Raw genomic sequence first — 260,579 nt, forward strand, 5'->3', positions numbered from 1 at the left:
TTACATTCACAAATGTAACCCAAAAGTTGTGGTTTTATATAGGGCTGTTCACGAACCGAACCGAACTGAATGCGGGCATGCTCATACCTGGTTTGGTTTGAAACCGAGTCGAACCGAGCGGCTTGAATTTAAAGAAACGAGCGACATGTTTATGCTTGAACTTGGTTTGGTTTTAAATCGAGCGGCTTTGTTCGGCTTGGTTTTGCTAGGTTTCGTACAAAGTTTTCAATTTTAAAAATTCTAAAACTCCAAAATGTCATTAATTCAAAACTTTCAACTAAAATAAAGTATAGAATTCCAACTCTAAAATGTCTAAAACTCAAACTTAGCCATAAAACATACATAATAAGTTCAACGAAGAAAATACCTAGTCGATATTTTCTCTTAACAATAAAAAAAATAGTTTGTGTATCAAGTGTGACGAGAACCAGTATCTAGTTTTTCAATTGTGTAATCAAACTACTGAACGGTAGAATGATAAGAAAGTTGTGAAAAAGTGGAATTGTGTAAGCGTTGAAAAAGTGCCTAGGGTTTAAAATTAAACTTTGAAGTCAAACACAAATGAGAGAAATTTAAAAATCCTTAAAATTTTGTATATTTTATATAAATACATATTATATATATAAATTTTAGACTAAAAAAATAATTCGAGCAAAAACAAACCGAACCGAACTGAGCGAAGCTTTGCTCGTGCTTGGCTTGTTTTCAAATCGAACCGATCCGATCGGCTCATTTCCAAATCGAGCGAAAATCAAACGAGCATTTTTCGAGCGATTTTCAAGCGAGCGATGAACGAGCGACGAGCGATTTGGACAGCCCTAGTTTTATATGTATGGCAAAATATAGGATGACACATTTACAAAATAAAGCGTCTCAAAGTCTGAATATTTACACCTCCCAAGACTTGAACCTTAATTGTCGAGTGTGATTTATTTATTTGGAAGCATAAATGCACAATGTTAACAATTTAACATAAAACTAAATGAGTTAATATGCAATATAGACAAAAGAAATGACTCAAACACCAAAAACAACACATGGAAAAAACTCGACATGTTCATAAACAAACCATTAACAAGTAACAACAAAAGTGAACTAAAATGTATAAGTTTTACTCATGATTTCATAATCATTCAAGAATACTCAAAACCTAGGTCTTTAGAATAGAAAAAAACCACATACATAGCTTATTCTTTTACTAAAAGATGACGAGTACACCAAAGCTCTTGTTTTACACCTTAAACTAGATGGAATTTGACCTACTCTCTTGGCTTATGACCATCTTGACGCACACTCATAAAGGGGGGGGGGGGGGGGTCCGTGATGGGGCTCTCATCACGAGTGATGACAAATGGAACACCGCCGCCACCCCTTTAATCACGAGTGATGGGTGGGTTAGCGTGATCACCATCACGGGTTCAATTCACACAAAACCCATCACACACACACAAAAACCTATATGTATGTATGTATGTATACCAAAACTCATCACACTACCATCACCCCCACTAAATTCCATCACTAGTGATGGAATGTGGTGAGATGAGGTGGCACACCCTCATTGGGTGTTGCAAGTGATGGAAAAACAACCACCCCACCCCTAGCGGTGTTCTTCGGGTTCGTTTTTTGGGTTTCGGATTTTTCGGGTTTCAAAGTTTTAAATCTTGACCCAAAACCTAACCCAAATCTCTAAAGGGTTTTTCGGGTTCGGGTTTTTTCGGATTGGGTTAATCGGGTTACGAGTATACTAGGAAAAAAACACAAAAAAAAATAAATAAAAAAAAATTTAAAAACTACAATGCTAAAATTAAAATAACATATTCTTCATTGCTTATAATGCAGATAATCAAATAAGAAACCAACATAACCTGATAAGACAATTCAAAAGAAGAGTAAAACTAACTCGAACCTTAATCGTATTCAATCAGGCGTGATTTGATTGTTCGATTAGGTTGCTATTAGTAATAAACTGAAAACATAAATTAATAATTAACAATCAATCCATAATAGTTAGAATGACAACAGACGATTAGACCCATATTCTAATAATTTTAGTGACTAAGACTTAGCATATTATGCATAAAAATATATTTAATTTCAAAACTAAAAGTTTATTCGGGTTGACCCGAAACTTATAAATCAAACCCGAGAACCAACCCGAATTACTTCGGTTCGGGTTCGAGTTAGTCTTTTCTCGGGTTTTGGTTCTTCAGGTCGGGTAAGTTCGGGTTCATGTACAAGTTTTTTCGGGTTGAGTTCCGGGTTTCGGGTAAAAGTGACAACCCTATCCACCCCCTAATCATAACTCCTTTGAGATTCACAAAATGGTCTACCCCGTTGACCTTATTTAAATTAAGATTCATCATTTGACATAACTAGCCCCTCAATATTCAAATGTGTTACTTATTGACCCAAACTTTGATGCACATCATTAAACACGTAAACTTACAAATGAAGTTATTAGTTATATTAGTCCTTAACTGCTTAACATCAACTTAATAAACAAATACAAGTAAATCACTCGATGTAAATTAAGCCACTGACATGATTTTTATAAATACAATAGATTATATTAAAAAAAAAAAAACTCTCTTGTGATGCATTTATTATTGTATCTAGATATCCCTTTGTAAGAATAAAAAAAATAATGTCTTTTAAGCAAAAAAAAATTAAAAGTCATAAAATAATCACACGTATATGTGACCAAATCATATAAACTATAATCATATGATACAAAGGGTACATGTCATGAGTGGTAAAATATTAAGCACATGATTTTCCTTTATTAGTCGTCTCATGTCAGAATCTTGTATTCACCGTTTCTTGTCATGACATCTTGAAGCTCACATGCTCAATACAAGAAATGATTTATTTTATTTTTTTTAATAAAAGTTTGTTTTATATATAACACAAACCGAGCTACATCTGGATAATGGGTAAGCGAGCAACAAGCTGCGTCGCTATCCCCTTTTGAATCGCAAAACCTATTCTACTAAATATAAATCATTGGTTCCTCGGTCTCTGCGAGTCATCGTGGACCACCTTCTGCACCCGCTCTAAGAAGCGAACCGCCTCGGGAGCTAGGGATCCAAATGTGTCGAAGGAAAATGGAATGAACACGTGCTGATTCTCCAAACACGCTGCCTCATGCTTAGCAACCTTCCTAGATTCTGCTCTCAAAACCGCCAGTCCCGATACATGTGTAACATGATTTATTTGATTTTGTTAACTAACAATGTATTGATGGAGTCTCATGAGTATTTCGAGCACGAGCTCACGTGTTAACAAAACATATGCCACTGTTTAGTCGTTTACATGTGTAACATGTAGGAGATCCTTTCCAACATAACACATTAACATGCAGTCATGTTACTCATGTAGGGATGATTCATTAAAGTGGTGTTTGCTTAATTCATTTATATTACTTATATATTAGCTTATAACTTACTAGTTTTAGAACCCGTGTATTACATGAGATTTGTCAATGTTTAAGTTGATAAAATAAATTAATTAAAACATACAAAAAAGATAAAGATAAAAAGATAAAGATAAGAACCTAAATACAAATATACTCAAATATATACAACAAATAATAAAAATAATAAGTCTAGAATTTTTGAATATACCCAAGTTGGTGCCATGTTTTAAAGACGTGTCTTTCTAACATACCTAAAAATGTTACTTCTAATGTTTATTAGAAACAAATTTGATAAATGGTTTTATAAATATGAATAACAAAGTATGCAACATTGGATTCTTTGATCAGGCATTGCATCAATCTTGCTTCATCTTCAAACTCGTATTGAACTATCTTGTAATTTTGTAATTGTGTTCCTCCTAGATGAGTTCAAAATCTTGCTAACACAGTAAGTTCCAATACCATTAACCAAGCCATGGTCTACAATCTAGTCTACAACAAAAAGCCAACCTTATTAATTATTTATCAACTATAAAATGCATTTGGCAAGCTACCAACGTCAAAATCCAAGTTAAAATTTAACCTGTTACATAAAAAGTACAACTTGGACTTGTAATCTGTGACTCATTAGTCATTACCATATGCAGTCTGTCCCATTTACAATCTGATATTACAAATACAACCTGAAATCTAACATGTTACATAATCACCCTTCCATAAGCAATATGACATTCTGACCTGTAACAGGTTTGTAATGTTATCACCGTAAAGATCTGCCTAACCTGAAAACGCATTGGATTGTTTAGAAACATCAATTTTAGTTAAGACCAAATAGAGTTGGCTGATAAGTAATAATCAGTTGATTGAATTATTTTCCATGATGACATATACATACAACATGACTTGATGGAAAGCTTCATCCTTGATTTCATGGTTGAATAGTTTGATTAATCCTATTCTGCAAATAAGTTGAAACCTTGGCAGTCAGCTTTCAACACTAAATTCCATGTTACAAAATAATATCCAAAAGATATGCGGTGAGAATTACATTAGTTTTTGTATAAACCGACTATGACGAAGACCAGGAATCCCACACCCAAATTCGGTAGCTGATTGGTCTCCTTTTCTAAACCCACACCTAATTCTTCTTGCTGCAAAAGAATAAATAATCTAATAAGCATAAAGAGCAGAAGAAATGACAGTGTCTTCATTAACGTCATTACCTGCTCTCGTTTATTAACTGGACAATCATCAGTTAGCCATGTGCCTTCTCTAACTGAAATTAACACAAAAATTCTTGTTGCTAAAATAAACCCACAGTATTTACCTCTTATCATTAATGAGAGGAAAAAATAATGACTTGTAAATGGTAGAAGCATTCTAAAGAAACAGATTGAAAAAAACCTACACATAGTTTCTGTTAGATAGTCTTTCCACAACAGTGTTTTGCTTCCGTTGCTTGAAACCTTATCAGCAAATAGTCTTTCCACGACATCCGAGTAACAAACTAAATTTCCAATAGAGCTCAGCTTGAAGCCTTATCAGCAATCGCACGATCAATCAATAATCTCCTCAATTGACCATTTCTTCAATGAAAAACATTGATAAGACTTTTGGAGACGGGGTATTATGATCCACTTTATATATTCAAGAAATATAAAGAAAATGATCAGTATGAAGTTTGAGAGACATATACCTAGTATGTGAAGTTCGAGATCGACGGCAGATAGTCCAAGCACGGTGTCTTTTGTTCTTGCTCATCTACGTACGTATTACAAAGTTTGAAATAAAGAAGTATAAATGTAGAAGTTAAAGAAGAGTCTAAGGTATTCTCACATGTGAAAGTTGGTGATTTGAATTATAATCTTAACATGAGAAAAGAAAATCAACAAAAATAATACATTAAATGCTGAAATTTTGCAAAATTAATCATAAAGCTTTTTGACATACACAAAACAATGCATAATAATAATAATAATAATAATAATAATAATACAGAATCATGATTATTATCAAAACATGAAATATTCAGATTTCATAGTAATACATGGAACATTTAAAGGAAACTTATTCACAAACCTTAAGTTTCACTGGCGTTTAATAAGAACCTAAAACATTCACGACAGCCTTTCTGCATAAACAGGTAAAAAAGAACATTAGCTCCAACTATATGTATTTTATTATTTGTCATCCCAACAATAATTAACATCAATTAAATCGTCTTTTTATAGTCCTATAGTGAGCAGAAGCAAAGTGCTCTGTAAAGTGTAAACACACACAACTGTAAAAAAAGTTTTCTTTTTTACCTAACGGCTTAGCCTAATGACATACTATCTCTAATGAAGGAATTAGGGTGAATAAGTTACATTCCGGATCTAAAAAACTTAATTAGTGAGTGAAGAAACACTAACCGGACCCCTGACAGATTACTGGTAACCTGGGGGTTGGATAGCTGTTTCCCACGAGGGGTTAGACCCTTGGAAGATGGTTCTTCTGATAACCTGCAAAACAGACACCGTGAGCTCGTCACTGAGAAGGGGGGGGGGGGGTTCCTCCTTGTGACCGCCCTCCGGCGTGAGAATCAGACTAGATTGCTCTTTAAATATAAAAGTATATTAAGAGATTGCTAGAGCAGATATCAGGTATATTCTGATGATATAAGATAATGTAATGTAATAATGTCCTGAGATGATCATACCATTTGGGGTATTTATAGCCGAATGTAGGTTTCCAAGGAGGTATGGCCGGCTGCTACAGTGTTCCTGTTCATCAACAGTAGCCTACGCACGTGCCCTGCTGGTAGTTGGTGGGTAGGCAGCGGCTGATAGTGACCAGGCCTGCTGTGTACTATTCCCTTTCCACCAACTGCCGGCTACGCACGTGGTATGACAGTAGTTGGTGAGTAGGCAGCGGCTAATAGTGATACAGTACAGAAGCATGCTGCTCGCCATACTGTATCAGTGAGCTGTCGTATCTCTGATCAGATCTTTCGCCCATACCTCGTCAGGTACAGTAAAAGATCCTTCAGTATACGGACTGGCTTATTTGGGCGGGAGTATTCCCCCTCCCGCCCTTGTGCGGGATAGTTCCCGGCTTCGCTCATTCCTTCAGGTGACACTGAGTGATTGAGAGCTAAGTACCTTGTGCGTGTAGCCATGCTGCGCGGGTGGCCTTCCCTAATGGCTTGTATCCGAGGCTGCGGGGACAGGCGGAGTCCTTCACCATTGGGAGGCATTTCCTGCGGGACCAGCTTGCGTACTGCGCGTAAGGACGTCACGTCTCTGAGCATGGTTGGTTCTGCGGATCCAGTTGGTCTCTGCGCAGACTTCCCTGTTTAAGGTGAGTCTTGCGGGTCCAACTGGGCTCTGCTGGGACCTACCTCTTCAAGTCCCCCCAGTCCAATGTTCTTCTCATGAGTGTTTAATAAAGTGAGGTGAACTTTTGGACTTGAGCAAAGGGTTTTGAAAAGGGTTTTGTAAGGTTTTCCATGGGGATTCTTTCCGCGGAAGTCCTTGTCACTTGCAGAAATGCCCGAGTTTCCTGCTTGGTCTTTGGGTATGATGCGGGTAGGTCTGTAACCTCCTCGCAAGTCAGGAGCATTGAGTCCCAGTTGTATGGATTTTCCATGAGGTTTTGGTAGTTTTGAACATAGTGATCAATTATGTTAAGACCACCAATTCCATCCTGGAGCTTCAAACAACGTAGTTCTCGACGTTCCCGCTATGCGGGGATGTTATTTCCGTTTCCGCAAGCATTGCCCAGAAGATCCTTCTTGGTTTCAATTCCCAGCGGAGCGCTAGGTATGTGAAGGGTTTTGCCTTAACACTGTACCTGCGCTCGTCTTACGGTTACTTTACTTCCAAGGTATTCCTGGCGTCAATTCCCTGCGGGTGCTAGGTATGTGAAGGGTTTTGCCTGAACACTGTACCCGCAGCCGTCTTATAGTTACTTGGTTGCCGAGGTACTTGGCTTCAATTCTCTGCGGGTGCTCGGTATGTGAAGGGTTTTGCCTTTACACTGTACCCGCATCCGTCTTACGGTTACTTGTTTGCCAAGGTTTATTTGGCTTCAATTCCCTGCGGGTGCTAGGTATGTGAAGGGTTTTGCCTTTACACTGTACCCGCAGCCGTCTTACGGTTACTTGTTTGCCAAGGTTTATTTGGCTTCAATTCCCTGCGGGTGCTAGGTATGTGAAGGGTTTTGCCTTTACACTGTACCCGCAGCCGTCTTACGGTTACTTGTTTGCCAAGGTTTATTTGGCTTCAATTCCCTGCGGGTGCTAGGTATGTGAAGGGTTTTGCCTTTACACTGTACCCACAGCCGTCTTACGGTTACTTGTTTGCCAAGGGGTAAAGGGGTATTTTCCCGCTTACTTTTTAATATTTTCGAATTTTGAATTTTGAAATTCGAAGAGTTGGTGAAAAGATCAGAACAGTCCAAACCTCTGAAACGTCGTGCGACGGTTTCTTCTGACTGTGTCAGGACGTGCAGGAAGTTATGGTGACGTGACAGAACATGGTCATTCCAGTCGCTTTTTCAGGCGCGTGGGCGCGATTTTTCGGGCGCGTGGCCGCGAAGTTACTGGCACACGTCCTTTCAACAGCTGTTGCCAGCTTGCTTTTTGCCACGTGTCATAGTTTCATTGCACATTCGATTTCTCTCTCCTCCGCATTAAATTCACCGCATTAATTGCGATTACTATATAAAGGGGGAGAGGGTTATTTGCAATTCACACTTTTCACTCTTCTCTTCATCTTTAACTTGATTTCCGGCGAATACTCCTTTATTCAATCGAGCATTCTCTCGAAATCGTTCTCTTCTTCCTCTGCAAGATGTCTTCTCGTGATGCTGAAGCTATAGCTGACGACAGGGGTACTGCTGGCGAGTGCCAGTGTGCTCTGCCCGGCGATCAGTACCGGTACGTTGTCAGGAAGTTCATGCTCGATCATCTCGAGCCTGAGTTTCCTGAATCCCACCAGACCGTGTACGATGCCCCCAGAGGCAAGATCGGGGTTTATGCTGCATTTTTTGTCTATGGGAATCTTAGATTCCCATTGACAAAATTTGTTTATCGTGTCCTTGAGAGGCACGGTGTTCATTTGACCGAGCTGCACCCCATGGCGATCGCCAAGATTCGCCATTTTGAGTGGGTGTGCCGGATTTTGGGCATCGAGCCCCATGTGGACCGCCTGATGACCTTCTATACCTGGAGGTGCATCCAGGGGTGGTACACCTTGACGACCCGTATTAAGGGTCTGAAGATTTGCGACACCGAGCGCAGTCTTCGCGCGTGGAAGCAGGAATTCTTCTACATTTCTGCCCGCGCCATCCCCATTGCCATGAAGTTTAAAAATGGCCAAGCGATACCGAGCCTTCACGCCCCCAACTACCAGGAGGCGGAATGGTTTTCGAAGATATCCCGGATCCAATCTCTGGTTTACCGGTTTGCGGAGTCCGGGATGGTTATGTTAGGGATGAGCCGGGTGTGGAAGGATGCGTCTCAGGTTCCCATCATTCTCGAATACGGTTTGAACTCTATTCCCTATGGTATGTCTTGTCTTTCTTTTTGATACGCGTTTGTCTTCTAACTGTTTATTCTTTCAGTGGGAAATGATTTGGAGTCGCTTCTGTACCCGCGGGAAACCGACGGTCCTGCGCGGATGGGTACTCGTGCTCTGGACGAGGGCGAGTTGCCCATCCTGGAGCAAACGGCGGATCGGTTTGTGGAGGTCTATCCGCTGGGCCACGAGATCCTGAGCCACCGGCGGCCAGGTAAGGCGATATTCTTTCCTCAATCCCTCAATGCTGTACCCGCTGCTGGAATTCCTGACCCGTCTTCTTCTGAGGAATCCTCAGATGCTCCTCCGTTGGTGCGGAAGAAGAAGGCTGCTGCCGGCGTGAAGGGGAAGGAGAAGGCCTCCACAGCTGATCCAGTGGTTCTATCTGACTCGGAGTCAGATAGTGAAGAAGTGGCGGGGAAGCCCGGTGGTGAGAAGACCACTGCTCCGGAGGCTACGACCGTTACCTCCGGAGAACCAACGAAGACGACGGTGACCGGTACCAAGAGGCCGGCTCCATCGGGTTCCTCCCCGCCCGTCCGTACGTTCAGGGTCAAGAAAACCCGTAAGTACAATCATAATGCCTGTAGATTTATCACTTCATAAATTTATCCAACACTCTCCTCTTTGTGCAGGCGTGGATGTTGACGCATTCCGGGGTGAAGCGCAGAGGAGTACCCTTCCGCCAATGACGGTAGGCTTGGTCAGCCTACCTGAGGCGTCGACCCAGGTGACCGCGCCTGCTTCCGCTGGTTCAGTTGCTCCTGAGCAGACTGTTCCAGCTGAGATGACGTCCCCGCCGGCCGTGAGTGCGATTTTTACAGCATCCTTCACAGAGCCGGCGGTTACTGCTGCTGCTGACTACGAGGCGGCGACCACGGCGGCGACCACAACGGCGACCACGGCGGCTGCCACCATGCCCGCGCCACCGGCACCGATGGCCGGATCATCAGGTACGCGCAGGGCTTCCCGCCGATCTTTGCCACCTTCCCGTCTGCCTGACCTGTTGGATGGATTTCCTTTAGGTTCAGGTGATGGGTTTGGCGGCTATCGGCCTGTCATTGACCCTACAGGTGCGTGGGGTTCCTTTCTTTTTTCCCTTGTTTTTTATCATCTTTTCCTTACTGCCTTTGTTTCTTTTGCAGTGTCGGATTCCAATGAAGTGTATGTTCCGCGATGGAACATACGCCGAGGAACAACCCTTCGTACCCCTGTGGAGTGCGTGGACTGGGCTCGCCACGCTGCTCCTCATGGTGCGTTGGGGGAAGCCATGGCTAGCTACCAGGAGGGTAGGCTAACCAATGAGCTTCGGGTTCTCCAAGCCCGGATGCAGCCGCGCGTCGAGCTGCTTTGTCGTGAAAACGACAAGTTGAAAGCAGCTCGCGCCAAGGACGTATCTGAGGCGCGTGCTCTTCGGGAGGAGAACCAACAGCTGGCGGCAGCTGCCGCCGACAAGGAGAAGGCCTTCAAGGCCCTCGAGGTTGAAGTTCAGGCGCGACTCGAGGCCCGCTCCAAGGCTGCCCAAGCTGTGAATGAACAGCTTCGGCTGGCCAGGGAGACTGCGCGAAACGTAACCGAGAGGGCTGCCAAGGCTGAAGCCGTTGCTGAGCCTTTGCGTGTGGAGAATGAGGAGCTCAAGGCCAAATTAGAGGCTCTCCAACGCGCTCATGATGCCTTGGCAATGGAAGATGCCAAGAAACTCCAGGAAATCCTGGACCAGAGGGGGGTGCTTGACCACACCGAGCGGAAACTTAAGGGCGTCGAAGAGGCTGCCGCAAAGGAAGTTTTACTTGCCAACCTTAACAAGAGCGAAGCCGAACGCGCCCATAACGAAGCTCAAGCTGCCCTCCAATGGCTTCTTCGAGAAGCGTTGCCTCAGGTATGTTTAGTTTTATCTTCACGCTTTTCTTTTGTAAGAAAAGGTTCTAATACTTGTGTTTTCTTTGTAGGTTGTGCGTCGGGTCTTTTCAGAGACCTCTTACGATGATGCTATGAGCGCAGCCCTCAACGCTTCTCATGAGGATGGGGAAAAGGCCGGCTTCTTGCTTGGTCTAGGGTTTGTTGAGAAAGGCGTCCCGCCTTCCAACTTCCCTTTGTTCGATGTGGATACCGAAGCCATTTATGACCAAGCATTGAACCAATACGCCGCCTTCCCGCATCCAGTGGTGGAAAAGGTGGACGAAGTAGCTGCTGCTGATGATGGGTTAGCTGTCCTCAAAGCGTTCCTCCAACCACCCCGTTCTTCTGACGGAGCGGGTCCAAGTGGAAGCGGCCCTGAAGCTTGATCCTGAAGATCCCTTCCATTGCTAAGATAGACTTGTATAGTTTTATTCTTTTAGGCGGGTAGTTACCCGGCCATTCTTGTAATATATTCTTGAAATATTAATCTTTTTGCGTATAAGATTGTTATTTCCTTCTTTGGGTTCCTTGCTTTATAAACTTATGACTTGCATACTTAGTTTAAATTAGCAATTTTCCAAGTGTTTAGAATAAGAACCTTTGAACGTGGTTGATAATGGGTTAAAGTTTCGCTTCCTCCTTCGTGATTGTGCGGGTAGAACCGTCACTTGCACTTGGTAGGATGGCTAAACTTTAACCTTCATCTGACCTGCGTGTAGGTTTTCCTTTTCGAAATTTCTAAGGCATTAAGATAAGTTAACCTTTGAACGTGGTTGATAATGGATTAGAGTTTTCGCTTCCTCTTTCGTGATTGTGCGGGTAAAACCGTCACTTGCACTTAGTAGGATGGCAAAACTTTACCCTTATCTGACCTGCGTGTAGGTTTTCCTTTTCGAAATTTCTAAGGCATTAAGATAAGTTAACCTTTGAACGTGGTTGATAATGGATTAGAGTTTTCGCTTCCTCTTTCGTGATTGTGCGGGTAAAACCGTCACTTGCACTTAGTAGGATGGCAAAACTTTACCCTTATCTGACCTGCGTGTAGGTTTTCCTCACCTTTTGAGGATAAGTTAACCTTTGAACGTGGTTGATAACAGGAAGTCTTGCTTCCTCTTTCGTGATTGTGCGGGTAGAACCGTCACTTGCACTTAGTAGGATGGCAAAACTTTACCCATATCTGACCTGCGTGTAGGTTTTCCTTACCTTTTGAGGATAAGTTAAACCTTTGAACGTGGTTGATAACAGGAAGTCTTGCTTCCTCTTTCGTGATTGTGCGGGTAGAACCGTCACTTGCACTTAGTAGGATGGCAAAACTTTACCCATATCTGACCTGCGTGTAGGTTTTCCTCATCCTTTTGAGAATTTTGTTTTGAACCGTTTAACGCGCGGTTGTCAATGTGTTCAGTTTCCTTTCATGATTCATGCGGATAGACCGGCACTTTCATTTAATGGGATAACTGAACTTTTCCCCTTCAACTGACCTGCGTGAAGGTTTGTCACGCTTTTGGGTTCGTGCGGGTAGGACCGCCTTCCCACGCAACGACTCCACATAATGTGAATGCCGTCACCAGTGTTCAGAAAAGTATTAAATGTAAAATCATCAGCTTCGATGTTCTAAAGAGAATCATTTCCATTAGAAGTGGCTCTTGGCCTTTTCTTTACAAATTGGAATTGATTTACATGCAAACTGTGTAAATGAGCTCCCTTCCATGTTGTTGGGATGGGAGTGCCATCGAGCCGATACGCACCTGGTTCGGGATCTCGTTCTTTACGCAGCATGTAGTCTCGATTTTGAAGCTGGAATTGATTCGTGTTTTTCCCAGTTGGGGTTCTATACGCACCTGCCTGCTCAGCCTTTATTGCGCCACGAGGTGCGCGAGCGTCCCATCTCTGACAAATGCTTCGACCATGTCCTTTACGTCTATGCATTCTTCAGTGTTGTGGCCTTTTGTCTTGTGGAAGTCACAGTATTTGCTCCGATCAGCATCGTGACGATGTCGGATTATTGGAGGCTTTGGCCATGGGAGCTCTTCAGTGGCGAATATCTCAGTGACGCTTTTGGTGAGTGGCGTCCATCTGGAGTTCCGGTGCGACTGTACATTATCCCTTCCGCCCAACCGATGTTGCAAGCCGGATGAGGTGTCAAAGTTTACCCTTGACTGCCAAATGCCTTGCTTTCGTTTTTTATTTAGTCGGGCGGTGAGGACGTTGTCTTCTCTCGTCCTCTGGGTGTAGAGGTTTGTGCTCTGTGGGAGATCTTTACCCAGTTGCTTCTCTGTTTCCGCATAGCGTTTTGCTGCTGTCATGATGCCATCCCATGTGGATGGCATTCCATCTTTACCCGTTAGGGTGCGGATGAGCTCTGGGTCATGTGCGCCCTGGATGAAGGCAGCGCGAACAAGATCTTCGCTGATATTGCCTAAACTTAGCTTCTTTGAGTTGAAGCGAGTGATGAAGTTTGGCAAAGATTCATCTTCCTCTCGTATGCATTTGAGGATTGTCCATTGCTCCTCGGTATACTTTCTTTGCTGGCTGAAGTTGTGACACCCGGTAAATTCCCAATCCCTTTAAGTAATCAACCTAATAATTAGGTGATTGTAAATATTAAGCGCGCCATGTTAGTCAGCGCGTGCATTTGTTATGTGCGCCCTGCGCGAGCGCGCCATGTTAGTCAGCGCGTGCATTTGTTATGTGCGCCCTGCGCGAGCGCGCCATGTTAGTCAGCGCGTGCATTTGTTATGTGCGCCCTGCGCGAGCGCACCATGTTAAGAACCAGCGTGAGCATATGTTATATGCGCCATGCGCGAATGTTTTGGCTTTATGTTTTCATGTAACTTAACGTTATGTTGTCTATGGGTTGACCATCCCGCATGATGCTAAGGCGGGTGCATCCTACATCGTTTATGCGCGTGCGGAAGGGAACTAACCTCCCCGCATGGCGGGAACATTGAGAGCTAGTTTGTCTGAAGCTCCAAGATGGAATTGACTTCAACATGACTGATCACTATGTTGAAATACCAAGACCACCTGGAGAATCTACAAATGAAACTCAATGTCCCTAACTGCGAGAAGGTTACGCACCTACCCGCAGCAAAGAAAGGTCCTTCACGCAGAAAGCTATGCGCACAAAGTGATGCGCACAGAACACTTAGTCTATTCTCCAGACATAAGGAGATTACTCCCGCCCAAAAGGAAACAGTAGCGTGTTTCAGAGATTTTCCACTTTTTTTACTGTACACTGACAAAAGTACCTGAAAAAGCACACTGTAACATGAAAAGTCAACTGTCAGCCACCCTATTCTCACCAACCCCAGACCTGCATGTCCTGTCCAAATCAAATCAAGATCTTTTGTCCACTCCTCCACTTTTAAGTAAACAATAAACAATAATAATTTCCATACTTTATCATCATTACACCTAGATATGAAAAGATTTCAATCCCCTAAAGCAAGGGATTGTGTTCCCTTGAGTTTGCCTTTAAATATGTAACCTAAGTTATCACTCAAAACACACTCCAAAGAACTGCAAACTTGCACTAATCATCTCCCGAGCATCCGTTATTTTCGATTCCGTTCCAGTTACTAGGTAAGCCGAGGTTATAACCTTGAGATCTACTTTCCAACCCTTATATTCTCCTATTTCTTGATCTTAATATATATACTTCTTGTTATTTAATCGTATTCTAGACCTTCAATTCCGAGGCCAACACCAAGAAAACCCGAATCTCGATTAATCCCTTAACAAGAACCACAGGTGAGTCTCACAGCCCCTATTTTCACTATTTTCACTATTTTAAACTGTTTTCGGGGCGAGGGACACGTACCTAAATAATGTTTTATCACGGTATACTTACAAGCTATGCAAACGATTATGTGTTTAAGTTATGTTTCATGATGAGTAATGCAAACGGTTATCTAAGGTTTTCGATGTATGTGCGCTAGAACTCGAGTAAGTGATCACTTTACCATTGGAACTCTAAGGGTAGGGACTGCTGGTTTGATCCACCCACTCGTAGGGGTCGCACCTCTTTGCATGGACGAGTGCCTAGTATGGTCATGGGGCAGTACTATGGGTTTGAACCCGCTCGTAGGGGTCGCGCCTCTTTGCATGGACGAGCGCCTTGTTTTCCGGCACAACGTCCGCGCGTAACCCGCGGGACGGAATTATTATTTTAGCTCGTAGTGGCAGCGCCACTTTGCATGGACGAGCACATGTTCCTGAAACGTTCGCGCGTAACCCGCGGGACGGTATTACTTATTTTAGCTCGTAGTGGCAGCGCCACTTTGCATAGACGAGCACAGTTCCCAGAAATGTTCGCGCGTAACCCGCGGAACGATTTTATCAGAATATGTTGATATAACTATGTCTTACCAAGCATGTGTTTTAATGATGCTATCAGAATTATGTTTCAGAATGATTTGTATCAAGATTATGATGCAATACGATTTATCAAGTTACTAAGACTTGTGAACTCACTCAGTTTATACTGATTCAAATGTTTTTACGTGTCTTTCAGGAGATAACTAGGTAGCGCATGGAGTCACACTTAGAGCACCTCACGCTGAACATCTAAACTAGCTTTTTGGAAGATTTTAGTTCTATCCCTTCGATGCGCGTGGTTGTTCCCGCCGCGCATGGGGATATGGCGTGGAAATCTTCAACAATTTTTATACTTGGATGTTTTTATGTAATTTTTAAACAATGTAATGTATTTGTATTAAACTTTTCATGCGCAATGAAAATCTTACTTTGAATGTTTGCAATGGCCCGTGCTTAAGTATCAATTCCCACTCGCGCGCGCCCGGCTGTTTCCGCCGCTCAGGGCCGGGTGTGACAGATTGGTATCAGAGCACTGGTTATAGCGAACTAGGAAAAGAAGTTTTAACCTAGACTATAACCGTTGGGGAATCGCATGAAATATTTTTCAAAGAAAATGTTTTCAAAAGAAACTATACACGCACTTAGGAACACGGGTCACACTGTCTAGTAAATAATGATAACATTATGTGCTCAGAGTACATGCGCTAAGTCTGATATATTTTCACTCTTTTAAAGCAAGAATGCCTCCAACTAAAGCCAAAGGAATCACCATGACACCCGAGGAACTCGCGGAAATAATCGCGCAAGCAATCGCAACACATGAGGCCAGCAAGGCCGAATCAAGTCAGGGTCGTCAGAATGAGACCCCAGAACCCGAATCAGGAGCCTTGGACAAAGGATGCTCCTATAAGACATTCATGGCCTGTAAGCCTTGGCCATTCAAGGGAACCGAAGGGGCCATTGGGCTCTACAACTGGATTGACAAGATGGAGACAGTTCTCTCCATTAGCGGATGTAGTGAGAACCAGAAGGTCCTTTACGCGACCTGCATGTTCCAAGAGGCAGCTTCGTCTTGGTGGAAGCTTCAAACGAAAACATTGGGGCGAGAAGTTGCTCTCCACAAGACCTGGGAGGAACTGAAGGAGATGATGATGAGGAAGTTCTGCTCTCGCGCAGAAATCCAGAGTCTACAACAGGAATTCTGGAACCACACCATGGTAGGAACGGATATCGACGCCTACAACAACCGGTTCAACGAACTTTGCCAGTTGGTGCCAGACATGGCAAACACGGAGGAAAAGAAGATCGAGAGGTATATTTTTGGGTTACCTCCTGTTGTTAGGGTTCCGCTCAACGCCGCAGCGCCTCCAACCTTTGATGAGGCGGTAGCGCGGGCCATCACCCTTACAAGGGATACGATCCGTGCGGGTATGTTGACTACGCGCGGAATCGAGCAGCGAACCTCTGATCCCAAGAGGAAATGGAACTCTCACCACCGAGGGTCTGACTCCAAGCAACCACCGTTCAAGAAGCAGGAAAGCGCAAAGGTTTACGCGATTCAGGCCGCGGAGCCACCACGAAAAGGATACAGCGGGCCTCGCCCATGGTGCAACAAATGCAAGTATCACCACGAGGGTGAATGCGCAAGAATCGAATGTGCCAAATGTGGCAGACCAGGGCACAAGACGATGAATTGCCGTATCAGAGAAGCTGGAGCAAGCGACAACTGCTACGCATGCGGGAAGCCAGGGCATTTTAGTCGGGATTGCCCGCAAAAGGGGAACCAAGCTCGCGGGAGAGCTTTTGTGATCGGCGCAGGCGAAGCTAAAGAAGAGCCGAATGTGGTAACCGGTACGTTTTTGCTTAACGGACATTTTGCATCTGTCTTATTTGATACTGGCGCTGACCTAAGTTTTATATCCGCCGAGTTTAAAGACTCCCTAGGCCTAGCAACCGGTAGACTAGACACGCCTTATACTATAGAACTAGCCAATGGTAGGCAGTTATACGCGAACGAAAGAACTGAACAATGTGTTATAGTCATGGGAGGTCACGGGTTCAATATTAACTTGTTGCCAATAGACTTGGGAAGTTTTGACATTGTGGTAGGTATGGATTGGTTAGTTGAGAACCGCGCGGAAGTTATTTGCCATGAGAAGCAGGTTCGGATCCCACTGTTGAACGGAGAAACCTTGGTAATTCAAGGGGAAAGAAGGGGAGTTGCGATGAAACTGATTTCGTGCCTAAAGGCGCGAAAGTGCCTAAGGAAAGGGTGCTACGCCTTCCTGGCGCATGTCGTAGAGAAGAAAGGAGATGAGCGAAGAATTGAAGACTTACCAGTAGTGCGCGAATTTCCAGAAGTTTTTCCTGAAGATTTGCCCGGATTACCGCCGCCGCGACAAGTCGAGTTTCGTATTGATTTAGTCCCAGGAGCTGCGCCAGTAGCTCGAGCGCCTTATCGATTAGCTCCATCTGAGATGCAAGAGCTATCCAATCAGTTACAGGAACTATTGGATAAGGGTTTCATACGCCCAAGCTTTTCACCTTGGGGAGCTCCAGTACTGTTTGTTAAGAAGAAGGATGGTTCGTTCAGAATGTGTATTGACTACAGGGAGCTGAACAAGCTAACAGTCAAGAATCGGTACCCCTTACCGAGGATTGACGACTTATTTGACCAGTTGCAGGGATCCAGTTATTATTCGAAGATAGATCTACGATCAGGATACCACCAACTTAGGGTCCATGAGGAAGATGTGCCGAAAACAGCCTTCCGAACTAGATACGGCCATTATGAGTTCTTAGTAATGCCTTTCGGGCTAACTAATGCGCCGGCTGTGTTCATGGATCTGATGAACCGCGTGTGCAAACCATACTTGGACAAGTTTGTGATTGTGTTTATAGATGATATTCTGATTTACTCACGGACCAAGGCCGAGCATGAGCAACACCTGAGATTGATTTTGGAATTGTTGAGGAAAGAAAAGTTGTATGCGAAGTTTTCCAAGTGCGAGTTTTGGCTTAGAGAAGTTCACTTTCTCGGTCACGTTGTACACGAGAAAGGAATTCACGTTGATCCTTCCAAAGTCAAGGCCATCGAAAACTGGGAAGCGCCAAAAACCCCAACTGAGGTGAGGCAATTCCTAGGACTAGCTGGCTACTATCGACGCTTCATTGAGAACTTCTCCAAAATAGCTCTACCTCTGACCGCGCTAACTCAGAAAGACAAGAAGTTTGTTTGGGGCGAAAATCAGGAAACAGCATTTCAAATGTTGAAACAGAAGTTATGTAGTGCGCCAATTTTGTCTTTGCCCGAGGGGATGGATGACATTGTTGTTTACTGCGACGCTTCACATCAGGGACTTGGATGTGTCCTTATGCAACGAGACAAAGTCATAGCGTATGCCTCACGCCAACTCAAGACCAATGAAAAGAACTACACAACGCATGATTTAGAACTTGGAGCGGTTGTCTTCGCGCTAAAGATTTGGCGCCATTACCTCTATGGTACAAAGTGTATAATCTTTACGGATCACAAGAGCCTTCAACATATATTTGATCAAAAGGATTTAAACATGAGGCAACGAAGATGGGTGGAGTTGTTGAACGATTATGATTGTGAAATTAAGTACCACCCTGGAAAGGCGAATGTGGTAGCAGACGCGCTAAGTAGGAAGGAGCGAATAAAAACGCTACGAGTCAAGGCTCTAAGGTTGACCATTCACGCAAATCTCTCTACCCGCATCCGAGACGCTCAGCAAAAAGCCTTGAAATCAGAGTTTGTTAAAAACGAATGCCTTGGGGGTATGGTTAAGAATTTGGAACTTAAAGAGAACGGCAATCTATATTTCGCTAACCGCATATGGGTCCCTCTCAAGGGAGGATTGCGCGAGCAGGTATTGAACGAAGCTCACAAGACGCGGTATTCCGTACATCCTGGCGCAGACAAGATGTACCAAGATGTTAAACGCTGTATTGGTGGCCCAATCTTAAAGGCGCCATCGCGACGTATGTCAGTAAGTGCCTGACGTGTTCGAAGGTAAAGGCTGAATACCAGAAACCATCAGGGTTGCTTCAACAGCCAGAAATTCCCATGTGGAAGTGGGAACAAATCTCTATGGACTTCATCACCAAACTGCCAAGGACACCTGGGGGTTATGACACAATATGGGTTGTTGTGGATCGGCTAACTAAGTCAGCGCACTTCCTGCCGATCAAGGAAACCGATAAGATGGAAAAGTTAGCCCGACTGTATATTCGAGAAGTAGTTTCAAAACATGGAGTCCCAGTGTCCATCATTTCTGATAGAGATAGTCGGTTCACATCAAGGTTTTGGAGATCGTTACAAGGGGCTTTAGGTACTCGTCTTGACATGAGTACGGCATATCATCCTCAAACGGATGGGCAAAGCGAGCGAACAATCCAGACACTGGAAGATATGCTACGCGCGTGCGCAATCGATTTCGAAGGTAGCTGGGATACTCATCTCCCATTGGTTGAATTTTCTTACAACAACAGTTATCACACAAGCATTAAGGCTGCGCCGTTCGAAGCTTTGTATGGGCGTAAGTGTAGATCCCCACTGTGCTGGGCTGAAGTGGGTGACAAGCAAATGACTGGTCCAGAATTGATCCAAGAAACAACAGACAAGATTTTTCAGATAAGGGATCGCCTGAAGACAGCGCGCGACAGACAGAAGAGCTACGCAGATGTGCGAAGGAAACCATTGGAGTTTCAAGTAGGGGATAAAGTACTTTTGAAAGTCTCTCCATGGAAAGGAGTCCCCCGTTTCGGCAAGCGAGGAAAGTTGAATCCGCGCTTCATTGGACCATTCGAGATCCTGGAGAGGATCGGTCCGGTTGCTTATAAACTCCGTTTACCCGCCGAACTCAGTGGAGTTCATGATACGTTTCATGTGTCCAACCTCAAAAAGTGCTTATCTGACGAAACGTTGATTTTGCCGATGGAAGAGATTCACATCGACAAACAGCTGCACTTCATAGAAGAACCTATAGCAGTAACCGATTGGAAAGAACAAAAGTTACGCAGGAGCAAAATCAAGTTAGTAAAGGTCCAATGGAACTCGAGGCGTGGGCCTGAATTCACTTGGGAAAGAGAAGACCAAATGCGCAAGAAATACCCACACCTCTTTCAGAACATGGCTTCTGCCAGCAACGTCTCCTAAATTTCGGGACGAAATTCGTTTAACGAGGGGAGAATGTGACACCCGGTAAATTCCCAATCCCTTTAAGTAATCAACCTAATAATTAGGTGATTGTAAATATTAAGCGCGCCATGTTAGTCAGCGCGTGCATTTGTTATGTGCGCCCTGCGCGAGCGCGCCATGTTAGTCAGCGCGTGCATTTGTTATGTGCGCCCTGCGCGAGCGCGCCATGTTAGTCAGCGCGTGCATTTGTTATGTGCGCCCTGCGCGAGCGCACCATGTTAAGAACCAGCGTGAGCATATGTTATATGCGCCATGCGCGAATGTTTTGGCTTTATGTTTTCATGTAACTTAACGTTATGTTGTCTATGGGTTGACCATCCCGCATGATGCTAAGGCGGGTGCATCCTACATCGTTTATGCGCGTGCGGAAGGGAACTAACCTCCCCGCATGGCGGGAACATTGAGAGCTAGTTTGTCTGAAGCTCCAAGATGGAATTGACTTCAACATGACTGATCACTATGTTGAAATACCAAGACCACCTGGAGAATCTACAAATGAAACTCAATGTCCCTAACTGCGAGAAGGTTACGCACCTACCCGCAGCAAAGAAAGGTCCTTCACGCAGAAAGCTATGCGCACAAAGTGATGCGCACAGAACACTTAGTCTATTCTCCAGACATAAGGAGATTACTCCCGCCCAAAAGGAAACAGTAGCGTGTTTCAGAGATTTTCCACTTTTTTTACTGTACACTGACAAAAGTACCTGAAAAAGCACACTGTAACATGAAAAGTCAACTGTCAGCCACCCTATTCTCACCAACCCCAGACCTGCATGTCCTGTCCAAATCAAATCAAGATCTTTTGTCCACTCCTCCACTTTTAAGTAAACAATAAACAATAATAATTTCCATACTTTATCATCATTACACCTAGATATGAAAAGATTTCAATCCCCTAAAGCAAGGGATTGTGTTCCCTTGAGTTTGCCTTTAAATATGTAACCTAAGTTATCACTCAAAACACACTCCAAAGAACTGCAAACTTGCACTAATCATCTCCCGAGCATCCGTTATTTTCGATTCCGTTCCAGTTACTAGGTAAGCCGAGGTTATAACCTTGAGATCTACTTTCCAACCCTTATATTCTCCTATTTCTTGATCTTAATATATATACTTCTTGTTATTTAATCGTATTCTAGACCTTCAATTCCGAGGCCAACACCAAGAAAACCCGAATCTCGATTAATCCCTTAACAAGAACCACAGGTGAGTCTCACAGCCCCTATTTTCACTATTTTCACTATTTTAAACTGTTTTCGGGGCGAGGGACACGTACCTAAATAATGTTTTATCACGGTATACTTACAAGCTATGCAAACGATTATGTGTTTAAGTTATGTTTCATGATGAGTAATGCAAACGGTTATCTAAGGTTTTCGATGTATGTGCGCTAGAACTCGAGTAAGTGATCACTTTACCATTGGAACTCTAAGGGTAGGGACTGCTGGTTTGATCCACCCACTCGTAGGGGTCGCACCTCTTTGCATGGACGAGTGCCTAGTATGGTCATGGGGCAGTACTATGGGTTTGAACCCGCTCGTAGGGGTCGCGCCTCTTTGCATGGACGAGCGCCTTGTTTTCCGGCACAACGTCCGCGCGTAACCCGCGGGACGGAATTATTATTTTAGCTCGTAGTGGCAGCGCCACTTTGCATGGACGAGCACATGTTCCTGAAACGTTCGCGCGTAACCCGCGGGACGGTATTACTTATTTTAGCTCGTAGTGGCAGCGCCACTTTGCATAGACGAGCACAGTTCCCAGAAATGTTCGCGCGTAACCCGCGGAACGATTTTATCAGAATATGTTGATATAACTGTCTTACCAAGCATGTGTTTTAATGATGCTATCAGAATTATGTTTCAGAATGATTTGTATCAAGATTATGATGCAATACGATTTATCAAGTTACTAAGACTTGTGAACTCACTCAGTTTATACTGATTCAAATGTTTTTACGTGTCTTTCAGGAGATAACTAGGTAGCGCATGGAGTCACACTTAGAGCACCTCACGCTGAACATCTAAACTAGCTTTTTGGAAGATTTTAGTTCTATCCCTTCGATGCGCGTGGTTGTTCCCGCCGCGCATGGGGATATGGCGTGGAAATCTTCAACAATTTTTATACTTGGATGTTTTTATGTAATTTTTAAACAATGTAATGTATTTGTATTAAACTTTTCATGCGCAATGAAAATCTTACTTTGAATGTTTGCAATGGCCCGTGCTTAAGTATCAATTCCCACTCGCGCGCGCCCGGCTGTTTCCGCCGCTCAGGGCCGGGTGTGACAGAAGTGTTGGCTAAACTTCTGCTGGAAGTCTGCCCAGTCGTAGATGTGGTTGACCGGTAGGCGATCAAACCAAGCTCTAGCAGCCCCCACCAGCGTCATTTGGAACATGTAACACCACGTGGGTTCCGTCCAATTGCTGACGGTTGCCCCCGCTATGAACCTGTTCAAATGATCGTCTGGATCAGATATACCGTCATATGTGCCTATGTTGGGCATTTGTTTGGCACTCTTTGGGGCGATTGCTTCAGCAATGTCCCTTGCAAATTTGGACGTTCCTGCATTTGCAACGTTTGGTCTGAACGTTTTGGAGAAGTCTCGTGGACTTCCACCTGTGCTTTTTGGTTTGAAGGCTTGTCCAAAATGCCTTTTCGGTTGGGATTCCGTTTCCTTACGCTTCCCTTTTGCCCTATGGCGAGGGTTCGCGTCGGAGTCGGATTCCTCCGAGTCATCCTCCCAGTATTCGAATTCGTCGGCCTGTTGCACGGAACGCAAGCGTTCGTTCAACTCAGCCTGGAATTCCTTTTGTCGTGCCTCCGCCCATGCCTTAACTTCATCGAGAGTCTGGCGGGGGAGTCTTCGTTTCTCAAACTGGATATCAGTGGATCCCAGTAGTTGATCATTTACTGCACTTGCCCCAGCTTTGGTAAGTGGGGTAGTGTTCGTAAAATTTACTTCACTTGCCCCGGCTTCGGTAGCCGGGGTAGTGTTTGTAAAAACTGTGTTGCCGGTATTCCCCCCAGTAGCTGGGGTTGTGGTTACCGGAATTTCTCTAACCATCTTTGTAAAAGTTTGAAAAAACTGGAGAAAATTGTAGTTCTAGCTTTATGCACGGATGGCGCCAATGAAGAAACACTAACCGGACCCCGGGCAGATTACTGGTAACCTGGGGGTTGGATAGCTGTTTCCCACGAGGGGTTAGACCCTTGGAAGATGGTTCTTCTGATAACCTGCAAAACAGACACCATGAGCTCGTCACTGAGAAGGGGGGGTTCCTCCTTGTGACCACCCTCCGGCGTGAGAATCAGACTAGATTGCTCTTTAAATATAAAAGTATATTAAGAGATTGCTAGAGCAGATATCAGGTATATTCTGATGATATAAGATAATGTAATGTAATAATGTCCTGAGATGATCATACCATTTGGGGTATTTATAGCCGAAGGTAGGTTTCCAAGGAGGTATGGCCGGCTGCTACAGTGTTCCTGTTCATCAACAGTAGCCTACGCACGTGCCCTGCTGGTAGTTGGTGGGTAGGCAGCGGCTGATAGTGACCAGGCCTGCTGTGTACTATTCCCTTTCCACCAACTGCCGGCTACGCACGTGGTATGACAGTAGTTGGTGAGTAGGCAGCGGCTAATAGTGATACAGTACAGGAGCATGCTGCTCGCCATACTGTATCAGTGAGCTGTCGTATCTCTGATCAGATCTTTCGCCCATACCTCGTCAGGTACAGTAAAAGATCCTTCAGTATACGGACTGGCTTATTTGGGCGGGAGTATTCCCCCTCCCGCCCTTGTGCGGGATAGTTCCCGGCTTCGCTCATTCCTTCAGGTGACACTGAGTGATTGAGAGCTAAGTACCTTGTGCGTGTAGCCATGCTGCGCGGGTGGCCTTCCCTAATGGCTTGTATCCGAGGCTGCGGGGACAGGCGGAGTCCTTCACCATTGGGAGGCATTTCCTGCGGGACCAGCTTGCGTACTGCGCGTAAGGACGTCACGTCTCTGAGCATGGTTGGTTCTGCGGATCCAGTTGGTCTCTGCGCAGACTTCCCTGTTTAAGGTGAGTCTTGCGGGTCCAACTGGGCTCTGCTGGGACCTACCTCTTCAGTGAGCACCTTCATAAACAAACATACATTCGATATGCAACAGCTGAATGAAACGTAAATCAACGGAGAATTAAAATTGAAATACTAAATCACCATATACATCTGTTAAACAGATTTTAATTCCTAGACCAATTGCAGTTAATCTCTTCACTAAAATCAGATTGTTGAATATTGAAGATGAAGGCAGAATCAGATCGATATAGCGAGTGATTGAAATCAATTAGGGTTTAGGAGCGTGACGGCGATAAAAACAAAATAGGGTTTTATTTTGCCCACGTAAAAAAATTGTTCTCCTACATTTACTCTACTCTCAGCAAAGATTAGAAGAATGAGCGGGAAAATATTCCTTAGGATTAACGTGGGGCTGACACATATTTTATTTTATTAGTATAGACTTTATAACTAAATTATAAATTGTACTACTTTTGATACTTTCTTTATTTAGAAACATAAAACGAGAAAATTGGAAGGTGGCTACTGTCTTCAAAAATGTTGTTGGCGCCTTTACCATTACCATTACCATTACCATTACCATTAAATCCAACGCAGAATCCGCTCGTCTTTCCATCACCTTCTTCTTCTTTATCAATAATAATAATAATAATATCTTCACAAAATCTGTCTACAATCTCTTCAAAATCTTCTTAAATCTTTCTTTCCACAAATCTCTTCATTCAACAAACAAAACAAAAACTCACCTACAACATCATCATCATCATATTATTATATATATTCACACACACACACACATATATATGTAATGCATGACCAAAAACCACAATTCCACATCGGAATTGAATCCGATCATCCTTCATCATCATCCGACTTATTATTCATGTTGCCTTCACCTAAGGACAATAATAACAAATTCACAAGAAACTCTAACCACCAACACCAAATCACAATCAACGATGAATTCAATCTAGTTCATAACCCAACCTTTTCGCCCGAAAAACACCGCTTTTCGGGCACGAAAGCCGTGGCAATCCACCTCCTCCACCGTCTCCGCCACCTCCGCCAACTACAAGCTCACATTCGGTTAATATTATTATTATCCCTCCCATTCTTTTACTTCTTGGTATCACATCCAAGCCATTCGTTCGTACTCGATTTCCTATCCGCATTAGCGTTCTCTTCAGCATTGTTGTTCCCCTTAAACCTCGGCCTCCCGAAACTCCCATCAATTCGTTCGTTACTCGCTCGTTCATTCCCGATCAAATCACATTCTTCCACCTCGTCCAGACCTCCATTACCCGTGTTCTGGTCCATCGGCTCGAAAACGAAAGGTGACAAGACCAAAAGGGTGAATTCGGGGTGTTGGGTGCAGGCGTATAGCAACGGGGATGTGTACGAAGGCGAGTTTCATAAGGGGAAGTGTTCGGGTTGCGGGGTTTATTATTATTACATGAGTGGGAGGTATGAAGGGGATTGGGTTGATGGGAAGTATGATGGGTATGGGGTGGAGACTTGGGTTAAGGGGAGTCGGTACCGAGGGCAGTATCGACAAGGGTTGAGGCATGGGCTGGGTGTTTATAGGTTTTATACGGGTGATGTTTATGCGGGTGAGTGGTCGAATGGGCGCAGCCATGGGTGCGGGGTGCATAGCTGCGAAGATGGGAGTCGGTATGCGGGTGAATTCAAGTGGGGTGTTAAACATGGTCTTGGTTATTACCATTTCAGGTTAGATCTTCTGGCTTGATCTGTTTTGACATTGTACATTATGGTTAAGCCTATTAGACTTACCATCAGGATTAGGCAGGGTTCGGCTCGCTTATGGGTTTAAACGAGATGAGCCGAGTCTGAGATGCTCAGCCTCGGCTCCCTTAACTTACAAGAGCTTGATCTCGAGCTTGTTGACGGCAAGCCGACTCTAGGGCTGTTTTGTTTATTAATGTCACAATAGTATTGTTTTGTTAAATGATGTCACAATATATAAATATATATATATATATATATATATATATATATATATAAGTTAATATTAGGGCCAATTTTTTTACCAGCACTGGGTCCATGAAGGCTCACACATTCTCGGGGACGCCCCTGCTTGTCGTGAGTAATTTTCAAGTTCAACATTGACTCGTTTATTATTTATAATTAATATATAGCCCTTTGTATATATATATATATATATGTAGTATAATATATTACTTTATTTTTGATAATTTTATTTATAATAATGATCATCATATAAATATATATAAATTATATCAAATAAAAATATATTAATAATAGATTGTTTAGGCTTGCGAGCCAGCTTAAAGCTTGATAAGTCAAACTTAGGACCGAGCTCGTTTAGTAAACACACTTTTCTTAGGCTCGAGCTCATTTAAGTTCGGCTCTGTTCGAGCTTTTTACGAGCCAATTTCATTTAGTTCACCGGTGGTTTGGCTTGTTTACACCCCTAGGCTTTCTCTATATATTATATATAGACTAGTATGTTGTTCTATTTAGAAAAAATATATATATGTAACAACTTATATTATATTTTTATTAATACTTGATTTGATAACATTTGTATTTGTAATATTTGCAGAAATGGTGATGCATATGCTGGAGAATATTTTGCAGACAAAATGCATGGTTTTGGAGTTTATAATTTCGGAAATGGACATAGATACGAAGGATCTTGGCACGAAGGAAAACGACAGGGTTTTGGAGTGTACACTTTTAGAAATGGCGAAACACAATCCGGGCACTGGCAAAATGGCGTTCTCGAATCATCCCCACCGCTTCCTGATCATAGGTCCAAAGTCCTTAACGCTATTCAAGAAGCGCGACGAGCTGCAGAGAAAGCATATGAGGCGGCTGGGAAAATGGAGGAATGGGTGAATAATGCAGTTATATCTGCCAACCGAGCAGCCAATGCTGCCCGGGTGGCAGCCATAAAGGCCGTGCAAAAGCAAATACACCAAAGGCGAAATAGCGATGAGCTTCCTATTACCATGGTGCTAAACATCCAGCACCTACCAACCCAATTCACCATTTGACCGGTTCATCTTGGTTATGTGTTGTACTTTAGAAGATATGACCTCATGTACAGTTAGGTAGCTAGATTAGTAGTAAACTAACTACTGAGCTGGAGTTGTAATTATTTGAAAGTCCCCTTGTACATTATGATTGGTTTTAAAGTGTTATATATCAAGTTATTAATTTTAGTTTTGGACTTCAAAAAATCTTCTGATTTTTCAATTCTTGAAACCGGTACATCCGTTTGCGGTTTCATTTTTTTTTGTCATGTGATCTAAGTAACTAGCAGTGTGAGTTAAACTAAAATGACAAGAAAATGAAACTATGAGGACAACTAAACGAAAAACATTGTTTTTAGATGAAACTCTAGAAAAAATTTCATAAGGATTGTATCCCATATCATTGGCTTTAGGTGACCATGTAAACCATAGCAAGTTGCTAATTTGTTGTACTTTAAATAAACATACAAACCTTAAGGTCTTGACTTCCACAATAACCTCCTTTAGTTTGTGTTTTAAGATGTTTCTTTGTTTAACCCAACTTACAAACTTCAAAAGTAAATTTCATGCAAACATAAATTTCATTCGAAAACATGCTTGTCTTTAATCAACCCAACGTAAAATAACATATCAACTATAGTCGTCTCTTACAAGATCGTGTAGTGGATAACGTCCCCATAGGGGCGTTGTGCATCATATGACGTCACATTACCATAAGTGCATTACACATAAAATGTGTATAGTGGATAATCCTCTTTCAATCATTACTCCCTTATTATTTTTTATTGAAAAAACATAAAACATCTTTACTGTTCATTACCTCACCAATTATAAACCTTCAACACCACCGTTTTGAGGGAAACGCCCTCCCCACCTCCAAGGTGCCCCTGGAGGTGTTCCCGGCATTTTGGTGGGGTTATGGACGGGAAAGGCGTCCCTCTACGAATGGTCTAATGCTTCACCAAGTACTATACTCTCAACAACAATCCCATTTATCATAACTTTATTAATCGTAGTGTTTGGATCACATACCGTGTATTGCAAGAACTAGCCAGCCATAATCTGTTTTATATTTACGATCAAGAGGCCCTTTAGTCATTTGACAATTATCTTGGAATATGTAAAAGATTTTCAATGAAGATTCTCACATACTTAAGACTTAAGAAAAGTATCATGTTTTAAACAATGGTATTTTGTTTTCTTATAGTTAAAAAAGTGTATTTTATATCTATTCATTTTTTATCATTTAAAATTAATAACTTGCTAAGCTCCATCGTCCACCACCACATCCACCGCCCAAACCCAACAATTCCTAAGCTTCGTCCTCTCCCAAGAAAATAAAGCTATAAGGATAGCCATACGGAAGATTATTTTTGGATGAAAGTTGCGAAACTGGCCTATATAAACGAAAATGATGATTTACTCTAGAAAATAAATGCATAAAGATTGTATCCTGTATCATTGGCTTTAGGTGACCACGCAAACGAAGACAACTTGCTAACTTGTTATACTTTAAACGAAAATATAAACCTAAAGGTCTTTCACGTCAAATTCCTTTTAATTTGTGTTTTAAGACGGTACTTTGATCAACCCAACTTACTTCTCAGTTATAAATTTCATTTATAAACATTTTTTTTAATCAATCTAACATGAAAATAGCAAAATAGCATATCAAATATAATTGTCTCTTAAATTGTTTCAACTAAGTAGTATACTCCTAACAATCTCATTTATTATAACTTTATTTATCATAGTGTTTGGATTTACCATCTTGTATTGCAAGAACTAGCATCCCATAATCTGTTTTATACATGCGATCTAGAGGCCCTTTATTTATTTGACAATATCTTGGAATACATAAAAGATTTTCAATGAAGTTTCTCACATGCTTCTTAGACTTTAGTCATCAATAAGAAAAGTATCATGTTTCAAACAATACTTGTTTTCTTATAGTAAAAACGTACCTCTTGTTTACTTTTAATTTTGATCATTTAAACTTGTAAATGTATGACATAAGCTTTAACTCAATTGATATTGGAGGGGATGCAAAATTTGAGATGGAGGCCACAAGGTCTCAAGCTCAAATTCGATCATGAGATGGTATGATTTGGCTACCAGCATTGTCTGCGATCACGGACATACATGGCCGCTTTTTGCAATTGAGTTACCCCATATAACGAGACTTTATTCGTTGGTCATTCTTAAGAAAAATAAAAAAAATTGATAACATATTAGAAAAAACAAATTTAACGTCATTTTTGATAGGACAACTCTATAAAATAGTAACCAAGTTTTGAAACCGTTCCAATCATTTCACTCATAAAATCTTTTGTTCCAATCAGGTTATTAAAGTTTTCTTTTTGTAATCCTATATATTTTACCTGGATAACAGGTCATGTAGGTTTTTTTTTGTTTTTAAATAATTTGACATCGCAAAAGATTTCTTAAAAATTGAGAAAAATCAATTTTAAATTATGAAAAATTGCAATAATAATAATAATAATAATAATAATAATAATAATAATAATATGGAATAATGCAAAAAAAAAAGTCGGATTTTTTTTCTCGAAAAATTGCAAAAAATAATAATCTGGAAAATTGCAACAAAAAAAACTGGAAAATTTATTAAAAAACTCTTAATTTTTTTTACATTTTTTTAAACCTTTTTTCACAATTATTTTTTTTCTCGGTTTTCACTAATTTTGTCACTTTAAAAAAAAATACTTTGCAATGTTAAACTATTTAAAAATAAAAAAACCTACAAAACCTGCTATCTAGGTAAAATACATAGTATTAGAACAAAAAAACTTTAGTGACCTAATTTGAACAAAATATATTATGAGTGACCTGATTGGAACAGTTTTAAAACCTGATTACTATTCTATAAAGTAATCCCTTTCGTAGTATAATGGTAAGAAGCTTGAGTTTCTTAATGGAAATCCAGGGTAAATCCTTACAAACAACACTTTGAGGAGCATGAATGACTTAATGATGAAAGACTGAGATTTCAAGTTCAAACCCTTTCGAGTGAGTGGGTTTTCCCTAAAACTGAAGATCTACTTAACGCGATGTATATCCCCGTAGTGAAAAAACTACGGGGAGTAAAAGCTTTGTATCAGTTACCCCGTAGTGAAAAAACTTAACGCGATGTATATCACCGTCCAAACTCGGCCAACGCGCAAATTCCTTCTCCAATAAAATAAACAACCCAAAAAAAAAAAAGTCTCCTCTCGAAACTCCCATCCATCCATTCAAATGGTTTACCCACCGCCGTCACCGTCGTCATCCACCACGACCTCCACCGCCCAAGCCCAACAATTCCTAAGCTCCGTCCTCTCCCAACGCGGCCCATCCTCGTTACCTTACTCCGAAGACGTCAAATGGCTCATCCGCCAACACCTCTTATCCCTCCACCAGTCCTACCCATCTCTCCACCCCCAAACCAACACCTTCACCCACAACGACGGCCGCACCCTCAACCTCCTCCAGTCCGACGGCACCGTCCCAATACTCTTCCAAAACGTCACCTACAACATCCCCGTTGTCATCTGGCTCATGGAGTCTTACCCTCGCCACCCGCCGTTGGTATTCGTGAATCCTACCCGTGATATGGTTATTAAACGCAACCACGCGTTTGTTAACCCCTCGGGCCTTGTCTCCATCCCGTATTTGCAGAATTGGGTCTACCCTAGCTCCAATTTAGTCGATTTATGTCGTAATTTAAGTCATTATTTCGGTCTAGATCCACCTTTATACTCCCAACGTAGACCAAACCCTAACCCTAACCCTAGTCATAACACAAATCCTAGTTATACCTCCTCCGTAAATTCGGCAACAGCTGTTCGTCCTGCGATTCCTCCTCGAATTTATCCGCCATCGCCTTACGGTAGCGGTAGCGGACGGATTCCGTCTCCGGCTCCTCCGGTACAGGCGACGGAGGATTCGAGTGAGGTGTACAAGCGGAATGCGATAAACAAGCTGGTGGAGAATGTGCATAACGATGTGAGTGAGTTGAGGAAGAAGAGGGAGGTTGAGATGGACGGGATGTTTACGGCGCAAGCGGTGTTACGGCAGCGGGACGAGGTGTTATTACAAGGTGTGCGCGAGATGCAGTATGAGAAGGAGGGGTTGGAACAGCAGTTGCAGATGGTTTTGATGAATACGGACGTGTTGGAAGCGTGGGTGAGGGAGAATGAAGGGAAGTTGGGTGGGGGTTTGGGGAGTGTTAACGCGGATGAAGCGTTTGAGACGTGTGATTCGTTGTCGAAACAGATGTTGGAGACGACTTCGGCTGATCTGGCTATTGAAGATGCGATTTATGCGTTGGATAAAGCTGTGCAAGAAGGGGCGATTCCGTTTGATTTGTATTTGAGGAATGTGAGGTTATTGTCGCGAGAACAGTTTTTTCATCGGGCAACGTCTGCTAAAGTTAGGGCTGTTCAGATGCAGGCGCAGATTACCAACATGGCTGCCAGAGCACCTCCGTATGCTGTTTGACCAGCCAACCAGTCGCCTTCTTGTTACGTGGTACATACAGATTAACCCTTTTATGATTATAGTATGTGCTTCTTTGTTAGTTAAGTTTTGTATGATGTTTTAGATGCTAGATACATATAGGTATTGCATAGAAGATTTTTAGAAAACCAAAAATAAAATTTACAATTACGGCTTACACCATGTAGACAGACAATAAAGTTTTTACCACAACTACAGCCTACAAAATAGTAAATTGAGGCAATTTATCAAGCAACTAGAGAATAGATTAAGCAAACATTTTGAATGTATTTAAAGGAGTTTCAATGCATCCAGAGACATTTTTCCACCACTGTGTGAGTATAGATGCATTGGTTTGATCTCTATCTAGTACCTACCATCTGCAGCCAAAGAAACTTGTTCCATTTGATCACAAATTTCATCTTCCTGCAAATCTTTTGGATTTTGTTCATTACCATTCACCACTTATCTTCATATTGACCTGCTAAGCACTTACAATGCAAAATTAAAAAAATAAGGGTGTGTTTGGGATTGCTTATTTAAGTTCAAAAGGACTTATTAGGAGTTTTTGAAAATGTGTTTGGATTAGCTTATGTTGTGGGGAAAGCCAAATCACCAAAAGGACTTTCTTTTAAAAGGAGTGTAATGGGGTTTTGAGCGTTTGAGGGGTGTAATGGGTAGTTGCCAATAATAAGTTAATAAGTCACCATCCAACAAGTTATCAAAATGAACTTATTTACACTATTTCATAAGTTAAAATAGAAAGTCCTTATGAGCTTGCCAAACAACTTTTTAACTTCTTAACTAAAGTTAATAGGCTATAAGGAGGTTAAAATAAGCAATCCCAAACACACTCTTAAGTGTTCAGTTGTTTTTATTGGTTAACAAAGATAAACTTACCTAAAGCACTTCTGTGGCATATCTTCGGGATGCAGCATCTTGCTCAGCAAATCTGCAAGCATCTTCTGTTACCTTATGTTCTTACAAGTTACACCCAAACAAAAGCATTAGTTTTCCAAAATCATATACCATAAAACCTGCTTTGTATCTTTAAAAGGTTAATCAAAAGGCGTGTTCCATCCAACCTGCAGGCTGCATGTATAATGTATGAGATCTGACTATTAAGAAGTTAATTTACTACTAAGGTTACCACAGTACCAGATTCATTAGCTATAATTTACTAATGCCCCATTTTACTCTTAATTATTAATCTTTAAGTTCAAAATGCAGTTTTATTAACACACAGCTTAAGAATCTTTACCATTAGGTCTTCCAAATTAATTGGCATCTTAAATATACTAAAGATAAATCTGGTATTTTTTCTATTAAAATTCATACCAACTGTAGACATCTTAAGCTGTGTGTTAATAAAAGGAAAATTGGATTCTAATAATCCAAACTATTGACCATTGGCCAATATTAATCCCAACTATCACTTTAACTAGTGGCAATCCCAACTATCATTTTGTTACTGATAACAATTATAGTCTAACAAATTATTAACTCTGTTAGTTTTGTTCTATTGAGTTAATATGAATTGACCAAATTACCCTCTCTAACAAATAATAATGATAAAAGAACCAACCAATGTAATCTTTAGTCATCTCCTTCGACCTCCGCCGGAAAACTGGGAAGTCCGGTAACCACCGTCGGATCTAACTCTTCCGGAAAATGGACTATCTCTGGAAAATCGAAGCCACTGTCGGACCTAAAACCACCGTAAATTCAGGAACTCCGGTAAACACCTTATAACCTGCAACTCGGCTCAATCAACGAATAATCACAAACTAAACTCACAGACTATCGCATTCGTTTGGTTCATATCGCATCCGATCTAAAATCAATGCATAATCACAAAGTTCAACATCAAACCTACTCCCAAATTTTCTCAGATCTGGTTCCATCGTCTGAAATGTCGCCTGAAACGATGTTAGAGATAACCATCATCTTACTGACCGACCAGAGAGCGAGAAATCTGGTTACCTGTGACCGGCCACACATCTCCTCGCCGGAAAAACGTGAGGAAGCCAAAGGGGTGAGAGTTTGACTACAGTGGAGATGGTGGCTCATGGAAAATGGGTGGAGAAGGAGGCGGAGACCGGGGATATGGAGAATGCTTGTCGGAGTGGGTTTGTGGTGGTCACCGGAGTGTAGTTCTGCCCGATGTAGCCGGACTTCCCAGTTTTCCAGTGGAGGTTGAAGGAGATGAATGAAGTATGGCTGGTTCTTTAATCATTATTATTGTTAGCGAGGGTAGTTCGGTCATTTTATATTAACTTAATAGAACAAAACTAATGGAGTTAACCATTTGTTAGAGTAGGACTATTATTAGTAACAAAAGTGATAGTTTGGATTATTATCGGTCAAAGTGATAGTAGGGACTAATATTGGCCAATGGTTAATAGTTTGGATTATTAGAATCCAATTTTCCTTAATAAAACTACATATCGGACTTGTAGTATCATACTGTATGAGTATGGCTTTTGAGAAGTTTTCACTTTCTGTCATAGTTATTAAAAGCGTGCGCTTAAGCGCATTTAAAGCGCCAGGCGCATTAATTGCGATTAGCATGCAGCAGATATTTAATGTGCAGTCTTATTTTCCCAAACCTCCCCATGCGTATTAAATTCCCTTTAATAATCTGTTCCTATTCTCTAGGAGTCCCTAACACTCCACTATTCCACAATCAATATTATAGCACACAAAATCATCAATAAACTAAGAATTTAAAGGTTAGTTACAGGTTAGTTTTGTTCTTAAAAAACCTAAATTCGGATTTCTTTCTTTAAAAACCTAATGTCAAGGACTGTGAATATATGTGTTCTTCATAAGATGTTCTATTTAAGTTAAAATTTTTGTTTTTTTAATGTGCGCTTTTTTTTCAAAATCAGGCACTTTTTTTGCGCTTATCGCCTGGGCGCTAGACCCAGCCTCAACGCTTTCAAGCGCTTATCGCATTTGATAACTATGCTTTCTGTATGATAATTGTTCATTATTTTGATCTTTCTATAATGGGGGGTTTTTGTAGGAACATTAAGATTGCTATACTTCAATCCATGACTCAAAAATTTGGTCTTATGACCTTATCTGAACTCAGAACAATTAATCTTAAAGATCATAGGATAAAGAAAGCATACCAAATGAATTAATGATCACAATTGCTTAAGAAATTTTCTGCTACAATTCCCGAAAGTTCACTACTTGTGATTTACCGTACCGAAATAAAATTTATTTGTATTCAAACTTTGATTTCTTCATATTGTGCAATATTTATAATAGATAATCAGAACCTTAGAGCTGAATATCTAATCTAACCATCTGAAATCTTAGAGCTCTTCAACCTGTGCATATTAAATATCTTATTGTTCCATGGACCAGATGCCAATTGTTCCATCACCACCTGCAAGATGAAACCGCCAATTAGAGATGACATAACTTAGTTGTAATATTGTGAACTTCCATCGATACCCGTATTCAAAGGCTGATAGAATACCTACTTGTTTCTCATACTGCGATTTATAAACTTATTTCTGTCATATCCCAATCCTTATGGAAAGTCATAAGTATTCAGTTTCATCTAAAAGCCGTCCTTTTTATTTACTGTTTTGTACAAATTAACCCACATATTTATGCTTAGGGAAGCATGAATATTAGAAAAAACAAATCAAAATCCAATCAATTCAATGGATTGTAGTATATGTTTCTTTCAATCCCAAATCGAGAATCCCTAATCTTAGAAAAATACAGTGTTAGGCGATCGAGTGAAGAAGAAATTGATTGTCTTGCCAGGTGTGAGAAATCGATCACCGTACGATTGATACAGATGTTGATGTAGTTGAAATTGGGGTAAAGGACGTCGATGTCGCAAACGACTGTGGTGGTGCGATGTTAGTTGAGAAAGAAGGCAACGATAGGCTGGTCGAGGAAGAAGCCAGACGACAACGATAGGAGATCGGCAGTGCAAGTACAGAAGCAGAGACCATAGAAGAGATGGATTGTATAAAATACGCGATAGGGTACACCTATAGCAGTTATACTCTAGGCTTTAGAAAATGGAGGGCCTCTGCATTAACTTTCTCGTCTCAAACAAAACTTACACTTTAATATTACATCTGTTCATAGATTGGAAAATTTGATTTTATTCCAGCATGACATTTTCGTCTAGAAGCCAATGTACTGATGAATTACAATCTTAAAACTCTTTTACAGGAGGTTTGTAGATGCTACTGCAAAAGACATCCCTTGAAGATTGATCCTATTTGGAGGAGACTTGGATTTTTATAATGTTACCTTGGTTGGGAGTCTAAGTACAATACAAGGTTTGGTTTGTGTACTTTGGTTAAGTTGCCTAGCTTATTTATAGATAAATAAATAGTACATTCTGTTGATATCTTATTCTCTTTACATTATTACATTTGGTATACGTGTTGTTTCAGAACTTGTAACCTTATCATATGATCGACTTATTATTTTTGCTGCAAGTGTTGGCTAAAGGGATTTAATTTTGTTTTAAAGTGTCAATTGTTGGGTCTTGGAACAGGAATTTACTCCTCTCATAATTGTCACATAGCGGATGTTTATAGCTGTTACTAGGGGTGTGCGTGGTGCGGACCAAAAATCAAAACTTCGGTTTTCAGATTTTTGAAACCGTTCGGTTTCGGTTTAGTTCCGGTTCGGTTTCGGGTTTCTATTTGAGTTTGAAAATTTTAAGCCGGAAAAAAAGTTGGTTTCGGTTTTCTATTTGAGTTTGAAAATTTTAGGCCGGAAAAAAAGTTGGGGAGAAATAGTAAAATACAAGTATAAATAATTTTGATAATTGTTAAGTTGATATTACTTGATAATTATACATTTGGTAAAAGATAATCGAGTTACATATTTATTAAATTCTTATTAATTATTTAAAATAAAAAATAAAAATATAAAAGTTTAGAAATTTGGTTTGGGTTTTTCGGTTTTACTTTTATGCAAAACCAAAACGGAACTGTAAGTTTGGTTTTTAAAAAAACATAAACCCAAACCGTCGGTTTTGTTTCGGTTTTTATAGATTTCTTGCATACCCCTAAGAGTTACCATCCTACAATCTACCAGTCGTGTCATACTTTTAGTTGTATCTTATATTCTTTTTCGATAAAACATCCGAACGATTTACAATGAAGTTGCAGATAAGCAAGTAACACATCATCATAATAGTTACACTATCCTAATAGTTACACTATGTCACACATCATCACATCAGAAACCAGACACATTTAATATAAGTTAGTTGTATGAATTATGTCGATATCAACAATTTGTTCTTCGAATATGTCCTCCATTCCACCACCTACAATAGAATATACAAGATCAAAAGTAATATAAGTTAGTTGTATGAATTATGCACAAAATCATTAAAAAAATCAATACCATAAGATCTTTTATCTGGTTATATATGTTGTTTCTAGCCCCATAGGCACAGTCTGCCTGTAATATCACTTTTAAGAATCAAAAAACAACTCTGTGCTTTAAAAATTAATGAAAAAAAATGACACGCGTTAATAGACGTGTCAAAACTAGGAGCAAAGTTCAAAACAGGGACCCAAAGTTCACATTTTAGAAAAAAGTGTATCACGAATTTACTTTACGAAACAATAGAGTAAAACTCACATATGCACTACGAAAAGAACGGTAGATTTTACTCGCATACTTTTGGCAAAAATTAGAAGTTGCACACTTTACTTGACTTGTTATTACAACTTATGATTTATGAAGATACCCCGTTGCGATGAAAAATAACAAAGTCTTAAAATTTTTAAAAAAATAACAATGAAGACAATTAATTGCCTTTTTTACTCAATAAATGGATTATAACCATTTATTTTGAAACATTTTCCAACATAGGAGTTAATGTTTAAAGTTAAATTGTTTATTAGGTGGATAATTAATTCAAAGAAATTGTATAAATGACACGTAAAAAAGATGTTTTGATTTAATAGTATAAATAGATGCATTTCATCGTGTGTTTGTAATGAGGAGGGCTCAAAAAGCTCGTGGCTCTCTCAATAAAAGCTCAAAAAAACTAGCTAAAAAAACTTGATTTGAAATCAGGGATGTGCGTGGTGCGGTTTTGGCTAAAACCAAACCGAAACTTCGATTTTTGGATTCTTGAAACCGTTCGGTTTCAGTTTTTACCAGTTGAGCTTGAAATTTTTATGCTGAAAAAAATAGACCCAAAATAATGAATTTAGGTATAAATAATTTTATTGATTATTAACTAAGTGAATATTATGCATTTGGCCAAAAATATTTGAGTTACATATTTATTAAATTCTTATAAATTACTTAAAATAAAAAAATACAAAAAATAAAAATCTATAAATTCGGTACAGTTAGGTTTTTTCGGTTTTATAACATGCAAACCAAAACGGAACCATAAGTTTGGTTTTTACAAAATTTTAAAACCAAACCATCGGTTTTTGTATCAGTTCGGTTTTTTCGGTTTGGATTTTTCGGTTTTTCGGTTCCGGGTCGGTTTCTTCGGTTTCTTGCACACCCCTATTTGAAATGAACTGAGCTGAGCTGCTCTTTCTTATAACCAAGTCGAGCTCGGCTCAGCTCGTTGGCTCAATCTTAGGCTTGTTTAACTTCAAGCTCGAGCTCGAGCTGCATTGTTTAATTTCGAACTCCACCCTGACTCTACTTGTGAATAGATAGCAGATGATGGGCATGGTTGCTAAATGGGCTTGTAGCAGATTGGCTTATAGCGGGTCCAATTAAGTTGTAGCTTATCAGAAAGAAGTCCAGTCCATGTGTCTGTCTATCAGATATTTTCTTCATTTATTATCACATGCACATTTTATCTCTCACACTTATAAAAGAGTTTGCTAGATCTTGGGTTTATTGTTAAGAACTGTTTCTTGTTAGATCATCTTAGTTTTAGAGCGGTGGATACACGCTGCGGTTATGCGAATTACTACAATCTGTCAACTGTAGAGCGGTGGATACACGCTGCGGTTATGCGAAGAGTTAAACGGATGGACTTGTCCTTTTGCCCTAGGGTTAACGATGAGGTTATTAAGTTTCCGTATAGTTTGGTGTGTTAAAGAATGATTCAAACCATGTGCGCATGGAACTCTCTCACTCTCTTTGTTAGTTTTGATTTAGTCTCTGCATGATCCTATCATTATGCATATTTTGTTATTTTCAATAAAGCCGTTGGCTCTCTGATGTAGTCAGTAGTTGTTGAGATATTCTCGTTGATTTTCTAGTATTTATAGGATCTTCATGTATCACTCATTTTATCACATTTTCACATCAATAAAATATTGAGAGTTCCAACAATCTTTAGCATTTGTGTGTATTCAATCAAGGCTTTATACCAACAGTTTTGGTATCAGAGCTAGGCTCTTCTGTCGACTCATGGCCGCCTCTTCATCTGCTACAAACATCACTGCTCCATTCGTTCCCTTATTCAAAGGTGAGAGATACGAACATTGGAGCTTAAGAATGAAAACTGTCCTACGATCATGTGAATTATGGGATGTTGTTTATCTTGGTATTACTGCTACCAGTAACGGAGATGATCAACACCGCGAGGCTAAGAAGAAAGATGCTCAAGCCATGGCTATTATTCAGCGTGGTGTTGATGATCAATTATTCTCCCGTATTGCCGCTGCTGAATCTGCTAAGGACGCCTGGGAAACTCTTCGTATGGAATTCCAGGGTGATTCCCAAGTCTAGGCAGTTAAGCTTCAAAGTCTCCGGCGAGAGTTCGAAAATTTCAATATGAAGGATGATGAAGTCGTGGGGGAATACTTCTCTCGTGTTACTGCCAATGTAAGTCAGGAAAGAGCATTTGGAGAAGAAGTGTCAGATCAGAAGGTTTTAGAAAAGATCCTTCGAAGCCTATCTCCAAAATTCGATTATGTGATCCAATCCATTGAAGTCGCTCTGGATCTATCCACTATCAAGCCAGTGAAGCTTATGAGGATGCTTCAATCCCAAGAAGAAAGGATGAACGGGAGGGCTATTGTGAGTCCAGTCAAGGCGGTTGAACTCACTGATGAGAAAGCCCTTCAAGTGTTTCAAGAAAACAACAAACCAACTCGTGGACGTGGCCGAGGGAGTACACCGTTCAGAGGAAGAGGACGTGGTAGATCTGGATCTGGGATGGACCGTAGCAAAATGCCACAATGCAACATATGCAAAAATTTCGGGCATCTTCAAAAAGATTGCTGGTATAATGAAGAACCACAAGTTAATGTTGCTGAGAATGAAGAAACTAGTGAACCTGCTGCTGGCGAATCTGAAGCACAACACTTACTCATGGCATTTATTCCTGAATCAACCAAACAGATGGCTCTAATGGTGGCTGGCTCACCCTCTGGTAAATTTAATAATATCTGGTTTATAGATTCTGGATGTTCCAATCATATGACTGGATCTAGAAATAGTTTTGTAAGTCTTGATGATACATTCACTTTGGATGTACTACTTGGTGATAAAAAGAAGGTGGCAGTCAAAGGCAAATGAACCATTAAAGTTCACACTAGCCCTACATCATTTAAACTATTGAATGATGTCTACTATGCTCTACAATTAGAGTATAATCTGCTAAGTGTTGGTCAACTAATGAGAAAAGGGTATGCCATACTTTTTGATGATGATAAATGTATGGTAAAAAGCAAAGCAACAGGAAAAGTTCTCTTAGAGGTCCAAGTGGCCAGAAATAACATGTTTATTCTCAACACTACCTGCGTAGTAACTGTTTCAAATCCCACACCCACTAAGCAAGAATTGGAAACTCACAAATGGCACCTTAGGTTTGGTCATATTCACCTTGAAGCCCTTAAACAATTGCATGATTCTGGAATGGTTGTGGGTCTGCCCAAAATATCCACCTCGCTGAAATGTGAAGCATGTATTATGGGAAAGCAAGCTAGAGGGTCCTTTCAATCAACGTCATGGCGAGCTAAAAGAAGGTTGGAACTTGTCCATACTGATTTATGTGGACCCATGCAAGTCTCAAGTCTAGGTAACAGTTTGTATTACTTATTATTTGTTGATGACCTCACTCGTATGTCTTGGGTTTACTTTCTCACAAACAACTCAGAGGTTTTTACCAAGTTCAAGATTTTTAAAGCTATGGTTGAAAAAGAAAGTAGGAGATGCATAAAGGTGCTCAGGTCTGATCGTGGTGGCGAGTTCTGTTCACACGAGTTCAACTCTTTCTGCAGTGAAGCTGGTATCAAGCGTGAATTAACTGCCCCATATACGCCTCAGCATAATGGGGTAGTTGAACGTACAATTATGGGGCTTGCTCGAAGCATGCTGTTTGAAAAACAGCTACCTAAGCGTTTTTGGGCTGAAGCTGTATCTACCGCTGTCTATACCATGAATCGATCACCCACTAAAGCATTGGTAAAGCAAACACCTTTGCATGCATGGAGTGGTATAAAACCCACTGTGGGACACATGAAAGCCTTTGGTTGCATAGCTTATGGCTTAAATCTTGCACACAAATCAAAATTGGACCAGAGGTCAGAAAAGCAAATCTTCATTGGATACACTTCACCAGGTTACTCATACAAACTTTATCCTCAACCTACAGACCCTTTCCCAACCAATGATACCTTTACCAACCAATGATACCTTTACCACATCCAACACACCTACTCCATCAGCTGATCCTCAACCTACCAATGATACCTTTAGCACATCCAATACACCTACTCCATCAGCTGATCCTCAACCTACCCAAAGTACACCTCTTTCTCCTCAAGACACTCCACCACTAACACAAAACACATCAACCCATAGCCCCGAACCTAATCCTACCAATGGCCTACATCACACTGAAGCTGGTCCCTCCAAGCGTGTTTCAAAACCCCTAACATGGCTTAAAGAATATTATACTGGTGAAGAATTGTCTGATGATGATCTTCCTACTACGTGTCAATTTGCTCTTCACACTGCTGATCCAGCTAGTTATAAAGAAGCTTGCAACAATGATAAATGGCTTCAAGCCATGAAGGAGGAGATTGCTTCCATTGAAAAGAATGATACTTGGCAATTAGTTCTTCCTCCTCCTGACAAAAATATTGTGGGTGTCAAATGGTTATTCAAAACTAAGTTTGGCCCTCGAGGTGAAATCCAAAGGCACAAAGCCACACTAGTAGCCAAGGGCTACTCTCAACAGTATGACATTGATTACCCGGAGACGTTTGCACCAGTCGCACGGTTCGAGACCATACGAGTTATTCTGGCTATAGCTGCTCAACGAGGCTGGCATTTGCATCAAATTGATGTCAAGTCAGCTTTTCTTAATGGAGAACTGATGGAAGATATATACGTTGAGCAGCCAGAAGGTTTTGAGGTAGAGGGTAAAGAACATATGGTGTATAAACTAAAGAAGGCTCTGTATGGGTTGAAACAGGCACCTCGTGCCTGGTATGAAAAGATTGATACTTACTTCCTCAGTCATGGGTTCAAAAGAAGTTACAGTGAACCTACCTTGTACGTGAAAGTAAATGAAAAAGGTATGCTTTATGTTTGCCTTTACGTTGATGATATCATTTTCACGTCTTCTTGTCATGAAATGGTCACAGAGTTCAAGCAAGGCATGAAGTCCACCTTTGAAATGACTGACATGGGTAGTCTAAAATACTTTCTCGGTCTGGAAGTTAAACAAACCAAGAAGGGGATCTTTGTGTGTCAAGGAAAATATGCTGCCAATCTATTGTCTCGATTTGGAATGAGCAATTGCAACACTGAAGCTACCCCAGTCAACTGCAATGAAAAACTTCAACTGAAAGATGGTGCAGATAAAGTTGATGGTGAGATGTACAGAAGTCTAGTGGGTGGCCTAATTTATCTTACACATACCTGTCCTGATCTAGCTTATGCAGTAAACTTAGTGTCAAGATACATGCATCAGCCATCAAAGCTTCATCTTGGTGCTGCAAAAAGAATTATCAAATATGTTGCTGGTACAAAGAATTTTGGGATTTGGTACAAGAGAGCGCAAGAAATAGCTCTGGTTGGATATAGTGACAGTGATTGGGCCAGTTGTCCAGATGATAGGAAAAGTCTCTCAACTTATGTTTTCACACTTGGTAATGGTGCAGTTGCATGGTGTTCAAAGAAACAACACACCGTGGCACTTTCAAGTACCGAGGCTGAGTACATCTCAGCCACTGGAGCTACATGTGAAGCCATATGGTTAAGAAGAATTTTGGAAGATCTTGGTTTGCAGCAAACTGACCCAACAGTGATTTATTGTGACACTAAGTCGGCCATTAATCTGTCAAAAAATCCAGTAATGCATAACAGGTCAAAACACATTGAATTGAAGTATCATTTTATTAGGGAAATGATTATGCAGAAACATGTCAGCTTGAAGTATTGCAGCACTCTTAGTCAGTTAGCAGATGTGTTTACTAAGGGTCTCACCAGAGAGACATTTGAGAACTTCAAGTCACTGCTGAATGTCGAAGAATTTGAATCACGGGAGGATGTTAAAGAATGATTCAAACCACGTGCGCATGGAACTCTCTCACTCTCTTTGTTAGTTTTGATTTAGTCTCTGCATGATCCTATCATTATGCATATTTTGTTATTTTCAATAAAGCCGTTGGCTCTCTGATGTAGTCAGTAGTTGTTGAGATATTCTCGTTGATTTTCTAGTATTTATAGGATCTTCATGTATCACTCATTTTATCACATTTTCACATCAATAAAATATTGAGAGTTCCAGCAATCTTTATCATTTGTGTGTATTCAATCAAGGCTTTATACCAACAAATGTGATTCATTGGAGGCTTTAAAGCTGTTTCTGTATGAACGATCTTTAAATTTGCCAACTGTCACTGGTTTTACCGCACTTAGGGCTCTTGAGCTGAAAAGTGTACGATTATCGGACGGTGATTTGGTACAACAGTTTCTTGGTAGCTGTCCATTGCTTGAGGAGTTGAGTTTGATTAATTGCTTTTCATACTCAATTGTTGATCTTCGTATTTCATGCCCGAATCTCAAGATTCTCAGGATTCATAATCAGAAAATGGATGATTATGATTCTGATTCTGATATTGATGATTCGGATGATGATGACGATGATGAGGAGGATTATGATGAATTCTATAAAATACGGGGCTTGTGTAAATGCCTAAAGATTTCTTGCCCAAAACTGGTGTTTTTGGAGTATGTAGGTCAGCCGGCGTATGAAGTTATATGCAAAAATGTAGACTCCTTGAAGAAAGCTGTGATTTACCCTGATGCGATGGCACAGAAAGGAAGATCTTTTAAATCATTTGGTGACCGCATATGTCAGTCGTTTACCGGAGTTTCTCATGTTGAATCTTTGTCACTCAACCATTCTTTCATCAGGGTAGTTACACATCTTTCTTTGTTTCTTTGCAACCATAAATTATTTTATAATTTAGCAAAAAGTTTGTAGACATGAATAGAAGACTATATGCAAATCATGATTAGAACATTAGTTGTAGCCTTGTAGGCTGTAAACTGAATAAATTATGAACTTAAGTGTATTATATTAATTAATATTGCAGTACCCGCTGCATTTTGGTACCAAACTTTGTGTTTAGGTTTGTATACCGTTTAATTGAAGTGTTAGATTATTAATGGGAATCCTGTTATCGCATAGGCCATTAATGCCGCACGTGATCTAAATGGGAATTTCCTGGCATCTCTTGGCAATCTGAAGACATTAGAGATATCGACAACAATTGATAAATATGTCATGCATGTAGTCCTCCGGAACCTCAGATGTTGTCCTAATATGGAGTCTTTCCATTTGATTATCGAAGAGGTGTGTATTCTTCCTTATCCCAAATAATGATATTGTTTGTGTATTTTGAATCATTTCACATAATTGGGTTGAAAAAACTTGAGTTAGCATAGTATAATGAATACATTTTTCAAAATTCTAAACGCGCCTCAACATATGTTTTTGTTTGATGATCTAGGAAGTTATTGCGTGGGATAAAAATGGGAGTTAGATGAAGTATTGGCTCGTCATTTGAAACGGGTCGAGTTTCTTGAGTTCAATGGAGAAAAGCGGAAGCTGGACATGGCTCGTTTCTTACTGGGACACGGAAATGAGTTGGAGGAAATGGTTTTCAGTTGGCGTGACAAACTCAAATACCATGAAAAGTCAACCAAGATTATGAAGGATATGCTGCAATTCGACAAGGCTTCTTCAACTGTCAAACTTAGTACTATTTTGAAAGACTGATAACATTGGCTATTCTATAAACCATAAGTAATATGGACTATGCTTACGTTTTGGTGAGTAAACCAATTCGGATCATTTCTACTATATGCTGACTTCATAATTTGTATAAACGACTTGTTCTGTTTTATGATGATGTCATGTTGATTCTAATGACCTGTTTTGAAGCATTATGGCTCATGTTCACATGGTGTACTAATGTATCTATGATTCTTTACAAGTCCACCTGGAACGGTGGACACAACTCACTCAATCTTGGAACAAATCATAAGACTAACAATATTTTAAAGAATAGCAGGGTCGTCTCCAAGAATTTAAATATCTCGGCCGAGTCAAAATAAAAAGGCCCGTAGGCTTTCACGAAAAATTTTTATTCGCTAATGTACATGGATAAAACTTTTATTGACCGATTTATTATAAGCAGAAATCATTCTAAACATGTAATTATCTCATAAACCATTGCAAATAACCTTATTTTTAACACTAAAAAACATATATATGTGATAATGTATAATAAAGTTTGTGCCCCTGAAACTTATGCGCCGGCCGATGGTGCAACTCTCACATCCTCCGAGCCTCCCATGAAGAATAGATATCATCATAATATGGGATACCTAGAATTCTTGGTCTCAAGCTACACCCACAAGTACCAGATGAACAAGTCGGGTGTGACAAAATTAAACTTTTTAGTAGTGATAACCTCTTACCTTTGTTGTATTCTAGACCGCTCTTTACTAGGCTTAAGTGCTTAACGTCCATCCAGCACGGGCCTAGGTAGGTTCAGTCCAAGTCCAAGCGTGTGCAGGTTGTACAGTTGGCATGTATTGATGCTAGTGGTTGTGGATGGTTCTTGTTTCAGTTTGTGAATAAACGTTGTTAAAAATATACAAAAATACAAAATAATTGCCACCTTTTGTGAAATTGTAGTAAACTTGAGGCGTTTTTTTTATGTTACAGTGAATTTTTATTTCTATAAGGTGAGTGATTGTTGGGATGATAAAGTGTATAATACATAAAAATATATGCTACAAAGTGACTTTTGACATACCATAATGTAATTGCCTCTTATTACTATTATTATTATAAGAACCAAAATACCCCTGACTTAGTGTTAACATACTAGCGAAGTTAACAATTTAAACGAAACTGACAACAATTTAGAAACTGAAAGGACCATTTGAAAAAATGAAAAAAAATTTTTTGACGAAAATGACAAAAATCGTTGAATCACCGGGACGATTTGATGGTTATACTTTGTATTTAAAAATATATATATTTTAATTATTTTTTATTATGAAGTGAGAGTATTTTGGTCATTCGTTAAAAAAAAAAAATAACTAACAATTATAATGATATTTCAATCAGAATGCTATAAAAAAAGGAATCATATGGAAAGTAATATAGACTTATATTTAGTGAATGTATTATAATTATGAATCTAAAACTTATGAAGTTATGATCAAAATCTTATCTCCAAATACAAGTATGTGATCTCCTATTTGGAGACAAGATCTCGGCTAAATACATAATTATTATATTCACTAAAATATAGAGTCTTTTAGAGATTTTTAATATTCAACTTGAAATTTAAGTCTACAAAATCCGTGTGGCGATTTTGATTTCTGTGTTGCTGATTATTATTATTATTATTATTATTATCAGAAGAAGAAGCATGAGGAAGAAGACATCCAAGCGAGGCAAAACTGATTTGATGAGTAACCTGCCTGATCCTATTCTACACTTGATCCTTTCACGTCTTCCGACCACTGAAGAAGCGGCTCAAACAAGCATTCTGTCAACACGATGGAGGTACCTGTGGACTTCACTTCCATCTCTAGACTTAGATTGCACTCGAGCCTCGATAAATATTAATACACTTGGCACATTCAAGGACTTCGTGTCTTCTGTTTTGGAAAACCAAACTCTAGATTTGGAGAGTGTTCGTTTATGCTGTGCAAATTATTGCAACAGGTCGACAGTACAGCGGTGGATTCACGCTGCAGTTATTCGAAAAGTCAAACAGCTAGACTTGCTGTTTTCCCTTAGGCTGGTTGATCATGATCATGTTAAGCTTTTCGATCCTCCCTACAATCTGGAAAAATATGATGCATTGGAGGTATTAAAGGTGTTCTCGTACAAACGTTTCCTATGGTTGCCTTTTGTCGCTGGTGGTTTCCCTGCACTCAGGGTTCTTGGACTCAACAATGTTCAATTATCGGACAGTGATTTAGTACATCAGTTTCTTGATCGCTGCCCGTTGCTAGGTGGCTTAACTAACGAAAGAAAAATGGAACCAGATACATTCTTAAAGGAATGCGCTTTGCCTTACACAATATAAAAAAGAAAAAGAGAAGAAAAATAGAAAGATGAAGGAACAAAGTTGACACAATCCCTTTCTTTCGGCTTGGCTTCATACCGAACCAAGGAGGCATTCTGGCGGGCGCGTGCGTGTAGTTTTTATTAGCTGTCCCAGGGAAAAGAGTAAGTATTGGCTGTTGGCATGTCCGAGCTAAGATCGGTTGAGGCGGGTAAGGTTGCCTAGCTTAAGAAAAAAACCCGTGCTTTTCGTATAGATCGAAACTTGTAGCTTGATTCTTTACTCATTCCATACTGGGATACTAATCTAATAAATGAAGTAGTCGTCGTCTGACCAATCGGCTCGGACACCAGACCGCCCGTGCCCGCCCATTTTGTCTCGCCCTAAATGGAATCCCTTAGTTACGCTGCGCCCCGACCCGAGTCCCCACGTCCGCTTTTCTCCGCCCGAAACCCAAGAAGTTGGCTTTGCCAAGCTTCGTTTCATTCCAGCAACAAGGGCTATAGCTAGTAAAGCAGGTAAGCTGTCTGCAATAAGATAGCTAGTTTTGGGGCTTTCGACATAAAAAGCCTATCCAGCTTGGCTTCGCTATCGCTCATGACTTGTATTGTAGTCGGCCCGGAATGCGGAAATGCTATTTGCTTCGTAAGAATAAGAATTCACTTCTATGAAAAACTTTCACGGGAATTGTCTTGATCGTCGGATATCTTTGTTAAAATAAAAAAAAGGAAGAAGTGTTATCGCCTGCAATTCTTCCCAGTATGGAATGAGTAAAGAATCAAGCTACAAGTTTCGGCAAAAGGCTTTAAGTTGTCAACCGCAGACGGGGCTAAGCTTTAGCGCGAATTCAAAGCCGGGAACCAAGCTAAGGATTCATGATTAGCGCGAAAGCCTAGCGAACAAAGAAGCGCAGCCCCTCCATCGACCAAGACTCCAGAGGATTTGAGTTTTGCTGAATGCTTTTCGTCCTCGATTGTTGATCTTTGTATTTCATGCCTCAGAATTCATATTCAGAAAATGGATGATTATGGTTTTCATGATGATGATTCCGATGATGATGATTCGGATAAGGAGGATTATGATGAATTCTATAAAATACGGTTGTGTAAACGCCTAAAGATTTCTTGCCCAAAACTGGCGTTTTGGGAGTATGTAGGTCAGCCGGCGTATGAAGTTATATGCGAAAATCGAGACGCATTGAAGAAAGCTGTGATATACCCTAATGCCATGGCACAGAAAGGAAGATCATTTAAATCATTTGGTGGCAGCATGTGCGAGTTGTTTGCCGGAGTTTCTCATGTGGAATCATTGTCCCTCAACCATTCTTTCATCCGGGTACTTACACGTCTTTCTTTCTTTGTAACCATTTTTTATTTTTATAATTTAGCAAAAAGTTTGTAGACATGAATAGAAGACTATATGCAAATCCATACTAGAACATTAGTTGTAGGCTGTAAATTGAATAAATTATGAACCTAAGTGTATTATGTATTATATTAATATTGCAGTACCAGCTGCATTTTGGTACCAAACTTTGTGTTTAGGTTTGTATACCGTTTAATTGAAGTGTTAGATTAAACATGGGAATACTGTTATCTCACAGGCCATTGATGCTGCGCGTGATCCAAATGGGAACTTCCCGGCATCTCTTGTCAATCTGAAGACATTAGAGATATCCACAACAACTAATAGATACGATATGAATGGAGTAATCCGGATCCTTAGATGTTGTCCCAATCTGGAGTCTTTCTATTTGATTATTGTAGAGGTGCACATTCTTCTTTATCCTAAATAGTGATATTGTTTTGTGTATTATTAATCATTTTACATAATTGGGTTGAAAAACTTGAGTTAGCTTAGTATAATGAATACGTTTTTCAAAATTCTAAACGTAACTCAACATATGTTTTTGTTTGATGATCTAGGAAATTATTTTTCGGCAAATATGTGAGTTAGATGAAGTTTTGGCTCGTCATTTGAAAAGGGTCGAGTTTGTTGAGTTCAAAGGAGAGAAGTGGAAGCTGGATATGGCTCGTTTCTTACTGGGACACGGAAATGAGTTGGAGGAAATGGTTTTCAGTTGGCGTGACAAAGTCAAATACCATAAACACTCAAAGAAGATTATGAAGGAAGTGTTGAAATTGAACAACGCTTCTTCAACTGTCAAACTGAGTGCTCTTTTGAAAGACTGATAACACTAGGTGTTCTATAAACCAAAAGTAATACATTCTGTTGCTATGGACTATGCTTACGTGTTGGTGATTAAACCAATTCGGATCATTTCTACTATTCGCTGGCTTCATAATTTGTATAAATGACTCTGTTTTGTTTATGATGATGTCATGTTGATCCTAATGACCTGTTTTGAAGCACCAAGGCTCATGTTCACATGGTGTACTAATAAACTACTAATGTATCTATGATTCTTTACAAGTCCACCTGGAATGTTGGACACAAGTCACACAGAGTTGTAAAGTTTGGATTCACCTTTTGATTTGGATCGGCTTCAAACACCTTCCGAGGGTCTTTTCCGTTGCTATCTCGCACCTGTAGTACGAGTATAACCTTTTGTTAGTCGGATATACAATCCGGCTTAAGACCTTTAGTCTTTTATAATCTTTACCTCGATTATTTTACTTTAAAACCTTTAGTTAAAAAGTATCATTTCTTTCTTTTATAAGATAACCTATAGTTAATCTTATTTTATTTAAACTCTACGTTTCTTCTTTTTTAAGAAACGTATACTTTTTTTTTCTTTATTATTTATTTAAGAATAGTTATTATTACTTAAATAATATTCTATAACAAAAATTCATACAATATAATCACATTGATATATATATATATATATATATAGGAGGATTATCCTAAAAATAAGTAGTTTCCTAGGAATACTAAGAATAAATCATAGCCATTGGATCATATCAATCAATGGTTGAGATTTAAAATTACCAAAAACCGTCATAGTTTCCTAGAATTATTCTTTCACCATAGGTTTTTAATGCCAAATGTCAAAATTCTATTGGTTCTTACCATTCCTAGGAAACAACTTCTTTTTATTTGAACCCTTTTATATATATATATATATACTCATAATTCTATCTTTTCTTTTCTTTGTTATATCATCTTTTATTTTATCGAGATATCGAGTATAACCTCGACTTAGGGTTTTAAGCCTTAATAATATTTATTATTTTATTCGACATTTCGCCTACCTTCGTTGGCTTTATCAAACCCTAATCAAACAAGCAGCACCGCAACACCGCTTCGTTTCCCAAGACTCGTTGATCACTACTCTCCTTGGCACGCTTATTGAGACATCACCACTTCACGGTACATACTTCGAGATGATCGTCGGGATGTCACAATAATAGCACCTTTTTGCTTGGAATGTCGTCGAGAGGTGGCACGATTAACGAGGTAATGGGCACGGAAATTGAGGAATCGGGGAACGAACTTCGAGGTGGATCGAGAGTATGTTACTTTGATGAGACATTTTATCTTTTATTTATCAACTTTTCTTTTTAAGTGAAATTTAAACAACAATTTCTTTTTGAAGACACGTCTTTATTTATTATACACGCACACACATATCTCATAAGAGATATATATTATTACAAGCATACATATATCATTATCTGATATATATATATATATATATATATATATATATATATATATATATATATATATAACCCTATTCTTATTATTAGAACGTTCAACGTTCTTTATTGCACATATAATACACATATCACATTAGGGTTACATCAAACACACACATTCCTTGTAACACCACTCTCTCATCACACATTTCTTCAATCCTTCAGATACTTCTTGTAACACCTCGTAACCGCAGCGGAAACGTAAACGGGATGCAACAGACACCTCTGATATCAACCACATTGTTTATAAAGAATACTGAATGCATTAATATACTTCAAAATTACATTATCTCGTATTTCATTACCGTCTAGGTGATACACACATCATACAATACGATACACAATTCTATTTGTTATAATGTATCCTAACATCCTGCACGCAAATCTTACACACATCAAGCACTTAGCACGTAAGCAATCACTTCATCTTAATTGTACCTGAAAAGCATGTGAGAAAATGGGTCAACTACGAATAGTTGGTGAGTTTCACAATTTGAGTAAACCTTGATAAATCAATATCAGAATATAATATTATCTGGGGACACTGTTAACCCAGTACTGTATCCATTCCGGGGGCAACGTTAACCCAGAAACACTTCTAGGGACATCTGGGGACACGGTTAACCCAGTACTGTACTCATTCCGGGGGCAAAGTTAACCCAGAAACACTGCTAGGGACATCTGGGGACACGGTTAACCCAGTACTGTACTCATTCCGGGGGCAAAGTTAACCCAGAAACACTGCTATGGACATCTGGGGCCACTGTTAACCCAGTACTGTACCCATTCCATACGATTCCCGTACAATCAAATATATATAAATCCACGCAAATCCATGCGTTCAGTATGTACTTATACATTTCAATAGTAACATGCTTCCGCCCCGGGAAAATATTTGAAAACAATTAAGAAAAAGGGGCTCGTGAAACTCACCTTAGCACATGCAAGCAGGTAACAACTATCATTATCAGTTAACACGTCCAATCTGTAATATGATCCCTACGATCGTTACTATACACTCATTATTAATATAACTTTAACTAAGTTAACCGGTACATCTGGGGACACTGTTAACCCAGCACTGTACCCGTTCTGGGGGCAAGGTTAACCCAGAAACACTTCCCCGGACTCAGATTGTGATGTCGTTTAGAGTTCAACAGTCAAATTTTCTAATAGCTTGTTTTCCCCGTTTTGCGTGCCTAGCACGGTTACCCGTTTTTATGTTTCAAAAATGAGTTTGGTCACACACGACCCGAAAATAGTCGTTGACTGATAGTTTAAGTAAAGTTGTGAAATTTGAGCTCGGTTTAGACGCCCCGATTGGCCGCGGGACCCGTTTCTGTAGGTTCCCAGCCGGATCTACACGAGATATCGCGTTCTACGTAGGTGCGGAATCCCTACGTAAGACGTTACGAGTATAGAAAACAATACGAGCTAACACACGATACGATAACCAAACACACGTTGTATTCCAACCGTAAACACGTGATACAATGACCACTGAATACAAAACTCTCTGACTCGAATACACGAATAAACTCTTAATCTATTAACTGCTAATTAATAAGCCGTAACAAACAGCTTATATAGACACGACAACTTCGCCTGGTATGTTCAGGCGAAGTTGTCCCTAACTTCGCTTGTCTAACAAGTTCGCCCATATAAGAGAACTTGTTAGTAACTTCGCTTACAGACTAAACTCAAATCTAACTAACACGATTACAGACACTCGACACTGAACTACTGACATCATGCACCAACAGACTCCCCCTTGGCAGTAGCTTCATCTCTTTAGCTTCAAACACGTGTCTTGTAATCTTCAATCTTCTATCTTCAAGCATGCACTCCTTCTCGAACACAAACCGAGACAACTCTTTGATATTTCCTCGCTTCGTCTTTCCAAGCAGGAATATAAAATATCTTCTTGTCATTCAACACCTGCAAATCAGCTTGCGATAAGTTTACCAAGTGCATCGGATCGTACACTCTAAGCAGCTCTTGTTCATCTTCGTCTTCCATCACTGCCTCAGCTGTCTCACAATCTACAAACCACCACTTCAGGTCTTTAAGCACATCCTTGGGCATTAGCTTCATCGGTACTTCTTTCAAACACCGGATCGGTTTATACTTCATAATCATCCAAGGCTTTCCATCAGCTCTCAAACCTCTATCCTTGTCTTCAACAAGTTTTCCCTTTTGTGGCTTCAACAGCTCAAATTTCTTCTCTTTTATACTCTCTTTCCACACAATTTTCCCAATGACTCTAGCCATATTATCGTCACTTCTGTTTATCAATCCCAATCTGGCTAAGTCTTTCACTTCACATTCTGGCAGTGTATTCAACGATCTTAACATCCTTCTAAAGTACTGAACACCGTCATACCTTTTAATCACGAAGAGCCTCAACTGCTCATCATATATCCAGCAAATAATCCCTTTCTTCGCTTCAGCATAGCCTTTAATGTTGTAACTCTTCTTAAACATTGTAGGGACCGCCGGTTTCTTTGTTTTGACAAACCACTGAGCATAGCCTTCCTTCCATCTAGGCTGCTCTTCCCATTCAGACTCATCATTTCCAATCTGTTGACTCATATCTACGTTCTCGACTTGCGGTATCTCATGCTCCACATTCTCCTCTACTATCTCTCCCTCTTCTATCTCTGTATCAATCACAATATCTTCACCAATCTTCTCTATCACATCACTCGGTAGTACATCATCATCACCAACCAAAACATCATCCATCTCCTCTACATCCACCACCACCATATCATCCATCTCCTCTACATCCACCACCACCACATCATCACCACCAGCTGCAGTTGTCGACTCCCCCTGAGTTGTGGAAGTTCCAAGAGCTTGATCAGTTCTTGGCAACTCACCACCTGCATCTTTCGATGCATTGGGATCATCGTCTCTATCATTTCGTCTCTTGGTCCTCAACTCGTCGCCTTTACAGCTCGTCTCCCCCTGAGATGCCAAGAACTCCTTGAAAGCATCTATGATTTTTCCATGTTGTACCAGCAGGGACGACTGCATCTGATTCTCTGTAACTAGGCGCTGAATAGCCTGGGTCTGGATAAGATTAATCCTTGACTGCTCTGCCACGACCCGTTCCAGTGCTGCTATTCGTTCAGAGTCTGATAGGGTTGCATCGAAATCGAACCTCATTTGTGATATATCTTGAGTGTACTGAGGAGGGATTTCCGATGTCACCGGGACCTCAGAAGTAGAAATAGACGTAACCGCAGGTGGTATCGTCACCGATAGCCCTGCAGTGGCCACAACAGTCGACTCTATAAATTGTGCCACGACATCCGATGGAGTAACAGTCGGAGGCGGCAATGAAACGATCTCAGGAGTCGAAAGTTGGAAAGTAGTGGGCGGGAGGCCAAATGTAGACGAGGTAGCCACCACGGAAACACCCGTAGCGCTTGGCCTTGTAACCTGTAGGGATGAGGGAACCATTGTCATACCGGATAGTGCTGGTGGAGTGAAACGTACCACCCTAGAGCTCTCACCGGCTCCTGATCCTGCACCTATCCGTTCCCTTCTTGACCTCCGGATCAACTGTTGTACCTCTTCCTCATAATCAGACTCACTATCATCAACAGTTCTCTTTCTCTTCCCATGTAGTCTTTCTCGAGTTACCATAATCCTTCTTGCCTCTGCCACTTCATCATCAGAATCTGAGCCAGCCACCGTTGTAGCTGCCCTAGTAACATTCACAGTCGAAGCACGTTCAACCGGGACCTGTACGATCTCCTCTGGATCCACCCGATCCATATCAAAGAAGCCTTGACCAACAAATTCTGCATCAAGGTCCACGTTCTCCTCCGGTGACACAACAGGAGCAGCAGGTATAGCTTGAGGTGCTCCTGCCTGTTGTGGTGCCGGGTCCCTAAACTCGTCCCCTCGTGCAGGCACATACCCCGGGTTAATCAAGTACCCAAAGAGTGGAGTATGTCGAGGACGGAGCTCAGGTTTGCTCCTCGCACTGGAGGATCTACATTGGGCGAAGATCCGTTTGTTCACACTCTCAACGTATCGGATCGGACGGCGCTGAGGAAGCGTTGGAGCAACATGATTCAAGATCATTTGTAGGAATCTTGGATACATGATGAATCGCTCACGCGCCATCGCTCTTCGTTGACGATCAATCTCATAAAAGACCATCTGACTAAAGCTGAATCGCTTGTTGTACGTCAGAGCAGTCATCGCTGACTGCATGGTCGCGCCCATGCCATCAGTGCCCGCCTTTCTCCCTGACATGCAAACGATCATAACATGCATGAGAAAGCGCCACTGGTCAAGTAAAAAGCCTTTCCTCCTCTGCGTATCCCCCAAGGGACCAGAGTATCCCATTCTCAAAAACGCTCCATCACGGAAAGGAGCTACAAACTCTGTTGGGTCATCCCTTGTCTCATTCCCAAATCGTAAAGCCGCCCGGATTTGTTCAGAAGAGAACTGAACAATCTGATTGTTGATTGTTGCGCGCATCACCGGGGGCTCGACTCTACAGTCGTATTCCACTGTCTGCCAGAAATCCTCAATATTGGGCAAGGATATTGGCAGAGTTGTTGTAATCGCGTGGAATATCCTCGAGCGTAAAAGAAATGTGATGATTTCGCGGAAATCATCAACTCCGCTCGCCTCCGGGTCTAATGTTATGTACATGTTGTGACCCGGGAAGAACTGTCTCTGGTGATCACCTCCGTCATCACCGCCTGCACCACCTGCTCCAGCAACAGCAGCCATATCTGCAACAAACATGTAAAGTTAGATAAACGTCAAAGCGAATCACAAGTTCGCCTGTTACCATGAGCGAAGTTGTGATCAATTCTGTATAGGCGAAGTTAAAGGTGGGGCGAAGTTGGGAAACAACTTCGCTTCAACTTGAACTTCGTCTGATAATAGTTAAGTAAAATGGTCCAGGCGAAGTTACTGATGTTGGTGTATTTTGTGACCGTCGCTATGCAATTCTGACCAGCGGAACGCCACAGGCGAAGTTAGCACAACTTCGCCTTAGGCGAAGTTAGAACAACTTCGCCAACGCCAAAGTTGTAACAACTTCTTCCTTAGGCGAAGTTATCACAACTTCGCCATAGGCGAAGTTATTAGCAACTTCGCCTACTGACGCCTACTGAAGTTTATATATATATACGTGTGTCTTGTTTAGGTTAAGTAATCCAAAAATTAGTGTGTGTTTTGAGCAGTTTGTTTGTTTAGAGAGAGTAAGAGACAAGGAGAGTCGTGTGAGACGACCCGAGGTAGAGCTCACCTCGAGTCAGTCGTGTTTTCTGTTTGGTTACGGTATGTAACGTGTTTATATTATTGTTATAAAGAATCTGCAGATTTGTTTATCCGTTCTTGTATTTGTTCGTGTATTTGTTCGTGTACGTGTTTGTGTTCTTCGTCTTGTACACCATAAACGAGTCTAGGAGGATTCCGCACTCCTAGACCTCGTGCGGATCTCGTATCGATCGGCGACGCCCCCGTGGGGACCTACATGTGGTATCAGAGCCTTAGGCTCTTATGCTATGGTTCGAGATCGGTGTTTTGGTGTTTCTGGCACGTTTCTGTGCGTTTCTGGCCGAACAGCGCCGCAGGCGAAGTTATTGTTCATTAGGCGAAGTTGCCGTCACTGTTCGTAGGGTTTCAGCGAAGATATAAGGTCTGGCGAAGTTATGGACAGGCGAAGTTATAGCCAGGCGAAGTTATGAACAGGCGAAGTTGACTTTAGGCGAAGTTAAAAAAAAAAAAAAAAAAAAGAGTATTTGGAGTTTTCGTCTGTATGGCCAGGTGTACACGATTATTGTGAGACCGAAGATGTTGTTCCGTCAACGAGTGATCTTGTTATCTCTTGGTCTTACGTGTGAACAAATACGTGTCAACTCTGGATTTGGAGTTGAGGTTGTGAATGGGATATTGTTTGAAACTGGATATTGACACATATTTGGGTGTTTGTGGGCAATGAAATTGTTGTTGTTCGAGGTTGACCAACTGAAGAAAGTCAAATTGAACTGAAGGTTTTCGTCATTACTGGATTGCGGTCAGAGCATATTATTTATGTTATTTTCAAGGCGTTCGAGAATTGGATTCTGAAACGTGATGCTTATTTATTAGAGTGAAAATTCTGGAACAAGTTGGATTTAATCGGGAACTAAAGTGTTTATGTTATTGATCGTTATCCCTGGTGATTGAAGATGCTTCGGATTAATTAATGGTCATGTGTTAGATTCTGTCAAGGTGGTTTTGTGATGAAATTGATCACTTGATGTTGAGTAGTTGAAGATTAAACCTTATCGTATGCCGACGAGTTGGTGAAGTTGTGGAGGAAGCCCAACTTCACGTGTTGGTGAAGTCAGATGGACTCACGTGATTGGTTGAGATGATCTATTGGCACGAGGATGCATGCATTTCAAAGACCTCAATCGTTATAGTCGGAGAAGCTTACACTGAAGGGGAGATCTGATATGGAAGACGCTGGGTGATTGGTAGATTTGTGAAGCTACATGACAGATTCAGACACGGCAGGTTGACTGCAAACAGAAGATCATCAGTTAAGAGAGGGACTGTTGGTGCATGTCTTGTAACAGATGATCTTTTGTGTTTGTTAGAATTGAGAGCAACGGTCAAAGGGGAGACTGTTGGTGCATTTTGTGACCGTCGCTATGCAATTCTGACCAGCGGAACGCCACAGGCGAAGTTAGCACAACTTCGCCTTAGGCGAAGTTAGAACAACTTCGCCAACGGCGAAGTTGTAACAACTTCTGCCTTAGGCGAAGTTATCACAACTTCGCCATAGGCGAAGTTATTAGCAACTTCGCCTACTGACGCCTACTGAAGTTTATATATATACGTGTGTCTTGTTTAGGTTAAGTAATCCAGAAATTAGTGTGTGTTTTGAGCAGTTTGTTTGTTTAGAGAGAGTAAGAGACAAGGAGAGTCGTGTGAGACGACCCGAGGTAGAGCTCACCTCGGGTCAGTCGTGTTTTCTGTTTGGTTACGGTATGTAACGTGTTTATATTATTGTTATAAAGAATCTGCAGATTTGTTTATCCGTTCTTGTATTTGTTCGTGTATTTGTTCGTGTACGTGTTTGTGTTCTTCGTCTTGTACACCATAAACGAGTCTAGGAGGATTCCGCACTCCTAGACCTCGTGCGGATCTCGTATCGATCGGCGACGCCCCCGGGGGGACCTACAACTGATAACTTCGCCTAATCACAACATCGCCTCATAAACTGTTTCAAAATCAATAATCAGGCGAAGTTAAACCTCAGGCGAAGTTACGGATAACTTCGCCTAAACTGTAACTTCGCCGAATTTGAATCGGCAACAGTTAGGGATTTTGAACGACGTGTAGATGATGATTTCGGAGATCGAGGACTCCGAAATACATGATTTTATGAAGTTTTAGACGTTCAAGTAGTTTACTATCACGTAAAAACAAGTTTGAAATCGGGTATTTAAGGTTTCGAAAGACGAGGTCGAGAATCGAGTCGAAACGACCGATGATTAACCTCAATAGACAATGATAATATGATAATCGAACCCTACACACCTTTAATTTGATTTGAATCGAAGTAAGGTTAAACACAGAAGATCGAGAAAAACTGATCGATAAGTTCGCTTAGGTTGACAGAGAGTAAGTTCGCTGGTATTTTGGAAAATAATAAATCGTTTGACCCTAAAACTTCTTTATATAGGGTCAAAGTTAGTACAGGCGAAGTTATCGATAACTTCGCCTATTCCAGGCGAAGTTATCAACAAGTTCGCCTGTATTTACAAAACAAACCCCTACACTTTTAACAATTTTCAATAAAGTTTTAAAAACATTCTTTAAAGCGTTAAATGATACAATCAAGACCAAGTAACCAGGTATAAAATCAAACAATTACAAAAGTAACAAAAATTTGAAAAAATAAAGTACACGGGATCAAATTTCAGTCTTGACAGGGACTACCATGTTTTAGAAAAGATCCGAACAGGAATCATACTAATTTCGTGACTGTCACACAGATCCGTGTTCAGCTGTATTATGACATAAAGAAACAGGTTGTAAGCAGGTAATCTACTTAAAATGGTTTTCATCGTTTCTGTGATACGAGTTAGGTTCAATTAAGCTCAAAACTTAAGTGGGCAATAACTCAGAGATTATGATGCCTCCTATCTATTCTCAAGGCGTATTAGGCTTTCCCCAAGTCACCCCGAATTGACCTCAACCCGTAGTGTCTGATTAAGTAGTAATTACTCTTCGATCTTAGACTCTGCTTTCCGTTCATCTTCTTGCGTCTTGATTGACAATCATTAACATTATGAACTCTAGAAGTTTGTTTGTTTTTTTTTTTTTACATGTATATACACAACTTCAAGTAAAAAACAACTGCAAGTCCCGAATCTGGATCACTGCAGCGTCTTGACATGCTATCTTCACGGGAATCAGAACACTCACGGGCTCGTGTATGACTGGGTAATCACTTTTCTGCCTATCATTCGGAAAGATATGTATGAAGACATGCACAACTCTTAAGGAGTTTCCACATAAAATCGAGTAGATTTAGTTAGTATCACTTCTACTTTTACGCACCATAAAAAGCTACCATGACATACAATGACTGTTCTAAAGTCTTTTAGGCCTAATAACTTCACTAGTTAAGCACACAGAATCAGTATATCTATCATTTTCCAAGGTTGGATCAATTTTCTGTTAATCATAGTAAAGTAACTTCTTACGAAGTAGTAGACTTGAAAATAATTTCATTTCCCGAAAAGAAAAAATTTAACTTCTATCGCCCCGACCAAATCAAAGTCTTCAGGTAAACGGCTATCCCGAAGATCCAATGGATCAGCTGGACCGACCACATACTAGTATGTGTCCTTCTAACTAAGTATGATCGACTAATTTTCAGCGAAAGAATGAAAACTCATCATAAACCGCCCCAGTCACTTTCAGTCATCTGGTTAATGGCTATCCTCATATTCTACAAGTAGAAATGTGGACCAAACATATCCGAAGACATGTCCTTCAAACTGAGGCAACCGACATAATTCTAAGCGATAGTGACGTTTTTTTTTTTTTTTTTTTTTTTATAACACAAACACAAAGCATGGTTACTCGGGATTGATCATCCCATTCAGCTCAACAAGGTTTTGAAATCTAGTTTTGTCAATCGCTTTCGTGAATAAGTCAGCGAAATTATCTAACGTGTCAACCTTTTCGAGCTCAATCAGTTTCTTCTCAGCACAATCCCATATAAAATGATGACGTATGTCAATATGTTTAGTTTTACTGTGCTTCACAGGATTGTTAGTTACTGAGATAGCAGCAGTGTTATCAATGCAAATAGGAGTAAGTGAGAAATTCAGACCATAATCGCGCAACTGTTGTTGAATCCAAAGAACCTGGGAGCAGCAGTTGGATGCTGCCATGTATTCTGCTTCACAGGTTGAAATTGCGACTGAGGTCTGCTTCTTGCATTGCCACGACACTAGTCTGCCACCAAGAAACTGACATCCACCAGTTGTAGACTTCCGACTCTGATTGCACCCTCCATAATCAGAATCTGTGTAAGCGACTAGCTCCAAGTCTCCTCCTCTCGAGTACCACAACCCCAGCTTCGGCTTGCCTTTGAGATACCGAAGTATCCTCTTCGCACCCTTCAAATGAGATTCTTTTGGGTTTGCCTGAAAGCATGCACAAAGACAAACAGAAAACATTATATCAGGCCTAGAAGCAGTTAGATACATTAAAGAACCTATAATAGCCCGATATTGGGTTGGGTCCACGTCTGCATCGTTGTCTGAATCAGCACCCAATTTGTGATTGACGTAGACTGGAGTATCATATGGAGTGCTGTCCTCCATCTTGAAGCGTTTGAGAACATCATGGACATACTTCGGCTGATGAATGAACATCCTGTCTTTCTTCTGATCAACCTGTAATCCTAAAAAGAAAGTTAGTTCACCCATAGCACTCATTTCAAATCTCTTCTTCATGACGGCCTCAAACTCCTGACACATGGCGACCTTTGATGCAGCAAAGATAATGTCGTCCACGTAGACTTGCACCAGTAGGAAGTCGCTACTCTTTCTCTTGAAGAACAATGTGCTATCAATTTTACCTCTTTCAAACTCATTCTCAAGCAAGTAATCTGATAAGGTTGAATACCAGGCACGAGGTGCCTGATGTAGTCCATACAGCGCTTTACTTAGCTTGTACACGTGATCGGGAAAGTCAAGGTCAGGAAAACCCGGAGGTTGCTCAACATACACAACCTCATCGACTTTACCGTTTAGGAACGCACTCTTCACATCCAACTGAAAGACCTTCATCTCCTTATGAGCAGCAAATGCCAAAAACAAACGAATGGCTTCCAATCTTGCTACAGGAGCAAACACCTCATTGTAATCAATCCCCTCTTGTTGATTAAAGCCTTTAACAACCAGTCTCGCCTTATTCCTGATAACAATCCCTTTCTCATCTCTCTTACATTTGAAGACCCATTTCGTGCCAATCGCATGCACATTTCTTGGTTTTGCAACCAAATTCCATACTTCCATTTTCTTAAACTGAGCTAACTCTTCTTGCATGGCTTCGACCCACGAGCTGTCCTTAAGAGCCATTTGATAGTTCTTTGGTTCAATCTGGCTGATAAAGCAGGTGTACAAGCACTCGTTGATTATGCCTGATTCTTTAATGCTTGTGTAAACACAGGTGTGCTCATTCAAGCTTTGTCTTGTTTGTACACCAGCGGACAGATCACCTATCACATTCTCCAAAGGATGATCTTTGTGAATTCTCGTAGTCGGAACCGAACTGACATTCAGATTATCTTCCAAGTTCGAAGATAGCTCATCAATGGGTGATTGATGTTGAGAGTGAAACGGATTGATGAATTCCTCTTCAGTAGAGGCAGCAGGGGTATTGATAGCATTTGACGAGGAAGGCTGACATTCATCATACTGTGGTCGTTGCACCAAAGTGTCTTCCTCATCGCATATCATCTTCGTAGCAATTCTTTCCTCAACTTCTGCAAAATCCAGATAAGGTATGTTAAAAGATTTAAAAAGTCTATCATAGTCGAAAACACCAGCGGGTCCCGAGCTTGGTTTTGGTGATTTGTAACTTGTGATATCAGTGTTACACACCACCTCAACCTTGCTGTTCGATGTATTAAAGACCCGTCTGTTGGGAGTTCCAACAACGTTTCCGACTAAGATTCCTTCGTCGGCTACTTCACCAAATTTAGAATTGGTCTTTAATATCGAACATGGGGACCCGAATGGTTCAAGACCACTCAAGTTTGGCTTTCTCCCATGCATAAGTTCATAATAGGTTTTATTTAATCTTTTGACAGTTAACACTCTATTAAGGATATAACAGGCTGTTGCAACAGCTTCAGCCCAGAACACCACGGGAAGTTTCGAATCAGCTAGCATAGTTCTGGCTCCTTCAATTAAGGTTCTGTTCTTCCTCTCAGCCACTCCATTTTGTTGCGGTGTATACGGTGCGCTGTATTGGTGTTCTATCCCCTTCTGTAAGCAGAAAATCTCCATCTCATAGTTCTTGAACTCAGTTCCATTGTCACTCCTGATGAATTTAACCCGTTTCCTCATGATATTCTCAACCTTGGTAATCAAATTCTTTACCATCTGCACTGTTTCATCCTTTGACTTCAGGAAATATACCCAGGAATATCGAGAGAAATCATCAGTGATCACCAAGCAATACGATGTTCCTCCTAGACTTCTTACATTCACGGGACCGAAGAGATCCATGTGAAGTAATTCTAGGGTACTGACAATTGAATTGACCTTCTTGGTGTGATGGGATTTCTTGTGTTGCTTTCCCTTTTTGCATGATAAACATTTGTCTTCAAAGTTGAAATTCTTCAAGGGAACACCAAGCACAAGCCCATTTTTGACAAGGTAGTTCATTTTCCGAAGATGAATGTGCCCCATTCTCCTATGCCACAACTCGGACTCCGATTCAGTTGCTTTTGACAGAAGACACGATTCTTCTGTGGCCATCTCTGTCGATCTCATATCCATGTTATACGTATTCTTCACTCTTGGAGCCTTCATAACAATCCAATCCTCCGGTATCTTAAAACCAGGATACAACACAAGCGCTTCATTCTTTGTAAAATGTACGGTGTAGTCTTTGTCACAAATCTGCGAAACACTCAGCAGATTGTGCTTCAGTTCTTCAACAAAGTTTACTTTCTCCAAAGTCATCTTTCCATTCGACACCGTCCCTATTCCTGTAATCCTTCCACCGCTCTCTCCTGCGAAACTCACCCTTCCTCCTTGAACAAGTTTCAAGTCGTGTAACAATTTCTTGTTACCCGTCATGTGCCGGGAACAGCCGCTATCCACAACCCATTGATTGTTGGCAGCCCTGTTCAACTGTTCCTGCACGATTAAAGCAGATGATTAAAATCTGGGGACCCAAGACCGATTGGTCTTGGGTCGATACATTCCGTACCTTGGCTGTCCAAAGTTAGTATCATAATAATTTCTGTGAGTCCTAACAGGATACCTTCTTGTGAATTGTCTATGAGGCCATCCAAACCTTCGTGAATTAAAAGAATTATTACTTAAGGTTTGGTTGTTAGCAGTGTAAAACTGAGATCTATTTTTTTGAAAACCTGAATTAGTCCATTTTCTGAAAGTTGATGGGTTTTCATTTTTACCATTATATTGATTACCGTTAGTTCTTTTCTCAGATTTTGAAGTCCTCACACCTCTGAATTTCTGCTTCAGAGGGCAATCAGCAACAAGGTGTCCTATTTGATTACATCTAAAACAACTCCTGTGTCCAACATTCTTATCAAAAGTTGTCTTAGATGTTGAGGCTGTATTACTGCCCATTTGTCTCACATATAGTGGGACATACGGGTTTAGTGGAGACTTCTTTTCAGGTGTTTTATTTTTCTCTCCACTTCTTGGTAACACTTCCTCTTGTTTTGTCTCACACGACTCAGAGGACTTGTCTGAGTTAGATGAGACAGGACTCGGAGCAGAAATCTTAACACTTGCAACAGGCTTACTAACTTCTGATTCTTTAGTAGTAACTTGAACTGGAACTGTCTGACCATAGTCAACATCAACAGATTTCTGATTACTAGGGTCATAAGTGTAATTATGATCGAAAGGTGGTGGAACTTCATGATAACCAATTCCTCCCCTTTTTGGGGAACCTTGATCACTAACGAGGTGATCAAGTATAGCGGAGGAATTTCTGAATTGCTCCAGTTTCCTGTTAAGTTCCACCACTTTTACCTGGTGATCAGCTATCTGTTTTTCCCTTTCAGCTATTAGTTTGGTTTTCTCTTCTAGAACCTCATAGCTAAGATCAATCACTTGAATTTTTTCAGCAAGCTTTGCTTTAAGACTTTTAATATCTTTCTCGCTAGCTTTAATTTTTACTTTGTAACTATTTTCTCTAGCTTTAGGGTTTTAAATTGCGCATCCAAACTAACAAACTGATCAGTTATAGTTGTCAGTTGTTCAGACAGATGTTCACACTTAGTACAAGGGAGTTCGGTACTTACCTCGGAGAGCTGGTCTGCCACATCTGCCATGTAAGCTTCATTTTCACCAGTTCCCTTCTTCTCACTATCTGCAGTTTCGATGTTTGCCAAATTGGCCTGTTCAAATACTTCTTCAACATGCAGATTCCAGTTGTACTCCTCATTCTGTCTGGAAATCATGGCTCTATAGTCATTACCACTACCACTTTGCTGTGTAGATCTGTTTTGACTGCGTTCTACATGTTCATTTTTGCACTCTTTTGCAAAGTGGCCATTCTGCTGACAGTTGTAACAGCGTACCTTCGACTTATCAAACCCTGGCCTCTCTCCGACAAACTTCCTGCCAGTCTTCTTCATGAACCTCTTCACCCTTCTGACAATCATAGCCATCTGCCACTGCAGATCCATCTCCTCCAGATCATCAGCATCGATCTGATCATAGTCTTCATCCAAAATTGCAGGATCAACAATCTTTCCCTGAATGTAGTTCTCATACGAAGCAATAAAAGATGCATAGAGAGCAAACTGCTGTTCAGCAGATTTAACACTCATGGGCATCTTCGAGTAGTTGTTGTTTGACACACTTGGGGAAAAACTACTCTTGGTCGCTTGAGGTTGAGAAGCATTTGATCCTCCAGCTACAAAGCACACATCACCGTTCATGTTGAGAGATACATGTCCTTCATGTGTTGAGCTAGCGCCTGACTCTCCCTTAGAGTAATAAGCAGATGATTCAGTTTTCGAACTTGATCCAGAGTTAACCTTTGCACCATACATACCCGGATCTTGAACCTGATCGGTAGGTGTCTCCTTTCGTACCATGTTCAGTTCAAACGTTCTTAGCTTGTTAACTGCTGTCTCCAGGTCATAGTCAGCAAAGTCTTTATCTTCTCTCATCAACACAGTATACATCTCCCATTTCGGTGGGAGAGCATCAAGAAGCTTTTCAACTATCTCATCTTCTTTGTAAGCAATTGAATAGTTGCTGAGTTCAGTCATCAGATGATAATATCTAGTGATGATATCATCAAGTGATTCATTTTTCAGATACTTGAAGACCGAGAATTGGGTTTTTAGAAGTTTAATTTTCGAGGCACGAATTCCCACATTGCCCTCAAACCGGTTCTCAAGTGCTTCCCAAAGCTCTCTAGCAGTTTTATACTTTCGGAAGGTGTGAAGTATCTCTTGTGGAAGAGCCATTGTAATTGCTGCATGAGCTTTGCTTTCTGCCTCATACATTTTCTTCTCCTCTTCTTCCATCTCTTTGTATTTCTTGATCTGATCACGACCCTCATACTCAGCAGTAGGTGGAATGTAACCATCTTGTATGCACACCCACATCTTGGCATCTTGATACTTGACATATTGTTCAAAACGATCTTTCCACGCTACATAATCAGTTTTCTTAAGCATCTTAGGTGTCTTTGTAGCCGAACCCGCTTCTACTTCCATCTTTACCAGTTCAGTAATGTTTATCGAAGACACCTTTCTCAAAACTCAAAGAAATCCGAAAATCAAAAATTTTATTTTCAAACAACTCTGTTGGCGAAGTTGTGAATAACTTCGCTTAAAACTTAACTTCGCGTGAATTTGTAACTTCGCTCACTTTCTTAAATTCGCCGGATTGGCGAACTTGAGAATAACTTCGCTTAAGTTGAGCGAACTTGGGAGGTAGGCGAAGTTGTGGGTAACTTCGCTTGAGGTAAGCGAACTTGAAGAGGTAGGCGAAGTTGTGGATAACTTCGCTTAACCTTATATCTTCACCGAAACCCTACTAACAGTGACGGCAACTTCGCCTGATGAACACGAACTTTCTGCAGATTAGATTTCTGGGTTTTTCGAGGTTTGTGAAGGTGTTATGGGTTGTTTAAGCTTGTAGGAGGAGAGTATAGCACAAAAGCTCAGAAAACTCGTCCCGCGAATAGTCGAACGGAACGATTTCTATACACGCGTGATAATCCCGAACCACACAATCGAGCAAAAGCTCTGATACCAATTGTAGGTTCCTAGCCGGATCTACACGAGATATCGCGTTCTACGTAGGTGCGGAATCCCTACGTAAGACGTTACGAGTATAGAAAACAATACGAGCTAACACACGATACGATAACCAAACACACGTTGTATTCCAACCGTAAACACGTGATACAATGACCACTGAATACAAAACTCTATGACTCGAATACACGAATAAACTCTTAATCTATTAACTGCTAATCAATAAGCCGTAACAAACAGCTTATATAGACACGACAACTTCGCCTGGTATGTTCAGGCGAAGTTGTCCCTAACTTCGCTTGTCTAACAAGTTCGCCCATATAAGCGAACTTGTTAGTAACTTCGCTTACATACTAAACTCAAATCTAACTAACACGATTATAGACACTCGACACTGAACTACTGACATCATGCACCAACAGTTTCCGTCTTTAGCGTACCGGAAACTGTTAAATCAGACAAAAATTACTCAAATCATCCGAATTATTTTCGGATGATTTATTTTCACTTGTTTAACTCATTTATATGAAAATAGTTCATTTTTAGGGTTTTTATACACCAGTCAGCTCGCTTAAGCGAACTTCACCGGTTTACGCGTTTTAACTTTAAAAGTTTGATAATTAGCACAAATAATTATCCGTTTAATCTCAGATCTTGAAATTTTGCAAAAATCACTTTTTGACAGTGGGGAATTTTATAAAAATATTTCCAGAATTAATTTCTATATTTAAAATTTATTTATCAATTTTTAAACACCATTTAAACACTAAATATGTCGTAAATACCAAACGATCTTAGAAAAATCCCAAATTTTTCCTGGATGTCCCCTGCCATCCACATAGTCCCCTGTAATTTTTCCAGAACCAAAATCCCCTTTTACATGCCATTTTCACTAAAACCGAGCTAGAAAACCCTAGAACTCGTTTAACCGAAAATCCTACTTAGACTTCTCCAACAGACCTCAAATTTTGTGTGTGACTTATAAATAATATAAAAAGCTTATCTGAAATTTTTCAGAATTTTTCATGATATTTAACTATTTTTCACCAGTTTTGGCCAAAACCAAGCATTAAATTCACCAAATATTCATTCTTTATCCAAAAATTACCAAAAATTCACAGAACTCTTATTTTCATGTGTTTAACACCTCTGTAAAATTTCATGACCTAACTCCAAACGATCAACAATCTGTCCAAAAACTCCAAAACCGAACATAACCGAATATACCTTTCGTTTTCCGCCACTACAAGCTACAAACTCGTCTTTCCGCCTTATCTACCACTAAACATGGAACCTACAACCAACATACCACAATACCAAGCAAGTTACACTCACGATCAAGCCTCTTACACTATAGTTTCGGTTATGATTCAAAAACAAAGATTTAAACCGTAAAAATTCGTTTTTGGTCCGTTTAACTCCTTTCTTGGACCAAGATCCCTTGTATAACCCGTATACATCACTTGATCATGCAAGAATCGGTTTTCATCTTTGAAACCTCATTTTCTTGCAAATAAACTCAAAAAACGGAGATGGAAACGTGATTAACTCGATTCTCTACCTTGTTTTCTTGCTCCAAAATATCGGTTTTGGATTATATGTGAAGAGGAGATGAAGGTTTGTTGATATGTTTGTTGTAAAAAAAGAAAATGAAGTGAGTTTGTGGGGGTGGTGGTCCGATCGGCTTCTTGGAGGGGTGGGGTGGGACCCACTTCTCCATTCCTAGCCACACAATTGGATTCCCGTAATTCGGATAATGTTTTGGATAATCTGGTTCAGTTCGTTTTTCGGTTAAATGTTTAATTCGGCTTAAAACGAGGCTAAAACGGTCGTTTTTCGGCTTAAAAATGAAATTTATATAAAACCGATTTAAAATCTTTAAAAACTTAAACCATGACATTTATTAACTTAAAACATCATATCATTAATTATCGCGCATCTTTTTCGGCTTGATCGATCATCTCTTGCTCGGTTTGGTATTAAAGGTTTCTTTTAATGTACCGACGTACCATTAAATCGAAATTCTTTTTCTGTGCTTTAATTCACTTATCCCGAAGCTTTAATACTTCGTAAACATCACTAAATATCATATATCTCGTCTATAATTAAACCCTCGATTCGTTCGGGTTTCAATAACTATCGATCGATTAATCGCATATTCAATACGATGAATTATATATTCACGTACAATCAATACAGTGAACCATGTATTCTCGTATAATTACTATGGTAACTCATGTCCCGACATTAAATATGACGTAACTATTGTCTACCGGTTAGGGTATACCGGGTTTCGTCGGAATCGTTACACTTCTTCACCACCTTGCCTTGGTCAATTTGTTACATTTCCGAATAAGCTTGTCTCCTATCTTCTTCTTTTTCTTCTCATCCATCGATATCTTCTTCCTAAGGTCATCAGTCTCATGGAAGGCTCGGTCCAGGTACTCTTCTTGTGATTGTGGGATCTCATTTGGGTATCCGTACCTTGGAGGTGGGTCGCGGTAACCCATCATCACTACGTCATAATGGTTCTTCGGGTCCGGATACGGAGATGCAGTCACATCAGAGGGATAATTAAAGAATGTTTCGGCTGCTTCGTTTTGCTCGCGGATTTCCTTCGCCTGTTCCTCAAATGTCGGAATAACGACTTGGTATGGCGGGAAACTTGGTGGAGACTTGTTCCTTAAACTTTGAAGATATTGGACATACGGGTCCACAGATCCATACTTTTGATTCTGGTGAAAGAACGGTTGCACACATCCTTGGCTTGAAGGGCAATCACAATCGGACAGTTCTTCCATTGGGGTTGGTTCTTTTTCGGGTTCTTATTCAGGTTCCTCTTCTTCCTCACGGTCTTCTTCTTCCTCAGGGTCCTCTTCCTCTATTGAGTTTGTAACCTTATGCACCATTGAGGGAACATGGAAATTCTCGTTCGGCATCATCACTCTCATTTTGGGCTTATGGGACGATCCTTCATTGTTGTTGGGACGAGAATCAATAGAAGAAGTTCCAGTGTGCCATCTTCGTTGGTCAGAATGGCATTGCATCCAGTCAGATGAGTCGGACATGGGTTCCTCTTTCACTTGCTTATTGGCGAGGAATGCATATGATGGATGAGGATTTGGCGGTACATATGTTGGGACCTCGGATGGGTAGTACGACGGAATCTTTGATGGTTGATATGTGGGAATCTCCGATGAGTGGTACATTGGAATGCTTGAAGGATGGTAGCTGGAGTGTCTTGGGGGATCTTTTCTTTGCACAGTTGGACTATCAGGTAAGTTGATTGGACAATGTTCGGTTCCGGGAAAATATATTGGCTTGGTTCGATCAATCTCTATGTCTTGGTTAAAGAACGCCTCATAGTAATCTTCACTCATGTTATCCCTTGGGAGTGGTTCGGCGATTCCAGCCTTCTTGGCTCTTCGCACATAGCTCTTCATCATCTTGTTGAAAGACATCTAATATGTTGGGTGGTTTAGAGTGAGGAGGGAAAAAAAGGTTACCAGCCTATCTTATCCCTATTCAAGCAATCAAATAATGAAAAATATTTTTCTTATACTTGGATCGAAGCTTAGGTATTATCTTTTAATACCTAATTCGCTAAGATCGAGGGCTCTGATACTAACATGTCACACCCTCATATTAGGCCTGGGTGTATGATCAACAGTTGGTACCACATTTGTAAATAATCAGAGTTACGATTCAATGAGGAAGACTTATAAAACATGTGGATTTAAAATGTAATATTTACATTATATAAAACGACGGGATTATAAAATACCCGTTATAATTTTTAACAAAAGAATTACTTGTTTAATTACAATCCACCATTTATATATATTTAAGTTTTATACAAAAAGATCCGAGCCATCGGATATCTTGAGCACTTCGTTCTTCAAGTTCTAATTTTGGTCACATGCAAAATGTTAAGAAAATACGTCAGCAACGAATGTTGGTGAATATGTTGACGCTAAAAATATTTTCTTTTACTTTGTTACCCCTCGAGGTTTACGCAAGTCTCGGCCCATCGTGGCTTAGGAATAACAAAGTTATAATACAATTTGCAAACTCAAGTCTCTACCTAAATACCCCATCAAACACCGCATTGTTCGACTTAGTTAAGTACCATTCGTATACACATGGTCGTGCTCCCCGTAGGAAAGCGTAATACGACCAGGTGTGGTGCGATGCGCACACCGCATAATACCACATATGTAAGGATCCAGACAAACGTACACGACAGCCTGAGGGATAGGCTTTTACTTTTGTTTATAAATGTTTTAGAGACACGTAGTCCCATGTAAACCTTTTTCATATAACACTTTTGACTCATTTTTAAAACAAGTTGTAAAGTTTGGATTCACCTTTTGATTTGGATCGGCTTCAAACACCGTCCCATGGGTCTTTTCCGTTGCTATCTCGCAACTGTAGTACGAGTATAACCCTTTGTTAGTCGGATATACAATCCGACTTAAGACCTTTAGTCTTTTATAATCTTTACCTCGATTATTTTACTTTAAAACCTTTAGTTAAAAAGTATCATTTCTTTCTTTTATAAGATAACCTATAGTTAATCTTATTTTATTTAAACTCTATGTTTCTTCTTCTTTAAGAAACGTATACTTTTTTTTCTTTATTATTTATTTAAGAATAGTTATTATTACTTAAATAATATTCTATAACAAAGTATCATATAATATAATCACATTGATTGATATATATATATATATACATATATATATATATATATATATTCATAATTCTATCTTTTCTTTTGTTTGCTATATCATCTTTTATTTTATCGAGGTATCGTGTATAACCTCGACTTAGGGTTTTAAGCCTTAATAATATTTTATCATTTTCGACATTTCGCCTACCTTCGTTGGCTTTATCAAACCCTAATCAAACAAGCAGCACCGCAACGCCGCTTCGTTTCCCAAGACTCGTTGATCACTACTCACCTTAGCACGCTTATCGAGACATCACCACTTCACGTACATACTTCGAGATGATCATCAGGATGTCACAATAATAGCACCTTCTTGCTTGGAATGTCGTCGGTAGGTGGCACGATTGACGAGGTAATGGGCACGAAAATCGAGGAATCGGGGCACGAACTTCGAGGTGGATCGAGAGTATGGTTCTTGGGGTTTAGATAGATGTTAGAGAGAGAGTTGTATGTGTGATTTGAGGTGTGAGGAGTATGAACCCGTGGCTTGTTATTCATAGGCAAACCAGGAGGCTCATCGCGATACGCGATGGCTTCCTTGGTCATCCGTCGCGTATCGCGACTTAGCTCATCCTAGTCACCCCTTAGACCTGCCACGTGGCATGCATTGTGCTACGTGTTGACACGTGGCAACACATGGGGATCGATCTGCCACGTGGTGACACGTGGCAACACATAGTGCCACTGGTTGCCACGTGACACACGTGTCATATTTTGTCAGAAGGGTCATCGCGATACGCGATGACCTTGACCCTAAGGCCGTCGCGTATCGCGATCAGCCAAAGTTTTCATTTTTAACCTTGAGTTTGGAATTTGGCAGATTTGGTCCCTTGACTTTGGAAACTTGACATTTTCAACTCGAAATTTTCGTGATGTTACACTCATCCAATTTCTAAACTCTAATCACAACTTACAGTATGAAATCTCAAAAGTCAAAAACCAAAATTGAAATAGAACGTCACTGAATATTAAAAATCTTCAAATTGATCAAAAATTGATGATTTAATCAATTGAATTGATGTGTAAGAGGCTTTAGAATCATCAATCGATTATGGGATTGCAGAAATAACGCACTCAATCGAGCTCTTATTAGGGTTCAAAATATTATGTTTAAACATTATGAAACAAAACTGAATACCTTTAAACGTTCTGACAAAAAAGAACATCTTTAAACGTTCTAATACATTCAAAGAAGATCTGGGTGTTCAAAAAAATGAACATTTTAAACATTCTAATACGTTCTAAGAAGTTCAGGTTGTTTAAAAAAGTTTAGAAGTTCTGATAAAGTTTAGAACTTCTAAGAAGTTCTGGGTGTTCAGAACTTCTAAAGCTAACAAAAAAAAATTTAAACACCTATAAACATGAAAGTGAACACTGAAATCACTTCATATAATCTCATAATCATCAAACAATCGTCAATCGACCGTTAATTTGATCATTGATTCAATCATATGAACAAAATATCGAGCGTCTGCAACTGGGTTTCTGCAAAACTCAAAATTGATTAATTGAAACTTCAAATTGATGATTAATTGGACCAATTTCAAAGTTTAATTGATCAATTAGTTCAACAATTTCAATTTCAATTGGGCAATTTTATCAACTGACATGTGAGCAACGATTGATGGTTGTGTCGGAAGAAGATGGTGGTCACGAAGGTGGATGGCGGACGGAATCGTTGAACGGCGATGGTGAAGGTGGACGGAATCGACGGGAGAAGAGGTTGACGGAGGCCGGCTTGCGTAATTGTGATTTTAGGATTAGAATGGTTATTGAAGATGGACGTTCCAGAATGTCACGTACCTATTGTATGATAAAGAATTTTTGTATTCTATCTTTTATCTATATTTATTTATATTTAGTGAATATTATAATTTTGCATTTGGACCTTATGAAGAAGATCTTATCTCCAAATACAAGTATGTGATCTCCTATTTGGAGATAAGATCTCTTCTAAATACATTATTATAATATTCACCAAATAAAAAATCCCTATATCGAGTTTGAATTTTGTTGCTTTTTACTCTACTTATTATTATCATCACCAAATTATTAACAGAAAAGCATGGAGAAGAAGAAATCCAAGCGAGGCAAAAACAGTGTGGATTTGATGAGTAACCTGCCTGATCCTATTCTACACTTGATCCTCTCACGTCTTCCAGCTACCGAAGAAGCGGCTCGAACCAGCATTCTATCAACAAGATGGAGGTACTTGTGGACTTCACTTCCATCTATAGACTTAGATTGTACTCGAGCCTCTACAAATTTTAATACCAACACATTCAAAGACTTCGTGTCTTCGGTTTTGGAAAACCAAACTCTAGATTTGGAGAGTGTTCGTTTATGCTTCGCAAATTACTATAAAAATTCGACGGTACAGCGATGGATTCAGGCTGCGTTTATTCGAAAAGTCAAACAGCTAGACTTGCTGTTTTCCCCTAGGCCGGCTGATCATGATCATGTTAAGCTTTTCGAGCCTCCCTACAATCTGGTAAAATATGATGCATTGGAGGTATTAAAGTTGTTCTTGTATACAAGGCCTCTAGTGTTTCCTTTTGTCGCTGGCGGTTTCCCTGCACTAAGAGTTCTTGAACTCAACAGTGTTTATTTAATGGGTGGATGTCATCCGATTCAACAGTTTCGCGATACCTGCCCGTTGCTAGAGGATTTGACTTTGGTTGACTGCTTTTCATTCTCATTTGCTAAATTTCGTATTTCATGCCCGAATCTCAAGAATCTCAGAATTCGTAATCAGAAAATGGATATTAAAGAGCGTTACGCTCATGGTGTACTCTATTATAGCCATTACATGGACGGCATGCTGTGTAGGTGCCTAAAGATTTGCTGTCCAAAACTGGTGTTTTTGGAGTATGTAGGCCAGACGGTGTATAAATTTAAATGTAAAAACCTGGACTCCTTGAAGAAAGCTGTGATTTACCCGAATGCCAAGGGAAACAAGAGAAAATTATTTGAAAGATATGGCGACAGCTTATGTCAGTTGTTTGCAGGAGTTTCTCATGTCGAATCTTTGTACCTCAGCCTTTCTTTCATTCAGGTTTGTAGACATGAATAGAAGACTATATGCAAATCAAGACTAGAACATTAGTTGCAGGCTACAAAAAGACTAAGTTTTGAACTTGAGCGTGCTATATTATATTGCAGTACCCGCGCTGTGATACCAAACCTGAGTTTAGCTTATTCCTCATGTTTGACTTATATACTGTTTAATTGAAGTGTTAGATTATTAATTAATGAATAAATATGGGAATCTTGTTGTCTCATAGGGCATTAATGCTGCGCATGGGGATTTCCCGGGATCTCTTGGCAATCTAAAGAGATTAGAGATATCCACAACAATTGACGAATACGCCCTGAACGTAGTCACTCAGATCCTCAGATGTTGTCCCAGTCTGGACTCTTTCTATTTGATTATTGAAGAGGTGCATGCCATTCTTCTTGATCCTAAATATTGATATTGTTTTGTGCATTTTAAATCACTTTACATTATATTTTTGTGTTTAATAATCTAGGAAATTATTGGGCTGGAAGTATGGGACTTAGATGAAGTTTTGGCTCGTCATTTGAAACGGGTTGAGTTTCTTGAGTTTGATGGAGAAAAGCGGAAGCTGGACATGGCTCATTTTTTTACTGGGACACGGAAATGAGTTGGAGGAAATGGTTTTCAGTTGGCGTGACAAAGTCAAATACCATGAAAAGTCAACCATGATTATGAAGAAATTGCTGAAGTTTGACAAGGCTTCTTCGAGTGTCAAACTGAGTACGCTTTTTAAAGACTGATGATACTTCGTATTCTATAAACCATAAGTAATTTTATAAAGATGAATCACGAAAAGAATTGTAGCACTATGCTTACGTTTTGGTGAGTAAACCGATTCAGATCATTTCTAAATTTGCTGGTTTCAAAATTTGTATAAATGACTCTGTTCTGTTTATGATGATGTGATGTTGATGCTAATGACCTGTTTTGAAGCATCATGGCTCATGTTCACAAGGTGTATTTATGTATCTATGATTCACTACAAGTCCAACTGGAATCGTGGGACACAAGTCACACAATCTTGAAACAAATCATAAGACTGATATTTTAAGTAATATATATATATCATACTATTTTTATTATGGGATACCTATATCTATTGGTCTCAAAATGTGGAACAATTGATGGCATATAATTTTATAAGATCAAGCCACACCCACGCCTAGATGAACAAATTTAGCGCATTCATCATTATATACGTCATTAAGACAATGAAACCACACCCACAACTAGATGAAATTACCGTTTCTTCTTTTGCTTTCTTCTACAGAAAAATCAAACCAAATCAAGCAGTAGGTAGTAGTAAAACATTTTATCCGTGGTAAATAGTGAAATCTCTTTTGTAGCTAAAAATGTGGTCAGATCAAACACCTACCGACTAAGTAGATTGTAGGATGGTAACTCTTCAAGTCGTGTTATGTCTTCTTGCAAAAGCTCTCTTTCAAGCTGGCGACGTGTCGACTTCATCACCGCCTGCAATTCCAATACCAAAACACATTAAAAAACACAGTTGGATATTTTTATTTCTAATCACTGCAGGCAAGAGAAAGAAAACACGTACATTAAAATCCATGTAAGAAGCATGCATGGCGAGCCACTGGTGATCCATTAGCTTGAATGTTATGCAGTAAAGAAGGTCAAATGCTGATTCATTTTCTGTCATGCAAATTGAAGAAAATAAACATTATTGACATTATTAATAACTGTAGACACATAAAATAAAAATAAACACAAAATAATCAGACAGAGCAGTTTACAGTTACATATACTGATATACCTGAAAGCAACTTCAAGAAGGTTGCTCCCACAAAACTTTGTGGTTTTACTGCACAATGAATGGGCACATTATTAGTCCACAAAAACAGTTTACTCCAAAATCTATCGCTTATAGAGCACAACTTAATTCATACAAATCTATCAAACCTGCTTCAAGATCCAACATCTGAATAAGCATGAATGTAATGTTCACTCCAGCTACAGCAAAAGGATATTCCCACATGGCCCGTACACCTTCCTGCTTTCTAAGAAGATCTTGGAATGATTTCTGCATAAGATGAAGTAAATTAAACCAAAATTATATTCAAAAACAAAACATATTTATGCAAATATAATTGTAACAAGTGAGAGAGAGAGAGTACACGGAAATTCCGGGCAAAATACAATAAGTTCTCCAATGATACAAACCCTCCACCCCTGTCACAAATTTGAAGTCTTAAAGAATAAAGATTAATATTAAAGAAGACGTAACTTACCGAAAATCAGTTGAGGGATCTTTCCCTTGCCAGCCCATTTCCTTCCATTGTTCAGAAATTAAATCACGGAGTTCCTCTTCAGGATATGCAGCCTTCCATAACGCCCTCAATGCTTCCTAAAACACCAATAAAATTGCCAAAAATGGCAAGATCAGTCCCTCTTTTCTAGACGTCAACCCATACAAACATCAAGAATCTGTAATTTTTCTATAAAATGTACCTGATGTTCTGGAATCGAACCATCATAGGCTATATCTAAGCGACTTTGCAGCCTCTGTAAGCAATGTTCCTGGCAATGCCATATTTAAATACAGAAAATCAGATCATTATTAAGCCTACACAAATAACATTTTCACTCATAACTCATCCGTTCAAAATCAGATTATTATGCATACAATCTTAACGACTTACTTGAGCAGGAGTCAAATCAAACGATGGGCGAGAGTCACCTTCTCTTCCCTGAACACAAACACACGAGAGGCCTCTTCCAAGCCATGCTGCTGAGCCTGCAACAGCCTCAGCTACACATAAATAAAAAAAACATTTGTCAAAATAACACAAATTTCATAAATCTCACAGAAGTTAGGGTTAATTGAGAAACTGAAGAGACCAATTGCAAAAACAAATAAAAAAATTTCGGACAAAAACCGCAAAAACAGCCAAACCTCAGAGACGATTTTGGTAGTAATACTTTATAACTCTATATTTTATAAAAATGATTAAATGTCAGTGATTATTTTTTTAACTTGGAGTGAGAGTATTTTGTTCATTCGTTCTAACTTCACGAAAAATAACTAATGGTCATTCGTTTATAAGTATCACAGAAGTTAGGCTTTATGGCTACACGACGGCACACATTTTCGATTATCAATATAAGTTTCAAGTAATTATAACTTTATTACATCAATAAAGGTAGAGGTGGGCAAATAAACCGGTTAACCCCAAAATCAAACCGAAACCGGACCGGTTTGAAACCGATTATGTAGAAACCGGTTTGGAACCGATTGAAACCGTAGGTTCCGAACCAGTTTCTAATTTTCTATACCAAAACCAGTTAACCAAGCCGAAACCGGGCGTAACCTGGTCAAGAAAGCGGTTTCAAGCCGAACCGAAACCAATCATAAACCGGTTTTGACTTTTGTTGACCAAAACGAAACCGGTTTGTGCACTTCAAAATAAAGGTACTAAATTAATCATATCCATTTCAATGAAACTAAAATCAATTATCCAAAATTCAATTGAAACATATCTAACTCATGGCAGAGGAACATAATAATATATTTACAATATAATAATAATAATAATAATAATATACCTGAAGTAGTATTACAAGTGTTGTTATTTCTATCAAGACTATGTGAAATCCTTCTAACAGCAACGAATGATCCACCACCACCACCGCCTCTATCCTCCATTAATACCGTTAACAAACACTTAATACGCAGATACACTAATTGACCTTAATTTCCACCATTAAAGACTTCAATTGAAACAAAACCTAATCAAGAAACAATTAGAATTGGTAAACAGAATGTGAATCAGATTATTAATAAACGTTACCGTGTGATTTGATTTAATTGTGAATGCGGGAGTTAGGGTTTAATTCTCAACTGGATCTGAAATGAAATGAAATGAATAATAAGCAGCTTATTGTTTAAGGATTATATGTATATGTATGTATGTATATATATGATATATGATTCAAATGAATATATACATACAGGAAAGGAGAATTTGGAGGTACTGTTTCTCTCACTACTTTCTCTTTTCTTTTCTTTCTATATATATCTTCTTATTTATTTATTATTATAACTCATTAAATATGTAACGAGGAAACGCTTTAGTAAAATAAACGACAAGATTTTAAAACCAATCAAAAGGTGACATGTGTAAAGGATCTGTCGTCTGTTTCGACCGTATTTTTAACTTAATTCACATCTTATAAAACAGTCTATCAAGACGGTTTTTATGTTTTTTGTCTGGTCGGTTCATATTTTACTATTTCTAAGTTCATCTTCTTCATCTTCATCTTCTTCATCTTCATCAAAAAAAGCTTCAATCTTTACCAAAAACCCACCATGAAAACACCTTAAAAAACTCACCTTTCACCAGCTTCCGCTCTAGCATCTCCGCCATTAACGACGGCGCCGATAACGAACAAGACGACCAGCCCGGCTGAACCGGCGCCGGAGCCGCCACATCTGTATCAAATTTAGATACACTAGTAACATTAGCCCTGGTGGTGGATGCATTGACCTTTGACTGACCGTCGGCTGATTTGACCGGCGGTGGCGTCGGCGGCTTCTTTTTCCTTGACTGGCGCCGGATGAAATCTTTACTTGATACCCATGTTTCCTTTGATACTTCCATTGATAACTTTGGCTCATACATCATTAATAATAAATATTCCGGCAGCCCTTGATCACTCTCCTTTGACTCAGATCTCTCTGCTAAGCCTTGGACTTCTTGTTCTATGTTCTCTGTTTCATCAGTTTCTTGATCTTGATCCAATATTTCATTTTCATCAAATAATGGGTGAAAGGTGAGTTCTTTGGGGTGTTTCCATGGTGGGTTTTTGGTAAAGATTGAAGCTTTTTTGATGAGGATGAAGATGAAGAAGATAAAGTTAGAAATAATAAAATATGAACCGACCAGACAACAAACATAAAAAAAACGTCTGGACAGACTTTTTTAAAAAGTGATTTAATTAAAAAATATGGTCAGAACATACGAGATTTTTAAAAATCTCGTCTGCTGTGTCAGATCTTTTACACATGTCACCTTTTGATTGGTTTTAAAATCCCGTCGTTTATTTTACCAAAGCGTCTCCTCAGTACATATATGATGGGTTAGTTTGGGAACTTGGACCCGTTTAGGATCATTTTTTTTCTCTCTCTCTTGTTTTGGATCATATTGAGAATTTTCCCTTTATTTAATGGTAGAGTATCCACTTTACTAGTGAGAGGTAAGAGGTTTAAACCTTAGTATCACCAATTTATATGAGAGATATAAATGATGACCCTGACTTGTGAGGGTTCAAGTCATGATCTCACCCGGTTTTACCGGCTTCTCGTTGTCGTGCAGTTTGGCGGGCGTGGGGGTCGGGTTTATCCTGGGAATCCTTCAATAGGTGGACCGCTAGGGGCTCCATCCGTCCGGACTCGTGGCCGGTTCGGGCTATCTTTAGCCGATAGGGGCAACGTACGGAGTATCCAGCGTTACTTAGCTGGCCGTTCCAAATTTTTTTTTTTGGACCCATTTAGGATCATTTTTTTTCTCTCTCTCTTGTTTTGGATCATATTGAGAATTTTCCCTTAATGGTAGAGTATCCACTTTACTAGTGAGAGGTAAGAGGTTTAAACCTTAGTATCACCAATTTATATGAGAGATATAAATGATGACCCTGACTTGTGAGGGTTCAAGTCATGATCTCACCCGGTTTTACCGGCTTCTCGTTGTCGTGCCGTTTGGCGGGCGTGGGGGTTGGGTTTATCCGGGGAATCCTTCAATAGGTGGACCGCTAGGGGCTTCATCCGTCCGGACTCGTGGCCGGTTCGGGCTATCTTTAGCCGATAGGGGCAACGTACGGAGTATCCGGCGTTACTTAGCTGGCCGTTCCAAATTTTTTTTTCTTTTTTATTTTATTGTTACTTGTACATGTTTCTTTGTTCGTTTGTTGGTGGCCATCTCGTCTGTTAGGTTAGGAACGAGTATTGTATTGTATTGCCCCTCTACATATCAATATCTATATCCAAATAATATATTTATATATAGGGCGAAGGTTTTGAGGTAAAGGAGTGAGTGTATATGATAATAATTGTATTAATAACAATATATTATTTGATTTTTAGTGGATGTATTTTCTTCATATACTACGGCTATGTCATATGAGATTTTAAAAATATGACAAATTTGGATGGGATCGGGACGTTGGTGATTTTAAGGGAAAGAAATAATTAATTTTCTTAGAAAATTAGGTAAAGGATATGAAGGAAATCTACCATAAATCAAGCAGCTATCGGGAGGGACATCTTAGGCGGTAAAATTGAGCGGTGCCGTTCAGTTAATACATGCGAGTTTATGAATCAATTTAATTTTCTTTTCTGTTGCTGTGATACGAACGAGCAATAGTAAAAAGGCTATCACCTTAAGGATTCAGATGATTGTTTGGGCTGGTTCTTTTGAGGGGGGTTTATAAATTGCACGGATCCAAACGTGAGTGATTGATTCTTTTAAAACTAGCTCATGTAGTCATGTAACCAATCTCATCGTTAGCATTTTCACCATTCTAATGGAAACTCTTAATTTTATGTTTTGTCATTTTAAAAGATATAAAAACAGTTATGTGTCATTGTATTCTCACACCTTGCGTTTCTAGTTAGAAAATAATAATTCTTTTGCATAATCAACCTTGATTATAGTGTTAAATAAACGAGGTTTATAACAAAATTTTCACAGGATCACATGTGACGTAGATATTTGAGTGACAAACAAATTATTTTTAAAAGGTTAATCAAAATTATGTTATCACTTGAAAATGACCTAATATTTTGATGAGAATATATTCATCAGAATACTATATAAAGTAAGTTTTAATATGAGGTATTAAACTAAAGAAAAAATATCCGGGGGGGGGGGGGGGTCAAACGTATGTATCTTCTGCCAGTATGTCATAAATAACTTAATTGGCTCCAATAACTCAGGTAAATAAATAGCCATTATTGTAACAACAAAAACAGTTGATATACTAATAAAGTTTATGTAACAACTATCCCTTTAAGGTAGTTAAGTTTATAAAACGTACAATAATGAATCATATAAGTTGTAAGTGATACCAAGTTTATATAAAACAAAACATTATTACTATGTTCAATCATCCAGTACATTCGTTATTTATATATCCGAAACGGGATAATAAATGTAAGAATTTAAACGGGTTGATTCAACTGACCTATTACGTCATTTTAATCGATAACCATTTTTTCTTAACCATTATCAAATCTCCAAATCATAAGATATAAAAACTATGTCACATGGGGTGTGTTGGAGAATTAGGAGCTTTGGATGATGATGAAGGGTATTCATGACCAAACATACTAAAAAACTTTTTTTCTTCCCAACTTTGTACTTAGCTTTTGTGGGTAACCATGCCTTTTGATAAAAGAAATTTGCATGGCCTACAATACAAGCATGGGTGTCAAAAACAATGCCCAAAGTCATTTAGGATGCCTTCCTTTTCACTTTTGCTCATACAAGGGACCATTTTTTCATGTGTGCTTTAAAGTTAAGCCTCTTCATCCACTTACATGCATGTGGTAATGTAGGATGAGCTAGCTATAATCCACTCATTTCAAAAGATATTATATACACTTACTATTAATTAGACAACATAAACACCTGTAAATGAAAATATGTAAGTGAAAAGAAGGAACAAGACTGTTAAAAAAAATCTAACTTTATACACATAATGTATTTCATAATGAGATCTCAAGAAATGATACATCATTACAAATTAATAACATCATCATACATAATTAATCATGTACAGGATTACTTTGATACATTAGTTTGCCATTGAATCCTGGGCAAAGTAGTTGAGGTTAGACACCATATATCAATAAATCGACTATAAATTCTTGGGGTTCAAGTCTCATCTTTGATTAAATAGAGGTTCCAGGTTATGCTAGAGGGTTTTCTCACATATGGCAGAGTTTTCTCTTGAGGGTGTCTTCGGGTCGGGACTAATGCCCAATCTTTCCTTTGGGGATGTACCTGCCTAGCACCTCATGGTTCCGTATTCGGGGAATGAAAACGATCAAGTGCGTCAGTGCCCAATCAAGTGCCCCGTCATTTATTCAAATTGTCGTTTAAAATAAAAAAAAATGTTGGATACGATATTGTTAGAGATTAATTTGCTCCTAATCCTAGATTAGTAGTGGCTATAAGTCTATAACCGACATAAAATTATGGGATTGGATTAGTGACGCCATTATGAGTGGTTATAAAATCATTGAGATTAAAATCCACTCATGAAGCCTTAAGCATTCTCCACCTATGGAATGGTAATTTTATGTGATCTATGATACATGGCACACGAATCCATATTATTCTTGGTACTTGATTGAACATTTTTATCACTTCATTGCTAAGATTAAGAGCTTTATTTTATATTAATTTTATACACAATATAAAATTTATGATTTAGGCTAACAATGTCTAATAAGTAGAAGTCAAACCAACTTCATTCAAAAAAAAAAAAAAGCAACATATGATGTCACGTATACGTTTCAGTTTCATAATATACATTATACTAAACACTTAGAAAGATTCTTGAAATACTTCGCAGCGGAGATGCTACATCATTAATTAGTCTTCTAAAGAAGAACTAAGAAAGAGGTTTGGCATCTATGCTACCATAAGATCTTATGGTAACATATGCTCAAATTGGAAGCTAGATGATGGTATGAGTAATTCTATAAAGTGTGTAGTTGAAATTATCATCCCTATGTTACAATAGTTAACTAACACAAAAGTTTACAAGTAAATTGTTATTCCTATAATTATACAAATAAAACTTTTGTAAATACATAAGATTGTAGACTATGGCATCCTATAAAACTTTATTTTGTTACCTACAAATAATCAACCTTTTGTAATTGGTGGATCCTTAATTTTGAGTTATGGTTGAATTCCCAAGCATTTTGGGTCAAAATTACTTGATGAAAGTGGTTTTGGGTTAACTATATACAAAGGTAACTTTAATGTTTCCTTCGAGCACAACATATATCACATTGGTAAAACTTTATAGTATTATTATATATAATATAATAAAGTAATTATGTTATTAATAGCTTCTAAAGTCATTATAATACATCATTATTCACCACTAAAAAAATTACCCATGTTGGACATTTAGCGTTGGAATTCATCCACTAATGGTTTCTAAGACCATGTGTAGTCATAAAGCTCCACTACCAGGGGTTATGCGCCACGTGGCGCCCAGTCAGAATTATGGTTTTGTACAAAAACAGACTGTAGTAATAACTCTCCACCCCCAGGCATTACGCGCCACATGGCGCCCAGTCATTATTAATTTTATTTGTTTTTTTAAAGACTAAATCATTTAAATAAATTAACATAAAATTAAAAATTACATTAAACTTCCAAATAAAAAATACATTAAACTAAATTTAAAAAAAATACATCAAATTAAAATAAAAAAACATAAATAATACTAATAAAACTAAAACTCATTTATATTTTTCTAAAATTTTCGCTCGTCGAGCGGCTTTTAGAGATTGGACTATCGGGTCGTCTTCGGATAGCTCGTTTGATAAAATCTCGATGTCTTTGTCCATCTCATTCCTTCAAAGTAGGTCGACGGCGTCCAAATTTACTTGAAGTCGTTGGGTTCCAAGTTGGTGTAAATCTTGGAGTTGAGAGTTCATTAATTGGAATTGGTTTTCCAATTCGGGATTAGAACCCGTTGCCGACGACTAACCAGCCCCTTTCCCCTTTCCTTTGCCTTTGGTTCTTCTACCCCCTGGCCGAGGCATGTCGGTAGTATTCACGGGGTCATTATCGCTTAAGTTGAAGTTTCGAGTGTCGGAACGGGGCGTGTCTGGATCAACCGAAGACGATGTTTTAGACTTTTTTTTACTCGGGCCACCGTCGGCTTCGGCTTCGGCATCCAACACCAAGCCCCATTTTGGGTGAAACCTCAATAGGTCTTTCCAAATGCCAAAGTAGTTGAAGGTCCCGTCGACCTTATGTTGAAACTCAACCAACGCGTTATCCATGACTTCCGCGTCCGAGACACCGCTACTCCTAGTTCGATTCATCCGAGAGAAAACTGTATGGAAAGCCATGCATTTGGTGTTTATGTCGCCCCATTTCGACAGTAACGAATCTTTTTCTCGACGCGAGTCCCTGCCAAGTTTGTGAAACCTCTCTATAATTTTGTGCCAAAATATTCCCGTTTTTTGATAGTTCGCTAAAAAAATAAAAACATTACAATTTTAATGTTTGTTATAAGAAATTTAAAAAAATATATATGCATTTTAAAAACCTACCGCATTTGGCATCTTCCGATATCCGGCACCAAGCACGAGCACATAGTACGCACTCGTCGGGACTCCACTGGATCACCGTCTTTCAAACCCGAGATTCGCCGGCGGGCTTCTTTGCGTGTTTTTTCGAACGTCCGCGTTGGCTCGAACCGCCTACGGTCTCCGGGACGGGTTGTGTCTCCGGCACGAACTCGACCTCGGGTTGGGTCTCCGGGGCAGGTTGGGAACCCGAACCGGCAAAAATGTTCGCCGTCGGGTTTTGGAAACCGGGCACCGCATTTGGCATACCGTTTTGTAGATATGCAATGTACGCGACCATTTGCGGGTCATACATTTGCAAGACGGGTACGGTTGGCGTCGAGGCGATAGATTGGTTCGGTTGTGGATTTTGGTTGGGTTGACGGGCATATTGACCGAAACCGAGAATACTTTGGTTGTTGTTTGGAAACATGATGGTAGAAATATTAGTGTAAAAGATATAAATATTTGTGTAAATTGGTATAGATTGGTAGGAATGTGTTAAAAAATATGAGTTTGGTTTGTTTATATAGTATATATATAATTAATATAATTTTTTTTTTAAAAAAGCCCAACGGCTCCAAGACCAACGGTTTTTTTTGAATCTGCGTGTCATTCTCCGCGTTTTAGATACAACGCACAAAAAAAATCAACATAACGCTGGGGGAGGGGGGGGGGGCGGTGTATCCCCGCGTTTTCTCCAAAACATTGGCCACTACACCTGGTCTAACGATCATCAACCAAACCTAAAAAATATTTAAATAGTAATTTAAATGTTATAGTTGGTAACCATTGGTAATTACCAATAGATTACCAATGAATCTGTTGACCAGAGTCAAGCTGGCACAAGGACGTCACCTTTTACCATTATCAAACAAACATTTAACAACGGATTGCCGATGGTACCATTTATCGTGAATTTGATTACTCATTGCCATAATTCTAACAGTTATTTCCCATCTGTAATAAACATTATGAATAAATATGATTCCGGTAATACTCATTTATTTAGTGATTTGTTATCTATTAACTGGGTTTCAGTATACACAAAGTAAAGTAATCGTTTAAGTGCAGGAAAAACGATTAGAAAAATCACTAAACACAATTAGTATTTCAATATCGTAAGCTTGTTCAAGGTCAATAAACATTGTATGCAAACAAGATATGTGTTCATGTTCGTTTGTTTAATTAATCAAACATAAATGAATTATCATAAACGAACATATATGAACAAAGATACGTTAGTTTACGAAATATGATATGTGTTAATGTTCACTCGTTTTGAATGAAAAAAATGTGCTCATATTCTCTGTTTAACTAAATGAACAAAACATATTTTTTTTTCATGTATGTTTATTTAATAAATGAATGAAATAAACGAATTTATAGGTTAACGATTCATTGAATATTTGATTTGTCTGCAAACCTATGATCAATAAAATTTATTAAATTATCATGATAAATTTAAGATATCTTATGAAATTTCAAGGACATCTCAACAATTTTTCTTTTTTGAATTATTATGGATTAAGATTTCTCAATGAATTTATTCAATTATATGAAACGTAGGATCCAAAAAATGAAAAGAATGATTGGAAAACATATAGGGCATTCTATTATTGAGCTAAAAACAAAGTTGTTCCTCTTTTTATGAAACAAGCACGTCCGACTACAAAAGTGATTGGGGTTGGCCGATTCATTAATAAAATTCAAGATTACATTTTAAATAATTATGCTCCAATTTTCTTAGTATTTTATAAATGGTAAATAATAATTTTTAGCCCAAAAAATTACAAATTTTGTCCTCTCGAATATACGTTATTATGGATTGGGTCATTTTCGAAAATGAGTTTCACTTTTTATCCTTTATTTGGATTTTCGCCTCAGTTTTAATCCTTTACACTAACGACCATTCAAAAACCCAGTTAAGTCATGACATATACAAAACATGGGAGGGCAATTTGGTCATTTTATCTATCTAACTAAAAATAATTCATTAAATAAATATAATAAAAACTTTATATTTAAAATTTTTTTCATCAATTATTCAATTCTTTCTCTCTCTTTACTTCTTTCCCACCGTCATCTTCATACATAATACCTAGATCTAGCCGCCGCCATTAATACCTAGATCTAGCCGCCGCCATCACCACCACCACCATCATCTCCATCTCCATCTTCGAGTTTCTCACCTGAGAAGAAACAAGAAGGTTGTGGCCATCACCATTCTCGCCTAAAACACTATGGCTGCCACCGATTATGCCGTCGATTGGTTGTCGTCTTTGCTGCCCATTATCTCAAACCCAAGCTTCGGCCTGCTACAGTAGTATCATCCCATTGTTGGCAGCACCAAACCTTGTTGTAAATTCGGATTTCGAATCGGGTCAGAACGACCACTGCTTTATTGGGGATTAGGGTTCTTAATCAATCGTCGGGAAATTTTGAGGATTAGGGAAATATATTTGTGTGTGTGTGAAGTTCAACAGGTAGCTTAAAGGATGATAAAAGAGACAGGGGAAAAGACAATTATACCCATCACCTTTTATTCAAATGGGTCTGCTTAACGGAGGTTAGCTTAAAGGACAAAAACCATGACAAACATCCAAATAAAGGACAAAGAGTGAAACTACTTTTGAAAAAGGACCCATTCCATAATCTATGTAATTCAAAAGGACAAAATTTGTAATTACGGTAGCTTTTGGGTATGGTATTTGTAGACACTAAAGTTCAATTTATATTTTTCGAACTAAAAGGCATGTAGCCCAATGGTATCAAAATATCTAAATTAATGATGTTCTTTCAAGTGATAAGCATTCAAGTTCTATTGTGAGTAAACGGTGTGGATTTAGGATGAATTAAGAGAGTGCGAGCTTGCGGTCAAAAATGTTAATATTTTACAAGTATGATAAAGTATTATTTGAATCCTATTATGTATGACGAATTGGTTTAATAAACGCCTAAACAAACATAATCACTTGTCGACCTAAATGCTTTCTATTATATAAGCTTTATTTACTGAAAATATATTTTAAATTATAAATACAAATGTGTTTCAAACAAAAATGTTAAAAAGAATAGTTTTATTTAAAAAAAAAGCTTTAAATTTATTCAACAAAGCATGATAATTTGTAAATTACAAGTATGCTACTAGTTAAAATAATCGAACTAAGTACATACTAGTTTAGAAACATGTATATTATACGTGTTAAATAATTTTTCTTTTTGAATGTTTAAATTATCAAAATATATCATATATTTCTCAAATCTGTTTTATAAAAGTAAAAAAAATAAATAAATAAACTAATCGTGTAATCATTTTATTTTCTTAGTTAAAGAGACCATTATTATTTAATATGAAAAAGATTTGAGAAATCAAAATTTATAATTCATCATAAATTGACACGTGACATTCAATATTAAATAGAACGAGGGGCATGGAAACTAGGGCTGTAAACGAGTCGAGTCGAGCCGAGCCAGAGTGTGCTCAAGCTTGAGCTCGAACTTAATCGAGCTGGCTCGAGCTCGGCTCGTTTTCTTTATCGAGTTCGAGCTCGTCGAGCCAGTCTCCTTTAATTTTTTGAATTTTTTATTTTTTAATTTCTTATTTCACAAATTTTGATATATAAAAAATAAAAAATATAATTTTAACATACATATTATAAAAACTTAATAATTAGAACTTTATATGTTTTATTTTCGTTATTCTTTTATAAGATTTTAGGTATCGAGTGACATAATATATATATATAAGTATGATATTATTATATATAGATATTAAAATTAAGGATTTAATCTAAACGAGCCAACGAGTCGAGCCAAAACCAAGCCACGAGCCGAGCTGACCTTGACTCGAGCTCGGCTAATTTAGAAATCGAGCCGAGCTCAATTAGAATCGAGCTTTTTCGATCCGAGCTATTTTCAAGCGAGCCGCGAGCTTTTTGAATACCCTTAATGGAAACCAACTTTCAGTTGGCCGGTAAAGCTGATATGGGTCCACGTTAATTTTATTTATCTGATATAGAAGATTTAGGGTATGTTTGGCAAAACTAGCTAGTAGCTGTAGCTGGAAGATGCTAGCTGGTGGCTGGAAGCTGTAGCTGTTAGCTGTAGCTTTTTTGAAATATTTAGGTGTTTGGTAGATTAGCTGGAGCTTTTAATAAAACTAGTTGGGTGCTCGCGCGGTGCATCGCTCTAATCCGAAACATATTCTGACTTGACCCCTTTCGACTCAAAACCGTACCAACATGAACTAAACTAAATTAGCCCTTTTTGCATCGACTCGTTCCGACCCTAATTTGGTCTTACACATGACCCGAGCTTGTCTGACTCGACTTGTTGCCGATCCAAACCAATAATCACATAAAATATTATTTTTTTAAGTTAAAGATGTATAACAATATGATAATCAAATTAAAGAGAATAAAATGCTCGTTTTTATGATGCAATTTTTAAAAATAAATATTAACATGTGAAAAAGTTATGGTCTTTTAAAAAGTCATAGGGGTAGTTGGTATTGAATATGGGTTAAATATGTAATTATTATATGAATTAAAAAAATATGATGAAAAGTTAAAGTATCAAAATTATAAAATTTGAAATACTAGGAGCTTGTAGTTTCTTTTAGCTTCAAGTTTTTTCTTCTAACTTAAAAGTTTTCAAGTTACTCTAACCAAACAAGACTTTTCAATAAATTTAAGTTTTTTCTTAAAAGCTTGTAGCTAAAAGCTCCTAAAAGCTCTTTGCCAAAAATACCCTTAATATATATTAAACAGATATTTGGGTCTAACTGGGAGTAAACCTATCACGGCTTTTTGATTAAACATTTGGGCTGATTAGACAACTTCTAAACTTGAGCTGGGCTTAAAAGGGCCGGCCTTGAAATAAATGTTGGTTTGTTGGTTGATCAGTGCACATAACCCAACCCAACAAAATCTTCAATACTTGTAATAAAATACTAGACGAGTGCCCGCGCGATGCAGCGGGTCTTTGAACACGGACTCTATTAATCACGTAACAATTATGAGTGTTCATAGTTCGGTTTAAAACCTTGAAACCGTTTAAACAGGTCATGGGCTTGGTTTCACGGCCGGGTTGTTTACTTTTAGTCGTTTTTTTTACTTCCTTTATCCTTTTAAGTATCATATTTTGACTTAGTTGGAATTGATGATACAGTTATATTAATAATCATTTTAAGCAAATTTTATTATCAAAACTTAAACTCTTAAATCCAACCAGTAACAGTTTGGTTTCAATTTTTAATGGTTTAGTTTTCGTTTAAAAACAATCAAAACCGGCATTGAACACCCCTATGTAACATATTAATTTTTTCAATTGAAAAAATAATAATAATATTATATACAAATTAAAGAGAATAAAATACTCGTTTTTATGGTGCAATATTTTTACAAAAATATTAACGTATGAACAACTTATTGTCGTTTAAAAATGTTGGGTGAGAAGTTGGTTTAAAGTTGAAACTAAAAACATGATATGGTTAAAGATGAGGGGGCAAACTTGCAAGTTTGAGTGAATTATGGTTAAAAGACAAGTTCACCATTAATTAAACATGTACTTCATGCTTTTAAGTGTTGTAAATTACTTAAAAATGAACGTCTTAATTTGCCCATGTTTGATGTATTATATATAGTATAGATTTAATATTTCCATTTTAATTATTTGTCACACGTACAAAGAACAAATTTAAAAAAAGAGACACAATTTATAACAACAACATAAAACAATAAGCACTGCCTCTTTCCTAGCACATGAACACAAACAACGGTGCCAAAAACAAAGCAAGCCTAACCACCACAACGCTTGCACTATTGGCTGAGCCAGCATCCTTGTTAATTGGTGGCGTAGACGGGCTCGTGGTAGACGGTGGCGACGAGTTGCTGCCGTCACTAGGAGTAGTGGTTCCTGGTGAGTCGGAACTTGTAGATACCACGTTAATCGCAAGTTTCATCCCCGTACTACAATGACCAAATGTCGGGCAAGTAAAATACATTGGACCCGGTTGTTTTAGTTGAACGGTGGTTGTGCCGCCAGTGTAGGAGTCGATAGCATTGCCCGTGGCACAATTGTCATAATCGGATTTAGATACCACGTCCACACCATGGCTACCACCGTAGTTGAATACTGCCCAACAAAAACTATTTGTTAACCGAGTTTATTATCTATTATATCTGTTGCAAATATAAAATTGTAAATTTATCTTTAAGTTTGTTTTTAGTTACTTTTTGTTATTTTACCTCTAGTTTGAATGTCATGTAGTTATTAAATTATTATTATTATCATCAGTTGGTTAGCTTTATCATTATTTTTTTCATCATCTTTTTCCGTTATAATATCTCTAGAAAGCGATCTGGCTTTCAGTTATACATAGAAAACATGTTACATATAGATGAAAGTTTGTATTACAAAGTTTTTATAAAAATATGAATGAATACTTACAAAGCGTGTCCCCAACATTAAACGTTTTGCCAGTGGCCCATGTAGTGTAATCTCCGAAATTGGTCCAACCATTGTTATCACCGACGATGTGTTGCACTGCATACGTTGACCGTGTCGCGACACCTAGAATCAAAACAAGAAAGAATGCGGCAATTGCCATGGTTTGTTTTTGTTTTTTTATGTAGTGAAAATATTGTTATTGTGACAAGATGGTGTAAGAACATGTGATTATATAGGCACTTAAATGAAATATTAGTCATATGATTTTTCATATTTTGTATGTGGCAGATGGAATATTTGACTATTTCTGCTACTAACTCTTACCTAATGCTTCCAACCCACTCCCTTGCCCCACATGAAGCCGGTAAGTTATGTGCTCTAAATAACATATGATGTAATTAAATGGTTTGTGTAATTTAATTTATTTATTCATGAAAATCTCTAGCCCATGATTGATTCATGAATAAACCCACTCGTCCTAAGAATAATATATTCTTATGCCACAAATTAAAGATGTATTAGAGGAGTGGTGGCCTAGGGAATTAGATACCAGCTTATTAGGACTTTTGGTGTAAGGTATAGGATTGTTGTGGGTTAAGTTAATAGGGTCAAGAATTCAATAAATGGAAACAAAAATGAGAAATATGAGAAGGATTTTTTGTAAAAAAAAACACCGAAAAAAAATAATGAAAAATTAATAAAAAAAATCATAATTCAAAATTTAATAAAAAAATGAAAAATGTAAAAACAAAAAATGTTTCCACCGTCTTCCTAGTTCTATAAAATAAAAACAAAACAAAACTTAAAAAAAAACACAATATTGAGGAAAAAACATCATTATGTCTTTTTATTTATCATTGTCTTTTGTTTTTATTTTCGTCATTGATCGTATTTTTTTTCCATGATATTGTGTTTTTTTATATTATGTTATATTACTCAACATTGTGTTATATTTTGATCGGCATTATGTTAAACTTTGCGACTTATTGTCTTTTTTTATTTATCACTTTGTTATCTGTTCATTTTCGACATTTTATCTTTTTTTTCTCTACATTTTGTCTTTTTGTCGATTTTTTTTTGGTACGGGAATGATGGGGGAAACATTTTGGTTTTTTAATTTTTTTTTGTTTTTTATTTATATTTTGAGTTATGATTATTTTATTTACTTTTTGAACTTCTTGTTGATGGGGTTTTTTATGACAAAAAAATCTTTTTCACACTTTTTTTTTGTCTTTTTTTGTATTTTAATTTTAACCTAAGTTAATAACGTGTGTATTTTACTTATACTTTTTATAAGCAAGAATATGATTTTGGAATTAATACTCATTATATTCGTATTTCCTCCAAAGTTTAACGAAGGATGTTTATTTCTCCATCTTAATACTACTGGTTATTGAAGTTCTGAGTCAACATTAGTCTCTGTCCCTTAGAAGTTGGAACACCTATGTCATTTGACATTGTTAGGTTGTCTACTTAGATTGTTAACATGCATTAACCTTTATTAATTTTCCTCTTTAAAAATAGGTATATATTACACCTAATCAAGGTGTTTATCGGTCTAGCTTTATTGGATTTGAATTTCAATCTTTGTTAATATATCGACTTTGATTATGCAAAATTTGTTGCAACTTCTTTATCAAGTGCTCATTAAATATTTAACAAAGTTCATGCCCATACAGTTCCTTACCGTACCGTGGAATGTGTATTTTATTTATTGAGAAACTATGTCTCGAGCTTGATTAGAGTAACTAAGGTAATGTTTGGTATGCAATGATGACTGACGAAGTGAAATGGATTATTTTGTGTGATTGGAAAAAAATGTTCAATTGCTCAATAAAACAAAATAACCAATTAGAAATCTTATTCTCACAAAATACATCAATATCTATTTACTAAACCCCCACCCCAAACCCCTTCAAAGGTGGATCCGTGATTTTTTTCCCTATGAACTCACCTTTTTTTATGGTCAAAATTCTTACAACAAAACTTTAAATTATTCGGGCCAGTCAGGTCGGAGAACATTATATATAACATACGATATCATAATAATATTATAAATAGAAAACACACAGTAAAATGAAAAATAAAAATATTTTTTAAAGTTGTTATATACGAATTTTCATCTTTTAAAAACGATCCATTATATCTTCAACCAAAAAAGAAAGTTCTTGATTTAAACCACTTTCAATTTCAACTTAACCAAACACACAAGTGTTTTATGATGTGAGCTTTAATGTGTATCACCAGCTCTTGCAAGAAAAGGTTCTTGATTTAAACAACTCCAAGTTTCACCTTTTTCATAACCTATTGGTTATTTTAATTTCTCCCTTTGACTTTCTTAAATCATATCTATTTGTTTGCAAATTGCAAGATTAGCCAAATGCATTTGTCTAAGTCAATTACTTATAAAAAAAAGTGTCCAAAGGTCATCAAGTTTGTTTGCAAGTGTCTAAATAACTAGCTGAAATTGGTAAGTAAAGCAATGTATAAAATTTGTTTTTTCTTTTAAAATTAAGGCTTTCAAACCATTAATATCGCTAACTATATTGCTTGCACCATCATATTCTTGACCTCTAACCATTGTCAAACTCAAATTGTATCGAGTAAATAACTCATTGATTTTTTTTAATTTCATATATAAAACATGTTTTTCATTAACGACGAAATTAAATTGTTCTTTAACAGCTAAAACTAATTGTGCAAAACAATTACAAATGCCTTTCTGAATTTTTTACGACATCATTTCTCGGAGCATTTCCTCATATAACCTTATCAATGGACTCATTCGATTCTCCATATTATTTTAAAATATTCAATAAATGTCCATTATAATGGAATTTTTAGACTCTTCATGCCCACAGATTGGTAATGCACCATTCAACTAAGCTTCACCAAGAATAACTTATGTGCTTAAGTGGATATTATACTCGCTATTATGTTTTTCACTGTGTTTTTTAAGACAACAAATATAGATTTTTTTAAAGCAAATCTTCACGTTTTTTAAATGTTTTGTTGCTAAAACTATTCATCTTACCTACATGAGTAGCAAATCTACCTTTTTTTCCCCAATCTTGATATCCTTTGGTCACAAATCCATATTTTTGACTGTTTTCCTAAACATATAATGAAGCAAGCAAAATGCCTGATCTATTTTACACTATATTCTAGCCAATCTTGAAATACCTCAACCCATTTGAGAACAAAACGTCTTAATTAATCACCTAGCAATTGTTTTGGAAAACCATGACTTATTGGTTGACATGGACCTCTATTCAAATACGCTCGTATAATTTCATTTATTTGATTAGGGTGGAAAATGAAATTGATTTCCGCTAGCAAGGATCCCTAGAAAGGTCTTCCAATTCCATTTTCGAGTATTGTTTGAAAAAGTTAACGACTCAACCTTCCTTTTCAATAATTGTTTCATTAGCCATTAATATCAAGTTTTAACAACACTAAATAAAGTAATCAACGCAACTAAACAAGTATTCATATATGCGATTTAGCATTCAAGTTTTAACAAAAGGAAATCAAGTAAGCAGCACAACTATGATGCCTACTTGGGTCACTTGTTGCCTAGTGGCACCTAAATGTGTCAATATCCCATTGTTCATGTCTAGTTTTGAAAAGCTAATTTTGGAAGGAACGCAAGCGGTCGTCCAACTCAGCTTGGAATTCGTCAGCCTGTTGGACGGAACGCAAGCGGTCGTCCAACTCAGCTTGGAATTCCTTCTGACGTGCCTCCGCCCACGCTTTAACTTGTTCAAGTGTTTGGCGGGGGAGTCTCGTCTGTTGTCCTTCCGCCTGGGTATTACTGAATCCCAGGGGATGGTTGTTTACCGCACTTGCCCTGGCTTGGTTAACCGGGGTAGTGTTCGTAAAATTTACTGCACTTGCCTCGGCTTGGGTAACCGGGGTAGTGTTCGTAAAATTTGTGTGCTCGCCGGTGTTCCCCCCAGTAGCTGGGGTTGTGGTTACCGGAGTTTCTTTAACCATCTTTCCAGAAGTTTGAAAAAACTGAAAAGAAATGAAGTTCTAGCTTTTATGCACGGATGGCGCCAATGAAGAAACACTAATCGATCCCGGGCAGATTACGGATAATCTGGGGGTTAAATAGATGTTTCCCACGAGGGGTTAGACCCGGCAAAGATGGTTCTTCTGATAACCTGCAAAACAGACACAGTGAGCTCGTCACTGAGAAGGGGGGGTACCTCCTTGTGACCACCCTCCGGCGTGAGAATCAGACTAGATTGCTCTTGAATATAAGTGTATATTAAGAGATTGCTAGAGCAGATATCAGGTATAAGATGTAAGATACAAGATGAGATTAGATGATCATACCATTTGGGGTATTTATAGCCGAAGGTAGGTTTCCAAGAAGGTATAGCCGGCTGAATAGTATTCCTGTTCTACCAACTGTGGCCTACGCACGTGCCATGCTGGTAGTTGGTGGGTAGGCAGCGGCTGACGGTGACCAGGCCTGCTGTGTACTATTCCTTTTCCACCAACTGCCGGCTATGCACGTGGTTTGACAGGAGTTGGTGAGTAGGCAGCGGCTAATAGTGACATACAGTACAAGAGCATGCTGCTCGCCATACTGTTGTCAATGAGCTGTCGTATCTCTGGTCAGATCTTTTGCCCATACCTCGTCAGGTACAGTACAAAAGATCCTCCAGTATCGTACGGACTGGCTTATTTGGGCGGGAGTATTCCCCCTCCCGCCTTTGTGCGGGATTGTTCCCGGCTTTGCTCATTCCTTCAGGTGACTACTGAATTATTGAGAGCTAAGTGCCTTGTGCGTGTAGCCTTGCTGCGCGGGTGGCCTTCCCTGATGGCTTGTATCCGCAGCTGCGGGAACAGGCGGAGTACTTCACCATTGGGAGGCATTTCCTGCGGGAACAGCTTGCGTACTGCGCGTAAGGACGTCACGTCTCTGAGCATGGTGGGTCCTGCGGATCCAGTTGGTTTCTGCGCAGACGTCTCTCTTCAAGATGAGTCCTGCGGGTCCAACTGGGCTCTGCTGGGACCTAGCTCTTCAAAGCCCGTCTTGGGTTTTCTTTTTTTTTTTAGGGTCCACATGCCATTTTAAAGATTTCCATTTCTCTTTTGGCTATAAACATGAGATGTTTGAAATTCAAGCTTATTGGTTATAAACAATTTTTGGTATAAATATTTCGATCTTATGGACCTTTTGATACCCGATCTAATTGTTTAGTGTGCAAAAATCCATCCATTTGATCGTTTTAGCGGCATTATCAAGTTAAGGGTTTGTAGAGTCAGGTTCGGTTGAATTATCTGAAAATTTTGTCAAACCGAAAGCTTTATTTTTAAATAAAAACAAACAAACCAAGCAATCGGCTGGTTGAGTAAGCCTAACATGCCCGTTTTCACGGTTTATCGGTTTCTAAAAAAAGTTCAAAGACATTATATTATCTTTGATTTAAAAAATAATAATAAGCATTATAAAATTATAAAAATATTTAGAGGAGCTTTATGAATCAAAAATGAAAAGAAAAATAAGAAAAATTGTAAATAGCCAAACATACAAAATCGAACCGTGAACATAACCAAATATATTCATGTCCTAACAAAAATCATTTGTAAAATTTATATAAAATGAATTTAAATAAAATAAACTAAAACAAAAGAAAAACAGAATACATACATGTTGGTGTTGTTGAGTGATTTCAGCCTCAAAAGTGTGCATGCACATACATGTTGGTGTTGTTTTAGAAATTTCAGCCTTATGGCCTTTATTTGGTCGAGAAATTCAATAAATGGATAAGGAAATGGATAAATATGATTTTTAATTCAACTTGAACAAAATGTCAGAAACAGCTACCTGTATTATATGCCAATCACATTTTGTATCCTTGGTTTACAAAACATACAAAAACACCCCCCAAGAGTCAAAATGAGCTTCTAAGTTATAACCAAGACCGTGAGTCTGTGACCACCCAAAAATACAATTATTACTTATTACAGAACTAAAAAGGTCAATCAATTTGGTTTAATTTTGAATTTGATCACTATGGCTATGTGTTGTGAGTTAACATGAAGGGTCTAGTTAAAACGCATGCACTGTCACGTAAATAGATAGTTGGCTTTAACTAATAACTAACCCACCCTTTAACGAGCACGTTGTGGGTGGCAGGGGCGCCACCCCCGCAACGAAGGGCCTAAAGTTTAAAGTTCACCCGAAAAAAGAAAGTTTTTAAGTTAGGATATAAGTAAATAATTAGTCATTCATTGTAAAAATGTTCTTAACTACATATAGATCATGACATTTAATCTGGGGCAATTTTTTAACCTTTAGTTTTTGACTTACCATTTTACCCTGTAATTGTTGACTTACCATTTTACCCTTTAGTTGTTGCCTATAGTTGCAAAACAAGTTTTGGGCTGTTACTGCAAATCTCTTCAAAAGTCCAATAAAGTGAGAGTTCAAATTCAATGGTTGCAACATGTCAACAATAGTTTGCAACATGTGTAACAAGATAATAATAAATAATGCAAATGGTTTGCAACTATTTCTGGAAATTTTCTTTTTAAAATAAAACACATATGTTGCACTCAGATGTTTCTTTTAGCAACTTAAAAAAATTTATGTATCATGTAACTTGCAAAAATTGTAAAGTGATGTAACTGGTAACATCCTTGATAACATTTTCATTTCTATATTAAACTAAACATATAATACAGTGATCAAATGGGACGTGTCTATTTATCTATCTCTTGACTCGAAACTTGACTCGAAAAGAGAGAAATAAGTTTTGTTTGTTGATCAAATTGATAAAACCATTAACAATAACAGCTCAGTGTGAGAACACTGCACAAGGTGAATGGTTGGAATATGAATGGCCTAAATATTAATAATTGGTCCCCTACTAAATAGTATACAACCATGACAAGGATTCTTCCCCCTAAATACATAATATTCATTCTACTTTAACATTCATAGTACCTAAACATAAATAGCACATAACTATAAATTTTAATAAAATTAAATGTACCCTTTTCATTTTCAAACCTTTCTAGCTATAAATAGACTAGATTTATACCAGAATCTTCAAATCTTCATATTCATATTTAACTTTGTGAAAGAGAGGGAGAATGGGAGTACAAAGAGACATATCAGATGGTTCATTTACTAGTGTCATGGCACTTATCCAAAAATGCCATCAAAATATACCTGAACGCTACGTTCTCCCTCCTTTCCAAAGACCGAACCATGTCCACGTTGACTGCATTTCAACTGATCACCCGGTCATTGACCTTTCCGAGATGAACCACCCCGCACATAGGCATCGGTTAATCAATGAAGTGCGTGCAGCATGCAACGAGCTTGGCTACTTTCAGGTGTTTATTAGTTTAAAAAACAGTATAGTGTGCATGCATGCAGGGGCGAAGGATATGAAGGGCCAGGGGTCCCCCCCCCCCCCGTTTTTTCGTGCATTAGTGTAAATTTAGTTTTTTTCGTTTGAAAATTTTCATACGTAGTGTAATTTTGCCTGTTTTCGGCCAAAAGTTTGTGCCCCCCCCCCCCTCGTTAATGAATTTTACAATAAATATTGCGTCCGGCCTCCCGACATTCGTGTCCAAGCTTCGCCACTGCATGCATGCATGCAATTATGTTATAGATATTATTTTACTTAGATGATGACAAATGTGTGTTTGAAGGTAATAAACCACGGGATTCCTACTTCGGTGATGAAAGACGCGCTTAACTCTGCTGAAGAATTCTTTAACTTGCCAAGTGAGGAAAAGACACGTTTTGCATCAACCGATGTTCATGATCCTGTAAGATATGGCACGAGTGTGAATCACGGGACGGATAAAGTGTTATACTGGAGAGACTTCATCAAGCATTATGCTAATCCCATATCAGACTGGATCCATTTATGGCCATCAAATCCTCCAACTTACAAGTAAGTAAAAACATTAAGTTACATTCTTAATTTCTTTTTTCACCAATGTTTTAACTTTGGATTGCTTATATTTCATACAGAGAGAAAATGGGAAACTATGCGAAGGCGATGGTGGCGTTACAAAAACAGTTAATGGAAGTGGTTCTCGAAAGCCTCGGTTTGAATGCAAGTTACTTAAACAATGACATTGAAGAAGGTTCTCAAGTGATGACAGTTAACTGCTACCCGTCCTGTCCGAAACCAGATCTTGCACTCGGGATGCCACCTCATACGGATTTTGGTACAATAACCATTCTAAATCAAAGCCAGCAAGGACTTGAAATCATGGACCGCGACAATAAATGGCACCCTGTTCCATTTATTCAAGGTGCATTAATAGTTCAGTTGGGGGATCAAATGGAAGTGATTAGCAATGGTAGATACAAGAGTGTCCCGCATAGGGCGATACTTAACATGAAAAGGAAGCGGTTTTCAATTGCGAGTCTTCATAGTATGCGTTTAGAGAAAAAAGTGGGACCCGCACCCGAGCTAGTTGATGAGCAACATCCTGTTGCCTATAGAGAAGGTAGCTTTGGGGGATTTCTTGATTACATTTCTGCTAAATCTATATCGAAAGCTAAGTACATTGAGACGTTGAAAATTAAATGAAAGATGGCACGTGAAGTCCTCGGTCGTCATGAAGATCAAGTTCAACGCGTGTTTATGGTTAAGAAATACAATAATGATAGACTTCATTAGAAATCATTTTAATGTCATTGCAGCTTATAGCTATATTACCTATGTATGACATACTAGTCAAAGAATTAGCATTAGGCAATCTTTGAAGCTTAATAACTAGTTCAGTGATCAAATTATTAATTATTCGATTGATTAGCATATATCCAATGTCCTCGCGTTTAATTTTGTCTCAATTCGGTTTTTCTGAATTTTACTTGTAAGGGCCCATTGGCGAAGCTTCATTGAGGTCCGGTGTGGCCCTGGCTTCCTCTGTTTTTGTGATTTAGTGGGTGTTTGGGATTCCTTATTTACGTTCTTATAATTTTTCATTAAGTTAATAAGTTACAAAAGTGTAACTTATGAAACTTTTATCCTAACAATATAAGCAATTCCAAACACCTTATTACTTTTCAAAAAGTTAATAAGTTATAAGTTGGTAAAAATAAGCAATCCCAAACACCCCCTTAATATTAAAAGTTAAAAATTCATGGTTTTAAAACCAAAGACCATTTATGATATCATGACCCAAATTAGATGTTAAATCATTATTAATGTTATTATAATTTTCATTATATTGAGTTCTTGTTTACAAACCGTAGCAGCCCTATCACACATTTCGTTTTTTCACCAAGAAGGGTTTGTATTAAATGATTTTAGGTTGTTTGGTTTAATGAATTTTATTTCGATTAGGTTCTTTTGTTTTGTTTAAATAAGATTAAATTTGTTATGTGGTTTGGTATTAGTTGAGTATGGAAAACCAAATAAAAAACAAGTGTTTGGTTGTGGTAAGTAGGTGTGTTTTTCGGGTTTCGGGTCGGGTTCTTCGGGTTTCAAAGTTTTAAATCCAGACCCAAAACCCAACTCAAATCTCCCATGGTTTCTTCGGGTTTGGGTTTTTTCGGGTTAAGTTAATTGGCTTTCAAGTATCCTAGGAAAAAAAATTACAAGGCTAAATTTGAATGTAATATATTATTCTTTACTCGTAATGTAAATAAACCAATAACAAAACAAAAATAAACCGATAAAAAATCCTAAAAAGGTAAAATTTAACAAAGTTCAGCCATAAGAAACACAATCGAGACATAATCGTCTTCAGTATGTCATGATCAGGGTGTTGGATTATAGTTGCTTTTAGTCATAAATTGAAACATTAATAAACAATAAACAATCAATTCATAATAGGTGGAATGAGAACAGTCAATTTGGACTAAATTCTGATAGCGTTGGCTGCTAAGGCTTAACCTATTATACCTAAAAATATATATGGTTTTAAAGCTAAAAGTTTATTCGGGTTTTTCAAGTTGACCGAAACCTATAATTTGGACCCAAGAACCAACCCGAATTACTTTGGTCCGGGTTCGGATTTCTCGGGTAGGGTTAGCTTGGATTCGGGTACAGGTTTTCTCAGGTTGAATTTTAGGTTTTGGATAAAAGTGACTGCCTTAGTGATAAGGTTGCTTGGACAATGAGATAGAACATGCCAAGTAACAAGTGAAAAATTATAACCCCCAATGGAAATCAATGATTTATAAACCTAAATTTCATTATTCTCAATAATTTCAGCTGGGACACGATGCACTCCCCATACTAAGGCGTCAAGGCATACGATTGGACATGATAAATTTAGAAAGGTGTATAAACCATACGCTATTTGAAGTGTACAAATTCTCAAGTGAACAGTATTTATTACAAGTGGACTACACTACTTTCATAAATATTAAGGGTAAACATAATTTAGTCTTATTTATTGGTTGTTTTGATTAGTGTTTCATTTGTTATATACAAATATCGTCTACACAAATGAATGGTTTTTAAAATTAGTTAAAGTTCTCAAAATATAATATTGTTTGTTATAAACGTGTGATAATATATGCATGTGTATGACATCAAATTCCAACTTAAATTATACAACCTTGTCTCCTAAATAGTAAAGTTGTTGTAATATATATGGTACTTAAATGTATGGGTAAATTTCATCCAGTAATTCACATTCTCATATATTTGTTATCACCATCTTACTCCTTTTTCTGTAATCATATATCCAATCTTGTTATAACTGTGGTAATATTATAACACGTTATCACCACGGGCCGCTTATATCTTAATCAAGAAAGGTAAGTTATTCACATAAGCATTATAAACACTTCTTTAATTATGTACATTATAAAAATATATATGCATATACATATACTAAGTAATAACAATAATGTGTATAAACATTGTTATTAAAATTTGATAAATATTCTAACTTTTCATTATGCATCTAATTTTTACGTTCATCGCAACTAACTTTTAGTTATATATGCACACTAACATTTCATTTAGAAGTTAGATTTATTTATACTAACAATTCTATTCTTATTATTGTGCATACTAATTATATATTTTATGAAATAAACTTTATTTAATATCTTATTTATTCTTACTTTAAATAATTAATATTATATATATACACACACACACATACAAACGGTAATATTACCGTTATAAAACGGTAATATAACCGTTGTAAAATGGTTATAAATTTTCATTATAAATAACCAATTATCAACGTCATTTCATTTACAACAAATATTCTTCTTCTTAAGTTTATCCTAGATAAAGCTTTCAAAATGATTCACTCGGTTTTGGTGTTGGTCACTATAATGCTTATACTACTTCTCATTCCACTTTTTAATCTCCCACCTGAAGATTTCAACATTTTCTTTTTCTTTTATATGTTTATAGCTCTACCAACTATACACTATGAACTTAAACGCAATCGTTAACATCAAAACGAGCATTGTAGCATCCGTCAAGCCGAAACGATTTATAGAACACTTATTTGGCACGTTTTAAGCAATTCGTGAAAATATTTTGGGTTTTTACAACCATTTAATATGTTTTATTATTTTGCAAAAATGAGTTGAAACACGTCCGTTTTCGCGCTGTTTTTCACACTCGAATTAGTTATATTGCCAAAAACCGAACCAGGACTAAATTTTGGGCTCAAGATTTCACCCGGCATGCAAATCAAGGCAAGATGGTCTAAAAGAGGGGCCCAAAGGGTCTCCCCCCTTTGGCCCGGGGATAGAGGTATTTTTGGAAGCAACCTCTCTATTCTTTGGGATAGAGGTATGGTTCGCATACATCCTACCGTACCCAAACCCTACTAATAGCTATGCTATTAATGAGATTTTTACTGGGTGTGATTGATTGATTGATTGATATTACATCCTCAATCTTCACTTCCTTCCTTTCATGAAATTTCTCGTTTTTTGCATTCTAAATCCTCTACTAGCAATAATCATAATACCTTCTTCATCACATCTATTCTCATTTTAGAGTGAAGATTGAATATATAACCATCCAGGAAACAAAATATAGACCGAATTTTACAATAAATACTAATATGTTGCCAAATCACTGTCGCCAAAAGGCAACCGGTAAGAATGTGATCAATCGAGCCACCCCCGAATCAGAAAGAACACATCCCGAGGACCGAACATACGTATTCCTCTTACTAAGAGTTTCAGTCGTATGCAAAAGATACTGCATTTAAGGGGGATCCGTTTACACCAAATAGAGGCCAATTGAATGAAACATGGGTTGGGTTGGGTTGGATCAAAGTAGGGGTGGTAATTGTGACCCATTGGGTTGAACTAGTTGTATGAAAATGTATATGATGGATCAGAATGGGTCAAACTAAAAAAAATGATTGAAACGGGTCAAAACGGGTTCACATTTCTCGGTTTTTTTATTATTATTATGGAACGAGAACAGCGGAAGAAATTTTTAGTATTTTTACTTTTTAAGTTTTTGATTTATATTTCGAGTTATAATTTTTTTATTTTTTTTTTAAATTTTTTTGGTGAGGGGTTTTGAAATGGGTCAAAATGGGTTGAGATTTCAAAACCCATTTCAAAACCCCTCACCAAAAAATTCAAAAAAAAAATAATTAAAAAATTATAACTCGAAATATAAATAAAAAAAATAAAAAGTAAAAATACTAAAAAGTTTTCTCCGTTTTTCTCGTTCCATAAAAAAACCCGAGAAATGTCATCCCGTTTTGACCCGTTTCAATCATTTTCTTTTTTTAGTTTGACCAATTCTAACCCATCTTATATATTTTGATACAACCCATTCAATCCATGGTTCAAGATTGCCACCCCTAGACCAAAGCCTTCCTTACCAAGTTAACCGAATACGAGCCGGACGTATCCCCTAACCATCTTCACAAGTCTTCCCTCACCAGAATGAGTTTACTTGATTATCTATATAAGAACCTTAATACATTAATTAAAAGTGAACCGAAAGAATGGGGAAAAAAGATATCCAAATAAAAATCATTATCACAGTTTTGAGTGGTGAATTTCTAATATGTGTTGTCATTAAACCGATCATTTATTTGAGATGATTATGTAAAACATATTATGAGATGGTTGTGGGGAAATTGAACCCAACGTGAATCGAGCACGCAACCTTTTGATCTGGAGTCAGACACGCTACCATTGCGCCACGGACTTTAATGTTTACACCTCACGAATATTTATAATACAATTAAAAGGCAAAACGACATTGACTGAAACCAAACTTTAATAAATTTGTAACTTTTGTTGCGAGTCACTTTTTGTCAAACAAAGACAAAACTTGACATTATTGCAAAGTCAACTAATCATACAACTGTTTTCACTCTATACGAAAAAAAAAACTTAATACTTTAAACCCTGACATCTCTTCGGGGCATGGTCAACAGAGAATACTTCCATTGGCTAAACCATAACTTTTAATTAGAGTGTCATAACAATGTTAAGTTCTCATTCGACTACAACTTAGGGGTCAAACGTATGTTATTTTTAAAACAATTCGACTTTTATATAAGAAAAATTTAGATAATTTGAAAGGATTCAGTACGAATGCGACCTCAATTTACTATTACCTGCTCCTTGAAATGTGTCATCTTCAATTTTAATGTTTTTTATTCCAATTTCAACTATACCACATAAATTTCAATAGTTGTTTGTTATGTTGGCTAAATATACAAATGACTAGAGCTAGAGCTAACATTGTCGTTTCTTTTTTCAATCTTAGGGGCTGTTTGGCAACCTCTGTGCCAATAAGTGCTGAATCATTAAGAGGTCTATCTAGGTAAGTGGCTCTGAGCCAGTAAGTGCTGAACCATTAAGATGTGTTTGGTTGGACATCTGAATAACCATGCAGAATGACTATTTTACCCATATGAATTGTTTTGTAGCAAATGAAATGTATTTGTTTGATCAAAATACTGAATGATGAATAATTTTAAAGGAAAACTACAAAACATCATAGAAATCCAAATTACACATAAATCCTTCAAAATACATGGAAACATAATAAAATTCAAATAGAGATTAGTACTTTGCATAAAATTCTAGTTTTAATTATTTGAATTTAGTTGACTAGCTATTTGGTTACGCAAACCAGTCATATACTCAATTTCTTGTGAACCCCATTCTATATCCCCTGACCATCACTTTCTCCACCTTGTGTCTCAAGAAATATAGAGCTCTCGTCATAGTTCATAAATATCTGATCATAAATATTGCATTTCCTTATAAAATTGTGGACGACGAAACAAGCAATCACTATGTCTCTTTGTTTAGGAAAAGGAAAGGGTGCCATTTGCTTTAGGATTGGGAATCTCCCCTTCAAAACACCATATGTGTAACATCTGCCCGAATCCGACCCGACCCAGATACCCGTTTTCTGATCCGATTCTTTTTACGATTTAAAAATTAATTATAATCTTTATAAATCTAACCTTTAATAAATCTTTATGTATATATATATATTTTTAAAATGTTTCTTCCGCCTCTCCTTCCTCTTCTTCTCTTTTCTTTCCGCCGTCCCGCCTTCTTTTCTCTTGTCGCCATTCTTTCCCCCCTTTTGTTTAACCCTTGAGCCTTGAACCCCTCTCTTAACTCCTTGCTTGTCCTTTGACTCTTCCCGCCTAAGGATGTCTGCGCAGCTCCACGCGCTAAACTCCTTACAAGGAAGCCTGCGTGAAGATTGACTGTTCCTGCGCTACGCGCTAGGAACTATAGTTCTTCCCGCGGCGCGCTAAGAATGATACTTCTCCGCGCGACGCGCTAAGAATTGTAGATCCTCCCGCGACACGCTGTGAATTTGTAGTTCTTCTCGCAGCGCGCTAAGAATCGTAATTCTTCCCGCGACGCGCTAAGGATTTATGTTCTTCCCGCGACGCGCTAAGGATTTATGTTCTTCCCGCGACGCGCTAAGGATTTCAGTTCGTTCCGCGACGCGCTAAGGATTTGTGGTTCTTCCCGCAGCGCGCTAAGGTTTGTGTGTCGGCCTTGTGTGTGTGCCTTCGCACTCGCGCACTCAGCTTTCTCGCGCTAAGTCTTGTGTCTTTTATCTTGATTTTATCCAGCCGTTTACCTTTGGTGATATCTTATCTTTTGTGCTGTTGACCTAACTTGCTTTGTCTGAAAAGTTACTTTCGGCGCAGCATGCGCGTCAATCCTATTGGTTGACAGAAAAAGGTGACTGACAATATCTTTTGAGATCTTCTTTTCCTTATCTTGAACAGTGTTTGCCTGACATATCCCATGTGCTGTGAACAGTAACCTGACAGCTTTTTCCCCTTTTCCTGCTGCCATATCTTTTGCTTAGATTTGGTGAGATATTTTCCCCTTTTTCCGGGATTGTGTTCCCTAGGGTTTGCCTATTTATACCCAGCCATTTTCTTTAACATTTCACACACAGACACTTAATCTCTTCTCCTTCTCCCTGCTGAAGATCCTCGCAGCGTAGCCGTCAACATAACTCCAGCTCTCCTTGCCTCTGTTTTTCTTTCTCTTCTTTTCTGCCCAGATCTCGGTTAGTAAATGTTTATAATTGGTTTAAGTAAATCGATGCATATTACCTATGGTTACTTATAATCAAGACACTAAAACCAATCGTTAAACCGATAATCTTTATTTATAGGTTAACTTTGCTTGTTTGGTTCTTGCTTTATTTATCTTCATCGCACCGTTTATCATGTGAGTTATCTCGTACCTAATCCCTTTTTATTTTTAATGTTTTGGGATGTTCATGTGTTTATACAAACTTAGAGTCTTAAACTGTTTATGAACTTTAGTCGCGCAGTGTCCCATGTGTTGAGGATGTTTACTTGGCTGTTATTTGTATGTGTGTATCATTAACCGCTTTGTTCGGCCTATTCCGAAGTTTTCATGGATCCATTGGATGAACACGGGAGACCAATCGTTTACGGTTTTCTTTGTTTACACTTGCACAGTATGTTTTCTCGTTTTTGTGCTCAATTGGGAGCACGGATTGAACTATGAGCTATGATCTATCTTAGGCTTGATCACAATCTGATTACACCCTTGCTAAACTCTAGACATACACGTGTTGCGCGCAGATTTACTGTATTGCATTAAACTTGATTTCTCACCAACACGCAAGTGTTTGACGTTTATTTTAACACATGTTCAGGTTTGCAGTAGCTGTTTTGGAGCTTGTGGACACGTAGGAAGTTTTATTTTATTTTGGACCTAGATTAAAATGTATCAAGACAAGTTTATGTTGATCGAATACTTTGCTTTATAATATAATGATTTTTGTTGATCTATGTTATCTTGTGTTGCGCTGCGCGCGCGATAAATGTGTATTAATAAATATTGACACCCAATAGTGTCACGGGTAATGAAACAATATGTGGCACCCCGATGTATAATCCGCCTTTGGTCGGGGTGTGACAGATTGGTATCAGAGCTCGTTGACTTTAGGATAGGTGGTTAGACGTAACGACCTAGAAAACTTAAGTCCCCTCTCGCGCATGAGAGAAATCTCGTGTTTGCGCGCTTATTGTTAATTACTCGTTATTTATAAATATGCTCGCGCCTGCGCAGTATATGATTTTATGTTTTATTCCGCGATCTTTCGATTTTTATTTATGTTCGTTTGTTGGAATTGAAAATCCGAGAAGTCATGGTGATACATGAATAGTTGACTTTCAATTCCCATTTACTTTATATTTTTAAGTTGAAGATTGAAAAGTCATGGTGATACATGAATTGTCAATCTCCAATGCTTAATTATTTGTATATTTTTATATTGAGGATTGAAAAGTCATGGTGATACATGAATTGTCAATCTCCAATGCTCATTTACTTGTATATTTTATATTGAGGATTGAAAAGTCATGGTGATACATGAATCGTCAATCTCCAATACCCGTTTGCTCGTATATTTTTTTTAAATTGAGAATTCGGAAGGTCATGGTGATACATGAATTGTCGATTCTCGATTCGAATTTGTTACCTTTATTAAGTCTGCATATAAAGTCATTTACTTTACCTTAACTTTTGTTAGCAACTAACTTCGCGAAACAAGCTTTAACAAGGTTATACTTTGCGCTAAAACGGTTTCTCATAACATGATATTAACTAAAACTAGAACTTTTATAGAATGCCTCCACTATCAGCTCGTTATCAGAGGAGAGAAGCCGCGCGCAGACGTAGGCAGCAACGTTCCCAGGAAATGGCCGCCGCGATAGCACAAGCCTTAAACCAAAACAATATCAACCACTCTGGTTACAATATTAAATCCTTTAATGCGGGTAACCCTCCGAAATTCAAAGGACTTGAAGGAGCCACCATAATGCTCCAGTGGCTCGAGAAAATTGAAAACACTTTTCTCCATACCCATTGCCCTCCAAACCAACGAACCTTATACGCCTCAAGTGTCCTGGAATCTAGAGCGCTTACTTGGTGGAACGGAGTAGCTCATGCGCGAGGCGCAGAGGTTGCTTCTAGCATGCTCTGGGAGGAATTCAAGGAACTTCTGACGCGAGAATTCTGCCCTCCCAACGAAGTCAAGCGCCTCGAAGAGGAATTCTGGAACTTGAAGCAGTACAGTGGCGAAGCGCGCGAGTACGCGACGCGCTTCCACGAACTAAGTTTGCTTGTCCCTCACCTTGTTACCCCTTCCCGCCGAGCCATCGAAAAATTTCTTGGGGGTCTTCCCATGGAAATTCAAGATTCTGTATGGGCGAGAAACCCAGTAACCCTCTCTGACGCCATCGAGTTGGCCGCTGTGCTCAGCGACAACCATGTCAGAGCAGGAACCCTGTTCCTGCGGGGAACTGAAAAGACCAAACCTACCAAGACTGACCCAGAACCAACAGAAACCAAGCCAGAACCCTCAAACCATAAACGAAGGCGCAAAACCAATCATCAAGCTTACGCGCTTACTAACCCACTCGTTGTCCCGCAACCCCTTTACCAACCTCCAGTATACGCGCCTAACCCACTGTCTACCTACCCAACTCCCCCTGTAATCCATAACTATGCCTTAACTAATCCAGCACTTCCTGCCCCGCCAACTAAGAAACCCTACACAGGAAATCAACCCTTTTGCCCAACCTGTAAATTTCATCACCCAACCCAAGCCTCGTGTAGGCAATGTAACCAATGTGGCCGCGCTGGTCACTCTGCTGAGTACTGTAGAGTCCCTCCCGCCAACCTAATTGTGCAAGCACCACCAACCTACCCGCAGAACCCACAACCAACATACCAGAATCCCCAACCAAGATCGTGCTTTAACTGCGGTGATCCCAGTCATTTCCGGAACGCGTGCCCGAGGCTACAAGTACGGATTACGCAAGCAAATCCGGTGAACCAAATTTCGAACCAAGTGACGCGCTGACAAACTTTTAATATAACCGCGCACCAAGCGCAAGCGATTTATGACGTAGTTAATGGTACATTTTTTTTTTTTTATCGGGCATTATGCATCTATACTTTTTGTTACTGGTGCCGATAGTTTTATTTCTCGCGCGTTTGAGCAGAAGCTCGCGCGACCGCGCATTAACTTAAGGAAAACTTGTTGAATTGGCTAATGGCGAAACTATTTTAATAAACTTTATAATCATGGATTGCACGCTTAACCTTAATGAAAACGATTTTTTTTTTTTTGATCGACCTTATCCCTGTACCTTTTCTTTGCGCATCCTACTTCGAGATAAATTTCGGGACGAAATTTCTTAAAGTAGGGGAGACTGTAACATCTGCCCGAATCCGACCCGACCCAGATACCCGTTTTCTGATCCGATTCTTTTTACGATTTAAAAATTAATTATAATCTTTATAAATCTAACCTTTAATAAATCTTTATGTATATATATATATTTTTAAAATGTTTCTTCCGCCTCTCCTTCCTCTTCTTCTCTTTTCTTTCCGCCGTCCCGCCTTCTTTTCTCTTGTCGCCATTCTTTCCCCCCTTTTGTTTAACCCTTGAGCCTTGAACCCCTCTCTTAACTCCTTGCTTGTCCTTTGACTCTTCCCGCCTAAGGATGTCTGCGCAGCTCCACGCGCTAAACTCCTTACAAGGAAGCCTGCGTGAAGATTGACTGTTCCTGCGCTACGCGCTAGGAACTATAGTTCTTCCCGCGGCGCGCTAAGAATGATACTTCTCCGCGCGACGCGCTAAGAATTGTAGATCCTCCCGCGACACGCTGTGAATTTGTAGTTCTTCTCGCAGCGCGCTAAGAATCGTAATTCTTCCCGCGACGCGCTAAGGATTTATGTTCTTCCCGCGACGCGCTAAGGATTTATGTTCTTCCCGCGACGCGCTAAGGATTTCAGTTCGTTCCGCGACGCGCTAAGGATTTGTGGTTCTTCCCGCAGCGCGCTAAGGTTTGTGTGTCGGCCTTGTGTGTGTGCCTTCGCACTCGCGCACTCAGCTTTCTCGCGCTAAGTCTTGTGTCTTTTATCTTGATTTTATCCAGCCGTTTACCTTTGGTGATATCTTATCTTTTGTGCTGTTGACCTAACTTGCTTTGTCTGAAAAGTTACTTTCGGCGCAGCATGCGCGTCAATCCTATTGGTTGACAGAAAAAGGTGACTGACAATATCTTTTGAGATCTTCTTTTCCTTATCTTGAACAGTGTTTGCCTGACATATCCCATGTGCTGTGAACAGTAACCTGACAGCTTTTTCCCCTTTTCCTGCTGCCATATCTTTTGCTTAGATTTGGTGAGATATTTTCCCCTTTTTCCGGGATTGTGTTCCCTAGGGTTTGCCTATTTATACCCAGCCATTTTCTTTAACATTTCACACACAGACACTTAATCTCTTCTCCTTCTCCCTGCTGAAGATCCTCGCAGCGTAGCCGTCAACATAACTCCAGCTCTCCTTGCCTCTGTTTTTCTTTCTCTTCTTTTCTGCCCAGATCTCGGTTAGTAAATGTTTATAATTGGTTTAAGTAAATCGATGCATATTACCTATGGTTACTTATAATCAAGACACTAAAACCAATCGTTAAACCGATAATCTTTATTTATAGGTTAACTTTGCTTGTTTGGTTCTTGCTTTATTTATCTTCATCGCACCGTTTATCATGTGAGTTATCTCGTACCTAATCCCTTTTTATTTTTAATGTTTTGGGATGTTCATGTGTTTATACAAACTTAGAGTCTTAAACTGTTTATGAACTTTAGTCGCGCAGTGTCCCATGTGTTGAGGATGTTTACTTGGCTGTTATTTGTATGTGTGTATCATTAACCGCTTTGTTCGGCCTATTCCGAAGTTTTCATGGATCCATTGGATGAACACGGGAGACCAATCGTTTACGGTTTTCTTTGTTTACACTTGCACAGTATGTTTTCTCGTTTTTGTGCTCAATTGGGAGCACGGATTGAACTATGAGCTATGATCTATCTTAGGCTTGATCACAATCTGATTACACCCTTGCTAAACTCTAGACATACACGTGTTGCGCGCAGATTTACTGTATTGCATTAAACTTGATTTCTCACCAACACGCAAGTGTTTGACGTTTATTTTAACACATGTTCAGGTTTGCAGTAGCTGTTTTGGAGCTTGTGGACAAGTAGGAAGTTTTATTTTATTTTGGACCTAGATTAAAATGTATCAAGACAAGTTTATGTTGATCGAATACTTTGCTTTATAATATAATGATTTTTGTTGATCTATGTTATCTTGTGTTGCGCTGCGCGCGCGATAAATGTGTATTAATAAATATTGACACCCAATAGTGTCACGGGTAATGAAACAATATGTGGCACCCCCGATGTATAATCCGCCTTTGGTCGGGGTGTGACAATATGCGCGCTCAATAACATTTCTAAGTTGTGCATGGGCATGATTGAATCTTTCTTCCTTAGTTAACGCACGTTGTCGTCGAAAATCGGCTAACCAATACCTCGTATTCCGGTATGGAGCCATAAATCCACGAGTGTTGGTGTATGCAGCGTCGCAAAGGTAATATTTATCTGTAAGTTATTATCAAAACTATTACAAAAAAATAATCTATTTAATAATCAAAGTTAAAGAAAGATTAAATACCTGGTGGTGGGAAAGGAAAGCCGGAAGTTGGGTTAAATGCAACTTCTTTTAAAACTCGTGAATCATGTGCAACGCCCTCCCATCCGGCCCATACAAACGTGAATATCATATCAAAATCACAAATTGCTAAGACATTTTGAAAGCATTCACCTTTACCTCTTCCCATGTAAGGAGTCTGTTGATCAGCAGGCACAACCACATGTACAAGAGTTCCATCTAGCGCACCTATTGCTCCAGGAAATATTAGTTTTAACCTTCTATGACGTTCTGAGGTATTTGCGATTGCATTAGAATATGTTGGAACTATAACTTCTCTTGCGAAATTCATCATTGCATTTAGGACCTCATGAAAACATCTATGAATCGTTTATGTTGAGTGTTGAAACATTCGTTTAACCATTCGGAAACGTTCATTATGTCCTAAGACAGTCAAAAACATAGCCAACTTTTCTTCAACGCTTATTGCGCTACTACTTTGCAACAAACTTTTTTGTTTAAAATGATTGCACAATAGTACAAATGCATCACACGAAAGGCGCATAATCTCATGACATTGTGTAGAAGATCCATGCAACAATTCTTGCGTGTATGCATGACCAGTTAACGCCGAATTAAGGTCTCTAATCCTTTCAATTCTTCCTGAGGCTAAATGTAGCCAATGCCAACAAAGGAAAATGAAAACTATAATCTCATCGTCCGAATCCATAAGCTGACTGTCATAAAAATAACCTAAATTCAAGATGGAAAAACCATAACACCCAAATATATATGTTTATAACATAACATAGCATTAAAAAAAACATTTATAACATACCATAACACCCAAATAAACATTCATAACATAAAATCCAAATAAACATTCATAACATAACATCCGAAACCTAACATCCAAAAAACATCTTAAACATAACATCCACAAAATCCAATCTTACACAAATCAAAACAATCCATAACATAACAACCAAAACCTAACATCCAAAAAGCATCTTAAACATAACACCCATAAAATCCAATCTAACACAAATCAAAACAATCCATACTTCGCTCCCGCATTCTTAACCCATAGCTCACAAGTGTGTGGCATAAGTCGTAACCACGCTTTTCTAATATCAGCACTTTCACCAAAAAGCAAAAGCGCCGTTTGATATTTCACATCTAACTCTCCCCATTCCAATGCCTCCAACTTCTCCATGCATGCATCCATGTCATTAGAAAGATTGTGTTTCTCAATCAACATCTTCGCCATCTTGCTAATTTGCTCCCCAACTTCTATTAGCTTTGAATTTATAGTCTCCTTATCTTTTCGTTTCTCTCCTCTTTTTTTGGACGTCTAGGGCGAATCCTCACTAACAACTTGAGTTGGGGGGGGGGGGGTCCATTTGAGTGCATTCAATATGCTTAATACCATGTGAATGGTGATCAGACACTTCCTCAGAAGGATGAAGTGTAGAAGATGGCCCCCAACTGTCAAAGCCATTCGATGTATAGCACTAAAACAATTGAATGCAAAGCTCGGGATAAGAAAGTGGTGCAGTTTTCAAAGCTTCTATATATTTGTTCGACTGTGAGGAAATATTATAAATACTATAAGATTATTAACTTATAATAAAAACTAGTATTACAAAAATAAACAAATACCTTTATCTCTATTTTCCATTCTTCTTCCGACAAGTTAAAAGTGTTTGTTATGGGATTATAAACATTGCCGGTTTTGTTTTTGAGCTTTGACCAAGCTGCAAATTTTGCTTTTATATAATCATAACGGTTCTTCATTTGTTTTTGATCAACTATGAGATTGTATTACGCTTTCAACTTTTCAACCACATTCCTCCATGATATTAGTTTAAGGCTATTTCCTTCACGTCCATGGAGTGTTATTTGCTCAATACAAGCTTTAAGAAACGTTTTCTCAAGACCATCCTGCTTTCAACTAATCCTACCCCTTTTTTGTGCCATTTCTTTGAAGAAATAAGTAAAACACAAGCCAAAAGTATAAATATAAACAGAAGTTGACTATGAAAATATTAAATTCAACCTCTCTATATTGTTCTTGACTATAAATCTGTCATATTTGTACATATTTATATACACTCACTCAGAAACATATACGAGTACAAATATTTGTATATATTTATATACACTCACTCAGAAACATATACGAGTACAAATATACAATATAAAGAAACAAACTTTAAAACAAACAAATATACGTGAATTGAGAACATTATGTCATGTCTATTTATTATTTTATTCTACCAACCACATGACTAGATAAGAATGATATATGTTTTTAAAAAACCTACATATTGATTATTACTACGAGTTTGATTTCTTTTCGTAATTTATACATATCATCCTCACTTTCTATGGCACTTATTATGGAAAATTCCTAATATGGCCTTTATAAGAGAGAGAAAATGGACTTTGGCTCACAGATCTCCAAGATTTCATAAATAAACCAAAAAATATGAATTGAGACGACACATTAGGATAAGATTCGATAAGATTTCTACAACAATTATAATATGACACATATAAAAAATCCTGACAAGCTGGATAAATATTTGAAAATATTTAGGGAGCCGTCCATATTTTCTTACTAGATATTATTCTCAAAAGCAGTATTCCCATACGATTTTTTAATGTTTCCTAACTGATCGGTACAGATTATAAAAAACCTTGAAAATTGTTCCTTTTAAATTCCGTCTTGGTAGACGCATTTGAGACGAATTTGTACCCAGACAGATTTTAAGAGGAAAAATTTTCAAGGTTTTTGATAATTTGTACGGATCAGTTTTGAAACATTAAACATTGGCTCAAGACATGGTGTCTACCCCTTCTTACCCTGAAAAAGCAGGGTCACCTTACGTCCTTGAACCGATAACCATCTTTCGGCTAACCTAGCCTCCTCCGTCCCTTGGGACCAACAAGGGGTAAAAAACCGTTTAGGAAGACTGCTTTCGAAAAGAATATTCTGTGAGAAAATATGGACGGCTCCATCAATATTTTTAAAATTTTGGCCGGCTTATCATGATTTTTTTTTACACATGTCACATAATAATTGGTATAGATATATCATCGGATCTTATCCTAATGTGTCATATCAATCTATATTTTTTTTTCTATTTTGAGAATCTTGAAGATTTGTGAGACAAAATCTATATTCTTATCACTTAAAAATGGTCATATTATGAATTTTCCCCACTTATTATCTAACGTTAGAAATGCCATTATTTTCATGCATATATAATCACCACCCTTGAAAAACAATATAAGAACTCAAACACTTCCTCACATGAAGTCATAATCCCCCATGTTCCATGATTGTTCCAAGTCTCCTTGTTTCTCACGTATGTGATTGTAGTTGAGGCTTGCTGAGCATTTCTAGCTAAGATCAATTGAAGACAACTCGTTCGAATAAATTTTACTTCCAAGATTTTTCTTAATTTGTTATCTTGGTATTGTATTCTTTAAACTTATGATTTTATTTTGTAGTTAGTTCTTCGAAACTTTAATATATATATATACATATATAATTTTGATGTGTTGAAGCCAGTGGCGTAGCTTTAGTTGGGCCAGGGTGGCCCCGGCCCCCTCAGTTTTTTTCGCTCGATGGTGTAAAGTTATCATTTTTCGTCCGAAAGTTTTTATACATATTGTAAATTTACCTGTTTTCGACCGAAATTTTGAGCACGACCCCCTCGGTTTTTTGCTCGGTAGTGTAAATTTATCTACTTTTTACCCGAAAATTTTTATACATAGTGTAAATTTATCCGTTTCCGATCGAAATTTTGAGCCCAGACTCCTGTTTTTCGCTCGGCAGTGTAAATTTATCATTTTTCAGCCGAAAAGTTTTATACATGGTATAAATTCACCCGTTTCCGACCGAAATTTTGAGCCCACCCCCCTCTAGTCTAGGAATTTTTTTATACATATTAAATCCGGCTCTCTCGACGTGTATGTCCAAGCTTCGTTAGTGATTGAATTTAACTAGTAAGCGGTTTATAGAATTCATTGGGCGTTAAAATATAAGCCACTAGTTGGTTGAAGTTAATAAATGAAACTTAAAACTATTGGCTAAGGAAAAAGTACATGCTGACCAATCTAATCCGTCCATTATAAAGTCAAGACATGTCCTTGGTTTGTTCCCACTAACTCATTCTCGGTTTTCTTCATCTGTGGTTCGAATTTTCCGGCGAGATGATTCAAACAAGGTACCAATCACTTTTGTTAAATTTCCGGTAACTAGTTTTAAATTTTAATATATAAAAAGTTCAAAGTTTACATGAAGATGAGATCTAAAGTAACAAATTATATATAAAAACTATTCAGTTTTACCAGAAATATGAGATCTATGATTTAGTGGGTGTGTGGGATTTCTTATTTTACCTTGTTGTAACTTTTCATTAAATTAATAAGTTACAAAACTGTAACTTAGGATAAGTAGGGGTGTTTTTAGAGTTAGTTTTTAGGGTTTCGGGTCGGGTTATTCGGGTTTCAAGTTTTAAATCCATACCCGAAACCCAAATCAAATCTCCCATGGTTTCTTTGGGTTCGGGTTTTTTCGGGATAAGTTAATTGGGTTTCAAGTATCCTATGAAAAAAATTACAAGGCTAAATTTGAATGTCATATATTATTCTTTACTCGTAAGGTAAATAAACCAATAACAAAACAAAAATAAACCGATAAAAAATCCTTAAAAAGTAAAATTTAACAAAGTTCGATCATAAGAAACACAATCGAGACATAATCGTCTTCAGTATGTCGTGATCAGGGTGTTGGATTATAGTTGATTTTAGTCATAAATTGAAACATTAATAAACAATAAACAATCAATTCATAATAGGTGGAATGAGAACAGTCAATTTGAACTAAATTCTGATAGCGTTGGCTGCTGAGGCTTAACCTATTATACCTAAAAATATATATGGTTTTAAAACTAAAAGTTTATTTGGGTTGACCCGAAACCTAGAATTTTGACCCAAGAACCAACTCGAATTACTTCGGTCCGGGTTCAAGTTTCTCGGGTAGGGTTAGTTCGGATTTGAATACGGGTTTTCTCGGGTTGAGTTTTAGGTTTTGGGTAAAAATGACTGCTCTAGTGATAAGGTTGCTTGGACAACAAAATAGAACATGCTAAGTAACAAGTGAAAATTATAACCCCCAATGGAAGTCAATGATTTAAAAGCCTAAATGTCATCATTCTCAATAATTTCAGCAGGGACACAATGCACTCTCCATACTAAGGCGTCAAGGCATACGATTGGACATGATAAATTTAGAAAGGTGTATAAACCATACGCTATTTGAAGTGTACAAATTCTCAAGTGAACAATATTTATTATAAGTGGACTACACTACTTTCATAATATTAAGGTAAACACAATTTAGTCTTATTTATTGGTTGTTTTGATTAGTGTTTAATTTGTTATATTCTAATTAGGGCTGTAAACGAGTCAAGTCGAGTCGAGCTAGAGTATGCTCGAGCTCGAGCTCAACTTAATCGAGCTGGTTCAAGATCGGCTCGTTTTATTTATCGAGCTCGGCTCGTTTAAAGCTCGAGCTCGTCAAGCCGGGCTCATTTAATTTTTTTAAATTTTTTTATTTTATATTTTACAAAATTTGATATATAAAATACAGAAAATATAATTTTAATATACATATTATATAAAATTTATAAAGTAGAGAATTTATAAATTTATATGTTTTATTTTCGTTATTCTTTTATAAGGTTTTAGGTATCGAGTGACATAATATATGTATAATTTTTATTTATTTATTTCTTGGTATGATATTATTATATATAAATATTAAAATTTAGGGTTTAATCTAAACGAGCCAATGAGCCGAGCTAACGAGTCGAGCCAAGACCGATCCATGAGCCGAGCTCACCCTGGCTCGAGCTCAGCTTGTTTAGAAATCGAGTCGAGTCGAGCTCATTTAGAATCGAGCTTTTTCGAGCCGAGCTTTTTTCGAGCTATTTTCGAGCGAGCCGCAAGCCACGGACTTTTTGAACAGCCCTAATTCTAATATCGTCTACACAAACGAATAGTTTTTAAAATTAGGTTTAAGTTCTCAAAATATAATATTGTTTGTTATAAGCGTGTGGATAACATATGCATGTGTATGACACCAAATTTCAACTTCAATTATATAACCTTGTCTTCTATATAGTAAAGTTGTTGTAATATATGTAGTACTTAAGTGTAAGGGTAAATTTCATCCAGTAATTCACATTCTCATATATATTTGCTATCACCATCTTACTCCTTTTTCTTTAATCATATATCCAATCTTGTTATAATTGTGGTAATATTATAACACGTTATCAGCATGAGCCGCTTATATCCTAATCAAGAAAGGTAATAGGCACAAAGGTATCCACATAAGAATCATAAACACTTCTTTAATTATGTACATTAGAAAAATATATATGCATATACATATACTAAGTAATAACAATAATGTGTATAAACATTGTTATTAAAATTTGATAATTATTCTAACTTTTCATTATGCATCTAATTTTTACTTTTATCGCAACTAACTTTTATTTATATATGCACACTAATATTTCATTTAGAAGTTAGATTTATTTATACTAACAATTCTATTCTTATTATTATGCATGCTAATTATATATTTTATGAAATAAATTTTATTTAATATCTTATTGATTATCTTACTTTAAAATAATTAATATTATATATATATACACACACACAAACGGTAATATTACCGTTATAAAACGGTAATATAACCGTTGTAAAACGGTTATACTCCATTTCAAGTACAACAAACATTCTTCTTAAGTTTATCCAAGATAAAACTTTCAAAATGATTCACCTGGTTTTGGTGTTGGTCACTATAATGCTTATACTACTTTCCATTTCACTTTTTAATCTCCCACCTGAAGATTTCGGCATTTTCTTTTTCTTTTATATGTTTATAGCTCTACCAATATAATGTATCTCATTGTTTATTGATATATATGGATGCTAATATTTATCTTATTATTTGCTCTATTATGTTTAGCAACAAAATGTCAAATATCTCAAAACTTGAATTCCCTGCACTCAACATTTCTGGAGAAAACTATATTTCTTGGACGGCAAATGTCAAAAGACATTTGAAATTAATGGATGTGCTAGAAACAATCCAAGAAGACAATGAGTGCTTTGAACAGTATAATGCAAAAGCTGATGTTTTCATCCATAAACATATTGATGAATTATTCAAACAGATTTGGTCATCTAAGGGAAGTTTTACTTCATACTTCTAGAGATGAATTGAACAGTCTCAGGTTCAAAGACTTTAAGAGGGTAAAATGATTACACCTCTGATCTATACCGAATTTGCTCAAAGTTAGAATTTTGTGGGTATCTTAAATCAGAGGAAAAAAAAGTTAGAGAAAACTTAATCCACGTTTCATGCATTAAATATAAACTCGCAAACACATTATCGATTGCAGAATTTTAGAAGATACTCTGATCTAAATGCATTACTCCTTATAGCAGAGAAAAATAATGAATTATTGATAAAAAAAATCATTAATCTCGTCCCCAGGTTCATTAGCAATACCAGAAGCAAATGTTGCTCCCAACAATTCTCATAAAAATTCTGGTCATAAATGGGAGCAGGATCGTGGACGTGGCCGTGGTCATTTTGGCAAAAAGCATTTTAATGGTCGTAACCATTCATTTTAATGGAACACTAATTCTTACGGTTGTGGTTGTGGCCATGGTCGTAGCCAGAGAGCCAATAACTACCATGTTCCACAAAATAACAATTCCAACCAACACAATAAATGGAATGAAGCTGGTAGGTCCGAAATCAATGACCCTTCCTATTTTAGATGTGGAAGTACAAACCACTGGTCAAAGGCTTGTCGCACAGAGAAAAATAGAAAGAAGTGAACCATGTTGATAACTTTGATGATCTCAATGCTGAGCTGAACATTGCAAACTTTGATGTGGAACTCTGAAACAAATGTTGCTTGACGACAATAATTATATGCAATAATTAAATGTGTTTCTCATTATCTTTAATTATGTGTTTTCCTTCGTGTACTGTTTGTTTTTTAATTAAATAAAGCTCTTATTAAAATATCATAATGTCTTCGTTGTACAATAATTATTTTTCTTAATATTTTCAAGATTTAAAATGAAAATCACTGGAGCACAAGTTCAAACAAATGAAGAAGATATATGTATAGCAGGTAGTAGAGCCACGCATACTATACTTAGAGCTAAAAAAATATATTTGTAATCTGAAACCAATAAAATGGAGCATCAATACAATATCAGGTCCTACAAACTTGATATAAGAAGTGGGAAAAGTTAGTTTAGCATTACCAAATGGTACAAAGCTCAAAATAGAAAATGCTTTATTTTCCTCAAAATCAACAAAAAATTTGTTGAGTTTCAAAAACATATATCATAATGTATATGATACTCAGTCAAGGACTGTTAGTAAAGAAAGTTGTTACTAAAATGAGTTTTCATATTCTATAACAACTTAGTATGAGTGAGATATCAAATACTCTTGGGTTCTACTTTGTCAACAATCTAGACACGAAGGCAATGGTGATTCAAACACCTAGTGGAGAGATTCCGGTAAACCGAGTAGCTGTTTATGAGGTATATGGCTTCCTTATGGGGAATATTATCATTAAGGATCCAAGGAAAGGATTCTACAATGATGATACGACTATGAGATGGAAAAAAAACATTTAAGCTTGGGTGATGTGTACCCTACAGATATGGCAAAGAAAATTATGGGTAGTCAATCCACTAGGAAAAATGACATTGTTTATATAGGATTCTTACAATCAATAACGGATACAAGTGTGATTAAAGATTTTGATTGGTATGGATATATGGAGGAACCATTCAAACACTTCAAGAAAGATCGGAGACCCCATTTATGATAAAACTCTCGTTTTGCTGGTTCGTTTACATTTTTAGTGGTACGTGAAATCGTAGTTATATTTTCATTTAATTTCTTTGATTATTTATTTATCATAATTGTTTTTGTACTTTAATGAAGCTTTTATATTGTAATTGTATGCTTGTTGTGCCGAAGATTGAAAGGGTGCAACCCGTGATTGTGATTGTTGAACGGAAGTCAAATGATACGAGAAACGTGAAGAGAACGAGATAAGTGGCGGTTACATTAGCGAAGGGCGAAGACGGCAAGGAAGTAATATTTGGAAACGATGTTGGTTTACATTCAGACAAAGATGTTCATTTTCATGGTTGTGGATGTACTAAAGCAAACGAGGATGATGGTGCTGAAGCTGGCGACAACGACAACGAGCGGACAATGGAAGAGAAGGAAAAAAAACTACGTTTACTTAACAATTATATAAAAGCACACGATCATGTGAAAAACAAATTAGAATATGCTATCAGTCGTTTGGGTGAAAATGAAGGGCTCTAAGGCATCAAGAATCAATGGGATTCAGTGTTATTCGGATATTTTTATTTGAAGGGGTTACAACAACGTTGTCGGAACAATATTGATCGACTGTGGCAAATGATATTGTCCTTTCCATGTCACTCGTATTGTAGAAACCAAGGGTGGCGTGTTCCTAGAGGATTACAAGATAAGTGGGAGTAGTACTAACTCTTATGAAGAATTACTAAACGGTTCGAACCGGGTTGTTTCTTAGTGTTATTCTCACTTTTTTCACAAGATCAATGGGAGAAGTACTAACCCTTATGAAGAATCTACTAAACGGTTCGAACTTAGTTGTTTCTTAGTGTTATTCTCATTTTTTTCACAAGATTAGTGGGAGCAGTATAACCCTTATGAAGAATCTACTAAACGGTTCGAACTGAGTTGATCTTAGTGTTATTCTTCGCTTCACATGTAATTTTGATGTAGAAAGAGTGATTAGTTTGGAAATTTTTAGATCATTGGTTGATATAGAATCCAAACGTTTTTGAACTGTTTGGACTGTATGTTGGTATCATATTAATTTATGTTTAGATTTATAAATCCACTCAAACTGTATTACAATTTTGTCATGCGTGTAAAAAAGACGAACATGTAAGTCGTATCAACACAACTTGTGACTATTTCAATTTATTGTTGAAATTTAAGAAAGTTGTTTTATTCGGTACGCTATAATAATATTTAATGCTTAAAAAAATAAAATCACAAGTCAAATTTTATTACATATAACATGAGTGAAATATATATATGAAAAACATACAAATGAAAGAAACAAACTCATTGATACTTTTTACTTTTATCTCCATGCTTTGTTCAAACTTTTAAATTAGGATCAATTGCATATTTTCTTCTCTAAACCATATTTAATTACATATTTAGTCAATCAAAACATTCAATTGCATATTTTCCTATCCTTTAATGAAACTTTTATATTGACAAAATTACCCTTTTTCTAACTTCTCTAATTACGAACCACTCCAAAAACCCCTTCAAATATAAAATTAGAAAAATAAATAAAAAAATCATTAAAGAAATAATGCAAAAGTAACACAAATGTTTATCCATCGCCGTTTCAAAAAAAAAATCTTAAAAAAAATCTTGGCATAGCCTTTCGGTTTAGCTTTTAGAGTTAGATTTGAAAAGGGTGAGGGACGACGGTTAGGTTTTTGAAGAAACACGGATCCAATCCCAGGGTATGGGTCCTGGATCCAATGAGTCTACAGGGTAAAGTACGATAATTACAACTAAGATATGAGTAAAGCTTCCCAAAGTCCAATGACCGGAACCTGCAAAACAGACACCGTGAGTCTCGTTACAGGAAGGACAAGAGGGGGGTCTTCCTGTAAACCACCCTCCGGCGTGAGAATCAGTAACCTTCGTAAATGAAGAAAGTACTGAAGTAAGCAGACTAAGTGTAGTCAGAATGCAAGTGAGTGGATGAATAACTCATACCGTTTGACAAGGTATTTATAGCCGAAGGATGCAGGAAAGTGATTGGGCCAGCTGTCCTCTTCTAGAAGATCTTTGATAACTGCCTGGACGCGTGTCCTCTTGTGATAGGTTGAGCTATACGTCCCATGTGCATGAGTATAACAACCTAGACACGCGTCGCCCAATGATAGGATGGATTGCACCCTGGCCATGTGCACGGTTATAACAAACTGGCCAGATGTCCTTTATTCATTGGTTGTTCAGTCACGTATTCCCCAAGTAAGAATCATGAACCTTCTTTTAGAGAGTATTTGAGTTATGACAGCTGTCCCGCTAGCCTTGTCTTCCGGACGTTTAGGCGGATAGATATCCTATCCTGCGGATGACTTTTGAGGAAGCCAGGATGCTTCCGCATGTGTTATGAGGACGTTCCTCCTTATTCGTGATATGCTGGTGATCCATGTGTCCCGCGGGTGGTTTATAAGAGGATTCTCTGTAACCCGCGGGTGATACTTAAGGGTATTTGGGTCTTTTTTGGTACCCTACCTCTACAAGTCCCCCCAGTCCAGTGTTTCTTCCGTGTGAAATCTTTATGCGGGTGAAATTCTGGACTTAATGCGTTTTGGGGATTTTTATTGTTCACAAGTTAGGTAGAAAATATCTTCTGATGGTATGGATAATCATGAAAAGGACAAGTTGACCACTCGCAGGCGCGTGAACAGGTGATGGGACGTTTTTTACGGATGTCACTGTACCCGACTGTACAACTTTTTCTCTTTTTCGAATTTCACGCGTGACGTGGCAGTTACTGGTTATGTGATATTTTTCTCTCTCTACTGTTCATATCCCATCGCATTAATTGCGATGGGTATAAATAAGGAGAGACTTCTTTCTTTAGAAGTTTTATCACCCTTTTTCCTCTGATTATCTTCTTTTCTCTCTGATAAAGTATCGAATCTCTCTTATATGTCTTCTTTAGATCTTCCTAAAATGTCGAATGTTCAGACTGAAGTTGATGAAATAGAGATTGCATGGGATTACTCAGAATATGAAAAGTTATTGGAAACGTATGGTATTCCACCCGAGTGGGAACCAGAGTTTCCTTCCATTGGTTCTATAGCCAGTTTCCCACCGCCTGGGAAAATGGCTTTGTATGCCAATTATTTTGTTCATGGGAACTTCCGTTTACCCATAACGAGATTCCTTCAGAAGGTGTTAACTGCTTACGGAATCCATTTATCTCAATTGCATCCTCGTGCTATGATGCGAATTCGTCATTATGAATTCGTATGCATAGCACGTGACATGGTGCCACATATTGATCGATTTCCAGTTTTTTACCGTCTTGCCATTCGTGATGGTTGGTATACGTGTCGGGGTTTTCTGACCGAAGCATCGGATATGAGGCTGAAAAGGTATCCAAGGATTGGCGGAATAAGTTCTTTTGGATTTCTGAGGACGTGGTGCCTTTAGACATGGTTCGTCGTCCGGTGAATTCTGCCCTTCCGGACATTATTACCACTAACCATGAAGGTCAAGAATGGTATCGTGTACTCACGATGGAACCATCACCAATGCGAGCACTGCCAGAAGAAGCCCTGGTATGGGCAGGCATGAGTCGCTTATGGGCTTCAGAATTTATGGAGCCCATTTTTGTTGACTTATATGAACGTAAGTTATTCTTACTGTTTTTTCTTCTTTTCGCGATGTATTCTATAATTAATTTTTTTTAATATCTCCTCAGGTCGGGGTTCGATGTTCAATGCCCTTTTTTAAGATAGGGGGTGTGTCCGACATGGCATCCGGGATATGATGCCAATGTGATGGCTGCCTCTTCTTCGCTTGGGCGTTTGGCGGGCTTCCATGAAGGAGTGAATTATACTCGAAGCAACCGCACATTTCAAGACCATCCGCTATATGGTGTAAACGTCAAACAAGATCGTGCGGACAGGGTCAAGGAGCATGACACTTTAGTGTTTCCTTTACAAGATGCGCTTCCGGAGTTTGCTTCCGTATACGACGGTGTACAACTTTTGAAGAGTTACCTTGGGGAGAAATCTGAGGACGATTCCTCAGACGATACTTCGCAGAAGGCTCCGGAAGATCCATCAGGCTCGAACCCTTAGGATATTCTTAGATTTTTATCACTTGTAATTTCTCATTTTGTAATCATCGTTTGAATAATTAATGAGAAAACCTCTTTGAATTTTGTGGACATTCAACTGTTTGGAGAAAATATCTCTAAAAGATATTTTTGAAATTTACAGCCTTTTTTTGAAATGTTTAAACGTTTGGATAACTATGATGACGTGGCGGAGAGAGAGACCCCTTTAGGACAACTGACAAGACGTGTCTGGCGTCTTATGACAGCCTGTTTCCATTATCTTGAATTTCCCGCCTGACGTGTCAACCATCTAGCGGTCCGCCGTTTCTCCCTCTTCTGTCACTTTATGGATCGCATTAATTGCAATGGGTATAAATATAACCCTTGCAGTTTCCATTTGATCTTTATCACTTTTAGATTTCTCTTAAGCAAACAAAACTTTTCATCATTCTCTGATATTTCTTCCCCTTTTTTGTGATTTCTTAATTTTCTTGAAACTGAAATGACGAAGAGAAGAAGAATACCCCTACTATCAGAGACGTTGTCGTATGCCTTAAAGAATAGGACTATAATGACGTCGTTAACGTTTACGGATTAACGACGGAGTGGGAGCCGGAGCGTCCTGCTAGTGGTTCTATCGCCACTAGTCCTCCTCCGAATAAAATGGCTGTCTACGTGGATCATTTTACCACGGGGAACTTCCGGGTTCCGATTACCAAATTTGTCGGATCGGTCTTAACGACTTACGGGATTCATCTGTCCCAGATCCATCCCTTTGGGATGTTGAGGATTCGACATTTTGAGTTTTGTTGCCAAACTCGTAACCTAGAACCGACAGTTGGCATGTTTGCCGTTTTTTATAAGATGACTTTTCGCGATGGGTAGTACAGTTTTGCAACCATCGAAATGAGGACCATCGGAACGGAATGGCTCCGCAGTCTTCAAGGCTGGAAGCCCAAATTTTTCTGGATTCATGAGGACGTCATTCCCTTCAAGATGACCAAACGCAAGGCGGACGCCCCCATGCCTGTGGTTCCCGCTAGTGCCCATGAGGACCAAGAGTGGTATAAAACGCTTACATTTACGCCAACTCCCCTGCGCCCAATTCATGAAGGGGCAATGGTAAGTGCCAGGATGAGCCGCTTGTGGCCATTTCCAAGTCTGGAACCGTATTACGATGAGACCAACAAGAGTAAGTTTGTTGTTATCTCTGTTTTGTCATTAAGCATTTTCTAACTTTGTTTTTTTTTTTTGTGTAGGTGAAGGTTCCGCCTTTAGTACTTTGTTGGATCGCGAGGGGGGGTATGATGGTGCGACGTCCAATCGATAAGAGGGATGCGCCTTTCCTTGAGCGCACCCGTTATAATTTTATATTCCCCACAGCTTTCCGCCCGGAACCTAAAGTTTCCGAGGCGATGTATGCCAAAGGTGAGGCATATGTTAAAGATTGTACCCAGAAAGGTGAGGGCATTTTGAAACCCAAACCTATGACTGCTCTTTCTTCTAGCGGAGTGATTGTGCTCTTCTCGTCTAGCGAGGAGTCGTCACTTTGTGAAGAAGTTTGTTCAACTGATGTTAACAGAGCTGGGGACTCATCTGCAGGTCTTACTCTTCAACGTGCTGCTTCCCACCAAACGGCGGAGCAAGACGATGCTACCACTATAGCAGAAGGTAAGAGACCTGTTGCTGAGGACATCACTGCTGAGGGTGATCGTCCAGTTGTTGATGCAGGTGCTTCCAAAGTGGCGGGCAAGCGCAAGGTTAATCCAGTAAAGATTATTTCTAAGAAGAAAAAATCTAAAAAGACAAACCCTTCCGCCTTGGGAGCGCGCCTGGACCAGCTTGATGCTGAGGATCCTTCGTTAGGTATGCAAAGTTTACCTTACGTTCTCTTTATTTATTTTTGAGTTGGAATATTTCTAACCCACTGTTAATGATCTTTAGTGAATCTGGATAACATGTCTGAAGGTATTTCCGGTTTAAAGGATTCCCCTATTCGTCTGCCACCACCGCCTCCTAATACTGTCGAGGACCCGGTAGTTGTGGCGAATGATTCGCCATTGAAGGGTAAGGGGGTCGACACGACTGATCATGTCAAGGTGTCGCCCTCGTATAATGTTCACTGTTTTAGGGATCAAGGGGGGATAAGCACGTTCCCTTATGCTTCCCAAACTTCCCCTACTCCTGAAGAGGAAGACCCTACCCCGCATCAACCTAATTGGACCATACGTCGGGATTCAACATTCCGTGACGTGAACGCATGTTATGAATTTCTGCGGGAGGGTCTTCTGCATGGTGAAAAGGAAAGACGTCGCCTCAGCGTTCGCCAGGAGTTGCTGACCTCTCATACTTACTATGTGGCAAATTCTATTTCCACTACCCATGAGATAACCAGATACTGGTTGGCGATGAATGAAGAATGGGACAAACTAGCGGCCTCTACTTCTGATGGTAAAGAAGAAGCCCTTGGGGCTATAAACGAAGCTAGAGAAACCGGCCAAGCCCTAGAGGCGGAGAAGATTGCTCGCTCCGCAGCCGAGGAAGCTAAGGTTGCCCTCCAGGGGCAACTGGAAGAACATGCCAAAGCAATGGTTGAACAGGCCAAGTTGATTGAGGCGCTGCAGGCTGAATCAGCGGCCAAAGACAAGCGTCTTTCTGATCTTAATGCCAAAAATCGTGACCAAGCTTTGGAGTGCGCTGGTCACAAGATGGAGCTTGTGTGGGCCAAGGCGGACCAAAAATGGCTATTGGCGGAAGCTATTCCCAAGGTATGTATTCTATTCTAGCCACAAATAATCTAAGTATTTAGAGTTATTTATACGTGATGATTTTGACAGGTCATTGCTGATGTTCGGGCTAGTGATGAGCTTGGGAATTGTGTTGCTATCCTTCTCAAAGCTTCTAAACAGGTCGGTCGCCAACTAGGCTTCCAAGAAGGTTATCAGTTTGGATTAAACTCCAAGCTTCCTGAGGAGTATGTCTTAGCTGGTCAAGATACTGTTGCCATCCTTAAGCAGAAGTCAAAGGATTTCGATTTATTGAAATACTCCTTGACGGATCAGATATCTGAACTTGCTGATAAGGAAGACAGCATCCAGCAGCTAAAGACTCTTCTAGAACTTGATGGAGAAGAGGAAGAAGAAGGTGCGGGAAACGATGATGCGGAACACAACGATGTCGCGCCATAGATAGATTTTTCTCTTTTCTACTTAATTAAGTTCCTCTGTGTCTTTGTAATCCCTTTTTGTATGAATAAAGAAGGCTTTTATTGTATCCGGCACACTTTGTTTATATATATATTTTTTATAATATAAGTGTTTTCGGCGGATCTTCTTTGTGTACGAATAAAGGATTATGTAATAATACAAGTCTCAAATGACTGAAATGAAAATTTTCATAACTAAGGCATAAGCCGAATTACAAGAAACGAAATTACAAAGGTTCTTAGCATCTAGTTAGGCACGCAGGCCAAAATAAAAAGCAACTAAATGTAACATTTTCTCAGTTGGGCCCCATTCCAGGTTCTAGGGATCTCTGTCCCATCCAACCTTTCGAGTTTGTAGGCACATTTAGATAGAACTTTCTGAATTCTATAAGGTCCTTCCCAGGTAGGGGCCAACTTGCCCAAAGGCTCTTGCCCCGAGGCTTCATTACTGCGGAAGACAAAGTCTCCCGCGTCAAATTCACATCTTTAGATCCGAGAGTTATAATATTTTTGCAACTGGCGGTTTATAGTTATGCTCTCGGATCGATGCCAGTTCCCTCATTTCCTCAAGGAGGTTAAGGTTCATCCGGAGTTCATGATCATTATCTTCGATCATGAGAACTCTGGCGGATGGGATTCCGATTTCAGCCGGAATCATGGCCTCTGTGCCAAAGGTTAGACTAAAGGGGGTTTCGGAGTTGCTGGAATTTTTCTGAGTGCGAAAAGCCCATAGTACATGGGGCAATTCGTCCACCCAACCCGTCCTTTTAGTTCCTAGTCTGGCCTTGATTCCTTCTTTGATGGTCCGATTAGTTCGTTCAACTTGACCATTCGCTTGCGGGTGAGCTACAGAGGTGAAGGTTTGAGAAATGTGTAATTCGTTTAGCCATTCTTGTAACCCAGTGTCCGCGAATTGTGTTCCGTTGTCACTAAAGAGCTCTAGGGGGAGGCCAAAACGACATATGATGAATTCCCACAAGAATTTCTTAACACTCGTTGTTGTTATAGAAGCAAGTGGTTTGGCCTCCACCCATTTTGTAAAGTAGTCAATGGCTATTATTAAGAATTTGACCCGTCCAGGGGCTTCAGGGAAAGGTCCCATGATATCAATAACCCATTTTTGGAACGGCCAGGCTGAAGTGACTGGAACTAACTCGTTCTTTGGTCGTAGCGTGTTAGGGGCTTGCCTTTGGCAAGAATCACACTTTCTGATTTCATTTACAGCATCCAAGTGCATCCCTGGCCAATAGTATCCGGCGTTCATTAACTTCGCCACGACCATTCGCGGGCCAGCGTGAAGACCACAAATGCCTTCATGAACTTCTCTGATTAGGTAATTCGCGTCCTCAGCATCCACATATCGTAGTAGTGGTCCGAGGAAGGAACGTCGATACAAGACACCGTCAAGTATTTGATAGTTCAAGACTTTGTGCTTTATCTTCTGGGCCGCTGTTTTTCCTTCCGGAAGTGCTCCGGACGACGGGTATGCTGTAATCGGTGCCATCCAGGATTCTACTCCCGTTTGGATCACTAAGACCTGATGTTGCGGGACAGACGGGCGGTCTAATATTTTGATGCGGATGTCTTTGGCAAAGTGTTCGAAGTTTGTTGAGGCCAATTTACTGAGGGCATCCGCTGATCTGTTTTCACTTCTCTATATATGAATGACTTTGCAAGAAGAGAATTGGAGCATCAGATCTTTCTCCTGTGACACATATGAAGCCATGATATCATTTTTCGCTTCATATGTGTTGTTGATCTGTCCCGCAATCAACATGGAATCCACTCGGGCTTCCAAATGCTTAACCCAAAGCTTTTTAGCTATTCTCAAGCCTGCCAAAAAAGCTTCATATTCTGCCTCGTTGTTGGTACTTTTGAAGTCCAACTTTATGGCATATGTAAATTCATGGCCTTCGGGATTGACTAGCCTGAGGCCTGCGTCACATCCCTCACTGCTTGAAGCTCCATCCGTAAATAAGGACCAAATCTGTCCTGATTCCGGAGGTGCTTGGGGTTGTTGCTCGATCAAACATTCTTTTTCTTTGTGGTGCGGGACTTCTGTCACGAAGTCCGCCAGCACCTGCCCCTTGATTGCTGGCCTAGGTTTGTACTCTATTGCGTGTTCACCTAGCTCGATGGCCCACTTGGCCAGTCGTCCAGACAATTCAGGCTTGCTGAGAACGTTTTTGAGCTTATATCCAGTTAAGACATTGATGGGGTGCCCTTGAAAGTACCTGCGGAGACGTCGGGCAGCATATACTAGTGCCAAAATAAGTTTTTCCAGCATGGAGTATCTTGTTTCGGGGTCTGATAATGTTCGGCTGACGTAGTAGATCGGTGTTTGAACATTCTTGCGATCTGTCAGAAGAACAGCCCCGATGGCAATGTCGGAAGCTGATAGATACAACGTTAAAGGTTCTCCCGCTTGGGGTGCTGTCAACGTGGGCAATTCCATCAAATATCTTTTAACCTCCAGAAAAGCTTTTTCTGCTTCTGCGGTCCATTTAAATTGTGCCTTCTTGAGGCAATCCTTAAAGTTGAAATGAAAGGATGAGACTTAGCTGCATGATTTGCCAAAAAACGATTCAGAGCATTGAGTGTCTGAACTTCCTTGAGGGAAGATGGGGAAGGCATGCGAGCTATAGCTTGAACTTTATCTGGGTTAGCTTTGAAGCCCGCATCCGTGACAATTACTCCCAGAAACTTTCCCTCTTCCATTCCAAATGAACACTTGGCGGGATTCAACTTCATATTGATGCTCCTCAGAGTTTCGAAAGTTTCTTCGATATCCCTCAACATCTGGTCTTCCTCAACGCTTTTTATTACGAGATCATCCATATACACTTCTAAGTTTCGGCCAATTTGATCTTTAAATGTTATGTCCATTAATCGTTGATATGTGGCTCCCGCATTTTTCAGTCCGAAAGGCATCATTTTGTAACAAAAAGTGCCTTGATCGGTACGAAATGCTATTTTGTCCTAATCGCCCGCTGCCATGTGGATCTGATGGTAGCCTTTGTAGGCATCCAGGAAGCATTTGAATTTGAATGGTGCCACAGCATCAACCTTGAGATCTATTTCTAATAAAGGGATAACAATCTTTGGGATAACGAATTGGGCTGATGATTCCAGCTTGTAGGAGGTCCTGGACTTGCTCATTCATCGCTTTTGTTTGTTCCGGACCCATCTTTCGTTGTTTTTGAACAATAGGCGTAAACAACGGGTTTACCCTTAATTTGTGCTCCGCAATGTTCCGCGGAACACCAGTCATGTCCGCTGGTTGCCATGCGAACACATCAATATTTTTCGATAATAACTGTTTTAAGAAAGTCCGTACTAGAAGTAGCAGGTCCTATTGTTACAGTTTGATCAGAAAATATTTTGTTCAAAACCCATTTCTCTGGTTCAGTCCTCATAGTTTGTTTTGGAATCTTGCTAGGTTTTGAGCTCTCTATTGCAAAGCAGTGTCGATCATTGGCAGATCCAGCATACAAACGGGTGGTTCCCCGGAACCACCCGAGTTTCGAAATAATAGTGTACGGATATATAGAAGACGCGTAGGAACCACCTTATAAATTAAGAGGGAACCACCTAAAAAAAATTCCTGGATCCGCCACTGGTGTCGATTAACATAAATTATTGCTATGCCGGTATGAGTTGGGACTCCTACTGCAACGTGTGCTGTGGACGGGTGAGCATTGAATTCACCAATCGCTTCTCGTCCAAGAATAATGTCATGCTTTGATGTTGCTGGTAAAACCAGAAATTCGACCTCTTCTGTCCTAGAATGAATTCCATCACTTAAGGTGACTGGGAATGAGATTACCCCTCGCGGATGCATTATTTCCCCTCCGAATCCCGATACTGGAGCGTGAATGGGTTTTAACCTTTCCTTATCGTCCTCGTCAAGTTGTTCAAAACATTGTTCATACATAATGTCCGAAGTACTACCGGTGTCAAAGAAGACGTATTGGGAACGGTAATGTCCGAATTGAGCAGTGATGATCAAGGGGTTTTTGTTATTTGGGACCCCTTTGATTCGAGGAAAAATCACTGGCTCATTCTTCCATTCCTCATCATTAGACTCCTTCCTCTTTTTTCTTGTATCATACCCGCCTTGTATCATATGGACGTTTAAATCTCTGACTTGCTTTTTATTCGGACCCTGGATATCCCGTGCGGGAGCTTTACCATTGTCAGGTTTTCCACCTTTTACCAAGTGTCCAAGTTTTCCAGACTTTACAGCTACTTCAATTTCATTTTTTAATGTTCTGCATTCATTCGTATTATGACCAACGTCGTCATGATACGAACAACGCTTTTTCGGGACAAGGAATGATCTTCTCGTCAGTGGCTGCGGTTTTTTAAAATTCACATTCTCCGTGGTGAGAATTTCGGCGGGAGTCTTTGAAAGGGGAGTCCAATTATTGGGGCCTCGGTTCGAGGGTCCCGTTTTGTTTTTGTTGCCTATGAGGGATCGTGCATCAAATGGTTTTGGTGCTTCCGTACTTGGCTGAAGTCTTGACCAGATAGGGCCTTTCGCCTGTCTATTTGGTCTCGGTGTTTGAAACTCGACTTTAAATTTTTGCTTTGAATTATCACTTCTTAACGTTTTTTCGGTGTTCGCATACACTTTTGCTGCAGTCATGAGATCGTCCCACTCTTTTGGCATTCCATCTCTGCCCGTAAGTGTGCGAACTAAATCATCACATTTAACGTTTTTGCGGAAGGCACCCCGAAGCATATCTTTGCTTATACCATCGATGTTCAGGCTCTCATCATTGAACCTGGGGATAAAATCTTCTATAGACTCATTATCGCGACGAACGAAGTCCAAGATTTCTGATTGGTCTCGAGTATGTTTCTTCTGTTGACTGAACTGTTGAGAAAATTTCTTCACCAAATCGTCCCAGCTAGAAATTTCACCGTCAGGTAACTTTTCGAACCATTCTCTTGCTGCCCCTGTTAGTGTTAATGCGAACATGTAACACCAATAGGGAAGCGTCCAACCACTAACACCGCCTACCGCCACAAAATTCTGGAGATGATCACTTGGATCAGTCATACCATTGTACTTACCTACCGATGTAGGTATCTTAGCATTAACAGGAAAGGGTGCTGTGGCAATACTTGCTATGAATTTTGATTTTTCGGCGAAAGCCGCGGGGCGGTATGGTTTAGTGAAGTCTCGTTCAGCATTGCTGTGGTATTCGGTGTGGCGAACTATGTCGTGTGGACGACTACTCCTTGCTCTGGAGCTCATTCCACTATCTCCGGTATACGTACTGTATTCACCCGGTTGATAAGTTGAATCATAGCTATCAAATTCCTCCAAGTAGGATGGCATCCGCATGTCTATGCGAGGACGAGGGCGTAACCTCGGTATTTCACCAAACTCTGGCTCCGCCTGCTGACTGTAACGGATCTGACTTCCTCTCACTGTAGGTGGAGGAGAAAGAGATATCCGGGGAGATTCCTCATAATCCAGAGTACGAATGTGAAACCTTTCGTTACGTTTTCTGCGTTCATACTCAGCCACCAAACTTTGTTGTTGTGCGTGGAGCCACTCTTCAAGAGTTAACGTTCCTATAGATCTAGAGTTACGTTGTTGAGATCCCACCCTATCGGAGTCGCCCGAGTTGTTTTTCGGATAAAATATCGACCGGTTTCGGCGGGTCTCTTCTGCAATTTGTTTGGGGTTACCCAAATTGGAACCTTCCGGTGCCGAGGCACGTCCCATGTCTGTGGAAGTGAGGCCGGTCGGTGCTGTAATATTTTCTAGAGTAAATTCCCAAGGTGTTACATTGGTGATTCGTGACCCCCGTGCTGTGACACGTTCAAGAGTACGGCCACTTGGAGTCGTAATTCGTGCAAAAACACTGAGACCCGGAGGTGCTTCTGTGTTAGTTACACGTGAATCTGGTGCAGGGGTTCCCATCGGCCCTTCAGGAAGGTTACTCATATCAAACGAACCGAAAAACCAACGAAAATTATTGTTGTTCTAACACCAAAAACAGATGGCGCCAATGAAGAAACACGGATCCAATCCCCGGGTATGGGTCCTGGATCCAATGAGTCTACAGGGTAAAGTACGATAATTACAACTAAGATATGAGTAAAGCTTCCCAAAGTCCAATGACCAGAACCTGCAAAACAGACACCGTGAGTCTCGTTACAGGAAGGACAAGAGGGGGGTCTTCCCGTAACCACCCTCTGGCGTGAGAATCAGTAACCTTCGTAAATGAAGAAAGTACTGGAGTAAGCAGACTAAGTGTAGTCAGAATGCAAGTGAGTGGATAAATACCTCATACCGTTTGACAAGGTATTTATAGCCGAAGGATGCAGGAAAGTGATTGGGCCAGCTGTCCTCTTCTAGAAGATCTTTGATAACTGCCTGGACGCGTGTCCTCTTGTGATAGGTTGAGCTATACGTCCCATGTGCATGAGTATAACAACCTAGACACGCGTCGCCCAATGATAGGATGGATTGCACCCTGGCCATGTGCACGGTTATAACAAACTGGCCAGATGTCCTTTATTCATTGGTTGTTCAGTCACGTATTCCCCAAGTAAGAATCATGAACCTTCTTTTAGAGAGTATTTGAGTTATGACAGCTGTCCCGCTAGCCTTGTCTTCCGGACATTTAGGCGGATAGATATCCTATCCTGCGGATGACTTTTGAGGAAGCCAGGATGCTTCCGCATGTGTTATGAGGACGTTCCTCCTTATTCGTGATATGCTGGTGATCCATGTGTCCCGCGGGTGGTTTATAAGAGGATTCTTTGTAACCCGCGGGTGATACTTAAGGGTATTTTGGTCTTTTTTGATACCCTACTTCTACAGTTTTCTAACCCGAGAGGAGGGGGTAGGTTTTTTTAGCCGGGGGTGGGAAGGGTTAGGTCTTTTAAAGCCGGGGGTGAGAGTTAGGTTTTTGTGGATTTTTGGTTGAAAACACACCAAAGTAAAGTAGTCATTACATAAACTGTTTTTTAATTAAAACAAATGTGTAAATTTGTCAATTTTGTAACTATGGTGGAAAAAATAACAATTGAATATTCAGGCAGGATTAGGTATATATCCATTTTAAAAGTTTTAGAGAGGAATATGCAAGCGCCCCTTTAAACTAAACATTTGAGCAAATTACAAAGAAAAACTCTTGATTTTTTTCAAATCTTGCAAAATTCAGTAAAAATTATTTTAGCTGGAAAAATTAATGTAAAATGTGTATGATAACAAAACAATGGCAAAGCTACAAATAAATAAATATTTATGCATGACACTATCAATACCATTTCTATAGCAATATTTCTTTATATATTGGTAACCAAACATACCTACATATATTCAAAAAATAAATTTTCTTCTTCTCAACATAAATAAAAATCCAACTAAACCATCATTCATCTATTCCAGAACAAAACTGAGGAAAAAGGTATCTCAAAGGTAAACAAACAATCAGTCTTCAAATCTCTAAACCACATAATAAAAAAAGAAAAAGAAAAGATCCCAACACACCTATAAATAAAAAAGACTTTCACAAATACAAAGAAACACAGAGAAAAACAAAACAAATCTACACTTCTGAGGATACATCAAACTCCATTATTCTAGAGTATGCTTCTGCCAATTCTAAAAGTATTCAAAGGATGTTGACAGTCCACAAAAGCAAAAAAAGAGTTGGCTCACTTGCCACCTAAAGTAGGAAAGTGACTCGGGTCCTCAATCTTTGGAGCTTCGAGCGCATAGCTTGATGAACCACCTTGGTTGTATCGCCCACCACCGCCTCCACCACGTGAACCACCACGCGAACCACCACGCCCACGCCCACGACCGCCTGAGTTGTAGCCTCTTTCACCAGCAGCAGGTTTCAGAAACTCATTGATGCTTAGAGACTGCAAACAAAATTACTATTATTGTAAAAAATATGTTTCCATTAAAAATATTGACATGTAAATTATGTATCATGTAGAAGTAGAAGCAATACCTTCTTAGCTTTCTCCTCTTTCTCGGCTATCTCTTTGCGCTTATCCTTATCAGTCCCCTACCAAATTGAATTCAAACATATTGGTCAATAAAAATATTATAACGCTTGCAAAATGTAGCTTTAAGATATTGTTAATATAAAAAATTTGTCACCAGTTTAACAAAGATTTCATCACTGCTCTTCTTGTTGGACAGTTGTTGCATGGCTGCAAGATCTTTGTCAACTTCCACCTTCCTTTCTTCTGTCTTGAGTGCTTCGAGAGCCTTCCTCTTTTCCTCGATAACCTTCTGATATTCTTCGAGAGTCATCTCCTAAACAAATATAATGTAGAAAACATGTTCAATTTTATTAAAACCAAATAGTAGTAAGTGTTTAATTGTTTGTAAATTGTAATCATAACCGATACCTTATCCTCGGCCTCTTTTTCCTCAGATTCATTTGTAGCATTCTCCTTTTTCTCATCCTTAGACTCTTCCTCGGTCACCGGCTTCTCAGATTCCACGGTTTTCTCCCCTTCGTTCACCACTTCCTCAGTATCACTGGTAAAAAGCATAGTAAAATTTACTGACTCATATACAAATATATAAATATTACTCGAAAATTATATGTAAGGTGAAAAAGTGTACTGAGTAATCTCATCAGCATGACTTCCCCAGTTCCCACGACCCGCTCCATCACGTTTGAATTCATTCCTATACAATAGAAATAACATGTTAAGTAACGAATAAAACCCATAAAAAAATTTAACAAGATTACGAAAAGAACGGATATTTACCCATAGCCAGTGCCGCTGCGGCGTTCATAAGGGCGGCGAGGACGATCACCATCCCCCGCAACTCCATTAGTGTACCCGCCACGACGACCACCTCGGAAACCACCACGAGGTCCGCCATAACCGCCGCCACCGCCTTGTCTCTCGTAACCTTTCCCACCATCAGACTCCTCAACGGCGCCTCGGTCACCAGAGAAGCCTCGGTTACCAAATGAATTCTCATTGTTTCCCGAGTCTCTGTTATACCCACCACCACCACGACCCCGTCCGTACCCACGACCACCACCGCCACGTCCTCCACGAGAAGCTTCATTCCTGGCCTCTTTCACTGCTCAACAATAATAGTTTATTAATTAAAAAAACAAGAAAATATATACCACGTTATGGAATCACAATACAGCTTAACTTCCAATGCTGAATACCTATGTAAATCTTTTTCTTGAATAACCAAAAATATACATAAGCGATCTCGGAAGTAACATTACAAACACAGACTAAAAAACAAAAAAAGTCGATATCTTCCAACCTGACTATTGCAGATACATATCTCACATTACTAATAATTTAAAAAAAAACTGAGGCGCCGATTAATAACATTACCAACCAATTACACAAAACAGAGCCACTTTCGTACATTCAGTTCAAATCATGGTTGTATAAATCACACCTAGGTCTTGATTAATCACTAGTCAGTACCCCCGCTGACTAATCACCATATAATCGCTATTTAGTCAAAATCAGTAAAAAGTTGATAACTTATATATAAAATTATATATGTATATTTAAAAAACCACATAAAAATTTCCAATCCGATTAATCGCTAGTCGGTACCTCACCGACCGACCAGCACCTCACCATCAAGCAAGTTATAACACCACTGATTCAAACATTGCATCCTTTTTATAATCCAACATTACACGACACTAAACTTTCTCTAAAACAATACCAGAAACCATAGCTAATAATTTACCAACATTAATAACAACTTCAAGTCTTCAACACAACCAAATTAATAAACAAATAACCAACACGCAAACCCAACAAACAACTATTAATAACAACTTACCAGCCTGAGCTGGAGGAAGCGGCTTAGTAAAAAGCTTAGCCGGAGCCTTAGCCGCCGCAGCCGCCTTACCAACAACAGGAGCAGCCGCAGCGGCTTGAGGCTTCTTCACCAGCGCAGAAGCAATCTTCTGCACAAGCAATCCCACGTCATCGTTGTCGTCATCTCCAAGCAAATCGAAAGGGTTTGCAGTCGCCATTTGTTGGTCTTGTTAAAACAACAACCCTTCGATTAATAAGTGTTTTGATTTGTAACAGTTATTAACAAGTTAAAAGCAGTTCGAATTCAACATATTAAGATCGGATATTGAGATAGGGTTTGGTGAAGATAAGGTGAAACCCTAGCCGCAATGCGGTGGTGTGTATTATTATTACTAAAATTAATAATATTATAATTGAGGAGAGAAGAAAATGATGCGAAACTCATCTTGAAAGTAAGTTTTGATTTATTTATTTGTAGCCAGGGAGCGGATGTGCGGTAATCGGCAGCATGCGTCTATCTTATGGTTTAGTCCCTCTAGTTTTAGATACTTTGCGTTGACACCTTGTTTATGAACTATTCTATTTTGGTAGATGTCGGCCCCAAATTTCATTTTGGCGATTCTTCTGAGTTCTCCGGCGTCAGAACTTTCATTGCTCGAATTAAGGCTTCTCATCGTGGCTGACAGGAATGACGGCGTTTCATCTTTTGTGTTTTTACTTGAGATAGAATTGGAAATGTTGAAGTGTGAATGAACAGCTGGAGACATGTAATATTGTTAAGTGTAAAGAACATACAGACTTAATCTCTGAAGAGGTAGGTCCCAGCAGAGCCCAGTTGGATCCGCAAGACTCACCTTGAAGAGGGACGTCTGCGCAGAAACCAACTGGATCCGCAGGACCCACCATGCTCAGAGACGTGACGTCCTTACGCGCAGTACGCAAGCTGTTCCCGCAGGAAATACCTCCCAATGGTGAAGGACTCTGCCTGTTCCCGCAGCTGCGGATACAAGCCATCAGGGAAGGCCACCCGCGCAGCAAGGCTACACGCACAAGGCACTTAGCTCTCAATCACTCAGTGTCACCTGAAGGAATGAGCAAAGCCGGGAACAATCCCGCACAAAGGCGGGAGGGGGAATACTCCCGCCCAACTAAGCCAGTCCGTACGATACGGGAAGATCTTCTGTACTGTACCTGACGAGGTATGGGCAAAAGATCTGACTAAAGATACGACAGCTTATTGACAACAGTATGGCGAGCAGCATGCTCCTGTACTGTATGTCACTATTAGCCGCTGCCTACTCACCAACTCCTGTCATACCACGTGCATAGCCGGCAGTTGGTGGAAAAGGAATAGTACACAGCAGGCCTGGTCACTGTCAGCCGCTGCCTACCCACCAACTACCAGCAGGGCACGTGCGTAGGCCACAGTTGGTGGAACAGGAATACTATTCAGCCGGCCACACCTCCTTGGAAACCTACCTTCGGCTATAAATACCCCAAATGGTATGATCATCTCATCTTATCATATCTTATCACATTATCATCATATTATACCTGATATCTGCTCTAGCAATCTCTTAATATACATTTATATTTAAAGAGCAATCTAGTCTGATTCTCACGCCGGAGGGTGGTCACAAGGAGGAACCCCCCCTTCTCAGTGACAAGCTCACGGTGTCTGTTTTGCAGGTTATCAGAAGAACCATCTTCTCTGGGTCTAACCCCTCGTGGGAAACATCTATCTAACCCCCAGGTTACCCGTAATCTGCCCGGGGTCCGGTTAGTGTTTCTTCATTGGCGACATCCGTGCATAAAAGCTAGAACTTCATTTGTTTTCAGTTTTTTCAAACTTCTGGAAAGATGGTTAAGGAAACTCCGGTAACCACAACCCCAGCTACTGGGGGGAATACCGGCGACTACACAGTCTTTACAAACACTACCCCGGTTACCCAAGCCGGGGCAAGTGAAGTAAATCTTACGAACACTACCCCAGTTACCCAAGCTGGGGCAAGTGCAGTAAATAATCGCTCACTGGGATTCACCGATACCCAGTTAGAGAAACGAACAAGACTCCCCCGCCAAACACTCGATGAAGTTAAGGCATGGGCGGAGGCACGTCAGAAGGAATTCCAAGCTGAGTTGGACGAACGCTTGCGTTCCGTCCAACAGGCTGACGAATTCGAAGAATACTTGGAAGATGACTTGGAGGAATCCGACACCGACGCGAACCCTCGCCATAGGGCAAAAGGGAAGCGTAAGGAAACGGACTCCCAACCGAGAAGGCGTTTTGGAGAAGCCTTCAAACCAAAAAACACAGGTGGAAGTCCACGTGACTTCTCCAAAACATTCAGACCAACTGTGGCAAATGCGGGAACGTCCAAATTTGCAAGGGACATTGCAGAAGCAATCGCCCCAAAAAGTGCCAAACAGATGTCCAACATCGGCACTTATGATGGTATATCTGATCCAGACGATCATTTGAACAGATTCATAGCGGGGGCAACCGTCAGCAATTGGACGGAACCTACGTGGTGTTACATGTTCCAAATGACGCTTGTTGGGCCAGCTAGAGCGTGGTTCGATCGTCTACCGGTCAACCACATCTACGACTGGGCAGACTTCCAACAGAAGTTTAGCCAACACTTCAGCCAGCAAAGAAAGTATACCGAGGAGCAATGGACAATCCTCAAGTGCATTCGAGAAAAAGATGAATCTTTGCCAGACTTCATCACTCGCTTCAACTCAAAGAAGCTAAGTCTGGGTAATATCAGCGAAGATCTTGTTCGCGCTGCCTTTATCCAGGGCGCGAACGACCCAGAGCTCATCCGCACCTTAACGGGTAAAGATGGCATGCCATCCACATGGGATGCCATCATGACAGCAGCTAAACGCTTTGCGGAAACGGAGAAGCAACTGGGTAGAGATCTCCCACAGAGCACAAACCTCTACACCTAGAAAACAAGAGAAGACAACGTCCTTACCGCCCGATTAAACAAAAAGCGGAAGCTAGGCATTTGGCAGTCAAGGGTAAACTTTGACACCTCATCCGGCTTGCAACATCGGTTAGGCGGAAGGGATAACGTACGGTCGAACCAGAACTCCAGATGGACGCCACTCACCAAAAGCGTCACCGAGATATTCGCCACTGAGGAGCTCCCATGGCCAAAAGCTCCAATAATCCGACATCGTCCCAACGCTGATCGGAGCAAATACTGTGACTTTCACAGGACAAAAGGCCACAACACTGAAGAATGCACAGACGTAAAGGATATGGTCGAAGCATTTGTCAGAGATGGGACGCTCGCGCACCTCGTGGCGCAATGAACGCTGAGCAGGCTGATGCGTGTAGAACCCCAGCTGGGGAAAACACGAATAAAATTGCAGCTTCGACGTGGAGACTACATGCTGCGTAAAGAACGAGATCCCGAACCAGGTATCGGCTCGATGGCACTCCCATCCCAACAACATGGAAGGGAGCTCAATTACACAGTTTGCATGTAGATCAATTCCAAATTTGTAAAGGCCCAGAGCCACTTCTAATGGAAATGATTCTCCTTAGAACATCGACGCTGATGATTTTACATTTATACTTTATGAACTATCAACACTGATGCCGGTTTTCACCGCATACATAAGTGTGAAAGTCGTTGCATGGGGAAGGCGGCAAAACCCGCATAAACCCAAAAAACGGCAAACCTTCACGCAGGTCAGTTGAAGGGGAAAAGTTCAGTCATCCCACTAAATGAAAGTGCCGGTCTATCCGCATGAATCATGATAGAGGAAACTGAACACTAACCTATTAACAACCGCGCGTCGAACGGTTAATTTATTCAACACGGATATGCCGGTTTTCACCGCATAATTACGTGGAAAGTCGTTGCGTGGGGAAGGCGGCAAAACCCGCATAAACCCAAAAAACGGCAAACCTTTACGCAGGTCAGTTGAAGGGAAAAGTTCAGACATCCCACTAAATGAAAGTGCCGGTCTATCCGCATGAATCATGATAGAGGAAACTGAACACTAACCTATTAACAACCGCGCGTCGAACGGTTAACTTATTCAAGAGAATTTCTAACAAAAGGATGAGGAAAACCTTCACGCAGGTCAGATATAGGTAAAGTAAGTGCAAGTGACGGTCCTACCCGCACAATCACGAAAGAGGAAGCAAAACTTCAACCTATTATCTACCACGTTCAAAGGTTAACTTATCCTAAATACTTAGAAATTTCAAAAAGATGAGGAAAACCTACACGCAGGTCAGATATAGGTAAAGTTTAGCCATCCTACTAAGTGCAAGTGACGGTCCTACCCGCACAATCACGAAAGAGGAAGCAAAACTTCAACCTATTATCTACCACGTTCAAAGGTTAACTTATCCTAAATACTTAGAAATTTCAAAAAGATGAGGAAAACCTCCACGCAGGTCAGACGTAGGTAAAGTTTAGCCATCCTACTAAGTGCAAGTGACGGTCCTACCCGCACAATCACGAAAGAGGAAGCAAAACTTCAACCTATTATCTACCACGTTCAAAGGTTAACTTATTCTACACTTGGAAAATTGCTAATTTAAACTAAAGTATGCAAGTCATATAACGTTTATAAAGCAAGGAATCCAGAGAAAGTAGCGGTCTTACCCGCACAAAGATTTATATTTCATAATATTCATTACAAGAATGGCCGGGTAACTACCCGCCTACAAGAAAATAAATCTATACAAGCTAAATCTATCCTAGCAGTGGGAAGGGATCTTCAGGATCAGGCTTCAGGGCCACTTCCACTTGGACCAGCACCATCAGTAGAGCGTGGCAGTTCAAGGAAAGCTTTAAGGATAGCTAGCCCATCATCAGCAGCAGCAACTTGGTTCACCTTCTCCACCACCGGATGCGGGAAGGCGGCATACTGATTCACTGCTTGGTCGTAAACAGCTTCAGTATCAACATTATACAAAGGGAAGTTGGAAGGCGGGATGCCTTTCTCAACGAACCCTAGACCAAGCAGGAAGCCGGCCTTTTCCCCATCCTCGTGAGAAGCGTTGAGGGCTGCGCTCATAGCATCGTCATAAGACGTATCAGCAAAGACCCGATGCACAACCTACAAGAAAATATACAAGTATCAGAACCTTTTCTATTTACAAAGAAAAGCGTAAAGACATGAAAAGCATACCTGAGACAACGCTTCTCGAAGAAGCCATTCCTTGGCAACCAGAGCTTCTTAGAGGGCGGCTTGAGCTTGGGTACAGGCGCGTTCGGCTTCACTTTTATTAAGGTTGGCAAGCAACACTTCCTTTGCAGCAGCCTCTTCGACGCCCTTTAGCTTCCGCTCAGTGTGGTCAAGCACGCCCCTCTGGTCCAGGATCTCTTGGAGCTTCTTCGCGTCCTCCATCGCCAAGGCATCATGAGCCTGCTGGAGAGCCTCTAATTTGGCTTTAAGCTCTTCATTCTCCAGGCGTAGAGGCTCAGCAACAGCTTCAGCCTTGGTGGCCCTCTCGGTTGCGTTCCTTGCAGTTTCCTTAGCCAGCCGAAGCTGTTCGTTAACAGCTTGGGCAGCCTTGGAACGGGCCTCGAGCCGGGCCTGAACTTCAACCTCGAGGGCCTTGAAGGCCTTCTCTTTTTCCGCAGCCACTGCGGTAAGCCTTTGGTTCTCCTCCCGGACAGCCCGCGCCTGAGCTACTTCTTTAATGCGAGCTGCTTTTAACTTGTCGTTTTCACGACAAAGCAGCTCGACGCGCGGCTGCATCCGGGCCAGGAGAACCCGAAGCTCATTGGTTAGCCTACCCTCCTGGTAGCTAGCCATGGCTTCCCCCAACGCACCACTAGGAGCAGCGTGACGAGCCCACTCCACGCACTCCACAGGGGTGCGAAGGGTTGTTCCTCGGCGAATGTTCCATCGTGGAACATACACTTCATTGGAATCCGACACTGCAAAAAACAAAAAGCAGTTAGGAAAAGATGATAAAAATATATATATAAAATAGGCCAAAAGAACCCTACGCACCTGTAGGGTCAATAACAGGCCGATAGCCGCCAAACCCATCACCTGAACCCAAGGGAAATCCATCCAAGAGGTCAGGCAGATGGGAAGGAGGCAGAGGTTGGCGATAAGCCCCATGCATACCTGAAGGATCGGCCGTCGTTGCCGATGACGGAGGCATGGTAGAAGCCGCCGCGGTCGCCGCCGCGGAATCCGCAGCAAAAGTAACCGCCGGCTCGGTGAAAGATGCGGTAAAAATAGCACTCACAGCCGGCGGTGACGTCATCACAGCTGGAACAGTCGGCTCAAAGGAGTGAGCAACTGAACCAGCGGAAGCAGGCGCAGGCGCCTGGGTCGTCGCCTCAGGTAGGCTGACCAAGCCTACCGTCATGGGCGGAGGGGTACTCTGCGCTCCACCCTGGAATGCGTCAACATCCACGCCTGCACAAAGAAGATAAGTATTAATGATGGGAAAACTATGAAGTTAAAAGATAAAGGAAGTTTGTACTTACGGGTTTTCTTGAGCCTGAAAGTGCGGACGGGCGGGGATGAACCCGATGGAGCCGGCCTCTTCACGCCGGTCACCGTTGTCATCCTGGGCTCTCCGGAGGTGACAATCGTCGCAGCCTCCGGAGCGGTGGTCTTATCACCACCGGGATTCCCCGCCACCTCTTCGCTCTCGGTCTATGAATCAGACCGAGGCACCGGATCGGCAGTGGAGGCCACCTTCTCCTTCCCCTTCCCGCCGGCAGCCTTCTTCTTCCGCACCAACGGAGGACCATCTGCGGATTCCTCATCAGAACATACGATTAGAGGAATTCCAGCAGAGGTTTCAACATTGAGGGGTCGAGGGTTGAATAGTGCCTTACCTGGCCGCCTGGCGCTCAGGATCTCGTGGCCTAGTGGGTAGACCTCCACGAACCGATCCGCCGTTTGTTCTAGGATGGGCAACTCGTTCTCGTCTAGAGCGCGAGTACCCATCCGAGCGGGACCGTCAGCCTCCCGCGGGTACATGAGCGACTGCAAGTCGTTCCCCTCTGAAATAAACAAGAAAGAAGTTAGAAGAAATTCTAAATCAACAAAAAGAAACAGAGCATACCGTAAGGAACAGAGTTCGAACCGTATTCAAGGACGATTGGGACCTTTTGCGCATCCGCATCCTTCCACACCCGGCTCATCCCCAGCATCACCATCCCGGACTCCGCAAACCGGTAAACCGGAGATTGGACTCGGGATATCTTCGAAAACCATTCCGCCTCCTGGTAGTTGGAGGCGTGAAGGCTGGGAAGTGCTTGCCCATTCTTGAATTTCATGGCAAGGGGGATGGCGCGAGCGGAAATGTAGAAGAACTCCCGCTTCCACGAGCGAAGACTGCGCTCGGTTGCGCAAATCTTCAAACCCTTAATCCGGGTTATCAGAGTATACCACCCCTGGATGCACCTCCAGGAGTTGAAGGTCATCAGGCGATCGACATAGGGCTCGATGCCCAGAATCCGGCACACCCACTCGAAGTGGCGAATCTTGGCAATCGCCATCGGATGCACCTCGGTCAGGTGCACACCGTGCCTCTCAAGGACACGGTAAACAAACTTTGTCAATGGGAACCTAAGATTCCCATAAACAAAAAATGCAGCATATACCCCGATCTTGCCTCTGGGGGCATCATACACCGTTAGATGGGGTTCAGGAAACTCAGGCTCGAGAGACTCGAGCATGAACTTCCTGACGACGTACTGATACAGATCGACAGGCAGAGCACACTGGCACTCGCCAGCAGTACTCTTGTCATCGGCTGTAGATTCGAGATCACGTGAAGACATCTTGCAGATGAAAGAAGAAAACGATTTCAAGGGAATGCTCGACTGAAAAGATGAGTATTCGCCGGAAATCGTCTTGAAGATGAAGAGAAGAGTGAAAGTGTGGATTACAAAGAACCCTCTCCCCCTTTATATACTAATCGCAATTAATGCGATGAATTTAATGCGGAAGAGAGAGAAATCGAAGGTGCAATGAAACTATGACACGTGGCAAAAAGCAAGCTGGCAACAGCTGTTGACAGGACGCCTACCATTAATTTCGCGGCCACGCGCCCGAAAAATCGCGCCCACGCGCCTGAAAAAGCTTCTGGAATGACCATGTACTGTCACGTCACCATAACTTCCTGCACGTCCTGACACAGTCAGAAGAAACCGTCGCACGACGTTTCAGAGGTTTGGACTGTTCTTATCCTTTCACCAACTCTTCGAATTTCAAAATTCAAAAAGATTCAAAAGTAAGCGGGAAAATACCCCTTACCTTGGCAACCAAGTAACTATAAGACGGGTGCGGGTACAGTGTTAAGGCAAAACCCTTCACATACCTAGCACCCGCAGGGAATTGACGCCAGGAATACCTTGGCAACCAAGTAACTATAAGACGGGTGCGGGTAGAGTGTTAAGGCAAAACCCTTCACATACCTAGCACCCGCAGGGAATTGACGCCAGGAATACCTTGGCAACCAAGTAACCATAAGACGGGTGCGGGTACAGTGTTAAGGCAAAACCCTTCACATACTTAGCACCTGCAGGGAATTGAAGCCAAGAATACCTTGGCAACCAAGTAACTATAAGACGGGTGCGGGTACAGTGTTAAGGCAAAACCCTTCACATACCTAGCACCCGCAGGGAATTGACGCCAGGAATACCTTGGAAGTAAAGTAACCGTAAGACGAGCGCGGGTACAGTGTCAAGGCAAAACCCTTCACATACCTAGCGCTCCGCAGGGAATTGAAACCAAGAAGGATCTTCTGGGCAATGCTTGCGGAAACGGAAATAACATCCCCGCATAGCGGGAACGTCGAGAACTACATTGTTTGAAGCTCCAGGATGGAATTGGTGGTTTTAACATAATTGATCACTATGTTGAAAACTACCAAAACCTCATGGAGAATCCACACAAGTGGGACTCAACGCTCCTGACTTGCGAGGAGGTTACAGACCTACCCGCATCATACCCAAAGATCAAGCAGGAAAGTCGGGAATTTCTGCAAGTGACAAGGACTTCCGCGGGAAGAATCCCCATGGAAAACCTTAAAACTAAACCCTTTTCAAAAACCCTTTGCTTAAGTCCAAAAGTTCACCTCACTTTATTAAACACTCATGAGAAGAACATTGGACGGGGGGGGGGACTTGAAGAGGTAGGTCCCAGCAGAGCCCAGTTGGACCCGCAAGACTCACCTTGAAGAGGGACGTCTACGCAGAAACCAACTGGATCCGCAGGACCCACCATGCTCAGAGACGTGACGTCCTTACGCGCAGTACGCAAGCTGTTCCCGCAGGAAATGCCTCCCAATGGTGAAGGACTCTGCCTGTTCCCGCAGCTGCGGATACAAGCCATCAGGGAAGGCCACCCGCGCAGCAAGGCTACACGCACAAGGCACTTAGCTCTCAATCACTCAGTGTCACCTGAAGGAATGAGCAAAGCCGGGAACAATCCCGCACAAAGGCGGGAGGGGGAATACTCCCGCCCAACTAAGCCAGTCCGTACGATACGGGAAGATCTTCTGTACTGTACCTGACGAGGTATGGGCAAAAGATCTGACTAAAGATACGACAGCTTATTGACAACAGTATGGCGAGCAGCATGCTCCTGTACTGTATGTCACTATTAGCCGCTGCCTACTCACCAACTCCTGTCATACCACGTGCATAGCCGGCAGTTGGTAGAAAAGGAATAGTACACAGCAGGCCTGGTCACTGTCAGCCGCTGCCTACCCACCAACTACCAGCAGGGCACGTGCGTAGGCCACAGTTGGTGGAACAGGAATACTATTCAGCCGGCCACACCTCCTTGGAAACCTACCTTCGGCTATAAATACCCCAAATGGTATGATCATCTCATCTTATCATATCTTATCACATTATCATCATATTATACCTGATATCTGCTCTAGCAATCTCTTAATATACATTTATATTTAAAGAGCAATCTAGTCTGATTCTCACGCCGGAGGGTGGTCACAAGGAGGAACCCCCCCCCCCCCTTCTCAGTGACAAGCTCACGGTGTCTGTTTTGCAGGTTATCAGAAGAACCATCTTCTCTGGGTCTAACCCCTCGTGGGAAACATCTATCTAACCCCCAGGTTACCCGTAATCTGCCCGGGGTCCGGTTAGTGTTTCTTCATTCTCCATGTAGGTTGTCATGTCTTAGCTTTTTGACAACTAGGATAGACATGTGAGTAAAAATTAACGGAGTTACTACTCAATTAGTCGCGTACTTATGGAAGAAACGAAGGTGAAAGTTGGGGCCGTTGACAACAAAAATGAAAGTTGGGACCGGCGTCGACCAAAATGGGATAGTTGGGACTTGGGACCAATAAAAACCAACATTTGTTTTTGTAACACTGATATTCTTTGTGCGCTAGGTCATCGCACTCATCAATTTTGGAGAGCTATGTTGCCCAACTATGGTCAAACTATGTTGTCTTAACCAGGTCCATGCTAGCTTCAAACTTTGTCTTGGCGTTCCCCCGAAAATCATACCATTGGCTGTCACTTGACAATCGTTGTGTCCCATGAAAACTCTTTAACGTAACACATGGTGGGAGTAAAACCAGAATAGGCTTGGGATTTGAAATGACAACCTTGCAAGCCTAACTTAAATTGACAACTTTGCAAGGCCTAGCTCAAATATTTCATTGCTAGTATCCACCCAAAACACCACTAGTAAGGATCAAACTTGAATATCCACTGAATAATCTAAACCTTGCTACCACTAGACCACAAGTGAACGATGGACCCCTTGTTTGTAAGTCTCATGGGTTAGTTTATAACGTATTGTTGTTGTTGTTATTAGTTTATGAATATAAATTACCTTGTTTATGATGTTATTTGTAAACAATCTACCAAATTTTGAGTATGTTTTCTAGCTCAATTTTCTTTTTCAAGTATGTCATGAATTATTAGTTGTATTTGAACAGGTTCTCCGGTATTAGTCCATCATGGAAGGGAGTACGACATAAGTAACTTCTATGTGCTTTGAAATAAGTTAGGATTAACCAAGTTAGACCGAAATTTATCAAAAATTAGCACTAAAGACATGGCTGACATATGATGCACCGATCTCAATCTTTTCAGGTTGGGTTGGGCTTTTGACCATATACATTTTTTATACTAAGATTTTTCTTCTTTTAGTTTTAACGTAAAATAGACAGAACCCAAATTCACCTCAAAATTAAGATTAAACCAAACAAGACATGGTTAATTTTTTCAGTCTTAGTTAGTCCCATGTTAGCTATATGGGTAACTCGATCTAGGGTGTGATCATCCCCACAAACAAGAGAAGAGCGTTTTTGTAAAGGGGCGAGAGAGAAAAAGATAGTTTTTGAGAGAATTTGTAGTTTGCGGGTTGTTTTTCTTATTCTAACATGGATATTTGTGGGATAGTAATTACTATGTTGATTAATATGTGCCATTTCTATCTTAGAATTTTGAAATGTCTTAGCCACTTATGTTCTTTTTCAAAAACAAATTTCTTTTCATTTTATAGGACTTGAATCCACGACTAGATGTTTAAGAGACTTTGTATCTATTACTATATCACCAACCTATCTTATATGTAAACTTTATGTAAGTGGCATATGTATTTCACTAATACCTTCATAAATATACAAATGGGATTGAAGGTACACAATTCTTCTGCTATTAATTTATTTTTTTTTATGAGAACAATATTGATCCTTTTATATATAACACAAACCGAACTACATCTGGATAATGGGTAAGCGAGCAACAAGTTGCGCCGCTATCCCCTTTTGAATCGCAAAGCCTATTCTACTAAATATAAATCCTTGGCTCCTCGGGCTCTGCGAGTCATTGTGGACTACCTTCTGCACCCGCTCCAATAAGCGAACCGCCTCGAGAGCTAGGGATCCAAAAATGTCGAAGGCAAATGGAATGAACACATGTTGATTCTCCAAACACGATGTCTCGTGCTTAGCAACCTTCCTAGACTCCGCTCTCAAAACCGCCTGTCCCGGTACAAATAGAATAACATTATGTAACGAGTCATGTATAATTTCTGTATGACGAGCGGCTTAATAATTTATAACATATTATTTTTTCTTAGCATATCACAAAACATTGCTTTAAATATTATTGTTATGCATAATACTTATTGTTGGATGTTCAAGAAAACAAAGAAATCTGATGAGTTAGGCTAATGTTTGGATTATTTTCAAAGAAAAATAATATTATAACATACAATTCATTACATGCTAATTACCATTCTTGTGATTTGCCAAAGATATTTTTAAAATTCATTATCACAAAAGTGCAAACAAACCCACTAAAATCATAACTTTTGTGTTGGATGGTGGGAATAATGGGATTGGGAATTTGGTGCTTATCCACAATTTAAGCATCCCGTCGTCACCCCAAAACCAATTGAGATTATTATTATTATTATTACAATTATAATAGATGAATACGATGGTGACATTTAGTTGACATTAATAAAGCATACAAATACATACGATTGAGTGGCCACTTCCCCATTTCACATTCATAATTCACTATTTATACGCTTAATGGTATGTTTGGTTGAAGGTAATTGAATGAAGTGGAATGAAATAGAAGAAGGAATGAAATGGATAATTCTCATTCACTTATCTTGTTTAGTTAACTAATGAAATGAAAAAAAAAGCATGATGTGAGAAAGAATGGTTTTGATGGAATGAAATTCCATATGTAATGGATGATTTCATTTCATTTAGCAACCGGACACCATTTTTTTCATTCTCACACATTAAATCGTTCTATTTCCCCTATTATTCTTACGTACCAAACGTTACTTAAGTCTTTTCATTACTTATAAAATTTAAAGTAATAGTTACAAACCATTTGTTATGTACACTTAAATCTTACATCTTACAATAATAATAAAGCAATACAATGTTGATGGTCTGGTAAAAGTAAAAGTCATGTATATTATGATATTATTTGTTTACTTTTAGTTTTAATATTATGTGAACTTTGGTACTTTAAGCGTGTTTATGTGTTTCAGGATACTTGACGTTAAGGACGCTTATCGTGATGAATTACGGGTTTGGAACGAAGTGTAGAAGACTCATGATGATTGGCACGCTTTTCGATGCAAAATAAAAGACGAAAATAAAGTGGATGTGTCAAACACCCTTAGTGCGGCGCTAAGGGGCATTAGTGTGACCTTAGAGCTACTATAAGGTCAAAAGTACAGATCAGGAAAGTAGACCTTAGCGCGGCGCTAAGGTCTCACTCCCTGAACTTTAGCGCCGAGCTAAAGTCCCTCATGACGGGAAAATCACCCTAACTTTGATATTATCAGTTTTGAGCCTATTTTTCGAGATATCCTTCATTCCAGCAACCAAGGACAAGCCCTATGACGATTTTCCACCATCCCGAAGTCTCCGGTTCCTCCGTTCATCTCATGCTTTCCTCATATCATCAGATAAGCGAATTCTTTGTGATACCGATGTCAGGCTAACCCACTGTTTCACTTGAAGCTAGGGTTTTGTGTAAACTAACTTTGATCAGATTCTATGTTTTGAATGAATATAAACTTGATTGAATGTCTTTAATCTTGTTTTAAATTAGAACTGATTGTTTAAACAGTTTATGATTTTGATTATCAAACTTTGCATCACTTTTCTGGTTTGCACTTATGTGATTGAACTAATAATCGTTAGTCATTGCTTATAAATGATTTTCATATTTTAAACTAGTAATTGGGTAAACCGAAGCTCAGTTGTGTCAACAATTCGGTTAGGGTATCGTTTGTCCTCACAACCCAACTGTTAGATTTAGTAATTACTGCGCAATTAATCTTTAAAAATATGTGATTAGTCAGTTATCACTTTACCTGAACGTGAATTGAATCTTTCTCTCATAATTTTTTTTACATCTATAAAAGTAATCGTGTGTTATTGTAATCAACTTTTCTAAAGTGCTTGACATCGTCTGTCCACCTTAGTTAATTAATTAGTAATTATGAACTTTACTTGCACTTTCCACTGATTTCCTGTGAAGACGATCTTACTTACCCATACTAGTTATATGTATTTAAGTATTATAAATACTTGTTTTTTATTAGAGCACGACATCTACGTCAAATGTTCCACATGACATTCAACTAGGGTGTCCACATCAATGCCACATCATTGCCAAGTCACCTACTTCCTTTCTTATTATTGCCAAATCATCTCAAAATCTTTCTTTATTAAATCAAAATACTTGACGAATATGGGATTCGAACCCGGGTGTGAAACCAAGATAAATGTTTTAACAAAATCCCCTTTAGCCATTCCACCATGCTCTAATGATGTCTTTCTCTAGAAAAATAAACATATATATTTAGACATGCGGTGTGGTGTACATGTGCTATAAACGGAAAACTGAAAATTAATCCTAAAAAGGAAATGAATCCTATATATTCAATGCTTCAAAATCAATAAAATAAATACAAAATCTTGAGAAATAATAAACAAATGGATATTAACCCAAAAAAGGAAAAACTCATATTATATATAAAAATTTGTTTTATATATACACACACACACACTATTATTTATTACGTCATCCGGGTTAATGTCCGGTCCGCCCTCCCGGGTCGGTCCGGCTTGTGACCCGGTATGGAGTCCAGTCGACATCTGGTCCGGTTCTAAAAGCATTTCATAAGTCATATTTAAACTTTAAGATTTTTCAACCCTAATCATTTTAATATCTCTTTCTCTCTCTTTCGGCTTAACCTCCACAATCTCTTATATTCTAATAATGTAGATGGGGATTAATCATTTTCCGGTAAGGTTATATTATATACTCTAATGGCCAACAATGCTACATGATTTTCCGGTAAGGTTATATCTTTTTCCGGTAAGATTTTATATTTATTTTAATTGTTATATGATTTTATTATAATTTCTTTAGGCTGTTTATCAAAATCCAAGATTGAATTGATATTTTGAAGTTATTACGGTTTTTCGGTAAGGTTTTATTTGCTACTCTAATGTCCGATTATTATATTATTCCTTATTTCATTTACAACTTTTTTTGTTTTCCGTTTTTGTTTGTATTTATATTAATTCATATGATTTTCGTATAATCTCTTTAGGTTTTATATCAAAATCAAAGATACAATGAAGATTTTCCCTATTTTGTTTTTCCATTAACGCGATTCAAATATTCTGGTTATCAATTAGCAATCAATTTTACATTTGTTTACATAATTCAAATGTTTCATAATTGGTATTTTATTTATTATGTGATATTAATATTAATATTTAATTTTCTCATTTCAGGTTATGTCCCAAACTTGATATAACTAATTTCATGGATTGAGAATTTGTTGATAAGATTTCTTATTTTTTTTGTTTAATATTGATGTATATATTTGCTATTATTCAGGTATTTATGTATTTTTCACAATTCATGTAATTTATATGATATTTATATAATCAATCATATATTATTGTTTGTCAAAGTCCATTTAATATATTTTAATCATTTTGATTCATTTGAAATTTAATATCATAGCCAATTAATTCACCAATGTCAACGCAATTTAAAACATTATTATAATTTCCAATATTATTGTACTTTACATTTTAAAATAAACACATTTAATATGACATTTTAGAAACCGATTTTCACCATTCAAATTCAGATTCTCACCATTTATAAGAAGTTTACAAAAATATGCTATATAGTTTGACTTTCACCAGTTATTAAAAAACCGAGTTTTAATGAATTTGACAGTTTCAAAAATTTTCAATATAAATGCCTAAATAAAAAAATTATTTTTAATAACCATTTCTAAATATTTAAAGATATTATAATTAACTCTATATTAGTTTAATTATGATTAGTTAGTGAAATTAGTAGAATAAAAATTTATTGCTTCGATTTAACTTAATACATTTAACTAAAAGGTCGAATCGAAATAAAACAAAAGTATAATTAAAAAATAGTTTATAATATAATATACTTTTATTTATTTATTAATGTTGAAATGAAAACCATGTTATGTCAATCAATAATTAACAAAGACATTTATTTGGCTAGAATGTCAGCCGTGTGTTTATCAATGACTACTTATTTGAAATTGAAGAATACAAAGATAGTTATATAACAATTAGTGTCTGTTTTTTTTTCTTCCTATATATTTTTATTAATATTTTTGAATATATTACTTTTATTTAATAGTAATATTTGACATTTGCAGTTTGTTTGGATTGCTAAATGGTAATGATTTGAACATTCACAGACCAATTCCATTGAAGTTGTTGTCATCTCTTGATAAAGAGTTTTTGAAAGTAATATATTTCTATAATATTTGCAAGATTTGCACAATAATCTTGGTAACTTCCTGGTTATATTTTTTAAAGTTTCATATTGATCTTTTATACCCTATTGTATTAGGATTAATTAATTTATTACTTTTGCCAGCTGAAAAGTATCATCTTGCTCGGAATATATTTGTGTTGGTTGAATATATTGTCTATATTTATATGATTTGTTTGATATGAATTTTCACCCGTGTGTAACATGGGCTATATCCTAGTTACGCATTAGGACACTTGATACAATGTAGTTTAGACAAATTTTAGTTTAGATCGTATTTCTATTTCCACAAATCATTGGCTTTCTAAGTTATATTTTGAAGCGATCAAAATGTTATAGTCATTGGTAAAGTATCTATATTAATTTACTTGAGCTTATGTTTCGATTGTTGTTTAGTTGACTCTCTTGTACCGAGATGCTTACATTTTGGTGCTTCATCATCGATTTATCGTGCCTTACATTTATTCAATCAAGCTTAAAGATAAGTATACAATAAGAGGTTGTAGTCATACCTAACCATCCATATCACTTAATCACACCATACATGAACCATCAACATACTGCATATTTTCTAAGATGTGGTATAAATAACATTGACTATTGAGTTAAGTGTGTTAGTAGGACGGCCTTTAATTAAATAGATTAAACAAGTCAACGTGAACATGACCCGTTTATTAAAATGTTATGTTAGACATGACAATAATATCATGATTGTTCTCATGTATCTTTTCGGGTTGTGCCGTAAATTGTCAGCCCTAATTATGATCAATTTAAAATTGAAATAATAATGATTTAAAAGAGTTAAATGCATACATTTTAGACAAGTTTATTCACTCTAATATGAAAACCAGTTTAATATATTCATATTATTTTATTAAAATAAAATATAATAAATATGTTAGTTATTTAATTATTTCATAATTATATAGTTATAAATGTTCAATTAAAAGGTATAATGTGCTTGTAGAGAAGAATGCTCTCAAATACTGTATTTTAGGCTAAAAAGTATAATGCGATTAACATATAGAAAAGATTCCAAGGTCAAAAAAGTAGAAACCATATGCAATTTAGGTGACGTTAATCATTGATAGGACACGTTCATTAGCGTATCAAATTACTTTAAGATTTGTTTTTTGGTGCATCGTGTAATCATTTGAATTTTACATGAAAACATACAGAATTAAAACATAAACGCCTAAATGTATCTTACATTTTGATGAATTTTATGATGATTTAACAAAGCTGAAAAAGATGCCATGCTATTCCTACCAATAAACATGTTTTGTAGTTTCGTACCATCAATATTCCTTTACATAAAGCTTGATTTGATGTAGTTATTTTTCATGTAAAGAGGCTATGTTGTCTATTAAAGCATATCCGAATCCATACGAATATGAATCATGATTAGATTCTAGATAAGGGAATAAGTATTGTTGGATAGTTAACCAAAGACTATTGATGTATAGAAAACGCACACTAAAAAGTGTAAAAGTATGTATATCACATAGTTAGATATACAGACGTATATTTATATTAATCATGTAGCATCTGCATCCGCACAATCCTATGTGTGGTCCCTACGGGGCCTATACATGTCACTATCTTGGAATATTCAATTATGATATTGCGATTCTCCTTCAATTCCATGATAACAACTCAACTAGTATTCATATAAGTTTTTTTTTACGCAAGAGCGTTTGTAGTTGCGAAAACCAAACAAACCGCAAGTCAATTGGAATGTACACCCATCATGGCAGGTCATGAACATAGCGAATATATATCACATACAAAATGCAATGAGGACATCGTAGATTTAGTAGGGGGGATGCTACATCCTGCTCAAAATTAATTGCAACGTTGGAATCAATGATGCATAAAGCACTCGATAATATTCCACACAAATCTGTTAAGAAAAACACGGATGGAGTCATGTTTAAAACTTTATATACTTTTGTAGTAAGTATCATAGATATTTCGTATGAAAATATCTAGACCAGATATAGAATATAAGGTACTAATATTGACAAAATGCATCAATTGTGTGGCTTACAAATAAAGACATTCGTAAATCTTCCCTTGTATATAGCTAGTTATCTTTAGAAGCAATATAGCTTTATTTTGATTACTTATATAGTTATATTGTGTTCCTTATTAATCCTTAACATCATCATTAAGAATCGTTCAAGGGTTGTTTGACGATATTAGGTTGAGTCATCAAAAGTCTGACTAATAGGCATAGTTTATTAACAACTAGAATAGTACCCGTGTTACACACGGGTTGACATTAAGTAAGTAAGAAAGTGTATATAAACAACCATAAGATATCATAAAATTTACAACAAAAAAGATATCATATATCTCTATATTGGATATATAGAGAATAACATTGTTTACATAAACAGTTACTAATTTCACAAACCTAATTTTATAACAAAAGCCATGAAAATATTAGATATTAACAGTCTTATACCAACATGATCTTCAACATTCTCGTCCTCAAACAAAATCATCCGGCCTTAAAGTCTGAAAAAACAAACAAACAATGAAACTCAATTAACAATTAAACAAAAATGTTAACGTATATCATAATGACTTTATATGAACACGGGTTGAAAATAGATAAATAACAAAATCAATATAAACAAATTTACCAACCATCAACTTCTTAAAAATTTCACCAAATAAGGAAATTACATTCACAACTTAACAAACAAAATAAACAATTATATAAGTTTATTGTATGTTTTTGGAAGTTTTTAGTTATGAACTAAACTAATAACTTAAATAGAAAACACAAAGTAAACAATGAAAGTAAAAAAATTTAGAGTAATCAACTACATAACTAAGTTATTGGTGTTACCTTAAATTTTATCTTCAAATTCCAAAGAGTTTGGAAGATCATCAAAATTTGACTCATAGTTCTCACACTCTAACAACCATTTTACATTCTTACTAACATCATTTTCCAAATCTAAATGTGTTATTTCTTTTATAACATTAGCAAGCTCCAAGTGATCCAAATCTCTTAAAAGAAACAGATTTTTGGATTCCAATATTGATTTAGGATAGTACCCGTGTTACACACGGTGGAACATATTTAAAAACATAATATATATGCAACATAATATAAATTTAATGAAATGCAAATGTTATACTCATAAATAAATGATATTTTTACATGAATTATAAGACATTATAACTTATTTGAATCAAATACAAAAACATACAACTAACAAAGACTATCTAATACATTTATTACACATCAATAACTGTAATATTTATTATTCTAAGATAGTACCCGTGTTTATTTGCACATCAATTTAAAACATTTATTACAAACCATGTTTGAATTAAATATTACCATCTTGAAAATCTGATAGTTAATAACCTACCATCTTGAAAAAATATTAACAAACCATGTTTGAATTAAAAGGTCTAACTTTTAATTTTAAAATGTCATATTTTGACTTCAAAATGTCAACTAATATATATGCATTTTTTTTAAAATCCAAAATGTGTCCACTGTCTTTTCTTTTCCTTGAAGCAAAGTTAATACAATTAATACAAATTAATTATTTGATTTCGGTCAAAACATAATTAAATTTCAATTTATTATTATTGATAAATACACAATTATATGTATACAATGCATAAATTATGCTTCACTTAAAGACCATTAAAAATTTACGGTTACTATTTTCAACATTATTAGTAACTCTTAATAACATAATAATGGATTGTAAGAGAATATTAACCTGTACCAAAAATATACAAGATTAACTTATTTAATTGATGGTCAAAAAATATTCAAATCAACTTTAATATTAACTTAAATATTTTCGAATACCAAATTAACTTAAATATTTTTGAATTGCTTGTCATAATATAAGTCAAAACATTTAGAACTATATTTGAATTTGTTACGTTTGTTGTATTTATAAAGTTATACTTGCCTGATATTACTTTTATAACAAAAAGAATATGGTCAAAATAGTAAATGAGGAAAGTTTTGGGACCCGTTTAAAAATTTAGAAACAAAATTGAAATTGTAAAGTATATTTTTAATAATTTCTAAATTTAACATAATATGTGAAAATAAATTAAATATTGATAAATAAAAGGGAAAGTCAAAATAAACATAAACAATATTTACAAATTCAAATTTAAATTAGTCAAACAATTAGTATGAACATTAATTAGGAAGTCAAATTCATTGATATGGTCAAAATAGTTCTATGTATGTGTAAATGTTATTGTATAATTAACATTGATATGGTCAAAATAGTAAATGAGGAAACAAATGAACTTAATTTGTAAAATCGGTCTATTAATTAAGGAAACAAATTGTGTATGAAATTTAAATGAAATAAATTGTATTAAGTAACAAAACTAAGAAATAGTTACTTGAGAAAGTCAATATATATAAAATGGGAACTCCGTTATGACAATAAAGTGTATTTTAATTTGTTACATTTGTTGTATTTAAAAAATTATATTTGCCTTAACTATTGATATTATTTTTTTAACAAAAATAATATGATCAAACAATTGATAAATAAAAGGGAAAGTCAAAATAAGCTTAAACATTAATTACAAATTCAAATTTAAATTAGTCAAACAGATAGTATGGACATTAATTAGGAAGACAATATAAAATTTAAATTATAAAGTAGGAAAGTCAATGTACATAATCATGGGAATTCCGTTATAACCATAAAGTAGGAAAGTCAAAGAAAATAATTGAAATTAATGGAATAGTTAATTATGTAATTTATTAAGGAGCAGGAAAACAAAATATACATCCAGGTTATGAAGTCTTGATCAATCGAGAAAGAATAATCTATACATGATTATTGACATATGACATATAATGTACATATTATATTGAAATATTGAAATACACGATTATTCAAAAAAAATCATCTATACATGATAAAATAATAAAAAAAAAATGTTATGAAGTCTTGATCAATCGTGAAAGCCTGCATCTATGAGTCGGACAATAACCTGAAATAATAAAATCGAAAATTAATATTTGATATATATTTTTTTGAATTATAGTTAATAACCGGAAAAACGATATTGTGACAATGACAATCGGATGTAGGATTTTTGTATATAATTGAAGAAATGAAGATCTGTTACTCTTGGCATTGACGTGAAATCAGAAAGTATAATACTAATTTTTATATTATTGAATATTTGATTTTTAATTTGTAACCGGAAAAATTGTTTGTCTTACCGGAAAAAAATACAAATATGGTTTTTAACCATGCAATCTCAGATTTTTATACTGTCGATGGATGAATATAATTTTGATATAGAACATAACAACATGTCAAACAAAAAAATCAGGAAAAATTAAAAAATACAAACAAATATAAAACAATCATTGTTATAAGTATAACATATAACCGGAAAAACCTACCGTCAATACTCACCGGAAAAAACGTAAACACGTCGAAAATTGTAGAAATCGTCTTTCTTTAGTTAAAACCTAAACTGATATTATTAGAAGAAACATAAAAAGAGATGAAGAAACAATAACCGGAAGAAAATATATTATTGCCGGAAATACATAGATCAACAATCGGAATTTAATATATAATAAAAAATTAACGGAAATCTTACCGGAAGACAAGAATAACCGGAAAAAATTAAAACATAAAAAGCTTAGAAGAAAGAATAACCGGAAAAAATAATAAGGTTGCCAGAAATTAATTTATATAACTTTACCTTGCATCGGAAAGATTAACCGGAAATAAGAGGCTTAGAGCGGCAATTAGGGTTTCTGAATAGTGACAGCAGACGAAATTAGACTTAAATATAGTAGTTGAATTAACGGGTTAATGGGTTAAATGGATATCCAAGAGCCCCGAGAAAATAAGCTTAAATGGGTTAATGGGTTAAATATAGTTTAATTGCTGAGTTGGTATGCCTAAGAAAGGAAATGGATGACATGGAGTTGAGATGACATCCTATGTGGACACCCTAGAATGGTGACATATGGAAATTGTTCCTTACTTTAATAGTATGTATAGATTTAATATGTTTCTAAAACTTACCTATTAAAAGACTCTATAAAACGTATATTTGGTTCTTATAAAAATTCAGAATTAATATCAATAAATAATGTTGATCGAAATAAATTGGAATGAAACAAAATTTAAAGTTTCAAAAAATCCACGCATGTCTAAAGCCTATATATACTAATGAGTTTGTTTAAACAAAAGATATTTCCTTCTAAATAGTTGAGGGTATGGTATCATGAGCAATAACCAAACCGAAACTGAACCGATATATCGAATTAACTGAACCGAACTCTTATTTTTTTTAATATTTTCAAGTTTTTTTCCCCACTATTTCATGTATTATATGTATTAATAGTTTAATACTATCATTTACATTCATTTATATCACCATCACATGTACTAATATCTCAATTTCATATATTTAAACATTCATTTCATATAGTTATGCATTCATTTCATGTATTTAAACATTTATTTCATGCATTTTAAAGCAAAATTTTAGCCCAAATTTGATATTGGTTATTAACCGAAATTAACCGAACCGATAACCGATCGGTTAGGTTGGGTTAATGCTAATAACCGAACCGAACCGTGCACACCCCTAATCATGACCCAATAGTCAATACTATTGTATAGTTAAAAGCAAGGTTAGAAAGCGTGTGACGGAAAAAATAAAAACTTATACACTTATGTATAAGTAGTATGGGTGTGTATGGGTTAGTTTTGGAGGGTCTGGGTCCAACCCATAATCATATCGGTTAACAAATAATCATAACCATAAGTTCATAACCAATTCGTTATGGCTGTTTCAGTTACTCAATTTTAAAGATTATAACGTGTCGGTTATTGGTCGGTTAAGGGTGACCAAAACAATGTAATGGTCGGTTAATCCATAATCGTAACCGACAAGATATAATACAACAAAATTTATAATCTATAATATTAATAAAAAATATTCAAACAAAACAACATAATATAATCTAACAATGAAATTCAAGTAAATTTAATAACAAATGGTGAACTAAAAATATCAAAACGATACAATCCAACAATAGGTGAAAGTTAATCCCGATCTTAATCTTCAATGAAAAAGTCCTTGTTTTGTTTTCCGGCGACATATCTAAAAAAACTATAAATACATTAATAAATCAACGGTTTGGTTATGGCGGATTTGAAATTATCTTTAACCCAAACTAACCTGCATTTAGTGGTTTTCAAAAGTTCATTAAACCGACCGACTGGTTATGTCGATTAAATCGGTTCAATTATACTGATCATGGTTCGGTTAACGGTTATAACTTATAACAGTTAAGTCGCTTCCTAGTTTCATTTAAGGAGGGAAATGAAAGGAAAAAAGGGATGAAAAGAAATTGTTGTGTTCCTGAGTTTATTTAAGAAAGGAAAGAACAAAATGTGTATTGTAGGGGTATGGTACTAAACCCGGTTTTACGACCCTAAATTTATTATGTTTGGCTTATTTTATTGCATGGACTAATACAATGTTATTGGTCTGAGGGGGTTTTGTGGAGGTAACCCTAACTGGGCTAGGCCCATTAGGGTACCATAATGGTGGCCATGAGGCTCTCTATATAAGGAGGTCTCCACCTCCTTATTAGAGGCCATGCTCAATAAGAGCCACCACCACTTTTTTGTGTCTGTAAACAAGAGATCTTTGAGATTTCTTAGCAGTCACCTCCACACCCCCGAAAAACCATTGCAGGTCTCAAGCAACCGGAGAAGAAGATCAAGACGTGGTTCGTTCATCTCGAAAATCCGTGGAAACATCGTCATGGATCAGGTCAGATTCATTTCATGCTTCGACATTGGCGCCATCCGTGGGATAGCAACGAACTACCCTTCGATCTTCCTCTCGGCTGGGAAGTTTACAAAAAAAGGCTTCAAGGCTTGTTCTATTAAAGCTCAAAAAGATCCATAGATCTAAAGGAGGCTTCCAGATCTGTGCAAAAAGAAACTGCCTGATTCGAATGATCAAGTCTCCGGATCTGTGATGGTTTTAAATCCGCTCCGAGCTTCAGATCTATCTAGATCTGATTTACAGATCTAGATCTAGATTACAGACCTGGATTTTAGGTTTAAAATTGCAGATCTAACTCTTAAATTGCAGTTCCAAAAATTACCAGACTTCCGCCGCCATGTACGCGCGCCCGCGGATTCTCACTCCGCAGCCATGCATGTGCCGCCGCGGGAACCACCATGTGGGTTTCGCGCAAAAGACCTCCACCATGTGGGTTTTGCGCAGAAGACTGCCACCAAGCATGCTCGCCAGCGGGTCACCATTCCGCCGACATGCGTGAGCGCCCGTGGAAACCACCGCGGAAACCACCATGTGGGTTTTGCGCAAGAGACCTCCGCCACGCACGCGCGCTCGCGAGTCACCACTCCATCGCCGTGCATGCGCGCATCAGGCCACGCGCCAAACTTAAAGGTTGGGAATCCTCATAATATCCCATATGGCTACGCGCCATACTTAAAGGTCGGGAATCCTCATAATATCCCATATGGCTACGCGCCATACTTAAAGGTTGGGAATCCTCATAATACCCCATATGGCTACACGCCATACTTAAAGGTTGGGAATCCTCATAATACCCCATATGGCTACACGCCATACTTAAAGGTTGGGAATCCTCATAATATCCCATATGGCTACACGCCATACTTAAAGGTTGGGAATCCTCATAATATCCCATATGGCTACGCGCCATACTTAAAGGTTGGGAATCCTCATAAACCCATCAGGCCAAGCGCCAAACTTAAAGGTTGGGAATCCTCATAAACCCATCAGGCCAAGCGCCAAACTTAAAGGTTGGGAATCCTCATAAACCCATACGGCTTCGCGCCGAATACAAGACCTAACGCGGCTCCGCTCCGTTCAACATGCGCACCACCATGATGCTTGAGCGCAGTCGCGTATCACATGCTCATGCACCACATATGCTCACGCATATTACATGTGCTTACGCATCACATGCTCACACATATCACATCAGTGCACGCAACATCTGCGCCTGACGCATGACACAAAGTCTACGCGCACGCGCATGCAACATCTGCGCGTGGCGCGGGACATAAAGTCTACGTGCATGCGCATGCGACATCTGCGCGTGGCGCATGACAAAACCAAAGCCTATGCACAAGCGCATGAAACATCTGCGCATGACACACAGTCTACGCGCACACGCACGCAACATCTGCGCATGGCGCATGACACAAAGTCTACGCGCACGCGCATGCAACATCTGCGCGTGGCGCGGGACATAAAGCCAAAGCCTATGCGCAGGCGACACAGCAAATGAGAATAGTCTAATCCCAAATCAGGATAAGGACAACCTCATTTAGCAGCAATGAACTAGGGGACTATCGTGGTATACCACCACTGCATTATCGCGATGGAAGACATCCGAATCTTAGGGCGGGAGCCTAACAATATCCCAAACGGCCACGCGCCAATGTTCGGCTACGAGTCGCACAAGCACCCATAACATTATTACTATGGCCGTTTGTGCCTCCATTATTATTTTGAAGACAAGCCGGGATAGTCATCCTGCGTAGAAGAGGCCCTTGTGGGCCAGTCATTATCATTATTATTATAGCTCGTAAGTCGCCTCGCGCGCAAGCTTTATTATTCTTATAGCTCATAAGTCGCCTCGCGCGCAAGCTTCATTATTCTTATAGCTCGTAAGTCGCCTCACGCGCAAGCTTTATTATTCTTATAGCTCGTAAGTCGCCTCACGCGCAAGCTTTATTATTATAGCTCGTAAGTCGCCTCACGCGCAAGCTTTATTATTATAGCTCATAAGTCGCCTCGCGCGCAAGCTTCATTACTCTTATAGCTCGTAAGTCGCCTCACGCGCACGCTTTATTATTCTTATAGCTCGTAAGTCGCCTCACGCGCAAGCTTTATTATTATAGCTCCTAAGTCGCCTCGCGCGCAAGCTTCATTATTCTTATAGCTCGTAAGTCGCCTCACGCGCAAGCTTCATTATTCTTATAGCTCGTAAGTCGCCTCACGCGCAGGCTTTATTATTCTTATAGCTCGTAAGTCGCCTCACGCACAGGCTTTATTATTCTTATAGCTCGTAAGTCGCCTCGCGCGCAGGCTTTATTATTCTTATAGCTCGTAAGTCGCCTCGCGCGCAGGCTTTATTATTCTTATAGCTCGTAAGTCGCCTCGCGCGCAGGCTTTATTATTCTTATAGCTCGTAAGTCGCCTCGCGCGCAGGCTTTATTATTCTCATAGATCCGTAAGCTGCCTCGCGCGCAAGTTATGTTACATTATTATCGAGATGCGCGCTCCATCTTTTATCAGGCCTCGCGCCACTATGATGCGTGCTATATCTTATTTATGCCAGGGCACCATCATTATCATAAGGACCGCAACATGTCACCATCATGAAGAAAACCTCCCAAAACTCAAAGACAATAAAGACAAGGCCGAAGAAAAGGGAAAAAACCGCCTCATGGCCTAACACACCTCATAAAGTCCAGCGCTCCACCTAGACGCTTGCGCGCCCAGGAACAACGCTGGACTTGGGGGGCTTGTAGGGGTATGATACTAAACCCGGTTTTACGACCCTAAATTTATTATGTTTGGCTTATTTTATTGCATGGACTAATACAATGTTATTGGCCTGAGGGGGTTTTGTGGAGGTAACCCTAACTGGGCTAGGCCCATTAGGGTACCTTGATGGTGGCCATGAGGCTCTCTATATAAGGAGGTCTCCACCTCCTTATTAGAGGCCATGCTCAATAAGAGCCACCACCACTTTTTTGTGTCTGTAAACAAGAGATCTTTGAGATTTCTTAGCAGTCACATCCACACCCCCGAAAAACCATTGCAGGTCTCAAGCAACCGGAGAAGAAGATCAAGACGTGGTTCGTTCATCTCGAAAATCCGTGGAAACATCGTTATGGATCAGGTCAGATTCATTTCATGCTTCGACATGTATTTTCGAGTTTCATTTAAAGAAGAAAAGATGAGAAAAATAGAAAGTAAACAGTGAATGATCTAAAAAAGAAGAATAGTAAATTGACAAATTGTGAACTCGGAAAGACAACGTAAAGTCGTAAATGACGGGAAGAGAATGAAAAAGAAATTAATTGTTTCCTATGCATAAAAACTCGTACCTTCTCCCATACCCCCTCTGTCTTGTTTTGAACGAAACAGTCTACAACGTGACCGAATGGAGAACAACGGCACGACGACAAGTTGCGTACTTGCCTTCAGCCGCCTTACCTTACTTGTAAATATCCAACGCATCAACAACTCATACATCACGCATCAAAACTTGTACCCTTTATTATCCTCCTTATAACCAAACCCACCACGCGCTTTACCAGCACGTTCATCGCTGTTGACTTCAAAAGACAAAACCCACCCGCCAACGAAGTTTAATCTTCTTCCATCCAATTTCATTATTAATATATTCTTCTTCTTCTTCTTCTTCTTATTATTAATATATTCTAATAATAATCATTCATTTTGATCTATCTGTAAAGCAAATTATAAGATCTGTAATAATAATTTTAGCTTCCAATTGCTTACAAAAACCCTAATTGTTCGTTCTAGGGCTTCATTATCGATATGGCGGGTGGTGGTGGATTCTTCTCGTCGCTTGTGTCTAATTTCAAGAGTCAAGTTAACTTGTAAGTTTGTTATTATTATTATTATTATTATTATTATTATTCAGATTCATCGTCTGTTGATGCTGATTTGACTGTGTTGACTTCAATTTTCAGCTTCAATTATGGTGATATGTGTGTGATTTGTTGTGGATTTGGTTTATTAGGTTCAGATTATTGTTATTGATTCATTTGATATTATGGTTACTAGTTGTAATTGATCTGTTACGGATCTAAAATGCTTTTGGTTTTAGAGTTATTTGAAATTATGATGACTGCATTAGTTGTGTAATTCAGTACTATATGTATTTTAGATCTTCGAGATGACTCGTTTAAATTCAAACGGTGAATTTTTATGTGTAATTGATAATATTATTCATCTCTGATTTGTTTTGGTAGTTTGCTTGGTTACGAGGGCCTGGAGGTGATAAATCCGGAAGGTGGAACGGACGATGCTGAAGTTGAAGCGCAAAAAGGGAGGTGGAAACAAGAGGTGTGTTAAAGCGTTTGTTTCTTTATCCAAAGTCTCTTTTGTTTGTTTTGTTTTAGGTACTTATAAGTTGTTTTTGATAAAACTAAGATTGCGATTTTAATGAATTTTGAACTTAGATTTACGTGAATGGAGAAAAAAGTTTTGAGTTTTGTTATATAGTGATTGATAACATCTGCTATGTGTCCTTGCTTATTGGCTATGCAGTCGATATCGCCGTATATCGGTGATCGGTCTCTTGGTAAAATATCGGTCACAATATTGGTCAGAATGTCGTACCGATAAGGCGATAATATTGCCGATATTTCACCGATATTTATATCACCGATATTTTGATATCAGTGTTTTAAGTCTTAATTATCAATTTTTAGTGTTTAATGTTAAGTCTTAGTCAGTTCATACTTGCTACGATTGTGTTTTGCAAGTTGCGAAAGGTTAATTTGTTAATGGTAGGAGAGTATACTGAATTATTAGTGTTAAATTGCTATATATATAAATTTTACATGATATTAAAATTACCGATATCTAACTGTTATAAGATATCTCAAGTGTTAGTCAAGGACCGATATCCCATATTTTTCCGAATTAACTGCTTAGGTTATTAGTTTGTGCATAACCAATATCGTTTTCATCATATATTTTTGTTAGTTATATACTTCGTCTTACATGAAGGGCTCACAATGTGTTATTTGCAGGATCGTGACAGCCACTGGAAAATGATGCAGAAGTATATAGGTGCTGATATCACATCCATGGTTACTTTACCCGTGCTCATTTTTGAGCCAATGACAATGCTGCAGAAAATGGCAGAGGTATATCCAATATTAAAATCTTGATTATAGTCGTTAATTTGTATAAGTTTTTGAGTTAACTGTAAGTTTCTTTTACTTTGCTAGTTAATGGAATATTCCCACCTGCTAAAGCTAGCAGATGAATGTGAGGATCCACACATGCGAATGGTGTATGCAGGTAAGAACCTTTCACTCATGCAAACAGACACGCAGTTACACACTCATATTATTGGATACTCCATTTTTACTGATGCACGATGTGCACCATTTTCTCGCTGCACACATGCATATAAACTAAAGATGGCAAAATAGGCAGGTTGAGTAATGGGTCAAAATGATTTGGTTGGATTGACCCACTAACACCATTTCTGTCCTTGTTAATGAAGCTTCTAAATTTTTAGTTTATTTTATATTACAAAAAGCTATATGATTATGCTAATATTATATATTTTTTTCTTGATAGATCATTGATTTAAGAGGCAACAAACATTTTAATACATTTCCTACAACTGTTGACCTATTCTGTTTCTATTATAGCTAATTTTTTTAAATAGATGCATTCGAATTGACATGTTTTATATAGTGGGTTGATATTGCCACCTTTGATGTTCCTAATAATCCATGTTTGTATGTCTGTGGCATATGTACGCACATACATTTAATTTCTTGGTGTTATTATTGATTTTTTTTTTGTTACAGCATCTTGGTTTATATTGAATTATTATGCTTTGCAACGGACCTGGAAGCCTTTCAATCCAATTCTTGGTGAAACCTATGAAATGGTTAATCATAATGGAATCACATTTATTGCAGAGCAGGTGAAATTTAAAGTCTTCATATTTTACATAATTTTAAATATCCCACACTAACAATTTTCGAAGAATTTTCTTGATATGTGGTATCATTTATTGAATCGAGTATTTTGTTATGTGTATATCAGGTTTGCCATCACCCCCCAATGAGTGCTGCACATGCTGAAAATGAGCACTTTGTTTATGATATAACTTCTAAAGTGAAGACCAAGTTTCTTGGCAACTCGGTTGACGTCTATCCTCTTGGAAGGTAAACTTTTGTTTCCCTTTTAATTTTGAAGGAATGTATGTTTCAGTGCTTGCCTCTTGTTATTATATTAATCTTTTCCCTTGTATAGGGATAAATTACAATTTTATATTTCTATACAGTTATCTCAAATTATATCAAAGATATAATCACATATATTTGCCTAATATACATATATTCTGTTAAATTTCAAGAAAATATTTTATGGACCAGTTGACCAATGGGAATATTTTTCTGATTTTGACACTTTTGGCTACAGAACACGCTTGAAGCTAAAGAAAGATGGAGTAATCCTCGAATTAGTGCCCCCTCCCACCAAGGTTAACAACCTAATATTTGGAAGGACATGGGTTGACTCTCCAGGAGATATGGTGTTGACCAACTTGACCACTGGTGACAAAGTTGTTTTATATTTTCAACCCTGTGGTTGGTTTGGGTATGTTCTTCTGACATCACAGTTAACACATTAATATTTTATTTTATTTTATTTTATTCTTAATGGAAATAAACACTTTTGTAGTGCTGGTCGTTATGAAGTGGATGGATATGTGTATAATGCTGATGAAGAACCAAAGATACTGATGACAGGCAAATGGAACACAGCTATGAGTTATCAGCCTTGTGATTTGGACGGGGAACCCCTTCCAGGAACCGATCTTAAAGAGGTAACCGATATAACTGATACCAAATTCTTAAAGTTAATGTCCTTATTACAAAAAAGGCCACTAGTATTTTTGTTTCTGATGATGTTTTTTAAAGGTTTGGAGAGTTGCTGAGGCTCCAGCAAATGACAAATTTCAGTACACATATTTCGCGCATAAAGTTAACAGCTTTGATACCGCACCAACAAATTTATTAGCTTCAGATTCTCGCTTGCGGTCCGATAGATACGCACTTGAGAAGGGTGACCTGTCTAAAGCTGGTTCAGAAAAGAGCATGTATGCACTTCTCTCTCTCTCTCTCTCTCACACACACACACATATTCGGATTTCGGACATGAATCTAACATGCTGTGTCGGGTTTGGTTATAGTTTGGAGGAAAAACAAAGGGCCGAAAAGAGGACTCGTGAGGCCAAGGGTCAAAAATTCATTCCAAGATGGTTTGACATGACTGAAGAAATTTCCACGACACCTTGGGGTGATTTGGAGATCTACGAGTACAACGGGAAGTATTCCAAACACAGAGATGCTGTCGGTAATGCAGACACGAATGGTGCTGACGTCACGGAAATTGAATTTAACCCTTGGCAATATGGTAATGTTGCTGAAACTGAGTGAGGTAGATATCTGGCTTACAGATTCATATTTATTTGTTACTTGTTCTTGCACACCTTGTAATTTTTTTTATTGTTTAAAGTTTTTACTTGCAAGTGAAGCTGAAATGTTGAATTTTGGTCAAGTGGCAATTTGCTTTTGTAATATTAGTGGTATTTGCAACTGTTTTTTCTGAACATTTTTCAAATGGTAGCATCAATTTCATGATGATGATGATGATGAATGGTCAGACCAATCTTTTCTTGTAACAAAATTTTAAATTTCATAAAACCTTGTTAAAAATAGTCGTGTCTGAAAGATTAGGATATATGTAGTTTGTCGCCGCCGCCTATAATACTTTTATCAGTTAGTTTCGGATATATGTAGTTTAGGATTAGGATTTGGGCTGTATTATTATAAAAAATCTAATATTATACTTAAGTAAAATTTAGGGGGTGTTTGTGATTCCTTATTTTTATCAACTTATAACTTATAAACTTTTTGAAAAGTTAATAAGGTGTATAAGGTGTTTGGCAAATTTTATGGGTTTTAACTTATGGACAATGCAAAATAGAGGGGTTTTGAAAAGTTAAGAATATGTAATTTATCGATATTATATATATATATTATTAATTAAGGAAGAGTGAAGGACAACCATGATACTTTCACAATTAGAAGACAAGGACAAAAGAGACAATTCATAATTGGGTAGAAAAAATAATTTGCCATTATATCATTTCTTCTTCAAACGCATTGTACAAGTTCATGAAGCCTTATATATAGTGTTATTACTGTTTTGTCCTTCGGGGTTTGTGGTGTAATAAATTGAAAGAGGTTTCAAGAGTCATTTGTTATTGATTGCTGCTTTAATCCAACAAAAACTCAGTAAACTAAAATCTATTGCTCCAATCAATTCTTGATGTCTTCTCCTTGTGTGTTTGATGCAATGCTTTAATTCCCTCCTTCAATGCTCCATGATCGGTTACATCATCGGAGATCCATTCTCTCATCTTATTTAAGCCAGCGTTCGGTACTCATTCTCTCATCTTATTATTTAAGGTAATCAATCCATTTCAATCCCATTAATTGTCATATTCGAACTATTCTGATACTAAAATGTGATTTGGGACTGGTTTGTGGCTGTACAGAACACACTCCAGGTTAGTAATCACTGTTCAACCATTTGATTTGTGTTTTAATAATTGGTCCCATAACAAGCCTAAGGTGATTGGAAACCTTTTTATGGTTTACATCCATATTCCAACATACTTAATAAGTATTGGATCCTATAAATTCTAATATATTAATCACAGACACTTGCAGACGAGAATGGATCATGATGCCTTGAACTCTTGATGTTTATATATTTTTGTACTTTATTGTTGATGCTTCTTCGTTAACAATATTGGCAACTTGGATGCAAAATTGGTTGCTGAGTTGCAACTTGGTTTTTATATAGGCTATCTTATTATTATCTTATCCAACTTTTATTTTGTTTTTGGGCCCTAAAATGACTAATCACACACACCACAACTTTGGTGTAATATGCTTCTACAGTAAACGCGCTTCATTAATCATTTACAAAATAAGTTGACATCTATATATGATCACCAAAAGTTGCATTTGTTATTGCACACTATCAATTTGTTACCCAATATAGCCCATCCCTTTGCCCGGCCTATTTACTTAAGTAAACTACCATACCTAATTCAACACGATTATCCAATCTGATCCAACTCGAGTTTATGCGCAAGTGATGATAGTTCACTCATAAGCCATAATAAGCTGACATGCTTTATTTTTACCTAACCTAGCTTTTATTTTATGTTTTCATTAGTATTTTTTTCCTAATAATATCTGTTTCAGTTGTTTTTTTTTATTTGTGTTTCTTTAGGGGTAAAAGTATGGACATTTTTAAGGATGTTCAGGTAACAAATTTTAATTCACGCCTTCTTTGTTTATTTTCCAAATGGCACATCTTTATATAATCTAGATGTTATAAGGCTAACTGACTCAATAGTTGTTAGTTATGCAAAAAAACATAGCTAATAAGGGTGGTGCTGTCATTAGGTATGGTGTAATGTATGTACAACATAGCTTATTATCGAGTAAACAGTTTGGATCTAGAGCAATTAAAGGTGTAGTGCTTTATTTGTAAATTTGGTTTTACACTATGGTTGATTCAGAATGTATTTAAATAATGTATCTTTCATTATATGCGTTTTATTATTTAAAGTTGTTGAGCAACTTAATTTACTTACATAAAGAGTCATCTATTATAGCACTCTTTGCTACATAATTATCGGGTGTGTTGATTTTTGGGTTTCTTTTTCATCAAAGCATGCCACTTAAGGGACTCCATATTACAAAGACAGTTTGGTCGAGGTTAAACTTTGAATTTAATTCCTCTTGATATATACTAAAGTTTGTTGTTTGTTTTTTTTATGACTTCATAGAGTTATGTTTACATTTGGACCATTTGGCATAAGTAAAGTAAAAACAAAAAGAACAATACATATTCATTCATATATTCATAGCAATATATATATTTCATTCAAATATTCACCGCAATATATATGGTTCACTCAAATATTCACATCAACACTGTACATTTTATTTTTTAAAAACATATTATTGGATACATTTTTTTATTTTGTATTTATTCAATAAACTTTGTGACTATGCAGAGAAAATATGAACACTTTGTGATGTTGAACTTTACTTTAAACTTTGTAACTTTACATGGAGAACATACACTTTATGATATTGAACTTTATTTTATTGAGAGATTTACATATATCTCCTCACTAAGACTAGTATTAAGACACTTAGGAATGGAAAATATGTAAATGCCCCTATTTTAATTTATCTTATTGGATTATCATATGTTTTATTTTATTTTATAAGTAAGACATTTTTTTTTATGAAAATGTTATCTGACTTTCTTATTTTATTGGCATCCTAATCTATACCGACTGCAAATTTGACTATGTAAAATGTTTGTACCTTAACAAACCAACCACTATCAACCAAATCCCCCATGCCCCGATTTGGTTTGGGTCTTAATAGGTCTTTTTGTAATTGTAATGATCTGGTTTAGCTCAAAATGGGTCATTTTAAAAGAGTATCGATTTGGTTTATTTCAAAACTGGTCATTTTAAAAAGTTGTCAATTTGGTTCGGGTCAAAACGGATTATTATATAAGTGTGTTAAGTTGTTTCATAGATTTGAATTTTCCTTAAATTTGCACACATTAAATTTTTTAATCCACGTGCAGCTGCTGAGATAATATATAAATAACATATAAAAATGAATACGAGTCAATAAATATATTGAAGTTCAGGGTTTTGATCTTTGAAACATAATTGGTGTACCCAATGTGACTTGAATTAGCATAAGCCCATCAGGTGTATGACGCATTTCGCATGCCAACTGACAATGATCTCTGCAACCACATGTCACATAAGGCACACTGGATTATATCAAGAATTGTTTTTTTAGTTGGAAAAATTGCCTCGTGCAATCTTTCTCTCTTTGTTGCTCAATTATTATTAAGGTTTTGTTGAGATGATTCAATAAGTTATGTTAGACAATAATGGAAATAGTTTAGGGTATTTCTTTGTTGCATTTAACTCTTTAAAAAGCTTCTCAAACTGTAAGTGACATTTTAAACTAAAATGTGTAATGTTAATATACATTTTAATGGTGCAAAGTAATCAATATAATTTGACTATACATTAGAGTTAATATATAATTTACGGGTATGTATAGGAAAATGGTTGTTATCAAGCCAAGTAATATTCAAATTCATAATAGAAATAAACCGCTTTACGGCACGCTTGCTCAACATAAAGAAAAGGGAATGACGAAAGTGGAGGTTTTGTCTCTTGGTTTTTAGTTTTTAAGTCTTTGAAAACCGTTTTCTTGGGATTATCATTTGGGTTGAAAATTATTGACCAGAAATATTAATAATACATGTAACTATAAATATTTGGGTAACAGATCCAGGCGTCCACCAATAGTAGATAATGTTATCAAGTTGGTTCATGATTAAGGAACTCAAGGATAATATTTCATTTAGTTTTTACGCTAAACAAATTTTATGGTGTTATTCAATTTGAAGATTCATCAATCTTAGTCTGTATACTAAATTATATAAAAATATTTATACTTATCCGGTTCTTGACTCTGGTTGGATTGGACTGGTCCCATGGATATATCAACAAATACGTCATTGCCGGCTCCTTAATATGATCCCGCCGCAACGCGCGGGCACTTACGCTAGTTAACATAATGAGTTTGATTTACCTATTACACCTCTCTCACCCTTAAACCCCATTACACTCCTTTTAAAAAAAAAGCATCCCATTTAGTCATTTTGGTTTTCCCCAACACATAAGCTAATCCAAACATTCTTTTAAAAACTTCTTTTAAAAGTAATTTTTCACTCAAATAAGCAATCCCAAACACACCCTTACATTGTAAATTAAATACAAATATTGCTATAATTTTTTTTTCTTTTTCTTACGCGTGGCACAGAAAGCTTATATGGAAATTGATGGTAACCCTTTTCTAATTAACTAGTTGATTTAAACGCGTGTATGGCGGCGGGGACGCATTGAGAACTTAGTCGGTATCGGTTTAGTTTGTTCCGGTATTGCCATTCTTTATAGTAAACAATGTGTGTAACATATTTAGTTTAGAATTTTAAGTAGTATAATTAAAATTTTACATTTTAAAATAATTTAGTTAAATAATAAAATAAGTAATTAAGTTTGGTTCACTCCGTATGATAACCAATGTACGTAGAAAAATGAAATAACTTAGATAAAATTTATATCGAAACATGGCTGCCGACTATGGTTTGGAACCTGTGGTTCGGTGTTTGATTGTTTTTAATGTTAAACCGTGAGTGAAACGATTGATAACGGTTTTTGATCATTGAAAACCAAAACACACGGCTAGGTTCCTGTTTGGTTCATGATTTGGGCTTATTGCGCCTATGTACAGTGCAAATTATATAAAACAAAATGTTACCATTTACCAAGGCTTCAAGAGTTTAAGCTAATCTTCTTGACATGTAAGACCAAACTTGAAAATAGTCTGTATATACAACTAATTAGTTAACAAGTAAAATAATATTTGTAAAATAAAAAACAATATCGTAAAAATTTGAATCAGACATTAATCTTAATTCTTCATCACCCACTATGAAATTGAAGCAACTGGAGTAAACGAGAATACGGGATAGATACCTGACATTAGGGTTAGACCGATAAATTTTGAAGCAACTAGGGAACTTAGGATCCCGTGACACTAATACATGTAATTAAATATATAAAAAACAAAAATGTATTTTTAGATCTTACGGTTATGTCCAGTTTTATACAGTTTGTTTTTGGTGTAATCTGAAAACCAAACCATTCAATACCGTTTGAATAAATTGAAAACGACCCACCAATAGATACAGAAAAAACTGATTGAGAAACCAGACTTTTGACTAGTTGGGATGTTTAAAACCAGACTTTTGACTAGTTGGGATGTTTCACATTTTGAAACTGAACCATAAACAAACCTATTTTTCTTGATTATAATAATACGAGAGATTTATTCTAAATATCGAATTGATATAACTCACCAAATTAACGTAAACACACAATAATCAATATTGAATAACTCTCAATATTATGTAGAGGAAATATAACTCAAAAACCCGTGTTACACATAACTCGTGGTTCTGTAGATGAACCATAACTTGGTTGCTAGCAAAGGGATTGCCAAATATTATAAAACCTAATTGTAACCCCATAAACTCATTATATCATTAATGAATCTCAAGGGCCCAATAGATCTATCCCGGTCACCTACATGTGACAGATTTATTTAGATGGAAATCATGTCCAACAGTTTCGATACATAACATAATATATAAATTAAAAATAATGTACACGTTAGTTTTTTATGCCTGTTTAAATTGAGAAATATTTAAGTGAAGCATGTTTATTGAAAAATACTGAAGAACCATTTTTAAAAATAGAATAACGAATATAAGACTGTAAAAAATGTTTAGAAGTATAATTGTTAGCGACAAAATAAGGTAATGTATTGTGAAAGTTGCGAAGAGGCGCGGAACGCCGCCAAGCTGGCATTCCGAGCGTAGTCACAATCACACAAGGTGCTAGGGAGGGGGGGGGGGGTTGGAGATGGCCGTGGGGCGCTTTTTTATTTGTTTACCTTTTGTTTTCAAATTATGTAATTATGTTTTTACAGTCACTAAATAAACATATCAATCATTTAAAGCCATCTCGACTGTTACTCATCCCCAAATATTACATTTCATCTCTCAATAAAACATGTGATGAGTTTAACGTGAAATTCCCCCACTATTTACATGGTATCAATTTTTTCAAACTTCAAACCATCACAACATGGCCTAATGTAACATATCTGGCATGTGCAAGAAGCAAAGACGATAAGATAAATCTTTTTATGTATTTATTTTAAGTTTTTATTAGTCATTTTAAATCATACATTGGATAATTAATATTTGACTTTGAATGCAACATACTGAGTTTTGTAATTAGTTATATATGTAATAATACACACATATAATTGTATTGATTACTAAATTTTGCTTAATTTTTAAACGGGTTCTAAACTAGTGTGTGTATATATATCTATCTATAATATATATAAATGAAAACATAAAAATCCTACGTGTCGCGATGCAGTTGCTTCCCTCTTTTTTGGAGTCACCAGATTTGCTTGATTTTTAAATGGAGGTTTCTCATGCATTTGACCCGAATTCATAGGTATGGGTCTTATCAAACCCAGATATTTCATAAACGGGTTATAACATCTCATTAAATTAAAAACTAATCTCACCAAATATTTGATATAAAAATCCAATAAAATATGGATATGCTAAAAATCAATATCTGATTTATTTAAATATATATATATTATTTATAATTAAAAAACTAATTTTATAGTAAAAAAAATAAACTGGTCTTGGGTCTCATCAAACCCATATAGCTTTTAAACCAGTTTATAATATCTCACTTATTTGTGAAACAATTTATCATCAAACCATAAGTGTATAATTAACTTTCATACAATAAAAAAAAAATAAAAGTTCAAAAAATATATAAATATCATAAACAAATAATATAAAACAACCCCGTAATACGGAATATAAAAACTAATATATATATATATATATATATATATTAAAGTAAATTGTTTATAAAGCTATATTATCTTGGCAATATATATTCATACACACTACAAATTAAGCCCACAAATTAAAGTATAACTATGGAAGAAATGGGATAGAAAAATATAAATGAATATATGGGGGAATGATTTGACTATAAAATTGTAGCCAACAACCCGGACTTTGAATTTATGATCACATCTAGATGTACTAAGATGTGTGTTTGCCATTTCAGGAAATTATCGATTTCAATCCATTCTCACTTGTCATTTCTACAAGATTGTAGTTACAAAATTTGTATGTTCCTTAAAGATCTAAAAAACTTCTCTATCATTAATTGCGTGTTTCATATATTTTGGACCACCTTGCTAAAAATGGCTTCGGGTCCAACTTTGGTTCTCTTTGTCTATAAACTTTTGATAAACACACTTAAAGCATGAATTCAAGTCACTTCTTAGTTTGTCTTTTGATAATCTTAAGAGTTAAGAGTCGGTCGATTATGTTAGGCGAATTAGTCAAATTACAATATAAAAGTAATGAAATTTGATATTGAAATTATCTGTATTTATAACTTGACTATAGATATGATACATATAAGGCTTTGTATTGATACAAAAGATAAAGTCCAAACCATGTTGTTTCATGTTTGAAATTAAAACAATTTGATTTGGCAACTATAACCGGTAGTTGAACTCATGACCATTATGTGAAATCTCGGACCAAGAATCCAAACAAACATAGTCAAGTTTGAGACGAAAGGTGTCTTGCATTAGCATTTGGCTTTCACACATATTGAAACATAATTATGACACTCCATGAAAATATGAAATTATCTCAAGCAACTTTACAAGTCCATATCAAAGGCTTTTAATAGATTAAGATTCATGGTTAACCACTTAACCCAAATTTTAAAACCAGGCCTTTTATACTATAACAATAAAAATATATATCTTTTTTACTTTCATTTATCTTAATATTTCAGTTATTTCTTGATTAATTTCTTTTGCCTATATGTATGATTGATAAAATATTCAATCTACACGGCATTATTAATTATAAACAGATGCTTGTTAACTCAAAGATTGAAATGTTCTAAATTTATATTCATTTCAACAATTGATGTAAGTCTTTATTCAACATAATCAAAAGGCATATCATATACTACCTACGTTTAAACATACTGGTTGGTCACCCGCGTTTCACGAAATCTGACCCGACTTGCCTTAAACACATATTATATTTGGGTATTATTAAATTTTCACATTATAGGCACTTAGTGTAGTGAATTAAATAATTATTAATAAATAATGTATATTTAGTTATGAGTGTTTACAAAAGACCATTTTATCCTTTGAAAAACTTTTTATTACTTATAAGACGGACAATTTAGACACGTACACAAATACACGATACTAACTTACATGACCTTAACATATAACATGTATGACCATAACAAGTTTCGTGTACAAAACATGTAGACACAAATCGACATGTAAATTTTCGTGTCTAAACAGGTGAAATACCTTTTTACCTGTTAAGTACCCATTAATACCTGATTAGATTTTTTAATAACTGAAATATAGTAATATAATATGTATTGTAACCTAACTACTTAACTATAATTCTTTTACACTCATACCATACCATACCATACCATCGTCCGTAGCACTCACTGCCACATCTCCGGTCTCCCTCCTCACATACTCTGCAGCGGTGTTACGGCCTTTCCATTAGTCGGCCTCCCCATCATACGTCACCTACAAACATCTGTCTTTTAAGGAAACCAAATCGAACCCTCTTCTGATTCAAGTATAGTTATACGCATTTGGTTAACTTTAATTAATACGCATCTGATTGATCGAGTACCCAAACAACTCTTATCGTGTATACCCGGCATTAACAGCTTTGCGTTCATGTTTGGAAAACAATATACGATAAGTTTTCATGTCATATACATGTTTCATGTTTGTGTCTTATCGTGTATAAGTATACACAATATGTCAGCGCTAATTACTTAAAGTGAATGTATAAAGTGTTATACATTCACTTCTTAAACTACTCATGTCAAATGTTTCCTATTATAATAATATACAAGTATAGATATATAGCAAGAGAGATATATAAATGACTTCCCTATCCTAATATATGAATTATATATTACTAGTTTGAGCCCCGTGGATTACACGGGTAATTGCTGAAAATTTTATACTTTAACCTAAGTGAAATATAGTTAACAAAATGATCATATATTTTATACAGACACAGACACAATTTACATTAAAATAACAGAAATTACATAACTAAGAGCAATCCCAACTCATCCCCTAAATTTATGTGAGGAGAGCTTTTAAATTATAGGGTGAGTTTTGAGTGGTTGTGAGTGTAAATTATAGAGTGAAGATAGAAAATGTAGTGATTTTCTTGTAAATTTAGGGAAACTTTGTTTGTCCTTATTTATTTTTAAATATTTGTTGAATTGGTTGTGATTAGAGAATAAAGAAAACTATAATGATAAATGTATAAAAAATATTATTTAATTGAATATGAGAGAGAATTGCAGTGTTTTGTAGTGTAATTATAGGGATGAGGATAAGGAACGGGTTGGGAATGCTCTAAAATTACACATAACAAGAAAACATGATTATCCAAAAAACCAGATTACCTGAACTTTGATGATATAGTTATTCTTATATTCATTAGAGTTTGAAATTGATTGATCATGATAAATTTGCTATCATTAATATTTTGTTAATGACAAATTTTTTACTTGATTTTATATATTAAATTAACAATTGTCAAGTAACATATAAAACTAGAATACAACAAAATGATTTTTTTTTTCATTTCATATTAATGGAAAATGACAAGACATACTAACATTAAAGCCATATTCAAATAAAAGTGATTATCCCGAGTTAGCAGAATATTTAAATATTTAAAGTTGTATAAAGTGAATGTAGTGATTCTTATTTATAATCAATGTTTTAAAAACCGTTATTTTAATCGTACCTGATTATACTAAAAAATGGTACAATTGATTGACCCGGATTGTACCGGGAGGTTCAACCGGGTTGTCTAGTTTACCCTATAATTTTATATAAATGCAACTTTAACTAAAAAATAAAAATAAAAATATGAGATTCCATATAAAAACAATAAACTATTTTTAGGAGATGTCACCATGTGTAATCTATTAACTACTATATTAAGATAATAAAGCCATATATAATCAACCGAGAATCACAATAGATGCAAGATAATAACCAATTTTTAACCATTAAAAAACATAATACATGCAAAATTATTAAACAAGAAGTTATTTTTACTTTGGAATTTGGATACTATATCAATCAATAACACAATATGCTTTACAAAATAAGAACCGACCTTGGTAGACTGGTAGCACTGTAGCAGTTCAAATGGAGATGGTGAGCAGCCTGGTAGGTTATTATTTAACATAATTGTGAAAAGGTGAATGGGTGATGGACGCTTTCACGCTAGGTTAATGTTACTTTAACATAATTGTAAATGTAAAACAACATGGGCCAAAAAAAAAAACTGGTGGGCCTTAAACCGGTTTACCGGTATGAACCGGTTTTCTATGAAAACCGGCCGGTTCGATGTCTCCCAAAACCGTTCCTATACCGGGTATAATATACCGGGCTTGTCCCCGAAATCCGGTTCAACCGGTTGAACCGGCCGGTTCAAACCGGTTTTTAAAACATTGTTTATAATAGTTGAAAATATTGGATAAGGAATGTTTAAAATTTGAATACTAATCATGTGTTATTGGTTAACATTACGGGAGTTGTTGGAATATTTAATTAATCGATATATATATATATTTTAACAACTTGTATATATATAAAAGAAAAGACAAAGATTTCGGATTTGTTGGAAGCATAGTAAATGAATTTTACTCGGATTAACAATTTTTTTAAACAAATGTGAATATATCTTTCTGAAGCATTTTGGTCTGAATTACAAAATAAAATTTGAAAACTAAATTCTTTATACTACACAAAAAAAGTCATATAAATATACGACATAGACTTCATTTAATAATTAGTATACATATAGATTATAATTATAGTATTTAACTTCAATAATTTAATGCTAAACACTAAGATATATATAGTATGTATTCTCCATGTTTACAATATTTATACAAAACGTTTGAAGAAAAATAAGAAATACACATGTTCCCTGAGTTCAAATGTATATAAGAAAAAATTTAAATCTAAATTTGAAACAAATCTTTTATAAAAAATTATGCTCTGTTGCTCGACTCCCAGTTTAAAAAACAATTTTTAGTTTACCATACAAATTCAAATTCTTCGACAATGATGCACCCTTATTTTCTTTAATTTGCAGTTACCTGTGACTTTAATATTTTATTTTAACAAACCTGCAACTTCAGTTTTAATATTTTTTTATTTTCTTATTTCATCATTAATGTTAATGAATGAATCACTTAGGATTTATATATAATAAAAACAAACTTGAATTCATATATTGACATTACTTAAAAGATAAAGACTATATATTGAAATAAGTAAAAAAATTATGAGGAGGGCTATGAGATTGACAAATGACAAAAATAGTTAGTCTTTTACTAAAATAGATAGATGTTAAAGCTAATTAATGAAATACACTGTTTGTCCTTTTGTTGGTGAAAGCATGTTGTTGACTTGCTTCTACTCGCGGCCTTCTTCAAGCAACTTGACACCTCAATATCAAATTATGTTGAGTTTTGAATAAATGTAGGTTGGGCCTACTTTACAGTTTCCAAATGTTTGGTTTTGAATCAATGCTTCCTACCTGAAAAATCTTTGGTAGACAGGTTTGAATTCCTTCATATATAGTTTCAGTTTTTCAATCAATGTCCCATCAAACGAAACCATCACATTTAGGATTGTTCATTACAAATATAATCACTTCACATCTAATGGTCCTTCCTATGTTCTCATTATGTAAAATAAATCATCTTAATACGGGCATTGTATAATAGCATCAATGATTTACAATTCTAACACCCAAAAACATCTATAAACGATTAAACGTGCAAAGACAGCTGGCAAATCAGATTTAAACTTATAACTTAAAAGCACTAATTTCTAAGAAAACATTTGGTACTAGTTGTCAAGTCATAATAATGGTATTTTCTTTCCATATTATTATTATTATTATTATTTATTGTTGAACTTTGATTTCCTTATATTGCCACGTACATATTAGAGCTAAGAGTCTCTCTGAAAGCCACCCCTTTATCCATTTGGATGGAGGTACGGTGTGTACATCCCACCCTCCCCAGACCCTACTTATAGATTTGGTGTTGGTGGTATATGATTGATTGATTGTCGAGTCATGTAAAAAATAAAAAAAGAAATTGAAAATGTAGTGGCGAAGCCCTTGAAAGTTATTCATGTAAGATTAATATTTGTATTAATATATAATATGGCGCTAATGATTATTTATTTGATTATAAAGATCACTGACCTAAATAAATATCCTATTGGTAATAATTCGATGGAGGTAATTATCTTTGTTATCATAAATATGATTTCTGTTTGGGTGTATATATAGAGATCATTATAGAGGAGTCAATAAGTTTTAACCCAGTCACCAACGTTAAAAGATCGTCTCTCTCTCTCTCTAAACTAGCGAGCTTCGTACTCACCTAACACCATCCTAACTATACACCTAACACAGGAACCCGAACATCATCAAGATCATAATCATGGCGTCTTCCCTTATTGCGTTATAAGGATTAACATGTACAGATGATTCAATATTATTGTTCTTTGTTATCATGTTTACAGGATTGATAACAATCCAAATACATATTCTGTCATTCGCTAAACAAGAAATGTGTAAGAAACACAGATAAAATGTAGTTTTTTTGGACGGTGGGTGTATATTTAATTATATCTACACATTTTTTTTCTCTTTTGTAACATTTAAAGTCTTCCCACCATAAGTTATTGGTGGACTTGTTGCATTCATAAATGAAAGTATTTGAGATTGAACTTACAATTTGAAGCGACTACCAAAAGAGAAAAGAAAGTCCGCCGTTGTTTATAAAGGAATAAATCTTTCACTATCATTCGTATAGTTTGTTTATTAATGATGACTAATTGTACTCAAATTGTTTATACCAAATCCCTAACAAACTATAAAATAAATATAACTGAAACATATAAAAAAAATCTATTGATTGCACAAAAATTAAGTTGAAAAGGTTAAGGGGTAATACTGTAATAGATAAAATAACAAAGACATATATACGTTAATAATGTAGCACAAATCCCATTGACAATAAATATGCACGCCTCTAACAAATCTATACGTTAAGACCGAGTTGAAACACAACTAACACGTTAATCAAAAGTTAGGAAAATGTATGACCACGTACAAGAAATGAAAAATGAGACAACTCGATACAAGCACCTAAAAGTCATAACATTATTCCACATCTTAAAATATTCCTATACCCGAACATGCTTTTAGGATGCCAGTCTAACAAATCATGTCCAATGGGGAAGCTTGTATTGTGACCCGGGTTGGTCCCGACCACCTCTGTTTTCTTGTTCAGTAAAGCAAATTCACGCATGTTTTGTCCGAAAAATTTTATACGTAGGCAAATTTACCCGTGTCATCTGAAGTTTTGAGCCTGGCCACCACGGTTTATGAAAGTTTATATACGTATTAAATTACGCCAGTATGCCACCCTAGTGTTTTCGTCCAAGCTTCGCCACTGATCATGTCTAATCTGTTCATCCATTTCAATTTGGTTACACCTAAACTCTTAAAACTTCCATTGTGATACATTTCACGTTATTATTGGCGTCACTATTCGCCTCCTTTTCACATGTCTAATCCATCTCAATCTTCCATCTCTTATCTCATCCGAAATACATGCCAATATGCCATCCAAAATTTTCTCTAAAAACTTTATTACTTATTTGGTCAAACCTTGTGTTACCACACATCCACCTCAATGTCATAATCTATTCCACCTCTAGATATTCAGCCAATGTGTTCTTGGTGACCTAACAATCGGTTCCATATAATAGAGCCGATCAAAATGTTACCTATACAATTTAACCTTTAATGTTGTTGGGAACCTCTTGACATACAATACTCATGAGGGTGCTCTCCACTTGAACCAACTTATGTGAATTCGATTAGTTATATCATTGTCTATCTTCGTCATAATGTACAAATAATTCTAAATATTTGAAGTTGTCTACAAGACATGTCGGCCTTTAATGGCAAAAAAAAAAAAACCCAACTTAGAAAAGTCTTGATAAACTTAATAATAATCAGTGATCACTAGTATCGAAAATGTCCAATTTAAAATGGTTAAATGATGTTTACTGAACGGTTTCAAGACCATTTTAAACATCACGTTGTAGAATGTATTTAAAACGGTTTAGAAGCCGGTGTAAAATGATATCCAAAAACAACGCTTCATTGCAGTATCAAAAAACAACGTTCTTTTATTACCCAAAAACAATGTTTTTACATACTTGGCCTTTTTCAAAAAAAAGTTTTATTTGTATTAGCCAATACATTGCAGCAATCAAGAGACTCAAATTCAATTTATATACATAAATCATCTTACATTTGTATAAAAATGGTTTAAGCCATAAATAAAAGCTAAACAAATATATATATATATATATATATATATATATATATATATATATATATATATATTTTATTTCTATTTCCCGCATTCGTTCAAAATGTTTCTCGAATAACATCCTTAAAAATCTCGCATCTACATATTCTTCAACAGTTTGAGCAAGAAACATATTTTCTCCCTTCTTCTAGTAATACCATGTCCATCTTCAGCCCATCTAAAGATAAAAACAACATATATTAATTCCACCAAACTTAACAAGATTAGAATATCTATGAACATAAGGAACAGACTCAGTAATATATGTGAAAATGAATCACTTAACATTTACATGAGACCACAACTTTAATTAAAGTAGTTTTTAGTTCAAGAATTATATTAAAAAATTGGTATGCATAATAAGTTATATATGAAACAATGGAAAACATATACATTGTCATGAGTTTGAATAATAAATCCAATGGAAAACAGGTGGCGTGTGACGTTTGTGAAGATACAATCTATTAATTCTAAAAAGGGAAAAATAGTTGTCATGAGTATAAAAACAATATTTGTACATCTTTTACTTTTGACAATATTTGTATATCTTTTACTTTTGAGTTTTCCAGTCATGTTTTATCGGTCAATATATTTCGTTTGTGGTCTTTTTAGTTATTATTATGTTTGATGATTGATTGTCTGGTTAGGTTGACATTAGAGAAGTTTTAATGGTTATGAATAAAAGTTTATGGTTTGCAATAATAAACCAAAATTTGTGTTTGTTTTATATTGAGGGTTTCCCTAATGTTCTACGAATAAATATGTTTACGTTGGTAGTTATTATTATTATTATTATTATTATTATTATTATTATTATGTCTAACTAGTTGGTTTAACATTTGACAAGTTTTAATTATGGTTTATTAATAATGATTTATGATTTGCAATTATAAACTTTGTTATTTTTGTTTTAAAATTATCAAAAGATCTGTTTTCTTTACATTTCTTCTTTTTTCTCCCAGCCCGTGTGCTACACGGGTTTAACTTGTAAGCTATATATGAAACAAACATTAACAATTTTTAGGGTACAATATGAAGGAACATAATATACGAAAGTTACAACACATAGTAAATTCAGTTTGTCTACAACACAAATTAAGTTTATGTGAAAGCTACTTGTGTGGCTTACAGTGGCGGGCCGATAAATTTTTTCTTGGGAGGCAAAAATTTTTAAGGTTCGGTTGATATCATTTAATGGTAAACAAATCTCGGGTCGGGTCGGATCACATAATAAAAATAATAATACTAAATTAATTTCAAGTAAATAATAAAACTAGTCGTCATTAGATATCAATAACAGAAATAAAATATTTGTACATTACTACTCTCTGCGACTTCTAATATTTTAAAGCCTATTCTTTATAATATAACAAAAGCAAATATACAACTATTCTATAAATTATTAATTAACAAATACACAACAACACACATAGGTTAAATATTTATCGAGTTTAATTTATATTATGATTAAAGTGTTTGTAATAATCATGACTGTTTTAAGTTTATTTAAGAAATACTTTTACGTATGAAATAATGGAAATGAATCCAAATTTTTATAACATCTTACTATATACACTATGGCTATACTAAACAAAATAATAAATATAATTATAAAACCAAAATCAAACTATAGTTATCGCATTGAACCAACACATGATATATAAATAAAAACCATAATTTAAAGAGAATTACAAGTTTTAAATGTTACAATTTTACCATGTGTAAAATGTAAACAACAAAAACTAGAGAAACATTTTTTAACATTAGTAATATGAAATAAAAGAATATAGTGAGTAAAGTATATATATTAAAAAGAAAAGTAACTAAATCCTACTATACTATTAAAACAAATTAGTTTCTCTCCACATGCCACTTTTCTATTGGATGATTTCCTTTCTTTCCAAATATATCTTGCACTTCTCTATTTTTCTTATCAATTAAATAAATCAAAAATAAAATCAATTACTAATAATTAAAATACTTATAATTCACATTAAAATATTTAATGTAACCATTTGACTAAAACCCAGTTTCCAACTTTCTATTCTTTCAAGTTTCAACTACAATACACGTCCCTTTTCTACATACCTAACCTATTAACCTAATCAACAAATTGTCCCTTCAATCGGCCATTATTTGATATCAATCTGATAATGATTTCATTAAATTGTTCATATACAATCGACACCGGAGTTCGGATTATGAATTTGGCCATCGACGATAAAAGAATGGTCCGTTATTTTATAACAACGATTGATTTGATTAGATCCGAGAAACGATTTCAGTAGATCCATGACGATTGTTAATCATATATTCACATTGATGGTTAGTATTTTACATTCTTATGTTAGTATTTATGTGTCATTATTGTGATTTTTTAAAGTAGATGCTAATTTAGTTTTATTTAATATTGTAAAGGCACAAAAGAACCGATTATGTCTGTTGAAGCTTTGGAGAAGATGATGGAAGATCCCACTGTACAAAAGATTGTCTATCCGTAAGTTAATAATATCTTCACATCGATGGTTAGTAATTGATTCCAAATTTCAGTTACCTTCTATGTTAATTTTTTTAACCTATAATTTAGTTTATTAACCTAGGTTAGTATATTACATTCCTAGGTTATTATGTTGAATTGTTAATTGTTTATGTTAATTGATATGTTTCCTATGTTTAATGTGTTATGTTTAATGTTTAATGTGTAATTGTTTTCAAATTTCAATTATGGTGTTTGTTAAATTTTTAATGTATAATTGATTCCAAATTTCATTTACAGTAATTGATTTTTGTTGATTTATATCATTACTATAAGTTAACAACTTTTTAATGATTTCAATTTGAATTCAAAGCCAACTTAATGTGTCTAATTTTGTTAACATGAATCGGCCATTTAATTTAATTGATTGATATTCATCATATTGATATGTTCCAATGCTTATTGTGTAATTGATTCCAAATTTAATTATGGTATTTGTTAAATTTTAAATGTTAAATTTTTAATGTATAATATATTCCAAAATTCAATCAATAACAGTATTTTGATATGTTATGAGTCATCAGTTATTATTATTATTGTGTTATAAATAAATCCCTATTTAAATTCTCTAAATTGACAATATTTAATATTCGGTTATTACTACCTAATTAAGTAAATATCAATTATCAATTACATTTTTGAAATACCTAATTGTATTCTCTAAATTTACTATATTTACACATTTCCTTTTTAATCTAACAATTCAAATTTTCTAACAAACTATGTTTATCTATCTATCTATCTATCTATCTATCTATCTATATATATATATATATATATATACACACACACACACACACACACTATAACCCGAATAAAGCAATTCTCACATTTCTCACTTCGTTGCTGAACATTCATATTTGTGTCATTCTCAAGGTTTTTTAATTTTCTTCAAAGTATAAATATGAATTATTGAATCTTTAATCTTTGCTTTAATCTTATTTTTTCTCACACATCATCATGGAAGCATCAAACATTACCATGTTCAAAGATTTGGAGTATACGCAAACTTAGTTTTACATATAATATCTTACGTTTCTTTTGTTATTGTTATTAAAAATTCTTAAATGATTTATGATTATGTTTACTTACAATTATTTCCTTAACTGTTTTGTTGAAGCTTGATCCGATGCACACGTTTCATGAAGAACTCAATATTATATTAGAGAAAAAGTTTGCTTTCATTGTAGAGGTTAGTGACTACAATATCAGAAACTCATATGATGTATATGGTGTCAGCAAGTTAATAGATGACGAGGACGTTCTTAATGAGCTTGATAAGCAGCTTGCTCATGGTCAGGTATCATGACCTGTTTCAATTTTTAAAACTATTAAAGTGTACATAACCCATGTGTGTATTTAGTTCATTATTATTTCATTAGTTTTAACTTCATGTGCAGCCTAATGACAATCAGTCTTTAACAACTGGATTAGCCTCTGGCCTGAAATCAACCGAAAAGGTAAGACCTTAAAAATAATTATGGATTATTTATCAGTTTCTCTAAATATAATAATTATAGAAATCTAAATGTGTACACTAAAAACATTTTTGCTAAACTTATTCGTAGGAGTTGTTGACGCCTTTGTCCGACCACTTCACTCCTATTTTAAATTCTGAAGATGTTATTCCTGATTGTTTTTCATCGCTTGACGGAAAGGATATTTCTTTACCTATCATTGATGTAAAACTCAAGCAGAAGTTGGATGACACTTATGATGGTCAGGATAACACTGGTATGTCTGCAACCAAGACAAAGGTTGACGAACAACCGACTGTTGATACTAATGTTGGTGAGGGATATACTGTTCGAATGCAAAACATATAAAATTGACGGATTTGGAAGTTCGTAATAAATGCAGCGTTTTGCATGCATGTTTGCTTTTTTTTATTATTATTTGTTTGACTATGGATGTGTTTGTTTTTATTGTTCTTTATTTGACATTGTGATTTTAGTTTACTTTATCTTGATTGAATTTCATATGGATATCAATGAATTTGTGTTTTTCTTATGTTATGTGTTGTTTTAAATTTGTATTCTCTATTTTCCTTGGTTTAAATTTTAAATCAACTACTTTGTTTATCCTCTCTATTATTTGTTTACAAATAATGAAGAGATTACCCATGATCCAGCCCAATTCCAGGAGCCCAAGGTAACAAAGCCCAACTCCAAATACCCAAAGCCCGCCAAGAACAAGACAAGAAGACAAGTCAAAGGTTGAAGGGTCCCTTTTAAGTCTGGAGCTTCAGGAATGGATGACGCATGTCTGAAGCAAAAGGAAGTGTCCAGCGGATAATAGAGGGAAGCCTACTCAAGTCAAGGGACCATGGAAAAACCACTGGATAATAGAATACACTCTAGGATAACGGTCAAGGGAGAAGATTCCCTTGACCCCCTATATGTAAAGTGATTTGTATATCTTATATGACATGAATAAAACAACCGGGAACATATCTTTCACATCAACCATCTCTCTAACATTCATACAAAAACTTCTTATAATCCAGTATTCACGCACATTTCCAACACACGATCACTACAGATTCATTTGAGGTTTTTACACTGGCGCCATCCGTGGGACCTCTGCAACTAAGAAGTCCCACACCACGGTTTAGAAGAAGATGGTTGATCCAAATCTAAAGCAAAATGTCTCAGGACTTCAGCCCGAGACCGCAAACGGGAATGAGTCCACAGTCGTAGGGGCAAACGAAGAAACGAACCTGCAGAATGTACGAAACATGGAAGGTCCGGTCATAATAGAAGATGAGACGGAGAAGGAGGACGCTAGGGGAGAGCGGGAGAAAGACCCTTTATCCGGAGAAAAATGGGAGATAACTCCAGAGTTCATATGGGCTCATAGAGACGCGCTCAGGGCCTGTTTGGACGAACAAGAAAAATAGGAGAAACTCGAGGCAGTCCGGACACGCCTGCTGTTCGATACCCCAAAGTCCAAGAATGAAGAAGAACCGGAGAAAGTGACTGATAAAGACCCTGGCATTCTTTTAGAGTCGCTTGTAACCCTTCTATCTTCGGTCAAGGGTAAGGAAAAGTCCATACCCAGCACTTTAGATGCTCCCTACCGCCCCTCAGATACTTCTGACGTGTCAAAATTTACCCGACGAATAGCCGAGGCTACCCTACCTCCAAAACTACGATACCCCTCCACGGTGGACAAGTATGACGGGACGCAAGACCCCGAAGACCATTTACATGCTTTCAGAGGTGCTGGCATGGTCAGTGGATGGACCATGCCTGTGTGTTGTTTAATGTTCCCTCAGACTCTCACGGGAGGGGCGAGGGTATGGTTCGATAGTTTGGAGTCGGGGAGTATAGATAGCTATGAGGAACTAAGGGGGAAGTTTCTACGGAATTTCAGCCAACAGAGGAAAGCCATGAAAAACCCTAATGAAATCTTACACATCCGGAGAAGGGACGAAGATAAGGTGGAACAGTTTATGGACCGGTATGTGGCAGAAAGCATGAACATCAAGGGTGTCCCGGAGGTTATGAAAATTAGTGGGTTCATAAACGGGGTGAGGTTTTCCCAACTCACGGAAAAGTTGGGGGAAGACTTCCCCACTACTTTCGACCAGCTGATGGACTGGGTTAGAGATTTTGTCAGGGGGAAAGATACAGGGTCCAAGCTCCGAGAGTGGAAGACCAAGAAAGGAGGTCCGAAGCCATTATGAGGCAAGATCTTGGGGAATGCAAGCCCAAGTAAGATGCGAGGGCCATTCGATAGAGCCCGGTTCACCCCATACAGACCTCCGGGGGGTCATTCGGGGTATATAACCTCCATGACATATCATCCCCCACGATTTCCTAGCATCAGACCCAAAGGGGGAAGGTACCGACCCCCATGCGGAGGGAAAGTGAGCCCGGTCGGAGAGGACGTGTTGGCAGCTGATAAGGCCAAGTATCCTGTCAAGGCACCAGGCCCGTTTAAACAAGCATATAAGCCCAACCCATCCGGGTATTGTAACTATCATAAGAGCGCGGGGCATACCACAGAAAATTGTGTTCAGCTAAAAAGATTATGGGAAGCGGACTTAAGGACGGGGCAGTTACCTCCCCCGGCTAAAGAACCGCCACCCGGAATAAAGGAGGAAGAAGGAGACAGGCATTTCGTGGATATGATACAAAGAAGAGACGACGGCGATGGAAGTCTCGGAAGACCTTACAAGGCTGTAAGGAAGGAGTTCCCACCAATGAACATGGCATGGATGAAAGCTGAGGTCCTTTTTCCCTGCATAACAGAAAGTGAGGCCCGGGAAATGCCATTGAACGTGTTGGCTAGCATAGCCGGGCATCGAGTGGCTAGAGTGCACGTTGATGGAGGCAGCGGGGTAGAAGTGATGTACGAACATTGTTTCCTAAGGTTACAAAGGGATGTCCAAGAAAGGCTGGAAGAGGATATATGCTCGTTAATGGGATTCTCTGGAGAAGTAATAGAGCCGTTGGGATCTCTCACTTTACCATTCATGCTCCAAGATGGAGAGAAGTCCCAGACAGTATGCCTCCGATTCTCCATAGTCCGAGCCCCATCCAAGTATAACGTCATTCTGGGTAGACCTGGTATGAAGGCGCTCAGGGCGGTCCCGTCTACGGTGCACGGGTACATAAAGTTTCCTACTCCCAGGGGAATAGCTACTGTTCGGTCAATAATGTGCTTAAAACAGTCAATTAAATATTAACTAAATTAACAAGTAATAAAAACTAGACCTAAGACTCAACTACACAAAACACCGGCAAGTGAACCGATCAATTGTATTAAAGCTAAGTAAGTCCGGAATATCGAACCCACCGGACTCTATAAATTACGTTAATTAACTAATTAGACTCGACTTACGACACGACTATTTATTATTAATGTTTTAAGGGGGATTTTTAAACTAATATTAACTTAAGATTAAACTAAGAAAGTAAATAAACAAGTAAACGAGAAACAAGCAACTAAACACAAGATCGAAATCAATCAGAGAAGGAATCTACCTTGGTAAGAATCCCATATATCAACAATCATCAAGCAATGGACAACTAACATGATTATGGAAACTGATTTCTAAAAATATTCATCTAACAAAACTCTAAGGACCTTTGACTAAATCAAATGAAATCCCAACGAACAATTATTAGATTATTAAGCAATCAGTTGAATTGATTTCCGCAAAGTTATCAAATAGGGTTAAATAATAGTATCTAAAGCAAGCAATCTTACGAAACACAAAAATCTAGATAACTTGATAAACTAACATGACATCATGAACAAGGATCAACGCACTAAGCAAGAATATTGTCACAATCTATCCTAGCATGCAATTGACCAAGACACACGAACAACTCCTCACCTCACAGCTATTGGAATTTAGCAAAACATTTAAAACCCTAACCAACTATCAACAAGCTTCTATGATCTAATAGGCATATTCAACCATAATAATCAAAACACCAAGTAAAGATTACCCTAAGATCTAAAGAACACAATCAATAGAAAACAAGATCCATGTGAAGCTATAATTAACAATCAATCAAGATAATAAACATTCATATGCATCATGAAAGCAAAACCAAGTCTTTTACTATTAAATCAACAAACCATAATCAAACAATAGTCCAAAGCAAAAATCAACTCTCAAACATGTTCATCAAACCTACGTAGACATGAAGTCACGCCTAGCATAGTTATAACCAAAGACAAATAACTAAAACCAAGTAAACAAAAGAGAATCATGATATAAATTGAACAAGGATAATGAAGAAGAACGAAAGAACCCTTCTTAATCGACTCTTGAACAATCGTGTGAAAGTTTGATGATCCTCCTTACTCCTAGCCTCCAAAACTTCTCCAAACTTAGCTTAAACCTTTAGAAAATCGGCTGCAATCAGTCTCCCTTTGGCTAGGTGCATAATGATGTTTATATATCGAAATATCGGGCTTGGACTTGCAAAGACGGATGAACAGGGGGCCCTAGGCGCCGCGCCTAGGGCTTTTCCCTTCTGCCGTCGCGGGCCGCGGCGCCCCTTGTGGGTGGCTACGGATTTTGTTGTTTATTTTATTATATATCTTGCCAAATTTTGATCATCATCCATCTTGAACTCCAAGTAACAATAAGAATCTTCTAGACCTTGCTTCCCTTGCTTCCATACATATGAAAACATAACTAAACATTAGTGAAGCAATCACGTAACCGTTTAACGAACAAAACTAACATAAGCTTTGCATGAAATGATAGAAAGAATTAGATTTAACATACAAGACACCAAAAGATACAAAACATAATAAATGGATAAAACTTGACTCAAAACCTTAAATTAATAAAAGACTAACAAAACTCGAACTAAAACGAACTCAAAACATTAAATAAATTTAACTTTACAAGGGATTCGAGATGTATAAATACATTTATATCAGTCATCAACGGAAATCATAGCTAGTGTCAGCAAAAAGATGCATAGGGAGAAAGGAGTGGAAGAATGGGTACTCAACGGGCAGCATCCTGAACAAACAGTGAGGATAGGGTCGCAGCTATCCGATAAAGGAAAGGCAGGCCTAAAGGAGGTATTATTGCACAACGCAGACGTATTCGCGTGGACTCACAAAGATATGACGGGGTTCCCGCGAGTGTTGGCACATCATACCTTGGATGAGTTCCAATGGATGGAACCTGTCAAGCAGAAAAGGAGAAGCTTAGGGCTCCAGAAAAGCCAAGCGGTCCGGGAAGAGACCGCCAAGCTGGTACAGGTGGGAATAGTAAGAGCCGTTAAATACCCTCGTTGGATAGCAAACCCCGTGATGATTGCCAAAAGTGACAACAGTTGGCGTATGTGCATCGATTTTAAAGATTTAAATAAAGCTTGTCCGAAGGACTCTTTTACTCTCCTAGAAATTGAAAAGAAGATAGAGTCCCTCGCCCAATATCCGCTCCGATGTTCCCTAGACGCGTACAAAGGGTATCACCAAATCTAGATGAACCCCCAAGACGAAGAGAAAACAGCCTTCTACACAGACGAAGGAACCTTTTGCTACACCAAGATGCCATTCGGTCTTAAAAATGCGGGAGCTACGTACCAGCGTTTCATGGACTGTTTGTTTGATCATCAAAAGAAAGGAACGTGGAAATCTACGTGGATGACCTGGTCATCAAAAGCATGGATAAGGGGAGGATGCTAGATGTTATCAAGGAAACTTTCAACACCCTCCGGCAAGCCAACATGAAACTCAACCTGAGCAAATGCCCGTTCGGGTGGAAGAGGGAAAGTTCCTAGGGGTTCTCGTCACCAAGGAGGGATTTCGAGCAAACCCCGAGAAGGTCGAAGCGGTGACCCAGATGCACCCTCCCAAGAACATCAAGGAGGCACAGAGGCTACAGGGGAGGTTGGTCGCCCTGAATTGATTCCTCTCGAAAATCGCAGATAGGATACTTCCGTTCATGGCGGTACTAAGGAGATGCATGAAAAGGAACAAGTTCTGCTGGGACTCGAAGGCAGACGAGGCCTTCCGGGAATTAAAATCGCACTTAAGCGAACTCCCTTTAATCACCTCACCTCTGCCGGGGGAGAAGTTAACTCTCTACTTGTCATGCACCAACCAAACCATCAGCTCAGCGCTCATGGTAGAAAGGAAAGAGACTCAGATCCCTATATACTTCGTGAGTCGAACCTTGAAAGGTCCAGAGGAGAGATATTATCCTATTGAGAAGCTGGTGTCGTTGGTTCATACTGCCAGGAAGCTGAGGCGATACCTCCAAGCACACGAAGTCCAGGTGTTGACTGACAAGCCCCTTCAGCGAATACTCATGAAACCAGAGATATCGGGCAGGTTAGCCAAATGGGCTATAGAATTGGGGGAATACTCCATCGAGTACAGACCAAGAACCGCCTTCAAGGGGCAAGTGGTAGCTGACTTCCTTACTGAGGCTCCGACGTCCGAGGCCGAGGAATCTCCCTTTCCAGAGGGACAGACAGGAAACAAAAAAGTAGCGTCCCCGGAGCACACCGGGGGTCAACACCTTGTAGATCCTAGTTAGCCGGTCTGGAACCTACACACGGACGGCGCCTCTAACGAGGATGGAAGTGGAGCCGGATTAATATTAGTCAGTCCGGAAGGGACCGAATTCACCTATGCCATACGATTGGGTTTCGCTAGCACAAACAATGAAGCCGAATACGAAGCTCTGCTAGCCGGCCTCAGGGTGGCACAAGAGAAGTCGGTACGACGTGTCCAAGCACATGTAGACTCTTTGCTAGAAGCTAACCAGGTTAATGGGGATTACGAGGCGAAGGATCATAAGATGATAGAATACCTAAAGAAAACGAAGGAGCTGTTAAAAGGTTTCCAAGAAGCGAGGTTGGTACACATCCCTCGGGGACAAAACAAGAAGGCGGATGCCCTTAGTAAGTTGGCCTCAGTAGCCTTCGATCACCTCGCCAAAGACGTCCGGGTGGAGACTATCAAACAATCATCAATTTCGGAGAAGATAGTCGGGAGTGTGGGAACACTCGGATGCAGTTGGATGGCCCCCATCCTTCGATTTTTGCAAGAGTGAATAGTGCCCGAAAACAAGCAAGAAGCTCGGAGGCTGAGAATTAAGGTACTGCAGTACGAGATAATCAACGGTACCCTCTACCGAGAATCCTATTTGGGTCCGTCGCTGAAATGTATTGGTTATGAGGAAGCCGAGTACATCATCCGGGAAATACATGAGGGGATATGTGGAATGCATATGGGAGCCAAGATGGTCGTCGCCCGAGCCATGCGAGCAGGTTACTATTGGCCAGCAATGTTTTTGAGCGCCCTTCAAGAAATTTGGAAATGCGACAGCTATCAGATATACGCCCCAGTAACCAAGAAACCTAAACTCAACCTAATACCTGTCAGCTCTTCTTGGCCTTTCTGGAAGTGGGGGATTGATATTGTGGGTCCTTTTCTGGAAGGATCAGGCAAGGCCAAATTCCTGGTAGTCGCCATCGATTATTTCTCCAAATGGGTCGAAGCAAAGCCTCTCGTCACCATCACGGGGCAACAGATCAAAAAGTTTACATGGGAAAACATTGTGTGCCGCTTTGGAATACCCCACACCATAGTGAGTGACAATGGGAAGCAATTTTTAGGGGGGATCTTCCGAGAGTGGTGTGAACAATTGAAAATCAAGCAGGTCTTCACGTCAGTAGCACATCCCCAGGAAAATGGGCAAGTGGAACGGGCCAACCGGAGTATAGTTGAAGGGATTGCCTCCCGCTTGGGGAGGGAACGAGGATCTTGGGTGGAAGAATTGCCACATGTCTTGTGGGCCCATCGAACCATGCCGAAGGTCAGCCACGGGGAAACACCTTTTAGCTTGACCTACGGCACCGAGGCGATGATTCCCGTGGAGATCATTGTTCCCACACATCGAACGCGTCTATCCGAGCAAGAAAACGAGAACGATCTCAGGTTAAATTTGAACTTCGCTGAGGAAAGGAGAGAAGCAGCGGCCCGACGTGAGGTCGATTACAAAAAAGCAATGGAGAAGTACTACATCTCAAGGGTGAGGGAAGTTAAGTTCAAAGTGGGTGATTTGGTGTTACGAGAAAACGAGGCGAGCCGACAAGAGAGACGGGGGAAATTAGGACCCCGATGGGAAGGGCCATACCAAGTCATTTGGGCAGGGGATAAAGGATCATACAAGCTAGCTTACCACATGGGAGAAGAAGTACCTCGTATGTGGAATGCTATGCAGCTAAGGAAGTACTATGCTTAGAAGGTCCCTACCCAAGGAGAAGGAAAGGAGAGGATGCCAAAGGTTTTAACAACATTCTTTTTGTCCGCACTCTTAGTTGTGACTACGCTCACATTTCAATAATTACCTCTCCGGGAGGGAACCCATGTAATAGGGCACTGAAACTATATTTTTTGTAATCAATCTATGCGATGCGGTTTGATACCTAAGACATGAAATCATATGACATGATGCTTTATCTATGAAATTTAGTTTCTTTAACTAAGGGCAGCCGTCTCTGAGACACTCCCAAGCTAAGACTAACAAATACCCCTCCATCGCAAAAGATGAGAGGGACGCCTCGCTGATAGGCTACATGGTTAACCAACAAACTCATTAAATGAGACGAAATGTACATAACTGTCCTAAGAAACCTAACAGGGTTTAAAAACACAACCAAGCATAGCAAAGTCTAGCAATTAAGGTTACTGGACCACTCCTGTGGTAAACGAGGTTCAGCCCCTAAAGGGGGAAAATATGGGTTACATCAAAAGCACAAGCCCACACGAGGGCTAACACAGATAAATGTTCTTGCAAATAACTAATAGATAAAATAAAACGTGAAGGACACAAAAAGCAGCAACCGTTCCAGCAAATCGATGATCATCCCTGAGGGGATGGAGTAATGGGGTCGACCTCCAAAGACCTGGTTCGGATCTCCTCCACTGATATGTCGAGGATGGCAGAGAGTTGATCCAGAAACGGGGGCTCATAGGAGACGTAAATACCATAAGCAGTCTCAGCCTCTGACTCCATTGTCTCAGAATAGGTGGGTACCCCAGCAAGCTGAAGACCTTTCTCTTTTAACTCATAACCTTCTCTCAGACCACTTTGGTACCCCGAAGAGAAAACAGCCCGGATCATGGCATCCCTAACCAAGCGAGTCTCACGGCAGGATCGGGCCCGTCCGAAAACCAGTTTAAATCCCTCGGACACTATCCATACCCTATCGGATTTGAGACCGCTGAGTTCCTGCTCCATCTTCTCGCCCCTCTCTGTAAATTCTGCAATAAACCTGTCTTTGTGAACCTGATTCGCTTCTACCTCACTCTTCAACCTTTCGTTCTCCTCACACACCGTCTTGAGACTGGTTTCCAACTGTCAACAAAGGGCAGCAAAGAAGGATAAGTCTCCCAGACAGGCGGAAAGAAATCACAAAAAAAAGAGAGACGAAACCACACCTCTAGAGTCTTGTCACGATCAACCTGAACTTTCGACAGTTCAGCCTCCAATCGAAGGACTTCATCTTGAGCTTTCTTCAGACTTGCCTTCAAATCAGGCACCCCTAGAGCCTCCTCCTGAGCTAGAAGGACCTGTTGTCTTAGATGTTTAATCTTCCCGCGATTCTTCTCATCCGACTGCTGGAGTTGACGAATCTCTTCCCTCAGTTGCTGCAACATTTGGCCATAATCGATAACGGTTTGGCGAGCAACTGCTCCGAGTGCCAGAGCTCTATACATATGGGTCCCTAAGTCACCCACCAACTGGTCCCGGTGTAACGCATGAATATGACCCAAGTCCACGGGAGGAACGACACCGGTGAGGAAATCATGCGCTTGCAAAGGTGTCAGGACAGACTCTTTGACTTTCAAGCCCCACTGGGGAATGAACACAGGATCAGCTTCTAGCCCCTCTGGGTCGGGAATGGGTAGACTCTGGGGAGCAGGAGCAGACCCTTCCGGACGTTTACCTAGGGAGCCAAACCGAACCAGACCAGACTCAACGGATGTTTGCATATCAGCAGGAGTAACCACGGGAAATTCAAAATCACCTTCTAAATCAACAGGCTCAGTAGAAGAGGTCACCGGGTGAGAAGAGGACGATTGGCCTGGGTAGGGTCGTTTCGAGTTTTGTAGGCGACTTTTCAAGGAAGTATTATAAACATTGGCTATAGCGTTTTTTCGTTTGGGAGTGTCAAATGCATTGACATGAATGACTGGAGCAGCTTGGTCTGAGGAGGCGTATGCAGTTTCTGAGCTGGTGGGTGGAGTCACCGGGATCGGAACAAAGGAAACAGCTTTCAAGGGAACCTTCATCAAAGTTTCTTTCAAACTCATTTCTGCACAAGGAAAATGACAAGTTCAGGGATATATACGTAATAAACATGTAAATATAAATAAATACGAAGGACCGGAGACCTCGGTTGCCGTTAAATATGGTCGGAAGAGTAGTGGAATCCGACCATATCTGGCTCAATCCGGCCATACACAATATAGGTTCGGGATAAGTCATGGATTCAGTGGGGTTGCTGATTAACAATCTATACAGACCATCTTGAGATGTTGGAGGACGAGGAGGCGTATCGTGTATAAGCGAGTCTATGCGGCGTCGGCTGAGAAAACCCGGAGCGAAGTTGGGAGACACAAAGAAAAAACTATTTTTCCATTCCTTGGGGCTAAACCCTGTCGGCATCTTTGAACAACATGAGGGATATTTATTTGCTGGACGGCGTTCAAAGATGAACCAATCGTCGTCCAACCTTAAACGGTAAAACCGACGATACAAAGGCACCGTGGCGAAACCCTCCGTAGCCCGACACGCTAGTTCAAAGTGGGTCACACGCAGGAAACCTAAAGGGTGAACCTGATCGAATTGGAGTTTGTGGAGTTTCAGTAAAGCCAACTGGAACTCGGTCAAGGGGTAGCAAATATTGTCGCACTCTAAGGTTTTGGTGTACAATGAGAGTAGCTCGGGGCGACTCAGAGCCGTCTCGTGAGGTTTGGGTAACACGGGAGCTAATGACAAAGGTATTTGGTAACGGGCACACAATCGAAGCATTTGGTCTTGGGTGAGAATGGAAGTTATCGAAGACAAACCTTCACGACTCATAATGAGAGAGAGGAGATAAGTGCAAACAAGAAGAAGATACTAACTGAACAGAGGTGGGAGAATAAACGGAAAGGGGAAGGTCGCCGGAAAAAATGAAAGGGAAAAGGAGAGTGGGTATGCGAGTTATGAGACGGGACGTTAAGATGGCAGGGTAATAATCCTTGCGTGAAAAGGCGCGCGATTCAATTTCCACCGCATATTCTTACCGCCATAAAAATCAATACAATAAGGGCCGGAGATGAAAAGACATTTGTGTAAAGCCTATCTTAAGAATGCCTGTCCAGAATGCAGAGGCCCAGCTAACGAATGGCCCAAAAGAAACAGAGAGTTTAAGCCTAGAGTTAAGTCGATTGCTTATGTCATAAATAACATAAGTAATAGACTGGGGGACTTGAAGAGATTACCCATGATCCAGCCCAATTCCAGGAGCCCAAGGTAACAAAGCCCAACTCCAAATACCCAAAGCCCGCCAAGACCAAGACAAGAAGACAAGTCAAAGGTTGAAGGGTCCCTTTTAAGTCTGGAGCTTCAGGAATGGATGACGCATGTCTGAGGCAAAAGGAAGTGTCCAGCGGATAATAGAGGGAAGCCTACTCAAGTCAAGGGACCATGGAAAACCACTGGATAATAGAATACACTCTAGGATAACGGTCAAGGGAGAAGATTCCCTTGACCCCCTATATGTAAAGTGATTTGTATATCGTATATGACATGAATAAAACAACCGGGAACATATCTTTCACATCAACCATCTCTCTAACATTCATACAAACACTTCTTATAATCCAGTATTCACGCACATTTCCAACACACGATCACTACATATTCATTATGTTATGTGTTGTTTTAAATTTGTATTCTCTATTTTCCTTGGTTTAAATTTTAGATCAACTACTTTGTTTATCCTCTCTATTATTTGTTTACAAATAACATCATTGTCTTATAATTATTGTCTACATAAACTTAATGTTAAATAAGACATAGTATTATGTAACATGAACGTATGTAATTTACTTATTCAATATTTTTGTCAACTATTAACATATATATACATGTTAAGTAAACAAAAGATGTGAATGATTTATTGCTTTATTTATAATTTGTTATTAATGGAATTGCTATATGTTAGTTTAGACTTTTAAACATTAATCAATAATTTCATAAAGTGTTTAAGTTCTCGATTTCAAATTAAATAGTTAGTTATCGTTTATTTCTTTATTTATTCAATATGTATATTTTAGAAAATTAATATTAAATTTATAGTTTCACATATGGAAGTTTGTTGGATTAAATTATTAGATAATTTTAAATTTTAAATACTTTTTTATTTTCAGAGTTACATATAATGTTTAACTAACAATCACTTAAAATAGGAATAGATTCATCAATAAATGTAGATTGTTTTCTTTCTTTTTTTTTAATGTTGACATCTAATTAGTTATAATTGGACCAAATTCATCAATAAATGTATTTGTTTAATCACTAATCTTTTCATGTATTTACCTAAACTTAAATTCCTAAACTTATTTTATATGAAAGTTTAACTCTTGAACTTGCAATTTTAAGTTTTTAAATATAATGTAGGTATTAAAAGTTAAAACGAATTATATACTTATTAGCATAAATCATCAACTATATTTAACTTTCTACCTTTAATTACTATTGTACACTTTATGATGAAAGCCATTAATAATTATCTAAACAATTTTGAAAATACATAGTTTTATGTAACAAAAAAACATAATGGAAATGAGAATAGCGTATACCACTATATATTTGTTACAACATAACTAAAAACACAGTGAAAGTAAATAAAATAATATTTCGTCCCATATTTGGTCCAATTGCAAAGTTCTTAAGTTAACCAAAAACATGAGGTTAACCGTCGGGTGTAACTGTCGGGTGTAACCCTAGCAAGAGTTGGAATATATCGTCGACATCCGGTGTTTACACATGGTCAGTTATATGTGGCTTTATCCCGAGTGAAGAGTAGAGCCGGAGTTAAAATGTTTATCTTAGATAAGGATGGTAAAGTTACAAATAAAAACTACAAATGTGGTTTATAAGGAACTTTTTAGTAATATATGAAGCTGTTATTTTTAATCTATCGAATAATTGTAAAATTCATTTTATTTTTCTTTGAAAGTTATGTTTAATAAAGTTTTAATTTTGATACAGATGTTATTAACAATTGTATATTCTATTATCGTCGCCATATGTATGTATGAATTTAGTTTTTCACTATCGGTTGATTTTACAAAATTTTATTATTTCCACCTGTAGTGTCCACGGATCAATAACCTAGTGTAATATAAAACTTTCTCTCTCTTCTTCATTTTTCACCACTCATACAAGTTGCTAGCTATGTTGTAAACATTAGAAAAACTCTAAAACTTATACATTTGTCTTCTCTTTACACTTGGATCCTTAGTAGTTTTGTTGATGGGGGACATTATCAAAATTTCATGGGGGGCGATTGAAAAAATTCGCATGTACACTTTAAGAATTGAAGATAAAATTTTAAGGTGGACGACCACCCCTTTTGTTACATAGTGGGTCCGCCCTTGGTGGCTTAACTAGTCATATTGTATTGGATTAGAATAACATGAAAAAAAAAAAGAAAAACAGTTTCAACGTTATTTGTAGTTACTTACATAACATCATTCACTCTTTTAAGCTCTGACTTATACCTAAACTCAACCTATTTTCCCTAAATCCATATACAATATGCCATAACTTAAGGGGTTATTTTTCAAAACATACAATGTTGATCACTAACATTCCCTCTACATGGTGCAACCAATGTTATAAAAACCGTTATTTTACTCATGCCGGATCAAGTTCAAAAATGATACAACCGATTAAACCGTAATATATCTCGAGGTTCAACCGGGTTGTATAATTTACCTTAAAATTCCATATAAATACAATTTCAACCCATAATATAACCTAAAAGTACATTAATAAACATCATACTTGAACAAAATATCACACATGAATAATAGTCAAGTCATATAGAAAGTTTGTATTTCGTATACGAAATCAGCCAATTAGAAAAGATGTAAATAAACCAACATTAGATTTGAATTATACAAAATTGGTTAATTAGCAAATCTTTTTTTATCGTGTTTACTCATTTTAAATTTTATCCGCTTTGTTAAAAGTCAATTTTAAAAATAAGGATCGCAAAAAATATCAAAATATTTTGGATTTAAAACCGGTTTGCCGGTTTAAACCAATAATTTAAAAAAAAAAAAAACAGGCATTACGATGTTCTAGCAACTTTTGAAATCCATAATCGGATGTTGAATTTTTCATCTTTTGTTTTTTGACAACTTCATGCTCTCACTATGCGAAATAATGATTTACATATGTGTATACTTTTGAAATCCGCAATTGTAAGCCAATAAGGCCAGCTTGGGGGGGGGGGGGGGAGGGGGTCGTTCGCCCCTGACCTTAACACCACGCTAGGACCAAATTTTTAAAAGTAAAGTGTTTAAACCCAATTACTTATTTGATTTAACCCATTTTTATATTAAAAAATGTGCATTCTTAATGTTTAAGTTCAATTACTTAATTCGTTTGAGCCATTTATATGTATATAAAAATGTACAACCAATTTATTAAAACTATTTTTATTATAGGCTCAAATTTTTTTCTAGCATGAGGCCCAAAATATTTTAATGACTTTCAAGACCCTGGCACCCTGCTGTGCATTTGCCCATATTAGTGCTCCAAAATGATTTTCAATTTGTCTCACTGGGTGGTGGATTAGTGGTTATATCATCAAACTTAACTCGTTAATTATCGCCTAATATGATCACTTGTTATATCATATTATGACATTTTATAAGCCAATAGAACTCATTAAGTTGAATAAGTGGATTTATCATCACATAGCTCACTAGCACCTAGGATGAATTGTTATAAACTGAAATGGTTTGATGCATACAAATGATAGATTTTTCTGTAAAATAATTCATTTAAAAAATTGTTTATTGATTAGAACGCTTTATTTGATTTGCCGAAAATGGTGAATGTTATATATTTATTTATCTTTTATCAATACAAATTATTACCGTCTTAAACCATGAGTGAAAATTATATTGGTCATATGTCAATGATATTGTCAATTTTGATAAGTCAGAAATATTGACCGGTGAATGTGTTGTTGGTAATACATGAGTGAAAGGCCTATCGGAGATTCATTCGTATAGTATTTTCAATGACGAAGCTTATTTTGTTAATAAGTAATTAGAAGGGTATAAAATTTTTCTAAAATTGGTGCTTCCCCATAGATGATTAATCAAATTTAATACAAATAAAAAACAATGTATTATTCTACTATAATACGTTGAAATACTTAATGGACGGTTGGAAGGAAGGAAGGAAGGAGCGAGCAAAATATAAGGGCACTTACCCAAAATGGGTAGTACGTTTGAGAAAAACGTTTGGTCATAAAATGGGTACGTTGAGGTCATAAAATGTGAAACACACTAACAACGTACTAATAAACAATTTATAGTACGTGTAAAATAAGTGCTAGTATACATGTGTCGTCCTAGACGAGAGTTCTGTGGTCTTACTATGTTGTCAGGTCCACACGTATTGTTTACGGAATGTCTTCACACCCCCACCAAACTCTTTTACGTCTTAATGTTTAAATATTCTTAATGTGCAGATGTCAAAACACCATGGAGACAATATTATGTTAATTGGTTGACCATCAATAAACATTTATATTTATTATATAAGTTAAAGTCTTTTTTATATTTTAATAAATAAATGAAAAGGTGACGTCTTTACTTTAGTTTGGAGTTATATTTTATCTCAATGACGCAATTTGGTGTTATATTTTATGCACAAACTAATTTTAAACTCTAAATCAGTTCGGTTTACTCAACAAAAGTCAAAACCGGTTTATAATTGACAGGGCCGGTTTTGAGAAGGGGAAAAAAATTTAGACCGAAGACAAAAAAAATTTTAGCCTCAAGTAAAAGATGCATTTTATTGTGTTTAGACAATTTAATTTTTTAAATGGGTCTAGTTGGTTGTAATTTAAGTTTTGTGAAAAAAATTTGTATAAAAATAGACTTAATGTCTCAAATAAAACTAGAACCCACAACATTTTGATTGAGAATCATACTCCTTTACCACAAAACCAAGCTAGTGTTATATAATTAAGTTTAAACATTAAATATACATATTTTATTTTTCATAAAAATATATATAATAAAAAAATTCAGGCGTAGCGAGGTGCTGGGCCTAAGATCGTCGACCACCCTACCCCCATCTAGGGTCGCCACTGATGATTGGTTTTATAATTGGGTTGAATTCAGTTTTTTGAATTGTTACTATTGGTTTTCGACTGTTTTTCTCTCCCTTTCGGTTTGTTTAACCAGTTTTGGTAGAAAGAATAAAATCCGATTCCGAGCCTACTCTTTAATCGGTTCTGAGCCTATGGTTTCAATGGTTCTAAAATGGTTTCTACATAATTGGTTTCAAACCGATTCAGTATCGGTTAATCGTTCTTTTGCCCACCTCTCGACTCAAATAGCAATTTTTAAGTAACTTGTTAACATCACTAACAATAAATGCAAGGTGATAGTTGGTTAATATAATTCTGAGTGATTTATGTAATTATGTTTGTTTTCTTATTAGATTGTATTAAATTAACGTATTGGAACTAGCTAGGGCTATCAATTTATGGTACGTATATCTTAACATGACAAGACAAGACACGGCACTGGTTTTGACAGGTTTGGATTTGACCTTAACATGTTTCGTGTCTTAAACACGTCGACCTGTTTAAGACATGTTAAAATTTTTGTCCTAACAGGTTAAAGACCACCTGTTAGTAACCTATATAGATTTTTAATTTTAAAAAAATAAATAAATATACACTCCTAAAGTCCTAAACCTAAATAAAAAAATATATTCGACATTTCACTCATGTCTGTCATAAACCGCCATTATATTTTGAATGGATGTTTTGATTTGCTTTTATGGTTTTGTTTCATATATGTTAAGAATTGTGGTTTTTGTTTTAAATATGTTATGGATTACTTATTAATTAAGAGTTTTATGCTTGTTTTTAAAAATTTTTGTTTCATAAACATGTATTATTCATTGTATGTTTAAATTGGTCACTTAACAGGTTTTAACAAGTTAACACGTTACTAAACATGTTCGTGTTCGTGTTTGAAAAAAAAATCACACGAATAGTTATCATGTCGTGTTCGTGTTTAGCCAACAAGTCATTATGTCTTATCGTGTCGTGTCCGACATGTTATGACAGCCCTAATACTAGCAAGAATGGTAAGATTATGTTTTGTTATACAACTTCATCGGTCCACTTGTTATTAATAACTTGTAAACTATCATACAATTAAATAAAATGTTAGGCTAAATGTACCTCTCTCTTCTACTTGCCATATCCTTATCCTGTAGTTTCAATTCATTTTACAATTTTATTTCACATATTAACCCCCTAACATTTTTTTTATTTTATAGTTTCCTTTAAAATATTAAATAAAATTTATTTATAAAAAAATAAAAAATACTTTCTTTGAAAAAATTAAAAATCATTTAAATTATATATCTCTAGCTTTTTTCTTTAATTTTTTTTATAAAATATATAATAAAGAATAATGGTATAATGTCGTTATAAAAACGATAAAAAAAGTATTGTATATTTTTTCCTTAACATACGCCTCTCCCTCCACACCAAGAAAAGATAAAAATCAATACAATATATTTTTTTAGTTAGGTTAGTGTGCATGAGATTAATAACACCTGAAAACATAGTTACACTTGTTGATCAAGTCATATATTATTTAATCTTTATTTATTTATTTATTAATAAATAAACAACTTTTTTTAATGTAAACTATCTCTATAGTTATTTTAAAAAAACACTTTATAAGAAGTTTAAGAAGAAAGAATCGGCTTAAAGGCAAAAACAAAAACAAAGGCAAAAACAAAAACGCTCAAAGGCAAAAAAAACAGAGAGAGAGAAAATTCCAATTTGCCTCCCTGGGATATATCGTCGGGACACGGAATAGCCACTGAAAACGAATTTGCGCATTTTGCACGTCTGTGATATTTTGGCGGGTCAGTCTGTGCCATTCCGTCAGTTGACTGTTGGTATTATAGTAATAATACCAACATATTAAGGGTATTTCAGTAACGTCTTCTAATAAATAAAAATATAATAATAATAGTAATAATAATAATATAATAATAATAATAACAACAACAACAACAAAGGAGCAGCAACATATCATCGGTGATAAAGGAGCAACAGCATCATCATCATCATCATCATCATCATCATCATCATCATCATCATAATAATAATAATAATAATTGACAATTTTCTCTTATTAATTTGATAAAGGAGCAGCAGCTCATCTTCATTAACAGCAGATCATCATCATCACCATCAACTCATCTTCATCATCATCAACCTCAAACATACTTGATTCTCAAACCCTAGATTTCATCACTCAAATCCTCAAATCTCTTAAATCCCACCACTAATCGCTTCAATAATTCTACCACCGCACCCATAAATCATTCCGATCAAAACCCCTAACCTCCGGCACCACGCCGACGCCACGGCAGCCACCGCCGCCATGGATTCCGGGCATCTCGTTTTTCCGGTCATGTGTCTTTTGGTGCTTTTATAACAGATCAAGTGTAACTGTGGAAGGGTATGCCATGTATTGCAATAATCGATCATAACTCAGTCAACACACTGATAGTTTGAGTCGTAATTCAGTTGTTTCAGACTGTCCGGATCAATCGGATACCGAGAGTTTACGCGAGAAACAGTTATTAGAGAACAGTGAGGTGAAATTGTATGTTTCGGGCAGGGGTCGCGTTCGCCGCCGAACCCGACTTTTATTTAGTCGCCACCGTTGTCCAGAACGACCACGGTGGTGGTGGTGTAGGAAATTAGGTTTCCGGTGAGTGGTGCGTGACATAAGATTATTATTATTATTATTATTATTATTATTATTATTATTATTATTATACTTATACCAAACTTAAGAACTCGGGCAGCCATGGATGAAGTTTTGGTTCTCAGATTACTATTATTGTAAAACAAGATTTGAAATTAGAATTGTAGATTTTGAACAAGATTTGAAAAAGCCCCAAATTTAAAAAATAGGGTTCTTGAGATGAACAAGATGATGAAAATGAAGAAGATTCTGGGTTAGGTAATGAAAATTCAAGGTTAGATGATGAAGATGAGATATAGGGGTAAAATGGTCATTTCAACTTTTTTTGGTTAGTGAACGCCAGTCAACTGAAGGGAAAGGCACAGACTGACCCGCTAAAATAACACAGACGTGCAAAATGCGCAAATTCGTTTTCAGTGGCTATTCCGTGTCCCGACGATATATCCCAGGGAGGCAAACTGGAATTTTGCTAGCAAAAAAAATTCTAAAACGCTTATCTAAAACTAAAACGCTCAGCCAAAAAACTAAAACGCTCAAAAACGGTTTTCATGAAAAAAGGTAAAAAGTTGATCGATTAACAATCCAAAACTGTTTTTCGGTGAATTAATGATTAATTGTATATGTGTTGACGATTTCGAGATGTTGGGATGTGATTTCATGGATCGATTTTGTGAATATAGGGTATTCGCGTACCTATTGTACGTTAAGGTATTGTTGTATTCGATCTTTTATCTGGCACACCCCAACTTACGGCGGAAATGCCGGGGCGCGAACTGATCATTGTCACAGCTCACAAGGTTACTATCATGCAACATTATAAGTTTCGATATCTATTTAATAATTTCAAACAAAACAGTTATTCATTACAATATCTCAAAACAAACACAAAGTGAAATTATAATATTAATTGTCTCATTGAATTTCTTCTAGCATAAGTCCTTAAACGATCTTCTAACTTCAACTACATCATACGATGACCTGCATATGGGTTGAAAATAAAATAGTTTTGTCAACACAAGGTTGAGTGAGTAAAACACCAGATTTTCATGATTATATAATAATAAATAAGATAGCAAACTGTGTCAAGTGAGATAGGCAATTTAACCATAGCACATAAACAAATCAAACAAACCATAAAGAAAGGGCTAAACCGCTGCCATGCGAATGGGCATTGGTTACCAAAAATGAGGTGTTGGTGAAACCATTGTCAATGCGTCGGACGCCGGCCACTACGACGGTCGTATGATCATACTAGACTGAGATTATGTTGGACCTCTCCGAATGCGATTCACATAAAGCATATAAGCACATAACAAGTAAGTTATAAATTGTTAAACACAAGTGACAACAGTTGCAAGTTGAGTAATATATAGTAATAAAATAAATAGAACGCATGTGTCCCCAAAACGATTAAAAATGAGTTAAAAGGGGGAGTGAGAGACTCACCTGATCAGATGAAAGAATTATAAATAATGATGTGAGAATGATGAACCCTTCGGGATTTACCGTCAAGGATTCCAGAAAAGATCGTGTATTGATGGTGAATGGCCAATACATAGCCGCGGCTGTTCTTGAGCTCGTTGGAGGGCTGGACGGAGACTATGAGTGTAATTGATTAAGGTTTCAGGGTCGATGGTTCTGGATGATGGTGTAGACAAATTTAATTGGATTATAATTCACTGTATGTAGTATTATCCCTCAAAGGGTTTAGACGGGCCGTTCATATATCAATCCGTATCTGATTTATCGCGTTTTCCAAATTAATAATGACGGTGTGATCATAATGCGAGTATAAACGATTTTCAACAATAAATTCCGTTAAGGCGATAATTACGGTGCACGTAATCATACGGGTAAATCGGGTTCGCAATATGGGTCAACGGGTTTGGGTTGGATAATGGGTAACTAGGTTATTTGTTTATAATCTGCAGAAATTGCACTTTAGACCCTCGAGATTTGGGTTGGGATTACTTTGAGGTTAAAGTTTGGTTTAAGGTTAAAAGTGTATATTTTCCAAAGTAATTTATATACAATAAACATTTATAACTAGAAATATAATTACTCAATAAACGTGATATTTTTTATTGGTAAAATTTTCCGGACACAAAACGGGTCGGGTAATATGATTTGGAAAAACCGAGTTGTTACATTATCTCTCTCTCTCTCTCTCTCTCTATATATATATATATATATATATATATATATATATATAATTTTTTTAAAATAATAGGAAAAACAAATTTTGAACTAATGATGGTAAAATATAACATATGGCAAAAGGTAGAACAAAAATATTTAGATTGTATTAATGTGAAATTCGAAAGAGGAGGTAGGTTTAGTAAAAATAGTTGGGAGGGGAATACGTTTAACAATACCCTTAAATAAATTGTATTATAGAAAGTATGGGCATAAATAAAACGAACCAAATGTTGTTCATGTTTGTCCGTCAAACGTTTATTAGATAAATGAATGGTTTTATCTACCGTCAGTTGTTTGCTACCAATGACCTACTGGTCTAGTGATATGTTTTCGTCTAAATATGAGGTTGTTGGTTCAAATTCTTGCATACTATAGGTATATTTGGAACTTTGGTATTTAAAAAGGTTTATTGGATTTAAAAATTCACAACTATTGCCAAGTGGTCATCAACAGTCCATACAAATGAAATGTTCAGTGACAGTTAGCATATTTTCTCCCAATGATCTTATACTAATGGATACTTAATGACGTTAGTTATTTGATAATGTGGCATGCTTGCTTGTCAAAAATATGCTTACGTGTCATAATGCACCACCATCGCCATCACTGCCACCACCACCATTTCTGATGACCACCAGTACCTCCGGCCACCACCTCGTAACCAATCAACCCCCAAGGTTGTGCGATACGAACGGCGGCAAACCATGGCATCAACAACATCGGTTGTGGTGGAACAATCCTAGTGGTGGTTAATGGTAGAAGCATGCGATACTAAAGATGAGTCGCCAAAGGGAAACGACGATTGCTACATTTTTTGATTTTCTACCAACCTATGTATGATGGCGGCTAGGTTTCTGCCCTTACCAAGAGGTCACGCGTTATGATTCAGGGTGTAGCGACTGCTCATGGTTCCAACTAGATGTCAAAGGAGAGTGTTGGGGTGGATTGGGAGCGTACTATACATCTTCGGCGCAAAGAGCGTTTTCCGACAACCCGGTTCACTTTTTGGCAATAACGGTTTTTTGAGGAGGTTGTCAAGCAATAACTTCAAACTTAGTTTTGTATGACTTGTCTATGGGTAGATTGGCCACATTTAAGGTGAATACCGACAATGGAGGTAGGATTGTATTACTTCACAAGATTTTCAGCTAGAATAGCGATGGTTGGGGTTTGGTTTGAAAGCTTCAAATTGCAGGTTTGAAGCTTCAAGTTCGAGTGTTTACTGGTTATGATGTGGTGGTGGCAGTGCTGATGGCGGTGTCTGACATGTTGGTGTTGGCGATGGTGGTGGTGCAATCTACAACATAGCACGATATTGCCACATATTCGTCACATAAGCACATTTTTGACAGACAAACATGCCACATCATCAAAAGACGAACAACGTTAGGATTTCGTTAGTATAAGAACGTTAGATAAAATTATATGTTAAAAGGTGGGACTCTTAGTGATCATTTCGTTAGTTAGGATTATTTAAATGCTATAAACGTTTTCTTATTAGTAAAATTTTACATTTATCTTGTGTTTGCAAGAATTTAAACTTACAATCTTACATTTACAAATTGAAACAACATGCCGCTAGAATAGTAGGCAATAGATAGCAAAAATAGACGGTAGAATAGGCACACTTACAAACTTTTCACTTCCATAATCATTTGATACGAAGCCTTTAATTTTATTTATGCCTCTTTTGTTCTTAAAAATATTATTATTCTCTTAATTTATAAACATACAATTTCAACTAAACATGCGCATTAACAGTTGTAACTCATGCATAAAAAGTGTTCTGCTGCATCATTCATTGTATTGTACTTTGTTGTTATTATTGGAGCACAAAATCCACTCTCACACCACCTTCTCCACTCATCTCCAAAATCAACCATCTTGAACATCCTTCTGACACAAGAAATCGTTTCCACTTCACCTTCTACCATCATCTTCACCTACTGTTGCTGGGTTCAATTTCGGAAGCGTTGGTGGCAGTGGTTGAAATTGAGTAAACTTAGGCAGGAGTATACATGTGCAGGCATCACTTTTGAGTAATTCATAATATTTATGTATGCAGGTTTGCCTCATCCTTTTGAAATTTTCAAATTTAATGGCTCATTATTGTGGACGTTTAATACTACGTAGCTAAGTTATTGTTTATGACTAGATTTTTATGTTACTGCTATGTAATTTGGTTTTGTTTTTGGTGTTGCCTTCATATTTTCATTAATTTGTTCATTCATAATTCTCATGTAGATGAACACAATGATGGTCAAGGTGAAAACATGGTAGATGCAAAAGGGAAATGAGACTCATCAAAAGTCACATGCCTTGACATAAGTTTTCCTGTTTCAAGTTTGTCACAACGATATCCCCAAAAATTGGCCAAATACACGAGAAATAAATATGAAGAAGAGTTTTGTTTATTACAAACTTGGTAACTTATGCTCCAGGATTGGGTTCGTTTGGCCATTGAATGTCTTGATGGAAGTGAAAGTTTATTAATTGTTCATTGATAATTTCTTAATAATATTGTGCAGGTTGATGGTCTCGATGTGTTTGCTGTCAAACGAGCATGCAAATTTGCGAAGGAACATATTTGGCCATTTAGATTTCTGTAAAGCAGGTAAGAAATTTATTTTATATTGTACTACATGTAATTCTGGGTGTGCATGATTCGGTTCGGTTCAGCCATTAGCTTCAACTGAATTAAACAATAAGTTTTCGGTTAATCGTTTCGGTAATTTGGTTAATTTGTCGATATTTGATTTGGTTCGGTTAGTTACCAAAATCAAACTTGGGCTACAATTTCTATAAAGTTGTTTGCACTTCATAGGTTATAAATTGATTGCACACATAATGAACTTGATATGGGGAGCTAAAGGCTATGGATTCAATTTATCCATAAGATAATTATTATCTACTTATGTTGACTTACATTTTATCTCTTAAGCTCTACAAAGTTTACATTACTAATGAAAAAAACCCTTTTAAAGGCTGGAGTTGTAGCAGAAAAACCTAGCATACTAATAAACTTAGTGTCACTAGCCCAGATTAAACGCACGATATATATACGCTATATATCAGTTTATAAATATAAAATATTTTGAAAAATCTTACGGTTAGGCCCGGTTTTATACGGTTGGTATTCGATATTAACTGTAACCAAACCGTTCCTACCGTTTCGAATTCTTGAAACCGATTGACCTAGAGTTGGAAAAGTCAACCGTTGAACGGGTTCATGGTCACAAACTGGACCTTGACCATCCCTAATAAAAACTATAAATATATAATAATATGAATGCTTCAGTTTGGCTGGGCTAACTTCAGTTAACCGAGGGTACAAAGAAAACGATAACTGAATTTTAGTTAATTGTGGTTCAGTTTTGTCGGTTTTTAGTTCGGTTTCGGTTAACGTTTGGTTATTGCTAACCTATATATGTAATAAGAATATCATGGTGTAGCCGAGAATAAGACCTTCAACAACCCTTGAAGTATTCATAGAAATCAAAATTTTAATTTATTTTTACAAATGAAGATTAGGTGCCATTAGCATTACAGTTTGGTGATGTTAAATGACATAGGTATGAATTATTTGCAGGCAAGGGAGAGCTGAAGGTATATGACGTAACGGTTGAAGGCTTACATACACTGATATGATATGAACACAGCTATATATTACAAAAAAAGATTGAAGGCTTTATGAGGTATTATGGAGGTGAGGCTATGGCATGAAGATTACTGCACTAATTGTTTCATCTCCATGTGTGTTTTGATGTGTATTAAACTTCATGCCTATCCAGGATCAAAGAAGCGGAGGGCGAAATGGTTTTTGGCAACACCATAACAACAGGTTCAGCATGTTGTGGCAGGAGATAACAAACCTCTCCTTTTGGTGGTATCAAAGGGTCTTAAATATCAAACGTAACAATCTTTCGTAATTTATAATTGTCCCTTTTGTAGTTAGTTAAGAGGCCCTCAAGTATGATGTTAGGAAGGGCTATAAGGTCGCGACATAATTATTTATTATGCAAGTCATTGACGTGTAAACTACATTCGTTAATAGTTACCAATACCGCGCCGCATCGCGTCGGGTGGTCCCACCAGTATAATACAAGAAGAGGAGATGGTAACATTATTAAAGGTTTCTAGCTTAATGTTATCAAAATGTATTATAAAACTTTGTATTTATAAATAGTAAAGGTTTAAATCTTATTGGCAATGGAAAAAAAAGCTGAATATATATAAATTTATGAATATGAGCATCCACATTATAAACATCCAACGTTTATATGTATTATTACTAAGAGTGAATAAATAAAGATAAAATTAAGGATACGACACATCAACCATTGGGTTGTCGGTTTCAAACAAGATTTTCAAAACCAAGTTTTATAACTTGTGTGTTTTATATGAGGGGCCTTGGACTATTGAGGTCTATATTCTAGACAATATGTTAGTTATTTATCGGCTTCAAGGAGACAAATAACATAAAAACTGTTGGTTTATTGAAAAATCCAAAGTTTTTTTATAGGAAGTTACAAAGTTTTGTTGACAATTTTATAACAATACACAAGAACGTGCTACATGAGAACAAAGACAAAGACAGTGTAGTTGAAAGAGGACCATGATAGTAATTTTAGATTGTTTCTTTGCCTTTAAATAAATGTATCCCATTGTATATAGGGAAATTTGATTGTAATAGTATGACTTTAATTAAGAAATATACCACAATAGTCATAACTTTTAATATATTTTGTTTCACCGAGTTTTTTATAAACAGAGTTTAGTCCTGTTAAATTTTGATAACTTGGTTGTTTTTGTGAATGCTTACGTGGAATATGGGACTCAAGGCGGGCTTTGAAGGAGGCCTGGGTGGTCGATGACCCCGGCCCGATCACCCCGGTAGGTTCGACTTTTTTTATTATATATATATATATATTAACAAATATATGTATTCTTAATGAATATGTTGTATTAGGATAGGACTCATCTAACAAAATATAAAACACATTAATTAATAAAATAGAAACCACCTCATTTTATCTCCATCTTAATCCCATCTTCATCTTAATTCAATACTAGTTGAGTGCCCGCACAATGCAGCGGGGTGTGCACGCAACTTGACATTGAATGTATAGTATGTGTCAGTACATACGTCATCTGATGACAGTGTGCACGAAGTCCGAAATTTGACACGTAACTCGTGCGTTGCCAGTTGCGTGTAATCGAATATTGAACACGCGTAACCGGCCCCGGAACGCATGTTACTGACATTAAAACATGGTTAACCAACACCACACATGTAATTCATAACGATTACCGGTGCAGGGCGCTATGTTGAGCGCTTACCAAAATTTGGTTATATGCGTTACGTGGTGCTGAACACGCGTTTATCGGCCCCGGTACATGTAAACAACGACATTTACGTAATCAGTGGCAAAAAATAAGAAGCAAACCCAAAATATACAGTGGTTTCAAATAAATCACTTTTATAAACCAACCCGTTTTGGCACTAAACCCGTTCCGACTTGACATCGGTCTGACCTGGCCCCTATCTACTCGAACCCGAACCAAATTAACCATTTTTATTGTATCGACTTGTTCTGACCCTAATCCACTTTTACAAATGACCCAAGCTCACTCGACTCGATCTGTTACCAGTTCTACACGGTAATCGCGTAACATGTTAACTTTTTAAAACTAAAAAACTATAGCAATATCATACTCAAGTAGGGATGGCAACGGGGCGGTTTCGGGGCGGGGAATGCCAATCCCATACCCGCCCCGGTTTATAAAACTCATTACCAAAACCGTCTAAAAACCCGCGGGGACTAAACGGGGAATCCCCATCGGGGATTCGGGGAAAACCGCGGGTATTCGGGGAACCCGTCTAGCATAAATGGTTTTTAAACGGGCTAAATTCCCCGTGGGGATCCCCATTTAACCGTCGGGTTCACCGTTTAAAACCCGATTGTAAGAAAATGATACAAAATTACAATACAATATTAATACACAAAAAGTTCAATATCCAAACACATTACACATACAAAAGACATTATTAATACATAAAAATGTTTATTTCTCCCATCACAACGGAAATTAACTTCATGATTGATCCTTCTTACACGTCCATACCGCACCCATTCAACCATTCAAACACTTGTCACGCCGGATTGCTATGATAATCAAACATTAACATATTAATTGGAAACTATATAAGAATCAATGTTAAACCATATTAAAATGTAAACGATAAACCATATATATATGTATTACCTCAATACCATCGTCACAATCATATTCAATAGTTTGGCAATATGCCTCGGATTCTTCTGAACAAGTTGCTATATTCATATCACAAAAGTCAAAAGTTTATATAGTAGCTAAGTTAAAAATAAAAAATAAAATGTTTGTTTACCTTTGATTTCATTCAACAACCAACTTTGGGCGCACATTAACGCTTCCAATGTTTTTGGATGAAGACGGCTACGGCTACAATGGATTGGGAAAGTAGGAAAAAGGTTTTAATTTTTAAACGGGTATATTGGGAAAATAAATAATAAATAATATATTATATATAAATATAAAAATTATATTTAATTAAACGGGTTTTAAACGGGTATACGGGGCGGGTATACGGGGCGGGTACAGGCTATACCATACCCGCCCCGAACCCGATTAACTTAAACGGGGAAAACCCGAACCCGGACCCGTCCCCGATTAAGTGTCCCCGAACCCGCCCCGTTCGGGGCGGGTTTCGGTTTTCCCCATCGGGTTTGGGTTTTTTTGCCATCCCTATACTCAAGTTAAAGAGAATAAAATACTCGTTTTTATGATGTATTTATTTTAAGAAAAATATTAATATGTGAAAAGATATGGCCGTTAAAAAGTCGAGGGGTAGTTGGTTTTGAATTAGGGGGCATATGTGTAACTATTATCTAAATTTACAAAAAAATAGTGAAGTTGAGGGACCAAACTTGTAAGTATATTTTAAAGAAATGAAAAGACTTAATTATCCTTAATTTTTATATTTTTGATGCATTATGTGTTGTACATAAAGCATTTCTTAAAATTTAAGAGGTCCCTCACTCATGTTTTATATATAGTATAGATATGTCCCTTGCTGACAATAGCAAAAGTAAACGGAAACTCATCGGCACAGTCCCTTACTCTGGCAACTCCAATCGTCTTGACAACCCCAAACAACTCCGTATTAGCTTAACAATCTAGAGAGAATGATCTTTGTTTAATTGATTTTATGAAATTTACATGTTTTAATGTATATAGTACGATACTTGATGCCTTCATTTTAAGTAATAATATTTTTTAAAGGGTAAAATTATCTTTTGAAATCACTAATTATTAGTATACATTATTTAATAGATATTTATTTCACTACGTTGAGTACATTTAATATTATTTAAATAATAATAATACCGGATATAATAGTGTTTAAGGTATCGCATAGATTGGTTTTAGCATCACTCTTATGAACTCGTCGCGAAGCACAAGCCACCCAGTAGTACACACACACAAATATATATATATATATATATATGTTGTTGAGTATATTTAATATTATTTAAATAATAATAATACCGGATATAATAGTGTTTAAGGTATCGGATAGATTGGTTTTAGCATCACTCTTATGAACTCGTCGCGAAACACAAGCCACCCAGTAGTACACACATATATATATATATATCACATATACTTATAATCATCAATTTTATGTAAAAATTACTTTTGTATCCTAATATGTAGTATAATATAGTTTCTGTGTGAGTTACCCAAAGACATCAAAAAAACGGGGAGGTTTTGGGTTCAGTTCTCACATATAACAAAATAAGGGTTATAGGTTGGGTCAAAAGGTTCCCTCATCTAAGATGGGTTTCTTCTTGAGGCGGTTTTCAAATTGGGGTACTAGCTTCCCATCAGGAATGTATTAGCCGAGAGCCTTAAGATTTCTTACTCAAATAATGAACATGATCAGGTGGAACAGTGACTTGTTATCATTTATCCAAATTGCCGTTATAAAGGATTAAAAAGTTGAAACGAGTGTAGTTGTGGTGGACCGATAGACGGTGCATGATTTGTGTGTAGGGGACTAGGGGAACAACACTTAGGGGGTGTTTGGCCTAGTTTTTTTTACCAAAGCTTATAGCTTTTTTAGCTTTTTTTTATAAAATAAGCTTCATTTGGTGTTTGGTTTAGCTTTTTTAGCTTAGGCTTATAAGCTTATATAAGCTAATTTGTAGAAGCTTATTTGAAGATGGTTATTTAGCTATTTGAAGAAGCTTATTTGTTTAAAGGGGTAAATTACTCATTTGCCTTCAAATGATAATGGATTAATAATATTGAAGTAACTTATTACTATAACAAATTAAAAATGATGGATTTAACAACTTATTAAGATGTATAATCAACTTGTAGAATATAAGCTAATCCAAACACTTAAAATGGGCTTATCAAATGATATAAAATAAGCTATAAGCTTCAAAAAGATATAAGCATAGGCAAAAAAATATAAGCTAGGCCAAACACCGTCTTAGTGTATGTTTGCCTTTTCGAAATTAAAGTATGGTAACTTCACATTTATTTGCACAAAATTGTCATTTCTTATGTAAAATAATAATAATAAATTTTTGTTGTTACATTTAAACTTCAATTACTAATTTTACTTTTGTTTTGTAATATGAATGCAATCAAGTACACTTATCCTTTTCTAATAATTTCAGGATGAATAGTATGTAGTTATATTTATTTTTATAAAGCTTAACAATTTAATAATACCTAATGTCGAATTTAACAATATCTAAAGTCGATAAGAATAAGAGATTATGCACACGATTGGTATCAGCTTAATATGATGACCATTAACATGTATGGGGCGCATCGCATCAACTTGTGATCAACCATCTATAAATTAATATTACAAGCAAAAAATCTATAAAAGTTGTTTTAAATAATGCTTTAAAGGACATTTTCAAATTAAATAGATTTCATGAACTCAAATCTCAAAAATATGAACAAACGATGCATGATTGATTGGAAGTATAAATGGAACATCATCATTACCAATTTAACAAACTTTTTTTAGGTACTATGATAGAAATAAGGTGTCCTCAATATATGATGTGAATCAGGTATTTTGGTGGTTTTCTATTTGTCACTAGTACCGTAAGATCGTGTGTTGTTGAGAAGAAGATGATGACCCCCTTTCTCAACTTGGATGCATTGGATTAGGCTGGGTTGCATACAATGGCGTTCCCCTTATGTCGTTACTACGGTGGCCCCCAATGGGGTTCTGCCCTATTTTGGAACTGATTTGGAAAATAACACCCCTTTTGACGCCCATTTGAAGACCACAACACTCAGCTTAGGTGACATTTACATTGGCAGTCTTTTTTTTTCTTTTTTTCTAAATAAACACTTTTCTTATAACGATTTTAAGTTAAGTGCTTTTACAGAAAGAAAAAAAGACAACACATAGTAAAATATTGTATACTTTATAGTTCTATAGTAACCACGAGAACTGTAAAATTTATCTTTTAGATGTTTTATAAGTTTTCACTAAATTATGTTATTTTTTAAGTTTTTAAAGAAAACATCATTCGTGATTTTTTTTATGATTACCTAAATAACACATTGATTAATTTACATTGAAATATAAGGAAAAAAGGCACTAAGATACACCATTAGTAACAAGCGGCACCGTTAGCTCCTTCAATCGTAATTAACTACAAGTCCAGTCGAGTTTGAAGTATGCTTGTGAACGGGATATGGAAAAGAGAAATACATGTAGTGTTTTCTTTTGACAAAAAATTAATACTCAATTGAAATTAATTAAAATAAAATAAAGCACACTTGACAATGAATAATAAGTTTGAATTCCTGTGGATTCAAATAAGAATTCAGAAAGAAACCTACGTGTAGTGTAGATTCTTTGATTTTTCTTTGGAGATTTTCAATGGAGGTTGGTATCACTTCCGACTCGTTTTGGAGGTTTGGGTTTATGTTCAGCTTCAGACGTTTCTACTTATGCGTTTGTGGCCTCGGGGCGCAATCTTGGGAATTACAAGACCACATTCTTCGAGGTTGTGGTATTGATGGGTTTGACTCCGATTATGGGAGTGCGATAGATCGGTTGCACATTTCACTTCCCGATTTTAACATTAGCGGTTTCTCTAATAAAGACACCGTCCCCCCCAAAGCCCAACATGCTTTGGCGAGTGCCCTTTATAGTGGAATCATCAAGAGTTTGGAAATGAAGTTTGATTTATCCCCTCGTCAGAAAGCGGTGTTTGAGTGTCTTCGGGCTCCTCGGGCTCAAGATTTCTTAAGTGTTCTCCCTATTGAAGGATTGGGCCAACATATGTCGGCTTTGGAGTACCGGGCCATCCTGAAGTATCGGTTAATGATCCCTTTGTTTCCGGTAGATGAGCCGTGCCCGGTTTGCCGTAAGGTTTGTTTGGATTCTTTTGGCGAGCATGCGGTTCACTGCAAAGAGTTGCCTGAGTTTAAGTACAGGCATGATTTGGTGAGGGATGTTCTATGCGATGTTCTTAAACGAGCCGGAATTTCGGCTAAAAAGGAAGCCCCTGTAAACTTTCTTACGGATCCTCAAGAAGGAAGATCTACATTACGACCGGCCGATATACTTGTTTTTGGGTGGGTAGGGGGAAAACACGCTTGTGTCGACCTCACAGGAGTGTCCCCTCTTATTGGGATTAGGGACACTGGATTTGTAGCAGGCCAGACAGCATTGAAAGCGGCATCGGGCAACACGTGTTTATCCCCTTCGCCTAAACACGAGAGAGCTTGTTTGGAGAATCAACACGTGTTTATCCCCTTCGCCTTTGACACTTTTGGTTTCTTAGCTCCGGATGCCGTGGACCTTTTGAATAAGGTTCAGAAAGTTGTGTATAGTAAAGTATCAGCCCATAAGAATCAAAACTTTGTTTTTAGTCGGATTGGGTTTGCTATCCAAAAAAGGGGTTGCGGCGCAGCTTGTTGTCCGCTTACCTGCCACTTCATTGTAAATCATTTGGATGTTTCTATGAAATATATAAGGAGCCAACAAGAAAATTTGGGTTGACTTTGAATAAAGTATAAAAGGCCTTAAAAGAAACCCAAAAAAATGTCAATTTTTTCAACGCCTAAAGGTCACACTCTCAATTCAAGATTACGAAACTACAATTTCATTTTGTATTTGGAAAAAAATACCACACTGGTCGGTGTTTTCATTTCACAGCATATTATTTATTACTGCGCGACCCGGTTTTTAAATCCGCATCAACCGATACGAAATGTAAGGGTGTATGTGGTACGGTTTGGTTTGGTTTTTGGTTAAAACCAAACCGAAAACCGTTCGGTTTCGATTTTTTCGGTTTTCATTTTGGTTTCGGTTTAATTTCGATTTTATCGGCTTTTGCAATTTAATCTTGAAAAGTTTAGGTCAAAATAAAGTTTTCAAAAAATAATTAATTTAGGTATAAATAATTATGTTAATTGTAAAATAATAAACTAAGATTTTACCAACAATATTTAAGTTACATGTTTATTAAATTTTTATAAATTACTTAATATAAAATATAAAATATAAAATAACAAATATTTAGGAATTCGGTTCGGTTCGGTTTTTCGGTTTTTATTATATGCAAAACCAAAACCAAAATCGAACCGTCGGTTTTTGTTTCGATTCGGTTTTTTCGGTTCCGGATCGTTTTTTTGGTTTCCTGCACACCCCTAACGAAAAGTGAAGTCACTAGACTATAAGACGATTGTTTCGATCTTCGTTCTCAGGCTGTTTGTTATGGGGCTTCAACCAAGGTGCTAATGGGGATACCACTGCCAACATAATCACGAACACCGAAACGCGAGCGAAGGGGCTTCTAATCGGCTAGTGACACGATTTTGGAGCGTTGAAATGTTGGATTTTGTGTGTTGGTCAAAGTGACCGTTAATAAATTAAAAAAGTTCAAACTAAATTCTATAAATACCAAGTACTATTTAATATTTACCCACCTCCTCAAGACGTAGATTTAAGGTTAAGGACTTGTAAGTGAAGAGGTTAATTAGAGTCTAAATCGGCCCAATGCTTAAACTTGAACCCATGAAACTTAATTTAGTATATGATCTTGGGCTATGAAATTTGTGCTTTAAACTTGGAACATAATTTAACAACTTTGAAGTTTGAATATAGAATTTAACAAATTTGAGCCCAATATATCCACTCCGTTTAGAATGCACGAAATTATTTTATTTTTTTACGTTTTATTTTTGTTTTTAAAACTGCAAAACTAAGCCTACTTACAAATTATTATACCTTTTTCGATGATGACGGGGCTTAAACCCTCACTAAGTGGAAAGACAAAATCTTATCTAACATCTTAATACCACTAGAATAAAAATCTATAAATCTATGGATCCATAAGAGGTAGAGATTTTATTTATTGAGTTAAGATAAAATAACCATTTTATAAAAAATAAATAAAAAAGAGTAACAAAAGTGTTGAAAGCTTTTTTTTAGTAGAAATAACGAAATTTGTGACAAATACAAAAAAAATGAAAAGTGTAATTTTCACTTAATTGCAAAATACGAAAGAATCCGGAGGGTTTATATTTATTTTTTTTATGAAATAACTAACTAACCACTTCTCTGGTTTATAATAAAGAAAACTAATTTGAACATTAATTAATAAAAATAATTGCATACACAAATGGTAAATTTATACAATAGTAGTGAAGAAACATGGAATGGATCAGGGTCGGATCCATGTCCAAGTTCCCCGGTCTTCAATATGAACGAACCACCGCCTTGATCTTCTTTCCGTTTGTTCAGATCTGCCATATAAAAGTTGGGGTGTGAAGGTGACTGCTAAGAGAATGAACTCTTGTTTACAGACACAAAAATATATGGGAGCCCAATGGTCCAAGAGAAGGTCCTTTCAATGAATGATAAAGACTCTTTATATAGGGACTCCATGACTACCATCATGAACCCTAACCTTTATTGGGCCAGACCCGGTTAGGGGTTACCTCCACAAACCCCCAGCCCAATGAGCCTAATTAGTAGACAATAATAATAATGTAATAAACATAATATATTATGTAATAAATAAAAGGTCGTACCGGGTTTGACGTACCCTACACCTACAAGTAGGATTCGTTGGTGGTAGGGATTAGTGTTTTCGATACCGAATCAATATCAAGTATTGAGTTTTCGATATTGGTAGGGTTTGATACAATGCTGGTATATTCCGAATTTTGCATGAAATTCCGGTATCGGTATAAAACTGAACATTTCGATACCGAAACCGACATCAAATATTTTTGAATTTTGAAATCAGAATTTTCAGGATCGATATCAGTACCATCCCGAGCTCATCCTTAGTGACAGCTCAAAATAATAATAATAATAATAATAATAATAATAATAATAATAATAATAATAGGGATGAGCTTGGAACGGTACCTGTATTCGTACCCGTACATGTACCCGATTGTACCAGTACCAAAAATCCATAAAAACATGTACAATACTCGTACCAAAGTTTTCGGTATGGTACGGGTACGGTATTTCGGTACGGTACCCGTTTTTGTACCACTTTAATTTTTAATTCCAAATCTTCAACGATCTTGAAACCGACACCAGTACGAGTAACAAAAAAATTGAATCAGTCCAAGTATCGGTACTTGCACATGTACGTGACGGGTACCAAATTAGTACAAGGACCAAATTGGTCGCCGATTTAACGATAAAATAGTATTGTAGAAACTTAATTCGGTTGCCGACTTTAAGTGATTTGTTTGTTGGTTCAAGTCTTGAATGTTATATTATTTAATATTAAAGAAACATTTGGTAATTGTTCAATAATAACACGGTTGGAGAATTTATTTTATATATTAAATATGAAAAATCTCATTTAAACCCATATATATACCAAACATACTTGTACCTGTACCAAAATTCAACAAAAATAAGTACCAATACCCGTATCAAATAAGCTAAATAGATACGAGGACAAGGGCGTGTAAGGGGTACGGTTTGGGTATTTGGTACAAAATGCCATGAATCACACATACAAATGGAGAAAAGTCCTTTTTTCTTTTCTCAAAACCTCTTAAAATAAAATCCCTGATGCTGATTTCAAACCCTAATTTTATAAAACTCTGAATTCTCTCTCTATAATAATAACAACTTGTATTCATCTGATTCATTGTTTGTTTGATATATTCGTTCATTCAATATGGACATCGAGCAAAAGCAAGAAGAAATCATCCAACACTTCGTCACTAAAGCTTCCAATTCCAATGCCAGTGCTTCATCTCTCGCTACCGTCATCACTGACGCCACTTCGCATCCTTCACTCTTCGCCTTCTCAGAGATTCTTTCCGTTCCAAACGTTATCGAGGTTGTTAAGTTAGCTTGAATATTATAGTTATTGTTTTGCACAAATATATATATACAAGTTGCTTTAATGTGATTTGATTTGGACTTATTTAGTTGTTGATATTATGATTTAGGTGCTTCTTAACTTTCTGTTAGTGTTAAGATATTATTATGATTATTATTATAATTTTACAATTGATGCTTATGGTACATTAAGGACGCGAATTACGCTCAAGGTTAAAATTAAGTTATGCTCAAAGATGTTTTACATTAAGAGCAAGTCAAAAATTGGTCTGTTTGTTTGGATGAATTGATGATTAACTGGATTATGATTGATGAGCTCGAGATCTATGCAGTTAATCTCGGTGGTATCTCGGTTATCGGTTCTCATGTGAAATATCGGTACCGATAATATTGGGGATATCGACCGATATTTCACCGATATTACCAATATCAGTATTTTAAGTCTTAATTTTCAACTTGTAGTGTTTAATGTTAATCGGTTCCTACTTGCTACAATTATTAGTGTTTTGCAGGTTGTAAAAGGATAATTTGTTAATAGTAGGAGAGTATACTGAATTGTTAGTGTTAAAATGTTATATAAATTCTGCATGATATTAAAATTACCGTTATTCCACCGATATCCCACTGCGATAACTAGTATCTCAAATATTGGTCCTCGACTGATATCCGATATTTTTCCACGTTAACTGCTTAGCTCAAGATCATGTGAAGTGATTTCTTGGATATAGGTTGTCTTGTTTGTAATGTATGATAAGGCGTTATTGTGTTGGATCTTTTATCGATTAATCTATTATGGTATGTGAAGAGACGTAAATTAGATGTATTTTGTGTTTGATGTGGGATTAAGGTACGCATGTGATGATGAAGCAAGCCTTTCTAGACGTTCTGAAACTAGACAAAGAATGGATATACTAATGTGGATGTAATAATCTGATACAATGCATTTTAAAGCCTCACAAGCCTCTGGTTTTGGTGTATTTGGATGTCTGAAATCTGAATCAACAATAGTCTGTAACATCATATGCCGGATTACTCTTTTGTAGGACATACTTATTTACATCGGTGATTGTGTTGTTTCTTTTTTTATGTTGAAGTTTGATTATAGGTTGATGCTACATTTACATGTTTTCTGTTTTACCTTGTCTGAAATTTACTGTGTTTTTCTTAGTCTTCTACCATTACTTCTGTTCTGTGCGACTAGCTGCTTAGGTTTCTACTATGAATCTATTATTCTCGTGTTGAGGTGTACGCATTTTGCTATCGGCAGTTTCTTTTAGGCTGATTGGTGCTAATATCATGACATTCTTTTATTTCTCATGTTGGATCTTATGCAGCTTCAAGGCACGGAACATTCAGTTTACCTTGATTTGCTTCGGATGTTTGCTCATGGAACTTGGAGTGAATATATGAGTAGGTTTCTCAGCTATAATTGACACTTGCTCTTTGAATTTTTATTTATCAATTATTTAGCATGGTATGCAATATAGATATTGCAACTTTGCATCCGCTTACATTTGATCTTAAAGATGATTTTCTTTGTCTCTCTTGTAAACACACTTTCTTGGTATCATTACACTTTTTGTTTCTTTAGTAGCCAATGAGCTAATATAAAAACCTCAACTCCTCAAGTATATTAACATATGTCACATGCAAAACAAGATTATGTATTTGCTTGCCTGCATTGTTAGACCATCATGGTGTCATTGTTCCTTTAAATGTTTTCTTATGTATGAGATCCACTAGAGTCACACATTATGATGCTTCAATTTTATTTTGTAGGAATTGCTAGTGATCTTCCACCATTGACGCCTGATCAGTCTCGCAAGTTAAAACAACTCACTGTGCTCACACTAGCTGAGGCAAACAAGGTAAAGTACTCATTTTTGTAATTAGTCTTCTATCAATACCTGTATTCAGCTCACAAGTTTGTAACAATGTAATCAGATTAATAATTAATTTCTGTATTTGAGATTCACGCTAGTGCAACTTTTGTGTTAAGTATTGATATATATGAGTGGTATTATTCTATTTGTAGACCGTAGTATCTTAGTGTATCAGTTTGACTATTATGCCAAATCGGTTTTATCTTTAACTTTCCATTTTTCTAATGCTAAGTAGTTTTTGTATATTCCTTATTGCACTTGGTTTTTGACTTAATAGCTTACGGGTCCTTTCAGATACTCCCATATGATGTGCTGATGCAAGTATTGGATGTTATAAACGTCCGTGAGCTTGAAGACTTCCTGATAAATGAGTGCATGTATGTGGTAGGTACTTTTCATGATATACTCACATGTCTCAATTTGTATATTCCTACTTGAGTGAATAACTTGTGAGCGGTATTATTAAGCTTATTACATCTTTCTTACATTCATTATTATGTTTTTTTTTCATCTTGATAGGGTATCGTTAGGGGCAAATTGGATCAGTTGCGAAGATGTTTCCAGGTGTTAAATTGTATCTTGGTTTATTTCTCCGCAAGTTTATGTGCGGGCTTGGTTGTTTTTTCATGCATATTTTTTAATATTTGTTATCATCATAGGTGCAATTTGCAGCCGGGAGAGATTTAAGGCCTGGGCAACTGGCGAGCATGATACATACGTTATCAAGCTGGTAACCTTGGCTTTGTCATCTTTTCTGACTGTTATTTGTGCATTTGGTACTCACTTTATAATAGTATTGTATTTTGACACGTTTTGGATGTTTCATAGGTTAAGTACATCAGATAATTTACTCATCACAATTCAAGATAAGATAAAATGGGCTGACACCACGAATGAGCTGGACAAGAAGCATAAAAAAGAAGCCGAAGAGAGGATGGAAGAAGCAAAAAAGACGCTCTCCCTCAAGGTCAGCTAGCTGTATTTATATTTTAAGAACAATCACATACTGTATGAAACATATTTATCAATAAAAGTGAACTCTTGAAATGTTTCATTTCAACTTAGTTGTGTGATGTAGTTTTGTTAGCTTTATTTGTCGATGCATGTTACTTACTTTGTGGCAGAAGTCTCAAACTCTGAGCAGGCAGACATTGACTTTCGGGGCCATGAGGAGATGTACCCTGAACCTGGTGGAGTGATGGATTATGATGAAGACCGAATCCGACCTAAGAGGTATAGCAAATGTGTTACTTTCATATAATACTAAGTATCAACTTTTTGAACCAGTTGTATGTGGTTATTAATATTTTTTATACAGGAGACGACACCCGTTGGGTTAAAGAGGGCTAGAGAATTGAGACGGGGGTTGTTGCACAGGCTAGCTAGATTTCTCGACGACATTACAAGACATTCCACTTGATTTTCCAGAGGCATCATTTGTCTTTTGAACCTGTGAACATTTGGAGTTAATATAACTATGAATTCTAATTTTGACAAATCATTCCTCTGTGATGGTTTTTCAGACCTTTTGGAATGTCTTTGGTGCGACTTACGATTAAATTCTCCTTAATTTATATGTTTTGTTGCTTAGAAAAGTTGATCGTCGTGTAAATGATCGTGGCACTTGTCAAATCCTTTTATTTTTTCCTGAAATTTCCGTGTCTATGATCTTAATCATGAGCGCAGGCGGAATTAGAGTGCAGATTGTTTGTTGACCCTTTAGCTAGCCGTTTGGCATAAAACACTAAAAACAACAGTCATGTTTAGTATTGTCCTACTTGTAACAGAGCTATTAATAGGGTCTAGAGTAAGTGATTAGGAAAGGCGTCGTGGCCCGTTTCCATAAAAAACTACGCGCTGATAAAGTGGTTTTAACATAAAAATAATTTTATGGAAATTGAATATTAGAATAAGAGAGTATCAATTTTACAGCGAATGGTACAATTCTAATTATCCTCTTGATATCAAGTTATTTTAACACCATACCAAAACAAACTATTATTCGTAGTCATGTCACTAACATGAAAATTGTAACTTATTCATCTAATTTTAACTTAGACCTCCTGTCACCAAACAACCTTCTCCGTTGTGATCGCAGTGGCGTAGCTAGACGACGGTGGTGTAACGATATCCATTTGGCAATTCCATAGCGAGTGATCACCACCACCCTCCTCTGTGGTGTTATGTGGCTGCTCAGCCGTGTGTCCCCCAAAAATACTTTCAAATATCGACGTGTCAACATTGATTACCGAAGGTGAATCATCAGTGTAAGTCGCCTCCTCTGATTTACTGGTGGTCGTTGGTTGCTCAACCATATTCTCCAGCAAAACATCCCATGGAAAGTCATCAGCAGCCTCTACACTGGTGGTAGACCCCGCCGCCATATTTTCATTTAAAATTTGGTCAAAAATGGATGTATCAATATGGAGTTCCCAATTCAAGTCCAAATCCAAATCAGCCACCTCCACCTCAGCAACTGCAGTGGGAATAAAGCAATCGGAAACAAACGTGTTTGTGTTTGTTTCCGATTGAAAATCCCATAAAGAGTCACACTCACTACCCCACCTCTTCCTCCGTAGTACTACCAGCAGTATCACTGCTGTCTTTTTTGCAGCTTTTGTTGTTGCCAGAACTATGTGTGGTAGTTGATGGCTGATCCAACATGCCGTTGTTTCTCTTTTGTCTTTTATGTTGTTTCCTAGCAGAAGTCGATGACGAAGATGCCTCTTGAGAATTTAACAGTTTAGAAGCCAGTTTAGGCGTGGGACCAGCCGAGCCGATCAACAGAGGGAAATTTAGCTTGGCACGCGAGCCATGCAACTCAAAGGCAGCTTTATCATACGCAAACGCAGCTTCCTCTGGCGTATCAAACGTCCCAAGCCACATTCTTGTTCTTTTCTTCTTCGGATTGGTAACCTCGGCTGCAAACTTCCCCCAAGGCCGCCGCCTGATTCCTCTGTACCGTGTCCAGTCTGCTGGCGCTGACGCTTGCTTTTTTGATGGCCTAGAACATTTGGATTGAACCGAATCACTTAACGCAGACAAAGGATCACTTTTGGCAGTTAAACTCGTGTTTTCTGGTGGAAAGTTGTGTAAAATGTTATTGACATCTTGGAGGAGATTATCCGGCAAATGAAGATCATCTTCCGGTATGCAGATTGCATCACCGGGATATGTTTCATATGCCATATTTATTATTGAAAGTTAGGATATCAAAATGTTTTTCTCTGTGTTTATAGGCTTCTTGTTTACGGTCACTATCAGAGTGAGTGAGTAAGTGTATATATATATTTTATGTATAAATATATAAATATATAATATATGTTGATTATATATATGTTCCCATGCGAATCAATCTATATAATAAAATATATAACACATGCATGTAGTTAAGTAGCTCTAATGACTTGTATGATTATGATTCAAATAAAATTTACGTTGAAACGTGTAGTCACAAATAGGCATGTCATAACAATATTTTCAGGATATTTTAAAATGTTATACTTTAAAATTTAACTTACGCATCATTGTATACACTGACTTACCCCCCCCCCCCCCTTTTTTTTCCTAACAACCGGTGTTTATTAATAAATTGAGACTATCTAATGACTAGTCACCATCATACACCTGATACAACATTAACATCAAATTACAATATAACTATTCAAAACGAGAACGAGCACCACACCTCCTGATCTAACCTGATCATCTTTCATCTATTCTTCACTCATAAGAATGAGATGAGAGTCATTTAATATCTTCTTTGAGTCGGTCAATCAACACAAGAGAATTGTTGAATATGCTTTCATTCCTCGTTTTCTATATACACTAACTTTAACTAACTTGACCTTTTTTTTAAACTTAGTGCTACTGTACTCAAATTTGAGAATAAAAAAAAGTCTTTGATTTTATGGTATAACTTCTTAAATTTTTAATCGTTTAAAAATTTTAAAAACTATATAAAAGGCAACAATTGTGATCAACCTTAGAATTTATTTAGTCCACTTGCTAGCCTTCTTATCCTTGCCATGAGTCATGAATGGTCTTGATCAAGGTCTAGATGCCTAATTATCTCCATTTTTAGGATAAATTTTCTTTTGACTATTCTATTAACTATTAGTGCCTATTACGTACACTTTTGTTTATCCTTGTCCAAACTAACGTTAGTTTCTATCCATTTGGAAGTCTATTCATATATATTAATCATTGTTATCCTTGATCAATGGTCGAGAATTCTCGTCAAACTTTTTATTGTAACTTTCTTATAACATATATATATACAAACTCACACACACACAACATACATACATACATACATACATACATACATTCATACATACATACATACATGGCAGTGGCGGATCTAGACTTGAAACCGAGCCGGAGCGCTCAAAATTTTTTTTCCCCCGTATTTAATACAATGTTAACGAAACAAATATAAAGAACACGACAACAAATAAATTTAAACTAACTGGGTTAACGAACCAACATTGACGGATCTAGGTTGGGCTATAAATATCTCCTCTTCGGTTTTTGATAGCTTGAAACCGAGCCATTACATCTTCTTCATTTACTTTATCAAACGTTTATCTTTCGACCGCACAAACTAAAGCATTGTTCAAATACTCATTACCCGTTCGACTGCGCAAATCCGTCTTGATAAGCTTCATTTTAGAGAAACATCTTTCAACGGTTGTAGTTGCAACCGGTAAAACCAATACTAGTTTCAATATCCGATAAACCAAAGAAAAAGTTGTGCGTTTTCCGGTTTCCACCATTACACGAGCAAGATCACTTATTCCACCAAGTTTTGCAAATTTATCATCTTCCTTTAAAGTGTAATAAAAGGTCGTAAGATCACCCGGAATACACCCTCTTTCTTCGTTAGTAAAACCATTCGGATACATCTCTGAAAAAGCCACTATCTTAGATATGTCAAACTTGGAAAACGAATCACAAGGATTTAAACCCGACATATTTTCTGACAGAGTAGTTGAAACCTCACTAAATCTATTTCCAAGTTCTTGAATTTGCATATCCAAGACCGTATTAAAAACTTCAACCTCAAAATGATGTCGATTAGTAATGACATACTTCCGGTTTCTTTGATTACTATAATTTTCCTCCATATCTAACATCTTAATCTTGTTTTTTTCACAAAAAGATGTAACTTTTGCCAACATCTTGTCAAATCCGGTTTGTCTTAGATTATTCAATGCTCGATTTGTCCCGCTTATCAACTTAGACGCTTCCAACAAATCTTGACTCTTTTTTTGAAGATGTTTTGATAAAGCACTTATGAGGCCTAAAATTTCGTCCAACAAGTGTATATAAAAGACAAATTCAAGAGTCTTAAAATATGACAGAATACATTTCGCGTTGTATTTTTGTTGCACACTATCTCCATTTAATTTAATAAATTGAAGCACCTCAACAACTTCCGGGAATAATTTTAACAAACTTGTGATTGTTCTATGATGAGAACCCCATCGCGTGTTAATGGGTTTTTTTGTTTGGGTTTTATCTTTTGATTGGTATTAAAATATATATTAGTTGGGCTTAAAATCTTAGCAGGAATGTTATTTTTTTCTAGCCGTAACGAAACACGAAAATCGACCAATTTTTTTTTTTACACTACCTGTAAAAATTTGAGCCGTAGTGGAGGCTACGGCTCCGCATAAGGTAAGTCCGCCACTGATACAGGGGAGAGTTATACTAAAAAGAAGTAGTTTCATAGGAAGACTAGGAATAAATCATAGCCATTGAATCATGTTAATCAATGGTTGAGATTTAAAATTACCAAAAATCGACATAGTTTCCTAGAATTACTCTTTCATCATTATAATCGACATAGTTTCCTAGAATTGTTCTTTCACCATCATTTGTAATGCCAATTGTCAAAAATTTATACCATTCCTAGGAAACTTCTTATTCTTATTTGAACCTTTTTTCATACATACATACATACATACATATTTGCAAGGTACAAAAAATATGTAGATGTTATGCATTAGAGACAGTGTTGTAGTAGTCGCTTGTCGGACAATTAGATGTAAACCAACGATTAATTGGAATGAATCAGGATTAATCGACGATTAGTCGACAACTAGCGGAATTTTTACAACCATTTAGAGCACATTGAATGCACCCAAAGATGGATCTATTATCTATAGGATTTGAGTTTCAGTTCTTCATAAAAAAATATCATTTTTAGATGTTCTTTCAGTCATTCTCGTGTTCGTGTATGTTGTTATTTTAAAAATATAATTAATTTTTTTATAGATTGCAATTTAGATTATTCTATTTATTTATTAAATTATTAGTAACTTAAATTATAGCTATTTCCATTTCATGACAATTAGTTGACAACAATAATAGCATATTTATTTCTATTATATTAAAATTTAAAAGTAATTTCATTTATCATAGTTAGTGTATCACATCATATTTTATTATGTTAAAGATCTTTGAGTAGCAAAATAAATAACTTATTTATAAAATATTAGTGTAAAACATTTTACTCATTAGAAAAACAGAAAGAAGTACTCGGATAGTTGTGTCACATTTCGTTATTGGGGTGTACGTTTTTTTTAATATATTGTTTAATTATTTAACAGATGCGTGCACCTATTTCTACTAATACATAAAAGAATTGACATGCAGACAAATACTTAACGGTTGGAATAAAATATGAGTATGATTAAAATTTAAAATAGACTATAATGATTAAAATCAATACTTCACGGTCTCATTACTACTTCAATGCTTATTAGTCACGAGTAATTGAATTTTAATAACACCGACTTTTATCCATATATTGCCGGGATGAATTCCTCATTAACTTAGATTGTCGGAGAAAAATAGATTGAAAGATGTGATCAAAATACTTTAATTTAATTAGGCGACTAATAATTAAAAGTATAAATTATTAAAACCCAAAAACCCTTGATTTCTAATGTGGTGGGACATGACAAGTAAGAAGAGATACATTTAGATTTACTTTTTTTTCATCAAAATAATCAAAAGATTATGATAGAAAACCGAGTGGATGTTATTGAAATTTTAAGTAAGTTGATGATTTATATAATAGAGAAAAAATTAAATAAGAAGTTTGATTATTTTAATAAGGCTAGGAATGAGGGTATTTTTGTCTAATACCTTAATATTAAAAACTCACTTAATTTAATTCCAAAAACTCACTTAATTAAAACCCACTTAAATTTTCACTTATCTCTTACAACCACCACCGCCCACCGCCACCACCTTGCCGGAAAAGTCTTCGGAAATTTCGTCGGAAAATAAAACACTATGAAAAACACAATTAAAAAGACACAATGTAAAAAACACAATGGAATAAACACTATAAAATCACAATGACAAAAACACAATTAAATTACACATTGTAAAAAACACAATGCAAAAAAACACTATGAAAAAATAAAACACACTTGTATAACACAATTTTGTAAAACACAATTTTGATAAAACACACTTTGTAAAAAACCCATGAATTTTTTTTATTTTTATATACCAATATGATACTCATATAAAAGATAAAAAAACACTCGTTATTATGGTGAAATTGTTTTGAAAAAAACATGTCGTATAAAAAAGTTATGGGCGTTTTAAAATGATTGGAGTATTTGACATGTGTCTTGCATGTGGAGAGAGAAAATCAACAAATGTGTTATCCCTATTATGCCCTTACCATTGTTTTACACTTTATGATCTCTCTAATCTAATCTCAACCATTCAATTTAAAATGAATGGACAAGATTATTTCCTATCTTTCTTAGGAAAACTAATCTTCTTATTATAACTCAACCCTTATATTTTTTTCGAACAACAACCAACTTTCATTAATAAATAAAAGAGACTCCAGTAGGAAGCTGGAGAAGAAGAGCCTTACAAAATAAATTACAGAGACATAACCAACAAGTAAGAAATAACAACTCCTAACCAACTTTAAGCCATCAAACAAGATAAAGGTGAAGTAACCCAATCCTGCCAAAGAATCTCTTTGTGTTTAGACCTAAATTTGATCCATCCAAAAAGATTAGTCATAATCTCCTCTACAACGAACTGAGTGGATTTGCACATATTGTTGAAAATTCATGCATTTCGTCGTTTCCAAATGAACCAAATAGAGGAAAATATAATTGAGGTCAGAATCCTTTTGCCCAAGCTGCAATCCGGTTTTTTCGCCACATCTAAAAGATGTTCAAACGAATCCAAACCCGTCAAATCCCATCGACACCAAATCGAAAACGCCCTCCAAATCTCTTTAGCTATCGAACACTCGAAAAAGACATGAACTGATGTTTCAGCTGATGACTGACACACCGAGCAAACGGACTGAACAAAGTTCAGCCCTCTAGCTACCAAATTAACCGCCACCGGAATCCTATTTAGCAAAAGTCTCCAAATAAAACAATTTATCTTTATGGGGATCCAAGACTCCCAATTACAAAGAACCGAACCATCTCCATACATGTGATAAGACAAGAATCTTCTCATGCTTTGAACTGAAAAAAATACCTGAATAGTCACCGACCCATCTCCAGCCATCTTCTTTGCCATGATGAAAAGAAAATAAAACCACCATGTCCTTCAAATCTTCAATGTCAGCCAAATTTTCACAAGACAGGTTCACTTTGGACCATGCCCAAGCGACACAAATCACTCCTGGTTCGATGGAGAGCACCCTATCACTAACGAGACAACCTTTATTCACTTCTAATTTATATAACTCGGGGAAGACATCTTTCAGAGAGAATCTGCATAACCAAACGTCGAGACAAAATCTTGTAGTTTTCCCGTTGCCAATTTCCCTAATAAATAACTTATTAAGATTGATACCTAAGTCAGAGAATTGTTTATCGATTTTGGATATGTTCTTCCAAGGTCCCCGAATCGATTGTCTAGCCATCTTACCATCTACATGCAAACGGGTCGAATGAATTGCACTGATGCATTTGACCCACAGTGAATCCTTCTCAATCCTCCATCTCCACCACCACTTGTCAAGTAACGCCAAATTCATCAAACCAAGACCACTCAACCCTTATATATTAAACAAAAAAAATACACCCCTATTTATGCCCTACCATCATTTCACTTTTGAAAATCACCAACTTGCATTACAGTTAATGGCATTGGAAAACTTAGACAACAAGAGTGTTGACTTAAATTGCCAACACGAAATTGTAAATGGTACAAGGAAAGTCATCTTCGATGGCTATTTATTCTTTTCAGCGAACAAAGTGATTAAAATCATTTACTCCAATTATAGATGTTTGGGTTATTGAATTTTCAATACTTTTTTAACTTTTTCTTGTTAATTGAGAAAACATCTAACTAACAAAATATTTATCATCACAGCATCACTCTACCTTTTTCCTTATTTTCTTGTGGTACTTTCAAACTAACTAAAAACTAACTTCGTTTATTTTCTAGCTGAGGTAACATTTTTTAAATGATGTGACATTTTTTTAACCTATGGGTCACACTCACACATCACCGCTTTCATCTTGCTTCTTTATAAAACCCTAAAATGCATACATAACCAGTACTACCACCCACCTAGCCACCTCAACCTCAACCAATTATCCACCACGTGTTAACGAATTGCCAAGAACCATCAGCGGATCTTTTTACATGTTTAGAATTGGTGAAGCGAAATCGTGGCTTGCCTCTCAATTTGACGCGACTGGGAAATATCATGTCCCATATGTCGTATACAACTCTCGTAGACTTCCGCATTTGCACAATTTGGCCACAAAATCTGTGTTTAATTTGACATTAGTTACTTAATCATGCATGTTCAATGCTTTCCATTTCATATATTAAAGCTTGACATAATTTTTGCTCTAATTTATGATAATTGGTTTGATTATTTTAGGGAAGATGGAATTAGTCAATTTTAACATGCAACAGGGTGGCGTCGACAATAAGTGTGGTGGTCGGTGGTGGCAGATGGTGGTGCGACGACGGTGGGTTTGATTGGTTGAGGTGGAGGTGGTTGGGTGGTGGTTATGGGTAAAGGGTTTTATGGGGGGAAATATGAAGTAATTGTATGAATCACAAACATTTTTTAAAAAATTGTCACAAAAACATGTCTCGTCGTTAACAAATGAACATCAGCAAGAAAACTAATAGAGTTAATGTCTCTTTAATTTAAGAATGATAAAAATAAAATAAAGTGAAAGTTAAATGTGATGATAAACATATCGTTAGTTGAGGCAAAAAAATATAAAAGTTGAGGGTATTTAAATCCAATACTCCTAAATATTTAGGGTAATAAATTATATAAAAATTTGATAGATTTTATAAAAATCGATGTTCATCTATCGGATTGGTTCCTTTGTTCCTTTTATGTTGAACTGTAAATTGAACCAAATCAGACTTAAAATAGTTACCAATAACCCGAATTTTAACAACATGAGTGTTTATTGGTTTAAGTTTCGGGTTCTTCGATTTGGTTTTCTCTACTTTGTAATGGGTAAAAATTTCACTAAACATAATAGACAACACTAACTTACTAGACCCATATACATAGTCAATGACCTCCCTAACTGATGTCATTCCTGGTATGTGCCTTGCCTGCCATTTCCACGTTTCTATAAAGCTTCACAACGTGGGGCATTGCCTATAAAAAAGTAGTTGATTTGAAAATGATATATGTGAAAATTGCTCCTAAGTTATAAAAAAAGTATTGTCTCCAAATTTCTAATTCCCAAAAAGGGTACATATCACAAATTTGACTACATTCTTTCCTATGTATGTGATTATTAGGTTTCTTTTTTTTTTTCCTTTAATTTTTACCATGGTAGTGATTTTGGATGAGATGGTCGATTTAGATTATCTAACCTAAGATTATGATTAAGATAATAATAATAACAATAACAATAACAATAACAACAATAGTAGCATTAATACTAATGTCGTGTTACATTGTTAACCGCTTTTAAGTTTTGCATCGTATTCTCGAGGCATTCCGATGTTCATGTTACACGATTCTCATCTTTTCTTGACATCATGTTATACTATTTTATTTGTTATAATAGTATCATGTTATATTGTTAGGTACTTTTAAACCACGAATCTATGTGTTGGCATTTCATCTAAGACATGTTGTTTTATAAGATTTTATAGAATGTATACATACCTCTGTAAACCTGAAATTTTTCAAAAATAATTTATATCTTTATTTTTTTAAAATATATATATAATGTTAAAACTCAATTACCTAATTTATTTCGGCCCACATTTATACAAAAAGTTTTCACAACCCAAATCATTAATTAATATGCCCATTTAAAAGTTTAATCATTTAAACGCAATACAAAAATCTTGTTACTTTAGAGTTAAGACCCAAATTTTTTTTTGTCTTTGGTCCAAATTTTATAACCAGTTTCAGAGATGACCCTGAATGAAGAGTGTGCATTCTAAAGGAATACGAAGGCAATGTTAGTGATTAGAACTCATACCGTATACTCAATACTTGTATTAGATAGATTGATATATGTTTTAACTCTACAGTATTTGTATTAATAGTTTTATTTTTTTGAATGTGATGTCATCCGTTCGTTGAGACTTGAGAGTGACTGAAGGAAGATAACATGCTAGAAAAAGATGGTTAGGAAAGATGTGGGAGACAAGGACGTGCAACAAACATGTTTTACCTAGGGATGAGTGGGTACCGGTACCGAAATGAGTATTTCAGTACCTATACGATTACCAAAGTTTTAAAGAAAATTAGAATCGATATTAGTAATTATTGAACTTTTGCCTACAATACTGATACCAAACTTAATATTTTCAATACTGATAAGTTTTTAAAAAATTCAAGATCGGTACGGTCGGTATCAAGCTAATCCCTAGTTTTAGTTGATAATAAATTAATAATTAAAAATGGGGAAATTATGGACAGCCTTTATTACAAGTCTTCTTTTACATCAAATGGTAACAAATTAAACATAAAAAGTAATGTTATTACAATTCATGTGAACCTCACATTTAGTTCCGGACAAGATTCATTATAAGAAAACAAATTAGAAATTATAAACTAGTTGTTTGGAATTAATTTGCTTTATTTAATTATTTACACGTTTATTAAAAAAAATTAAAACATTTTTTTTATGTTAGTCATTTTAAGACACCTCCAAACATTGAAAATTTAGACGTCTAGATAAAATAATATACGTTAATTAAAATATCTTTTAAGAAAAATAGTTCTTTAAGAAAATAAGTTTTATCATTTATAACATTCGGTAAAAAGATTTATAATAATTATCCATTTAATGAAAAGACGATATGATGATGACTACACTGCTGTTGTTCCACAGCCCAGCTTTGTTGCCGTTCATATGCTGCACCCAACTGTTACCACTAGCCTTATTCTCTACAACTATCTTATTTTTATCACGCTACCATGTTCGAACTTCTTTACAAATTTACGTATAAAATATCATTATTTTGTTAATCAAATGTACCAGTCTAAATCAGTTAACACATTTACATTCCTAACGAAACTGTTGAACCAAATCATCAATCGTCATAGTCCTCCCATTGATTTCTTAACCCCCCCTCACCTTTGAAAGAGAAAAAAGAAAAAAAAATCGTTTTTCTCTTTGTTTTTTTTTTCATTTTTTTTATTTAAATACCAATTTGAGATTAAAATGCAAAAAAATTTATATATATATATATGGGAGTGTTATTTTGAGAACCATTGTGAGTTTTAAGAACTTTAAGAACTCAATTTTAAACCACACATTTAATTAAATAATATGAAATATGTGGCTGAGATTAAATACAATTAAAAAATGAAACAGGAGAGAGAATAAGTATTTTTGATAATTACACAAGTTTAAACGTTAGTTACGCATGTGTAAAAAGTCGATTTGGTGTGTAAAAAAATACCGTAATTTTTTGTACATCAATTACACTTACGTATTACACATGTGTAAAAAAAATTCGAAAAAAAAAATTGTGACGTCGAGTTTTTTCGAGTTATTAAAACTCAAAGTGATTCTCAAAAGAAATCAATTATATATATATATATACATACATACACAAATAATAGATGTTAACTATATAAAATACATATAATAAGCAAAACATGTTATGAATAACTTTGCCACGTGAAATAACTTCTTTATAAAAAATATGTATATACACACATACCAACAATATTTTGGCATGACTTTAAAAGATTAAATATAAGGATATTATAAGAAACAGAAAATATAAGAGAGAGTGTTAACTGCACTGAGTGTTGACCTCAGATCTAAAAGATTACAAATAAAAGTTCGGTACACATCAACATACAATACATATACAAATTTGGTAGAACAACCAACACTTTGTCTCCTAGCAAAGGTAGTTTTAGCCTAAGAACTACAGAAAATATTGCAGGTGATAATGGTTCACCAAATGATATCTTGAGTTTTGAATGTCCAATGCAAGTACAAATTATGAATTATATATATTTTTAAATCGATGATAACTGACATTTAACAAAATAAAGTTATTGCAATAATAAGTAAACGGGTTTGAATCAAATACAAGTTAAATTAACGTGCTAACTGTGAGAATCAATTAGTGTAATTAAATATAACATAACATAATGTTATAGTGTAGTGTAACTACAACATAATGTAATTACACTACAATGTAGGTACATAATTACACTATTTGATTCTTACAGTTAGCACATTAATTTAATTTGTACGTTAATTTTCCCTCCAAGTAAACATAAAATGATTATACTTCGAGTTCGATCACCCAACCTATGTATCCGATTTTCTAACTTCTCGGTTACCAATCAATTATCCAAAATCCTCTTGTGGCTTTAGTTAATTCAGACTTTGATTTATGAATTACTCATATGTTATGAAACAATTTGGATTGAGTTACTTCAATTATAAAAAAGACCTGTTATTAATTGGACTTGTATTTATAGTTATAAAAAGTTGACTTAAGTTATCTTTTATTATAAAAACTGTCAAGATTAAACCATAGTCAGTGGCCGAGCCTTGTATCTCTTCACAACCGCACGCAAAACACCGCAAACAAAATTTCCACGCTAACAACATATAGTATGAGTGGTACCGAACAATATAGGTTATGTTGTGTGTTAGTGATGTCTAATATACTGCTATATAACACAATATGAGTTATATGCTTTTTAAAAATAATAATAATAAAAAGTACATTTTATAACTTTTTTCCGTTGAGGGAAAAAAACAAGCGAAAGTTTTTTTCTTTTAATAAAACCAAACAACCACGATATTTACAAAATATTTTTTTATAATAATAATAATCACACTTTATAACCTTTTATTAAGTACCTTTTTTGATAAAACCAACATACAGGATGATACCTTTTTCATATAAATAATCAAATGTTATAACACTAAGTACCACATTTAAACTATGTTGCACGGGAACGGAAACGGGCACGATACGGGAACAGAAAACGGTAAAACTTAAATAATCAAAAAAATGGGTACGGCACGGTGTACGGATGCATATAAAAAATAAATATATATTATAGATAATAGGGGATGGATCTTGCGAGAAGTGATATTACAGCGAGAAGTGAATGTGTAACTCCATTAATCCCTAATTTCACTTCCTTTCTTAGCTACACACATTCAAACCTACCTACACACATATACATGCGTACCTATACGCATTCAAACCTACCTACACACATACAAACGTACCGAGACACATTCAAACCTACATACCTACACACATACAAACATACATACACATATACAAAAATACGTACCTACACACGTACATACGCACCTACACACGTACATACGCACCCACACAATAAGAAAAAGGAGTGAAATTAGGGATTAATGGAGTTACACATTCACTTCTTGCACTTCTCGCTATAAAAAAACTTCTGAAATGATCCAATACCATAGATAATGTACCACAAAGCCCATAATATCTTCATACGTTGATGTAAACTTCAAAATTCATATATCTTCCAATGATAATCAATCATAAGTCTTTCAAAATCAATCATAATCAATCATAGTAATAATAGAGAGGGTTAAATATTGAAATACACAAACTAATTTTAAACTTTTTATGTTAAAACTTATAAGTTTTGGGAACTAGATACAAACAATTGAAAGTTAAAGGGGTAAAATGTTAAAATATCTAAAGTTATTTAAACCTAAATAACCTAAAAGGAAGTTACAGCCGCTATTCGCAGGTTACACAACCAGATACTCTTCTTCCTTGTTTCCGGCAAATACTACAGCTTCGGCGCCAGAATATGCCGCCAGAAACCTTTAAAAAACGTCCCCAAATTCTGGAAACGTATGGAAACACCCTTTGACTTATTGAAACAGTCAACGACCATCCCCAAATCTTAGGAAACGGTCAAGAAACATTTCCCGGCCGTCCCCGACGCCGTTTCCGTCCCCGGCGAGTTTCCGGGACGAGGTACGACGGGTTAGAGCCGTTTCCGTGCATCAGAGCATTTAAATAAACCAAACAATCGTATGATACTATTTTATAACAATAATAAAATATTATAACTTTTTAAATACAACTAAGTGTATTGTATGATATCTCGAGGAAAACCAATTGGTTCTTTTGTTTGTCTTGAAAAATAAATATTTATGGATGAAGGGTTGTGGGAAATCGTTTGCCAACTGGGACAAATTTGTCTAATAAGGGGATAGATGTTCCGTCTATTATATGCCCCTTGTGTAACGATGGGTTAGAATCCGTTATTCATGTTTTTGGAGAGTGTGCTTTGGCTAAGAAAATTTGGGATTTTGTTGAAAGGTGGCTTGATGTGAATTTGTCAGCTTTGAGATTTCTAATTGATCTCATGGAGTGGGTTGAGAACTCGTCTTTAAGCGTGCTCAAGAAAGAAATTGTGGGTGCGCTTATATATGTCGCCAGGTGGGCAATTTGGAAGCTTCGAAATGATACGGTTTTTTTGAAAAGACGCATGAAGTATGTGGTTTTGTTTGATGATGCTACTTCTCTTTCTTTTGGTATTCGAGTAGGGCTGTAAACTAGCCGAGTCGAGTCAAGCCAGAGAGTGCTCGAGCCCGGCTCGTTTTCTTTATCGAGCTGAAAAATTGAGCTCAAGCTCGTCGAGCCGGGCTCCTTTTATTTTTTTTACTTTTATTTATTTATTTATTTATTTTTAATTTTATATTTTACAAATTTTGATATATAAAAGACAAAAATTATAATTTTAACATACATGTTGTATAAAATTTATAAACTAGAGAATTTATAACTTTATATGTTTTATTTTAGTTAATTTTTTATAAGGTTTTAGGTATCGAGTGGTATAATATATGTATAATTTTTATTTATTTATTTCTTGTTATGCTATTATTATATATAGATATTAAAATTTAGGTCTTAATCTAAACGAGCCAACGAGCCGAGCTAAAGAGTCGAGCCAAGCTGACCCTGACTCGAACTCGGCTCGTTTAGAAATCAAGTCGAGCTCATTTAGAATCGGCTTTTTTGAGCCGAGCTTTTTTTGAACTATAATTTCGAGCAAGTTTCAAGCGAGCCATAAGCTTTTTAAACAACCCTATATTCGAGTAGAAATAGTAAATGTAAAATTAATTGGTTAGAGTAGTTAGAGACCCTCTTTTATTCATATAACTAGGGTATAGCCCGTGTTACACACGGGTGGACGGGTGGAAAAACATATCAACAAATCAACTAAATATAGACAACATATTTAACCAACACAAATATGTTCCGAGCAAGATGATACTTTTTGGCTGCCAAAGTAATTAACTAATTATTAATCTTAATACAATAGGTTATAAGAGATAAATAGAAAACTTTAAAAAATATAACCAACAAAATTACCAAGATTATTGTGAAAATCTCGCAAATATTATAGAAATATGTTGCTTTCAGAAACTCTTTATCAAGAGATGACAACAACTTCAATGGAATTGGTATGTGAATGTTCAAATCATTGCCATTTAGCAATCTAAACATACTACAAATGACAAATATTGCTATTAAAAATATCAATAAAAATATATAGGAAGAAAAAACATATAGTAATTATATAATTTCATTATATAATTCTTTTTTCAATTGTATATATTAATCTTGATATTTATGTGATATTAAAAATTATTCAAATATTAATTAAATGATAATTGCATCATTTGAAATTAAAAGTACAACTCTAATACAATTAATATGTTATAAACAAAATGGATTCATATATATGTTAAAAACAGTTACAAAAGTTTAAATAAACATACATATCTACCTATACTATGAGTTGGACAACAAAATCTTGTTACTTATTATAATCTACATATATAATATGCAAGTAAAACATATAAGTAACATTTATAAATTTATCTAACAGAACAACGTAATTGGTATATATTCATTCATTCCTACGTTTATATAGACATTATTGTTTATAAACTTGGTATTAAATCTTTTATGTTTGATTAATTTTTTGCTATCACATGTAACTAATGTTCTTATATATTTATCAAATAATTGTATTTGTAAAACAAAGAAAGTGTTATAGTCAAAGACGTCATAACTAATAAATTAATTAGTGGTCACTACGTAACAACCCAATTATATGTAATCACAAATGACATATATGCAATGACACTAGTAACCAGTATGATTACATATACGTAACATGTGATTACATACATTTAATCATACCGATCAAATTTATGTCATAATCACTTACAATACAATTAAGTTTTTTTTGTAAGACAATAATATACTCAAATTAAAACTTAAAAAATGTTTGTTTTGTGGTTTAACATTTTCAAAAATTAGTAACATGTTTAAAATGCTATTAACAATGTTTATAAAAAAGACAGAATTACAAATTTTGTCCTTTAAAAAAAGCCAAATTACGGTTCGTGTCCTTTTCTAAGTTTCCTTGCAGGCGGTGTACTTTAAACTTTTTTTTTCTACACGTTATGTCCTTTACGCTAACTGAGTTAGAAAAACTCAGTTAAATGCCCTCACGTGAGGCGCATGTGAGGGCATATAGGTCTTTTCATCTTACATAATAAAAAAATATAAAACCCTTTCTCTCTCTTCTTTTATATTAATAACGTTTTTTCTTCTTTTCATCTTCTCTCCTCTCCTCTCCCCCTCTGTTCTTCTTTCTCAGGTGACCTCCGACCACCGCCATACATAACCACCTCCAGCCATTCAAATCCAAACACTGGATAATCCACCGTCCCAATTTGCAGATCTTAATTTCATCACCATACCTCCCACTCTTCTTCTCCATCTTCTTAACCATCTACTCCTCCGCCCACTTCCTCCTCTTCCGCCACTGGACCACCACCCTCCGCCCAATCGCCGCCAGCTGCCTCATCTCACTTCTCTCTCTATGTTCTACCACACCATCACCATAACCACTCCTCAAACACCATCACCACCGCCACCATAGCTCCGCCACCAGCCACCGCTCCATCTCCGATTCCCTCTATCTTCGAGCTGGAAACCCGTTCACGCGTATATTCTCCCTATGTAATCTCAACCCCACCTTATTCTTCCCTCATGTACGCTCCAAATAGCTTGTCAATGGGTTGTCAATGGCGGCGCAGACCTAGAATGATGGATAGGGTTTGTGACATAAACCCTAGATTGTCCCTAACGTTGAGTGAGGTGGGGGGTTTGGGACCTATTTGGTAATTACATTGAATGCCATTGTTGTTGGATTGAGGCCTGATGCCTGGTCTTGTCTGATGTCTATCTTTGTATTTCACCCTTCAAGGTATGGGCGATTGTTGTAAACTGTGGTGTATTGTTGTTGATGCTTATTGCTATGTTGACTTTGTCAACGTGTGATTTTGGACATGTGGTTTTATGATGTTGCTGATGGCAGTGCTGCCTGCAACTTTGTTGTTGTACTTTTGGTTGGTTGACAGGGGTTGTTTACGCTTCGGTTCAGATGGTACAACTAACAAAGCGAAAGGTGAGGTTGAGATTATATAGGGAGAATACACGCGTGAACGGGTTTCCAGCTTGAAGACAGAGGGAATCGGAGAATCTAATTAAGATCTGCAAATTGGGATGGTGGGATCCATTGGTGAAACCCTAGATTGTTAATTGATGAATCTAATTAAGATCTGCAAATTGGGATGGTGGATTATCCAGTGTTTGGATTTGAATGGCTGGAGGTGGTTATGTATGGCGGTGGTCGGAGGTCACCTGAGAAAGAAGAACAGAGGGGGAGAGGAGAGGAGAGAAGATGAAAAGAAGAAAAAACGTTATTAATATAAAAGAAGAGAGAGAAAGGGTTTTATATTTTTTTATTATGTAAGACGAAAAGACCAATATGCCCTCACATGCGCCTCACGTGAGGGCATTTAACTGAGTTTTTCTAACTCAGTTAGCGTAAAGGACATAACGTGTAGAAAAAAAAAGTTTAAAGTACACCGCCTGCAAGGAAACTTAGAAAAGGACACGAACCGTAATTTGGCTTTTTTTAAAGGACAAAATTTGTAATTCTGTCTATAAAAAATGAACTTTATAAAAGTAGAAAAAAAAACTCTTCTCACTCTACCCCTATAAATAATAATAAAAAAATTATAAATTATTTAGTAGGTTTATGAGACATTTTTCAATTTTCTCGTTTAAGTGGAGTTCAGTATTAGTTATTTTTTAACGATTAAAGTTGTGTTTGTTTTTGCCTATAAGGTCTGTAAGGAGCCTCTATCTGCGGGCGCACAGACATAAGTTCTTGAATACTGTTTTTTTTTTAAAAAAAAGATCTGAAAACTGCTTGTATAGTCTTAAAAAATAAGCTAATATCAACATCTTCACACTTCGTAACATCATACCAACACCTAATGTCCAACACCACCACCACCGACCATCCGCCACCACCACCATCCACCGTCCGCCGCCGCCACCACCACCTCAACTTTTCACCACCACCATCGTCAACCACCCACCACCACCACCGTCCATCACCACCCCCATCGGCCACAACCACCATCCACTACCAATACCATCCACCGTCCGTCGCCACCACCATCCACCACCACCACCCCGCCACCACCACCCGCCGTCCGCCACAACCACCACCAGCCACAACCATCCACCACCACCCACCACCACCGTTCATCACCACCACCACCACCCATTGTCGGCCACCATCACCGTCCACCACCCACCACCACAACCGTCCATCACCGCCACCCACCGTTCGCTGCCTACCACAATCGTCTACCACCACTAGGGGTTCAAACGAGCCGAGCCGAGCCCGAGCTCGACTAGGCTCGAGCTCGGCTCGTTTAACTTACACAGAGCTCGAGCTCGGCTCTTTTCGAGCTCTATTTTCAAAGCTCGAGCTCGGCTCGTGAATGGATTTAGAAGCTCGAGCTCGGCTCGGGCTCGGCTCGTTTACTATTTATCAGTTATTTTTTATATGATTATAATTATTTTATATATTTTTTCTATTTTAGTTTTATGTATAAAAGAATATATATTATTTAGTTATTTTTATTTATTTTTTCATTACATTATATTTACTAATTAAGAATTATTAAATATATATTTTAAAAAAATTATATACATGGCAGGCTCGTTTAGGCTCGCGAGCCGGCTCGAGCTCGATAAGTAAAGCTCGGGCTTGGGCTCGTTTATTAAACGAGCTTATTTTTAGGCTTGATCTCGGGCTCGGGCTCGATAAAGCTGGGCTCGAATGAGCTTTTTAACGAGCCGATCTCGAGTAGCTCGCGAACAGCTCGGCTCATTTGCACCCCTAACCACCACCCACTTCCATAATACACCACTACCAATTATTTTAGCAGTGTACAAACGTTAAATGACTTTTATCTACTGTAATATATATGATAGGTAACTAATTTTCAGCTTATGCATACGATATCTAATTTATAAAACAAACAATATTATATTTTCAGTTTGCAGACCTTCAGACCACATATTCAGTTGCAGACATTATATAAGATGAAATCAGATTGTCTTAAAAAACAAACAACACATAATCTGTAATGCCCTTAAAAAAGACTACATTCGCTATCCAAGAAGGTTAAAGAAAAAAATAATAATAAAAAGCCACCTCGGTGGACTAAACATGTGCAAGAGAAAAAAAAAGGTAGAAATGATTGCCACAGGAAGGGGAAAAAAAGTATGTATCATCAATTAGATGTTTGAAAGGCAACTAATTCGCTGATATCGTTTTGTTCCGTTCATTCTCATTGATTATTGTAAAAAAAACAAGGGAAGTGATAGGGATTTGGCACTTCCAATATGACTATATCAAACCAAACACATAAGCATAACATAAGCATAACTGTTTTAAGGCTTTTATTTACCCACTCAGGCAATTTAGTGTCCATTTTAATTTAGTAGTAGACAATGAGTTTTAGCTCAACTGATATTAAAGGAGAGATGAATTGGGTTGAAGACTATAAGGTCTAAAGTTTGAATCTGATATCAATCGTGTTTTACCGCAGTGTCTTCAGGCGGCGGGTTTTCCAATGAACATGTGATAGATTTTCCCCGAAACAGATGGTGGTGAGTGTTTTCTGCGGCCGCGAGCGTATCAGATCGTCTTATGCCATTGGGTTACCCTTGATAGTCGAGCTTTAATCGTTGGCCGTTAAAAAAAAGTTGTTGCCATATTTTGTGTAGTATTTATACACAAAATCAGATAAAACATCATTGAAGGTATAAATTGTGTTTGATGGTTCATGAGCGGCGCGAGCGTGTCAGATCGCCTTTTGCCATTGGGTTACCCTTGATAGTCAGGCTTGAATTGTTGGGCGTTAATAAAAAAATTACTGACATATTTTGTGTAGTATTTATACACAAATTCAGATAAAACATCATTGAAGATTTAATTGTGTTTGGTTTATTAAAAAGATAACTCTTAATGATTCATGTAGCCTCTTATATACTGAATGGTTCAGATACTACCTCTCAATCAGTCAGATGTCTTACTAATTCAGCAAAAGTGTCAAATAGCCACTTAGTATCCATAGTTGTGAAAGTCACAACTCACAAGTGAACATCACTACCAATTTACGGTATTTTTCTTGTGTATTAAGGTTGAACATGCCATTCATACATAGATAGAGGTATAACAAAAAGTTATTACTATCATCACCACCATCATTAACACAAATATATGTGAATTTAATAAATATAACAAGAGGTATAAGCAAGTAGATCTGCTTTCAAAGCTCGAATTGAGTTGAGCTTAAATGAACCTAAGCCTAAGGCTATGTGTAGTGGAGGGGCTACAAAATGGAACGACTTGCGTCATGTGACGCCTAGTCAGCAAAATGTGGGGTTTTGTTTTAGGGGTGTAATGGAGTTGTAACTCTATATACATATATATGTATATATATCTCACACACACACTATTATAATAATATAACATAAACACGAACAGGCGACAAGTTCTCATCGCCCCCCCCCCCCCTCTTTTATGGTCCATCCTGTCGCCTCGAGAGGCGGTGTTCGCGCCCCTTGTCGCCCTTTTTAGTCGCCCACTACGGGTGGCCTAAATGGAAACCATTTGATAGAATAAGTACAAGCTCCGCAAAAAGAAACCAACCAAACTCCAGCCACACCCAGAGTTACCCGAGGACAAAACCATTCCCGGAACAAACGATTACCAGTTTACCACAAAAAAAATAATAAAAAAAATGGGAAACACGCAACAACCGTCCCGATTTGACCATACGCAATAATAACCAGTAGAAACAGAGAAAGAAGGCTGCACTTACATGTGTTTAGGTCGACGTCTCCAAGGACCCAAATATTGGTATCAATTTTTGTTTTTGTTTATTTTTTATATTTTATATTCATCATTGCTATATTATTTTTACGTAATGTTGTTTTTATTTGCAATTTTCATTATTGATTACATTGAAGAGATGTTGGTCTATTAACCTTTATTTTTTTTGTTTATTATCTACTAACACGTTTATTTGCTATAGGGCCTAATCAAATAAGCTCAATATTTTGGAAATGGTAAGACATTCATCGTAAGGTTGGAATATTTAATGCTATACATAGTAAATATTTGAACAAAATGCGAAGTGATATAAGACCATGGTAGTGGGAGAGTTTTGGCAGGCGTTTTGGGGCCAAAACGCCATGCACACCGCCCCCTCCTAATTTTTGCATGTATTTTGGGTGTCCAAGTTATGTACATAACTTTGATGATGAGGCGTTTTGTGAGAGAGGGAGAGAGAAGGGTAATGATTGTAAGATTGTATGGACATTTTCACACTACTCCATCTCAATTTAGTTCGGACGCTCGTTGTTAAAAATCTCATCACTTTTTATGGCAAGCTTGAAACCCAAGAGGTAGCCAGCCCAGTATGTATATCAAAGGGAAACAAACAACTTCTAGCGAACCCAAATGCAAACAAAGTCAATATTGTCGGCTCCGCAGTTTTGGAGGCGTAAATCAAAATAAAAATTTGGAGCCTTTATCCAAACTTAATTCGTTTAAATCTTCCTTTATTCTACTTGTTTATAAGACTTTAAATTTCTGACTAAAGCATTCAGTTTATATCTTCCTCAATTGAACAATTTTCTTCTCTAGTTTCGTAATTCTTGATCTCAAATAAGCGATTGCTTAAGGAACGATATATGTTTGAAACTTTGAAGCTATTTAATCACTACCGGCTGACCTTTGGGGACTTTTAGAAACAATCTGCTTTCGTTTTGTTGAAACGTTTACGGTATAGGTTCAGAAACAATTTTCATTTAGAAGTAGGCATGAATTCTGGTGCTTTGCAAGACTTGATTCTCCAATCAACGTTTCGAATCTCTATTCTCCAAGCAGCCATTTGATTTCTACATTCGACCCTAAGCCCCTAACATAGATCACACAGAACACTCAATGGAAACCCGATAACATAGATCATGCCCTTCACAAGACTACTCGACACGCCAACATGCCCAAACTAATATTAAAAAAAATGGGGCCTAAAAGTCATGCTTTAGTTGACTGACCCTTCAACTGCCCTTTTGAATCGCCTTTCACATGACCATTACACGTAGTCTAATATAGCTTACATAAAATAATGTCTAAATGTTGAACTTCATTTGATCTTAATAAGCAGACAAATCCCACATTGAAGTTCAATTTAGTGATGAATGGATAGGAAGATTAACTAACCGCTTGGCATATTAACCAGTCGATTTTAACCTCTTATACCATAATAAGCATTCATGTTATCCATTCAACAAAGTTGGCACTGTAGGGTAAGGATAAATTTACAACTGTAAAGTATAAACAGAATATGACCCAACATAACATCTAACACACTTGCACATATATCACCAATAATCAATGATGATCACTGAACCCAATCTAGACAGGGGCACCAGCCTGTTGCAGCCATGGCAACAAAGAACATACAACAAAATGAATGTGACTTACATAATCAATAGCGCGCAAATGTTTGTAACCTCAAGGAAGAAAAGGGTTATGTGACGGGCATGCCTCTCTCTGCTTCCGGTAAGCCCTGATTAAACATATTATCATATTATTATGTTAATGTTATTATTTGCTTCCAGCAAGCCATGTATTTGATCAAACAGTAGCATAGATGAAGAATAATTCAAATCACCTAGCGGCACTAGATCCGCCGAGTGCAACCGTTCCTAAAACAATGAAGAGGAATGGAATTCGAATCAATGTTTTGCTCTTTGTTCCTCCTTGACTCCTTGGGACTCCGGTTCTCACCACTCTCGAATATGTACCTCTTGTTGAATATGTGCCTGTTGTCGCGTATAATTATATTATTTTTGGGATGAGCAATATCAGAAACTGTTAACCAAAAACCAATGAAACCGAACTGAAATTAACCGAAAATCAGTTATCGGTTTTTTATTGTACCATTGATTAACCGAAATTAACTGAACGGAATCATTCGTAGTTTCATATATTTCTAGCTTTTATGCCTCCAATTCATGTTTTATACCTCCCTTTCATGTATTTCTAAGCAGAAATTTTAGCCCAAATTTGATTTTGGGTATTAGCTGAAATTAACCGAAAACCAACAAACTAACTGAATAAACCGAACCAATTAACCGAAAACCGATTGGTTAATAAATAGATTAACGGATGACTTCGGTTTCGGGTTCGGTTTAGGCTAATAACTTTTGAGCCTTTGTCTGAAAAACCTTTCAAGATCATGTATTTACCTCCACTTCATGTACTTATACCCCCATTTCATGTATTTATGCCTCCATTTCACGTATTTCTAAACAACAATTTTAGCCCAAGTTTGGTTTTGGTTATTAACCGAACCGACAAACTAACCAAATAAACCTAACTGATGAACCGATCACTAACATGACTTATAAAGATTTTATTTCTACTGATGAACCGATTGGTTAATAAAATAAATTAACAATGACTTTGGTTTCGGTTAAGCCTAATAACCGGACGGAACCAAACCGTGCACTTAAAAAACAACTTATTTCACCCTAATCATAAGATATGAATCAACTAATAATAATAATCAGTTTGACCATAACTACTCTCATAGTTCATAATTGCTTGATGTTTGACCACAATTCCAGATCAACATATTAATAATTTAATTTAATATGATCGATGTAAACCTACCAGACTGTAAGCAAGCGTAAGCTTCAGAAATCTGCACAAAATGATAACATCAACATAATTATAATATTAAATATTAAATTGAAAGCAGTGAATGAATAAATTGAAAGTACCAGTTTGAAATTGGATTCGGCGATGGGTTTTTGGGAAACGGGGACCCGATCCGGATGAGTTTCCCATGCCTTTTGCTTGTAAGCTGCTTTCAGCTGAAATTGAGTGGTGAAATTAGGGTTTAGTGTGTGTAATAATAATAATAATATTGTACCTGTGAAGATGAAGGTGATGAATTGGGAGGAAAGCCTAATAATACTCTGGCTTCGTCTCCAAGCATCTTCTTCTTCTATGGAGACTATGGTTACGGTTGGTTGTTTCTAGCGCTCTGTAATTTAACTGTCGTCTCATCATAAGTCATAAGAGCATCTCAAACAACAACAAACCAACACAAACGACCACGTCATACCAACATCATATTTTAAACTTTTATTAAAAACCCTATTTTCTTCCACAACAACGAACCTATACAAAGCCCGTTAAATAATATCAAAGGTGTATATATATATATATATTATATGTATATGTGCATGTGAGGGATGTGCAGGCAAACTTGGCTCTACAACTGTAAAGTTTGTGATATTGTTGTTTGCTGCAGTGACACCTCATCCAGACCTCGGGAAATGGTGCCTGTTATGGGCGTTCTAATAACCGAATATTCAAACATAAATGAAAATCTGTATTTTATACTTGTAATTTTTATATTTACCACCAACCAGTATAACAAGAACCGAAGGAGAGGGATTTGGTATTTCATATGATTTAGGTTAGGTGAGTGTATTTTTTGGATCGAAAATCGGGTGCATTGGAATATGGTGAATTTAGTCGATAGTTAATTTGAAAAAAAGTATAATAAGTAACTAACTAACTGAGCACATATAACTACCCGATGTTGTTTACAAACAAATGTGCTACATACAACTAAAAAGATGCTCGCATGGCTAAAATATAACCCTTACAAACTAGTAGTTGACCCGTCCGATGGACGGGAATATCAACTTTCGAATGTGTTGACTACATTAATTTGTTTTTTTTTGTGACATACATATCATATGAGTCGAAACATTATGCTAAGAAATGTTTATTCCCACCGAATTAATTACTATACTTTTATCATAGTCAATCCAACAATTGCTAAGAGTTGAAAATACCAGTTTGACTCACGAAAGTCAAATTTAAAAGGGCAGTTTCGATAGATACATGTCGATTGTCATGTTACTAATTTGCAAACGGGTCAAACTTAGGTTTGGATTCAACCCGTATCGTCTAATAGTTGAAAATACCATAATTGCCCTTGGTCATTGAGTTTCTGTTGTAACCGATACTATACATTAAAAAGTTCCCATATTGCCCTTGGACCAAAAACAGTTAAACAATCATATTAGCAGGGTTGGTCTTATAGCTGTAACTAATAATATTAAATTTAGTTTTCCTCTAGGGCATCATTCTTCATCCCGGCTTGGCTTTGGCTTTGGCTTCAGCGAACACCTTGACCACATATTAGCAGGGTTGCTTTGGCTTCTGCGAACACCTTGACCAAAACTGCTTTCCCGGTTCATCTTGTGGACCTGGATCATGGCATTAGCTAATGAGCTTTGTGTAACCATGTCCTTAGCATTAATGGTCAAGATCAACCCCGAGTCCCATCACCTACAACAAATTGAAGTAAACAAAGCAATTAGATGATTATTTAAACCGAATTTTAGTACAGACGATATTTGAGGAATAATTACACCTAATATGGTACTTCCTGGGTGTGTGTGTGTATACAAAGTATTACCGGTTAGTTCTTGTAAACTAAAGCACATGTGGAAGTGATTACACGTTCTGGTAGCTTTGAAAAAATTTTCCCCTATCATTTGGAAACATTTTAGCATTCACTGAAATTTGGGCATAATGCCCTCCATTATGCTTGAACGCCTACAAAATAGTCAATCATTAAACTTCCCCTCAATAATTAAATTAACTGCTATTTACTTATTAATGGCATCTTGGCCCTTCTAAGATATGCAAACATATGACTCAAAGTAAAAGCATCCCGCAAAAGCAAAGGTAGAAATTAGTTACAAATAGGTGAAACAGTTTATTTTAATAAAAGCCACGTCTCAAGGAGTAAAGTTTCCACAATTTTTGTTGTCTTTCTTCGGAATTATATAATCATTGGTGCATTCACACACGCGTAACTGAACCGACGCACGTAACTTGCACCTAAACAACTGACACACGAATACGCTACGTGGCACTTGAAGAGATTATATATGATCCAGCCCAAGTAAAGCCCAAGGAAGCAAGCCCAATCTCTAAAGCCCAGGGTCTCTCAAGGACAGAAGGACAGGTCAAACGAATGAGTGGTCCCTTTTGGAGCTGTAAGCATCAGATCAAGATGACGCACATCTGAGGCAATAGGGGAATCGTCTGACGGATAAAAGAGAGAGGCCTGTTTAAGTCAAAGAGGAAGATAAAAAACCGCTGGATAATAGAGTGCATCTCCAGGCAACGGTTTGGAAGAAGAGATTCCTTTTAAACCCTTTATATAGATGATTTGTATAATGTAAATGGCATGTAAGAACCGAACTATTCATTTCAAATATAGATAGATCAGCCATTTCTTCGATTTCACAAGAGAAGCCTTTCATAATTAATCCCCAAACACACACATTATTCACGTACTATAATCTAGATTCATCTGACGTTTCTACATTGGCGCCATCCGTGGGACCCTGCAACTAGGAAGTCCCACACCACGGTCTAGGAGAAGATGGTTGATCCGGATCTGAAGCAAAATGTCTTCGAACTTCAGTTCGGGACTTCCAATGAAAATGAGTCCACAGTCATAAGAGTAAACGAAGAAACAAACCTGCAGAACATGCAAGACATGGGAAGGTCCGGTCATAATAGAAGACGAGACAGAGAAGGAAGGCGCGAGGGGAGAACGGGAGAAGGACCCCTCTTCTGGAGAAAAATGGGAGATAACTCCAGAGTTCATACGGGCTCATAGAGACGCGCTCAGGCCTGTTTAGACGAACAAGAAAAGGAAGAAAAGTTGGAGGCGGTCCGGACACGCCTGCTGTTCGACCACCCCAAAGTCCAGGAATGAGGAAGAGCCGGAGAAAGTGGCGGAAAAAGATCCGGGCATCCTTTTAGAGTCGCTGGTAACACTTCTATCGTCCGTCAAGGGTAAGGAAAAATCTGCACCCAGTACTTTAGATGCTCCTTACCGACCTTCAGATACTTCGGACATGTCGAAATTTACTCAACGAATAGCCGAGGCTACCCTGACCCCAAAACTACGATATCCCTCTACAGTGGACAAGTATGACGGAACACAAGACCCCAAAGACCATTTACATGCTTTCAGGGGCGCGGGCATGGTCAGTGGATGGACTATGCGCGCATGGTGTTTAATGTTCCCTCAAACCCTGACAAGAGGGGCGAGGGTATGGTTTGATAGTTTGGAACCAGGGAGTATAGATAGTTACGAGGAACTAAGGAGGAAGTTTTTACGAAATTTTAGCCAGCAGAGGAAAGCCATGAAAAACCCTAATGAGATCCTACATATCCGAAGAAGGGATGAAGAGAAGATAGAACAGTTCATGGACCGGTATGTGGCGGAAAGCATGAACATCAAGGGTGTCCCGGAGGTTATGAAGATCAGTGGGTTCATAAACGGGGTGAGATTCTCTCAACTCATGGAAAAGTTGGGGGAAGACTTCCCCACTACTTTCGACCAGCTGATGGACCGGGTTCGAGCTTTTGTTAGGGGGAAAGATACATGATCTAAACTGCGAGAGTGGGAGACCAAGAAAGGAGGCCTTAAGCAAACGGGGGCAAGATACTGGGGAATGCAAGTCCAGGCAAGATACGAGTGTCGTTCGATAGAGCCCGGTTCGCTCCATACAGACCCCCGGGAAGCCATTCGGGGTACCTGCCTTCCACTACCTATCATCCTCCACGATTCCCCAGTGTCAGACCTGAGGGAGGAAGGTACAGACCCCCATATGGAGGAAAGATGAGTCCAGTCGAAGAAGACGTGTTGACGGCTGATAAGGCCAAATATCCTATCAAGACGCCTAGCCCATTCAAACAAGCATACAAGCCTAACCCTTCTGGATATTGTAACTATCATAAGAGCACGGGACACACCACAGAAAATTGTGTTCAGCTAAAAAGATTATGGGAAGCGGCTTTAAGGACGGGGCAATTACCTCCCCCGGCCAAAGAGCCGTCACCCAGAATCAAGGAAGTAGGAGACAGGCATTTCGTGGACATGATACGAAGGAGAGACGAGGGCGGCGGGAGCCCTGGAAGACCTTACAAGACCGTAAGAAAGGAGTTCCAACCAGTCAGCATGGCGTGGATGAAAGCTGAGGTTCAGTTTCCCGGCATAACAGAAGGTGAGGCCCGGGAAATGCCATTGAATGTGTCGGCTAGTATAGCCGGACATCGAGTAGCTAGAGTGCATGTCGATGGGGGCAGCGGGGTAGAGGTGATGTACGAACACTGTTTCCTAAGGTTGCAAAGAGAGGTCCAAGAGAGTCTGGAAGAAGATATATGTCCCTTGATGGATCTCTGGGGAAGTGGTAGAACCGCTGGGATCTCTCACTTTGCCATTCACGCTCTGGGATGGGGAAAGGGCCCGGACAGTGTGTCTTCGATTTTCCATAGTCCGAGCCCCATCCAAGTATAACGTCATTCTGGGCAGGCCCGATATGAAGGCGCTCAGGGCGATCCCATCTACGGTTCATGGGTACATAAAGTTCCCTACTCCCAGGGGAATAGCTACCGTTCGGTCATTCATGGAAATCATAGCTAGTGTCGACAAAAAGACGCACGGGAAGAAGGGAGTGGAAGAATGGGTACTCAACGGGGAACACCCCGAACAAACGGTGAGGATAGGGTCACAGCTATCCGATAAAGGGAAGGCGGGTCTAAAATAGGTATTGTTGCACAACTCCGATGTAAGGCCCCGTTCCCGATAGCCATACTTTAGCGTCGGATTTATTCATAAACACAGTTCTTACAAATCAGAGTTCATTAAAACTTTTCGCGGAATATAAAACATCATCCATTCGTTACAAAACATTAAATCTTTTTTTTGATACCATAACCCAAAACATTATATTTAAACCTCTTTTCTTCTATCATCAGATGCCAGCCGTTCAATCCATGCCATGTGCCAACCTCATGCCAACTCTTTAATCAAATCACCTGCGTGCATACTAAAAGTCAGCTACGCTGAGTGAGTTCTAGTTAATCAAGCAACTCATCATACAACCACTTCATACATTATATATGTATCCGAAGACACATAATCCACTGTCTAACCTGTTCACCTTACCACTTAACCACTTAACTGCCCCTAACCACTTAGCCACTTGTTTATGGAAGCACATAGAGGCTTGCCCTCCCACACACTCCCGTTATGCCACCTAATAACGAAGGCACGTATAGGCTTTCCCTACCACGCACTCACGTTATGCCACTTTAATAACGAAGGCACGTATAGGCTTACCCCTAACCACGCACTCACGTTATGCCACTTTAATAACGAAGGCACGTATATGCTTACCCTACCACGCACTCACGTTATGCCACTTTAATAACGATGCACGTATAGGCTTACCCTACCACGCACTATCGTCATGCCACTAACACCCTTACTAGTCCCTTGCCACTTCTATCACACTCTACCTCTACTTGTCTACAACACACCTCCTATCATTTCATCATTTACATAATAAGCAAGTCACATCAACAATCATACACACTAATAACCACTTGACAATCACTATCCTTGGCGATACGCGCAATATCCAAAGATCGTTCACGCACACGGCGAGCATTTTATATTAGCTACTTGTATAACATCTATAGCATACACTTATCACTTAAGGTAAGTGTATTCACACAGCCCCGAAAACATAACAAGTAAATGGGGCTAGAAACTCACCTGAACTCGGCTACTTCTTCCGTTAATGGTTACTCCTTTTTTTTGGCTGTGCACGGCTAACTGTATAACAATTATGCGTATTGATCACTATCATTTTTCATATCGCGTTTCCAGTTTAATTATTACCCTCAACGAACGGGGGTCCGGGGGGCAGCGCCCCTGGCAGCAGGGTTCTAGGGGCGGCAGCCCCTAGCAGGGTCCGAGGGGCAGAGCCCCTGGCTGGGGTAAGCTGCAGGTCAGCTTGGAAAAAATTTTATTTACATTAACTACCTTAACACATTTTCCATTAAGATTTTAACTTATTATTTTAACTCTCCTGTATTCGCAAGTGGTCATAAATGTAAGCGAACATACATGTAAGCAAACTTAACTTAAGGAACTTAAACGCTAAGCATACTTAAACATTAGCGAACTTAAGCATTAGCATGTTCGGAGAACTTGGCGTCCAGCGAACCTAGCTTGGCGAACTTGGTCAGCTGGCGAACATGGTGATATGCGAACTAAACAAGCGAAGTTAGCCAGTGAACTTGACCTTTAAACGAACTTATCCAGCAGCGAACTTGATCAACAACGAAGTTGATCATTAGGCGAACTTGCTTGCTGGCGAAGTTGTTCAGTTGCAGCTACGGCTCATCTCGAAAACCTCTATGATCATCTCAGTTTTATCGTTTAATTCTTGGTTATGATATTAACCAACCCGCGATCATTCCCTTGGTCTTTATCGAGTAAAACTTGGCCCGAAAGGTATAAAGTTTGGACCTTTAAGTTCAAAAACGTTCATTACTATTTCTAAGGTTTATCTTAAACGAGTCATATGCAGCCGTAGGTTTGTTAAGTCCGTTTCTGTCATCAAGTTTGCTACTTCAATACTCGTTTATACCCGATCTATTCTAGGTTCAAGTTTCAAGACTAAACGTTTATAAAAACATAACCTTTAACGATAAAGAATGTACCTTTACCCGTTTTTAGGTCAAGGTTTAGTTTGGTTATGAACTACGATCTTGTATCTTGATTGTATATCAAAGATTTAGGGTGGGATCGATCTCGGATCTTCTTCTCTTTCTCACGGCCGTATAGTGTAGGTGTGTGTGTGTGTGTGTTTTTGAGTGTGTAGAGATTAGGATGGATAAGATGGATGGAAAATGGAAAGGATTAGGGTTTAAGGGGGTATTTATAAGCCCTTAAGCCCATGGACCTAAGGCCCATCTTTCCTTTTTGGTCCATAACTAATCTCATCTAATTATCCTACTTACTCTTTCATACTTTATTATTATTATTATTATCGTTCCACTAACTCGTTTATTTCATCCGACAAAAATAATATATTAAATATTATTTTAGAAATTTCGGGATGTTACATCCGATGTGTTCGCATGGACTCACAAAGATATGACGGGGGTCCCCCGAACATTGGGCACAACACACCTTGGATGAGTTTCGCTGGATGGAACCTGTCAAGCAGTAAAGGAGAAGTCTGGGCTCCAGAAAAGTCAAGCAGTCCGGAAGAAACTGCCAAGCTAGTACAAGCGGGGATAGGTAAGGGCCGTCAAGTACCCCTCGCTGGATAGCAAATCCCGTGATGATCGCCAAAAGCGATAACAACTGGCGTATGTGCATTGATTTTAAGGATTTAAATAAAGCTTACCCGAAAGATTCCTACCCTCTCCCGGAAATCGAAAAGAAGATAGAATCCCTCACCCAGTACCCCCACTCCGATGTTTCCTGGATGCATACAAGGGGTATCACCAAATCCAAATGAACTCCCAAGATGAAGAGAAAACCGCTTTTTACACGGATGAAGGAACCTTGTGCTACACTAAGATGCCGTTCGGTCTTAAGAATGCAGGAGCTACGTACCAGCGGTTCATGGACCGCCTGTTCAATCATCAAAGGGAAAGGAACGTGGAAATCTATGTAGACGACCTAGTCATCAAGAGCACGACGAGGGAAGGATGTTAGATGATATTAAGGAAACTTTTAACACCCTCCGACAAGCAAACATCGAAGCTCAATCCGAGCAAATGTTCATTCGGGTGAAGAAGGAAAATTCTTAGGGGTCCTCGTCACCAAAGAAGGGTTTCGGGCGAACCCTGAAAAGATTGAAGCGTTGCCCAAATGCACCCCCCCCCCCCCAAGAACATCAAGGAGATACAGAGGCTACAGGGACGTTTAGTCGCCCTGAATCGGTTCCCTCTCCAAATCGCCGATAGAACACTCCCATTCATGGCAGTGTTAAGAAGGTGCAGTGAAGAAGAAAAAATTCTGCTGGGATTCGGAAGCAGACAAGGCCTTCCAGGAATTGAAATTGCATTTAAGTCAACTCCCATTAATCACCTCACCCCTGCCAAAGGAGAAGCTGACTCTATATCTGTCATGCACCAATCAAACCATCAGTTTAGCGCTCATGGTAGAAAGGAAGGAGGCGCAGATCCCGATATACTTTGTGAGTCGAACCTTGAAGGGTCCGGAAGAGAGATACTCCTCAATTGAGAAGCTGGTATTGTCATTAGTCTACACGGCCAGGAAACTAAGGAGGTATTTCCA

The 260,579-nt window shown here is 37.4% G+C and overlaps 8 protein-coding genes, 1 long non-coding RNA gene and 2 pseudogenes across 16 annotated transcripts; 6 read left to right on the forward strand and 5 right to left on the reverse strand.

Moving 5' to 3' along the window:
* Nucleotides 1-25,291: 25,291 nt before the first annotated feature.
* Nucleotides 25,292-27,521, forward strand: LOC143566704 (uncharacterized). The gene is made up of 2 exons (XM_077053330.1): nucleotides 25,292-26,211; nucleotides 27,068-27,521. The coding sequence occupies exons 1-2, from the start codon at nucleotides 25,292-25,294 to the stop codon at nucleotides 27,519-27,521; spliced, it is 1,374 nt and encodes a 457-aa protein (XP_076909445.1).
* Nucleotides 27,522-30,656: 3,135 nt separating this feature from the next.
* LOC143566698 (protein ELC-like pseudogene) lies at nucleotides 30,657-36,499 on the forward strand (annotated as a pseudogene). Of its 2 annotated transcripts, none has more exons than XR_013141276.1 (2): nucleotides 30,657-32,027; nucleotides 36,215-36,499. The product of XR_013141276.1 is annotated as a protein ELC-like pseudogene, transcript variant X2 (transcript). The 2 variants fall into 2 exon arrangements; XR_013141275.1 differs by having other exon boundaries at nucleotides 30,658-32,027; nucleotides 36,204-36,499.
* Nucleotides 36,500-73,533: 37,034 nt separating this feature from the next.
* LOC143566693 (FBD-associated F-box protein At5g22730-like) lies at nucleotides 73,534-75,266 on the forward strand (annotated as a pseudogene).
* A 495-nt stretch (nucleotides 75,267-75,761) lies between these two features.
* Nucleotides 75,762-78,364, reverse strand: LOC143566686 (uncharacterized). Its single transcript, XM_077053309.1, has 10 exons — nucleotides 78,339-78,364; nucleotides 78,094-78,276; nucleotides 77,190-77,299; nucleotides 76,999-77,067; nucleotides 76,779-76,894; nucleotides 76,665-76,719; nucleotides 76,450-76,570; nucleotides 76,304-76,351; nucleotides 76,088-76,182; nucleotides 75,762-75,999 (listed from the first exon to the last, which is right to left on the reverse strand). Exons 2-10 carry the CDS (start codon nucleotides 78,191-78,193, stop codon nucleotides 75,898-75,900), a joined length of 816 nt encoding a protein of 271 aa, XP_076909424.1. The 5' UTR covers nucleotides 78,194-78,276; nucleotides 78,339-78,364; the 3' UTR covers nucleotides 75,762-75,897.
* A 12,242-nt stretch (nucleotides 78,365-90,606) lies between these two features.
* LOC143566687 (mavicyanin-like) lies at nucleotides 90,607-91,590 on the reverse strand. The gene is made up of 2 exons (XM_077053311.1): nucleotides 91,319-91,590; nucleotides 90,607-91,003 (listed from the first exon to the last, which is right to left on the reverse strand). The coding sequence occupies exons 1-2, from the start codon at nucleotides 91,476-91,478 to the stop codon at nucleotides 90,624-90,626; spliced, it is 540 nt and encodes a 179-aa protein (XP_076909426.1). The 5' UTR covers nucleotides 91,479-91,590; the 3' UTR covers nucleotides 90,607-90,623.
* Nucleotides 91,591-98,162: 6,572 nt separating this feature from the next.
* Nucleotides 98,163-99,965, forward strand: LOC143566688 (flavanone 3-dioxygenase 3-like). The gene is made up of 3 exons (XM_077053312.1): nucleotides 98,163-98,677; nucleotides 98,999-99,246; nucleotides 99,327-99,965. The coding sequence occupies exons 1-3, from the start codon at nucleotides 98,432-98,434 to the stop codon at nucleotides 99,892-99,894; spliced, it is 1,062 nt and encodes a 353-aa protein (XP_076909427.1). The 5' UTR covers nucleotides 98,163-98,431; the 3' UTR covers nucleotides 99,895-99,965.
* Nucleotides 99,966-119,565: 19,600 nt separating this feature from the next.
* Nucleotides 119,566-228,016, forward strand: LOC143566689 (COP9 signalosome complex subunit 7-like). Of its 6 annotated transcripts, XM_077053314.1 has the most exons (10): nucleotides 119,566-119,571; nucleotides 224,346-224,510; nucleotides 225,847-225,922; nucleotides 226,292-226,380; nucleotides 226,690-226,779; nucleotides 226,915-226,959; nucleotides 227,055-227,125; nucleotides 227,224-227,362; nucleotides 227,540-227,628; nucleotides 227,714-228,008. In XM_077053314.1, the coding sequence occupies exons 2-10, from the start codon at nucleotides 224,346-224,348 to the stop codon at nucleotides 227,733-227,735; spliced, it is 786 nt and encodes a 261-aa protein (XP_076909429.1). In that variant the 5' UTR covers nucleotides 119,566-119,571; the 3' UTR covers nucleotides 227,736-228,008. The 6 variants fall into 6 exon arrangements, with proteins under 6 accessions (XP_076909429.1, XP_076909433.1, XP_076909432.1 ...); XM_077053318.1 differs by lacking the exon at nucleotides 119,566-119,571 and having other exon boundaries at nucleotides 224,201-224,510; nucleotides 227,483-227,628; nucleotides 227,714-228,016; XM_077053317.1 differs by lacking the exon at nucleotides 119,566-119,571 and having other exon boundaries at nucleotides 224,202-224,510; nucleotides 227,523-227,628; nucleotides 227,714-228,014.
* LOC143566699 (RGG repeats nuclear RNA binding protein A-like) lies at nucleotides 135,901-138,587 on the reverse strand. The gene is made up of 7 exons (XM_077053326.1): nucleotides 138,340-138,587; nucleotides 137,277-137,601; nucleotides 137,128-137,193; nucleotides 136,908-137,040; nucleotides 136,654-136,812; nucleotides 136,502-136,558; nucleotides 135,901-136,409 (listed from the first exon to the last, which is right to left on the reverse strand). Exons 1-7 carry the CDS (start codon nucleotides 138,533-138,535, stop codon nucleotides 136,200-136,202), a joined length of 1,146 nt encoding a protein of 381 aa, XP_076909441.1. The 5' UTR covers nucleotides 138,536-138,587; the 3' UTR covers nucleotides 135,901-136,199.
* On the forward strand, nucleotides 166,052-170,137 carry LOC143566701 (oxysterol-binding protein-related protein 3C-like). Its single transcript, XM_077053327.1, has 10 exons — nucleotides 166,052-166,338; nucleotides 166,714-166,807; nucleotides 167,500-167,616; nucleotides 167,701-167,773; nucleotides 168,295-168,413; nucleotides 168,536-168,657; nucleotides 168,914-169,090; nucleotides 169,175-169,319; nucleotides 169,414-169,592; nucleotides 169,686-170,137. Exons 1-10 carry the CDS (start codon nucleotides 166,277-166,279, stop codon nucleotides 169,930-169,932), a joined length of 1,335 nt encoding a protein of 444 aa, XP_076909442.1. The 5' UTR covers nucleotides 166,052-166,276; the 3' UTR covers nucleotides 169,933-170,137.
* Nucleotides 228,017-250,622: 22,606 nt separating the features above from the next.
* On the reverse strand, nucleotides 250,623-252,433 carry LOC143566691 (uncharacterized). The gene is made up of 5 exons (XM_077053319.1): nucleotides 252,300-252,433; nucleotides 252,148-252,240; nucleotides 252,038-252,068; nucleotides 251,034-251,184; nucleotides 250,623-250,928 (listed from the first exon to the last, which is right to left on the reverse strand). The coding sequence occupies exons 1-5, from the start codon at nucleotides 252,363-252,365 to the stop codon at nucleotides 250,874-250,876; spliced, it is 396 nt and encodes a 131-aa protein (XP_076909434.1). The 5' UTR covers nucleotides 252,366-252,433; the 3' UTR covers nucleotides 250,623-250,873.
* Nucleotides 252,434-253,378: 945 nt separating this feature from the next.
* LOC143566692 (uncharacterized) lies at nucleotides 253,379-253,927 on the reverse strand. Its single transcript, XR_013141274.1, has 2 exons — nucleotides 253,866-253,927; nucleotides 253,379-253,735 (listed from the first exon to the last, which is right to left on the reverse strand). It is a non-coding gene; the product is annotated as an uncharacterized LOC143566692 (long non-coding RNA).
* Nucleotides 253,928-260,579: the final 6,652 nt, after the last annotated feature.

This window comes from Bidens hawaiensis, unplaced genomic scaffold, assembly GCF_021521415.1.
Source record: "Bidens hawaiensis isolate Kalapana, Puna unplaced genomic scaffold, B.hawaiensis_p1.1 tig00023037_1, whole genome shotgun sequence".
NCBI lineage: Eukaryota > Viridiplantae > Streptophyta > Magnoliopsida > Asterales > Asteraceae > Bidens > Bidens hawaiensis.

Excerpts from the sequence above, each read along its gene's own strand:
- LOC143566704 (XM_077053330.1), top strand. The coding sequence starts at position 25,292 with ATGCATGACCAAAAACCACAATTCCACATCGGAATTGAATCCGATCAT. Across the intron at positions 26,212-27,067 it reads CTTGGTTATTACCATTTCAG|AAATGGTGATGCATATGCTG; the intron begins GTTAGATCTTCT and ends TAATATTTGCAG.
- LOC143566686 (XM_077053309.1), bottom strand. The coding sequence starts at position 78,193 with ATGGAGGATAGAGGCGGTGGTGGTGGTGGATCATTCGTTGCTGTTAGA. Across the intron at positions 77,300-78,093 it reads CACTTGTAATACTACTTCAG|CTGAGGCTGTTGCAGGCTCA; the intron begins GTATATTATTAT and ends ATTTATGTGTAG. Across the intron at positions 76,000-76,087 it reads CTTCTTACATGGATTTTAAT|GCGGTGATGAAGTCGACACG; the intron begins GTACGTGTTTTC and ends TTGGAATTGCAG.
- LOC143566687 (XM_077053311.1), bottom strand. The coding sequence starts at position 91,478 with ATGGCAATTGCCGCATTCTTTCTTGTTTTGATTCTAGGTGTCGCGACA. Across the intron at positions 91,004-91,318 it reads TAATGTTGGGGACACGCTTT|TATTCAACTACGGTGGTAGC; the intron begins GTAAGTATTCAT and ends TTTGTTGGGCAG.
- LOC143566688 (XM_077053312.1), top strand. The coding sequence starts at position 98,432 with ATGGGAGTACAAAGAGACATATCAGATGGTTCATTTACTAGTGTCATG. Across the intron at positions 98,678-98,998 it reads ACGAGCTTGGCTACTTTCAG|GTAATAAACCACGGGATTCC; the intron begins GTGTTTATTAGT and ends GTGTGTTTGAAG. Across the intron at positions 99,247-99,326 it reads TCAAATCCTCCAACTTACAA|AGAGAAAATGGGAAACTATG; the intron begins GTAAGTAAAAAC and ends TATTTCATACAG.
- LOC143566699 (XM_077053326.1), bottom strand. The coding sequence starts at position 138,535 with ATGGCGACTGCAAACCCTTTCGATTTGCTTGGAGATGACGACAACGAT. Across the intron at positions 136,559-136,653 it reads ATGAAATCTTTGTTAAACTG|GGGACTGATAAGGATAAGCG; the intron begins GTGACAAATTTT and ends TCAATTTGGTAG. Across the intron at positions 136,410-136,501 it reads AAGAGGAGAAAGCTAAGAAG|TCTCTAAGCATCAATGAGTT; the intron begins GTATTGCTTCTA and ends TTTTGTTTGCAG.
- LOC143566701 (XM_077053327.1), top strand. The coding sequence starts at position 166,277 with ATGGCGGGTGGTGGTGGATTCTTCTCGTCGCTTGTGTCTAATTTCAAG. Across the intron at positions 166,808-167,499 it reads AAGGGAGGTGGAAACAAGAG|GATCGTGACAGCCACTGGAA; the intron begins GTGTGTTAAAGC and ends TGTTATTTGCAG. Across the intron at positions 167,617-167,700 it reads TGCTGCAGAAAATGGCAGAG|TTAATGGAATATTCCCACCT; the intron begins GTATATCCAATA and ends TTACTTTGCTAG.
- LOC143566689 (XM_077053318.1), top strand. The coding sequence starts at position 224,346 with ATGGACATCGAGCAAAAGCAAGAAGAAATCATCCAACACTTCGTCACT. Across the intron at positions 226,780-226,914 it reads TAAATGAGTGCATGTATGTG|GGTATCGTTAGGGGCAAATT; the intron begins GTAGGTACTTTT and ends TCATCTTGATAG. Across the intron at positions 227,126-227,223 it reads ATACATACGTTATCAAGCTG|GTTAAGTACATCAGATAATT; the intron begins GTAACCTTGGCT and ends GATGTTTCATAG.
- LOC143566691 (XM_077053319.1), bottom strand. The coding sequence starts at position 252,365 with ATGCTTGGAGACGAAGCCAGAGTATTATTAGGCTTTCCTCCCAATTCA. Across the intron at positions 252,241-252,299 it reads CATCACCTTCATCTTCACAG|CTGAAAGCAGCTTACAAGCA; the intron begins GTACAATATTAT and ends ACTCAATTTCAG. Across the intron at positions 252,069-252,147 it reads CCGAATCCAATTTCAAACTG|ATTTCTGAAGCTTACGCTTG; the intron begins GTACTTTCAATT and ends CATTTTGTGCAG.